Genomic DNA, 288,358 nt, shown 5'->3' with positions numbered 1-288,358 from the left:
ATGAATTTTACAATGAGTACATCATAGGTCTTTACATGTCCTTTAGATCAAATGATAGACATGATATTCATAACCAAGACCAAAAGACCTTAATAAGACCATGATAGTCATAATCAACTATCATACACTATATATGATCTGTACCATGAGAATCTGACAGTGCCAAGAACAACAACCTGTATATGTCCATCATCAATTCACAATATAAGACAACGTAGCTTCAATATCATCAACTTCTGACCTGGTATGTAGTCACAACATCACAAGTTAGAATCATTATAAGATAGGACAATGTAGCATAATTCTTCAATATGCCATGTTTCCAAGGATCATTCAACAGATGTAGCAATGGCATATGACCATGTCTTCACAACATCATTTTCTTGGCCCAAGTTCTTCATAAGAAGATTTATCACACCAACACCACTTCATCAATATGCAACATAATCAATTGTTCATCATAGCAAACTCATCATTCAAGAACTTCATCAACATCTACAACAACACCAAATAATCATTATGTATGAATCAAACATAATGCCAACAATGCATTATTAGAATCATAGAAAATGATCCCCCTAAACCTATGCCAATTGTGTAGACGAGTTCGAGAACCAACAAGAAAAATTTGAGCTTATTTCTTCATCATACCAATATATACGTGACTGTTCAATTTAGAACTCACATATACATGCAATTCTTATTTATAATATCCACACATGGAAAGTGAAATACTAAAATTTCACACCTTCAGCTCCCCCTGAGTTTGTTCTGTCTGTACTTGTGTATTATGACTACACTAGAGACACTGTCAGTAGTATAAGCAACATGAAAATAAAAAACAACCATGGGATTCATCATCAAGTCACATATGTATTACTCCCCTTGAACATGAAGAATCAACTGAGTGATGAAGCAGAGACCATTCCTAATTTCTGTCTGAGATATTCAAATGCCTCACATGGAAGAGGTTTTGTAAAAATATCAACAACTTGTTCTTTTGAGGGAACATATTCCAATTTAACCTTTTGTTCAAGCACCTGTTCTCTTAGAAAATGATATTTAATTGGAATATGCTTGGTCTTGGAGTGCATAACCAAATTTTTTGAAATACTAATTGCACTTGTATTATCACATAGAATGGAAATGGGTGGAGAAAAATTGATTTGAATATCTTGCAATGTTTGCATCATCCAGAGAAGTTGTGTGCAACATGATGCAACAACTACATATTATGCTTCTATAGTAGATAAATAAATCGAGCTTTGTTTCTTGCTAAACCATGATACCAAGCGAGGCCCCACATAGAATGCTCCTCCACTAGTACTTTTTCTATCATCCACATTTCCTGCCCAATCTGCATCTGTATAAGCATGAAGAGTAAGATCTGCATCTTTGGGATACCATAAACCAAGGTCTTGAGTGCCTTGTAGATATTTGAAGATTCTTTTGACTGCCTGAAGATGAGTTTTCTTTGGATTGGCCTGAAATCGTCCAACAATCTCAACTGCATGCATGATATCTGGTCTTGTTCCTGTAAGATAAAGTAGACTTCCAATCATGGATTTGTATTCTCGTTGGTTGACTACTGGAGAATCCTCATGTGAATTGAGATTACATCTAGTCAAAATGGGTTTGCAGACCAGTTTACAATCTTCCATTCCATATTTATTTAGAATTTTCTTAAGGTACTTTGTTTGTGAGAGGAAGATGCCATTATTTGCTTGTTGTACTTGTATACCAAGAAAGTATGTTACCAAGTAAAGACATTTCAAATTCTTGCTGCATGATAGAAGAAAACCTTTGACTCATGGATTCTTCATTACTGCAAAAGATGATGTCATCCACATAGACAATGACAATTAAAAGTTTTAACCATCATCCACTTTTATATATAGGTTTCTATCTATAGGCCCCTTAGTGAAGCCTTGTTGTTGAAGATATCTTTCAAGGTGATAATACCATGCACGACGGGCTTGTTTTAGCCCATATAATGCCTTCTTGAGTTTGTAAAGAAGTTTTTCATCATTACATAGAATAAATCCTCAAATTTGTTTAATATAGACTTCTTCTTCTAGGTCCCCATTAAGAAATTCAGATTTAACATCCATTTGATAGACTTTGAAATTATGAAAGATTGAAAAGGCAAGAAACATTCTTATGGATTCAAGTCTTGCTACATGAACAAATGTTTCTTCAAATTCTATTCCTTCTTGTTGAGCATAACCTCTTCAAGTGAGTCTTGCTTTATTTCTAATTACTTCAGCATTCTCATTTAGTTTATTTTTAAAAACCCATTTTGTCCCAATTAAATTCTTATCATGAGGTCTAGGAACTAATTCCCAAGTGTGATTCTTTTCTATCTGGTCAAGTTCTTCATGCATAGCATTAATCCAACATTCATCTTTGCTAGATTGATTTACATTTTGTGGTGGAATTGTGGATAGTAAGGCTAGATGACTGGAAGTTCCAATAAGATTTCTTCTAGTTTGTAATCTAGATCCATACCACCTAGAATTTGAGATTCTGGATGGTTTTATTGAACATACATTGATGGAGTATTTTATGATTCTTCTATATTGTCACTTCCTCTATCTGATGCTTCATTGCTTCTTTCCTCCTCATTATTTTGGCTAGGTGTAAGAGGATCTTCGTCATCTATTGGTGCTTCCCATTTTATACCCGTGGATTCTTCATCAATCACAACATCAATGCATTCAACAATATCTTAAAGTCTTTTATTGAAACATTTATATCCTTTGCTTCTAGCAGAGTACCCAAGAAGAATTCCTTCATCAGCTCAAGCTTCAAACTTTTCATGTTTATCCTTATTATTCTTTATATAACACTTACTTCCAAAAAATCTGTAATGCTTAACAGTTGGGTGTTTACCACACCAAAGTTCATAAGACGTTTTATCACTATTCAAACGAATATGAGCTTTGTTCATAATATTTACCATTGTATGTGCTACTTCACCCCAGAAGATACGAGATGTCCCAGACTCACCAATCATGGAAGATGTCATTTCTTGAATTGTTCTATTCATTCTTTTTTCTACCGCATTTTGTTGAGGAGTCCTAGCTATAGAAAACTACCTCTTGATGCCATGTTATTCACACAAGTCAAAAAAATTGTTTGATATGTATTCTCCTCCCCTATGAGATCTAAGACATTTTATTTTCAAGTCTAACTCATTCTCTATTAAAGCTTTGAAGAATCTAAATTTATCAAATGCTTCATATTTATACTTCAATAAACCAATCCAACACATTCTAGTAAAATCATCAATAAATAAGATGAAATAGTGTTCACCTCTAATTGAATTTTTCTTTATAGGTCTACATACATAAATATGAATAAGTTCAATAGGCCTACTTGTAGAACATTCTTTGGCATTGAATTGTACCAAGTTTTACTTACCAAATTGACATGCTTTGCATATGGTATTTTCTAGTAGAGAGATATTTGGAAAATCACAAAATTCTCCTATCTTGCTTGAGTTATGTAATTGACCTAAGCATAGATGTCCCAATCTTTTGTGCCATAACCAACATTATTTTGCTTTTCTTAAGTAAAAATGTTCAATACCTCCTTCCAAGACATAGATATTGCCTAGAGTTATTGTTCTTTTTAGTATGGTCTTTCCTATATCAAGACTTCGAACTACACAATTCTTTGATCTGGAAATAACTTCATTCCCTTGATCACACATTTGGCTGGCATGTAACAAGTTATGTTTCAATCCTTCAAAAAATAAAACATTTCCATCTTTAGCCTTTTCTTTTAACATAACGGTTCCTTTTCCTTTGATAGTAGCAGGTGTATTGTTTCGAAAGGTTACATTCTTTTATTTATTTATTTCATTAAAAGACATAAATTATCTTTATCATTTGTCATGTATTTTTAGGATCCTCTATAAATGTACCACATATTTTCTTAATCCCATGCATATAAAGCTAGACCACAGTTCTCATATTCAATGGTTTTCTTCTTCCATACCTTAGATGTTGTTTCCATTTGATTATCCTGAGATATTAATTGTGCTTTCCTCCTACATTCGGATTCCTTATGTCCAAATTTATTGCAAAGGGACCATTCAGTTTCATATTGAAGAGGAGAGAAAGCATTGTGATAGAATTTCTCATAATTTTGTTTTCTTGCTTCCCTAGTCATGATATTTTTGTAAGCAACACATTGAGCAACCTTATGACCAAAATTGTGACAAGAAAAACATTGTCCATTAAAGTAGAATCATCTAGGAGCATAGTACCTTCTAGTGTTTCCATTCTGATTGAATTGAGAAGAGTTTACATGGGAGGTATTTGGTCCTTTATTCTTTTGTTGTAGGATTAAGTGATGTTGACTACTTCCCTTTACTCATTGAGATGGCTTCCTCTGTTTGTAGAAGAATTTATAGCTTTTTATTTTTCTTCACAATATCCAAGACCTGTCTTTATAAGAGGTGAGTGTTGAACCTTGATGATTTCATCCAAGATTTCAGATCCTTTAGAAAATCTAATATTAAGACATTTTTCTTTCTCAATTTCTTTCCTTAGACTGACTATTTCGCATTCTAGCTTCTCATTATGTTCTTCTTTTTTTTATGATTTGTTTCTTCATAGTTTCTTCTGCTTTTTTAGCTTCTTCTAAACAAATTTTACGCTGAGATATTCTTCAACAAAAATGTCTTTTTCTTCTAGGGAATCCATGAAATTATCATCAAACTCATCTTCAAATGCCATAACTAATTGACAGTCTTGATCAAACTCATTTTCTTTAGAACTATCATTTTTTCAAGAAAAGGAAATGTATCAAATTTAGAAAGAAATTCCATACCTGATAATTCTTTTGAATATCTCCTTCCAATTACTATATTCTTCCTTGGATTTGTTTTCTTCTTTTGCTTCTTTCCCATTATCTTGATAGATCTCCTTCAAGCGATCAAGCTTCTGCCAAAGGACCCACTCTGATACCAATTGTTAGGAAAAATACTGAGGGCGGGGGGGGGGGGTGAATCAGTATTTTCAAAATCACAAACTTTTCATTTCATATTCTAATTTATGTACATGACTTTACTAAAAGGAACCCACGTTTGTACGTGATTGTTCTAAAGACAAGTAGGCTACATCCAGTAAAATTATGTTTCAGTTAATTCATCATCTATTTATCTTCAACTAGTACATCGGTACTTTATTAAAGATCATATAGAGAGTAACCATGTGCAGTAAGAACAAAATAAAACATCACACATAAGAAACACACATGACAACCATGATTTAAGGTGGAAACCCAATGCAGGAAAAAACCACTTGCTTTTGTCGTCTCTATCTCCTTTTAATATAAATAAAATCTTTTCACAACCTTTTACTAGTGTAGATTCATACCAGTAAGCAAGCACCCAACTGCAGAAGGCTACAACCTTCGCTCATTCTCCAGCTCCTAATGGAAGGGAGCTCCAACCCCCTAGCTCTTGTACTAGCATAAAATTGTACCGGTACACAGACAACAGCCTGTTGAAGGCTACAACCTTCATTCATTCTCCAACAAATACAGGAAGGGAGCTACAACCCCCTGATATAATTTATCAGCTACTATTGGAAGGAAGCTCCAACTCCCTTCCTGTACTGGTTCCACCTGCTACAACACATCATAACTTGTAGGACATGTTTCATCAAATTTTCAGACTGGACCCACTACCAACATTTAAGCGCAATATCAATCATCAAATAGTAACTGATCACTTTAACTCAACCATCAAACTCTGACACAACTGAATCAACCAATTACTGAAACCCAATCAACCGAAACTAAATCAAAACTCTACTAATCAATCAGATCACTATAGCCAAAACATCAAGCATCATGCTGCATATCATAAAAACCAGATTCTGTTACTACAAACCCTCATCAACCATATGTCAAAATGTATATGCTACCTTTCCGTAGCAAGCCCACGCGTGTACGTGTGATTCATGAAGCATACCCATGTATGGATCTTAAACTTCTATAAACTGAAAAATGGATCACTGTCATTTTGAAACAAGCACTGAATCATACTCAAATCTACTGCAACATTTTGAACCAATCACAGAACAATATTTGATCTTCAATCACAATCAGCAAGTTAAGTCGATATTCTTCAATCAGTTAATCCACACTGAAAACATCATTGTTTAAACCTAGATCATCAAGAAGACTTCATTGGTAGACAACAGAAACACATCATAACTAATAAAACCGATGAGACATTCTTTCATAAAAAACCCTACTTTATGTACGTGCTTTCCTAAAAACATGTCGGTGTGTGTACACACTTTTCAAGAACCAAACCCGCATGTATGTGACTTATCATAAATGCATTTGTGTGCATACATACCTTGCAAGCTATAAAACCCACATACATATATGGAAATTCAGAGTTAAATCTTTGCCACAACACAAAACTTTAGTCATACCTAGATCTCGACATACATAGACAAATCATGTGTTAACATGCCATAAACACAAATCAATTCATCATCTCATATATATTAGATTTGATCCATCATCAAACTCTCGAGTACATACTTAGTATAGATCAAGCAAAGTATCAATAACCCATAACCTGCATATTTGCTTCAGATCTAACTATTCGTAAGATATCCATCACTTACAAACACTGCAATGTATATCAACACTTTGATCTTCATCACCTTATATAGCTTAGCCTTTTTCCAATACCATTGGTAAAAACCATACTCCAGCCGTTGGTTTTCTTAGACAGGATCAAAACATCCGTTTTTGGGCTCAATGCCATAGGGTAATACCATGGAAAAGACCCATGGTATTTAGAATACCATGGTGCAGAAACTGTACCCGACTTTTCTTCTTCAAACTCACGTGTGTGCGCGACTTTTCTTAATAGAACCCGCATATACTTCTTGAAATTTCAGCTTTATCATACCTCTATCTCTGAACTGATATGCCTTTTCCAAAACACTCTGTCACATCCAATTTACATACTCAACCAGTAGGTTTCCATAAATAGAAAACTCATTTAGTAGGCTGCGATTCATCTTGTCATCAAGGACAACTCATCCGGTAGGTTTCCATCAAGGAAAATACCTAATTTATAATGCCAACATTTGCTATATCAAGAATGTCTTTAAGGTTGTAGGGAACGTTAATTGATACTTCTAGAAAGACTTTTATTAAGACCGAGACTTCATTGAATTTTATAGAGGGTGAATTAATTGTGCCATAATTATTGCTCAGTTTCCCATTGTTCGAATGTCTGATATAATTTTGATTTGATCCTCGATTGTCACTTGGCACGTGTATGTCATTTGATCACCACCTCCTTTGTGGGGTGGTAAATAATTGCGGAGTGATTTGAGATGATTTATTTTGTATTTATGATGGTGATGGGATATATGGATCATGTGTCATGTCAAGAAAAGATGGTTGTACTTGAGAGCTTTGGTTCTTAAATTTTATTTTTCCTTTTATGTGGTATTATTTCAGAGTCACGTGCCAGAAATATATTGCTACTTCATTTCCCAAAACTTCCTTTAGATGGGTGGTCAAAGGTCCTATCTTGGATTATTATTTTTTCGAATATCACCTTATTAGTTAGTTTTGTCATGTTTTTCCTTCTCGTTTTAGGCCAGTTTCTTTCTTTGTGCTTCATTTTTCATTCTTATCGAGACTAATATCATTCCATGCTTTTATTTGCTCATAAAAGGTTACAAACACCGAGTTCTTGGTCCATTACATATTATTTTCTTAATTCATTATTTTGTTAGCTTTATTTAGGTATCAACTATTATGTCAATTATTCTTTTATTGCTTAATTTATAGCTAGTTTTCTAAATAACTTGTTAAGTAAAGAATAAGAATAAATTCTAATAATTTAATTTAGAAAGTTATTTTTTTAAACATAGTTGACTAGCCTATTCATTATTAATCCTATGGCTAACCTATGCTAGATATTACTAAGAAATATTTCATTTAAATTATGCACCATTAACGAGTTATTTGAAAAGGTGTCCCTATAAAGTCTTCAATTGTATGGCTCCAGAAGGTCAAATGTCTTCAATAATGAACAATCCTAGCCATGTAATTTCAAGTTTCTTTGGTTTAGATTTTAATTTACCTGTCATATAATAAGACTAAATAACTGACTTGGAAATGTTTAGCTTGCAAGTTCTTATCACACCAAGATTTTTGATATTGTTTGTTGATTTGTTGATGATAAAGGGCATAAAGTCTATCTTCATCTAGTTAGTGTAGTTTTCTGAGTCATTGCACTTCTAACTTTGTATTGTATTTTAATATGGTCGACACACTTTATGCGTTCATTGTACAATGGAACGACACGACTGATTCTTGTCCATAAACAAGTTTAAATGGAATTGATCCCGTTGATTAATTATACAATATATGATACACCCATAAGACCAAGGGAACTTTATCATCCCAATCATATCCATCAATGTTAAAAAATTTCATTAGTCCTTTATGTAGTTTTTTATTGAACGATTCAATTGCACCATTTGCTTGAGGGTGATATGTCGTATTCTTCCTATGTTCAATCATAAAATTCTTTGTTAATAATTCAATTATACCATTAACAAAATGTGTTCCCCTATCACTGATAAGAGCCAAGGGCTAGTTGAAATGTGTTACTATGTTTTCATATATAAATTTGATTACAACTTGTTTCGTACATGATTCTATGGGCTCTTCTTCTTCTCACTTCGTTAAATGTCCAACTACAGTTATTAAATATTTTGCACATGTTTTCTTAGCTCTCCTAGGAAATAGGCCAAGAAATTCAATCACCCATATCTCAAGGGGTAAAAATGGGAATATTGAGTGTAATGACATTCAATGTTTTGGTATAAGTCATACAATTCTTTGACATATATCAAGTTTTTGTACATATTGTCAGAAATCATGGAATAATGTTGGCCACCAGAGTCTTGCTTGCATTATATTTAGTGCAGCCGTTTCTCTGTGATAATGTCCTCCATATCCCTCTTTGTGTGCTTCGTCAATGATTGCTTCTCATTCATGTTCTAAAAAATAGTTTTGAAGTACTTCATGAATTATAAGATTATATAATTGTCCATTTATCAATGTGTATGGTGCTTCATTGATTGCAAGTGCCTTTCGCTTTTTCTCTGGTAATCTCTCAAGTGCTTTAATAGTATGAAAAAATTCTACTATTTTAGCAAGTTCTTATGAAAATGCTTCAATGCTGAATAAATGTGCATTAGGTATATCTTCGTCAATATTCGTCGGTTCCTCTTGAGATTATAGTCAACCACTAGTACAAAATGACTAATTAGTTACTAAAAAAACAACTAAAATTTTCATATAAACGACCATTTTTCAATTGGTGACCAATAGTGGCTAATTTACAATATCTTATAACATGAACAACTTTTAGTCATATTTAGTTTAATCATTAATTGGTTGTCACAAATTTATCATCTAGTAGTATATTTAGTCATTAGTTTGGTCATTAATTTAGCCATTTATTTAGTCATTAATTTCCACAATTAATGACCAAATAAATATGACCAAAATGTTGGTCGTGTTATAGGATACTATAAATTAGCTACTAATAGTTATATATATGCAAATTTTAGTCATCTTTTGAAACCAATTAATGACCAAATAAATATGATGAAATTTCTATCATGTTATAAGATACTATAATTAGCTGCTAATAGCTCTATATATGCAAAATTTAGTTGTCATTTGTAATCACACATTTATCATTTACAATATTCATTTATCTTTTTTTTGGTAGTTTTATATTAGTTATATAAACCACTTGTTTATTAGTTTATATTAATTTCATTTACTTTCATTAATAATCATTATAAATGACTAATTTAGTCATTGTACTTGAATTTTATCTGTGTTCATCATTCATAAATATAAGCTACTAATTTGATAGTTTTATGTTGATTTTATGTGTTCAGTACTAAACAACATAAATTAATTAGTATGCTTTTGTGATTAAATTAAAAAAATGATATACAATGTGCATTTTTATCCAATATGAAAACACCAAGTTATGTATGTTAATTAAAATACTAAATAATATGAAGTACCACTATAAATAATTCCAGCCACAAGTTATATTATATGAAATTTCAAATATTACAATATGAGTTTCTAACTTAATATTGGTTGGACTATAATTTACACATGAAAATTTTTACCATCACTTCAAAACATTATCATTATGTTTCCAAGGCATTGCAAGTGAATTCACCAACTCTAAGTACTTGACCATCAGTCTGTATGTTTGTGTCTCATCCAGAATATTGGCTTTAAGGGTATCACTAGACTGGTTCTCCTCTCTCTCTTTTTTCATTTGTCTCTCTAGTACTATTGTTCTCCTCTTTCTTCATTTCCCACTTCTAACCATCAATACTGAGTTCCTCTTCTAAAAATCAAAGAAACTACAATGTAGAATATAAGACATGGAAGATGATGAACACTGGAATATAAACTAAAGTAGACTATAAAGGATTTATACAACATATACACATCAACAATGTGTTGGCATTATGGTATAGGGGTTGTCCTTGATCGAAACTCACAAATGATCAGTGATGTATGATAGTGCAATGGGTCAATTCAGAGGTAACAACAAAGGATTACAGATCAGATTCCGGAGATTGAAGAAAGAGAATGTTTTAAGAAGTATACAATGTTTATCCTATTCCAAGTCATGTATACACGTGGGTACAGAGAACAGAAGGAGTGTATACGTATGCACGCACTTTCACAAGAGGAAAAGTGCATATGGAATGGAAAATTAAGGTTAAAGAATACCAAGGGTCAATACCATGGTATTGTCTCAAAATATTGAGCATAATAATGTTTACTTGATCTCGTCTAAGAATACCACAGGTTCTAAGTGTTGCTTTGGTCTGAGGTATTGGGAAAGGCTAAAACTATATAAGGAGGAGAAGATCAAAGTGCTAAGTGTGTAGGTGAAATGGTTTTTGATGAATACTTCTATCTAAAGTATATTTTGGGTTGTAAGGGATATGGTTATGATATAGATTTGAAATATCTTGTGCACCCTTGGATACAATATTAGATCAGGATCATGAGACCTGAAATGACTTATCATTGAATGATCTGATAATCGATAGTATAGATCTGATTGCTAATTCATGTTTTATCATTTATATCCCATGATCTTGGTATATGTGAAGTCTGGGACAGCTGCAAAGTTATAAGGTATTATCTACAGATCTATTTGTTGGTTCGCCCCGGTGAAGGCACATATACACGCTGGTTCGACACTTCTAAATAGTGTATACATTCTGACATATGACATTTGAGGTTGCATTTGGTTTTGGTTATTGATGCAGTGTTATGGTGACATGATTTGATTGTTCAGATTGACTGATTGGTGATTTGATGGTTGTATTGTAGTGGTGATTTATTTTGAGCTTCAATGTTACTAATGGGTCCAGTATGAAAATTTGATGAAATGTGGACAATTTATCATATTTTTGTGTACCAGGAGTATCTAGTCTGAAAATTTATGAAACGTGGTCCCTATAGGAAGAGTGAAGGTGGTAGCCTTCTGTAGGCCAGTGCCTAGTAAACATATCAACCAGTACAAGAGCTAGGGGGTTGTAGCTCCCTCCTAATAGGATATGGAGAATGAGAGAAGGTTGTAGCCTTCTGCAAGTGGGTGCGTGTGTACTAGTATGAGTCTGCACCAGTACAATATTGTGAAAAAAAATTCTTTATATTGAAAGAAGACAAAGGCGACAACAACAGGTGGTTTTTATCCTACATTGGGTTTCCACCTTAAATATTGGTGTTCATGTGTGCTACTTATGTGTGTTGAATTATTCTGTTCTTACTGCATCTATTTACTGCCTAGTAAAAGCATCACACTCTGGTTTAAAATCAATAGGCAATGAGTAAATTGTTTTACAAGTTTATCATCTATATGTTGGTTTCAATCATTGTAGTCGTGGATATACTTTGGTTGGCTTCTATAAAATAGCATATACAGTTTGAAAAAGGAAAATTTAAAATACTGATTAATCCCCCCCCACCCCAAGTATTTTTCCCAACAATTGGTATCAGAGCAGGTCCTTCAGAAGAAGCTTGATCACTTGAAGGAAGATCTCTCAAGATGATCAATCACGAAGGAATCAGATCTATCAGACCACCAATATTCAATGGAGATAATTTAGTATATTTGAAGACAAGAACTAGAGCCTATCTTCAGTGGCTTGTAGCTGATGTTTGGGCAATTGTGGAAAGAGGATACCAATATCCGGCAATAGTCCCCACAGATCTAGTAGGAAAGAAATCATATGAAACCAATGCCAAAGTTATCAATGCTTTATTACGAAGTCTATCCGAATCAGAATTCGTCAAATTCATGCAGTTCAACACAACCAATGAAATATGGGACATAATCATTCATAGCTACAAAGGGGACTCCCAGGTAAAATGTGCTAAACTCCAAACTCTCAGAATCTAGTATGAAACTCTCAGGATGCATAGTGATGAAAGTATTACTAGTTATTTCTTACGAGTAGAGGAGATTGTAAATAATATGAGAAATATGGGTGAAGAAATAAAGGAGGCTCCTATAGTTGAGAAAATTTTGAGATCTCTATCTTCTAAATTTGAGTCAAAAGTATCTACCATTGAAGAAAAGTAGGATCTACAATCTGTTACTATTGTTCAACTTCATGGAATTTTAACTGCCTTTGAAATGAGGAAAGTAGGTCCATTAGAAGTAAGAGAAGTTTCTTTCAAAGCTTCTAAAAAAGGAAAATAAAAGGAAGATCTCAAAGAATTAGGATATATATCAAAAGAAGATGAGGTAAACTTTGTGAAGAAACTTCAACGGGGTTTCGGAAGATTCAAAGGTAAGCTTCCCTTTAAATGTTTTTCTTGTGGAAGAGTTGGTCATTATGCTGCTAAATGTCCTCATAAATACAACCACGGGAAAGGAAATATTTCTGCAAAAGGTAATAGAAGAAATCATTATACTCATGAAGATAGTGATGACCTGTCTAATAGTGATGAAGATGATCAAGATTTTAAACTGCTCATGGCATATGAAAATGATACCTTAGAAGAAGAAGATTTCCTTAAACAAATCACTCAACTCAAAATTTGTTTGGAAGAAAAGGATATAGTCATATACACAGTGACACATCAATCCACTGAAAAGGAAAATCACAATGAAAAATTGGAGTGTAAAGTAGTAAGTCTAAGAAAAGAACTTGAGAAGACAACAAATTTGAATCTTACATTTGCTAAAGGATCGGAAGTAGTAAGTCTAAGAAAAGAACTTGAGAAGACAAAAACTTTGAATCTTACATTTTCTAAAGGATCAGAAGTAGTAAGTCTAAGAAAAGAACTTGAGGAGACAAAAACTTCGAATCTTACATTTGCTAAGGGACTAGAAACCTTGGATGAAATCATTAAAGTTTAGCATCCTCCACATATAAAGACTGGTCTTGGTTTTCATGAAACTGTTAAAGGTGAATCTGGCTCACAAACTGAGGCATGAAATTCTAATGCAAAATCTAAAATACTCAACAAGGAGATAAAGGTCAACCCCATCAACAACCAAGGAAAGAAAGTCTTCAAAGAAAATCATTTACTGCTAACTACGGAAGTGATAATTGGTTCCTTCCTCTGATGAATAATGTTGAATGTCATATCTATCATAATTTTGGACATGTTGCAACCAAATGTAGAAGTAGAATGTTTCAAGCTAATAACCATCTCACAGAAAGATCATATACTTCCAGGTACATTAAGGGATATTGTTTTTCTTGCAATATATTTGTTCACAAAGTCATTGATTTCTATAGAAGGAATATGAAACATATAATATAGTATGCTTGTAACAAGTTTGGGCATGTATTGAAAGAATGCAGGAAGAAGTCTATGGATCACCTTAGACAATATGGTAAGCAATCAAATAAAAAGATTTATATCATAAAATCAGAAAAAGATGAATCCACCAAGAATCAAGAAAAGGAAGATTAGATAAAGTGTGATCTTACTCTCTTCTCATTCAAAGATAGTAGATGTGATCATCACATGACTAGAGACAAGAGTAAAATGGAGTCTATAATGAATAACTGTCATGGCAATGATGTTCTAGCTCAGTATATAGACAAACAGACTTAGGAGGAATTGAAAGTATAAAATTTTAGTATTCCAATTCTCATACACAGTTATTATGAAGATAGATCACGTTTATACGCAAGTTAGAAGTAGCACAATCACATATATATTGGTTTGATGAAGAAGCAGTGGGATAGACTTAGGAAAAGGGGTCTGATATGGTTCAGTCAATTATCAATTATCTTTTATGTTCCGATTGATGATGATTATAGTTTGTTGATGTTATGTAGATGTACTTTTTGCCCTCATAAGTTGTTTATGGCTTTATGAATAACTGATTGATGATGATGCCTTGATCATTATCACTGACAAATGCAATGATTAGATCTGACAGTGAACATTTGGCATAGGTTTAGGGGGAGCATATGCTATGCTTCTAGTAATGCATTGTTGGCATTATATTTTTCTTTAGAAGACCTTGGTACATGATTATACTTATATTTATTGAGCCACAATTTTTTTTTTATTCAGATGACTCTTTTGATGATGGACATATACAGGTTGATGTTCTTCATGTTGCTAACAGAAGCTTATGGTGCAGATCATATATGATGCATGATAGTTGCTGATAACTATCATGGTCTTGTCTAAGTCCTTGGTCTTTGATGTCATGAAAATCATTTGATCTAAAGGTTATGTAAAGACCTATGATGTAATTTGTAACCACACTTTGAATGGGAAGGATGACATAGTAATTGTCATACTCAGCCATGTATGGAAATTTGAGATCATGTCAAATATGTACTCCCACTTGATTGGGTGATTGATGTATGTATAATTCATTGGTGATAGGAATTTCCTACTCACTTAGATGAACTATAGAGTCATGTTATTCTTTTAAGAAAAAAAAATATCTCTACAGACTCTGCATGTGCTTAGGGGGAGCATGGACAACATAGTGCATCTCTAAGGGGGAGAATATCTTGGTCAGCCCTTTGCCCTTGATGCTAAAAAGGGAGACTATGTTGGTGTTATTTGATATATCTAACAGGTTCTACAACTTGACATAATAAACACCAATATGGTTGCCATCAAGTCCAAAGGGGGAGATTGTTGGCATTATGGTACAGGTGTTGTCCTTGATGGAAACTCACAAATGATTCAGTGATGTATGATAGTGCAACAGGTCAATTCAGAGGTAACAACAAAGGATTACAGATCAGATTCCAGAGATTGAAGAAAGAGAATGTTTTAAGAAGTATACGCTGTTTATCCTAGTCCAAGTCGCGTATACACGCGGGTACATAGAACAGAAGGAGCATATACGTATGCATGCACTTTCATAAGAGGAAAAACGCGTATGGGACGAAAAATTAAGGTTAAAGAATATCAAGGGTCCATACCATGGTATTAGCCCACAATATTGAGCGAAATAACAGTTACTTGATCTCGTCTAAGAATACCACAGATTCTAAGTGTTGTCTTGGTCCGAGGTATTGAAAAAGGCTAAAACTATATAAGGAGGAGAAGATCAAAGGTCTAAGTGTGCAGGTGAAAGGGTTTTTGATGAATACTTTTATCTTAAGTATATTTTGGGTGGTAAGGGCTATGGTTATGATATAGATCTCAAATATATTATGCGCTCTTGGATGCAATATTGGATCAGGATCATGAGACCTGAAATGACTTATCATTGAATGATCTGATAATGGATAGTATAGATCTGATTGTTAATTATATGCCATGATCTAGTTATATGTGCAGTTTGGGATAACTGCAAAGTTATAAGATATCATATGTAGATCTATACACTAGTTCGCCTTGGTGAAGGCATGTATACAAGCTTGTTTGACACTTCTAAGTAGCATATACATTGTGACGTATGATGTTTTATGTTGCAATTGGTTTTGGTTGTCGATGCAATGTTCTGGGTTCAACTTTGTGTTCTGGTGACAGTGATCTAATTGTTTAGATTGACTAATTCGTGATTGATTTTGAGCTTCAATCTTACTGATGGGTCCAGTATGAAAATTTGGTGAAACATGGCTTACTTATTGTATTGTTGTGTACAAGGAGTATCCAGTCTGAAAATTTATGAAAGATGGTCCCTGGAGGAAGAGTGAAGGTGGTAGCCTTTTGTAGGCTGGTTCCTACGTACTGGTAAACATATCATCCAGTACAAGAGCTAGGGGTTTTTACCTCCCTTCCAGTAGGAGCTAGAGAATGTGACAAGGTTGTAGCCTTCTGCAGGTGGCTGGGTGTTTACTAGTATGATTTTGCACCAGTATAAGATTGTAAACAATTTTTCTTTATATTAAAAGAAGATAAAGACGAAAACATCAGGTGGTTTTTCTCCCACAATGGGTTTCCACCTTAAATATTGGAGTTCATGTGTGCTACTTATGTGTGTTGATTTATTTTTTTCTTACTGCATCTGTTTACTACCTAGTAAAAGCATCACACTATAGTTTAAAATCAATAGACATTGAATTAATCGTTTTACAAGTTTATTATCTATACGCTAGTTTCACTCATTGTAGTCATGGATATACACTGGTTGGCTTCTAGAAAATAGCATATACAGTTTGAAAAAGGAAAAGTTAAAATACTGATTTAGCCCCCCCAGTATTTTTCCCAACACAATGTCAATGCCATATTTCCCTAGAAAAGAATAAAACTCAAACAAATTTTCTTGATATGGGTGAGAGTGGCCTCTATGTGACCAAATGACCTATATAAAAAAAGGAAATAAAATGTCACCAAAGAAAAGAACACCTTAGGAACTTAGTATTTAACCTTCAGGGAAATATTAGGCACAATCATGCCAACTAAGTTATATGTTAAAAATCTTAGGCTATAGATAACTTGTGAAAAAAAATGGAAAGAAAAAGACAACATATAATAAATAATGTATGAGAGTTGGCTTAAAAATTGCATCATATAAGAAGAAATAATGTATGATAGTTGGCTAGCCTTGAATTATTTTCATTATTTCAAGGAAGAGACTCCACTCCTCAAAAAGAATCTATATTATTGGTGAAAACTAGCACAAGATAACATCACAATGTTAAACCTTGTCACAAAATAACAAAAATGAGTCATTTAGTGCATATAAAAACCCTATTAATCTAATAATTTAACTAACCTCTATAAGCAATTGCTAGAGCTTACTCATATTCTCCGTTATGATAGGGCGCCCCATGGTTTGACCACGAAATTTCATTGCCCAAATTGCACCACTTTCCAAGTTACCTTTTGAAATAAAACCACCATCTCTATCAAGCACCTACATAGTTTCCAAGGAAATAAATAATTATACTTCACTGGAGATTTTACAGTGATATGTTTTTTTTAAATGTTGGAAGAAGCAGTTTATCAGCTGGAGAAAAGCAATCAGTGCACATTTAGACAATACGTAAATAATCATAAGAAGATTCGAATTGTAAATGTAAATCCCCAATTTATCAAAATGGAAATGTAATATTTTAAATAACCAATAGACACCAATAATGGAGTGAAATACCAGTCATTATTATCTCAAGGATGAGTGTGGAATCAAACTAGTATTAACTTTGCAATATTTAGTTAGAAAAACATATATTGGACTATCTACAACATAAAATGATGCAAGTTCCCAAACATTGGTGGTGTTTATCCTCTAATATAATTTAATACTACATCTAATTTATTTAAAGTACTACAGTTTGATAGTCTCAATGTTGTTATTTCCTCTTATATTTGGTTAGTAATTAAGTTTAGGAAAAAGCTTTGTAAACTTGGACATGAGGCAAAAAGATCACTTGAGATGTTCCTGGAAAGTTTATTATCTTTCAAAAAGAGTTAATAGGATGTTTTCTCTTCCATAAATCCCTTACCAATTAATCACAGTGGAACTAGGCCTATAAAATTGTTCCGACTCAAATTATGAAAAATCTACAGAATCCCAAATACAACTTTTGTAAGTGGGCCATTTGTGTAACAAACCCTTCCTCATCTACCCCAATAACTAGAGGTTTTTTATTTTGTTTCTTCATGTAACATATGGCGTTATGTTAACCAAGAACAAGTTTCTCCCTTTCACATTGATTGAGTGTAAATGGATGTTTTATTTCTTTGTTTCTCTTCATTTCGAACATAGCTGGATTTTGTTGTCTTTGTCGATCTTTCCATTTTTTTGCTTCAAAGGGATTTTCTTTAGATTGCAATTCTGACTAGGGCCCTTATTTTTATTCCTTGACCCATGACTTGTTGACAACCTTTCTACTGTCAAATTTTTTTGTAATGTGTTCAGTGTACTTTAATGTTTGTATCAAATACAATATTTTAAGCATATTTAAAAAAAATGCCATACAATAGTTTTAAAATTGAGCACTCAACTGCCCAATAAATTGTTGCAGCTCATGTTCATATTTTATTTATATTATATGGTATTTATAAAGGAATATTTGTCTCAATAATGCAGGGAGGAAAAGCCTCTTTCTGACTAAAGACCACTTCCCACAAGCCAAATTATTAAGATGGTCTGAAATCACTTTAGCCTAGATGTTTTTGGGCTTTTGCATGTGAACTTATTCTTGAATGAATTGTACATAATTTAAAGTGTATTTTAACCTACTATAAGAATCTATACTTGACAAAATCTTACAAAAATATATTAAGACAATATTGCACTCATTGATATTCTCAAATGATGTCAATGGGGTATCTCCATTCAACATAAAAGACATAAAATTTCAGTTTCTTGAAGTAGGCCTTGACCGTCTTTACTGTTTGAAAAAGAAACTCAAGAAAAAACAATGTCACATTAGACATCAGTCACAAGTATGTAGCCAAAATGACCTAAATTTGACTAGCAATTGCAACTAGTTCTAAATGAGATCATTTTATTTTCTTGGAATCAAATTAAAAGTGGACAATTGTTGTGAAGTTACTGAAAATGGAAAATAAAATTAAGGATTCATTGGATGTTATTATCCATATAATTGAGAGACAATATGACAATCAAAGTTGGAAGAAACCCATTAGGGAAATACTATAACTTCTATTGCAATTGCAAAAAGTAACAAAGAAAAGGCATGATTTTTTTTTAATTGACAAAATGATTCAGTGTAAAGAAGCAATGTGAAAAGAACCACTAAGGGGCAAGAATATACAATATTTGACAGAATGTGTATACCTTATTTGTAACAATCCATGAGCATACGTAGAAGCTATATTTTTTGGTTTTCCCATTTGGTTTATTAGGGTAATCTTAGTTGTTCATTGAGTTTTCAATTATTGTGTGGTTGTACTAATTAAATCACTAGCTTGAATTCCAATAGTGTCTCATTTCCAATGACCCAAAGGTGTAATTTCTAGATCATTGGTTAAAAATATTGGCGGTGCTGTATTTAAGTGTTGTGTGATTTTTTTTAATTTCCTACCTACAACCCATTGAAGTAGATTACCATTTACTCTTTTTGTTGGGTTAATGGTTTCCATGTAAACTGCTACAACTCAGTTTCTCCTTAAACACACAGTTGGTCGACCTACAACATTAATTATTCATTTATGGCTTTCCAAATTTGTTATATTGGTTTTAATGATGTGCAAGAGCATGCTATGACAATGTATTCCAAAGCCATTGCACTTTCAAAGACATTATAGCCACCATGTGCTGATGTATATAATTTATAATGGTCTTGCAACTGGGAAACTTTGACTAGAAGGAAAATGACTTCATACAAACATCTAAAATTTTTGTTTATAAATGAATACAAATTTTTCTTTTGTGCTTTGTTGATTAACTAAAACCTCACATGTCAATCACGCAGAGACAATTAGTTAACCTGATAGATTTATGTTTGAAAAATTCCACCCTGATTATAGTGATATCTATGAGAATCCATATCAATAATTGTTACTTTCTATTGAACATATGTATATGTGATTTGAATGGGGAAAGAAATTGTAGAATGAAGTGTTGTGATTTCACACTCAAACACAAAGAGAGCATTGGTTATTTTTAACACAACATAATTTGACATACATCATCAATTGAGCATTTTCCTTGGTACCATAAGTAGGTAAACCCTTACATTGTATATAATATAGAGATAAGAAAACATTGAATATTTTTCTCTAATGGTTTGGAATATTAAAAATAATTCTTTACATTAAAAATTAATTATTTTGTATATTTTTTAAAAAATGGTTCATTGGATCTAGTCTGATCCAAGCATGGTTAATCAAAATCAATTATGATAGATAACCAATTTGAAGACTGGTTCCAAGTTCTCAAACTATGCTTCCCACTAAAAAACTTGAGCCTGCAAGTACTCCCAAGGTAAACTTTATTTGGGTGATTCAATCTTGATAGTTGTAACTTTGACATGTCACCAGAGCATTTTGGCTCATTTTTAGTGTTTGACAAGTTTAACTTAGGACTGCCAGGAAACCTAATCAAGTACTATAACAAAGGTTTTTAGTTTTAAGTTAGGGTTTCAGGGGATGTCTTTTAAATTCACCATTTCCATAGGATGCAATGTGAAATTTATATTATGGCCATATCCTAGAAGGATTCAAATCCAAAACAACAACCCATGAATCTTGAAGGCAGGACCAATGGATACAACAACATAGATCTCAATGGAATTTGAATTAAAAATTAATATAGATCATTTACACTTTATATCCTTAAAACCTACTATTTTACTACCCGGAATCAATGAATAGACAAATTAGTCCCAATAAATTGAAAGCAACTTTATTGTATATATTTTCAAAGAAGACTATAGGAATAATGTAACATACGTGTAACATGTAGCTTATGATTAGGTCATTAGCCTCCTTTTGAGATCCTTTCATGCTCATCAACACATCCATCACCTAAAACAAATAAATTGATATCAAAAAGTTGACGTAAGAGACATCAATCACCTCTAGAATGTATGTTCTAAGGGTTTAAGTGGGCACTGCACTAACAAAATTTAGTGAGAGAAACCAAGGTTCTACATTAATCCTTATTTTAAATATTCCATTTCCATCATTTTTTTGTCTTTTCCTTCAAGTAAAAAAACCCTAATAAAAATTATATCAATTGAATGAATAACTCATAAAAAGTAAATGAAGTAATCAAACACATAAATACATATTTCTTTGAAAAGGTAAACCAACATAAATCGATCATACACCTAGATTTATTAAACACAAATTCGGATTAAAAAAATTGAAACCCAAACCCCTCGGTGCTTAAAATATCTGGGTTTAAGATGGATCTATGATGATATGTTTTAGTATTATACTCTTTTACATTGGGTTAATGATCCACTTGAATTTTTTTCTCATTTTTACATTGTAGACCAATTTTTTTTAATTTTCATTTGTAAACGTGATACACAAGACACATCTTACCCATATTGGGCTCTAGACTACACAAAAAGAACAAAAATAGTAAGCAACAGACCATTCTTTATATTATTATCATTTTCTTTCCTAAGCTCCCTACCGCAACACACTTGTATATTTTGTCCTATTCCATAAAGGATACGCAATCTATCTAGAAGATATATGTTGGAAATAATACTGAGAAGGGGGGGGGGGGGGGGGGGAATCAGTATTAGCAAATCAATAACTTTTACATTTCCATACTCAGATTCATATACGCTACTTCAAGTTAAGGGAACCCGCATGTACATGCAACTATGTCTAATGCAACTAGCGTATATCCAGTAAACTTATGATTCAGTTAATTCATCATATGTTGATCTCTAATTAGTGCATCAAAACTTCATTAACCATATTAATAGTAACCAGGTGCAGTAAAAGAGAACAGATCATCACACATAAGAAACACACATGAACTCCATGATTAAGGTGGAAACTTAATGCGGGACAAAAACCACCTGCTACCATCTTCCTTTAATATAAGAAAAACATGTTTACAATCTTGTACTAGTGCAGACTCATACCAGTACGTAGGCACCCACCTGCAGAAGGTTACAACCTTCTCTCATTCTCTAGCTTCTACTGGAAGGGAGCTACAACCCCCTAGCTCTTGTACTAGCTGATATATTTACTAGTACATGGGCACCGGCCTACTTAAGGCTATGAAGCATATGCTCCCCCCTGAACCTGTTCCATCTGTTCACTGTCAGATCTGATCATGCATATATCAACAAGAAGTATCAAGGCATCATCATCAATCATATATACATCAAGTTAAGTACTTCTAAATAACATCTTATTAGTACCAACACATTTCCACACATCATCAACAGATTGTAACCATCATCAAATAGGACAAATAATTGACTGAACTATATCAGACCCTTTTTCCTGAGTCTATCCCACAACATTTCCTCAAACTAACATATACGTGACTATGCAGTTTCGAACTCACGTATATACACGACTTGGCTTCATGAAACCTGCGTATGAGATTTAGAACACTGAAATTTCACACTTTTAGCTCCCTCTAAGTCTGTCATGTCTATATACTCTGCTATGCCACATCTTTCTGACTGTACTTCCTTTTTCTTCCATATCTTCGACTGTGATGATGTTTTCTCCTTTTGGTATCGTGCCAAAAATATTCTCCTGCATTCCTTTGCTATATGTCTAAGCTTTTTACATGCATAACATCTCATATGTTTCATATTCCTTCTATAGCAGTCAATGGCTTTGTGACCAAACATGTTGCAAGCAAAACAATATCCCTTGAAGTACCTGGAACATGATGATGTTTCTGTGTGATGGTCTTGAACCATTCTACTTCTGCATCTAGCTGCAACATGTCCAAGATTATGACATACATAACATTCAACATTATTCATTGGAGGAAATAACTGTCTATCACTTCCACAGTTAGGAGCAAAATATTTTCTTTGAAAAAATTCTTTACTTGGTTGTTGATGGGGTTGACCTCTCATCTCCTTGTTGAGCATTTTAGATTTTGCATTAGAGTTCCTTGCCTCACCTTGTGAGCTAGATTAACCTTCAACAAATTCATAAAAACCAAGACCAATTTTCATAGTAGGCGACCTTTGACTACTAAGAATATCATCCAAAATCTTAGTACTGTCTTGAAATCGTAATAGTTTATCTTTTTCTTCTAATTTACCTTTCAAGATATTTACCTTTCAGACTTTCTTCCTTCTTCCACTTGTTGCCTTGGTTTGAGAATCTCATTTTCTTGTTCTTCTTCAATCTGAGGTGATTCAAAATCTAAATACTTGATTTCACCTAATGGCAAGCTGTCACTATTCCTTTGAGCTATCTTCTTCTTCTGACGTGCTTTCTTTCCCATTGTTCTACGGATCTCCTTCAAGCGATCAAGCTTCTACCAAAGGACCTGCTCTGATACCAATTGTTGGAAATAACACTGAGAGGGGGGGTGAATCAGTATTAGCAAACCAATATCTTTTACATTTCCATACTCAGATTCATATACGCTACTTCAAGTTAAGGGAACCCACGTGTACACGCGACTATGTCTAATGCAACTAGTGTATATCTAGTAAACTTATGATTCAGTTAATTCATCATATGTTGATCTTTAATTAGTGCATCAAAACTTCATTAACCATATTAATAGTAACCAGGTGCAGTAAAACAAAATAGATCATCACACATAAGAAACACACATGAACACCATGATATAAGGAGGAAACCCAATGCGGGAAAAAAACCACCTGCCACCGTCTTCCTTTAATATAAGAAAAACATGTTTACAATCTTGTACTGGAGTAGACTCATACCAGTATGCATGCACCCACCTGCAGAAGGTGACAACCTTCTCTCATTCTCCAACTTCTACTGGAAGGGAGCTACAACCCCTAGCTCTTGTACTAGCCGATATATTTACTAGTACGTAGGCACCGACCTATAGAAGGCTATGACCTTCTCTTTTCTTCCAGGGACCATGTTTCATAAATTTTTAGACTGGGTACACCTAGATCACAACACCATAATATGAAGGCCACATTTCATCCAATTTTCATACTGGACCCATCAACAACATTGAAGCTCAAAATCAATCACCACTACAATACAACCATCAACCATATCTACATCATCAATCTCTGAATCACCCAACAACTGAATCACTGAATCACTGAAACCCTGTCATCAAAACACAGTCACCAAAACATAGAGCAGAACCCAAACTCTACAACAACCACTAAAACCAATAGCAGCCTCAAATATCAAACCTCATAATGTATATGCTACTTGGCTATGTCAAACCAGCATGCATACACTCTTTCATCAATGGGAACCAGTGTACAGATTTGAAAATAATTACTTATACCTTCACTGCAATTTTCTACTTCAGACATACCCAGATCATCATATATAAGGGATAAAACATATGTCAGTTTTCAGATTTGAACTATTCATACCATATAATGATAATGCATTTTAGTCTTCATGATCTCGGTCCATCAACCTTCATTCGCCACATACGTCCATCCTTAGCAAAGCATCACAAACCCATAACCTGCATGTTGGATCTCGCACTTCATCAGATATTCATCACTTCCACACCTTGGCCTAATGATCTTCTCCTCCTTTTATAGTCTTAGGCCTTACTCAATACCTTGGACCAAATACCTGGGTTCAACACTTCAGACCAAATACCTTGGACCAATACCATGGATCAAAATACCATGGACCAAATACCACAGACCGAAAATTAGTTTTCCAAGGTGTACGCGCTTTTCCTCTTGTGAAAGTGCGTGTGTACGTATACACAACTTTGTATATAGTGAACCTATGTGTATACACGACTTGGTCAATGGTGAACTTGCGTATACCTTGTTCGTATACATGACTTTGTATACAGTGAACCTGTGTGTATACGCGGCTTGGTCCATGGTGAACCTGTATATACCTTTGTTTCTTCATTCTTTGTTGTTTACCTACTATACTGTGATCTTTCATCTGAGAGAGTTGTCATCAAGGATAACACTTGTGTCATACTGTGTCCTAATGCCAACAATATATAGATGAAATTAGTGAGCTAACTACCATGCAATAATATAACCTTTTTAGCATCATTTATCAATTTTCCTTTTCCCCGGCCATTCCAACTAAGCTAATGCATTCCATAGATTTGGCATGCAACATATGGCTAGATTTGTCACTGGAATTAATTAATATGGACTTCAGGTAAGGAATTACTACATCATAATACTTCTTAAAATGGTCCTATTGACTAGAAAATTGCAACCTTGGGTTTCTAAATAGTTGATAACAAATATTTCATAATGGAAGATTTCTTAAAGTGTCATTGTGAAGCTTCTAGAAGTATCTAAGAGGAATCAACAATAGATGTTAAAGTTATTAAACCAAACTCCTACACCATATGCCTTCCATTCTAAACAAGCAGAAGAAACAACAAAGTTTGTCATATATTGACTTGTAAAAAAATGTCACATATATGAGCAAAGAAACAAGTTAATACCTAGAAAATAACAAGTAACTTGCTCACTATACCATCTAAGTATGTCATCAAAATATTAGGCATACAATCTTCACTAAAGTTTAGCACTTCTAATGTTGCATCTGAGTGCATGGTTACAAGAATACATTAAAATTATTGCATAGTGTGGAAAATGACAGACACAAGGAATAATACAATGGAACATACGATGAAATGCATGATATTTTTCACATTGATAAAAGGTAAAATTATTTATGTCGATCCACAAAAATATTACAATATTACAGGTTTCAACAATGAGTCACCTCAATATTTACATCACTACTATCAACATAATTATGAATGTTACGATGTTGATGTTGAACAATAGAAAATATGAAAAATGATTATAAGCAGTAATACATTGTGTATTAGCTAGATAAAACAATAAAAGGAAATTAAAACAACATTAATATGTTGTATGTTTGTTTAACATACTTATTTTGCAAACGAAAAAAATAATTATAAATGGCACATCATATGTGTTGGAAGATAGAACACACCATGAAGATAGGATCAATGTCTTCAAACTCAAACAAAGTTGACTCAGACTCAGTTAACTATGAAGAGTTGACCACTGCTCATATTGAATGAACGAACCAAATTGAAATTTGATTCAATTAGTTTATGAATTTACTGCCCCCCCAAGCCAAGTAATTATTGAACCTCATAATGGTTGGCTAAGAAAGGAAAAATCAGTTTTTATAACAAAAAAAAATTGAAAAATGAAAACCTAACTCCTAAAATCTATCAATACTGGCAATCAATGGAAATTTTAAATTCTTAAAGGAAATATCAAATTTTACTTGAATTTTTAGCATTACCATTAATTCTTTCAAGATGTTTGAGAGTGGTTCCAATCTCATCATAATCCATGTGGAAAAATTATAATTTCATATCCCATTCAAAATTCAGCAGATTAAAAAAACTTAGTATTTCAAGGTTGGTAAGATAACAAAATTTTCATTGGATTCTATCATGTATGAGGGTATGGGATTGGCATGTAATCAAGAGCACCAAGCTCTTTATGTACCTTGATATTTGTAGTATGAGTGTTGAACTCCTTTGTCGTGGAATTAGCAAAAATGTACCAGTCACTCAAACCAAAATCATTGTTTAAGCTTGTTAACTTTTTTCTACCATACTATACTTAGTCTTGGATTAGACAATTTCATCAAAATAGGGTGGCGTTAACTAACAACCCTAGAGGATTGAGGTAAAAGAAAAGGCTAAAAAATGAAAAGGGTGATACTGATGATGAGGATCCCAATATAAGCAATGGTAGAACATTGTTTGTCAATTATGCTTGTCATTTAAATGTTCTTGCTCAACTATTCATAATGAACTTCTTTCAAAACTTCAATAGTTTTCTGGAATCATGGTTTGGAATTGTCAAAATATAACTTTTTCATCAAAATTTATTATTTTAATAACTAAATCATTGATACCAGATCGATTCAAGTCCAAGTCCAATTGAACCCTCCACCAATTCCATGTTAGAGCCCAAGTTTTAAAACAGTGGTTAGAATAGAAAATTTTCCATGGTCTATCCCTCCTGATTGAGTCTTATGTCCAAGGTGTAAGATTCTGAGAGAGCGAAATTGATTTTATAACAAAAAAATGGTGGAATGATGCAATGGGGTTGATAAAAAAATGCAATAAGGGAGTAAACTCATCTGCCCCAAAACCCAAATATCTGCCATTTCTCAATGTTTTATCTTTCATTAGGTAGTGATTGTTATGGTATTGAGACTATCATACTATATTATGGTTCTTATAATATATTGACATCTAGTAACTCTAACTATATAAACCTTGACTACTATGTAGTAGTGTAGAGTGGCAACGTATAGTTGTGGGAAAAACTCTAACTTGCACTCTAGGATTCTGAAAATCACACATAGCTCCACCAACTGCAGGAAAACTTGTTGATGATATTGTTATTGAAAATTTGGGCATAAATCAGTTGGCAGTTAACGAATGGCATTGATGGTTTCCAATCATACACTAGAATGTGGATCTTGGAATGACTTCAGAACCATTGAGACAACTTGTTCAATGCTTTTTAGCATCACCTATTTGCAGATTAGAAAAAACACAAATAAACCTTAATACTATGCACAATGTTCCACTTTTAAACACCATAGCAAAGTATATAAAGCAAATATTAAAAATTGAAACATCTTGTTCCATTGAATCATAATATTTGAATATGTTATTTAGACAAAAAAAATCCATATAATTATGACGAACAACGAAAGGATATTTGAGTATTTCTTGAAATTTTTTTCATTGAACATAAACAAAACTATTGGCCACATTTACTGAAATCATGTCGGGTCAAGCCAGTCCTAATTTATAGTGGTATTTTGAAGAATCAATAATTGTTTTAATATCTTAGTATGATATTTGTGCATTTAAATAAGGGGCATTATTGTTTCATAGATCAATGAATATTGCAAAGGTGTTATGAAATTTAATTCTACCATGTGTTTTATTGAAACACTAATTTTGGATCGCATACCAAGGGAAATACCAAGAAAGGGAAACTACATAAGGATCCCTTTTTCTAACATTCTATCAAAATAATTCTAAGAATTACCATGTTTTGGGAAACATACATTATTCTGCTAATTGCATTCAAAGCATTACCATGTTTTGGGAAATATATTTTACTATATTAATTTCACTCACATGATTAATGTGATTTTAGAAATCAGAATATTTCAATATGTAATTCTTCCCTCCTAAAAATTCTTTCTTCTTTCCTACAAATTCATCTTCTAAAACAAAACCGTTGGGAAAATTTATTGAAACCATATCGAGTATATTATAGTGTTTAAAACAATGTAAACTACCAATCAACGGATCCCTTTTTTTGATATTCTATTGTATTCATTAATAATATTACCATGTTTTGGAAAATATATTTTATTATATTAATTTCATTTGTAGGATTATTGTGTTAGGCATGTAAGAATCTTTGTAAAAATGTCGTATCTTATGAAATTTGCAATAAATTCCATAACAATTATACTTTTGGGAATTTTATTACAAGCATAGACTAGGCACTAAGGACTTACAATATATTCTTCAAAAAACCAATAAACCAGTAAACTTGAAGTGGAGTGGTGTTTGGTGTAGACATTGTTATCACAAAAAAAAAGATCACCTAGCCATTTCTAACTAGGTGGATCGAGATGCACCAAGTAGATTTAATTCTACCACAATAAAATTACTTTCACTATGGAAAATAATTTAGTAAAACACTTTTATGAAATTATTTTATGATTTAAATAAAAAACCCATGAGAATAATTAGATAAATCATTATTTATTTAATTTTCTCTAGGAATGATTATTAAATCATTATTTAAATAATTATTCCTTGTCACAGTTGACTAAATCCCTTAGGAATATTTAAATAAATCACTATTTATTTCATTTTTCCTTAATTTTGTTAGTAGAATAATTATTAAATCACTATTTAATAATTATTTTAATTTCACACCTTTCTTAATTCTAGAAAAATAATTAATAAATCATTTTATTTTTAATTATTTCTAAATAAAGACATTTAACCATTTATAATATCTTTTCCCTCTCCAATAAATATAATAAAGTATTACAAGAAGTTAGATCTGAATTTGGTTAATATTGTTTTATTATTCTCCATTTTCTAGATTAACTCAACACTTTGTTATAAATAGGAGGGTTTTTCATTCATTCTTCACCATGATCATAATCGTCGTCAACATTATCATCTTTTTTCTTCGAGCTCCCATTTTGAGTTCTCTACTTTTGTTTAGGTTTTTCACATATTGAGAGTGGGAATCATTTTCTGAAGCATCAAGTACATCAAAGGACCCATCCCACAGAGGGGTACTTACATACCCATGTGTATATCACCTTCACCAAGTGTTGTTAATAAAATATTTATTCATTCAAAAAAGTCTTTCCAATTAGGTTATTATAGTAGATATTTTATACTGTTGCTTTTTGTTTTGGATCATATCTACTTTTACTATAGCTTTTCTATTTGTATTGTAAATACAAATCGACATCAACCATCAACTTGGTGTTAGGGTGACTTGTCACCTAGTGACTTAAGTGAAGTATTTTTGGTACACCTTCTAGGAAATTTGATAATAATAGAGGTTTAAATTCTTATGAAAATCATTTATCCAAGGGGGGCCTTAAGACAATCACCCATCCATTCATTTATTAATTCAATGCTTTAAGAAACTTATAATATATTCTTTGTAGATCCAAAAGACCAATATCGTTGAAATGGGGATTGGAGGTGGGTTTGGTGTAGGGCCTTGAGAAAATAATATTACAAGGGGGACCTTAAGAGAGTCATCCATACATTCATTTATTCATTCAAGACTAAATATAAATGAAACGCTAGTGGGACTTTGGGTAAGTGATGTGATGGGTGGATCATTAAGCCATCATTTTTTCCCATTATGGTTGTAGTTCATTGTCTTCCCCACACAAATGGAATCTAGAATAGGGATGATCTAAAAAATGGCATGTCGAAAGGGATGAAAACAAGGATTGGAATATTGAAATTGATGAGGCTAGGGAAAATATAGGTTTATATTTGGCACAATAAATCAATTTTAGGGCCTGGAACCTAAGCTAAAAGAACTTTGTATTATGTGAGACATTCACTGATCTTGATGTGTGTTTCTAGAGTCAATTTTCTACATAAGAAAATATGAAAAATGAAGATTTAGTGTGGTCATACCTTGGCACATTCTTCTACGATCTGGGTGAGATGAATGACAGCATCGTGGCTTTTTTCGCCAATGAGGATCATCCAAATATGCAGGAAGTAACTCTAAGGAATGGGGATGATGGTATTTCCTCCTAGATAAATAGCCAAAACATCCAAGAATTCTTGACCAACACTGTAATTACTTGATTCGTCAACATCCTCATCTTTAATATTGGAAGCGCACCATGCAGGATCATCCTCGATATTGAGAAGCATTTTCATAAGAGTAGAAAAAGGACTATGAATGAACTGAGGGAACTTGTGCATCATTTATAGGTGCTCTCTCGGGCCTATACAAGGGTAATAATGAAATATATGGGGAGATGTTGAGTGCCATATTTTAGAGTCTCCACCTCAGCGATATGTTGCATGCTTCTGCCCATGTTAACAATCTACTAGTGGATGAACCATGGCTCGATACCTGCCAACTCGATAAACATCTAGAGTGCCTCCTTGTTCCTATTGAGTGCCTTGGTAAGAATCTACATCATGGGAGGGATTAGGTCCTAGAATCCCTCATGATATCATGGGATATTTATCATCTAAACAAAGTTGGTTATGGTCCCGAGGGAAGTGATTCGAACATCCACCTAGGAGGGCAAGAAGAGACATGGGTGGAAGACATTACATAGGGTGGATAGATGCAGGTGGAGGTGGTCGCCTACAAACTGCAAGAGTTACGCATACATGAAAAAGGCACTCTCCTTGAGACATGATGAATTGGATCTCTCACACTAGAACATGAAGGGAAAGAGCTCTAGCCATCGACCCTCTTCCATGATGGAGGCCGCAAGCTCGACAACAGTGTCACAGAGCTTCTTCACAATTCTCTTAGACTCCTCCCTCTTAACACAAATGAGGAGGTGGGACTTGATGGCAATTTTTGTGGGCAGTTCCAATCATGGTCATATGTACGTCTCATCCCATTTGATCTACTTCCTTAGGAGAATTGCAGCCATAGCCCATATTTCTACATGCACGCTTGACTGCTAGACATGAGCGAGCTTCAAGGCCAGAGGATCCAGGTGCTTCTCCTTGCAAATGTTGAACACCACCTCTGCCTAGCCTCTCTTTGCATCACCGATGCTCATGAGGTGTATTATCAAGGCTCAACATCAAAGAAGATGGTTTTTATAAACCCCTCCTGTAGGATTAAATCTTAAGTTCCCACTTAAATATTGTTAAATTTTTAACCCAACCACTCTAATTTTATTTTTCTTTATTTTGGGTTCATTGTGTAAGCCCTAAAAGTTGTTTGGGTCGTATTTATTTCTCCACATAAAATGGGTAGGAGGGTGGGCCGAGGGAATGTGGTAAAAGTGGAACTTCAAAACCATTTATTTTAATTAAAATTAATAATTTCCATACACCATTGATTAAAGTAGCGAGGGGAGATTATGCTATTGAAACAATTATTTTTAATTAAAATTTATAAGCCATGTAAATAGAAGTAAATTATCTAAAATAATTAGTGGTAATTTATGCCCATGGGGCATAAAATAGACAATGATAGGGTGTATTGTTAAGGAACTCAGTGGTGTTAAGGTCACCGATTTGAAACACTGTAGGGAAAAATCTAGTCATGTTAAGAGCTAGTGTGGCCCGACCCGGATGTGATAGCCTAGTGATTTTAATGGCTTAGGTTCCCCTGGGTCGCCATTAATCAAGACAAAGGTTATGTGTGTAGTCATATAAAGTCTCACACAACTTAGAAAACAAAAAAATATTAGTGGTAATTTATAAGGAAGTCAATTTTAACTTTTTTAGATATCTTTGGATTTTCAATAGTTAATCCATTTTTTTATATTAAAAAATAAAATATTTGATCAATTAAAAATCATTCTATATTATGTTTTCAAATTAAAAGTATTTATAATTTTTATCAAGAAAATGAGAGTCGCCCTTCGATGGAGTATATTTCCAATTTTGTTTAATGTTCAAGCATTTCGAGGGTATTACCCATTGTGTTCAATGTTCAAGTTAAGGTAGTAGAATGAAGAATGATTGACCTCCTAGAAGAGCAAGAGGCAATGATTATGTGAGATCTATGATAAACAATGTTACTAGAATATGAGAAAAGAGATCAAATATTATGAAAACAAATAAAAAGGGGTTACGCCTCCTTACTCACCTACAATGTCATGATCCTCCTATAAAGGATAGCATACATATAATAAAAGTGTAGAAATTTCACCTGTAGATCAACTGATAATGCAATGTACTAAAGCATAATACTATCTAATCTAGTTCTACAACAAACTTTGCGGAAGCTTAATCGAATATGAGAAAGATCAAATGGAACACATATAACAGATGAGAGAAAGGAATCACACATAACACAGTAGATAACTCTGGGGAAAGCCTCAGCCTAAAACCCCAATCTCTGTATTATCATGCAAGTGGAAATATCTCAGATTACACAAGAGCCTTAGCTTAGAAAACTATCCAGCTCTCAGCACAATCAAAGAATACAGCTCACAGACTGAATAGACAAGAGATATGCCTTTCCTCAGCCCTCCAAGCCTCCTATTTCCTTGCGTAGTTTTGACTACTGTCCAATGTTGCCAGCTGTGTGAATTGGTCTCACCACACAACACATTAAACTTAGCTTGAACTGCGCAATCCTCAAGGAATGAATTCCTTCTGCATGCAAGAGATATTCACAATGGAATATTCCTACAACTGATAGTACATTTTCCCTCCATCTGATCTCAACTGGGTCTCTGACTGAACTGACATGCATTGGTTAATTATGAGATAATATTCAGTTAACTGAAGTGCAGTACTTACATGCATGCAAGCATTAACTAACTGAACTGAAAATTAGTTCCTCCAACTGTTGGAACTAATCTAACTAGACTTAACTTAGTTAAACTGAGCTAACTAGTTACAACTCAAAGTACAACCATCCTCATCTCCTTAACTAAGGGATAAATTCCTCAATCAATGGAGAAATTGTTGCATGTGTTCACATAGACTTCATGTTTGATTTTCCTTAACTAATTGACTCAAGGTGAATTAATTAGTTATTAATCAAATAGCTGCTAAGAAGAAATTCGAATTTTACTTCTCTATTTTAGTTCAGGGACTAACTAAAATAGGAATCAATCTTGAAATGCTATGTATATCAATGTTATTTTTAGCACTTCCATTTTTTCATTCCTTCTTGATATGTCCAACACTGGGACCTGAACTACTATTTATAGCAATGCTATTTTTAGCATTTCTTGTTGCCATTTTCAACACTCCCTCTCAACAAGAAAGGCATTCAACTTGAACTCGATCCTGAACCTTTGGAATGTTTTGCATGCAACACTTCTCCCAAGTGTTATTGCTCCAGCAACTCTAGAAACAAAAAAAACTCCCAACTGACCTCTCTGTTGGGCTAGAAACATACTCTGAAGCTGAAGCTCCCTTTGTATCTGTCTCTACCCACTCAGCCAGTCCTACTACTCCTCATCGAGGCTCCCGTAGCAAGGTCTAATCCAAGAGGCTGGGTACCTCAAGGATCCTGCCCCTGTTTAAGCCTTCACGAGATTGTCTCTTCACATCACCCCACCTCACACCTGGAGGTATGGCTTCTTGTGATCCCTTCAACCTATGAGAAACCACAGGAAACGAACCTTGCCTTGTGTTTCTCAACATTGCCATCAGTTGCCTGCTTTACCTTGTAAAGCCATCTGAAACTAAACACTGACTTGTCCCTTGGTCTTGGGACAACATCCCACACACTGTTCCGAATGATAGAGTCGTAATCCTCCACCATGGCATCAACCCAGACTGGTTGCTGCACTGCTTCCTCGAAAGAAGAAGGTTCGATCACTACACACTCCCCAACCAAGGCCATGTAACTAGTGTATCGCTCGAAAGATCTCCTATGTCTGCATTGAGAGGATGAGTACCCCATATTCTCTCGTGCATCTAGCATCAACCTGTAAACTTCCATCGAGAATTTTCGCCCGTCTCTTGAAGACTCTCCATGAGTGGATGTCTCCACTCCTGGATCCACTGGATCCTCTCCATGTGGCTACTTCATATCATCAGGAGGCTCCTCCTCCTTTGGAACCAAAAGTTCCTCCTCTGCATGCAACTTGAGCTCCCTCTCAAGTGATACTCACCTGGCTTTCCGCTCGTCGAACTTCAAATCCCTGTGCACTACTGCCCTCTGACTAGCAGGCAGAAACACCCGATAGTTGTGGGGTGTATCTATGTATCCCATAAGTATCCCCAACTCAGCTATTGGATCTAGCTTCTTTCAGGCATCTTTAGTCACATGATAGTAAACCGATGATCCAAAGATATGGAAGTGATTCACGTTTGGTCGCTTCCCGAAAAAGGCCTCAATTCATGTCTTCATCCCCAATATATGGCGAGGACTTCTATTCTACAAGTATACTGTTGTATTGCATGCCTCAACCCACAAATGAAGTGGTAGTCTTGGTCATGCAACATTGCTCGAGCTGCTCCCACAATAGATCGCTTCTTCCTTTCCTCCACCCCATTCTGTTGTGGGTTATGGGGTGCCGTCAGCTCCTGTTTAATTCCTTCTGCAGCGCGGAAGTCCTTAAACTGCTGGGAGACATACTCTCCACCATTATCACTACACAAGGCCCTTATTTTCTTTCTATACTCTTTCTCTGCCAAGGCTTTAAACTCACAAAACCTCAACAAGTTATGATCCTTCTTTTGCATAAAGTAGATCCAACATCTATGAGAAAAATCATCAATAAAAATAACATAATACCTTTTTTTAGCGATAGAAGCTGAAGAGAATGGTCCACATACATCTGAGTGAGCTCACTCCAGGATTGCTCCATCTCTACTATCTCAATCCTGAAAGGAATCTTTCACATACTTACCTAGGCTACACCCTTTGCATGTATCAGTTTGCTCCAATTTCCCCTTGGGTAGTCTGGTAGAAATTTGTTGCATGATCTTTAGGGCCCTATGGTGCAAGTGGCACAATCTTCTATGTTGTAGCTTGCCAACTTCTTGGATTTGCACCACCTCATCTTTGGAACTTAGTGCAACACAGTCGTCTACCTCCAGCTTGTAGAGATTATTTACTCGAATCCCAATTTGTTTGGTCTGTTCGGTGCCAATATGCCTCAGGAATACCTTTCCTTTACTAAAGACTACATCATAGCATTTATCTTCTAGCATAGCAACGGACACAAGATTCTTTTTCAGACCCTGTACATACTTGACATCAGTTAGGGTGAGAGGAGCTCCGTGCTCCCTTTGAAGCACAACCGTACCTTCACATGAAACAAGTTACTTTCCATCATCGCCCATCTTGATCCGCATCTGGAGATCCTTCTCCTCTAGGGTATTGAAAAAATTCTTGTCACCTGACATGTGGAATGAAGCTCCACTGTCTAGGTACCAAACACATCCCACCATGGATGAAACGATGCATGCGATAAGAGAGAAATGCAACTCAAACTGTGAGGCAAGAGCCTCACCATCTGATCCCTCCGAGGATCCCTTCTTGGATTTCTTTTGTGGACAATTTGTTTTAAAATGGCCCACCTCATGACAATGAAAGCATCGCACTTTCGATTTGTCAAACTTCTTCCCACCATCGGAAGATTTGGATTGTGACGCCTTCCCTTTCCCTTTCCTAGCCTTCATAGCTAAGGCTAGATTTTCTTCATCATCTTGTTTTGATGAAGATCCATCTCTGGTGCTTCTTCTTATCTCCTCCTGCATCAGATCCAACCAAAGTCATTCCCAATCTGGCAGTTTCTCTCTTCCATTCACTGAGTCTTGGTAGCTATGCCAGCTCTTAGGAAGACCAAGGAGTGCAAGACTCACCATGTCATCGTCAACAGTCATGATCCCTACACTTCCAAAATCATCCCTGCAGGTGGTGAGCTTGTTCAGGAAGGTAGAGATCGTGTCGCCCTTTTCACACTTGATTTTTTGAAGCTTGTCTTTTAACGCCAGCTTCCTCTAATCATTGTTGTTCTGATATAAATATTTCAATGTTTTCCACAATGAAAACGGAGTCTACTTCCCATGGAAGCTCGAGACAATGTGGTATCAAACTCCCTATAGGATGATTCTCCTTTCTCTAGCCACACATTTCTTCCATTCCACCATTTCTTGGGCACTAGTTGCTGCAGGCTTGGGGACTTCTTGATCAATGAAGTCCTTCAGCCCATTGTCCTCTTATACCGCTTCCATGCAATCCTTCCAGGCTATATACTTCGAGCTGCCATCAAGGGCATACTCGAGTCTTAAACCGTTGAACGCCATTGGTGAAATTGAGATGTGAGAAGAACTCAATTTCTAGATCCAGGAACTCCAAACTTCGTACTTCTCCCTTCTTGTATATTGTTCTTCACTTTGATCACCTATGCTCTAATACCATGTAGAAATTTCACTTGTAGATCAACTGATAATGCAATGTACTAAAGCATAATACTAGATCTAGTCCTACAACAAACTTTGCGGAAGCTTCATTGAATATGAGCAAGACCAAATGGAACACATATAACAGATGAAGAGAAAGAAATCACACATAACATAGTAGATAACTCTGGGGAAAGCCTCAGCCTAAAACCCCAATCTCTATATTATCATACAAGTGGAAATATCTCAGATTACACAAAAGCCTTAGCTCAGAAAACTATCCAGCTCTCAACACAATTAAAGAATACAGCTCATAGACTAAATAGACAAGATATATGCCTTTCCTCATCCCTCCAAGCCTCCTATTTCCTTACGCAGTTTTGACTGGGGTCCAATGCTGCCACCTGTGTGAATTGGCCTCATCACACAACACATTAAACTTAGTTTGAACTGAACAATCCTCAAGGAATGAATTCCTTCTGCATGCAAGAGATATTCACAATGGAATATTCCTACAACTGATAGTACATTGTCCCTCCATCTGATCTCAACTGAGTCTCTGACTGAACTGACATGCATTGGTTAATTATGAGAGAATATTTAGTTAACTGAAGTTCAGCAGTTACATGCATGCAAGCATTAACTAAATGAACTGAAAATTAGTTCCTCCAACTGTTGGAACTAATCTAACTAGACTTAACTCAGTTAAACTGAGCTAACTAATTACAACTCAAAGTACAACCATCCTCATCTCCTTAACTAAGGGATAAATTCCTCACTCAATGGCAAAACTGTTGCATGTTTTCACATAGACTTCATGTTTGATTTTCCTCAACTAATTAACTGAAGATGAATTAATTAATTATTAATCAAACAGCTGCTAAGAACAAATTCGAATTTTACGTCTCTATTTTAGTTCAGGGACTAACTAAAATAGGAATCAATCCTGAAATTCTATTTATAGTAATGTTAGTTTTAGCATTTCTTGTTGCCATTTTCAACAAAAAGGAAATGAGAAAAATGAGGGGAAAGGTAAATCTAACTAGGATATAAAAAATGTATTTTCTCTTTAGTGGAAGTATATCAATCTTACACCTCACAAACACAGTTGAAGCCTCCCTTTAAGGTGATAATTTAAGGAGGGGATCAAACAAAGTGTGAAGAAAGTATGCTTCTCAACACTCAAATAAGCATGTGAATGAAACATGTCACAGTGGGTTTGAATATAATTTTTCCACTACTTATAGGCTTCAACAATAGAATGCAACTCGCTGTCATAGGTTGGGTATCTATGAAACCCATTGTAGAGTGTCTAGCTATGGTATACCATTGAATTTCCATGTTGTGTTAGTACTATATCAACAACATGAACAATTGGCTCATAGGGCCCTTGTTGTGTAGCCATTCATCAACGAAATCTACTTCCCCTCTTGTGTAAAAGTGAAAACCAATAGTTTCAAAGGTAGGAATAATGGTGTCAGAGATAATGTTGTTTCCATAAAGAAGAGAACCAAAAATAGAATCATGAACACTGCCAATATCTACTAGAGGTGTTGTATGCAAAAAATAATGAATACAAAATTTGGAGTCAATAGGATATGGATCATCAAGATGTTGAACCATCCAATGTAAAGATGGCTTTAGTGCTAGCAATCTAGTCACATAAAATACCCCATAATTTTTCCCTTTGGGATACCCCCATGATTCATTAAGTAATTCAAAGTGAGAGAATTCGTTGTTGAGGTGATGGTGACAAAAAACTTGAGTTGCTCCAATGTAACACCATTACTATTCTTTGCATAGTAAGAATTAATATTAGGGAAGGAGAAAAAATCCTTTACTTCTAAAATATATCTTCTCATGCTCAAGGTCCATGAATTTGGCATTAAACAACCACATAGATCCTCTCTAGATAATCTTAGGTATATATGAGATATCAATTCCATTAGGAATTTTTTCACACCATGTACAGGGGTCAAGGAATGTACCATAGGTAGGGGAGGTAAACAAGGGAATTAGACCTTACAAGAAGCTTTTTAGTCTCAAGGGCTATGAGATAGATGTAAAAACCACACAGATATTCTTTAATTGATCTTTCATCTTAAATCGTGATATGGGCACCATAGGATGTATTTCTAACAACATATGGGAGTTAGTGTCTATGCTACGGTTAGTCCCTAAATTAATCTTTCTCTTGCTCAATTTCCATGAATAAAACCTCTAGCTGGGAGTATGGGAATTTATTATGTTTTTCATAATAAGAACGGGTCTCATTTCCTTTACTACAGGAAAGGAAGGAAATTTAAAAAAAGGGACGTGAGTCCTAAATAATCAGTGGCAATTAAAAAGACTTTAAACCACAACAATAATTATATTCTCCAAGGGATATTCTTTGGTCATTGGGAGGGATGTGTCTACCATTCAAAGGTTTTGCACACCATGATTGGGTCTTGGAGCCTTATCATTGGACCTTAATGAAATTAGGAGGCTTTCAAATGACATGTGATGCTTACAAGCGTATAATTGGTCTAAATAGGAACACAGTGGGCTTAGGCGTTATTTGAATATTTAATGATTAAGGTTTGTGCAATAGTTCTCAAAAAACCACACATGACCTATATAGGGGATATTAGGCCTTTATGGTGGATATTTAGTGCCATTAGTATGTTTTACATAGTAAGAATTAGTCTTAGGCTTTTACCATGGCAAAGGGATGAAAACAATGGCCCCAAGCCCAAAATGAAACTTCTTTGGCTTAGATTGCATGAAAAATACCATAAAGAACAATATCAATCCTCTTTGAGGGATTTTAGGCCTCCATTTAGAATAAGGGTTCAATTATGAGGTTTTCCACCATTATATATGGGATTTAGGGCTTATAGCTTCGCTAGGGAATGAAAAAGAGCCTTAGTTCTGAAACAAGTCTTTCTCGTGTTTAATGTCCATTAAGAAGATATTAGAATGGGAATATGAGAAAAATTAGTATGTTTTGTATAACAAGAATGGGTTTTATGGACTTTACGATGGTTAGGGAAGGAAAACAAGATCCTTAGTCCCTAAAAAAAAACTTATCAAGTTCAATGGACATTAATAAAGCCTAAAACCATCACACATCCTATCTAAGATATATCTAGCCTTCAGGTGTGTTGTGTAATCTATATGAAGGTTTTTTGTACCATAGTTGGGCCTTGGAGCATCTAAGTTTGACCTCAATATCATTATGAGGTTTTTTCACCATGTATTGAACTTGGGGCCTTAACCATCGTTAAGGAAGGATCTTAAGGTGCTTGGGTCATAGTTGAATCTTCCCATGATCAATCATTTTGAACAAGTAATTGAATTACCACACAAGAAATATTTAGGGGATATTCCACACAAGATATCTTTAGGGGATATTTGGAATCTACGGGGTATTTTTGTCACCATTGGTATGCTTTACATGATAAGAATGGGTCTTGAGGAATGTACTATCTCAAGAGGAGGGGAAAAGAGGGCCCTAACCTCTAAATAGAGATTTTAGAGTTCAAGGAACATGAAGTAATCCTCAAATAACCACATAGATACTCTCTAAGGGATATTCATATTTCAACTTAGATGTGGGAGCCATGGAATGTTATTCTACATAAATAGTCACAAGAATTGTTAGTATGTAAGGCTTTCTAATAATAGTGTGTGCTATTAGAAGTTGTGCACATTTTTGTAATGCGTGTCTTTATATAATCATTTATAGAATAATATGGCTTTAGAGTAATCTAGATTTATATTAATTGACCAAGTTTAAATCAAGATACTTTTAATTCAAATTAATAAAATCATTTTATTTATGAATCTAGTGCAAAATCAACCATGGTATGTAACAATACCACAATTAAGCCCCCACAACAAATAGTGTGTCATATCTCTAAAATGTGAGTAACAAATTCCTATTAACCCTTAAAACCCTTCTATACTAGTTTCAAACTCTCTTTCTTGTCCCTCCTTCCAAAGGGAGTATAAGCCTATTATATATTGTAAACTTATACTCTATATTTAATAGAACTATTATAATTTTAGCATTATAAATGAATTCATAGACCCCTTTAAGGGGGAATTTGACTCCATCTACCTAATTTTTAACACCATAGATGGATTCAGAGACCCCTTTGCCTCTAAATTATAACACTATAGGTAGATTTTGAATCCATTTGTAGTGTTAAAATTTAGTGAAATATAACATTCCAGTACCAAGATTGTAATTTTCCATTTCTATAGTGACACAATAAAAAATGACTAGCATAAATGACTAATCCATATAATTGTTGTACCTATTAGTTGGTCATATTTTTAGTATTGGACTCTATTATTCATTTACGTTAATCATTTTAATTTTGTCACATATTATCTAGTCATATATTTTATCCTCGACTAAATTAGTCATTTAAGTTAGTCGCTTTTAGTTGGGTCATTTATTATCTAGTTGTATATTTTATCCCTAGACTAAATTAGTCATTTAAGTTAGTCATTTTTAATTGAGTCACTTAAATTTGCTCAAATTTAGTAGTAATTCACTTCAAATAATTGTGGTGGCTAACATTTTTAGTTGTGTAGTCACTAATCTCTCATTTTTTACTAGTGGAGATAGGTGGTCAGGACCGACAATGTTTTTACCTAGTCGTATAATGACTTTGAATTCAAACTCTTAGAATAAAAATAATCGTCCATAGATTCATCCTTGATGAAGTGGATTATTTACAAGATATTTTGATTCTTAGTGGTCAGTGTAAAATATAAAAGGGTTTCCTAGGAGACAGTGTTAGAATTTCTGTACAGAAAAATTCATTACTAAGGCTTCACGTTCCATCATCAAATAGTTTTTTCAGCTTTGTTGAGTTTTCGACTGGCGTAGGAGTTTGGGTGGTCTATCAATTCCTAATAAGGTTGTTCTAGGACTTCTCCTACTGCAATGTTTAATGCATAAACATGTACATTGAACTGTTTAGACAAGTGAGGAAACTTGAGGATTGGCGCTTCGACTGATTTATTTTTTAATAATTGGAAAGACTTATCACATATCAAATAAAAATAACATATTTCTTTAAAATATTGTCGATTGTAAATGTAATATCAGAATAATGTCTAATAAATCATCTATAATACCTTGTGTGTCCTAAAAATATTTTAATCTATTTTTTATTAATAGGGGGCTTTAGATCTAAAATTACCTTGATTTTCACCATGTCTACTTTAATCCCATATTTTGAGACAAAATGGCCTAGTAGTATTCCAATTGGTGTTACGAAGATACGTTTTTAATATTCAAGAATAAGCCTATCTATAGACATGTTTTGAGCATTATTTGTAGCCATCGATTATGTTCTTTTAATAGTGTGTAGATTCTCGAGTCGTAAAAATATACTCCCATTGTTTTATAAATATATTCTCAAAATGCTTTGACAATGATTTTTGAGAATACTGTTGGTGCATTCTTTAATCCAAATGGAATCACTCTATATGCAAAATAACCAAACTCAGTAACAAATGTTGTTTTCTCTCAGTCTTCTTATGCTATAGGTACCTAGTTGTACCTTGAGAAACCATCTATAAAATAATAACATTTGTATCCCATAACTTTGTTTATAATCTCATAGGAAAATGGAGTTAGGAACGGATCAGTAACCATTAATTTATTTAACCCTCAATAGTTGACACAAATGCATGGTCTGGTCAAATCATGTTTCTTTGGCTAAATGACCGTAGGGCTTGCCTATTATGATGTGTCTATGGGGTATATGATGTCAACGGAAAACATCCCTTATATTATTTTTTTTGTACGATGCATTTATACTTATTTGCAAGCTTTTATGGTCTCTTTTTTATTGCTTTCACTCCTGGAATGAGATTGATTTTCATTTCTCCCATTTCCTTGACCAATCCTTTTATGTATTTATAATCTTGAGAAAATACATCCTTGTATTCTTTAAGTAGACCGGTTAATTTTATGATTTGTTTATCTGACAAGTAGTCACCAAGTCAGACAACTTTTAGTAAATCATCATTCGATATGCCCATGTATAATATTCTAATCTTTGCATCCATATAGTCGAGTGCTTTTGATTCGTCAAGTGACTAACCTCTAAATTTTATTTTTTTCTATGCTCACGGAAATTTTGATTTGTATGGTTTCTCGACTTATTGTTTAAAAACTTTGTATATTGATTGAATTCTTTTAGGATTTCCATAGTGATTTTTTTTAAACAAAAACTATGACTAGCAATAGGTACTTCTTCCATTTCTAAATGACTAGCCATATGTTGTTTTGTAGTGCATGATACATATTTAGAGGTTATTGATCCATCAACTGATTTTTAATGGTTGATTTCTTTTTCTATGATAAAATATTTAATTTTCTAAACTACATCCTTTAAATTTGGTTCCTCTGGCTTAAACTCAAAATCCTTAACGAAGTGTTCCATTATTTCTTTCCATTAAAGGCCTTGTGCTTCTTCTGGTTTTTACCATTTGTTTAGTAAGTCATCTAAAGTGTTCGAAAACATGTGTGGCCATATCGCTCATCTTTATAACCAATTCTTCTCCATTTAGATTTACAGTTTTGGATATGTCTGACAGGATCATGTCGAGCACTAAATAGAGGTATGTTTTCTTGCGTGAACAAACTTTTCCGTTTGATGTGTTCAATGAAGTACATTGTCGTAATTGTGCATGTCTGAAGTTAGGATGAGTGCATGTCCCACCATATCGCTACTTAACCAGTGAATATTTGCACTAAACTATGCATTCTTACATGTTCACCAATATACTTTGTTACTTTCTCTATATGATTGATAGGATATGCTCTTTCCTTAAATCAGATGTTGTTACTAGAGTCATTTGTTAGATTTGTTAGAAGTTGAAAAGGTCTTCCTTGACACTTGTTTCTCTTTCAATTGGTATCACTTTGATGGAATAACATGGTCGTATTCTTGATGTAGGGATGACCTCTATTGTCCAGCATTCTTTTTATTTGGACTCATAATTTTCAATCTTCCATTCGTGAATATCAACGTTAGAGTTTTTCTGATTGAGAGAGGAGAGTTAGAATATCACAAGAGGAATTTGGTTCAACATTATCACATTCTTCATGCAGTACTTGATATATTTTTCTCATTTCAACTTCTTCATTAGAAGCTTCAACCCAAGGTTTTCCTTCTCAGGGGTCTAAAGGAATGATAATATTCTTATTGTTACCTTTTAATTTAATTATGTCTTTTTCCAATGATATCGTTGCCTTCATTCTTCATCCCTAGGGTGATTTGGCTAATGTTGGGTAAGCAGAAATTTGGTTAAATAAGTCAATGAATTCAAAATTTACTATTATCACGTTCCTCATTATAGAAGTTTGTACTTGTCATAGTGTGCCAACTGGTTCAATAAATATCTCGTTGGAAGGTTTATGATAATTAGTTGTTCTATGCAAGTTTGGTAATCCAATATTAATCCATGGTTCTCTCGAGAGAATGTTTACTTGTGAGTGAAAGACCACAACAACTTGTCTAAACATGTACCCATTTATTTCTAAGTCAACATGTGGGTCATGATCTTCTAACTTATTTCCTCGCAAGAGTTGTCACACATTTTTCACTTTTTATCCATTTTTGTTGCAATTTTTTAGCATATTTAATATTTCTACCAGGCAAGTGATGGAATATTTTTCCTTTAGGAGCTTAAGGAATTCCTCTAGAATTAGATCCTTAGAGATTCATTATTTCTCTATATTTTTCATAAATAATTTGACAACTTTTCACATTATATTATTTTGTTCGTTCATATCAGGAGATTTCATCATGTTTTTTATTGGTTGAATAAGTTGGTGACTTTGATTGCTATTATCTTTTCTTGCTCCTGATCTTGTGACTACATGAACATTTTTGGATTTTAAAATCTCGTTCTTTGGGGCAGATTGCAATAGATTGACAATTCTTTTATTTAAAAAAAAATCAATAATTTTAGGGAAATCCTCCAAAGACCGATCACCCAATCCAGACATATTTCAGAAGCACATATTAATGTTTTCTTTTAAAGGACATTCAATAGCAATTTTTCCTTCTTTCCAATAGGAATAACAGTAAACTCTTCCTAGACCTCGACCACGATTGTGACATCTACCATTATATTTTCCTCATCGACCATCATAACCTGCTTCACCATGTCCTCTTCCACCATGAGATGGTGGTTCGGTGAATTGATTAGGAGCCTGAGTATGATAGAAAACATGGTAATTGTGTTTTTTTTTTTTTTTGAATTGATTGGGAATTCCTAAGTGGAATGCACATTATCCTCACAGATAGTTCATAACTTCAACTTGGCATTTCGTAGATTATATTAACAGTCTTTAGTTGAATGTTTGGAGGGGAATTGGTATATATCACAATATAGGTCAGATTCTATTATTTGAACATCTTGGTTGAAATAATCTACAAACCTATAGGTATATTGTGTGTTCCCTTCCATGAGAAAATTAGTGCACCACAAATGGTTCTTCTACAGTGTCGACTGCATTAAGGAATTTTGTAATTGTTCTAGTTTGCTTTCAATTTTATTGTCAGTCAGTGAGATAGTCGAATGACCTTCATCATCTTGATCAATACACTATGCTAAATTATGTTCCTCTTCACAACTTGTAACTTCATGCATTCAAAGTGGTCCACAATTTTTTTGAAGTAAACCCACCACATACCATTGAACTAAAAGACTTTCGTTGGTGGTATATGGGATCCGAATCAATAAATATTTGAATCATTTATCGTAATCACATACATATTCATTTAGTATTTTCTTAATTTCATTTCATTTATGAGCCACCAAATGCTTGACATCTTGGGCTTTACAGAATGTAAGAAAACTAGTCTTAATTTCTCTTTGTGATTTATGTTGCTTTTCTATAAGGTTCATGAACCATGTTAAAGCACGTTTTCTTAAGGACACAAAACAGTGTACCATTTGTTTGTCTTCATCATTAACGTCCTTTACAACACAAAAAAAAAAATCATAAAAAAACTAGTGATTTTTTAGGTCTTCGTCACCTTGGTAGAGGGTATGTCATTTAGACCCATCTTACTTTACTGTGTGTTGGTCGAGGTATTAAACTATTACTCAATTGGTCATTTTTGTTACGATCATCATTGTATCATGTACTCATAGTTTCTTCTTTGTCACTGATATCTTGTGATAGTGATTAGTTGGTATGACATGCCCTATCTACATATTTTGTGAACCTACTTCTTTAGAGTTGCAACTCTTCGTTGCCTGATTCTAGACTTTGGGTTTCTTCAATAGATACTAACTGTGGTAAGGGGGTCATGATCATGAGATTTATCAGTTGGAGAAGTACTTTTTATACTTCAATATTATTGTTTGATTAGTCTTGGTCATGCTTTTAAATATATTGATGGTTTCTTTGTTCATGTTCATTATGCCAAAATGCAAGTATTTCCGAATAATTTTGCGACTGAAGGAATTCTTGAACTATGGGGCTTGCTATTGTTATAGTCGAAGTTATTCTTATTCCTAGACTAGAGTCATAAATTTCCATAGTGTCTACTTGTCTATTGGGGTTATAAGTAGACCATCATTCTCTATCAGTACGGGTGGTCCTGTGCCTCTCAACTCTACTGAGGAATCATGTGCATCTTTGCTCTCCTGCTATCAATTCTTCATTATTTTCCTCTAGAATTCTTACTCTCTAATTTTCGCCCATCACTGTTATCTCTTATAACTTGATATTTTTTGTATAGTTGTAGAATTTTTATATTTTTGGTCACTATTTGGTTAGTTTTTTTCTTGTTGTTTCTTCGTGATAGTCAAATTTCTTCCATCCATCTTTGTCGCTTACATTTACTTCTACAAATTTATTTTCTTTCATTTCATTTTTCTTATTTATTTCTCATGATTTGTTACCCCCACACACCCCCCCCCCCATCCCCCCACCCATGCTAACCCAACTTAGTGTTGGTTCATGGAGAGGTATATGTTGGCCATGATTATTTTCTTAACAAATAAACCCACGCTTCTTTTGTATCTTTACACTAGGTGTCAATGAATTTTTTCCAATTTGTTTATTCTTTCCTCTAATGGGTATTGGTTGGTATCCCTAATGATGGTTTGTACTCAACAATATGTCTTGCATATTTTTCAAGGAGGAACTTGTGTAAAAGGGCAGGGATTGTGCAAAATAAATTGTTATGTAGGTCGTCACAAAATTTGGTCTTAATCCATTTAATCGAGGTATGGTTTTATACTACTCGTTCTTGATAATACTCTTCAAGAATCAACTGAAGCCACTAAGGAAAGTTTGCTTGTACACCATTGGATAACTTCAGTAGGATTCGGGCATCAGTTTCATTCTCATTTTTTTTCATGGTGATACAGTCAAGGAAATTATTGATTTCTACTAGGACACCTTCCATAAATTGCTCATGTTCTTTTGTAAAGAATTTGGCTCTCGATTTCGCGATTAATAGTTGATTCCTTCACACACAGTTATTTAAATAAGTATTGATATTTGTCTCACACCATAAATCTATCTCTTCTAATGTTAACATTTATGCCTACATAATATGTGACTCGATTTGTGACTACCAACAATGGAACCAATGTTGTAACCTAGTGAAAACCATGCATTGTTACTAGTAGACAAACATCATGTACTTACACGACAAGCATAGATATAGATACAAGAGACATATTAATGGATAAGCAGTGGAAGCACAAATATACTCTCTATTATATGTCGAAGTAGAAATGATACATTGATATTTACATGGATATATATAGACTTTAGTTATAGTTATGGCAGTCTAATTGTCCAACCCAACATGATAATTAATCCGCCATTAGTTATACTTTCATTACATTACATTGACTATTGATGTGCCTTGGGCTAGTCATATGGGCCAACTAACCCTCTTTTCATTAGACTAGTCAGTTAGATTGACTAGCTCCTCTAATAATATCTTTACCTCCTAGACTTGCACATTACCCCCATATTGAGGATAGCCTCCATCATTGCATATTGAGCACCTTCAGATCATATTCACTCAATCCTTGTCACTTACACTTTCTCACTTCGCAAATCCTTGATTTTCCCTTTCTTATGTTACACATTAAGCCCTCCCAGTTGGCAGTGAGGTCTCCTGTAGGCTCTTGCAATGGAAACATGCACAATACCAAGGCCGCTTTCCCTTCATTATGTATTGAGCATTCCTATGGCACAACGACCCAATGCTATGCTTCTTACACTTTCCCACTATGCAAGCCTTGATTAGTCCTACCTTCTATTGCACATTGTGCATTCTCAATGGATAGTAGGGCCATATCATAACCCTTGTAGTGGCAACCTATGCAATCCCAAGAAACTTACAGATTGTGCAGTCATAGTTCCCAAGCTTGACACCCCTATCTCTTAGACTTGCCCACTATGCAGAAACTTGCCTCTCCCTCTTTCCATTACGTACCGCACACTTCCAATGCCCAACATTCCACCCCATACATCCAAAATCTATGCACTGTGCATCCCCATCCCTCTCTCTCAGCCCTTTCCCACTGTCCCATCACGGTTGACATCTCACATGACCAAATAAGGTAGAATACATGACTTCGAGACTAATGTTTTCATGTCATGAGTGAACTTATGATTTGAACTTAAATAGGAACACAACAACTTACATATATAAAATCATAAACATAGAGATGCAGCAGAAAAACACTTCATTTCATTAATGGAAAAATATTGCACTATGCTTACAAACTGAATGGAAATAGGATAGCTCGGGCAATGTTAGCTTATCTCTGAGGAGAGATGTGGCAGCTACATGCCTCTAAACTGTGTTACAATGAGGCTCAAATGCCTATTTATTATTGAGAAACAATGGAAAACCATAAACATCCAAGAACATAACACTAGGAGATGAAGCGCCAAAATTGTGGGCCCCGTTTGGGTAAATTGGTACATCAACTTCCCGGGGCCGTAACTTTGGCATACGATCTTCGTTTGGCTATCATAATACCTCATTTCAAAGATCTCAAAGAGAAGGCCGAAAAAAAAAGCAAGCTGGTTTGGGACATTTTCAGTCTCTCCATTTTCCCTCAAAATGCCATTTAGGGACTGAAAAGTCTCTAGAAGTTCAGGACTCGAAAAACTGCCAAAAATACTAAATTGTGCTACAATTAAGGAAATTGAAAAACTGAAAGAGATAATGTTGGGGGTCCAAGTGGAATAGGTAGGTGGCAACCAATGTCCACTTGGATCATTCCTCCCCCCTTAGGAAACAATGGTCCCCATTGCGTTGAGTGCCTCCATGAGATGTGGAAACTTTTGCTGAACTTGGTCCCTTGTGAGCCACTTGCCTTGGTGAAGGAGTTCGCTAGCTTTGACAACCCGATATAGTTGGATCTTCTGCTGGTGAGTGCTCTTGATTTGTTTGTCCATGATCCAATCAATGGTGGCATGTTCCATGCTGTTTGGGTTTAGCTTTGTTAGTGTGAGCTGTTCTGCAATTTCAGATGTGTCCAACAATGGTGGGAAGTATGGCCGAAGGCAATCTACATTGAACGCTAGATGCAGACCAAGGAACGATGGGATGCTCAGCTCGAAGGAATTATCACAGAAGACATTGGTGATGGTGTATGGCCCATATCGGAGTGGGCGAAGCTTGCGATGGGCCCTAACAAGGCGTTCTTTCTTCAAATGAAGCCAAACTTTGTCACCCACTTGGAACTTTTGTGACACTCAATGTTGATCATGGTGCCACTTGTACTTAGCATTGAACCTATAAAATATATCATGGACCTATTGGCGGATGTGTTGAATGTGCTCAATGAAGCTGTTAGCCCTTTCAACTTCGCACTGCACGTGAGATGAATCTACCTAAGTGGCTGTAAATGGTATGGCCACATCAATGGGGCATAATGGCTGAAATTCCAGCCCTACCTGAAATGGGCTGTGGTTGTTGAGCTGTGGAGAGCTCTGTTGTAGCTATGTTGGACATAGGGAAGACTTTCATCCCATGTGCGTGGATGCTTCGAGTTGTACATGTGCAGAATGTGTATTATCATTCTATTGACAACCTCTATTTGGCCATCAGTTTGGGGATTGAAAGTCATGGACTTAGTGAGTTTTGTATCCATCATCGACTAGAGACTTGACCAAAATGCACTCAGGAATATGCTCTCCTGATTTGAGATAATGGGCTGTGGGATCCCAAAGTGTACCCACACTCGCTCAAATAAGAGCTTAACAGTGGCCTCCGCTGAGATACTTTTCTTGTAGGCCACCATGATGGCCATCTTAGAGAATCTCTCAACGACCACAAAAACGCAACTGTTGCCATGCCTAGTATAAGGAAGGCCCGACATATAATCCATCGAGACATATTCCCAAGTCCGGCTAGGAGTAGGTAGAGGAGTATACATTCCTTGCTTCTTGATGGTTGGTTTGGAAATGGCATAGGCAGTGTAGGATCTAATGTACTTCCCAACATCCTAGTGAAGTTTCGGCCAATAAAAATACTTCTGCAATACCACCACTATTTTCTCTACTCCAAAATGTCTAGCGACCTGATTGTAGTGCACCTCCCAAATCATCTTGGCACGCTCACTTGAAGGAACACATATATGTCCCAAGTCGCATAACAGTGCATCTTGAAGGTGAAAATTTGGAACTTTCTTCCCTTCCAAGAGTGTTTGGTATATGTTGTCGAATTCTGGATTGCTCTTGTAAACATGCATCCACCCCAATGTCTTGTGCCCATAGGAGTCGAGCATAATGATCAACACCATGATCGGTGGTCTACTAAGGAATTCAACGACATTATTGGTGTTGCCCTTCTTATACTTAATGTTCAAATGGAACTATTGGAGATAGGTGGACCATTTCTGATGGCGATCGTTACGCAACTTCCCTTATGTCTGTATGAACTGTAGAGGCCAGTGGTCTGTGTGGACGATTGTTTCCTTCCCTGGAATGTAATGCTTCCATTAACGATAGGTCTGCACAATGGAATACATTTCTTTGTCGTAAGTGGGGTACTTTTTTACTGTGTCTGAAAGTGTCTCACTATGGTAATCCACTAGATGCTCATGTTGAGTAAGAACTGCCCCAATAGCATAGTTGACGTCATCTCTCTCAATCTCAAATGGTTGTTGCAGGTCTGGAAATGTGAGCACTACTGCAGATCAAAGGTGATTCTTCAACATGGAGAATGCTCGCTACCAGGTTTTCGACCAAAATAACTTTTCTTTCACTCTGCCCTTGGTGACTTAACTTAAAGGCAAAGTGATATGAGAGAACCCCAACACGAACCTACGGTAGAAATTGGCAAGACCCAAAAATCTGCAGAGCTCTGTTAGAATGGTTTGGGCTGGCCAATCTTAAATGACTTGTATCTTGGATGGGTCCACATGTACACCCTCCTCATCAATGATGTACCCTAGATATTGAACTTGGGTCATGCTAAAGGTGCATTTCTCCAAGTTAGCACACAGCTTGTGTTGTTGAAGGGATTGAAGGACCTGCCGAATATCGTGGAGGTGTTCTTCCCAACACTGGTTGAAGATCAAGATGCCATCTATATACACCACCATGAATGCATTGGTGAAGGGCGGCAAGATGTCGTCCATCAGTCTCATGAAGGTTGCAGGGGCATTTGTCAATCCGAACGGCATGACCAACCATTCATAAAGGCCCTCCTTGGATTTGAAGGTAGTCTTCCACACATCAGAGGGTTCGATAGGCACCTGGTGATATTCTGACTTCAATTCAATATTTTTGAAATATTAGGCCAACTTTAGCTGGTCTAGAAGGTCATCAATCCTTGGGATTGGTTACCTATTCTGAACAGAGATCTTGTTCAATGCTCGATAGTCAATACAGAGTCTCTAGGTCCCATCCTTCTTCTGTACCAGTACAATCGAGCTCCCACAGGGTGATGAGCTTAGCCTAATGTGCCCTTTCTTTAATAGTTCATGAATCTGCCTATTGATCTCATCGTTCTCCAGAACAGAGAGTTGATAGATTGGTCCATTGGGTAGCGGCACGCTCGGGGTCAGATTTATGGAGTGCTTGACCTGATAGTGCATAGGTACCCCTATGGGTGAGGCGAAAATGTCCTTGTACTCCTCCGCGACCTTGTCCATCTATTGCTATTGTGCAGAGGATCCTTGTCTAGAAGTCGTTGCCACAAACTTCTTCTTGCCTTGGGGGCGAATCATAAGGGAAACAAATTTCGTGGTCTGGGAAATGATCTTACTGCATTGCTTTGCAGTGATCAATGAGATGGCAGTAGGTGGGGCTACCTACAGTATCATTTACAACTTATTAACTAAAGTAATAATCACAGAGCGAGGTCTAAACTCATATACAACATGTCACTTCCACAAGTATGGTTGTTCTAACAATACATCAGAAACTTCAAGAGAAGCAACGTCACACAATACCTCATCTGTGAAGGGCGTGATGCTATAGGGAAGGCCACACTTCTGGCTGACGCAAAGATCCCATCCTTGGTGAAGCCACCCAATGGTGTTTGGCTATGGATGTGTTGTAGTCTTTAGGCCCAACCGCTTCATGACTTCTGCTAAAATTAGATTCTTTTGGCTCCCGCTGTCGACAATGAACTACAGTGGAGAACCCTTCACCCACATCTGTGAGTGGAAGAGACGTTCCCCCTCCTCTGGATCTTCAAGCTCAATTTTCTAGATATTTGTGGTGGCCACAGTGGCACTGGGCTCTGCATCAACAGTCTGCTTTCATTTGTCAGTCCCCTTATCGGGTTCTGATTCAGAGTCGGAACCTATGTTTGATTCAGAAGCCTTCAGCTTGGCTGCCAGTGACTGCTTGGCCTGAGATTCACTTGTATTGTGAGTGGAGCTCTTATGGAACTCACACAATTTTCCCATGTCCTTCTTTGTCTTTGTGGTGTTGTTATTTGCTTGCGGCTTTGGTAGGTTGTCTTGGGTATCCTCACCTTGTCTTGGTCCCTTGTTTTGTGGTTTGGCGGTGCCTTTTCCTTGCTTTGGATTCACATCTCCAAAGTCTCACTTCTTCTATTTAAACTTTCACACAACCTTTACAGTGTACCAATACGTTGTGCCGAGCGAGGAAATGTTCAGGAACTCAATCTCATCCTGGATGTACTTGTGTAGATAGTAATGGTACTTGAGAAACAAATGTTGCTCATTATTCTTGATACCCGGCTTCGTGCGAAGGGTATGGAAAGTAATTTTGAACTTCGACACATCTTTGTCCCTTCCCTGCTATAGCGTGGTCCACTTTATGTATTTATCTTCATAGCTCCTGACAGGGTAATATTGTTCCTTGATGGCATCTTGGAAACAATTCCAAGTGGTGCAGCTGAAAACAACGAGGGTTCACTCTCGTCCTTTTGTTCACAGTAGGTTTTCCACCAGTCCTTGATGTGTGGGCTAGCTTTGAGAAGTGCAAACGTAATCTTTTCCCAATTGGAAAAGTCATGAACTAAAAAATATCCTTCCAGTAGATTTAAAAATTTATCTATGGAATCTGCATCTATCAGGCCTTCGAATATGGGATTATCAAAGTTAAATTGTACCTTAAAAGGAGTGGCGCCTCCAGAGTGGCTTTTGGATGAAGATGCATTGCCTGTGGGTAGCCGTCAAAGGATCTGGGAAACATTATCCATCATCGCATCCCTCTATCACTCGAGATATTCTTTGAGAAACATTTTGAAAGGATCTCTTGCCCCCTCATCTTTCTTTTCTTCCGCCATGGGAGATCAACGGGTTTTGCGAGGCTGATCCTACAATGGTTCAACCAGATCAAGCCCTAATTCCTTATATCTTGACCTTGTTGGGGACATACAAAGAAAAACAGAGAAAGAGCAGACCGCTTTGATACCACTGATCTGAACTTAAACAGGAATGCAACAACTTACAGATATAATCATAAACACAGAGATGCAAAAGAAAAACACTTCATTTCATTAATGGAAATAGGATAGCTCGAGCAATGTTAGCTTATCTTTGAGGAGAGATGTGGCAGCTACATGCCTCTGAACTGTGTTACAATGAGGCTCAAAGGACTATTTATTATTGAGAAACAATGGAAAACCCTAAACATCCAAAAACCTAACCCTAGGAGATGAAGCACCAAAACTATGGGCCCCGTTTGGGTAAAGTGGTACATCAACTTCCTGGGGTCGTAACTTTGGCATACGATCTCCATTTGGCTCTCATAATATCTTGTTTCGAAGATCCCGAAGAGAAGGTTGAAAAAAAACTAGTGACCTAGTTTGGGACATTTTTAGTCTCTCCGTTTTCCCTCAAAATGCCGTTTAGGGCCTGAAAACGACTCTGGAAGTTCAGGACCTGAAAAACTACCAAAAATAATAAACTATGCTACAATTAAGGAAACCAAAAAATTGAAAGAGACAATGTTGGGGGTCCAAATGGAATAGGCAAGTGGCCACCAACATCCACTTGGATAAACTTAATTTATAGATATTATCATTCTAACATGGTAAGATGATGCTCAAGGAAGCCATGATGAAGAGGTTTCAAGAAGGCACTCTTAGAGAGGAGACACAAAGATACCATTGGGGAGGAGATAAAGTAATCTTGGACCATGATAGAGAGATGGAAACTCGTGCTGAATTGGAAGGCTCTAGTACTTTATCTAAACCCTTTGTAGGGTGAAGATGAAGCACATTCCAGATATATCATGAAGATTTGAAGACATAATAGCAAAATAAAGAACTTGGCATCAACACATTACTATTAAGTCTCATGTCACAATCACCAAATTGTAGTTTCTCAATGTGGAAACAAGATTGTTATTTTGTTCCATGTATTTTTCCACATTATGGTGGAATGTAATTGTGTAATTTCCCAAATTGGAAAATGTAAAATGTGTGGAAGCTCAAGGGTCAAACATGGAATGTGAAGAGTCACTAGGAAGTCCTATGGTCATGTAGGAGCTCAAAAGCCATATGGGAGCTCAAGAGTCATGAGTGAGGCCAAGAGTCATATGGGAGGTGAACGTTCACCTTATTCGTTATAAACAAACCCTCGTAACTCAAGAAAAAGGAATTTTGGGACTTTTCACCTTAGCTTCTCAATCTAATCATAGGAGAGACGATCATTCTTTGGAGGAGCAAGTAGTGACTTAATGTTACACTATTGGGGCTAGTGTTGCATCATTGTAATTGTGTATCTTGTAACTTTCACTTAATATTTGAAGCTCTCAGAGCTCACACAATTTCATGCATGTATCATGGATGTTGTAACACTATTATTTTGGATTTAAGAGATCTGTGGTTTGTATCTTTTGAATCAGGAACTGGAGAATCCACAGTATGAACATTTTTATACCAACGTTTCAAATCCCAAATGGGATCCATCATTAGGATTTCGAAATGATGATAAAATAAGAGCGGATTAGGCAGAATAAATACTAATGAAGATAAATTTTTAAGGAGCAACATACTGTAGGCTAGAATCTTAATTTAATTTAATTTAATTTATTTTAATTAAATAAATTACTTTTATTCTTATTAAGATTTTTGAAGAGTTTAATATCTAGGTTCATAACCTATTGATTAAATTAGGGAAAGAACACATACTAATTTTTTTTTTTTTTTTTTAATTGATTGAACTAAAATATATTAATTTCTATATAAATTAATTTAATATATTAAACTAATTCATATTAACAATTATAAATAATAAATATTTATAATTGATTAATATAATAATTAATATATTAATTAATAGTTATATAGAAATTATTATATTATAGCATTTAAAATGTTAAATATTATATTAAAAAGCTATTTTATATGGTTAATACATTAAATCTTATAAAATACTAGGGCAACATATTAATTTCTATATAAACTAGATTAATATATTTGAACCAAATTATATTAACAATTATAAATAATTAATATTTATAATTAATTAATATAATAATTAATATATTAATTAATAGCCATATAGAAATTAATATATTATAGTATTTTAATGTTAATAATTCTATTTATGATATAAAAAGTACTGACCAATAATAATAGAATAGGAGAGGGAGATAACTTACCTGCTGAATGTTTTACCTGGGGATGGGTTGGCGATTTATGATGTCCTTGATCAATGGAAGCCAGCTCCCGCTAATCTCCATACCATTGTCTCTGTTCAGATTATGAGGATGTTTAATAATTTCAAGTGCTTCTCTGATCTTTCGTCTCTGATGCTGCTCTTCCCTTGCGATAATTGATGCGTTCTCCAGGCAGATATGGTGCTTAGTCTTCGAGGAGTGTTCTGCCAAGGCTGAGGTACGAGATCTTCCATTCCTAATATCAGCGCCATGTTCCTTGAGCCTTGTCTGGAGGGAGCGACCTGTTTCACCTATGTAGCTTTTTCCACAAGAACAATCTATTTTATAGACTCCTTTAAGCTGATGATTGTCAATATCATCTTTTACAGACTTCAAACCTTGCCTGATAGTACGAGGAGCTGAGAAATGAGTGATAATGTTTTTCTTCCTTAGGATTTTAGCGATTTTGTCTGTAACCCCATGGATATAAGGTAGAAAAACCTTACCACATTGAGGTTGGTCTTGAGCCCTAGGCTCATGAGATAACAACTTTCTTTCAGCTTTCTCTATGGCTTTTTTAATCTCATGTTCTTTGTAGCCTATATTCTTAAAAGTTAAAACAAGATGCTTCTTTTCTTCGTTCAGATGCTCTGAGTCAGAAATTCGAAGGGCTCTAATGGCAAGAGTGTTTAGAACACCAAACTTTTGGGCTGGGTGATGGTGGGAATCCGCATGGAGGTAACTTTCTATGTGTGTTGACTTCCTGAAAACCTTATGACCCAAAGAACCATCCTCTTTTCTGATGATTAGAACGTCCAAAAATGGGATGCTCATGTTTTCTTCAAGTTCCATTGTGAATTTTATTTCTGGAGAGATAGAATTTAAGTGAATGAAAAACTTTTCAAGTTCTGCTTTACCATGCGTCCATTTTATATTGGTATCATCGACAAAACGCTTCCACCAGGCTGGTTTTAAAGGATATGATTCCAGGGCCTTCTTTTCAAAGTATTCCATGTATAGGTTGGCCATGATTGGCGAGAGGGGTGATCCCATTGCCACACCAGATGTCTGCTCATAAAATATTCCTTGGAAGGTGAACACAGTTGACCTTAAGCAGATTTCAGCCAGCTTTGCAGTCCCTGGATCAGTAACATCTTTTATAACCTGAATGGCTTCATCAAGAGGAATCTTCGTGAATAAGGAAACCACGTCAAAGCTTACAAGGATGTCATCATGTTCCATTCTTTCATTTTTAATGAGATTCACAAAGTCCTAGGAGTCTTTGATGAAGGAATCAGTATTTCCGACAAGGGGTTTAAGAATTTTAGCAACATATTTAGCAAGCTCGTAGGTTGGAGAACCAATAGTATTAACTATTGGTCTAAGGGGGACCCCTTCCTTATGGATCTTGGGTAATCCATAGATTCTAGGGATGGTTTCACAAGAGGGGATTAATTTCTTCTTTAATTTTCTGTCGAGGTTGGAATCTGAGATGATCTTTTTTACATCCTTCATGATTTTGGGGATGGGATTACTGTTCAGCTTCTTATAACTGCCAAAATTTAAGTGGTCATTCATTTTGCGTACAAAGTCCTCTTTATCCAAGATGACTGTTGCTCCTCCTTTATCTGCTTTAAGAACCACCACTTTGTCATTATTCCGCAAGGATTTGAAGGCTTTTTGTTCTTCCTTACTCAGGTTGCTTTTGGGAGTTTTGGCTTTTCTCATGATGAGAGAAAACTCTTGCCTCAATGTTTCTTTATCTTCCAAAGGGAGGTTACTAATCCCATCTTCTATGCTACATATCATCTTTTCAATGGGAAGGCTTTTAGGAGCCACCGCAAACCCCATACCTTTGCTGAGAACCTTAATGGCGACAGGATCTAATTCCTGGGAAGACAGGTTGACCACTTTTCTTTTTGATCTTGACTCACAGGTGTTTGCTGAAGACAAACTTTTTTCTTCTTTTTGGACACTCATGTCTAAGCCTTGATTGCTATTGTCTCCCATGCCATCTTTGGAACTCCCTGAATACTGATTGCTTCTGTTATCTGTGATATTATTTTTGCACTTCTTATTGTCTAACCAAACCTCATGGTCACCCTTGCTAGGCGCATTACTTTCGACCCTTTCATGCTGGTTAAAACTGCCCTTTCCAATGTTTAATCCATGAATCTGCGCACCACCATTGAAACTGTTGACTAGGCCATGAGCAATTACTTTGGAAACCTGCATCCTCTCTAGTGTACCTATGCCATCTGCGCTGTGATTGTTTTCGTCCTTCTGCGCCCTGACCATTGTGTTGTCATTATCAGTACCGTTGTTATTCATCAGATCTGGTTTGGGCAACTTCTTATGCTTAATAACATCTGCGCAGTCACTGTTTTCCATCGAATCTGGAGTATTACCTGCGCAGTTTCTCTTTGAATTACCTGCGCAGTCCCCAACGCTGTTTATCATTGATTCTGGAATATTACCTGGGCAATTTCTCTTTGAATTACCTGCGCAGTTACCAATGTTTACAACGCTTGAATTATCTGCGTAGTTTCTAATGCTCCGTGCACAGTCCCTAACGCTTACGTCCTTTAAATTCTCACAATAGTTCATGCTTATTCCACTGTCGAACTGGGCAATGTTCTGGGATTTGACAGCATTGCTTATCATCGAATTTGGATCTGAAACGTGTAACCCATCAAGTTTAATATCACCTGTGCATTCTTTAATGTTTTTCATCGAATTTTGATCTGAAACGAGTAACCCATCATGTTTATTATTACCTGCGTATTCTTTAATGCTGTTATCCCTAATGTTGACATCCTTTGGATTATAATCACAGTTGTTAATGCCTATTCCGCTGCCGTTCTTCATTATTATGTTGTTCAACTTGCTATGCTTACTGTTAACTGCGTAGTTTTTAGTGATATTATCTTTAACGCTGACATTGTGCAGATTCAATGGCGGGTTTCAGATTTTTTACTGTCTCATGAGATGCATTTAATAGCTTGGATAGTTTCTTGCGTTGCCTTGCCTGAGCAATCTGTCCCTCATTATCTGCTTTCAAGGCAGTCCTCGCATCGATAATAGCCCAGAGATTCTTATCAATGCTGTTGGCTAGCTTAAGGTGGGTTGAGAGGGCTAAACGTCCAAGATTTTCCAGAGAGGCCCTAACCCTTCTAATTTCTGACCGAATTAGAGAGAAGCTTAGTTGAAAAAATGCTTTACTATTATACTTGTTCTGCAATCTATGTTTAACTTGTGCAAATGGAGGAATGAGATTGTTGTCCCGACAGTTTTTAAGAAAATGCAGATCTGCAGCTCTTCTTGTTATCCTCACTCTAGAACTTTCGAGTAAAAGGATTTCACTCCAAGTATCCCCTCCGTACAGGGACAAGATTTTGGATTTAAGAGATCTGTGGTTTGTATCTTTTGAATCAGGAACCGGAGAATCCACAGTATGAACATTTTTATACCAACGTTTCAAATCCCAAATGGGATCCATCATCAGGATTTTAGAATGATGATAAAAGAAGAGCACATTAGGCAGAATAAATACTAATGAAGATAAATTTTTAAGGAGCAACATACTGTCGGCTAGAATCTTAATTTAATTTAATTTTATTTATTTTAATTAAATAAATTACTTTTATTCTTATTAAGATTTTTGAAGAGTTTAATATCTAGGTTCATAACCTATTGATTAAATTAGGGAAAGAACACATACTAAATTTTTTTAATTGATTGAACTAAAATATATTAATTTCTATATAAATTAATTTAATATATTAAACTAATTCATATTAACAATTATAAATAATAAATATTTATAATTGATTAATATAATAATTAATATATTAATTAATAGTTATATAGAAATTATTTATGGCATCCCTGGTATTTTAATGTTTACAATATATGATTGTTTATATGTGTTAAGGAAAATGAACTACTTTGTTATATTTAGTACACATCTTATTGAATGGTGTGTCTTACTTGCTTTCAGGGTCATTGTTATTTTGTGAACTATTTTGCATATTAACTAACAATTCTTTCTATGCTCTCATGTGTCTTTAGTAGATTGCTACTATTACCTTTCTCTTACAGACTCACTCTTTCTACTCTATTTGTGGAATAACCCTATATACATTGCAATCATATGCTTCACAATGTCAACTTACTTTCTTATCTCAAAGTTTTTTGTCCTCTCTTATGCGTTAATTTTAGTTAAGGAAAATCACTAAGAATAAATGGAAATCATTTGTTTGTTCTAGATGGGACTCTTATGTAAAACAATGTAAGGCCTAATTGTGACTTCATACCAGGGAGACCCCCTACTGTTGGTAGCATCCAACACCATCAATAGGTGCCTTCCAATAGGTGGTGTCTTGCAAAGTTCATAGATGTAGTAACTTGGAGCGAGTAGCGGCTTAGTGATTGGAAAGTTGTGGCTAGTGATCATATTCAAAAGAAATATCTGAAGATTAATAAGAAAGAAAAATAAAAATACTATCACCAACGATAGTTTTTACCCTTTCGGTTTCCACCTTATATCTTATGTTCTCATGTCTATGGTTGATGCTCTTTTCATTTCTGGTTGTTTGATGATTAGTATGTTTCTACTCATATTATTCACATGTTGTAATCTAATAATGTTTAATATGTTGTTTGATTATTTAACGAATGGTTTAGTTAATTGTGAAAGAGAGGAAAAATTAGTATAAGTTGATCATAGAGCACAATATTGATTAACCATCCCCCCCCCTCCAATTATTTTTCATTCTTCCAACAAATCGCATTACAGCATAAAAGTTCTCAAATAGTAACTGCAACTTTTAATTTAGATGATATGCGACATGGCTTCAAGCAAAGAAAGTAGGTGGAAAGCTTCCCTTAGAAGAAGGATCTGTAAGGCTATCAAACCTTCAATTTCATTAGTTAAATAAAAATAATAATGATTATCATATGTTTAATCGAAGGTTCAACTAGTCATTATCTTTCCTTGCTAGTGTGACTATCACAATCATTATTACCATAACCAATGGTAGAACAAGTGGATGTTACATTTGCACTCTTAATATCCTGGTGAAATCATTGGAGTAGTGGAATTTTAATTTATTCAATAATAAGAAGGGGAATTTAGACACTATATGATATATTATCAAGCAGAATATCAGAGAGACAATCCTCTCAAATTCATGATCTTTAAGAAAACTGGAAGGTAAATCATGAATAGTTTGATATCTTGAATAACTTGAAAATATCTCAAGCAATGATATCTCCCTCTATTCCCAAGGTCTCATCTCCAAGAAGTTCCACCCCTTATTGATTCAATTCTCCTTTTATGGACTACATAAAACTTCATATTGAAGGTGCTTCTAAAGGAAACGATATCCTAACACCATACGGAGGAATTTTTAGATATTGGAATAAGAATAATATGATTGTTTATGCAACAAACTATGGAAAAACAAGCAAAGACATGGTGGAATAATTAGCTTTAGATAGGGGATTATAGTTGGCTCTCAATGCTGGCTGCTCCAAAATTCAAATTGATGGGGATTCTCAGTTGGTCATTTCAATGACTTAGAAAATAATCAATGGTGCCCCCATTTCAAAATTGGCTAAGAGCTAGTTTCTTGAACACCTCATCTCTCACATTTGGGTGTCGGTCCTCTCTAAGAACTATATTATAAATTCACACTCAAGGAGAATAAGAAATAAAGTAGCTAACTTTCTTTCCAATCTAGGGTGCCAGGACAAAGACCTTTAACTCAACTCAACCTGGCCTATGGAATACTAGTCAATATGAATCAAGTATGTGCAATCCATTCTAGATGAGGAAAAAGGCTCCCCAATCAAGGTGGAAAATGGAGAATTTTAGGAGGCTTGGGATGAGCCCACCACCCCACCATCGAGAAATTCATTTGTGTAGGAGCTATCATGGGAAACACCTTGCATACACAAGCATTTGAGAATTCATTATTTAGTCAATATGGAAAGTGGTGTCTCAATACTTTTCTATGGTATATATACCTATCTTCTGAATCAAATAAGGAGGAAAATTCTGATGCCCCCACCATAGCCAGGATGTTTTAGGGGTTCCACTATTGACAAGCAGTCATTCCATGAAATTCTTACAAATTTCTTAGTGAACTCTATTTTGTTTCCTTCCTTAGTGAGTCAAGATGATTTCATTTACATTAGTTGTGTTGTGATTTCCTTTCGTTTGGGAAAAAGTATGGTTTCAAGGTAATGGAAGACATCATATATGTAGCATGAGTGGAGAGGTGTTCACTTTGAAAGGGTTTTTTGTTGGTAGAGATGCATTCTTCTAGTAGCTAAGTCATTAGTTTTTCCTCTATTCTTAAAACAATTAAATTATGGGTTGTAGATGGATGCCCCGTTGAAGGTAATTTCTAAGTCTCTTGGATGTACTTTTATTTCTTGATATACTGATTTGTTTGGTCTCTGTGTCATGCGGAAAGAGTCAATTTTGCGGACAAAACCGACCTCCCTAGAAGCTAAGGCTTTCTAGTGACAAACAAAACAATCAAGCACTATCTTTCCCTAAATATGGATTTAAAATAAAAGCAACCAGGTGTTTAAGGCTTACCTTTAGTCCAACGCTTGTTTGTAGCAACCAAGCCTCTTCGATCCAGATGAGCTCCTTCTCCTTGAAGCCTGCATTCACTAACAAGCAAAAGATTACATAGCACCTGAATAACTCATATAATAAAACATATTCATCATAAAGACCAAGGAGTTTATGAAACAAATTATATATAACAACTTGTTGAGAAAAATGAACTTAATTGTATTAATTGGAAACAAAAGAAACCATTACAACCAGTGCCTTGGTGTTGTGCAGGTCCCTCCCAGGGTCCAGCAAGAGTTCTCCTTTACTTTGATAAGCTCACCCACTTCCAAATGAAGCTAAGAAAGGATTGGAATCTCTCCTCTCAAGCTCTAAAAGGGAGTCCTAATTTCAGCAGCATCTACCCTTAGGAATGTTCAGCTTTCAACCTCCCCTCCCTCTGGCCCAATGCCTATATTTATAATGCTTTAGAGGAAGTTAATAAGGTCCACCATCAATGGGATAAGCCCCTCTTTCAAAGGGATAGCTCCCCTCTTGATGGGATAAGTTCCTCTTTCATTGGGATGCATGAACCATCTGGAGGCGCTCAAACTACGTCAAACCATCTTCTAGAATGCTCTAGAATCGACCACAAGTAATGTTTTTGAAGTAAAACTTGCCCCTTTTGACCTTTATAGGAGTACACACCCACCCCTTTACAGACAGAGTGTACAAGTACGCAGGTATTATGTATTTGAGGTGCGTACACGCAGGTAAGGGTAGGAGAAATTGCGTAACTGGAGTTATATTGACTTTTGAAGACTTTCTCTCTTTTTTGGAGTTTGACATGAGGAGCAGAGGTATAAGACTTGCCAAGGAGGACAGTATGACTATTGATGGAGCCATACTGACTGCAAATAGTCATGGTGACAAATTTTAGTGTAACAGATTGCCCCCTAAAGTGCGAAGCCTGTAGTAGATTAGGGTTTCATATCATCTAGGAAGGGTGAAGCACTTTATCATTTCAAGGATTATCTTGTGGAGAGCCCAGTCGGAACCTGCAAATATTCAACACAAAATACATATATGAGATCATATCATCGCTGAGGTAGGCATTCCCATACTCAGATCAAAAACTTAACTAACAAACTAACTACTGCTTTGATACAGGAATGATTTCGCAGTACATCATAATCATAGACTCATGTAGACACAGTATGGATGCAGCCATCTGTTTATAATTAGTCTACTATATAATGAATACAAAACTCCTTGCAGCCTAGATGGCGGAAACTAGATCCAGGGTCTTCATTTCTACTTCCCGAAATAGTACGATTCTATCCATGAGAATAAATAAGTTGATGTTGAACATGGTAGAAACCACTTGATTACTAGTCAATGATGTAAACTGTTAACAAGTGTGAGAGAGACCACCAGTGATGTCAATGGTTCTCAAAGTACCCAGTACAATCCATGAGATGTGAATGAATGTGTTGATGTCGAACATGTCACAGAATCCTTTGATCGAAAGTCAATGATGTAAACTGTCATCAAAGGCGAGAAACCTACCATTGATACATGCAGATTTCAAGGTACTGACGATTTCTAGATCATCTTTCTAGATAATGTGCAGATGTCGATAGAAAGTGATCCGTTGCAGGCAAGCCCACAACACGAAATCATAGATCAAGTTGAAGAAATGTAGCTGTAAGGACTGACTCAGGGATGGTCAAGATGGATGACAGATATTTTGCAGATGAATGTTTTAATTGCAGTGACCTCTTGAACACATAACGACACAACAGATGGCTTGGTGACAATTGACCCAAAGTTAATACCTGGAAACTGGCTGAAGACTTTCAATGTGGTTTGATCAACTATTAGGCAAAGGATTTCCCAACCCAGGTGAATGAAAAGTGTCGTGTTCAAGAGTGGTGATAAGGTTTTTTCTGAGACAAAGGATAACAAATAGGCTCATTTTTCTCTCTTTTCCCCCACCATTTCTGGCAAGTACCTCTTTATTTTTTTACAAGCTTGAGGAGGATAACATTTTCTTGATTATAAGCTCATCCTTCGGATGAGTCCAACTTAGTTTATATTCGAACCCTAAGAAGGAGTGGTCCGTTCTTGTTTGTAATCAAACAGGTCCTTTACTGTGAAATTTTAACGAGTCCAGTATAGGAGAAACTCGACGTTTTTCAATTTTAGAGAGTCTGAAAAACTTAAGAAGACTCTAGGGTTGACCTTTTTCGTAAATTTGTGTCTCCCAAGCCTGAAAAAGTATAAAATAATACTTGAGAGAACCGCTTGATCTTTATGACCAAGGAGTACTTTCATGATTAGTGTCTCTGATCTGAAAAGTAAAAAGCAATCAAAGACACGTCGTTTTATTTCCAATATCGAATTTGAAACGACAAAAATCCGGCAATCTTTTCATGTTTTTACGGTCAGAAAAGGGCTATAAGAGGACTGTCTTTTAATTCCATTTTAACGAGTGTAAAAGAAACGCTCAGCAATCTTTTCATGTTTTAGGAGTCAAAAAAGGGCTTAAAGATGACTCTGATGTTTTTGTTTGTGAAAAATGACAATTTTCCCTGAAAATCCTTTATCCTGCACAAAAACCAACACATTACTCATACCTGTTGAAGATAGATAAAAATACTTTGAAAAATACCTTTTCATGGTGAAAAATAAACAAATTTGCCATTTATTTACCCAAAAAACCTATAAAAAGGGCTTTTACCAATTCATTTTTACCATTTTACTGTTGAGGAGAGAAAAAGGGCTTTTGGCAAGAAACTTCCTGTGGACATTGCAGAGAATCTGACCATCGAAATCGAACGCCGTCTCTTTTAGGTATTCTACAACATCCTCCTCTTCATTTTCATCCGTTTAGAATTCTTTTTTTAGGCCCTAGATTTTATTTTTTGGAGGCTTTGGGGTTTCAAAGACCGCCTCTCGGGGTACGCAGGTGCCACACTAGGGACCCGCGTACCCTGACATTTTCTCAGTTAGAAAAATGTCGAGAGTACGCACCTTGCCTTCAGGGAACCTGCGTACCCACGCTTTGTTCCTAAAGGCGAGGTGCGTACTCCGCGCAACGAGTTTTCAAACCCCAATTTCTCCAAAATGGACCAAAATTTTTTGATTTCATGGAATCTAATGGATGTTTTCTGGTGTGTAGATTGTTCACCATGCTTGATTGGTGCGACAGAGAACACGAAGATGTTGATTTGGCTGCCATTAATCATCAACCGTCAATTGATGCTTTGAAGGCATGCGGCCTTTATAAATACTGGGCCATACCTGGCATGAGGGCCCAAGTGAGATTTCTAGAGTGGCTGGTAGAAATATGGAACGTTCAGGACTATTGCTTTTATATTGGAGGGCACCAGCTTGAGATGGAGCCCGCAGATATCTACTTTCTCACTGGTTTGCCCAAGAGAGGCGAACACTTGACTCTGTTCGGGACTAGGCCGGGTGGCCAGTCCATCGCTAGTCTCCGACTAGAGTGGTGTAACACTCAGACTCAGGAGAAGGGGATAGAGATCAAAACTATATCCCGACCTAAACTTATGGTGATTGCCTTTACAGTTACCAGACTTTGTGGGGCTGCCGCTTTACACATTGCCACTGGATCCCAGATGCGGATGGCGATTGATTGCTATCGAGGTACCATTTTCAACTGGTGTGATGATGTGTTGGCCAATATAAAAGGCCAACTGACTAGAGCCAAAAACGGACAGCTAAAGACTTTTGGTTATGGGCCTTTAGTTGTGATTTTTGGCTTAGAGAGGGTTCCGATGCTGATCCCACAGCAGCTCACTGTTGGTGTTGGGCTTCCTCGAGAGCCCAAATTGATGCGATGGGTTGCGGTTATGGCCCGTCATCCTGATGAGGGAATGAAGGTTGTTCGATTTACTCCGGAGTACTTTCACTGGTTAGAAGACCAGGTCTTTTCTATACAGGATTTTCCTTATGCCGGAGTTGATTTTCGTGGAGATTCGGACATGGTTCTTCCACCGGGAGAACAATGGGATGACACAGGTAACTTCATTTTCCACAAGTTTTTAAACTATCTACTTTTTTGTTTGTTTTTATATCATCTCAAAACTGATAGTAATAATTTTCAAAATGCAGATGTAGGCCCACGTCATCCAGCCAATCTCCGGCCTTTCGAGAGGAGACTACCAGTTGCAGCGGCACCGGCCCCACAAGACGAGGCCACAGAGACTTTAGCTAAGTTGGAAAGTGACCTAGAGCATCTTACAATAGATATACCGGAGACTACCATAGATGATATTCCTATCAGGCTTCAGCGCTATGTAGTTGGGGTCCCAGGACCTTTTAGGAGGTTCTTGTGTAGGGTGGCCCGTGCAGTGGTGTCATATAGAGATCATCACCAGTGATTGGATGGTCGTTTTGTAGACACATGTGACATTTTGGTTTTTTTTTTTACTTATCAATTTTGCTGATCATAAGGTGTTTTTCAACCTATGATCGAAGACGATGTATTTTTTGACACACTCCTATCTATAAATATCATTATTACCGGCTTATCTTGTAAATCATGTTATGGAATGGTTTTAAATTTACATGTATGATTATTGCAAATGTCTATTTAACATTCGAGAAGCAATTGCATCTGCTAATGTATTTAAAGACCTTGGAATATGTTGATATTCAATGTAATCAAACTCACGTTCCAAGAGACGCACTCTCAAAAATAACCTTAATAACACTGGATTTCTAATGGCATATACTCTATTAAGTTGTAATACAACGAGTTCATAATCTAACCTCACTATCAAAATCCGAATCCCAAATGAAATATATTCAGACAATAACTCAATCACTGCACTGTATTCGGCAATGTTGTTTTTTGTTTGACCGAGGCTCACCCCACACATAGAAACTAGCTCGTCAGAGGGCGAATAGATAACCCAAGCTGTGGAAGAGATATTCTGTGTACTACGACAAGCACCATCAGCGAAACCAATGTATGTTTGGAGAGGCATCAACATCTGCATCATCAAGAGTAAAACCAAGATAAGCCAGAATAACGACGAAAACACACTTTCTAAGCTAAGCACACTATCTAAACTAACAAACACACCAGCTAGAAAGAAAAACTAACCTAACTAAGAATCTCCATACCCATCTTTTAAGCATAATAGCTCTTTAGGTAAAGTCCATTTCTGGGTTTACCCAAAGAGTCCCCGTCAAAGTCTACCAGCTCATAGGCCCCTTTTGCTAGCTTTCGCTTGACAATATAGGGCCCATGCCACATAGGAACGAATTTTACAGCACCTAATTTATCATTAGCTTGATCATATAATAACACTAGGTCTCCTTTCGAAAAATTTCGAGGGGTCACATTTCGATCATACTGAGCTTTCATACGTTTTGCGTGAGTTTCGATCGCCAATGCAGCATTACGTCGATTCTCATCTAATTGAGCTAAGTATAATAAATGCTTCTCCTCTTCGTAAGTAGCTGGAAGTAACTCGATGGCCATTTGCAGTGACGGGATTTCGCATTCAATGGGTAGCACAGCTTCCAAACCATAAACTAGTTGGAAAGGAGTGAACCCTGTTGATGTTTTCACTGAGGTTCGGTATGCCCAAAGCGCTGAAAATAACATGTTGTGCCAATTCGACCGATGAATACCAATGATTCGTCGGATCATGATAACTAAAACTTTGTTGATGGACTCAACCAGACCATTCGCTTGTGGATAATAAGGAGTTGAACTATCGTGACGCAAACCAAGCTGGCCTGTAAGTTCTGTCATCATAACGTTTCGAAAATGGCGCCCATGGTCAGTGATTATCGCTTGTGGGACACCAAACCTAGCAATTATATGATTGAATACGAAAATTGCAGCTATCTTGCTGTCTGCCTCGAATGTAGGCATCGCCTCGGCCCACTTAGTAAAATAATCTACCGCAAGGATGATATATGGATGCCCCCCGGCCGAGTGAGGGTTACATGTAATAAAATCAATACCCTATTTGGAAAAAGGACCAACGGCAATTATAGTGTGGAGAGGAGTAGGTGGAGCGTGCATCTTCTGATCAAACACTTGACAGTTGTGGCATTTTCGGACCGCAGTAATACAATCTTTAAACAAGGACAGCCAGAAGTAGCCAGCGCGCAATATCTTTTGGGTTGTGGCATACCCAGACATATGACCACCACACGCTCTAGAGTGACAGTCATTTAGAACCCTTTCAGCCTCTTCGTGAGTTAAGCAACGTCGAAAAATAGAGTCCGTCCCACGGCGATAAAGAGTATCTCCAATAATTTTGTATTGTTGGGATTGGAATCGAATTTTCCGACGTTCCAACTTTGAAGCTTCGGGCCGAAAGGATTGGGTCTGGAGATAGACGATGATATACCCATACCATGGATCTAAAGTGCTGATTAGAAACAAAGATTCGTCCGCAATGGGCTCCTCTGCCACAGTTTCTGTGTCAACATGCGGGAAGTCACACATTAACTCTACAAAAAGTAAAGATTTCTTAGACTTAGATTTCTCAAACTCCAAGTCGAACTCCTGCAGGATAATAATCCATTTAGAGTACTTGCCCCCTAGCAATTGTTTGGTCAAAATGTAGATCATAGGGTTGCAATCCGAAATGACTGTAGTTTTACAGAGTAAAATGTAGTGATGAAAACGTTGGACAGCTTGTACGGCTGCCAATGCCAATTTCTCCACATGTGAGTATTTTAGCTCAGTAGGATTTAATGTTCGACTAAGCTAATATATCACATGTTTCGTTCCGAATTCATCTTCTTGAACTAAGACCATTCCAATGGTGGAATGGGAGGCGGCGAGGTACAAAAATTAATCCTAGTTGTAGTTGGGAGGATGCAACAACGGTGCATGGGTCAACGCGTGTTTGAGTGCATCAAAAGATTTCTGAGCTATCTCATCCCAAGAGAATTGAGCGTTCTGTTTCAACAACCGTGTAAAACCCTTTGTAACCTTGGTGTAGTTAGGAATGAATCGTCGTAAAAAGTTTGCTTTCCCCTGCAAACTTTGGAGTTGGCGAAGGCTCGAAGGAGGAGGCAATTTGATGATAGCTTCTACCTTCGAGGGATCGACGCGAATGCCGTCTTTCGAAACTAAAAATCCTAGTAATCGACCCACTTCTATACAGAAGACACATTTGTGTGGGTTCAACCGAATACGATAATGCCTAAACCTCATGAAGATTGCTTGTAAATGGACAAGGTGATCAGCTCGATGTAACGAATGAGCAGGCAAATCATCGAGAGATGGTTACACAATGTGTTTGATGTCATGAAACGCATAAGACATCACCCTTTGAAAAGTTGCTCCGACATTCTTTAGCCCAAAAGGCAATTTGTAATAAGCAAATGTCCCCCATGGACAAATGAAATCCATTTTTGGTTGATCGGCAGGTAGAATATTGATTTGATTGTAACCGGAAAAACTGTCCATAAAGGAAAATATTTCGCTGTCGGCACAATCATCAATGATTTGATCAATATAGGGTGTTGGGTAGTTGTCCTTTAGACAAGCTCGATTAATGTCCCTATAATCGATGCATATTCTTATTGTTCCCTGTTTCTTGTTAACCGGAACAATATTCGATACCCAATCTATTAACGGGATCGGATAAATGAAACCTGCTTTCAACAGTTTTTCAACTTCTGCTTTAAGTGCAGCAACTTTTCGTGGGTGAATCTGACGCAAACGTTGCCGGACCGGTTTAGCATCCGGGTAAGTCTTGATCTCATGAACAACAATCGCGGGATCAATTCCTGGCATTTCCTCATAGGACCAGGCAAACACGTCATGGAATTCTCGAAATAGGGCCTTGTATGTCTGAATTTCGTCATCTGTACACGAGGCACCCATATGAATGTTTTCAATAATTCCTGGCTTAACCGAAATGTCAATGGGAATAGTTCGAGAGATGTTTCCCAAATTTAGCTCTGAATCAGGATGTTTCATGGGATTCTGATCTTCTTTGACATATTCAACTGTAAAAATTGATGAGAAATCATTTTCAAAACGATCATCCTCGGGTAAAAATTAAGATCTATGATGGAGATCCTCCCATGGTAAATCATCTATACACAGGACTTCACGAAGTTGCTCGTCAGATGACACAAATTCAGGAAATGCTAGTAACTCTGAGGTTGATGTGAAAAGTGATTCCTCACGGACCACATTCATTTGGTCGATTTGGTTGAACACGGGTCGATAAAAGACTGCACGGCTTCATAGGCAATTTCATATGGACTCAACGGCATAGAATTACCAAATGAGTCTATTTCAATTTCAGAAGGAACGATCCAAGGATCGTCATAATAAATAGTGTCTGATGTAATCATATGAATGGTTGCAAATGAAGATGATGCGTTGAGTGGAGGAAAAGGAAATGTTCCCAGTAAACCGGCATCTTTAACTAATCCTACTCCAACATCCTTATATGGGATAGTCGTTTTACCGACATGTTGAATACTCTCTGAAGAGGATGGGTCAGATGAAAAGTAAGCCAGCTGGTCTATTGTTACGATATTTCCACTATGTGGGAACTTTATTACTTGGAAGACCGATGAAATGACCGCTGTCATAGCGTAAGTCCAACTTCGACCCAAGAGAAGGTTGTAGTCTAGAGGGGCATCAACCACCTCCACATCTAGACTAACAGTTTTTCCTTCAACCCCTATAGGCAAATCCCGTAGAATGCCAAAAGGATGAAACCCACGACCATCAAAGGCCTTAAGAATTGTCGAGGATTGATTTAGTGAAGGAGAACCAAGCGATCTCCGACACTGTATCGACATAATACATGTTGAAGCTCCCTCATCAATTATAGTCTGATGAATAGGCCTGTTTTTGACTATCACTGGGATCTGGAAAGCCATTTGATGAGGCAAACGCGGTGTACTATTTTCTAGATCAAAGATTATTAGGTTCGGGTCCTGAACATCAACAGCTCCTATAGCCGACAAAAGTAATTTTTGTTGTGTTGGACATGATTGCAGCACTTCCAAAGCCGACATTGCTGAGGGTGAAACAACTAAGTCCTCAATAATGTTGTAATTCTGGGCCACTCTCACATGTGGATTGAAAGCAGACCTTCGAAGTACACCCTTGGCGGGCGGTTTGATTACTAAGTCTGGGTTAGGCTTCTCGATCTGTAGTGGATCGGAACTGGGAGCTGAGGTTGATGGATTAGAACGAGAAGATTCTGCTTCTTTGCCATCAACATGACTTTTACTACCATAATCTTGCGATCAAGTCGCAATCCTTACATGAGACATCATCAAAATGGGTTCTTCATTGGCACTCGAGGAAGAACCTATCATTTTGCTATCTTTTGGAAATGGATCCTTTAAGACAGCAGGAATTTGGGAACCTTTGACGATCTTCGCAACCTCTACTCGACGAGGGCAGTCTCTTGTAAAGTGTTCTTCTTCACAAATAAGACATGGATAACGAGGTTTGCGCTTTTCATCATTAGATTCCGCCTTTTCAGTTTTCTCCTTTAGAGTTTTGTCTGCTTTATTCTTCTTCTTCCCTTTCTTCTTCCCACCGAATTTTGATTTAGCTGTAGATGACTCCACAGCGTGAATGTTGGCGGAGAGTTCAGCGGAAGAATCTCCCGTCGGGGAGTCTGGTAAGGTTATAATAGGAGAAGAATTCCTGGAAGACTTCTTCTTGCTTTTAGTGTTCATCGTACCAATCATGCCATCAGCAGCATGAGACCCTGACGGAGCAGCAGCGATTTGATTTGACTTAGGAAGATCTGGGATCTTTTCGTGTAACATACCTGACTGAGTGTAAACTAAGTCAAGGTACTGCGCTTGAGCAATCACTTGCTCCTCAGTAACTACTCCGGCCTTAGCCACGTCTTCAGTAATATTCGGTAACAAGGATTTAACAAACCATTCAGCTAAGATCTGGTCCGGGATAAACACTTTCACTAACCGCCTTTGATGTCTCCATTCATGAATATGATCGGAAATATAAGTGGACATCGACTGTTTTAATGAAGTTAGTAACTCTGTGCCATTATCATATCTGACCGGCAACTGAAAATGAGTGAAGAACGAGGTAGCTAACTGACTAAAATTATAAAAAGAGGCCCGTGGTAACTCAATGTAACACTTGGTCGTGAGACCAATGAGAGTGCGCTGGAAAAGACGTAAGCGGATCGAATCATCCGAGATGGAATTAGAGGCACACTAGAGGTGGTAAGTCATCACATGATTTGACGGGTCCTCTCCAGACTTACCCTCGAACTTGGGAATGTCACTGGGCAACTTATTCGGCATTGGCGGCCAGAACGGAAGATAATTAATTGGATCGTTCGTTAGGCGCGACAAGTCTGGTAAATCCAAAGTTTCGATAAATGGTAGCTGCCGATTAGGATCCCTAAAACTCTGGGTCACTATACCAGCCCCAGGAGGAGGATATCCAGGATAACTAGGAATAGGAATCGCGTTCGGGATATTGTATCCTCCTGGAAAGCCAGGATTAACCAGACCGTACTGGGGTTGTTGTGGTTGTTGATAAGTGTACCCAGGATACTGTTGATACTGGTAAACTGGCTGCTGGACAGCAGGACCAAATTGGTACTGTCCCTGGTATGGTTGATAAGTGAACTGTGGTTGACTTGTAACAACCGTACTTAAACCAGGTTGTCCTACAAGCATCTGAACCGTAGTTTGAATCGTGGATCCAGATGACGGTAAAGATGTCTGAGGAGTAGATACAGGAACAGTAGAAACTGGAGCTGTCGATACTCCAGAAGTAATTGTGGTAGATGGAACAGATGTTGCGGCAGTTGCATCAATCGTTTGAGATGGAGTACGAGGCGAAATAGGCCCAGACTGAGAAACTACCGAAGGTACAGAAGTTTGAATATTAGACTAGACTGGTTGCTGGGGTGAACCAGAAACTAAGGGTTGTCCAGTTTGAGATGACAACTGTACACTTGGCTGCAACACCTGTTGAACTTGCGATGGATCCCACACTATGTTCATTCCGGGGTATTGACCCATAACAGGTTGAGGATATTGAGATCCATAACCGGGTTGAGGGTAGGATTGATAAGTGAAATTTACATTTCCCGTACCTTGAACATAATATTTACCTTGGGGTGGTTGGAAACCTTGACTCAAGTACTGACCTTGGGATAGATACCCTGGAGGCATGTACTGATACTGGGGTTGACATTGAGGTATAAATTGATACTGGGGTTGACCTTGGGGTACATATTGAGTCTGGGGTTGACCTTGAGGAATGTAATGTAAGGTAGGCACGTACTGTCCTTGAGGTTGCCCCCCAGATGCAAATTGTGTACCTTGAGGTTGCCCCCCAGGCGGTAACTGGCCACCTTGAGGTTGAGAAGCGGGAATAGAACCTGACATCATAAGAATGTCTTCTACCCTCAACGGCTTTGCACCATTGCTTCCAGTGAACATCCTTTGTTCAATGGGTTGAGGAAATGCTCCCGAAAAAGTACCTGAAAGTGACTGATACCCAGCGGGAACAGAAGGACCACCGTACAAAAAAGATTCAGGCGATTGAGTAAACATGGACGACTGACCTGACATATTTACGGGAGTATAAATACCCCTAGGTGGATAAGAAACACGAGGTGGTGAAAAACTTGACACTGAGTTGTCCAAATAATTAGTTAGAGAAAGATACCAAGTAGTACTTCTAGGTGGACTGTAAAAAATCGATTCACGCTTCCTTAGATCAATAGTAGGTTGATTTTCAGGGATAGGGATTCCTATTTCTTCTTCCGGAGCAAGCTCTTCAATAGCTATCAAACCAGAAGGAAGATTTTCGGTGATGACTCTTTCTACCCTAGGTGAATCAGGAGCACTAGAAGTTGGAGAGACTAACCCCGATGTAGGAGTAACAGGTTCAGATATCTCAGGTTCTTCACCTATATCACTAGTAGATGAAAAACTACCAGCAGGTTCGGAAACCGAAACAGCTTCCGAATTATAACCTGTTTCTAGAGTTTGGTAATCAGGATGAACAACCAACGAAGACTCTCCTTCTTTAGGTGATCCTACTTTACTGCCACTAGGAGTTACGAGGACTTTCAGACCTTCGTAATGGCCCGGGACTTCTTCGGTAGGTTGGCCCTGAAGTCTACGGGACTTCCTCAACAAATCAGCCACGGTTACAACCTCAGGAGACTGGCCCCGAAGTCTACGGGACTGTCTTGGTAATTCAGCCACAGTTAAAAAATTTTAACTACTGCACACGCAAACAAAGTAAAATCTCAAAGCAAACCGCCAAAAGTCTCTAAAGAACCAAACAAATTCGAATCACACGCCTAAAGAATCTAGGGCGTCAAACCATACACAAACAGTAACCTTCTGGACCGAAAACACTAGTTGGTGATGAAATCCAACATCGCAGAATTCAGTACAGAAGTGGTGGGTGGAACAGTTACCCCGGCAACCTACTTAATGAATAGATTGGACCAAGTTCCTCCACTTTAATCGTCTGGAGTGAAGTGAACCCCCCAGAAAATCCAAGTGAGTCTAGCCGACGTCTGCTCCAGGTACAGTGGGATCTTCCCTCCACTGTCACCTTAGGAAGAATCCTAAAGATAATAGTCACTAAGGTCACCAACAGCAACAAATATACCTGGGTGAACAATCTACGATCCGATAGCACGCAAGTGCAGAGTAACAAGCTCAATCCCCTTGCCGACTGCTTGACAATAATCCAAGGTTTACCGACAAGTGATCCCAGGCTCCTCAACAATGGTTAATCCGAGGTTTACCGTTTGTAGTACGTGCATATCTGGCGTCGTTCCCAATGAAGGAGGATTGATTCCCTCACTGGTTCGGACACGATCTCGTGCTTCTCCTTTAAGAGGAGCTTTCCCAGAGCATAAATGTAACAGTTGGATTTATCCTAGCACAAGATAAGCTACTTGTTTGGTTTAACTGTCTTGGAGAGTTAATTACTCTCCTACTCCAAGACACTAGCCTGATCTATGTTGGTGTATCAGAGCCCTAGTAAATAAAAAGTAACTAAGTTAATTTTACTTTAAGCGTTAATTTTTATGGCTTTTCTTTAAGACAAAAGGTAGCGGAGATGAAACTGATGGTGTGTAGACTCGACTCAAATCCACTAAAAAGATGCACCTAGGATGAAAAAACAATCTTTCCTTTTCAATGAATTCCCTAGCTAAGAGAGTTGGAGAATGCAAAACTTATAAAGACAACTTTCTTAACAATGAAAATCAAAGAAACAATCTCTTTGTCTTTTCCAAAGCACACAACACATGACCACTAATTATTTCACGAAAACTTCCTTTCTCTTTTCAAAGACTTCAAAACGCTACTAAAACAAAATTTCCTCAAAAGAGATTTTGTATTTTTCCTATTTTAACAAAGCATGTAAAACTACTTAAACAAAAATCATTTTTAAGATCTATGAAAATCAAATCATGTTTAAGATCTATGAAAATCTAAGATCTATGAAAATGAAATTTATTTAAAAGCAAATCTAAGAGAAATTTACCTAAAAGCAAATCTAATGAGGTAAAAGCCTACAAAATATAATTCCAGGATGTTTTACTCGGTTACAATTCAACCAAGGACTAATTCATGCAGAATCATAAATCAGTCAAAAACAAAAATAAAAAGTTCGTGTTCTTTTTCTTAAGAATGAAATTCACAGCTTAACCAACAAGCCTTCTCAAAATTCCGCAAAGAGACAACACAACGGTAGGTTTCTCACAAAGGTGGATTTTACGAAAGGTCCGACTCCTAAGAAGACTGAAAAGACCAGGGAGATCCAAGGTTTTTACAACTTCTAAAGTCAGAGTCACTACAAGACCAATACAAAAATCAAACCTAGGGCTAGAACTTCTATGAACTTCACTAAAACCCTTGATGCTAATGAAACAAGCTTAGATGAAAACTTTTGACAGGTAACCAGTGGATCTGGGCAGCAAAAAACAAGCTATAAACAAAATCTAATAGGAAAAAAGGAAAAAATTGAAATTTTCTAAGCTTTTGACAGGGTACGCAGGCATCCTGTTTGCACAGGTGTGGCCACGCTCTGTGTACAAAGCAGAAGTGCGTACAGGTACGCACTGTGCTTAACACAGAGGGTGCGTACTGCTCTCAAAATCAAGAAAAATAAAAACTAACTCAACCCTAAGCTATTCCACCCAAATTCACAGTCAATCAGTCAAAAACTAGAAAGAAATCAGATTTTCTCAAATCAAAGTATCAATCAAAAGAGAAATCAATCAAATCCATGGATTCCCCAGCGAAGTCGCCATTTTGTCATGCGGAAAGAGTCAATTTTGCAGACAAAACCCACCTCCCTAGAAGCTAAGGCTTTCTAGTGACAAATAAAACAATCAAGCACTATCTTTCCCTAAATATGCATTTAAAATAAAAGCAACCAGGTGTTTAAGGCTTACCTTTAGTCCAACGCTTGTTTGTAGCAGCCAAGCCTCTTCGATCCAGATGAGCTCCTTCTCCTTGAAGCCTGCATTCACTAACAAGCAAACGATTACATAGCACCTGAATAACTCATAAATAAAACATATTCATCATAAAGACCAAGGAGTTTATGAAACAAATTATATATAACAACTTGTTGAGAAAAATGAACTTAATTGTATTAATTGGAAACAAAAGAAACCATTACAACCAGTGCCTTGGTGTTGTGCAGGTCCCTCCCAGGGTCCAACAAGAGTTCTCCTTTACTTTGATCAGCTCACCCACTTCCAAATGAAGCTAAGAAAGGATTGGAATCTCTCCTCTCAATCTCTAAAAGGGAGTCCTAATTTCATCAGCATCTACCCTTAGGAATGTTCAGCTTTCAACCTCCCCTCTCTCTGGCCCAATGCCTGTATTTATAACACTTTAGAGGAAGTTAATCAGGTCCACCATCAATGGGATAAGCCCCTCTTTCAAAGGGATAGCTCCCCTCTTGATGGGATAAGTTCCTCTTTCATTGGGATGCATGAACCATCTGGAGGTGCTCAAACCACGTCAAACCATCTTCTAGAATGCTCTAGAATCGACCACAAGTAACTTTTTTGAAGTAAAACTTGCGCCTTTTGACCTTTACAGGAGTACGCACCCACCCCTTTACAGACAGAGCGTACAAGTACGCAGGTAAGGGTAGGAGAAACTGCGTAACCAAAGTTATATTTACTTTTAAAGACTTTCTCTCTTTTTTGGAGTTTGACATGAGGAGCAGAGGTATAAGACTTGCCAAGGAGGACAGTATGACTATTGATGGAGGCATACTGACTGCAAATAGTCATGGTGACAAATTTTAGTGTAACACTCTGTTTACTTGAAATTATTTTTTTGGTTTGGTTTTCATTGGATGGATGGTGTATTAGTTCTAGCTACCTCATGCTCTCCCTTATCCATCAAATTCTCCTTCTTCTCTTCTTGTCAATTTAGCCACCGTGTGCTGGTATCATGGGTTCAGTTTATCACATATTCACTACCAATTTTATTTGACCACTTCTAGTTTCCATATCCTTGTTCCTATTAAAATATGTTTAGACCCTTGGTTTCCTTTCCCTTTGTACAATATGCTATGACAACATATGTGCAACCATCAAGGAGGTGGGGGTCGAGGCCCTCAAGGTCATAATTGCATGCAATAATAGGAACATGAAGCTGCAAACATTTTCCACTCAGTTGTCCCCCCTTGAAACCCATAACAAGATTCATCACACTGAATCCATAGCCACTATGTACAACCATTTTTTTCTAGATTTAGAGTTACTAGATGATATTTCTCACTAGGTTCCTAACCTCAGTCACACAAGGGGAAGAAGGAAATAATACGTTAACTCCATTTCTTTAGACTAGTAGGTGAAGACCATATTGGATAGGGTCTTCAAAGATAAACATGATTAAATGTATGACAAATTTTCTTCTTTGAATGATATTGAACGTGCTCAATGATAACAACATGTTTTCTTGGAAAGATTGGATGCTAGGGTAGCACATTTAGAGAGCCACCTATAGTGTGACACTGATACTCTAGCTCGTCGGGGATCTAGTGATAATTATCATACACTAGTTACGTCCTCGGACTCACCTAATTTAAGGCTTGATAGCAGACTTTTTCTATTGCAACATTGTAGTAGATAGGCCTATTTTATTGAATATGATTGTATTTTGGGTAATGTACTTATTCTATAGGTGGTTGAAAATATCTAGTTTCTCTTATGGTAGGTTGAAACCATCTACAATGAACTTTATTTAAAATACAATTATCTCGATGATGTATTTTAATATTTTTCTATTCTTAATTAATACAAATATTAATTGACAAAAAGAATAAATAAAATTACAATTTAACAAATTGAATTGGATTGATTTAATATTTTTATTACATTTTACCTTTTATTGCCTTTTTAATTGACTTCGCATGATGCTTTATTATTATTTTTTGTCATTTAATGTGATATTTTATAAGACACTACAACATACTTCCCATATTAGGACACCATTTAAATATTTCCACTCATTTACAACCACTACTACATCTCTTCCATTATGAGTCACATTTAAATGCTTACACTCATTTCTCGATACTATGACATCTCCCTCATTTTGGAAAATAAAGTACATATGAAAAATAATAATTCCATGAAGTATATTTTAGAGAGAATCCATGACATGCATTATGCATATTTAATTAATGGTAAACACCATGATATTGTAAATATAGTGAAAATGTGAGATTCTTGAGGAGGAGAATTAAAAAATGTTTGTTTTTCTAATTGAAATGTGGTTTTATATTTATTTTTGTTCTTTAATAAAAAATTGTAAAATATTGTGTTACTTTTTATTTTTTAACAATTTATAATTTTAAATTATATATTTATTTTGTACATATCTATTAAAATTAGAAAGTGAATTTTATTTACAACAATTTCTCTATACAACATAAATAATTAACAAAATAAGAATTATATAATTCTTTTTTTTAATATAACTTCTTCTTATTATTATTATTATTATTATTATTATCCAATTTAAAGGTTCTATTCATGTCACAAAAGTATAGATAGTAGTTGTGTCTAATTATTTTATTATCTACCTATGGACATTGCCCTCATGAGAATCCCACATGTAGGTTTTAACCTCGTACAGAAATTACCTGCATATGAATTATAAAACACAGAAAATAAACAATGCGAGAGCATAACACATAAAACACATATACACAGAGATTTTCCCCTGGATCCCAAGACTGGGACTACCAGCTTGATTTTTCATTATGTTCCTTTCAATGTTACAATACATATTTATACATGCTGAACCATCCAATACCATGGACCGAAAACCATCACGTCCAAAACCATGGACCGAAAACCATCGCATCCAAAACCATGTGCAAAAATCATGCACAAAAACATAGGTAGGTCTGCCCAACCTAATATAGGGTCTAAAAAAAAAAAATTCCGAGGCACTGCCCCAGACCCCGTAGAGGGGAGCTACCAGCACCCCTCAAACCCCCTGTGACCCCCTCCCCACTACGCAATCGATGCAATGAAGGGGGGGCTCCACCACCCCTCTAACCTCCCTATTAACTATGTGGGCTAGTCGTGGAAAGAATATAACACAACCCAACATTCTCCCACTTGTTGTTTTCTTTCCACACGGTGCCACAAGAGAGCTTAGTAATTTATCCAACCCTACAACACCCATTGTTTCTCTACACCAAGAGAAATTTTTAGAGCTCATAGATTTGTCAACGGATCTGCAATATTCTTCAAAGCGTCCACCTTTACCAGCAACACCTTTTTGTCTTCTATCATATCCCTCACAATGTGATACTGAACATCAATATGCTTTGTCTTTGAATGATATGCAGGGTTCTTTGCTAAGAAAATTGCACTTTGGCTATCACTGTCTATTCTTATAGCTCCCTATACTAACCCCATACTTGAACACAATCTCTACAACCAAACTGCTTCCTTGCTTGCATGAGTGGCTACCATGTATTCTGCCTCTGTAGTTGATAGTTCCACTATAGATTGTTTCTTACTCATCCAACTGACTAGACCTTCAAATAGGTTAAACACATACCCACTTGTCGAACTTCTCTGATCCAGATCTCCAGCCCACTCTGCATCAACAAAGCCATGAATATCCAACACTCTGTCTAATCCTGGTCTTCTTTAGTAGCACAAACCATAATCACTAGTGCCACACAAATACCTGAAAACCCGCTTCACTGTTGTCCAGTGCTCCTTTCCTAGTTTTGACATAAACCTGCTCAATACTCCCACTGCATGTGCAATGTCTGGTCTAGTACAGACCATTGCATACATCAAGCTACTGACTGCACTTGCATATGGAACACGAGACATGTCCTCTTCCTCTTCTTGTGTCTTGGGACACTGTTCAGCAGATAACCTCCCACCTACAGAAATAGGAACCTTCACTGGTTTACTATCCTGCATATTAAACCTCTGTAGTATTGCCTCAACATACTTCCTCTGGTTTAACCATAGCTTTCTCTTTGCTCGGTCTCTTTTAATTCCATGCCCAAAATATAGTTTGCAGCACCAAGATCTTTCATGTCGAATTTGGAGGACAATTGGGTCTTCAAATCCTGGATAATTTCTTTGTCATTTCCAACCAGCAACATATCATCCACATACAAGACTAGATAAATAACATGGTCACCAATTAATTTAGAATACACACAGTGATCTACTTTGATTCTTGTGAAGCCAAGTCCCCATATAAATGTATCAATTTCTGATACCACATCCCTGGTGATTGTTTTAACCCATACAAATACTTCTTTAACTTGCATACCATTTCTTTCTTACCCTTCACCGCAAAACCTTTAGGTTGCTTCATGTAGATCTCCTCTTCAAGATCCCTGTGAAGAAATTTTGTCTTCACATCCATCTGTTCTACCTCAAAATCAAAAAATTAGCAGCAACAGACAAAAGTAATCTAATAGAAGCTACCTTGGCAATAGGAGAAAAAATATCACCAAAATCAATTCCCGGCACTTGGGAATAACCTTTTGCTACCAACCAAGCTTTACATTTCTCCACCTTTCCTTCTGCATTTGTCTTCTTTTTTAACACCCATTTGCTACCAATGGGTTTCCTTCCAGCTGGCAACTCCACCAGATCCCAAGCCTCATTTTTGTGCAAAGATGCCATTTCATCAACCATGGACTCGTTATAGAGTTTTCCATCCTCTAAATCTACTACTTCCTTCACAGTTCTGGGATCATCATCAGTAACAGATAAAGCAAAATTTTAATAGAAAGCAGATGGACTATACCTTTCTAGCTGCCTTATTTCTCGAACTAATTTTCTCACACCCGGAGTTTGTGCCTCTTCATTTTCTGATTCCTCCTCTGTTGTAGAGTCAGATTCTTCCTCCTTAAGCTCAAAATCTATCTTCTCAGGTTCCTTTGGTTTGACTTCATGTTTTTAACATCTTTCACCTCTTTGAACACCACATCTTGGCTGTAGACAACCTTCCTTGTTACTGGGTTCCAAAGCTTATAACCCTTTTCACCATCCTTATACCCAATAAAAATGCACTTTTTAGATTTACTATCCAACTTGGTTCTTTTCTCCTTTGGAACATGTACATATGCCTCACATCCAAATACCCTCAGATGTGAAAGAGAGGGCTTCTTACTTAGTCGATACCTCTTGTGGAATCTTATCCTCCAACGCTGATGAAGGTGATCTGTTGACCACGTAACATGCTGTCTCCATCGCCTTTTGCCCATAATTCTTGTCCTAACTCGACACCACTGAGCATGCTTCTTGCCCTTTCCATCAACGTCTTATTCATTCTTTCTACAACTCCATTTTTCTCAGGTGTGGATGGAGTAGTCTTCTGTGGTGCTATACCACACTTTCTAAAGAATTCTTCAAATTCCTTGCTGCAAAACTCTCCACCATTATCTGTCCTCAACACTTTTATCTTCTTCTTTGTCTGGTTTTCCACCAGAGCCTTAAATTCTTTAAACCTTTTAAAGACTTTAGGTTTCTTCTTAAAGAAATATATCCATGTATTCCTTGAGAAATCATCTATAAATGATACATAGTAGACAGACTTACCCAGTGATGGAACCTTCACAGGTCCAAACACATCACTGTGCACAAGTTCTAATATATGTTTCACCCTCTTACCACTAGAGGGGAAACTCACTCGATTCTGCTTCCCATATACACAATTTTCACAAAAATCAAAATCCAGAGAGCTATTACTCGTACCTTCTACCATACCTTTACCATGAAGTATTCGAAGGCCTTTCTCTCCAATATGTCCAAGCTTTTGATGCCACAGCATGGTCTTCTCTCCAAAGACCACTAAATTTTTTGCTCCACTTTCAGGAACCATAGAACCCTTGCACCCATCAATAATAGTGCTACCTCGCAGCTTGCACAGAGTTCCAATCTAAACTCCCCACATCAATACCAGTGCTCCCAGAACCATTTTGCAAGTATCCTTCTTGAACATTGTTTTTACACCTGCATCATCCAGCTTCGTTACGGAAATCATATTTTTGGCAAATGCAAGAATATGCAAAACACCCAAAAGTGTTCTAACCCTTCCACCTTGCAACTTCAACTTTACTTTTCTGTAACCAATGATTCTAGCCTTCCTGTCATCCCCCAAGAAGACATCACCACCATCATATTTCTCATAATTGCAGAACCACTCTCTATGGGGAGTGAAGTGAAAGGATGCACCTGAGTCAATCAATCATGCCTCATGATCTACATGTGTACTTGAAGAAGCCAAGTACACGTCCACACCTTCATCTGAGGTGGTTTTCACCTCTGTAAAATGAGCATCATCAGATCCCTTTCCTTTGTCAGGAGCTTTAGATTTACAATCCCTTTTGTAGCCCTTCCTTTCTGCATTTCTAGCACACCACCTTTACAAATTTTTGTGGAGATTTAGATCTCCCACTCGATGACTTATTTTTGTTTCTATTCTAGGACCGTCGTCGTACAAATAAGGCATCACCATTATAGCTCTCCATATTTTTCCGTCTCATCTCCTTCGTCAGCAAGGATGAGACTATTTCATCAAACTACAAGGCAATTGCATTACTACCTATTGCAATAACCATACTATCCCACAAATTTGGTAGAGAACACAACAAACTGATGCACTTATCTTCATATGAAATTTTAATATCAACAGATAATAATTGACTTACCACAGTATTAAATGTGTTTATATGTTCTGTTACTGAGTCTCCATCTTTCATCCTTTGGTTATACAGCTTTTTTCATAGGAACAATTTATTCACCAGAGACTTAGATTGGTACAAAGTCCCTAACTTTTCCCACAAAGCCTTCGCCGTAGCTTTCCCTGATACATTCAGTGATACTGAATCTGAGACACACAATCATATTGTTCTCTTAGCCTTCCGATCTAACTTCTTCCATTCTTCATCGAACACTCCCGTTGGTTTAGTACCTAGATCTACCGCCACTGTTTCCGGGAAAATTAGTGTCTTGTCGAACGACTAACCCTCTAGGTTTGGTAGCTAACCTAGAAACAATAGTTAAAGCAATTCAATATCTTTCCTATGAGTGACAGATAAGAAAGAGATTATGGAAGACCAACCTGTAACTTTCACTTGAATCCTTGCTTGATCTCCCTCTCCTTTGGCCAATCCCGTAACTCCTCCCCGTACTTAACACACTTGGAGAGTACCTGCATAGCTACAAAAACAAAGACCTGTCAAAGCATAATGATCCATCACAACATGAACATCATAGAATCAGAAATATGATAAACAATTGAATGCATTTACAGTTAACACAATAAATTGGGAAAAATCTTGAAGAACTTTATTGATATCAAGGAGAATTACAACCAATAAGAAGTCTGATCCAGCACTATCCTCCTAGCTTCAATCCTTCTTCACCTCATGAATCAGCAAGAACACACCAACAATGACACAATGCTCTCACCTCAATACTAAAACTCGCAGCACTTCCTTACAACTTAGAATAATTCAACCCTCTGATCTCTTGGATGGGAGATCCTTTTATAGATGATTGCAAGAGGGTGAGTCATCATTGGGGATGATGAATTCCATTCCATTTATTGAAATTAGTTCCACAAGAGAGGGGAATTGGAGATGGTTTCCTAGTTCCTTTGGTCATCCTTGGGCGAGTTCACAGAGGCAAGTGGCACAAGAGAAGTTTCTAGAATATTCCATGAGCAACCAACTAACAAACTGTCCCGGAATTTGGTCCAACCTTTCCCATCAAACTTACTAAAGGGCCAAACTACAATGCATCTCACTTAGACAATGTAGCAGGTGAGATGCATCTCACCCTAACATAGGGCTTTCATATATGGTTTAGTTTAGGCACTTTCTGGATGATTTCTGAGATGGAACTTTTGGGGAATGAGGCATTCAGATGACTTAGTTCTTTTAGGGTATAAAACAACTATTTTAGGGGTTGATGAACACTAATGCATCAACATGTAGGTTTGGGTTGATGTGCCCAAATATGTCTATAACTGTTGCCCCCTAAAGCATGAGGTTGTAAATGTTCATGTCGGGTGAAATGCTTTATCATGAGGATCAGAAGTTTCGAACTGGAAGGTGACCTGTGTCAATTACAATACAATACATGATAATATGAATTTTCATGATTTAGTTGAGGGAGGCATCCCTATGCTCAGCTTTATAAAATTTCATTACATTGTACATAGATCAAACAGTCGTCTATAGATATAGACTTGTAATCCATGATTGGATTACCATATGTGTAAAGCCTGTGTACATTTGATGTTTTTGTACTCCTGAATATAACACAACCTGGATAGATGAAACTAGATCCGGGGTCTTCAAACTTGTTCAATCTTCTTCTCAATGTACAACTCAGACCATGCAAAAAGATGTTCTGAAGTCGAACATGGAGAGACATCGTCTGATTACTAGCCAATGATGTAAGCTGTTAACAGACGCGAGAGGGATCACCAATAATGAAGATGAACCTCAAAGTATTGTTGAAAATAATACTAAGAGGGGGAGGGGGGGTGAATCAGTATTATCTAATCAATAATACTTTTCATTTCCATATTCATATATGCTACTTCAGTTAAGGATACCCGTGTATATACGCAACTGTGTTTAATGCAACTAGTGTATATCCAGTAAAATTATGATTCAATTAGTTGATCTTCAATGAGTGCATCAGAACATTATTAACCACATTAACAACAAAGAGGTGCAGTAAAACAGAACAGATCATCACACATAAGGAGCACACATGAACACCATGATATAAGGTGGAAACCCAATGTGGGTGAAAACCACCTACTGCAATTCGTCTCTATCTTCTTTTAATAAGAAACTTCTTTTTACAATAGTACTGGTGTAGTCTTATACCAGTACGTAGGCTTCTACCTGCAGAAGGCTACAACCTTCTTAGCTCTTGTACTAGCCGATCCATTTACTAGTATGTAGGCGCCGGCCTACTGAAGGCTCCAACCTTCACTCATTTTCCAGCTGCTCCTGGAAGGGAGCTACAACCCCCTGGCTCTTGTACTGGCCGATATGTTTACCAGTACGTAGGTGTCGGCCTACTGAACTCTACGATCTTCCAGGGACCACGTTTCATACATTTTCATACTGGATCCATAAATACAAAACAATCACCACTGCAATACAATCATCAACTTATACCTGCATCATCAATCTCTAAATCACCCAATACTGAACCACTGAAACCCTGTCAACAACACAGTCACCAAAACATAGAACAGACAACAGAACTTTGCAACAATAACTAGATCCAACTGCAACTTCAAACATCATATCTCATAATGTATACGCTACTATGAACAACCAAACCATTGTATATACGCGCCTTCACCAAAGCCAACCCGCATACAGATCTGTGAATACTTACTCATAACCTTGGCGTTGTTCTAAACATCAGTCATACCCAGATCATAACATTCATTCAATAAAACATGCATCAATAATTCAGATCTAGTCTATCCATAATCAAACCATATAATGATAAACATTCCAAGTCTTAATATCCCGATCCATTGTTCATCATCATCCACATGAGTGCATCCTTGATTCAGATCAAGCTAAGCATCACAAACCCATGACCAACATACTAGATCTCACACTTCATCAAATATTCAATCCTTGCACCCTTCCCTCTGCTTGGCCTAATGATCTTTTCCTTATATAGGTCTAGGCTTCTCTCAATACCATGGTCCAAAACCATGTAGAACCAATACCTTGGACCCAATACTTGGGGTCAACACTTCAAACCAAATACCATGGACCAATACCATGGACCAAATACCACGGACCAAAACTTGGTTTTCTGACATGTACGCACCTTTCCTTCTGTGAACCTGCGTGTGTACGTATACACGCCTTTTTTTTTATCACCCGCATGTATACGCACTTTCATCAAGGTTAACCTGCGTATACCTCTCTCTTGACTTGCTGTATTATGATATGTCATCTGATTGAGTTGCCACCAAGGACAACACCTGTATCATACCTCTAAGTGAGTTGCCATCAAGGACAATACCTGTATAATAATGCCAACAATCTCCCCCTTTGGACTTGATGGCAACCACCACACCAAGTCACTCTCCCCCTTTGACATCAAGGGTAAAGGGCGGACCAAGATATTCTCTTCTTTGATATACATTTTGTTGTCCATGCTCCCCCTGAGTACATGCTGAAGTTTCTGATTGAGCTCCCCCTTTGTACATGCCAAGATGTACCAATCTGTCCATGCTCCCCCTGAGCATAACATGACTCTATATATACATTGCCAATGACCTTCCTAAAGACTCATACATACATCAATCTCCCAACCAAGTGGGGATACACCATTTTGACTTCAAACACAAGAACCATTACATCATCCATCCCATGCATAGTGGGGTAACAAGATACATCATATGACTCACAAAGACCAAGGAAATAAACAAGACCATGACAGTTATCAGCAACTATTATACACTATATGATATGCAGTGTAAGAATCTTAACTTGCAATCCATTCTCTTGGTCAATCAACAATCAGTAGCAAGGTATGTCAATAAGCATCATCACTAAGGACTTCTAACCATAATGCCAACAATTTATTATTCGAAGCATATGCTCCCCCTGAGCCTGTGCCAACCATCATATACTAGTGACCGAACCATATCAGACTTCTGTACTGCTGCTTTTCTTCAGAACATCATATACGCGACTGTGCAGCATCTAACTCGCGTATATACGCGACTTGTTTTCATGAAACCTACATATGATATTTAGAACACTGATGTTTGACTCTTCTAGCTTCCTCTGAGTCTGTCATGTCTGTGTACTCTGCTATGCCATGTCTTTCTGGCTGTACTTCCTTTTTCTTCCATATCTTCAACTGTGATGATGTTTTCTCCTTTTGGTATGGTGCCCGTACTTTGTTCCTGCAATCCTTAGCTATATGTCCAAGCTTGTTACATACATAACATCTCACATGTTTCATATTCCTTCTGTAGCAATCAACAGCTTTGTGACCAAACATATTGCAAGCAAAGCAATATCCCTTAAAGTACCTGGAACGTGATGGTCTTTCTGAGTGATAGTCTTGAACCATTCTACTTCTGCATCTGGCTACAACATGTCCAAGATTATGACATACATAACATTCAACATTATTCATCGAAGGAAATAATCGTCTATCACTTCCACAGTTAGGAGCAAAAGATATTCTTTGAGGAATTTCTTTCCTTGGCTGTTGATGGGGTTGTCTTCTCATCTCCTTGTTGAGCATTTCAGATTTCTCATTAGAGTTCCTTGCCTCACCTTGTGAGCTAGATTCACCTTCAGAAGATTCATAAAAACCAAGACCAGTTTTGATAGCAGGCGACCTTTGACTACTAATAATATCATCCAAAATATTAGTACTGTCTTGAAATCGTAATAGTTTATCCTTTTCTTCTAATTTACCTTTCAAGATATTTACCTCAACCTGATGTTGTTCTTCCTTTTCCAGACATTGCTTCTTCAAAATTTCTTCAGACTTTCTTCCTTCTTCCACTTGTTGCCTTAGTTTGAGAATCTCTTTTTCTTATTCTTCATTCAGCTCCTGCAGCATTTGATGAACTCTGAAGGCACATTCCAGCTGAGATTTTAAGCTGATAATTTCTTCTTTGAGTGCACTCTCCCTTTTGCTAAGTAGCTCTTGTTGACCTGTGATTTTATCTGATGCTTCATTTGCTTGTTCATCTTCAATCTGAGGTGATTCAGGATCTAAATACTTGCTTCCACTCAACGGCAGGCTGTCATTGTTCCTTTGAGCTGTCTTCTTCTTTTGAGGCACTTTCTCTCCCATTGTTCTACGGACCTCCTTCAAGTGATCAAGCTTCTACCAAAGGACCTGCTCTGATACCAATTGTTGAAAATAATACTGGGGGCGGGGGGTGAATCAGTATTATCTAATCAATAATACTTTTCATTTCCATATTCATATACGCTACTTCAATTAAGGATACCCGCGTATATACGCAACCGTGTTTAATGCAACTAGCGTATATCCAGTAAACTTATGATTCAATTAGTTGATCTTCAATGAGTGCATCAGAACATTATTAACCACATTAATAGTAAACAGGTGCAGTAAAACATAACAGATCATCACACATAAGGAGCACACATGAGCACCATGATATAAGGTGGAAACCGAATGTGGGTGAAAACCACCTGCTGCAATTCATCTCTATCTTCTTTTAATAAGAAACTTCTTTTTACAATAGTACTGGTGCAGTCTTATACCAGTACACAGGCTTCTACCTGCAGAAGGCTACAACCTTCTTTGCTCTTATACTAGCCGATCCATTTACTAGTACGTAGGTGTCGGCCTACTGAAGGCTCCAACCTTCACTCGTTTTCCAGTTGCTCCTGGAAGGGAGCTACAACCCCCTGGCTCTTGTACTGGCCGATATGTTTACCAGTACGTAGGTGTCGACCTACTGAACTCTACGATCTTCCAGGGACCACGTTTCATACATTTTCATACTAGATCCATAAATACAAAACAATCACCACTGCAATACAATCATCAACTTATACCTACATCATCAATCTCTAAATCACCCAATACTGAACCACTGAAACCCTGTCAACAACATAGTCACCAGAACAAAGAACAGACAACAGAACTCTGCAACAATAACCAGATCCAACTGCAACTTCAAATATCATATCTCATATTGTATACGCTACTAAGAAGAACCAAACCAGTGTACATACGCACTTTCACCAAAGCCAACCCACGTACAGATCTGTGAATACTTACTCATAACTTTGCAGCTGTTCCAGACATCAGTCATACCCAGATCATAACATTCATACAATAAAACATGCGTCAATAATTCAGATCTAGTCTATCCATAATCAAACCATATAATGATAAACATTCCAAGTCTTAAGATCCTGATCCATTGTTCATCATCATCCACATGAGTGCATCTTTGATTCTGATCGAGCTAAGCATCACAAACCCATGACCAGCATACTAGATCTCACACTTCATCAAATATTCAATCCTTGCACCCTTCCCTCTGCTTGGCCTAATGATCTTGTCCTTATATAGGTCTAGGCTTCTCTCAATACCATGGTCCAAAACCATGTAGAACCAATACCTTGGACCCAATACCTGGGATCAACACTTCAGACCAAATACCATGGACCAATACCATGGACCAAATACCATGGACCAAAACTTGGTTTTCTGACACGTACGAGCCTTTCCTTCCATGAACCTGTGTGTGTACATATACGTGCCTTTTGTTCTAATCACCCGCATGTATACGCACTTTCATCAAGGTTAACTTGCGTATACCTCTCTCTTGACCTGTTGTATTATGATCTGTCATCTGATTGAGTTGCCACTAAGGACAAAACCTGTATCATACCTCTGAGTGAGTTGCCATTAAGGACAATACCTGTATCATAATGCCAACAATCTCCCCCTTTGGACTTGATGGCAACCACCACACCAAGTCACTCTCCCCCTTTGACATCAAGGGCAGAGGGCTGACCAAGATATTCTCTTCTTTGATATAGATTTTGATGTCCATGCTCCCCCTGAGTACATGCTAAAGTTTCTAATTGAGCTCCCGCTTTGTACATGCCAAGATGTACCAACCCATCCATTCTCCCCCGAGCATAACATGGCTCTATACATACATTGCCAATGACCTTCCTAAAGACTCATACATACATCAATCTCCCAACCAAGTGGGGATACACCATTTTGACTTCAAACACAAGAACCATTACATCATCCATCCCATGCATAGTGGGGTAACAAGATACATCATATGACTCACAAAGACCAAGGACCTAAACAAGACCATTACAGTTATCAGCAGCTATTATACACTATATGATCTGCACTATAAGAATCTTAACATGCAATCCATTCTCTTGGTCAATCAAGAATCAGTAGCAAGATATGTCAATAAACATCATCACCAAGGACTTCTAACCATAATGCCAACAATTCATTATTCGAAGCATATGCTCCCCCTGAGCCTGTGCCAATTATCATATACCAGTGACTGAACCATATCAGACTTCTGTACTACTGCTTTTCTTCAGAACATCATATACGCGACTATGCACCGTCTAACTCGCATATATACGCGACTTGTTTTCATGAAACCTACGTATGATATTTAGAACGCCGATGTTCCACTCTTCCAGCTTCCTATGAGTCTGTCATGTCTGTGTACTCTGCTATGCCACGTCTTTCTGGCTGTACTTCCTTTTTCTTCCATATCTTCAACTGTGATGATGTTTTCTCCTTTTGCTATGGTGCCCGTACTTTGTTCCTGCAATCCTTAGCTATATGTCCAAGCTTGTTACATGCATAACATCTCACATGTTTCATATTCCTTCTATAGCAATCAACAGCTTTGTGACCAAACATATTGCAAGCAAAGCAATATCCCTTAAAGTACCTGGAATCTGATGGTCTTTCTGAGTGACAGTCTTAAACAATTCTTCTTCTACATCTGGCTGCAACATGTCCAAGATTATGACATACATAACATTCAACATTATTCATCGAAGGAAATAATCGTCTATCACTTCCCAAGTTAGGAGCAAAAGATATTCTTTGAGGAATCTCTTTCCTTGGTTGTTGATGGGGTTGTCTTCTCATCTCCTTGTTGAGCATTTCAGATTTCTCATTAGAGTTCCTTACCTCATGTTGTGAGCTAGATTCACCTTCAGCAAATTCATAAAAACCAAGACCAGTTTTGATAGCAGGCGACCTTTGACTACTAAGAATATCATCCAAAATCTTAGTACTGTCTTGAAATCATAATAGTTTATCCTTTTCTTCTAATTTACGTTTCAAGATATTTACCTCAACCTGATGTTGTTCTTCCTTTTCCAGACATTGCTTCTTCAAAATTTCTTCAGACTTTCTTCCTTCTTCCACTTGTTGCCTTAGTTTGAGAATCTCTTTTTCTTGTTCTTCATTCAGCTCCTGCATCATTTGACAAACTCTGAAGGCACATTCCAAATGAGCTTTTAAGCTGATAATTTCTTCTTTGAGTGCACTCTCCCTTTTGCTAAGTAGCTCTTGTTGACCTGTGATTTTATCTGATGCTTCATTTGCTTGTTCATCTTCAATCTGAGGTGATTCAGGATCTGAATACTTGCTTCCACTCAACGGCAGGCTGTCATTGTTCCTTTGAGTTGTCTTCTTCTTTTGACGCGCTTTCTTTCCCATTGTTCTACGGATCTCCTTCAAGCGATCAAGCTTCTACCAAAGGACCTACTCTGATACCAATTGTTGAAATTAATACTGAGAGGGGGCGGGGGGGTGAATCAGTATTATCTAATCAATAATACTTTTCATTTCCATATTCATATACGCTACTTTAGTTAAGGATACCCGCGTATATACGCAACTATGTTTAATGCAACTAGCATATATCCAGTAAACTTATGATTCAATTAGTTGATCTTCAATGAGTGCATCAGAACATCATTAACCACATTAATAGTAAACAGGTGCAGTAAAACAGAACAGATCATCACACATAAGGAGCACACATGAACACCATGATATAAGGTGGAAACCCAATGTGGGTGAAAACCACCTGCTGCAATTCGTCTCTATCTTCTTTTAATAAGAAACTTCTTTTTACAATAGTACTGGTGTAGTCTTATACCAGTACGTAGGCTTCTACCTGCAGAAGGCTACAACCTTCTTAGCTCTTGTACTAGCCGATCCATTTACTAGTACATAGGCACCGGCCTACTGAAGGCTCCAACCTTCACTCATTTTCCAGTTGCTCCTGGAAGGGAGCTACAACCCCCTAGCTCTTGTACTAGCCGATATGTTTACCAGTACATAGGTGCCGACCTACTGAAATCTACGATCTTCCAAGGACCACGTTTCATACATTTTCATACTGGATCCATAAATACAAAAAAATCACCACTGTAATACAATCATCAACTTATACCTGCATCATCAATCTCTGAATCACCCAATACTGAACCACTGAAACCCTGTCAACAATATAGTCACCAGAACACATAATAGACAACAGATTTCTGCAACAATAACCAGATCCAAATGCAACTTCAAATATCATATCTCATAATGTATACACCACTATGAAGAACCAAACCAGCGTACATACGCGCTTTCACCAATGCCAACCCGCGTACAGATCTGTGAACTTACTTATAACTTTGCAGTTGTTCCAGACATTAGTCATACCTATATCATAATATTCATACAATAAAACATGCGTCAATAATTCAGATCTAATCTATCCATAATCAAACCATATAATGATAAACATTCCAATTCTTAAGATCCCGATCCATTGTTCATCATCATCCACATGAGTGCATCCTTGATTCAGATCAAGCTAAGCATCACAAACCCATGACCAGCATACTAGATCTCACACTTCATCAGATATTCAATCCTTGCACCCTTCCCTCTGCTTGGCCTAATGATCTTCTCCTTATATAGGTCTAGGCTTCTCTCAATACCATGGTCCAAAACCATGTAGAACCAATACCTTGGACCCAATACCTGGGGTCAACACTTCTGACCAAATACCATGGACCAATACCATGGACCAATTACCATGGACCAAAACTTGGTTTTCCGACATGTATGTGCCTTTCCTTCCGTGAACCTGCGTGTGTATGTATACGCACCTTTTGTTTTGATCACTTGCGTGTATACGCACTTTCATCAAGGTTAACCTGTGTATACCTCTCTCTTGACCTATTGTATTATGATCTATCATTTGATTGAGTTGCCACCAAGGACAACACGGTATCATACCTCTGAGTGAGTTGCCATCAAGGACAATAACTGTATCATAATGCCAACAGGTATGACAGTACATTTCACGTGATGTAAATAGATGATTCGATGTCGAACACCATGCAAAATCTTTTGGTTGAAGGCCATTGATGTCAACCTATCACCAGAAGAGAGAAACTTGCCATTGATGTAAACAAGCTTCAAAGTACTGGAAGGGCGTTTCTAATTCAACTTCTTGGATAATGATTTGATGTCGACAAGAAGCGACTCATTGTAGGAGGGCCTTGACATATCCCACATCTACGACACAAAATGGAGCAAATGATTTTGGAGATGAAAACGAATTGACGACACAAGGTTCAGGAATGGCGGTCATGAAAATGGAGGTTTATGGTATTGCAACGGATGAGACTTTAACTGGATGACTTCTTAACTAGATGATTTCTCAACTGGATGACTTCTCTTGAACATATCGGCGACACTGAGATGAATTGGTAGCATTAACCCAAAAATATGGATGGTATGAAAGACCAATGGTATGATGACCGGTGAACGGAATAACCCAACCCAACTCAATCACGGAGATGAAGTGAAAGTGTCATGTTCAAGAGCGACTTGCTACCATAAATTCTTCAAGATTTTCCCCTTTTTCCCTAGTCATTGCTGACAAGTACCTCTTTATTTTTGTCAAGCTTGAGGAGTATAACATATGCTTTTTTCTATAATTCTCCCTTCGGGCAAATTTGTCGCTATTTGATGTTTTAACGAGTCTAGTGATAGTGAAACTCAGTCTCGTCTAGATTAACAAGTTTGTTCATATTATTTTAACGAGTTTAACGAGAAGGATAACTCGGTCGTTTTCATGTTTAGAGGGTTTGAAAAGAGACGAAAAGAAAACTCTATAAGTTCTTTTTTGTAAAGTAATCCCTCAGGTTCGAAAAAGGATAAAATAATACAAGAGGGATGACATTTCCAATACTTTAACGAGCCGGAAAAGACAAGCGCTCAACAATCTTTTCATGTTTAGAGAGTCTGAAAAGGGTTTAAAGAGGACTCTATAGTTTTCTTTTCATTTTTGAATCAAAGCTCGAAAAGAAGATAAAAGTTCTACTTGGTGGCCAAAGATGCTTAATTTACTATCTAGCACATCAGATTTTGTCGATAGTTATTCAGCCTGTTCAAAACTCCATCAAATTGATTAAAAATACATATTTATGGATGCAAAATGAACTAAAACTAACATTTATTTGAAGTACATGGAAAAGTAAACATAAAAGTAGTTTTAAAATTTCATTTTCACCATTTCATTTCAAATATTGGATTTTGGAGCTTTGAAGTGGTTTTTTCCCCCAAATTTCACCAGTTGATTGCGAGAGATTCTATGGATCATTTCCCATGCTGTCAGGACCAGGTAGGAGCTATCCTTATGCTATTTAATTTCATTCCATATTTTCTCAGTTCTGGGCAAGTTTCCTCATCTTTTTGGGCCTTAGGGGTTTAAAAAATTCGTTCTCCAATCATCGCACTTTACCTATATCAAAAAATGCAATGCATATTGGGCTGCCAATAGGCAACCTAATATGCATCTCACCTTACTCAAGAGCTAGGTGCAATGGGCGCAGAAGGGCAAGCTTCTATAGTGCTTTTTCATCAAATTTTGAACTGTTTTTTACCCAAAATGAATCCTAACTCGTCTAATTTTTGTATTTCAGATATTTGTTGGATCGATACGGCTGTTTAATGGCAAGAATGAGAACATGAAGAGGAGGATATGATTGCTTTACATGACCAGGGCACAGTGGATGCATTAAGGAACTGTGGTTTACTAAAGTTCTTCCACTTATCTAGCATGAGACAACAGATAAGTTTGCTGCAATATCTTCTTCATGCTTGGGATCCTATTGACCAGGTATTCCAGATCAGGGGTAAATCTATTCCTTTCATGATCGAGGATATTTATTTTCTGACGGGTTTGTCGAGACGTGGTGCCCCTCTTTCACTATCAGGATTTTCTCGGGGGGGGGGGGCGCAAATCGGTGAAAGATTACATTCGTCAGTTCTACAGGGATGGATCCCAACCCAGCAGAGATGGTAAGATTAATATTTGGGATGTTACTGATCAACCTTTGAGGACCATTCTTTTTACCCTTGCTAGATTGGCTAGCAGTGCAGCCTTACACTTAGTGAACAGATCCTACATGCAGTATGCCTTGGAATGCCTGGAACCAAAGGTGTTCAACTAGTGCGAGGTGGTACTTCCTATCATGAAAGATCAACTGTCCAAAGTAAAGACTAGAAGAACCAAGAATTTTGGTTATGGATCCATTTTGACTACTTCTACTTCAGAAAGAATCCCACTTATGCAACCTCAGAACATTTCACTGGGAGTGCCTGGACTGAGAGAACCACGGATGCATAGATGGGTGGACCTTATGGCTAGGCATGCTATCTAGTCACAGGTCTCATTCTCATCTACCTTTTTCGAGTGGTTCAAATGCCAGGAGATGGTGTTCACGGAGTATCCATATGTAGGGATGGATTTCCGTGGCAATCCAGATTTGGCATTACCAGTTAGTGAGTAGTGGAGTGCTATAGGTAAAATGATTTGACCACATCTTTTGTAGTTTTCTATTGTTTTTGTGTTTTTTAATTATTACCAAGACTAAATAAACTCATGTGTGTGTGCAAATATTGGACCAATTCGACCAGTGGCACGCCCACAGGAGGGAGATGCTCCAGCAGGGGAAGCTTTAGGGAGAGTAGTCCTTAGGGAATTGGACATAGCAGAGACCCTTGCACAGCTGCAGGATTAGATAGAAGGATTAACTCTTGGCATTCTAGATGTCAGGACTGACGAGTTACCTATGAGGCTACAACGCTATACTACTAGTTTACCGAGTCGTTGGACTAGGCTCCTGTGCATGATAGCACAGGTGGTGACCTGTTATCACCAGCATCACTAGTCTAGGATGTTTTTCTGCATTCATTTTGAGTTTTTGGGTTAGATGACCAATTTTGTCTTGGACACAAAACATTTTGTGAAAACTTATAAACAACTATCTATTTTGACTTTTGGAGTTTTATTATGGCTAAGTGGTGAAATCCTAATGCAAATGTTGATGTGAAATGCTTTCTTTACATATGCTGCAAATGTCTATTTAACACATAGTTTGCTAATGAATAAGTTAATGTGTTTAAGTTTATGGAAATGTGTTGATATTGAATGAAATCTAAATTTCTTTCCAAAATCCTAACTCTTAGGAACATGCAATGAATAGCTGGGTTCTGGATGGAATAAATGTGAGTAAGTTGTAGAATGACAAGTTGTGAATCTAGCCTGACAATGATTCAGCGTATGCCATGTGAAATGGCATCAGAGAGGAGTTCAATAAATGCATTACACTCAACGATGTTTTTTGTCGATCGACCGATACATATCCCTCTGAAACTCACTAACTTGCTGCTTGGAGCGAAGATGGCCCAGGCTGTAGAAGATAGGTTCAGTGTGCTACGACTAGCTCCATCGGCATACCCAACAAATGGTTCCAAAAGGTTTGACATCTGCAACAAATGTGAAGTGGATTACCTAACCAAAATGACAAATTTAAAAGAAAACACACAAAAATGCAATGAAAGTATATGTACAGTGAGTTTTACTACAATTAATCGGGCATAGTAATGTTTGAGATACAACCCATTTCAGGGTTGTGACAGTGGAATCCCATCATAATTGACTAACCCGTAGGCTCCGTTTGTCAACACATGTTTAACGATATAAGGGACCATCCATAATGGTTCAAATTTCCCTTCTCCTAATTTGTCAGAATCCCGATCGTAAAGCAAGACTAGGTCATGAGAAGACATGAAGCTTAACATTTTTGTCATATTGTGCCTTGATGTATTTCTTATGCGCTTCGCTAGCCAATGCTGCATCACAACGGGTTTCATCCAAATGGATTAATTCCAAGAAATGAGCTTCTTCTTTAGAAGTTTCAGGTAGCAGGTCGATTGCGAGCTTGAGGGATGAGATTTCACACTGAATTGGTAAGACTGCTTCCAGACCATACACCAACTGAAAGGGCGTAAATCCGGTCGCATTTCTCACTGAGGTCTGGTATGCCCACAGAGCTGAGTACAAGATTAAATGCCAATTCCGCTTATGGACTCCAATCATTCTTCATAGCATGCGCTTAAGGACTTTGTTGATTGCCTCAACTTGCTCGTTAGCCTATGGATAATCTGGAGTAGAACTATCATGGGACAGTCCTAATTTGGTAGTTAACTCGATCATCATGTGATTGCGAAAATGTGACCCATGGTCTGTGACTATAGCCTGTGGCACACCAAATCTAGAAACTACATGATTGAAAAAACGAGAGCAGTAGTTTCACTGTTGTTGTTTAATGTAGGCATCGCCTCAACCCATTTGGTAAATTAGTCGACACCGACTATGACATACCCATGCCCCCCGGCCGAGGTGGGGTTACCTGTCATGAAATCAATGCCCCGTTTTGTGAATGGGCTAACAAAAATTACTGGATGTAGTGGTGCAGGTGGTAATCTGGTTTTACGATCGAAAATCTGACAAGCATGGCACTTTCTGACTACAAGTATGCAATCTTTGAATATGGTTGGCCAGAAGTAACCAACTCGTAAGATTTTTTGTGTAGTTGCGTAACTAGATAAATGCCCCCCACAAGCACCTGAATGACATTCATTCAAATCTTTTTTGGCCTCCTCATGCGTAAGGCACCTTTGTAAAATCGTATCGACACCATGACGATAAAGTGTATCACCAATGATCAGATAATCTTTGGCTTGGTATCGAATACGTCGTTGTTCAGAGCGAGAGGTGTTAGGCCTAAAAGCTTGGGTTTGGAGATAGACCAGTATATCCCCATACCACGGATCACTTGACGATATCAGAAATAGAGACTCATCCACGATTGATGCTTCTGATGTTAAATCGTTGGAGGACAAGGGAAGGTCGCAAAGTAGCTCTACAAATATGAAGATTTCTTTGATTTTGATTTGATGAATTCCAGATCAAACTCCTGCAAGATGACTATCCATTTGGAATATTTGCCCCCCAGCAATTGACGTGACAGGATGTATGTCATAGGGTTGCAATCTGATACAATGGTAGTTTTGCAAAGGAGAATATAATGTCGAAATCTCTGCACAACTTGAACAGCTGCTAAAGCGAAATTTTCAACGTAAGAGTACTTGCTTTCTGTATCATTAATATTACGACTTAAATAATATATAGGATGTTCAATTCCGTTGTCTTCTTGCACTAAAACCATACGATGGTTGTATCTGTAGTGACGAGATACAGGCAAAAGTATTTTGAATAGTTGGGGGCATACATTAATGATGCTTTTATCAGGTAATCTTTGAGAGCATCAAAGGAAGCTTGGGAAACCTGATCCCAATGAAAGTGTACCCCTTTCTTCAAAGGACGTGTATAACCTTTAGCGAGCTCAGCATAATTTGGAATGAACCTCCTCCAAAAGTTTGCCTTCCCTTGAAGTCTCTGGATCTGTAGCAAATTTGAAGGTGGAGGCATGTCAAGCTCTGCTTGAACCTTTATTAGATCGAGTCGAATTCCATCCTTAGAAACTACAAAGCCAAGCAGTCAACCAGAGCTAACACAAAACACACATTTGTGCGGATTGAGTCTTATCTTGTAGTGTCGGCAACGCAAAAATATGGCTCTCAAATGTTGCGGATGATCAGTCCATTTTCACAAATGAGAAGGCAGATCATCAAGATATGGTTGAAATATGTTTTTGATGTCATGGAAGGCATAATTCATTGCCCTCTGAAATGTTGCCCTTGCATTCTTTAAACTGAAAGGTAATTTGCGATATGCGAATGTGCCCCATGGACATATAAATGAAGTTTTTGATTCGTCCTATGGGCGGATATTGATTTGATTGTAGCTGGAAAAACCATCCATGAATGAAAAGATTTCGCATCCAGCACATTCATCAATAATCTTGTCGATAAAGGGTGTAGGATAGTTGTCCTTCGGACATGCTTGATTTACATCCCTATAATCGACGCACACTCTGATCGTCCCTTGTTTTTTCATCACAGGAACAATATTCGATACCCAATCAGTGAGAGGTACAGGGTAGATGAAGCCAGCACGCAAAATTTTTTCATCCTCTGATTTAATGGCACCGGGCTTCTTTGGATGAACGGGGTCTAAGCCGTTGACATACTGGTTTTACATCAAGATACATCTTAATCTCATGTTCAGCGATGCTTGAGTCAATGCCTGGCATTTCTTCATAAGACCATGCAAATACATCTCTGAATTTGCGAAAAAGAGCACAGTAATTTTCTAGTTCTGATGGAGAACAAGATTTGCCGACGTGAATATTTTCTACAACATTGGGCTTGGTCGAAATATTTATGGAGATAGTTTCTTCAATGTTAGACAGATTTCGCTCAGAATTGACTGTATTTACAGAATTCAATAAAAAATCAATGATTGAAGGGTGATTGAGTTCTTTTGAATAATCTTCATTGTCATCTCGAAGGTGGGAATGATGATGATAATCTTCCCACAATGTCTCTCCTATCATCATTGATTGGATGATTCCTTCGTATGTAGAATGTATACAAGACCAAGGATTAGAAGAGGTTCCATATTCTAAAGACCTATCTACCCAAACACTCGTTGAGTATGGATTCGAGTTGGCTGCACAAGCCTAATAGATTGATTGCTACAAAGATTCGATGGGGCTTGGCGGCAATGCCTCGCAATGATCATGACTTTAAAAATAGTTGGAACTCTTTTTAAACTCAGATGATGTAGAAGAGATCATGTTGCAGGTTTCCATTGTTGCCACTTTCGCGAAACCAGATGGTGACGGTAGGGTGAAGGTACCCATCAAGGAAGGATCTTTTAGGAGACCTACTCCAACATTTTGAAGCGATTGTGAATTTCCATGTATCAATGGAATGCTTCCAGTAGCTTGTGAACTATTAGCAAAAAAGGCTAGTTGGTCAATGACTGTGATTCCACCTTTGAAGGGAAATGTAATCGTTCGAAAATATGTGGACACAACCGCAACCATAGCATAAACCCAAGGCCTTCCCAGTAAAATATTGTAATCAAGGAGTCCATCAACAACCTTGACTTCAATATCTACTATTTTTCCCCCTAGTTCTACTTGCAAGCTACTTAAAATCCCGTATGGAGTGTACATTCTTCCATCGAAAGCTTTTAGTGTTGTTGGTGATCGTGACAAGGGTGGTGAACCAAGAGTTTTCCAGCAACTCATTGACATAATACAGGTAGATGTCCCCTCATCAATAATGGTTTGATGAACATTTTTATTCAGGGCTTTTACCTGTATAAAAAATGCTAGTTGTGATGGTAACTATGGTGTATATCCTATATGATTAAAGACCACAAGATTGGAATCCGTAGAATCGATCCCACCTATCGCTGATCACAAAGCTTGTTTTTGGGAGGGAAATTTTTGCAATACCTCAAGTGTCGACATGGCAGAAGGTGATTGAGCCAGATCTTCCACTATATTATAATTTTTGGCTGCTCGAGCATAAGGATTAAAGGTCAATTTATGTACAACTCCCTTCAGTGGCTTAATTGTTAATTCAGGAATAATCGGTGGAACAACTTCTGGTGAAGTCATGGTCGAAGTACTAGATTGATCAGTAGCCTAGTTGTTCGACGATGATGGATTTCCATAATCTTTATTCCTTATCGATACCAAAACATCATTTTGCTTATTTGCGATGGATAGCATAAGCTCTTGGGATGTGGAAACATTATTAGTAGCAACCAAATGTGTTTCTGGTCTGAAAATGGATCTGTCAGTACCGATGAGGTATTTGAAGCCTTTAAAAGTTTTGAAACCTCAAATCGATGTGGACAATCTCTTGTGAAATGATCTTCATTGCATATTAAACATGGATAACGAGGTTTCCTAGCCACAATGGGGGTTTCAGATGATTTTTCATGAGTGGAATTCTCCTGTTTATTCTTATTATTTTTCCCCTTCTTCTTGCCTCCTTGTTGCTTTGGATTTTTGCCTTTGTTCGATGACACAGCATTAATCTCAGAGGAAAAAGTGTTTTCAGATGAATTTGCATTTTGACTGGAAATAGCAAGAGCTTGACCAGATCTTCCTCTCACTGTTTGTATGCTCGAGGAACCGATCACGCCATCACCGGCATGAGAGTCCCTACTCGATTTTGGAGGTAGAGGAATGGTGAAAGCTAGTCTAGGTGCATCAAGAATTTTGTCATAGAGTGTGCCTGATTGTGTATAAATCAGATCCAAATATTGGGCACGAGCAATGACTTGCTCTTCTGTGACAACTCCTCCTTTCGCCACATCCTTAGTGATAGATGGCAATAAGGACTTTATAAACCACTCAGCTAAAAGCTGATAAGGAACGTACGTCTTTACCATTCGACGACAATGCTGCCACTCATGAATATGATCTGATATGTGAGTGGAGGTAGTCTGTTTAAAGTTGGTAAGAAGTTCTGTTCCAATTTCATACCTGATAGGTAACTAAAAGTGGGTTAGAAAAGTAGTGGCTAGAATGGTGAAGTTATCAAAAGAAGCTCTAGGTAATTCAATATACCATTTTGCAGCTGGACTAGTAAGCGTTCTCTCAAAAGGACGAAGTCCAAGTGAATCATCATTTAGGGTATTGGATGAACACCACAAATGAAAAGTCATTACGTGATTCGATCGGTCTTCTCCTGGATTTCCATTGAACTTTGGAATGTTAGATGGCAGTTTATGTGGAATCGCTGGCCACCAAGGGGCATATGCAATTGGATCATTAGTAAGCTGGTTCAAATTTGGTAGTTCTAGAGTTGCTACAAATGGCAACTATTGATTCAGGTTGGGTGGAGCATACCCAGGATAAGATGGAATCGCTTGAGCAATAGGTCTTTGCATACCAGCATATGGCATCTGCATCTGGTAACCTTGATAAGGTCATTGGACATAACCAGTATAAGGCAGTTGTTGATAACCAGTTTGGAAATATGGTTGTCTGTAACCTGCAAAGCCTTGTTGCCCAGATCCTTGGTATGTTTGATATTGTCCCATACTAGTTTGAGCTTGGGAACCAAGTCCAAACTAAGGTTGGGACTGCTGGAATTGAGGTTGTTGATATTGCGACAGCCACAGTTGTTGGACCATTTGCTGTTGTCCAGTACTGGAAGATTGACCAAGTTGTGGATTAACTATACCCGTGTGTGCCTGAGTCATTCTGGATAAAGGAACACTAACCTGAGGTTGTTGTTGAGCCCTAGAAACAAGTGGCTGTTGTACAACAACCTGAGAAACTTGAGCCTTTTGCCTTGAAACCTGAGGTTGTGAGGAAGAAGGAACACTTTGCACTGGTTGAGATACAACATATTGTGCTTGTGACTGTGGCACAGTCATAACAGCAGGTGTAGTGGGAATATTCAACATAGGTTGGATCAATTGTGTTGGATATACAACCCTTGGTTGATCTGGCAGTACTGGTAGCCAACCACTAGCCATGATTCTAGTTTAACCTGAATACTGTGGGAAACTCTCATATGGTTGTCCCCCAGAAAAAGAAGGAAACGGTAAGTAAGCATACTGTTCTCCATATGGTGGCAGTCCAGTGTTTAAAGGGTACATTGGTCTTTGATAACTAGTTTGACCAAACTGATACTGATATGCAGGATCAAATTACTGAGTTTCCATGTGAGAAAAACTAGATTGAAATCTAGACGAATAAATGGGAGACCATGGTGCTGCAGCAGCCCCTGAGTGGGTTCTAGCTAGTGATTGGTAACCAACCGGAACATATGGTGCACTATACAACTATGACTTAGGTGTAATAGAAAACATTTAAGGAGTAGCAGCAGAAGACTCTGCCACAGCTGCATTAAATGATACATTCCTGGATGTTGATAGTTGTTCAGACATGGTTAACTTCTCCAAAATCTCTCCTAATGATTCGACGGGAACTCGCGATGAAGCAAGATTAAAGGAAGCAAACTCAGGAATAGCATGATACAAATTAATCCTAGTTCCAAAATGAGATGAGGTGTCAAATGGAGGATCCTCTACTATCTCCTCTATAGCAATCAAACTAGGTGGAAGAGGTTGACCGTTAGGTCCGTAAAAGATTTCTGGAGCCAAAGAAGGTGTAGTTTCTGCAGTGACAGATGCTGGAGGGGTGACAACTTCTGGATACTGAAATTCAAAGTCCAGATGTTCAGGTAAATGAACTACCATCTCAAAGGGAGGTTCTTGAACAACTCTTGGTTTAGATGTAACCTCGGTTTGAACTAGAATGGGTTCTGGACCAACTCTAGATGGAGTTGTTTCAGGTTCAGAAGTATTTACCATTACACTAGGATCAATTCTAATGTCCTTTGGTAACTGTGAAACTTCCTCTTTAAAGGTGGATGTACCAGAAATAATTGGAGTAACTAGAGTCTCTGACGATGTTGAAACGAATGTTCCAAATAACCCAGATGAACTAGACTCAGTTAAACAAGACCGCTTTGTCCGAATTGGTTTCTCTTCTGGAGGCAAAGATGGTTGACTCGCTAATCTCCGCGAATGGCAGGGTTTTGATTGAATTTCTTCCACGATTGTGAATTACTTGATCAACTTAAAAATCAACTAAGGGAAAGTGATGTTATTTCGTGGTCAATTTATTTTAACGACACTTGGACACAACTTTTCTTTTTCAATTTTAAAGAGTCAAGAAGAAGCTAAAGACGACTCTAGTTGCCTTCGATTTTTAATGAGCCTGAAAGGACAAGTGCTCAGATGGACCTTTTCTTTTAAAGAGTCAAAAAGGAACGAAAGTGACTACTTCAGAGAATCTAGACAAAGGGTTTACCAGACCAATCGCAAAACTGCAATATACACCTTGGCGATAAATTAAAGAGAAATTACCAAGGAATTATGTACGGCAGTCAATCTTCCTCGAATGATATGTTCAGTGCATTGCGATCGATAAGGTAGCAGACTCGGTTTCCTATGGATAAAGGATTTAAGCCTATTGTGCTCTCCCAATATATATGCAATGGTACAGGGAGCATAAGTCCATGCTAGCACTTGTCATATCAAAGAGGAGGAATCACCCAACCTTCAATGAAAATGATAGCCACTAGGTTTAATGACGTCGGAACACATCTCTAGCCTAGACCTTTAAATGTGTTGCGTTAGATTCGTAAGCATTGTTAAGTTCATTGAGGTTCATTTTAAAGTTGATATTTCTTAAAAGTTTGCTTTTGATGCTTCACCGTGAAATGTTATCTGAAATTCCTAAAGATGCAATCTACAATGATAAGCAATCTTTTCAATTATGTGAACAATGAAAATCCTAACTACAAGGGATAGAGCATAGAAGCACTTTTAAAGCAAATAGCAAAGAGCACTCACTAATGTAATTTCCCTAAATCATCTTTTTTCACACAAACCAAAAATGCCAAAATGCAAATGCATGTATTTGTTTTTATCTCTCCTTAATGTGAATGATTCAGAAAGGAAAACTAAATGCAACAATGACTCAAAATGTTTCACTCAAAATGACAATTTTCGACAATTTTTCTTCAAAGGGGGAAAGGAAGACTCAAAAAAACACTTTCAAATTTGAAGAAATATCTTTTCTACACTTTGTACAAACTCAAATCAAATCAAATGCATCAAAATAGTTTAATCGATAAGCTATGAAGGAGGATTTTGTGACACTTCACTTTTTCGACGAAAATGGAAGACTTTACGACACTTTTTCTATTGAAAACAACAAATCGACTATCACTACTTTTGATAATGGATTGTAAATGATAAGCAAGCACACAAAAAAATTCACCAATCCTAATCTAAACTGAGGCTTATCTAAGTGATGTAATTTGGCTTCAGTGATAAGGTATTGTTCAAATTCAACAAGCAACCAAACAAGCTTGAAAACTAGTAAAAAACCCTTAACTCCTAGATGAAAAATTGAGTTCAGTCAATCATGCACTTGGCCTTTGCAGAAAGTTAGATGCATCACACTTTTCTCATTTAGGAAGTGAGATGCATATCAAGTCATAGTGGAAGACAGTGCGATGGTCAGGGAGTGCTTTCAAAAATGGTTTTAGCTCAAATTTACAGCAGTTTTCAATGGATTAAGCTTGGTTTTAATGAACAATGATAAGCAAAGTATGATGGAATTTCCTAAGAGGTTACTAAGCTAGCAAAAGGGAATCTAGATGTGTTTTCAAGTCAAATTTTTAATTCATAAACTAAACCAAAGATTGACTAAAGCAGCATTTATCTACTATGCAATTGCATAACAAGAGTGGTTCGAAAACTTCTTGGCTAGCTTCAGACTCTGTCTATAGTGTATATAATTCAACATAGAATAACAAATATCAACAAACAATCATCTGTTTTTCCCCAGTGAAGTTGCCAATTTGTTTCTGGGAAGATTAGTGTCTTATTGAATGACTAACCCTATAGGTTTGGTAGCTAACCTAGAATCAACAGTTAAAGCAATTCAATATCTTTCCTATGAGAGACTGATAAGAAAGAGATTTTGAAAGACCAACCTGTAACTTTCGCTTGAATCCTCGCTTGATCTCCCTCTCCTTTGGCCGATCCCGTAACTCCTCCCTCTACTTAAAACGCTTGGAGAGTACCTACACAGCTATAGAAACAAAGACTTGTCAAAGCATAATGATCCATCACAGCATAAACATCATATAATCAGAAATATGATAAACAAATGAATACATTTACAGTTAACACAATCAATTGGGAAAAATCTTGAAGAACTTTATTGATATCAAGGAGAATTACAACCCATAAGAAGTCTGATCCAGTGCCATCCTCCCAGCTTCAAGCCTTCTTCACTTCATGAATCAACAAGAACACACCAACAATGACACAATGCTCTCCCCTCAATACTAAAGCTAGAAACACTTCCTTACAACTTAGAATAATTTAGCCCTTTGATCTCTTGGATGGGAGATCCTTTTATAGATGATTGCAAATGGGCAAGTCGTCAATGGGGATGATGAATGCCATTCCATTTGTTGAAATTAGTTCCACAAGAGAGGGGAATTGGAGATGGTTTCCTAGTTCCTTTGGTCATCCTTGGGTGAGTTCACAGAGGCAAGTGGCACAGGAGAAGTTTCCAGAAGATTCCATGAGCAACCAATTAACAAACTGTCCCGGAATTTGGTCCAACCTTGCCCATCACACTTACTAAAGGGCCAAACTACGATGCATCTCACTTAGATAGTGTAGCAGGTGAGATGCATCTCACCCTAACATAGGGCTTTCAGATATGGTTCAGTTTAGGCACTTTCTGGATGATTTCTGAGATGGAACTTTTGGGGAATGAGGCATTCAGATGACTTAGTTCTTTTAGCATATAAAACAACTATTTTAGGGGTTGATGAACCCTAATACATCGACATGAAGGTTTGGGGTTGATGTGCCCAAATATGTGTATAACAGCAACCCACTGATCTTTATCCACCAAGAGATCCTCCATCTTGAGTTTCCATAACTCAAAACTTTGACCATTAAATTTCTTGATCTCTATCTTTCCACTTCTCGCCACCTTCTTTCACCACTAGAATCGATCCCACAGTTCTCCCACTAAACAGGGTCTACCACAGGCCCAAGCGAAACCCCTCAGCAACAAAGGCTTCCCCTGAAGCCAAAATAACTCTAATACCAAATGTAGGTTTTAACTGCGTACAGAAATTACCTGCATATGAATTCTAAACACACAGAAAATAAACAATGGGAGAGCATAACACATAAAACACATGTACACAAAGTTTTTCCCTTGGATCCAAAAATCGGGATTACTAGCTTGATTTTTCATTATGTTCCTTTCAATGTTACAATACATATTTATACATGCCGAAGCATCCAATACCATGGACCGACAACCATCGCATCCAAAACCATGTACTGAAAACCATCGCGTTCAAAACCATGTGCGAAAATGATGCACAAAACCATAGGTAGATCCGCCAAACCTAATATAGGGTCCAAAAACAAACTTTTTTGGGGCGCTACCCTGGACCCCATAGAGGGGGACTACCCACACCCCTAAAACCCCGGTGACCCCCCCCCTGCTATGCAATCGACGCAACGACGGGGGGGGGGGGCTCCACCCCCCCTCTAACTCTCGGGTTAACTATGTGAGCTAGTCATGGAAAGAATATAACACAACCCAACACCACAAAGCCACCACTACATTCATCTTAGAGTCTTATAAATAAGTTCACTCCCCTAGTATTACATCATCCTTTAGTTCCTAAATTTCATCCTTTATGGCTACTAGCATCTACAGGTTGTAAGTTCAAGACAACAATTCTTCTCTTACATGTAGGATATCTAACATTAAGGGAAACCACAACCTCGTCCACTTCTTTGACATGAGGTGCGATCAAAGAACATTGCTATGACTGGAAGGGACATAAATCCTCTCTAGCTATTATACCTAAAATTATGTCTCGAGGAAGGAGAGTAAGTTCTGATGGTGAAACCCAAAATATCCACACAAGAGATCAAAGCACATAACAAGTCTTCTCAACAAGTGGAAAGGTTTGAAAATTAAGCTTTGATAATATCTCTAGATCAACTTAGTACCTAGCATAATAAGCAGGATATAGGACTGCAATCTTGGGAGTTCCCTTTACATGATGAGAGTAAAACAACACCAATAAAATATTAATTTGAAATGTGTATTTATCGAACTCTAGATATCTACCATCACAAGGATAGTTAAATTAAAGGAATGGACAATTATGGAGACAACTAGAATGTAGAGCCACTTAACACAATGAACTCTTATAATGGGCAGTGGTGCAATTTCTCCCTTACTCGTTTAGTGAAGTGATGGTGTGCATTCCATCCTCTCTCATGCCCTTGTCCCTGGTCACCCTACACGAGTTTTAGACCAAATGTCACACTAAGAGGGGGGGTTGAATCAATGTGGTGGAAAACTTTTCATTTCATCTTTTTTATCAATTATCAATCATGTAGCAATATATCTTAACCATTTACATCATAAAAATAAATAAAACAATGCATCAAGAAGCCATTATCACATCAACAAAAGAGGACACAAGCCTTTACATGAAAACCCATATAAGATAAAACCAAAAAAAATCTTCTTCATCTTCTTCTTTAATTCAGTACGTAAATTTATGGAAACTGACATATTGGAGGTTATTTAATTCATTACATATATTTGTAGGAACCCACCCCGAAGATGTGTAAGTAACTACTTACAATAGGATAGAACCTGACTAAGGAAGAAACCTCAAAACATATGCTAGTAGCCACTCGTAATATAATACAACTTAATTGAGGAACCAACATAAGATATGACCAAGCTTCGACTTGTGGAGGAACCCACCTTCTTGTTCAACTTCTTGTGGACCAATTTTCACAATATTCAAACTTATTATACTTGCTCTTAAACATAGGTTTTCAAAATTGATCATGCTACTATTTTCATAATGTTTTCATCAATATGTCATATCCAATCCATACCTTAGTACAACTTGTTCATCAAAGTGGTCACACAAAATCCTTCTCGAAACTTGCTGAGATAATATACATAATACTCATTGCAACCTAGTCATATGCCCTCAAAACACAAAATAATGATTCTAAGCATCAAATCACATAATCAAGGCTTATAATTCATTCGAAACTATTCACAATTGAATCCTTATCATTATGATTCTTTCATAATCAAATTTGGCTTTGGAATGAGCCCAAAACCCCCCAAAATCCATATGAAATAAAAATTAAATTATTTGTTCTATAGAATAGTATTTTCAAGGAACACTTTACAAAATGGCCATTTGTTGGCAATGGTTGTACAAAATGTACACAATTGATCTCTTAATTTTTCTAAAAAAATGGCAAAACTGTCATGTCAATAACCCATCATATATATAAAAAAAATTGAGTGAGTCTAACTAGATTTGAATCTATGATTAATGCAAAGCATGCAAACCACATAACCATCTAACTTAACCAGTGATTCATTGCTTGTGAGAAAGTGGCACATACATATTTAGGTTCAAGAGCATAGGACTAAGATGAGTATCATCACAACTAATAAGAGTTTTCACTGTAACACCATATATATGAAAACTACCACTATTTGAAAAACTTGAACCATTTACCAACCTTCACATAACAGATTAAATGCACCATGCCTACAAAGCTCAACCTTGGGATAGTCCATAGAGATATACATCGTGTCTATTAAATATATGTATAGATTGGACACATGGAAAGTCTATATATATATCAACAAGGAAACAAGGCTCTAGGGATAAGTTTGGGGTTGACCTATGCTCTAATGTAACCTCTACCCAAAACATAATGTCACCCATATAATATATTGTTTATCCCTTCTATGATGCTGATGATGTGACCATGATCATGTGACTTTATTGAGATTAACACTCAAGCTCTTTTTTTTACAATATGACAATTCCATGTGGCATTGTCCCTAGCAGTCCATGGCCATATCCATGTTGATGTCAGCATGATATCATCATGCCATATGTTAGCCCATAAGGAGTGTCACGTGTCACCCATTTTCATATTTTTTACAAATCAGAAGCTACCATATGTATTTTCCATGTGATGAACTCTTGAGGCACCATGTCACCTTGTTGACATCATCCAAATGATGTGTTAGACCACATCATCACCTTTTTTACCATGTTATTATCTTCGGCTAGTCAATATTCACCACATCATCAAGAGTTCCATGCTAACTCCTACGACTAAACAGACTTTGCCACATGTTATGATTACCACATCAACTCTTTTGGCCAATCAAAGTGTGCCACATGGCACTGTTGGATTGCCCAAAATGGGCGGGCCAACCTTGGTTAAAATTCAAGCCTATTAACATTTCATTTGCCATTCACTTCCATATTAAATTGTTGGATTTGTTCGATTTGAGAAAACATGCGTGAACTTAAAATTATTAAATTCAATGCATGTTGGGCTATTATTCACCATAGATTTGATTATTAAATTATAGGTCTTTCTAGAAGATGTGCATTATTTAACAAATTTTATTTTTGTGGGTTATGTTCCATAGTTTAGGTAATTTTCCCAATGTTGATCTTCAAATGGCCATAACTTCTCATCTGAGAGGAGTCTTTTAGAGTTTTATATATCATTGAGAAGGTCTCGACAACTATCCAATCGTACTACCGATAGGCTCATTATGAAATCCTAACCTCATCAAAAAATCAATAAACTTCAAACTTGATCTGAATGGAAATTGGCATCCACCCATGGTATTCATCGACCCATGGTATTTATGCACTCATGGAATATACCCATGGTATTGTAAGTGACATCCACTCATGGTATTCATTCACCCAAGGTATTTATTAACCCATGGAATCTACCCATGGTATGGTAAGTAGCATCCATCCATGGTATTCATTCACCCATGGTATTGTAAGTGATATCCACCCATGGTATTCAATCACCCATGGTATTGTAAGTGATATCCACCCATGGTATCTAACCACCCATGGAATTTACCTGTGGTATTATAATTTAAAAAAAAAAAACTATAAGTAACAAGTCGCATTTTGTAAAATGACATATTGTCCGCCATAATGTAGCTTTTACAATTATTCTCTATTTTAATAAAAAAATTCTTAGTGTATTTTTTTAATCTGTGTTCTCCTATTTTCTTCTAGCATTTCAATTTTTCAGATCATGGGGGTCCCCCAAGATCCATTTCATGTTTTTTGATCTTGGGGGCCTCCACCCAAGATTTGAATTAGTGGTAACGGCTCCATGTGAATGAGGTTTTGACACATCTTTTATTTTAAAATTTTTGTAGCAATATTCAAAATACTTCATGCACGTGCTATGACCTCCACACAACACTTTCTTGGGCAAAGTGAGAAGATATATTTATTTATTTTTATTTAAATTTTTTTTTTTCAAGAATGTTTTGAGTGGCGAGTTTGTAGATCAAATATGAAACTTTTAGTGCAAAAATTACAAAAACAAATAATATATCTAGATTCCTTGCAAACAAATACCCAAACTCAAAAAAATATTGGCCAAATTGGAGTCTAGATGAGGGAGATATCGCTGATTTAAAATCAGTTGTGTTGCAGATTTTTTTCTAGAGGAAATTCGTGGACGACAGCTCTTCTATCAATTTTTGCAGATTTTGTGCAAAATTTCAGAAAATTGATTGTAGATCTGAGATCCTATTGAAAAATCACCCAGCTATAAAAAAAATTGTCGAGTCGGAGTTCGGATGAGGGAGATATCGTTGATTTAAAATAAACAGTTTTTTTAGAACTTTCGTGACGACGAGACAAATGCAACATGAATCTGAGTTTCTAGAGTGTCCATATACATATTCCAATCACATGGGAAGATGCATAATGATCATTCTATCTCCAAAAAAGATGATATAATAAATATTTTGAGTTATATTGACAAATTTATCTCAATTTTAAATTAGTTTTTATATCTGTAGCAGCATTCAGAGTAGGTTCCCTTTGGAGACATGCCCTCCCACCCCGCTTTCATATGCACCTTCTTCACATTCATCAGTTTCAGCATAACAACATCCATCTTGGGTTCTTTGGAGACATTCCCTCCCACTCCAAGCTATGTAGGCACCTGCTACTTCATCAATAATGATCATCACGATTATCGTTCAACCGCACAAAATCCTTGTCATCGAAGTCCATTTTCTAGGTTGCACATGGTTAGTATCACAATTGGTCCTAAGCATTAAATGGTATCTCTATCCTTAGATATTAATTTGTCATAGTTATGGGTCATCCACAAACCCACACTTCATTGAAGTCCATTTTCTAGGCCACAAACTATCAATATTACAACTGGTCAAAAGCATTACAGGGTATATCTATCATTGGATCTTTGTTCATCACGGTTATGGCTTAACCATACAAAAACCTTCTCTTTAGTGGCTCTTCATATTCAATAAAGGCTTCTTAGGAGAGAAATTCACACAATGGGCACCATTCCTTCTTAAGGAGGGAGGAATGACCTGAATGGAAATTGGCATCCACCCATGGTATTCATCGACCCATGGTATTTATCCACTCATGGAATATACCCATGGTGTTATCGGGAAATCTAGTGTCTATGCAGAGCTACTAGTCCCACTAAGGCTGGTAGCTACCTTAGAAACAAACAAACTAAAACCAATTTCGTTTTCCTTTATGAGAAGTAGATAAGAGGGGAAAGAAGGAGACCAACCTTTGTCTTGCGCTTGGTTCCTTGCTTGATTCCTCTCCTTTCTGATAGATCTTTGCCACTCGCTTCCTCGTCTACCCAGCTTCAAAGAGCACCTGTAGAATCAAAGCAGCATAACACTATTCGAAAACAGAGATCTACTATCATAAACAATATAGGACCAGATATATATTGACCACACAAATTCATATATCATCAATAATACAAGAATGTGGAGGAAAACATGAAAAGCTTTATTATTATCAAGAATAGCAAAGAGGATTACAACCCATTGTTCTGACCCAGCATCATCCTCTCAGCAAGAAAGCCCTTCTTCACCTCATGAAAAGCTTAGATCACCCAACACTATGATATTACACCAAGAAACCAGCAGCACTTCCTTACAAGATACAAAATTCCAGCCTCTGGATCTCTGGGATGAGGGATCCATATATAGATGTTTGCAAGGGGGGTGAGTTAGCTTCTGAGATTTGATTAGTGTCCTCTCTCTGATAGTTCTTGATTCCACTTGGAGATTGATGATCTCTTACTCATCCCTGGGCGAATGCAGAGAGGCAAGTGTCACAGGAGAAGTTTCTGGAAGATTGACCCTGCCATTTGTCCACTCTCGCCCATCGCACCCCATAGAAGGGCTTTTCAAGATGCATCGCACCTCCCGTGTGTATTTAGGTGGGATGCAGTGCACTTTGACCATGGAGCAGCTGAGATGGTCCAGTTTTGACCAGTTCTGAGTAGTTTTTCATGGAGAACTTCTAGGAGATGCTGTAATCAGTTGACCTTGTTCTTTTAGCGGTTGGAACAACACTTTTAGGGACTTAAGAGCCCTTGGTTTATGGACATTTATGATTGGGGTTGTAGTGCCCAAAAATGTCTACAACACATGGTATTGTAGGTGGCTTCACCCATGGTATTCATCCACCCAAGGTATTTATCCACCCAAGGTATTTATCCACCCATGCAATTTACCTATGGTATGTAAGTGGCATCTACCCATGGTATTTTAAGTGAGATCCACCCATGGTATCTACCCACCTTTTGTAGCAACTAAAACCACCCTCAAAAATTTTGCCTTAACTTCATTTTGGAGCCTGCTTATCAACTATCCTAGTAGCATGTCTTGCACTGTCAAGTACATGAGCTTCATTGGTTTTTCGACAGCTTGCCAGCCTGTTCATGATAGATTGCTTCACTCCCCTCACAGGCTGCCATCATGAACTTGGGCCAGCTATTGGTTGAGCAGCTCTCTCAAGAAATTGCACAATTCAGGAGGGGAACCAAACTTCCCTCTAGAAATTGCACAAATCTGTCTGGTAGCCTGCTGGACCCAAAAACTGTACAATCCTGTCAAACAGTCTTCCCAGTAAAAACTACGCAATCTGGCCCAGCACTACAACTCATCCCATAAATTGCAAAATTTTGGGAAGCAGTCACCTACTCCTCCTAGAAATTGTACATTCCCTCTAGGATAGTGAACCTAGATCCTCCCAGAAATTGCGCAATTCTGGGCAACAGTCACCTCCTCCTACCAAAAATTGTGCAATCCCTCTAGGACAACTAGGCTAGTTCCTCTCAGAAATTGCACAAATCCCTCTCTCAGTCAATCAACCTATTGCATGTGCCTTCAAGTTGATTGGTTCCCTTCGAGACCGAGAAAAACTAATTTGCATGCATGGACTTCTCTTCCTAAAATAGCAAAAGACAACATGCAAAAGGCATCCCTAGATCTAGGGATCTATTTTTACCAGCAGGAGTTTACATGCAAAGCTCATATAGAAACCTCTCGCCAACTGTCGCTTCTTCCTAGATTTGTGGCATGCGTGTCATAATCTCAATCTTCCCAAAACTCATGAACCAAAAACTATAGAGCTCATTCCTCACATCCACCTTGCAGCTCTAACATCCCACATTGTCCCTAGGAGTCTTCCACACTTTCAGCTTAGTTGTTTCAGGGTAAGTCTATTTTTCATGTCTTGTGTTGGGTTTCTGTCACTTTTTGTTTTTCCCTTTGTGTGAGTGTTGTTTGCTTGATTTCATTGAGTGCTTTCTATAGTTTCAATGTATGTTAGCTTTCAGAAGCACTACTTTAGTTTTTGTTTGCATCTCACTGTTGTCACATGCATGACACTCTTTTTTCACCGACGGTCGTTGTTGCGGTGACCCATTTCACACGCATGCATGTTTTCCCATTTTCTAAATCCTACACTTGTCATTTGCATACATGATCATTCACTCTTGTTTACACTCAGTTTCACCATGCATTTAGACTTCTCATGTTTTCAGTCACCCGTTGGCAGGTTTGGGCTGCCTTAGCCCAGACCTTGCCTTGCCCAGCTAGCATTGTGCATTTATGGAAGTGAAGGATTTGCCTTCCTGCCAGAAATTGTGCATGTCTAGCCCAGCACTGAACTCCAAGCTTGCATTGCGCAATTCTGAGAGGCAGTGCCTTACTGGCCCTAGAAACTGCGTAATGATGTTTGTTGTTTCACATGTCACTATTGACTGAAATTGTGCATTGCACAGTTTCAGTCCTCAGCAGGCTGGGCTAGAGTGTGCATTGTGCAATTCCGGTAGTTAGTCAACCTACTGATAGCTCGAACTATGCCTTGCACATTTTTGACAGTCAATCTCCCAGCCTCCTAGTGAAACTTCCAGAATCTTCACAGACAGTCACACAGGTATGTTGAATGTCAGTCCTTCAGCTTGTTTTGGTTTTCGACTAACAGATTGCTTGTCATGACTATTGCTATGTCTTCAAGTATCACAAGTGTTCATCTTCCTCTAAATAGCATAGGTATAATGGCTTCCACGAGAGAAGACTTGAAGACACCGTTCAGAGCACAACTGTGGATGCAGTTGATCAAGTGTCTATGAACTTGCCTATATATGAAGACATCAAGTTGTTCATGGGAAATGATATCAAGATGAAATGGCAACGACATCATAGCAAGCAGGACCATCAATAGCGGTAGAGGGTAGCACACTTGCATGCGACAAATGTAAGAGGAAGGTTGTTTACAACGTAGAGGCAGAACAAAGTTGCAAGCTCAAACAGATCCACTTGCGATGAAAGTAGCTTTGGAGATTGAGACTATGAGGTGACAACATGACGAGAGGATCATGTGAAGGTAGAGAGAGAAACAAAGAAGGAGTTACAGGTACTGAAGAAGCAACTCAATGAACAATAGGAGTTGCATAGATGAGAGAAGGAGTTGCAGCAAGAACCAGTACAACAAGAGGTGTAATATCCATAGACTGAGGAAACTACGCCCATACAGGCTATAAATCCATTCAATAGCTGAAATGGAGTAGACAGGATGAGTAGTGATGCCGATCACATGCAAGGGTATTTAGGAGCATGGATTTCATTGTGCACACACATGCAATCCCACCCATTTGGCACACTCACTAAGGCGAAGACAAGAAGAAAGTATGGATGGAGTTGAACATGTATTTTGGCAAGTTGATGTGCATGGTCTCCAGCACACACTCGGAGATCATCACAGACACTATGCAATCAATATGTTGTTGGTCTAGCTACACTCAAGACCGCGATGTGCATATTATCAGATGAGTTGGACAGAGGAGCCATATCATTGTACCCAGATGCAACGGAGGCAAGAGTTTGCTTTCATAAAGATGTCACCATTGAGTGCACCGACACCATCATAGACAACCAAGCTTGGCATCAGTTTGCCATCGTCAATCATCGTAAGGATGTCAAAGAGTTGGTCTCACCACAACTTTCTGAGTCTTAGTGATGCCTTGAATGGCTTTCCCAAGCCTGTTTTTTCTCACATGGGTACATATGCAAATTGTTTGTAACATCTTTTCAAGTGGAATTTCAAGTGTCGATAGTTGAATGTAACAATCATAGAGTAGTTGAAGAGTCGTGAGGGTAGGTGAACGGTCACAAAGGGGAATGTTAAGGGTCACACCACCCTTTGCTATATATATTACCTCACAACCCATTGTAGAGGCTTTTGGTCAGGCAAGCTTCCAATACGAGTATCTTAGAGAAAGCTTGGAGAGTATTGTAATGAGCCTTGGCTTCTCCACTGTGTAGAGCTAGTACATCTCTTTGGAGGAGTAGGCGGCAGTGACTGTAGCGTTCCGTTATCGGGACTAGTACTTGGTCATGGTTGTACTGTATGATTGGAACTTTCTCTTCTTAATATAACAAAGCCATCACGTTTCATGCACATGTTGTTATTGTATTTCAGTTAACTTGTTTACTCTAATGATATATGTATCTGTTTTCTTATGCATGTATGTATAGACTCTTTATGTATATGTATGTATGAATCTTACTGAAATGTGTTCTTGGTTTAACCATCACTTTGGATTGCCAGCTTACTTGCCTTCCAGTTTTTGATGTATTCTTTCTCATGTGTTCCCTTCTTAACCACGTGCTTTCACAGGTTTCCAAGGGGCGCACTCACCTCACTCTCCAGGTGTTAGAACCATTTGTACACCTTCCTTGGCTTGCTATTCATGTCACAACATTGCTACCCACAGGGACATCTTACCTGCATTTGCGCGCAACTGCAGTCAAGGCGATACCATACGACCCACTGCTGGGACTCCTACACCAAACGGTCTTAGTTCTAGTTGGGACTTCTTACCAGGGAATCCCGTGACATGTTGGTGGGTCTAGCACCATCAACATTTTGGCACTAAGAACTCTGCATATCTATCATGACTAACTACATAGTTTCTCTTCTGAAGTGTATGTCTTATGGAAACAACTTCGAAATCTTGGAAGAGGTCTGGGATAACTTGTCACATAAAGCATATGATGGTGGAGGCTACGTAGCCTTGGTTAGGCATACGGTCGGTGTTGTAGGCTCATGCGAAATACATGGAATATTTGAAGAATACATGACCTACGCACTATTCGTCTACATGCTTCCAGGGAACCCAATGCACTAGTGTGCCACGCTGGCTGGAAAATATATTCATTCTCTTTCTCATCTAGTCGCAGAGATAGACTGTGCTTTCAATCACTTTAACCATAAAAAGCTCAACAAAGAAATTGTGGAATTATGAAAAGCACCCAATGAATCTATTGAATAGTTTCACACATGCTTTTTTAATCTTGCATACTGATTTCTTGAAGATGAAATTGATTGGGAATTTCTCGATGGAATATTTGAGTATCTTCTTCACATATCCAAAAGTTCGCAATTCTTAAAATCACTTGAACCCCACTCAGCACACTTCGGTGATGGAACTGTGTAATCATAGGCACACGCAGTTTCTGTCACAGGTGACTTTCCGCCTTCACCTCATCAAATAGCTCCACCACTGTAGAGTTATGTGGGAGATCATGCACACATATCTATTGAACTATCACATCCTCCCACCCCACATACTCTTGATATATTCACAGGTTTGGCTTGCAAGCCTGCTGGTTTTCACGTGGATTTGTTCCCTCAACCTACGTCCCCACGTTCTGTTGATCCTCCAGATTGTAGTGTCTCGTGTTCTTCCATTCCCGATTCCTCACCTGCTATGAACGAGGATCAAGTTATCGATGGAGTTGGTGTTATGCATCCAACTTATTCCATCATTCACGATGAGTGTGTGCGGGAATCTAAAGAAGAACCCATGGTGAAGGATGACTCCCTTCCATCCGCACCTCACCCACTCTATGCTGACATCCCTTGTGATTTTTCCACTATTGATTTCCCCTCCGAAAACTCATTTTTGGATGTTTCTACTTTTGATCATTCACAGGACATGTCAGATGTCAGGCTGCCATTACATTACAGAGAGGACACATCTTCCTCTAAAAATCCATCCAATCTCTCATATGCCATTTCTAAAAACACAGAGGGTGAACATCCTTGCTTCTCATCTATCCCTTTGCATGACTCATCAAATCATGAGGATGCCGACAAACATCCTAAATTTTTTGATCTTGGTTGTCGTGATCTCTCTACTTCCTCATCTGATCACGATGTTGATTCAATCGTTGTTTATCTATTTAAGACACTAGTCTATGATGATCTATCTGTCAACAAAGTTGAAACCCCATAGACTGTCGAGGCACTTCAATCCGACCTGATGGTTATGTTAGGTCCTCGTTGTCCTGAGGTTGGTTTCACTTCCGATCAGGAAATTGTTGAAACACACAAGGCTCCTCATCACTCTTTGCTTTGCATTGAAGATCAACTGAACACCTAGATTTCACTTCCTCCACTTGAACTACACGACCCCATTGCTCTTGAATTGGAGGAATCTTACACAGCAAGCACACTTGCACAATGTAAGTGGTCCACCTTTCTCACTTTTTCTTTCATTTCATAGTCAAGATAATGCGTATGCTTAACATCTTCACACAATGTAGCACAGCACCACGGCAAGTCCATAGAGTGCATGTCATGCGATTTCACTTACTTCTCTTCTGTGGATGCACTTAAGCCCGGAGTGTGTTTGTTTTCACTGTTATATCTTTCATGTTTGATGGTTTTCACTGATTTGTTGTTCGTGAACCATACCTTCACCAACATGGGTCGACCAATGCACCGATGGTTGCATTGGAAGTATCACTTCATGTGAGTAGACCCATGCACTGTTATCTTAGGAGTAGGCATAGTGTTTGCTTCTGGTTTGTTTCCTTGCGTGTATGTTTTCTTATTACCTTTCATGTTCGTTTGCTTGCATTCCTATTTTCTTATTCAATTTTCTTATGCATTTAATTCTTCCTTTGTTTCATTCTATTGTTTATATTCTTATTTCTGTACTTAGGTTAGTTTCGCATGAAACCGTGTGTGACTTTTGAAACAAGATGGGTAAAGTAGAAGAGGACTTGTGCAGTTATCAATACTTGGTTATCTTTGATCCTACCTCTGTATGAAGAGCTTGTTGTCTTTAGTCCATGATACATCTATGGAAAATACGTATTGTTCGAAGTGAACATTGGTGAAAACACAATGCTTGCATGCTAACTAGTGTCACCTACTCTAGTCGGTTGTTTTTGGGTTAATCTTTGTCAGCTCAGTCAAGTAGAGTAAGGTAAGAGGGGAAACCTTAACAAGCACGTCAGAGGTATATATAAACTACTTATCTGAAGCAACAATCTCTTCTTCTCTCAATAAGTTGAGATCCCTCTTCCACCTCTGAAATGAATAAGTGCTATGAATAGTTAGGAAAAATGAAAAATGAAGAAATGAAAATGTGAAAAATTTTTGAAAAAATGAAAAATGAATAAGAAGAAAGAAGAGAAAGGCTTTCTGCAGAGATAGGTGATGCAATTAACTCTACGAGGGTACTGACTAGGCTCGCTAGTAGTGGAGCGGTGCTTGTGTTCCTGCATGACTCCACCGAGGTACTGTTTAGGCCTGCTGGCAGCGGAGTAGCACTAGAGATGAAACTAAAACTTTGATGATCATATAACTTGTGCACCAATATACTCCTCATACCTAATTGAAACAACTGTGTTGGTTTGGCTTGGAATGTGTGTCAACTGACCAAGATATTGGTAGAAGCTACATCTTACAATCAAGCAAGTATGGAAACTAAGACGAACAGAGAACTGAACAATACTTCTAAAGGTGTTAGACTTGCTTTTCATGAACAACGTCCATTCAGAGAGCTAGAGTTCTACCAGTGTGTCACCAGGTGTTGTAGTGGCTACAACCACCCTCCAAAATTTTGCCTTAGCTTCATTTTAGAGCCTCCCTGCTAACCATCCTAGCAGCATGTCTTGCATTGTCAAGTACATGAGCTTCATTGATTTTTCAGCATCTTGCCAGCCTATGCATGATAGATTTATTCACTCCCCTCACAGAGTGCCATCCCAGACTAGGAAAGTTGTTGGCTGAGAAGCTCCCTCAATAAATTGTGTAATTCAGGAGGGGAACCATACTTCCCTCTAAAAATTTCACAAATCTAACTGGCAGCCTACTGGGCCCAGAAACTGCACAATCCTGTCAAACAGTCTTCCTAGTGAAAACTACACAATCTGTCTTAGAACTACAACTCAGTCTAAAAATTGCGTAATTCTGGGAAGCAGTCACCTACTCCTCCTAGAAATTGTGTAATCCCTCTGGGACAACCAGCCCAGCTCCACCCAGATTGTGCAATTTTGGGCAGCAATCACTTTCTCCTACCAAAAATTGTGCAATCCCTCTAGGATAGCTAGCCGAGTTCCTCTCAAAAATTGTGCAAATCCCTCTCTCAGGAAAGTAGGTTGTTTCATGTGCCTTCAGGTTGATTGGTTCCTTCGGGATCGAGCAAAACTGTTTTGCATGCATGGGCTTCTCTTCCTGAAATAGCAAAAGGCAGCATGCAAAAGGCATCCCTAGATCTAGGAATCTATATTTAGTAGCTAGAGGTTACATGCAAAGCTCATTTAGAAACCTCTTGCAAAGTGTCACTTTTTCCTAGATTTGTGGCATGCACGTCATAAACTCAATCCTATTAAAACTCATGAACCAGATGTTGCAGATCTCCTTCCTCACATCTACCTTGTAGCTCTAACATCGCACATTGCATCTAGGAGTCTTTGACACTTTTAGCTTAGCTGTTTCAGAGTAAGTCTTCTTTTCATGTCTTGTGCCGCATTTCTGTCGCTTTTTGTGTTTCTCTTTGTGTGAGTGTTGTCTTCTTGATTTCAATGACTGCTTTTTGTCATTTCAATATAAGTTAGCTTGTAGAGGCATTGTTTTATTTTTCATTCACATCTCACTGTTGTTGCATGCATGACATTGTTTTTGCACCGAAGGTCACCAATGTGGTGACTCATTTCACACACAGGGATGCTTTCTTATCTTCTGAATCCTGCACTTTTTGTTTGCATGCATGATCATTCACTCTTGTTTACACTCAGTTTCACCATGCATTCAGACTTCTCATGTTTTTAGTCGCTCGTCGGCGAGTCTAGGCTTCCTTAGCCCAAACCTTGCCTTGCCCAGCTATTATTGCACATTTTTGGAAGTGAAGGCTCTGCCTTCCCACTAGAAATTGGGCATGTTTGGCCCAACACTAACCTCCAGGCATTCATTACACAATTCTGGGAGGCAGTGCCTTGGTGGCCCCAGAAACTGTGCAATGCAGTTTGCTGGTTCGCATGTCACTGCTGACTGAAATTGTGCATTGCACAGTTTTAGTCCTTAGGAGGCCAGGTTGGACTTTGCATTACGGAGTTCCAGTAGTTATTCAACCTCCTAACAGCCTGGACTGTGCCTTGCACAGTTTCGGCAGTCAATCTCCCAGCCTCCTAGTGAAAATTGCGCAATCTTCACAAATAGTCACACAGGTATGTTGAATGTTAGTCCTTCAGCTTGTTTTGGTTTTCGACCGAGAGTTTGCTTGTCATGAGTGTTGTTATATCTCTAGGTATCACAGGTGTTCATTTTCCTCTCAGCAAAACAAGTACAATGGCTTCTAGGAGAGCATATTCGAAGACACCATTCAGAGCACAACTGGGGATGTAGTTAATCAAGTGTCTATGAACTTTCCTATCTGTGAAGACATCAAGTTGTTCAAGGGCAAGTATATCAAGATGAAATGGCAGTGGCATCATGGCAAGTAGCACCATAAGTAGCAGCAGAGGGTAGCACACCTTCATGTGACAAATGCAAGATGAAGGTTGTTGACAGTGCAGAGGTAGAACAAAGTTGCAAGCTCAAGCAGATCCACTTGTGATGAACACAACTTTGAAGATTGAGGCTATGAGGTGACAGTGCGATGATAGGATCACCCGAAGGTAGAGAGAGAAATAAAGAAGGATTTGCAGGTGTTGAAGTAGCAACTCAAGGAAGAAAAGGAGTTGCACAGATGAGAGAAGGAGTTGCAGCAGGAACCACTACAGTAGAAGGCACAACATCCACAGACTGATGAAATTGCACTCATACAGGTTATAGATCAATTCAGTAGTTGCATGGAGAAGATAGGATGAGTAGTGTTGTCGATCGCATGCAAGGGTGTTCAGGAGCATGGATGTCATTTTGCGCATGCATGCAATCCCACCCGTTTGGCACACTCACTAAGGCGAAGACAAGAAGCAAATCCAACTGGAGCTAGACATGTATTTTGGCAAGTTGATGTGCGTGGTTTGTTGGGTTGTGTTATATTCTTTCCATGACTAGCCCACTTAGTTAACCAGGGGGTTGGGGAGGGTGCAGCCCACCCCTTCATTACGCCGATTGCGTAGTGGGGGAGGGGGGTCACAGGGGGTTTAAGGGGTGCAAGAAGCCCCCCTCTATGGGGTTCAGGGTGGTGCCCCAGGAAATTTTGTTTTTGGACCCTATATTAGGTTGGGCGGACTTACCTATGGTTTTGTGCATGGTTTTCGCACATGGTTTTGGACGTGATGGCTTTCAATCCATGGTTTTGGACACTATGGTTTTCGATCCATAGTATTGGGTGCTTCAGCATGTATAAATATGTATTGTAACATTGAAAGGAACATAATGAAAAATCAAGCTGGTAGTCCTGGTTTTGGGATCTAGTGGAAAATCTCTGTGTATATGTGTTTTATGTGTTATGCTCTCACATTGTTTATTTTCAGTGTTTTAGAATTCATACACAAGTAATTTCTATACGGGGTTAAAACCTACATTTGGTATCAGAGCTGTTTTGGCTTCAAGGAGATGCCTTTGTTGCTGAGGGGTTTCGCTCATGCCTATGGTAGACCCTGTTTAGTGGGAGATCTACAAGATCGATTCTGGTGGTGAAGGAATATGGCAAGCAGTGGAAAGATAGAGATCGAGAAATTTAACAGTCAGAGTTTTGAGTTATGGAAACTCAAGATGGAGGATCTATTGGTTGATAGAGATCAGTGGGTTGTGGTAGATCTAGGTACTAAACCAATGGGAGTTTCCAATGAAGAATGGAAGAAGTTGGATCAGAAGGCTAAGAGCACAATACGATTGTGTGTCTTAGATTTAGTATTGCTGAATGTATCAGGCGAAGCTACGGTGAAGGCTTTGTGGGACAAGTTAGGGACTTTATACCAATATAAGTCTCTGGTCAATAAACTGTTCCTACAGAAAAAGCTGTATAACCTGAGGATGAAAGATGGAGAGTCGGTGATAGAACATCCAAACGCATTTAATACTGTGGTAAGTTAGTTATTATCTGTTGATATTAAAATTTCAGATGAAGATAAGTGCATCAGTTTGTTGTGTTCTCTACTAGATTCGCGGGATAGTGTGGTTATTGCAATAGGTAGTAATGCAACTACCTTACAGTATGATGAAATAGTCTCATCCTTGTTGATAGAGGAGATGAGACGGAAAAATATGGAGAGCCAGAATGGTGATGCCTTGTCTGTACGAGGATGGTCCCAGAACAGAAACAAAAATAAGTCATTGAGTGGGAGAGCTAAATATCCAAGAAAACCTGTAAAGGTGGTGTGCTGGAAAAGTGGAAAGGAAGGGCACTACAAAAGGGATTGTAAATCTAAAGCTCCTGACAAAGGAAAGGGATCTGATGATGCTCCTTCTGCGGAGGCGAAAACCACCTCAGATGAAGGTGGGGATGTGTACTTGGCTTCTTCAAGTACACATGTAGATCAAGAGGCATGGTTGATTGACTCAGGTGCATCCTTTCACTTCACTCCCCATAGAGAGTGGTTCTGCGAATATGAGAAATATGATGGTGGTGATGTCTTCTTGGGGGATGAAAGGAAGGCTAGAATTGTTGGCCATGGAAAAGTAAAGTTGAAGTTGCAAGGTGGAAGGGTTAGAACACTTCCAGGTGTTCTCCATATTCCTAGATTGGCCAAAAATCTGATTTCCATAAGCAAGTTGGATGATGCAGGTGTAAAAACAGTGTTAGAGAAGGATACCTACAAAATGGTTCAAGGAGCACTAATATTGATGTGGGGAGTTTGGATTGGAACTTTGTACAAGCTACAAGGTAGCACTGTTATTGATGGGTGCAGCAGATTCTGTGGTTCTTGAAAGTGGAGCAGAAAATATAGTGGTCTCTGGAGAGAAGACCATGCTGTGGCATCAAAGGCTTGGACATATTGGAGAGAAGGGCCTTCAAATACTTCATGGTAAAGGTATGGTAGAAGGTATGAGTAATAGCTCTCTGGATTTTGATTTCTGTGAAAATTGTGTATATGGGAAGCAGAATCGGGTGAGTTTCCCCTCTAGTGTGATGAAAATGCAACAAGATGATGGAGCTTAGTGGAAAGGAGTCGCCTTCACTAAGTGGGCCCGCAGGCTATTTTTGGCGCAAATTCTACTTTTTGACATATGGATCATGGTCTATGAGTTGCAGGATGATATTTGTGGATGATTGGTCATGTTGGTAAAAATAGATGGACTTCTATTTTTAGACATATGGGCGGAGTCTATTTTTAGACTGCCAGGCTAAAAATAGAACAGTCGAATATTATTAGCTCTTAATAATATTTGGACTATAAACATTATCTTATCCTCTTGGAGCACTTCAGTTCAAGCTACGGATGTGGCACATGCAACTGTCAGAAGGAAATATGCTTTTCTTATGGGTCAGTTGAGCTATTGCATGATGGACTTCAGTTAGAACTCAAGTGATTGAGTTTGGTGGAGTTGATTGAGGAGTTGATGGAGTTGTGTTCAGTTTGACTTAGTTGAACTAATTGTATTTAGTCTAACTAACAAATAGACCAGTCATGAGTGATGTGAATTAATTATTAATTAATTTATTAATTATTAACTCATAAAGCAACTAAAGAATACATCAGTTAACTCAGTGCATGGACAGTTCAATGGAGACAAGTGTTAGAGGTGAGTGAAAGGGCAAGACAACTGTCAGTTGTGACTATAGCTATGCATGAGATTTGCACAATCAATGGATTGAGTAATGCCAATGAGGATTGTGTGGTTCAGCCAAGTAAATACGAGTTTGATTCATCCATTCATCATTATTCTCATGCAGGATTGCGTAGTGGAGGGAGGCAAATAGTGGAGGAGATTTTAGGCATCAGATCTGAGCTAGTTTGTGTGTAACAGGTGGAGATAGTACTGAGTACTTGCGAGGAGTATTGTACTATGTATTGTTACATGTTCTCAATCATTATAATATACAGATAGTGTGGGGTTTTCAGCTGTATGCTTTCCCCGGGTTACATGCTGTGTTAATGTGTGCATGCGATTGATGTTTCATTGTTTTTAATGCTGCAAAATTGATGATCAATGTATAGGAGGTTATGTATTATGCATGTATTCCGCAATAGTGTATAATTAGGATAATCCAGTGAATTCCCATACAGTCAATCTCTGTATGAGAAATACTTTGTTCTCACGAATTTTAGATCAGAAGTGGTTGAGTTTTGAGCTAGTGGAATTCGAATTTGTAGCAGTGTTTTCTTGGTGTCAACGTTGCAATGTCTTTCAATGGATTGCAATTGGAGTATGCTCTTGAAGGAAAGTCGAACTATATTGCATGGAAAGACAGGATGGAGGCGGTGTTAGATGACAATGGGTTGAAGGAGTTCATAGATAATGATGTCCCAAAGCCCACTGATGCTGCTCACATTGATTCTTGGCAAAAGAAGACAACAAAGTGTCGAAGGATTCTGTTGGAGGGCGTGAAGGATCACATTGTGTCCAGCCTGCATGGAAAGGCTTCTCCATACTTGATGTGGAAAGCATTGACAGATTTATTCCAAAGAAAGAGTGACCAGAGGAAGTTGGCACTCAAGGATAAACTCAGAAACATTAAGTGTGAGAATGGAGACAGTATGCCCAGGTATATCACGAAGTTCACCCAGTGCCGGGATGAGCTGGGAAGTGTGGGGGCGACTGTCGATGATGAGGACTTGGTGAGCTTGGCTCTCCTTGGTCTTCCGAAGAGTTGGCATTCCTATCAGGACTCTGTCAATGGTTGGGAGAAATTGCCAGGATGGGAGAGACTTTGGTCAGATCTTGTGCGAGAGGAGATCAGACGAAGCACCAGAGATAGTTCTTCATCCATCCATGATGAGGAGAACTGTGCCTTAGCGAGTAAGGTGAAGAAGGGGAAGGAGAAGGGTTCTCTTTCTGAATTCAGTTCTTCCAATGATGGGAAGAAGGTTGACAAGTCGAAGGTGGGATGCTTTCGTTGTCATGAGTTGGGACATTATGCTACTAATTGCCCAAAGAAGAAGTCCAAGAAGGGATCCGGGGAAGGATCTGAAGGTGAGGCACTTGCTTCAAAATTTGAGTTGGATTTCACACTCTTCGCATGCATGGTTTCATCCATGGTGGGAAGTGGTTGGTTTCTTGACAGTGGAGCTTCTTTCCACATGACCGATGACAAAAGTTTGTTCAGTACTTTGGAGGAGAAAGATCTCCAGATACTCATAGCGATGGGTATTGATGAGAAGTATAGTGTCTCAGGTGTAGGCATGGTTATTTTTCAGAGGGAGCATGGAGCTCGCCTTACCTTGACCAATGTCAAGTATGTACCAGGACTGAAGAGAAACTTGGTGTCGATCACGATGCTGGAAGACCGAGGCTATGATGTAGTCTTCAGTAAGGGAAAGGTTTTCCTTGGACACATCATCACTAGACAGGTGAAGCAGATTGGTTCATGGGTCAAGAACCTGTATGCTCTTGAGGTTCAAGATGCATGAAAAGCCTTGAGTAGCGAGGCAACTGATGGAGACTTGGTGGTTGAGAGGGAGTGTATATTACCTCTCAACATGCAGAGCCAAAAGAAGTCTCAAACGATTGTGGAGGAGCCACGATTGGTGCAGCAGCTTCAGGAGGTTGTGGATTAGCCACAACAAGGGAAGCTGAGAGGAGATCGAGTAGAGGCATATACTCATGTAGAGACCTCCAGTAGGGGGAAACTTCGATCCAGGTGGGCTGAGGGATCACATGTATCGATACCTCCAGGTAGGAGGTGGGGCGATATAGAGTGATCATCCCAATGAGGAGGGGCAGGATTCTTGAGGCACCCAACCTCTTGGATGAGACCTTGCTATGGGAGCCCCGATGTGGAGTAGTAGGAACTAACTGATTGGGTAGAGACAGATGCAGATGGAGCAGCAGAGAGAGTGACAGTGTAGGGAATCCTAGGACAGTGCATTGCTAGCAGGCTGTAGCAATGCGAGAGGCACAAGTGTTTTGCACAGTGCTAGGTGGCATAGAGAGGTGTGCAATGGTGCGAGATGCATGGAGATGTTGCAGTAGTTCGGATGTCATAGAGGGAGCACTTGTCAGTAGCAAGTAGAGCTTCAGCATCAGAGTATGTTCCTAGCCCAACAGAGTGGTCAGTTGGGAGTGTTTTTGTTCCAAGTGTTGTTGAAGCAAGTGGACCGGGAAAATGTGTTGCATGTAGAACATTCCAGAGTTGCAGGATAGGGGTTGCAGATAATCCATATCTTGTTGAGAGGGAGTGTTGAAAATGCAACAAGATGATGGAGCTTAGTGGAAAGGAATCGCCTTCACTAAGTGGGCCCGTAGGCTATTTTTGGCGCAAAGTCTATTTTTAGACATATGGATCATGGTCTATGAGTTGCAGGATGCTATTTGTGGATGATTGGTCATGCTGGTAAAAATAGATGGAATTCTATTTTTAGACATATGGGCGGAGTCTATTTTTAGACTGCCATGCTAAAAATAGAATAGTCGAATATTATTAGCTCTTAATAATATTTGGACTATAAACGTTATCTTATCCTCTTGGAGCACTTCAGTTCGAGCTACGGATGTGGCACATGCAACTGTCAGAAGGAAATATGCTTTTCTTATGGGTCAGTTGAGCTATTGCATGATGGAATTCAGTTAGAACTCAAGTGATTGAGTTTGGTGGAGTTGATTGAGGAGTTGATGGAGTTGTGTTTAGTTTGACTTAGTTGAACTAGTTGTATTTAGTCTAACTGACAAATAGACTAGTGATGAGTGATGTGAATTAATTATTAATTAATTCACTAATTATTAACTCATAAAGCAACTAAAGAATACATCAGTTAACTCAGTGCATGGATAGTTCAGTGGAGACAAGTGTTAGAGGTGAGTGAAAGGGCAAGACAGCTATCAGTTGTGACTATAGTTGTGTATGAGATTTGCACAATCAATGGATTGAGTAATGCCAATGAGGATAGTGTGGTTCAGCCAAGTAAATACGAGTTTGGTTCAGCCATTCATCATTATTCTCATGCAGGATTGCGCAGTGGAGGTAGGAAAACAATGGAGGAGATTTGAGGCATCAGATCTGAGCTAGTTTGTGTGTAACAGGTGCAGATAGTACTGAGTACTTGCGAGGAGTATTGTACTATGTATTATTACATGTTCTCAATCATTATAATATATATATAGTGTGGGGTTTTCAGCTATATGCTTTCCCCAGGTTACATACTTTGTTAATGTGTGCATGCAATTGATGTTTCATTGTTTTTAATGCTACAAAATTGATGATCAACATAGAGGAGGTTATGTATTATTCATGTATTCTGCAACAGTGTATAATCAGGATAATCTCTGTGAATAAGTGTCATATTATTCAAAATTTCTACATGGTGGTAAGAGGGTGAAACATATATTAGAACTTGTGCACAGTGATGCGTTTGGACCTGTGAAGTTTCCATCACTGGGTAAGTCTATGTACTATGTATCATTTATAGATGACTTCTCAAGGAATACATGGATATATTTCCTTAAGAAGAAATCTAAAGTCTTTGACAGGTTTCAAGAATTTAAGTCTCCGGTGGAAAACCAGATAGACAAGAAGATAAAGGTGTTGAGGACAGATAACGGTGGAGAGTTTTGCAGTAAGGAATTTGAAGAATTCTGTAAGAAGTGTGGTATAGCATGGCAAAATACTACTCCATACACACCTGAGAAAAATGGAGTTGAAGAAAGAATGAAGAAGATGTTGATGGAAAGGGCAAGAAGCATGCTCAGTGGTGTCGGGTTAGGATAGGAATTCTAGGCAGAGGTGGTGGAGACAACATATTACCTGGTCAAGAGATCACCTTCATCAGTGTTGGAGGATAAGACTCCACAATAGGTATGGATTGGTAAGAAACCCTCTCTTTCACATTTGAGGGTATCTGGACATGATGCATATGTACATGTTCCAAAGGAGAAAAGAACCAAGTTGGATTGTAAATCTGAAAAGTGCATATTTATTGGGTATAAGGATGGTTTAAAGAGCTATAAGCTTTGGAACCCAGTAACAAGGAAGGTTTTGTACAACCGAGACGTGGTGCTCAGAGAGGTGAAAGATGTTATTAAACATGAAGTCCAACCAAAGGAACCTAAGAATATAGAGTTTGAGTTTAAGGAGGAAGAATCAAACTCTACAGCAGAGGAGGAATTAAAAGATGAAGAGCCACAAACTTCGGGTGTGAGAAGATCAGTTCAAGAAAGAAGGCAGCCGGAAAGATATAGTCCATCTGCTTTCTGTTCAAATTTTGCTTTATCTATTACTGATGATGATCCCAGAACAGTGAAGGAAGAAGTAGATTCAGAGGATGTAAAACTCTGGAAAGAGGCCATGGTTGATGAAATGGCATCTTTGCACAAAAGTGAGGCTTGGGATCTGGTGGAGTTGCCGGCTGGAAGGAAACCATTGGCAGGAAATGGGTGTTCAAAAAGAAGACAAATGCATAAGGAAAGGTGGAGAAATACAAAGCTCGATTGGTAGCAAAAGATTATTTCCAGGTGTCGGGAATTGATTTTGGTGATATTTTTTCTCCTGTTTCCAAGGTAGCTTCTATTACATTACTTTTATCTATTGCTGCTGCTTTTGATTTTGAGGTAGAACAAATGGATGTGAAGACAACATTTCTTCATGGGGATCTGGAAGAGGAGATCTACATGAAGCAACCTGAAGGTTTTGTGGTGAAGGGTAAGAAAGAAATGGTATGCAAGTTAAAGAAGTCTCTGTATGGGTTAAAACAGTCACCAATGATGTGGTATTAGAAGTATGATACATTTATATGGGGACTTGGCTTCGCCAGAAGCAAAGCAGATCACTGTGTGTATTTTAAATTAATTGGTGACCGTGTTATTTATCTGTTCTTGTATATGGATGATATGTTACTAGTTGGAAATGACAAAGAAATTATCCAGGATTTGAAGACCCGATTATCCTCTAAATTTGACATGAAAGATCTTGGTGCTGCAAACTATATTTTGGGCATGGAAATTAAAAGAGACCAAGCAAAGAGAAAGCTCTGGTTAAACTAGAGGAAGTATGTCGAGACAATACTGCAAAGGTTTAATGTGCAAGATAGTAAACCGGTGAAGGTTCCTATTCTTGTAGGTGTGAGGTTATCTGCTGAACAATGTCCCAAGACACAAGAAGAGGAAGAGGACATGTCCCGTGTTCCATATGCAAGTGCAGTCAGTAGTCTGATGTATGCAATGGTTTGTACTAGACTAGACATTGTACATGGAGTGGAAGTTTTGAGCAGTTTTATGTCAAAACCAAGGAAGGAGCATTGGACAACAGTGAAGGGGGTTTTCAGGTATTTGCATGGCACTAGTGATTATGGTTTTTGCTACCAAGGAAGACCAGGATTGGATAGAGTTTTGGATATTCATGGCCTTGTTGATGCAGACTGGGCTGGAGATCTGGATCAAAGAAAATCTACAAGTGGGTATGTGTTTAACCTATTTGGAGATGTAGTCAGCTGGATGAGTAAGAAACAATTAGTAGTGGCACCATCAACTACAGAGGCAGAATACATGGAAGCCACTCATGCAAGCAAGGAAGCAGTTTGGTTGTAGAGATTTTGTTGAGGTATGGGGTTAGCATAGGGAGCTATAAGGATAGACTATGACAACCAAAGTGCAATTTTCTTGCCAAAGAACCCTTCATATCATTCAGAGACAAAGCACATTGATGTTCAGTATCACTTTGTGAGGGATATGATACAAGACAAAAAGGTGTTGCTGGCAAAGCTGGACACTTTGAAGAATACTGCATATGCATTCACAAAATCTGTGAGCTCTGAGAAGTTCTCTTGGTGTATAGAAACAATGGGCATTGTAGGGCTGGATAAATGATTAAACTTTCTTATGGCCCCCTATGGAAAGAAAACAACAAGTGGGAGAATGTTGGGTTGTGTTATGTTCTTTCCACGACTAGCCCACGTAGTTAACTGGGGGGTTAGAGGGAGGGCGGAGCCCACCCCTTCATTGCGCTGATTGCATAACCAAGAGGGTCACTGGGGGTTTGAAGGTTGCAAGTAGCACCCCTCTATGGGGTCTGGGTATTCAGATAGGATGAATAGTGTTGTCGATCTCATGCAAGGGTATTCAGGAGCATGGATGTCATTGTGCGCATGCATGAAATCCCACCCATTTGGCACACTCACTAAGGTGAAGACAAGAAGCAAATCCGACTGGAGCTAAACATGTATTTTGGAAAGTTGATGTGCATGGTCTGTTGGGCTGTGTTATATTCTTTCCATGACTAGCCCACATAATTAACCAGGGGGTTAGAGGGGGGGCAGAGCCCGCCCCTTCATTGCATCGATTGCATAGCAGGAGGGGGGGGTCATAGGGGGTTTGAGGGGTGTAGGTGGCCCCCCTCTATGGGGTCCAGGGCAGCGCCACAGAAAATTTTGTTTTTGGACCCTATATTAGGTTGGGTGAACCTACCTATGGTTTTGTGCATGATTTTCGCACATGGTTTTGGACGCGATGGTTTTTGGTCCATGGTTTTGGACGCTATGGTTTTCGGTCCATGGTATTGGATGCTTTGGCATGTATAAATATGTATTGTAACATTGAAAGAAACATAATGAAAAATCAAGTCGGTAGTCCTGGTTTTCGGATCTAGGGGAAAATATCTATGTATATGTGTTTTATGTGTTTTATGTGTTATGCTCTTGCATTATTTATTTTCTTTGTTTTAGAATTCATATGCAGGTAATTTCTGTATGGGGTTAAAACCTACATGGTCACCAACACACACTCGAAGATCATCACAGACACTATGCATCTGTATGTTACTGGTCCAGTTGCACTCGAGATAGTGATGCGCATATTATCAGACGAGTTGGAGAGAGGAGCCATATCAGTGTAACTGGATGCAGTGGATGCAAGAGTTCTCTTTCAGCAAGATGTCACCATTGAGTGCACGAACACCATCATGGATGACCCAACTTGGAATCAGTTCACCACCGTCGATCATCACAAGGATGTCAAAGAGTTGGTCTCACCACAACTGTCTGAGTCTTAGTGATGTCTTGCATGGCTTGCTCAAGCCTATTTTGTGTCACATGGGTACATGTGCAGATTGTATGTAACATCTTGTCAAGTGGAAGGTCAAGTGTCGATAGCTGAATGTAACAGTCATAGAGTAGTTGAAGAGTCATGAGGATATGTGAACAATCATAAAGGGGAATGTGAAGGGTCACCCCACCCTTTGCTATATATAGTACCTCATAACTCATTATAGAGGCTTTTGGTTAGCCAAGCTTCTGATAGGAGTATCTTAGAGAAAGCTTGGAGAGTATTGTAATGATCCTTGGCTTCTCCACTGTGCAGAGCTAGTACATCTCTTCGGAGGAGCAGGCAATAGTGATTGTAACATTCTGTTATCAGTACTAGTGGTTGGTCATGGTTGTACTGTATGATTGGAACTTTCACTTCTTAATATAATAGAGCCAACATGTTTCATGCACATGTTGCTATATTTTTTTAGTTAACTTGTTTACTCTAACGATATATGTATCTCTTTGCTTATGCATGTATGTATAGACTCTTTCTGTATATGTATGTATGAATATTACTGAAATGTGTTGTTGGTTTAACCATTACTTTGGATTTTCAGCTTACTTGCCTTCCAGTTTGTGATGCATCCTTGCTCGTGTGTTCCCTTCTTAACCACATGTTTTCATAGGTTTCCAAGGGGCGCACTCAGCTCACTCTCTTTGTGTTAGAACCATTTGTACACCTTCCTTGGCTTGCTCCACATGTCACACCCTTGCTACCCATAGGGACATCTTACTTTCCTCTGCGTGCAACTGCGGTTAAGGCGATATCGTATGACCCACTGTTGGGACTCCTACACCAAATGATATGAGGTCTAGTTGGGACTTCTTACCGGGGAGATCCCCTGACATGTTGGTGGGTCCATCACCATCAAAACCACCCATGGAATTTACCTATGGTACTATAACTAAAAGAAATGACTATAAGTAAGAAGTCACATTTTGTAAAAGGACATATTGTCCACCAAAATGTAGCTTTTACAATTATTCTCTATTTTGATAAAAAAATTCTTAGTGGCTTTTTTAAATGTGTGTTCTCCTATTTTCTTCTCACTTTTCAATTTTTCAGATCTTGGTCTGGCCCCCCCCAAAATATCCATTTCAATTTTTTTGATCTTGTGGGCCTCCCCCCAAGATCTGGATCAAAACCTCTTTGACTTCAGTTTATGAGGGCGTACGAGAGGTTAAGTAATCATAATTCTTTATTAATAACACTGCTACTTCCTTAAGCATCCCCTTTGATGTCAATGGTGCTTGTCAACAATAAGAACACTATGTGAAAAAATCTCCCCCTTTTTCATTAATGTTAACACCACCATACATTGATATTCATTGATGGTCGTTGATGGCAATGGAAAAAACTCCAAACCCCACCTAATATATTTCAAGGGACTTCTACATGATTCTATTACTTCTCTTCTTTGACTTTCTTCTTCCATGTTTACAATCTCTCTCCCTTTGCCCCATTACCTAATCTTGTTACATCATTTTAGTCCTCATTTAGTCTATGGATTCTCTCCTCTTTCGAAATCAATTAGAAAGGGACATGGTTTCCAACCAAGCTATCATGGTTGTGTGTGAGCGTAATATTGATATTGTAAGTGTCTGTGAATGATTTTCTAATTATTCCTAGACTTTCTTATTGACCCAATAGTCTCTCCCCATAATACCATGCTTCCCTCATCTATAAGTGCTTGTCATATATGTTAATTTCTACTTTAATTTCACTTGAACTATCCTATAGACCTAAGGGAGTCTCCCTTGAAACCATGCTTCCTATGGACATGATCAATAAAATATCCCGTTTTCAATGTAATTCTATATATATATCTTCATCTATCGTTACACTACTCTCACAATGCAATCTTATTTCACATATGAGATATCATCATAAAATCATAATTTCCATATCTTTGCAAAGGGAATCTCCCCTTGTCACTATTCAATATTTTTCTTGTTAACATGCACTTCCCTTATACCTGACGGGCCTCTAAATTAGACATAAATTAAGGCCCATGCCTCTAATTCAAAACATAAATTAAGGCCTATGACCATCCTTCAGCACATTAAACCTCTCTTTTTGCATTAGATAATTTATTTTTAACTTTAATATATTCATTAGGAAGGTTTATGAATAATTGAATATTTGTGCCTAATATTATTTATTTTTTGTGGAATATTATGAGAATATTGGGCAGATTATGAAGAGTTGGAGGAGGAGATAATTTAGGGACTTGTTCCTTACTACTAGAGGTTCAATAATAAATAATAATTCAACAATATTTATGGAATTATGGCACAAATTGTGGAACTCCAATGATTGAGAAATTCTAGGAATGTGTTCCACTAATCATGGGAGCAGATCCAATAATCAAGGGAGCAGATCCACTAATCAAGGGATTTCCGCGGGGAAAGCTTCCTCCATCCATGGGGAACGATTCTTAATCATTTTTCATAAGTACGAAGTCGAATTTTCCTCTAGGGAATGATTGACAAAATCTAGGAATGTGGTCCCTACCATTTAATGGAAATTCATAGTATTGGGGACCAGATCCACTAATCAAAGGATTTTGGTGGGGAAAGCTTCCTCCATTAATGGGTAAAGATTCCTAATCATTTTGTATAAGTACCTACCAAGTCCAATTTTCCTCTAGGGAGATTTGCATTAGTGTTATTGTGGAGAGAGCTTGTATTTTTGCAGCTCCATTGTATTTTCTTGCAGTGATGTAATTCTTTTGATGAAAATAATGAAGATTGGTGTCATGTTCACCTTCTAAATCTTGTTCTCCTACATAGGTCTCTTACTTTCCTTGGGCTTGGCCATCCCAGGAGCCTCAGAGCCCTTTTGTATAATTTCATTTCCTTTTATTGCTTATTCACATGCATCTCTAGTTTTTATTTCTTTCTATTTCTGCATTTAGTATTAATGATTTCTTGTTGTGGAATTGAGTTAAATGGTTGATGTAATTTATTTTGCAGGATCAAAAGAATTATTTCATCCTTGGAAAATCTTTGGAAGTTCATAATAATCATGGAGCTTCTTGGATTAGTCTTCTCATTCCCAAATCTAGATTTTTGGACCTCCTTTTTAGCAAAGAACAATAAACTTTTGCGATTTTTTAGAGCATGCTAATGAGCTTCAATCAACTTGATTCCATTTGCATTAGATCACAAAAAAAAATTAGTTCATAAAAAAAATTACCCCACTCCATTTTCACTTGATTTGGTTAGGAATTTTTTAGATTTACTAGCTCACTAGTTCTCAAATTTCTACATTTTTTACTAGTAATGTTTTTTTATTTATTTTGCATGGGTTAACATAGGTCTTTTTGAGTGATTCCAATAGGAATAGGGGCCTAAGACATCTAGTTAATAAAAAAAATTGTCACATCCAATTTGGATTTGATTTTCTTGGTCACTAAACCCTCACCAATTTCATCATTTCACAAGGAAACTTCTCCAAGCTTTTTGAGTGAATCCATCCATCTCCAGACTTTGGTTTTGAGTTCTGAGTGATCCTAGGAATTTTCTCACTTCATTTAACCCATAAAACACCTTTCCTAAGCCTCCCATCACCTCCAACACCTCACATTTTTCTCTCGGCTGTATCCTATAGGTTTCCTGTAATTCCTACAGGATCATCCTGTAGGTTTTCCTAAAATGACCTGTTTTGAGGCTGAATTGATGGAAAAAATCTAGGAAGTCACCAAAATCCTCACAAGGGTATTCCACACCATCCAACCATCTCCTAACCCTTCCATCCAACTGTTGGCTTATTGGGGCTTGACCTAGGTTCAGAAGAGTTTTTGGCCAAACAAATCCTGCACTACCGGCCCTTTCAGCAACAATCCGCTGAGCGCGGACTGAAGTCTCACCCGAAGTGACATGGGAGGGTGTTGGAACTAGGTTTCTGCACCCTAGGGATGTTTTTATGGGGTTTGGAGGGATCACAAACTGATCAATGCGCTCGCACTGCCCTGCACAGTTGTTCGGTCTTCGTGTAGATCCACAACAGGACACTTCGTAGATTTTTATTATTAATGCACTTATTATAGATCTAATATAATTCTTGTAGTATTAATCAAGCATTAAATTGTTATACCCCATGCATGCAACCATACTTCTTAAAGAAAATGCATAAAATCATAACCCATAAATAAATGCATAAACCAGAATATAAACAGATCTGCGATATTTCAGAACTAACTTATCTCTATTAATCTCTTCGTTTCTTTACAATCCACTTCCAGCCTTGTGCACACAGCTGCAGGGGTCCACGCACATAGTTGCAAACTCTACCAGGCCTCTGCGCACACAATTGCAGAGCCTACTCTAACTCCTATCAACCCCTGACTCAGACTTACAGACTCAGAGTGAATATTACATTCATAAACCCATAACATTCAAGATCCCATTCCAAAATTATCTTCTACCCTTAGAGCCCCACTCTATTTATACATTTTCATGTTCTGCAGACCATGGGCAGGCCGACTCACATTCTATTTTGTTACATTATTTTCGGGCAGACAACCCTTTGACTTGACTCATTAAAATTCGTGCTCCACACATTTCGCGGAGCCTTTACAATATTAATACCCAAAATTGGGGGCTTTAAGCCCCAAAACCATTACACGGGGCCTCCGCTACCCAACAGGCCCCCAACACAATCATCGTGACTCATCCTGAGTCACTCGTCGGTGCGGTGATATGCACTGCCAAGGCTTTGCGGTCCACCATCCCTGTGAGTGATGAACTACGTTCTGTTGCTCCTTCCTTGTCTCCTGCAACTCTTCTTAAAGCTCTTGCTCCATTGCATCTACTAATTCGTGTAACCAATGATGCTCATTCTACTTTGCTCGGTTAACACAGAGCACCCCATCATAGGATTTTAGCTCAAGCTGGGGTGTCGCACATGGAATTCTTTGTGCCAAAGCAGCAAGTTTCCACTCTCTGGTCCAGTATACGCACTATCTAGTGAAGCTTGTGTTGCATTTTTGCAAGAGAGATGTTGCTATGCATGAGATCCCAATCCTTAAGGCATGTCAGAGACGAACTGTTAACTAAAAGTCCATCCTTTGTCTCAAGACTCACCATCTTTCCCATATCTTCCATGGATCACCTGCCAGCCCGTGGTTTAGGTAACAACATCCAGACCAGTCCTACTACCTATCTGAGGGTTTCCGGTGCATCCCCTACCGTCAGTGCCGAGTTCAATGCAACGTCTATAGCTGGAGAGATCACACTATTCAGATTATCCTGCATCTCTTTCGGAAATATTAACACCCCCGGGCTTACTCCCTGATTGTCGAAGTGTAATGGTTCCATACCTATTGGAAGGCACATGAGCTTAATTCTCCAAAGATCATAGAATTTTTGGTGGATGCCCCGCTGTAATTTATAGACCTGTGGAAATTCAAATTTAGTCGTTCCCTCCTTTTCTAGCCCATTAATGCTAGATTTATCGTAGATCATTCCAAATCAGGCTCGTAATTCATATCTTAATTGTTCGCCACCTGCTCCTTTTCTCTGTAACTCGGACATCATGTCATGAACAGTGACGGCAACGGTCACTTTCGTTCTCATCCCTGCAGCAGCATAGCCCCTTCGGTGTAACCGTGACCTTTGTGACATACCGATATATTGAAAACATCCCCATTCGGTCGCGAAGGTGGTCTTGATTCTATCTTCCGACGCGATCTTGATCTGATGGTACCCTAAGAATCCATCCGTAAATGAGTACGCTTCCTATCCACCAACATTCTTTAGAACTTCATATGTAAAAGGCATCGGGAACGAGTCATGAACGTAGGCATCATTCAGGTTTCGGAGGTCCACGTAGATTCAAATTTCGCCCTTCTATTTTTTCTCCTACATTATCATAGGACTCACCCAGTCAGACTTTTCCACAGGTTCAATAATTCCCGCTGCAAGCATTTTGTCCAATTCTTCACAGAACTTTTCCTTATTCTTCAGATTCAAATGGTAGCGACACTTCTTAACTGGCTTCGTGTCCTGTTTCAGAGTTATCTTCATCATCCCTAGGTCACCAAGGATCCCTTTTAACTCGGTTATTTTGGTCAGAAATAAATCTTGATATTCGCGAAGTAACTCGACGACCTTATTCACCGTGGCATTGCCCCAATAGTCCCCAAGCGTTGCGTACTTCAGCTCCGCATCCATACCAATGTTAATTTGTCTCATTTTTAGTGGCATGGTGATGTCGGGGTCCTCGATCGCTGGTCCGCGAACCTCGCAAATCCCCTCTGTTTCCGAAATATTAATGTTTCTAGGGTCATCATCATCATCCTCTACATGCACATTGTAACATTCTAGGGCCTGGCTTAACTGATGCGACAATACTAGTTGTACTATTTCTTTTGGTTCCTGTGGTATTTTGAAAATGGTGACTTTCACAACTTGCAGCGCATCATGAACAGTATCCATCCATTGGTCCTCAAATAAGAACGTTAATAAAAATCCTTCATGTAAGATATCCCATTCTCCTGTACCATGTCAGAGTTTTGTCTTAGTATACCAATTCCTTGGGATGACATCCAAGGTATGATAAAAGAAGTGTACCCACTCCGGCTGGGGTTCTTCTCCATAGGCTTTGGTCCACTTTGTGAGGTGCACACATGGGTCATCACGTCCACCGTATTTCTCGATTATTCATAGTTTCGGCTTCCCAAACCTTATCTACATCATCCTCCTACAGCCGCACCAATCTTCAAAGGTTCCTTCATGTGTTCCCCACCAACGTGCGGGCGTTGCGCACAGTGCCCATTTTAATGCATCGAACCTTTGGTGCTTTGGTACTGTGCTCTCAAACTTTTTCAACAATTCATCCACCGCCATTAACCCATCATATGTTGGTAGATCTCGATCCTAATCTATTACGCAACACAATGACCTAGTCATCATGTTGCAGTTTAACGTTGTTACTCCGTTCAACCAATTATGCCAGCGTTTGTCTTCTTCATCTAAATCCGAGGTGCAAGAATCTACGCGCTTCCACGATATTCTTCCCTCTGCAGTTAGATTCACCCAATCCTAATCTCATGCAGTTATCTTGTATATGTAATCCAAGTCATCATCACTTCCCTCCTCACGCACAGGTTCAGTGTAGTGCACTCCTTTGGCCGGATATAGCAGAACGACTACACGCAGGGAATTTTTCTCAAATATCATTTTTTGCTTCTTTAGGTTGATGATTCCATTCATATCCATGGCCGAGTCTATTCCTAGTAATGCGGGGTAAGGGTTATTGTCATCCACAATTTCTATGACCTCAAAATCCTTTTGTGTGCTCGCGCATTCAATGTCCACTATGACTCCCTGCAATCTCCCCATGGACAAGATCTTGCGTTGGTTCGCCATCCATAATTGAACAGGAGACCATTGTAATGCAGGCTTGCCCATGCATTCCTAGGTCTGTTTAGGCAGCACATTCTCATTCGACCCTAAGTCCAGAATGACCTGATCCATCTCATAGTCACCAATATACGCCGTCAGTCGCATTTCCCGCCTAGTGCAAAAAGCATGCTTTCCCAGTTTCCAGACCACGCGAGGCTCACCCGACCCTGCACACCTAGTTATCAGCTCTTGTAATCCCTTAACTACCTTATTGTCATGTAGCAGCTTCATGCATGTCGCTAAATAGGTAGTTAGCATAGAGGGATCCATTTTTGGCTCAGGTTGATCATTACTACCTGAAGTAGAGACCTCCGTGAAGCTCTTCTTAGCTTCCATAAATGTCTCCTTTGCGCATTCCAAGTCAAACTCAGGTTGCTTTGTAGGGGCCTTGCAAACCCATGTGCCTTCCTCGGTTTGTCTCCCCTTATCTTCCCCTGTGGCTACGCCACTTCTGAGAATCATGTTCATGTTGGGATCTTCCTCGCATAGTGCAGACCTCATCATTTGGATGTTCTGCATTGGCATAGGTTGTGCTGCCCTCTTCTCGCGTATCTGTGCTATCAGCATGGGACAATCTATTATTTCATGATTAAACTACTCACAGTAGGGACATGATATTCTAATTGTGTTGGTACAGTCACGAGCATAGTGCCCTGGTCCTCCGCAGTTATAACAGATTAGTTGTCCGCGGCGCCTTCCTGGCCCCATTCCTCCTCATCCTCGACCTCACCCTTGAAACCCAGCATGCCCCATCCCTGTGGCTGGATCAAGGCCTTGCATCTTTGTTTGCATCCTGTAGGCAGGTGTTCAATCCATAAACAATTCATAACTTAAACAATTTTGCTCATCATGGCCTACCGATCTATAAAAATTGCAAAATAGCTGCTGGGGGTTCTGTGTAAACTTCTGCAATATATGAAAATTGTTCGTTATGTGCTTTCCTCCCACCTGATAGATTGCACACCAGAGCATGGGCACCGCACTTGGCCCTGCCTGCGCCTCTGGACTCAATGGCATTGGTCCTCCCCTGGCCAAATAATTCACCAATACTGGACAATGATCCTTATCGTGGCCCTGGCCCTTAAATTTTATGCACCACATTTCTTCGCGCACATCTGGCCGGGGTGCCCTATCCTATTTCAACTCTGCATCTCCAAACATAGGTTGTGTAGTTGCATATGGATCTATTGGACTCCCAATCCAGGGTCCTGTATCGGAGTTTCATGCAACCTCATCGCTATTTCCAAAGCCTCTGCCTGGGTTGAAAGCTTCTGTTGTGATAGTGTCGTCCTCAAGTGTGGTGTCAAAGACACCACAAACCATGCGTGGTGCTGCACACCCGTCAGCATCATGTTAGCCTCCCAGATCGTTCTCTTCATCCTCTGATCCAGATCCCATGGGGTTTCACCTGGAAGCATCACAATCTCCTTGAATCCGATGATCGACTACGTTTCTGATTTTGGCCAGCTAAATTTTCTATTCAATGCAATCTGGATTTCTGTTATTCTGGCATTCGAATGATCATTCGAGTGCTTGATATACCAAGTCAGTGCGTGATCCTGCAGTGCACTTACCAAGGTGGCCTTCTTAATGTTATCATCTGTAACTTGATGGGCTTCCCACACTGCTCTTACTACGAACGAAAACTGATCTGGATCTTCACTCCCTACTCCTCTAAATACATGCAACTTGATCGCACTCGCCATGTTGAACGGTGGGGTGGTTGAAGATGGAGGAGACGAAGGCGAAGTTGGTGATGGTGTAAGCAGAGGTGACAATGGCGGAAGGCGTTGCATTATCAAACTGACCGCACTCCTCAGAGAAACCCAATCGTGCTCTTCCTCGCTTGCTCGCGGAGGTGAAATTAAAGGATTGTTTCCTAACCCTTCGATACCTTTGTAGACCTTTCCGCTCCACGTCGTTCCACTCATTAATATATTCGCATCACTCATTTTTCACACAAAAACATTTTAATCTGGGTATTCAAAGATTTGATGTACCTACCTCGTGGTCCCTTGAGAAAATGCCGCTCAACTTTGTTGTAGCTCACGGTAGTGTCTATCACGAACTCAGTGGTAAACCCTCCTATTATTTGATCCAGCCAATGATCTACGGCCCGCGCGATCTTATCTTCAGATGCCTCTAACCTGTACACCAACTTTGGAGTCCACACTATCGGTTGATCAAGTTTGCGCCTTCCCTAATTGTCTGCTAGCCTCGTGATCCAGCCATGCAGTTCTAACGAGAAGGTTGCGAAGAAGATCTCATGGATCTCTATATATACATAGTGATCCAACCACCTCTTCTCAGATATCTGTGGGTTTCTGTTTTCTTGTACCACGAACTTGTGCAGCTTCAGGTCCAACCAATCTTCAATCTCTTTCCTCGTAGGGTTCCAGTGTTCCGACATCAGACATCCCTTAGGTAGATCCTCGTCCCAGCAATGGAACCAATTGTTGGCTTATTAGGGCCTGACCCAGGTTCGGAAGAGTTTTTAGCCAAACAAATCCCGCACTACTGGCCCTTTTTCCAACAATCCATGGAGTGCAGACTGAAGTCTCACCTAAGGTAGTATGGGAGGGTGCTGGAACCAGGTTTCCACACCCTAGGAATGCCTTGATGGGGTCTAGAGGGGTCGCAAACCGATCGGCGCACTTGCGCTACCCTGCGCAGCTGTCCGACCTTCGCGTAGATCCGCAATGGGACACTTCCTAGATTTTTATTATTAGTGTAGTTATTATAGATCTGATCTAATTCTTGTGGTCTTAATCAAGCATTCAATTGTTATACCCAGCGCGCGCAACCATACTTCTTAAAGAAAATGCATAAAATCATAACCCATAAACAGATGCATAAACCAGAATATAAATAGATCTGTGATATTTCAGAACTAACTTATCTTTATTAATATCTTTGTTTCTTTACAATCCACTTCCAGCCCTACGCACACAGCTGCAGACTCTACCAAGCCTCTGTGCACACAGTTACAGAGCATACTCTAACTCCTATCAACCCCTGAATCGGACTTACAGACTCAGAGCGAATATTACATTCATAAACCCATAACATTCAAGATCCCATTCCAAAATTGTCTTCTACCCTTAGAGCCTCTCTCTATTCATACATTTTCATGGTCGACGGACCATGGGCAAGCCGACTCACTTTCTATTTTCTTACATTATTTTTGGGTAAACAACCCTTTGACTTGACACATTACAATTCACGCTCCGCGCATTTCACGGAGCCTTTACAATATTAATACCCAAAATCAGGGGCTTCAAGCGCCAAAACCATTACGCAGGGCCTCCACTACCCAACACCAACCTTCAACATCCTTAAATTCACTTGCCACATCACCAAAGGAGATTAGTTTGCATACTTGATTTTGCATGAAAAGACAGAAAGACAAAAACATATTTATTTCAATCCCTTTACTTTCACATTAGTGATGTTTGATGCTTCTTACTTCCATGCTTAGATAGTAGCATTTGGTTCATGACAATTTAGCATTATTGCAAAGCATAGTTTCTTGGCAGTTAATTAGAAAATGGTGTGTTTCAGCATTTGATTTCAATTTCTTTCCTTGTACTTTCTTTCTTGTAATAGGTTAAGGTTCCATTTCAAACATTTCCTTTCCTGCAATTACTTTAGGATTTGACTTCAGTACATGCACTCAATTACATCATGACAGCAAAGCAGGGACACATTGTATGCCGCACATATAGTGCTGATACCTCTTAAGTTTCTACAAACCATGGGTTGATAATTAAAGTCGGAAGCCAAGTTGGGAGCTGTAGCATTCTTGTTGCAATACCGAGGCTCATCACTTATTGGCATCGTTGCTGGGGAGGTGTCAAAGTATGCATTGTTTTCTTCCCTAGTTGATTCATTTCTTTTTACTTTTTACAAAAACAAGAAATATTTGCATTAGACATATTTAATTTTAGAGGTAGAAAATTGCATTGCATTATAGTTTTCATTCAATCATAAAAACAAAAAAAAAAATCTCCAACACCAACCCACCCCCCATTTGATCATGTGGTGTAGTAAGAGTCACATCACCATTCATTTTTGCAGGTAGAAGAAGAAGATCGCAAAGAATGTAGAAGAAATGGATGGAGATAATACAATGAGGAAGATCCTCTCGGATTTCCCATTCAAGATATTGATATCAATGTGCACATGAAGAACGTCCCTCCATCTTTTCTTCCAAAATTTCATGGTCTAAGGTCAGAGGATCCGGAAACCTTCTCTTTGAATTTGAAATTGTTTGTAGATCTTATGGTTACTTATTAAAAACTCAAAAACTGAGATTGTTTATGGCAACATTGAAGGATAGAGCACTTATATGGTTCATGAGTTTAGGGACTAATTCAATAAGATCATGGAATGATATGCAAAAGATATTTATAGAAAAATATAAACATCATGATCTTAAAGAAGAAATGTTTAGAATGAATCAAAGAGAAGATGAGAGTCTAGAGGATCTAATAAAGAGGTTGATGTATAATCTTAAGAGGGAAAATGTACATCATTTAGCATTCGACACACTAAAAACCCTCTTACTTAGAACAATTAGGGATGAGTGGATTGATCTCCTTAATATCACTAGAGGTGATGTATATCAATTATCATTTGAGCAAATTTGTGAAACATGCAAACACATATCAAGAGGAAAAACAAGAGTAGGTAAATCAACATGAAGATTGGCAAGTCAAGCTAAACTTGGAAATTTGTTTAATGACTTTAAAATAGAAATTCTTAGCAATCTAACCAAACAAGCAGAAATGTTAAGAATACAAAATGAGAAAAAATAAGATGTTTGTGTTGTCCATGCAGAATGACATGATGTTAAATGTTTCTCCTCATTACCAATGTTGAAAGAAGTTCACTAAGAGGACAATGGAGCAAGTCAATTGCCAATGCAGCAATTTTATGTAGCTCCAAAAGGACCATGGCAGCCTATTCAGCCTGATATGATGCAAGATCCTGATTCACAATTTCAAGCTTATGCACATCCACCTCAAAGTAATTGAAAGACATCCTTTCCTTGGCAACATTGGCCATCTCAACCCCAAAACCAATCTTGGCAACAGGGTTGGCAAGGAAATTATGGCAGCCATCCACAATATCCTCAGTATTTTCCTCAATATCCTCCATACTAAACTCCATGTTATCCTTACCATTCACCTCCACCACAACCACAACCCCATCCACATCCATCTCAAATATACACTCCCACTCAACTACCTGTGCCACCATTTCCAAACCCACACATTGAAGTAGCTCAACCCACTTACAATGCTGAGGTACAACACTTCCAAATATCTCCTCTTGAGATCAATGGTATTCACCATAGCTCAGGAAGAGTATTGCAAAAAAAAGATTATCTTGATGTCATTGAAGGACCACATCCAGAAGGAGAAGATTCAAATGAGAAAACCACAAAATCATGGGCTGCACTTGATGAAGAGAAGACATCAAAATCAGAGATCGAGAGAGCTCCCTCATGCTTACCATCAAATCCTCCATGTATTCAAGAGAACAATTAGAAAAAAGAGGAAGATTTGAAGGTCATAGTAGAAGAAGACATGAAGAATTTTCCAGATAAGAAATCAAACCAACGGCATGAAAGTTATATTGAGGTTTGGTTCCAGACAGTCACTAAGTTGCAGCATCACTCTCTTCTTCAACTATGCTTGACCCTTTCAAAGTCAAATCATTTGATCACTCAAATCCAGGTACATGTCAAAGCATACATTTCAAGACTACACATAATTTTGTCTATCATTTTGATGTGCACATGGCTCCATTGGAAGTATTCTTATACTTGAAAGTGATTTTGTTTTTCAAGTAGGGTAGGGTAGAAAAATAAAAAATAAAAATAAAATTGAAAAATAAGAGAAAAATAAAAAATCTCAAGTGAAAACCTCCTTGGAGGCACCTCAGATTGGCTTATTTATTCAAAACATCCATGAGGCGGTCAATGGGTTGGGAGAAAAGAAAGAAAAGAGAAAAAAGAAAAGATCCTAGGTGAAAACCTCCTTTCAGGAAACTAGGCAGACCTACTAGTTGAAAACCTAATTGAGGCAGCTAGTAGGCCTAGAAGAAAAAAAGAAAAATAAAAAATAAAATAATCCTTGCTCCGTGCATGCATGTACCCTCCAACATCTACAAGCAACAAGAACAAGTTGGTACCAAAAGGAAAATTGGTCAAGCCTAGTCAAAAGAAGTCAAATTTTGACTCTCTCCTACTTCGCTCAAATGCTCCAAAAAGGCCAAGGCCATGCCAATCCATCACCCTCATCTATTTTCACCATCCACCCATCATTCACAAGCTTCTACCACTCATTTTCCTTACTGTCCTAAAAAACTACAGGATGCTCTATTTTACTACAGGATACAAGAATACATAGAGCAGAAATTTGTTTTTGCTATAACTTGAAAACCATGCATGCATTTTCCAAGCTATTTCATGGGGAGATGCATATGGATGATGGTAACATGCTCAAGAAATTTTAGCAAATTCCAGTGCACGATTTCCAAGAAATTGGCCTCCATCACATTCAGCCATTTTTGCATTATCTCAATATCCATGCATCCATTTAAAACGATGTTTCATGGGGAGATGCATATGGATGATGGTAATAGGCCCAAACAATTTCAATAAATTCCAGGCCACGGTTTCCATGAAATCGTCCTCCATCACCTTCAATCATGTTTATTTTTCTCGAGATCTGTGCATCCATTGACCAAAATGTTTCTATGGGGAGGTGCATAATGATGATGGCAACATGCTCAAAAAGTTTCAGCTCAATCGAGTCTATCATTTGGGGGATATGGACAAAACAAGTTGTTGTCCTATAAACCTACAGGATACAAAACAACACCTATAGGATTGGTAGTGAGTAGATTTAAAGGAGATGCATGTTGCACTGAAAATTGTCACCTTGACATTCTACTATCTGTGTGAATTCATTACCACTCATACTTTCCTCCTTTGCAAGTCTAAAACATCAGTTCCTCATATCAAGTCTTGAAAATAAGAGAAAAGTTCTCAAAAGTTTTTAAAACTCTGGTTCTGCACTTTCTCATTGTCTTACCTGCGGTCCCGCACCTAATGGTCATGTCTCCGGCGCACTTGACCGCACTGTCTTTGTGTTAAAGGTGCGGACCCCTATAAAAGTTAAAAAGGCGCAAGTATATTCTAAAAGCTCACTTTCAGTTATTTCTAGAAGCTTCTGGAAGGAATCTTGAGGTGGCAAGTTAGCTCTTTTAAGGTTCGTGTAACCCATACCTTAAGGAGATAACCCCTTGATGTGAGGAGCTTATTCCTTTGAAGGAGGATTCTATCCCTTCATAGGTGGAGTTGTAACCTCCTCCTTTGCACTATAAAAAGAAGCATTGAGCTAGTTAACTGGTTAGAGTTAGAAGCTTAGTATTTTTTGAGGTAAAATGCTGTTGAAAATTAGTCTTCTTTAGTTGAGTTTTTATGAGGAGAGATTACATACCTCTATGAATCTCATTTGGAAGAGTGAAAGACTTGTCAAAGTAAAGGAAATTCTTGTTTCGGACCCTAGGAAGAACTTGTTCAACATCAAGGCTGAAAAGGTTGTAAAGTTCGTCTACTTTTCAAATTTAATACAAATATATTTGTTTTTCTCAATAAGTTGTTAATTCATTGTTTATTTTATGGATTCCTTGATCACCATAATAGGCATGATTTATAATATTTGCTATGCAGGTGCTATTTAATGTTTGCTTGTTTGTGATTGCAGGTCTTCAAAGATAACTCTTTCGAACGACTGGAGAATGACTACTAAAAACAATCACTGGATCGAAGGTAGGATCTTAACACCTTTGTAGTATTTACTTATAAATCGCATATGTCTAGAGAAAGATAGGTTTGATTATCTATTTGCTGCTAGACTATCTTTTGATACTAGGGAGATCGGTCTTGTCCGCAAGATTGATTTATCCAGCCAACAAATTGGTGACTCCACTGGGGATAAATTGATCTTGCAGACAAGACCGAACTCCCTAGTATCAAAAGATAGTCTAGCAACAAACAGAAAAACAAACCTATCTTTCTCTAGACATATGCAATTTATAAGTAAATACTACAAAGGTGTTAAGATCCTACCTTAGATCCAATGCTTGTTCGTAGTAGTCATTCTCCAATCGTTCTAAAGAGTTATCTTTGAAGACCTACAATCACAAACAAGCAAACATTAAATAGCACCTGCATAGCAAATATTATAAATCATGCTTGTTATGGTGATCAAGGAATCCATAAAATAAACAATGAATTAATAGCTTATTGAGAAAAACAAATATATTTGTATTAACTTTGAAAAGTAGAAGAAATTTACAACCTTTTTAGCCTTGATGTTGAGCAAGTTCTTCCTGGGGTCCAAAACAGGAATTTCCTTTACTTTGACAAGTCTTGCACTCTTCCAAATGGGATTCATAGAGGTATGTAATCTCTCCTCATAAAAGCTCAATTAAAGAAGACTAATTTCCAACAACATTTTACCTCAAAAAATACTAAGCTTCTAACTCTAACCAATTAACCAACTCAATGCTTCTTTTTATAGTGTAGAGGAGGAGTTTACAGCTCCACCTATGAAGGGATAGAATCATCCTTCAAAGGAATAAGCTCCTCACATCAAGGGGTTAGCTCCTTAAGGTATGGGTTACATGAACCTTAAAAGAGCAAACTTGCCACCTCAATATTCCTTCCAGAAGCTTCTAGAAACAATGGAAAGTGATTTTTTAGAATATGCTTGCATCTTTTTAACTTTTATAGGGGTCCACACCTTTAACACAGAGACAGTGCGGTCAAGTGTGCTGGAGACATGACCATTAGGTGTGGGACCGCAGGTAAGACAAAGAGAAAGTGCGGAACCAAAGTTTAAAAACTTTTAAGAGATTTTCTCTTATTTTCAAGACTTGATATGAGGAACTGATGTTTTAGACTTGCAGGGGAGGAAAGTATGAGTGGTAATGAACTCACACAAATAGTAGAATGTAAAGGTGACAATTTTTAGTGCAACAGATTGCCCCCTAAAGTGCGAAGTCTATAATAGATGAAGATAGAGTCTGTCATGTATGAAGAGTGAAGTACTTTATCATTTCAAGGATCATCTTGTGGACACCCCAGTCGGAACCTGTAAAAACATTCAATGCAATATATATATATATATATATATATATATATATGTAGACATATCATCGCTGAGGTAGGCATTCCCATACTCAGATCAAAACTGACTAGAAAACTGACTAAATTGTTCTGATACAGGAATGATTTTGTAATACATCAAGAGTATAGATATGTGTAGACACAATATGGATGCAGCCATATATTTATGAGTAGTCCACTGTATAATGAATAACAAAATTCCTCACAACCTGGATGGTAGAAACTAGATCCAGGGTCTTGATTTCCACTTCCCGAAGTAGTACGATTCTATCCATGTGAATGAATGTGTCAAAGTCGAACATGGTAGAAACCACTTGATTACCAGTCAATGATATGGACTGTTAACAAGTGTGAGAGAAACCACTAGTAATGTCAATGGCTCTCAAGGTACATAGTACAATCCATGAAATGTGAATAAATGAGCTGAAGTCGAACATGTCATAGAATCATTCGATCGAAGGTCAATGATGCAACCTATCGTCAAAGGCGAGAAACCTGCCATTAGGGCATGCAGATTTCAAGGTACTGACGATTTCTAGATCAACTTCCTAGATAATGAGTTGAAATCGATAGAAAGCAATCCGTTGTAGGCAAGCCCACAACATGAAATCATAGATCAAGTTTTGAAGAAATATATTGGCAAGGACTGACTCAGGGATGGTCCAAATGGATGACAAATATCTCGCAGATGAATGGTTTGTTTGAACTGTTCTCTTGAACACAATACGACACTGCAGATGGCTTGGTGACAATTGACCCAAAGCTAATACCCAGAAACTGGCTGAAGATTTTCAATGTGGTTTGATTAACTATTAAGCAAAGGATTTTCCCAACCCAGGTGAACAAAAAGTGTTGTGTTCAAGAGTGGTTAACGACAAAGTGTAACAAACAGATTCATTTTTCTCTCTTTTCCCCCACCATTTCTGGGAAGTACCTCTTTATTTTTGACAAGCTTGAGGGGGATAACATTTGCTTGTTTATAAGCTCATCCTTCGGATGAGTCCAACTTAGTTTAAAATTCAAACCCTAAGAAGGAGTGGTTCGTTCCTGTTTAAAATTGAATAGGTCCTTTGCTGTTAAATTTTAACGAGTCCAGTATAGGAAAAGCTCGGTGTTTTTCAATTTTAGGGAGTCAGAAGAAAAGCTTAAGAAAACTCCATGGGGGTACTTTTTCGTAAATTTAGTCCCTCAAGCCCGAAAAAGGATAAAATAATGTGGGAGAGAACTCTATTGACCTTAATTAATCAACGTATACCTTTTTCGTAAATAGTCCATTTCGGCCCGTAAAAGGGGTAAACTTATACTAAAGGGATGATTATTCATTTATTTTAACGATTTCGAACAATCAAGTGCTCGACAATCTTTTCAATTTTTGAGAGTCTGAAAAGGGCTTAAAGAGGACTCCAATGTTTCGCTTTTTCATAAATTTTTGAAATAGTCCGAAAAAGTGATAAAAGTATGCTCTATGTTGAAAAATGATCAATTTTCCCAAAAATTCCAATATTTTGAACAAAAACTTGAAACATTACACATACATGTTTAAGATAAATAATCTTTTTTTTATAAATTTACCTTTTAAAGTGAAAAATAAATAAATTAAAAATTCATTTATTCGAAAAAACTTATAAAAAGGGCTTTTCTAACTTCATTTTTACCATTTGAGTTCAGAGTGAGAAGTGAGAGCTTTTGGGTAAAAAAGTTTCTGTGAAGATTCTGGAAAATCCATCTGTCGGAATCGAAAACCGTCAGCTCTAGGTAATCCACATCCTCCTTAACTTGCATTTCATCCATTTACATTTTGTTTTTAGGCTTTAAATTTGATTTTTAAAGGAAAAATAGGTTTAAAAAATCGCTCGCGGGGGTCCACAGGTGCAACACGCGGGCCTTGCAGACCCCGACTTTTTTCTATAAAGAAAAAGTCATGGGTCCGCACCTATTGCTCACAACTTGTGCAGACCTATGCACTGTTTGTAAGCAGCGGGTGCGGACCCCGCGCAATGAATTTTAAAACTTAAATTTCTCCATTTTTGCCCAAAATTTTTCGAACAAGCTTGTTCTAATATGTCTTTTTATGCATTGTAGGACATTCAAAATGCTTATTTGGCGAGAACGTGAGCACAAGGATGTAGATCATGCCGCAATAAGTCATATGCCCACATTGCAGGCATTGAGAGCATGCAGACTATATAAGTTTTGGGCCATACAGGGCATGAGGGCCCAAGTAGACCTCTTGACATGGCTGGTAGACAGATGGAACACACAGGACCAGTGCTTTGTGATTGGTGGCCACTAGCTCGAAATCGAGCTGGAGGACATATATTTTTTGACTGGTTTGTCCAAGAGGGGCAAACAATTATCTCTTTTCGGGACTAGGCCAGGTGGCCAGTCTGTCGCTAGTCTTCGATTGGAGTTTTGCGATGATCAAGCAGACCCCAAGGATAAACGGATTGATATTAAAACTATCATCCATCTTGAGCTTAAAGTTATTTCATTCATTGTTAGCAAACTATGTGGGAGTGTAGCATTGCGTGTGGCTACTAAATCCCAAATGCAGATGGTTGTAAACTGTTTTCGAGGTACCATATACAACTGGTGCGAGGCTGTGTTGGAAAATGTGAAAGGCCAACTAACTAGAGCAAAGAATGGAAAGATGAAAAACTTTGGATATGGATTTATCGTAGTCACCTTTTCTCTAGAGAGGATCCCCATGTTAGTCCCGCAACATATTCCTGTTGATGTTGGTCTTCCTCGAGAGCCTAGAATGGTTCATTGGGTTGCTTTGATGGCTCGTCACGCTAAGGGCATAGAGGCTGTTCGATTTCCGCCTGCATATTTTCATTGGTTGAGCAACCAAATTTTTGTGATTCAGGACTTTCCATATGCCAGGATGGATTACTGTGGCGATCAAGACATGATTCTTCCACCAGGAGAGCAATGGGATGATTCAGGTAAAAACTACTTTCAACACTTTCTAAGTTTTAATTTTTTATTTTTTTTTAAATCGTCCAAAACTGACAATCAAAAGTTTAAATGCAGATTTAGGTCCATGAGGACCAGCTGCTCTCCAGCCTTATGAGAGGAGACACCCAACTGTAGCACCACCAGCGCCACAGGGCCAATCAGCAGAGATCCTGACTGACTTGGAGCATCATCTAGAGTGCTTGACACTAGATATTCCAGAGACTGATATAGATGATATTCCAGTTAGGTTACAAAGATATGTGATTGGGGTCCCAGGACCTTTTAGGAGGTTCCTCTGTAGGGTGGCCCGAGCAGTAGTTTCTTATCGTGATCATCACCAGAGATAGGATGATCGATTTTGTAGACTCACGACATTTTTGTCTTTTTGTATTATTATTTTTGCCAATCATAAGGTGTTTTTCAACCTATGATCGAAGACGATGTATATTTTGAAACACACTTCTATGCTATGATATATCATTATTACCGTCTATTTCGTGTAACATGTTTTTGAATGTTATTAAATTTATTGTTTTGATTATTGCAAATGTCTATTTATCATACTAGAAGTAACTGCATCCGCTAATGTATTTAAATGTCTTGGAATATGCCAATATTCAATGTAATCAAATTCACGTTCCAAGAGACGAACTCTAAAAAATAACCTTAATAACACTGGATTTCTAATGGCATAAACCCTGTTAAGCTGTGATACAATGAGTTCAGAATCCAACCTAACAATCAAACTCCGAGTCCCAAATGAGATGGATTCAGATAATAACTCAATCACTGCACTATACTTTGCAATGTTATTCGTTGTTTGACCGAGGCTTACCCCATGCATAGACACTAACTCATCAGAGGGTGAATAGATAACCCAAGCCGCGGAAGAAATGTTCCATGTACTACAACAAGCACCATCAACAAAACCAATGTATGTTTGAAGAGACGTTAACATCTGCAATATCAAGAGTAAAATCAAGATAAGAAGGAATAGTGATAAGAGCACTCTCTAAACTAGGCACACTTTTCTAATCTAAAACACACCAGCTGTAAAGAAACTAATCTAACAAAAAATCTCCACACAGAATTTAAGCATAATATCTCTTCAGGAAAAGTCCATTTATGGGTTTACCCAAAGATACACCATCAAAATCTATCAATTCATAAGCCCCTTTTGTCAGCTTTCACTTAACAATGTAAGGACCATGCCACATAGGTGCAAATTGTCTAGCCCCTAGCTTATCGTTCACTTGATCATATAGTAAAACTAGGTCTCCTTCTGAAAAATTACGAGGTGTAACACTTCTATCATACTGAACTTTCATTCGTTTCGCATGAGTTTCGTTTGCTATTGCAGCAATGCGTTGATTCTCATCTAGCTTAGCTAAGTACAAAAAACGTTTCTCTTCTTTAGAAGTAGCTGGGAGTAATTCTATGGCTAATTGTAATGACAGAATTTCGCATTCAATAGGTAACACTGCTTCCAAAACGTAGACCAGTTGAAAAGGAGTGAAACTAGTCGATGTTTTCACTGAGGTCCGATATGCCCAACGTGTTGAAAATAGCATGGTATGCCAATTTGACTTATGAATATCAATGATTTATTTGATCATAGTGACTAAAACTTTATTGATAGCTTCAGCCAGACCATTAGCCTGCAGGTAATACGGAGTAGAACTATCGTAGCGCAGGCCAAGTTGATCTGTCAATTCAGTCCTCATGATATTTCGAAAGTGACTTCCATGATCAGTAATAATATCTTGAGGAAAACCGAATCTAGTAGTTATATGATTGAATATGAAAGTTGCAGCAGTCTTGCTGTTTGCCAAAAATGTAGGCATCGGCTCAGTCCACTTTATAAAATAATCTACCGCTAGGATAATATATGCATGCCCCCCAGCCGAGTGAGGGTTACATGTAATAAAGTCAATACCCCACTTTGCGAAAGGACCAACAACAATTATAGGGTGAAGAGGAGCAGGTGGAGCACACATTTTACGATCAAAGATTTGACAATTGTGGCATTTCCGGATTGCATAGATACAATCTTTGAATAAGGATGGCCAGAAATAACCAGCGCGCAATATCTTTTGGGTTGTGGCATACCCAGACATATGACCGCCACATGCTCCAGAATGATAGTCATTCAGAACCTTTTCAGCTTCTTCATGAGTTAGACAACGTTGGAAAACAGAATCCACTCCATGATGATAAAGTGTATCACCAATAATATTGTGTTGTTGGGATTGGAAGCATATTTTCCATCACTGAGATCATGAGATTTCAGACCGAAAAGATTGGGTTTGGAGATAAACAATAATATCTCCATACCAAGGATCAAGAGTACTGATAAGAAACAAGGATTCATCCACAATGGGCTGCTCCACCACAGTTTTAGTATTAGTACACGGGAAATCACACATCAGTTCACAAAAACCAAAGATTTCTTTTCTTTGGATTTTTCAAATTCCAAGTCAAATTCCTGCAAAATAACTATCCATTTGGAATACTTGCCCCCTAGCAATTGTTTAGTCAAGATATACATCATAGGGTTACAGTCAGAAATTACCGTGGTTTTGCGTAATAAGATGTAGTGACGAAATCTTTGGATAACTTGGACAGCTGCCAAAGCCAATTTCTCCACATGCGAATATTTAAGCTCAGTCAGATGCAGATTTCAACTAAGATAGTAAATCACATGTTCATCTTCCTGAACTAAAACCATGCCAATGGTGGAATAAGAAGTGGCGAGATACAAAAAGTAATCATGGTTGTAATTGGGAGGATGTAGTAATGGCGAATGGGTTAACGCATGTTTAAGTGCATCAGAAGATTGATCAGCGATCACATCCCAAAAGAATGGAATATTATGTTTTAACAACCTGGTAAAAACTTCCGTTATCTTGACGTAGTTAGGAATGAAACGACGTAAAAAGTTTTCTTTCCCTTGCAATCTTTGGAGTTGGCGAAGAGTCGAAGGAGGTGGTAGATTGATGATAGCTTCAACCTTCAAGGAGTTAACACGAATGCCAGCCTTTGAAACGACAAATCCTAGAAAGTGACCCGTTTCTACACAGAATACACATTTGTGTGGATTCAACCGAATTCGATAATGCCTACATCTCATAAAGATAGCTCGTAAATGAGTGAGATGATTAGCTCTATGCGATGAATGGGCAGGTAAATCATCAAGATAAGGCTGCACAATGTGCTTGATGTCATGAAATGCATAAGACATAACCCTTTGAAAATTTGCTCCAACATTCTTCAATCCAAAGGGTAATTTGAAATAAGCAAATGTCCCCCATGGACAAATGAACGATGTTTTAGGTTGATCAGAAGGGAGTATGTTGATTTGATTGTAACCAGAAAAACCATCCAGAAAGGAGAACATTTCACTGTCGGCACAATCATCAATAATTGGATCGATATAGGGGGGTGGATAATTGTCTTTAGGACAAGCTCGATTAATATCCCTGTAGTCGATACATATTCTTATCGTTCCTTTTTTTTGTTGATAGGAACAATATTTGATACCCAATCGGTTAAGGGAATTGGATAAATGAAACTTGCGCGAAGTAATTTCTCAACTTCGGCTTTGATAGTAGCGGCTTTTCTCGGATGTATCTGACGTAAGCGTTGCGAGACAGGTTTAGCATCCGGGTAAGTTTTAATTTCATGGACAACAATTGAAGGATTGATTCCTAGCATTTCTTCATATGACTAGGCAAACACGTCATGGAATTCTTGAAATAGGGCTTTATAATTTTGGATTTCATCGTCCGTACAGGAAGCACCTATATGAATGTTTTCAATAATTCCTGGCTTAACTGAAATGTCAATAGGAACCGTTTAAGAGATATTTCCCAAATTTAACTCAGAATCAGAATGTTGCAATGGATTCTGTGGTTCTTTTACATAGTCAGTAGTAAAAATAGAAGAAAAATCATTTTCAAAATGATTAAGCTCAGGTAAAAACGAAGATTGGTGATGAAGATCTTCCCATGGTAAATCATCAACAGATAAAAGTTCACAAATCTAGTCATCAGTATGAACAGGATCAGAAAGTGTTGTTGTAGCTGAGGTTGATATCGAAAGTGATTCCCCATGGACCAAATTCATTGGATTAGTTTCGATTGAACAAGAATTGGAAAATGACTGTACAGCCTGATATGCAATTTCAAAGGGACTCAAAGGCATCGCGCCATCAAATGAATCCACCTCGGAATCAGAAGGTAAGATCCAAGGATCATCAAAAGTAATAGTATTTGATGAAATCATATGAATATTTGCAATAGAAGGCGATACGTTAGGAGGAGGGAAGGAAAACGTTCCCAGTAAACTAGAATCTTTAATCAAACCTACGCCAACATCCTTGTAAGGGATAGTCGTTTTACCGATGTGCTGAATACTATCTGTAGAGGCTGGGTCAAATGAGAAATAAGTTAGCTGGTCTATCGTAATGATCTTTCTATTATGAGGAAACTTAATAAGCTGAAAGACCGATGAAACAATAGTAGTCATAGCATAAGACCAACTGCGACCCAGGAGAAGGTTGTAATGTAGAGGGGCATCAACCGCTTCCACATCTAGATTTACGGTTTTGCCTTCAACCCCTATAGGTAAATCCTGCAAAATACCAAAAGGATGGAACCCTCCGCCATCAAAATCCTTTAGAATTATTAGAGACTGATTGTGTGTGGGAGAACCAAGCGATCTCCAACACTGGATCGACATAATACACATAGAAGCCCCTTCATCAATCACAGTCCGAAAGCAAGGTCTATTTTTGACTAAAATTGGAATCTAGAAAGCCATTTGATGAGGTAGGCAGGGTGTACTACTCTCTAAATCGAAGATTATTAGGTTCGAATCCTGAATATTGACAGCTCCTATAGTAGACAATAGTAATTTACGCTGTGCTAGGGACGATTGCAGCACTTCCAAAGCTAACATTGCTGAAGGGGAAATAGCTAAGTCTTCAACAATGTTGTAATTCTGAGCAGCTCTCGCATGTGGATTGAAAGCTGATTTATGAAGTATACCTTTAGCAGGCAGTTTGATTACTAAGTCAGGGTTGGGTTTCTCGATTTGTAGCAGATCAGAACCAGGAGGAGGTGTAGTTAATGTGTTTGAATTTGAAGATTCTGCTTGTTTACCACCAATAGGATTTTTACTACCATAATCTTGCGATCACATCACAATCCTGACATGAGACATCATCATAATGGGTTCTTCTGAGGCATTTGAGGAAGAACCAATCATCTTACTATCTTGAGTAGGAAAAGGATCCTTCAAGACAATAGGCGTTTGAGAACCTTTAACGAATTTCGAAACCTCTGCTCGATGTGGGCATTCTTTGGTAAAATGATCCTCGTTGCAAATGAAACAAGGATAGCGAGGTTTCCATTTTTCGTCAGTAGATTCATTTTTATCCATTTTATCTTTTGAATTTAGTTTTTTTTCTTCTTCCCCTTCTTTTTACTACCGGATTTTGATTTGGTCATAGATGATTCTACGACATGGATGTCAGCAGAGAATTCAGCGGAAGAATCTCCTTTTGGGGAATCAGGTAAAGTTATTATAAGAGAAGAATTCTTTGAAGATTTCTTCTTACTTTTAGTACTAAAAAACCAATCATACCATCAATGGCATGAGATCCTGAAGGAGCTACAGTTATTTGACCGTGTTTTGGAAGATCAACGATTTTTTTCACGTAAAGTACCTAACTGCATATAGATTAGGTAAAGGTACTAAGCCTGAGAAATGACTTGCTCTTCAGTGACAACTCCTCCCTTAGTTACATCTTTAGTGATTTTGCGTAACAATGATTTAATGAACCATTCCACTAAAATTTGATCCGAAATGAAAACTTTCACTAAACGCCTTCTACGTCGCCATTCATGAATATGATCAGAAATATATGTGGATGTGGATTTTTTCAGTGAAGTTAATAGTTCCGTGCCATTGTCGTATCTAACAGGAAACTGAAAATGAGTTAAGAAAGCAGTGGCTAACTGATTGAAATTATTAAAAGAGCCTCGTGGTAACTCAATGTACCATTTGGCGACAAGACCAATAAGAGTTCATTGAAAAAGATGCAATCGAATTGAATCATCAATGATTGAATTAGATGCACACTAGAGGTGATAATTCATAATGTGATTTGACGGATCCTCTCCTGAATTACCCTCAAATTTTAGGATATCACTGGGAAACTTACTAGGCATTGGCGGCCAATACGAAAGATAGTAAATTGGATCGTTCGTAAGGCACGACAAATTAGGTAAATCCAAAGTTGCAATAAATGGTAACTGACGGTAAGGGTCATGAAAACCATGAGTAAAGAGACCAGTTCTAGGAGGAGGATATCCAGGATAAACTGGAATCGGATTTGCATTAGGAATGTTATAACCTTCTAGAAAACAAAGATTAATCGAACCAAACTGGGGTTGTTGAGGTTGTTGATAAGTATAGCTAGGATACGATTGATACTGATAAATTGGGTTTTGTACAGTAGGACTGAATTGATACTGTCCCTGGTACGGCTGATAGATGAATTGCAGTTGACTTGTGGCAATCGTACTTGTACCAGCTTGTCTTGCAAGCATCTAGACTAAAGTTTGAACTGTAGGTCCTAACTGTGGCACAGAGACTTGAGGAATTTGCACTGATGTAGGGATAGTAGAAACTGGAGCTACAAATACTCCAGAAATAGGTGTTGTAGGTTGAACAGAAGTTGTAGTAGTTGCAGTAGTTTGAGGTGGAGTCTGAGGTGTGCTAGGCCGAGGTTGCTAAACTAAACCAGGTGCAGGGATTTGAACAGTAGGTTGGACAGGTTGCTGGGTTGGACCATAAACCAAAGGCTATCCAGGTTGATTAGGTAACTGCACATTAGGTTGCATAGTCTGTTGAGTTTGAGGCGGATTCCACACCATGTTCATTCCGGGGTATGGATCCATAAAAAGTTGTGCATATGGAGGACCATAACCTGGTTGAACGTAGGGTTGATAATTAAGCGGTACATTACTAGCTCTTTGTAAAAATGATTGACCAGAAGGCGGTTGGAAACCTTGAGTTGGGTACTGACCTTGAGGTTGATAACCCTGAGGCACGTACTGAATCTGGGGTTGATAAGCATCCTGAGGAATATACTGAGTCTGGGGTTGACCTTGGGGTATGTATTGTCCTGAAGGTTGAAAACCTTGAGGTAGCCCTCCAAGTGGTAACTGACTACCTTGGGGTTGCCCCCTAGGCAGTAACTGACTACCTTAAGGTTGCCCCCCAAGCGGTAACTGACTACCTTGGGATTGCCCCCCAAGCGGTAACTGACTACCTTGGGGTTGCCCCCAAGGTGGTAAATGACTACCTTGAGGTTGAGGATTTGGAATACTACCAGACAACATAAGGATTTGCTCTGCATTCAACGTTTCAGTTCCATTACTACCAGATGATGACTCTTGTTAAGTCGGTCGAAGAGTTGCTCCTGAAAAAGTACCAGAGAGTGACTGGTACCTGGAAGGAACAAAAGGACCATCGTATAAAAATGTTTCCGATGATTGGGAAAACATAGATGACTCTCTTGACATGATCGATGAAGGATAATAACCTCTTGCTGTAGGATGAAAAGGAATTTGAGGTGGTGAAAAACTAAGACCTGGGTTTTCTAAAAAAAAATTCAATGACAAATACCAAGCGTCACTCCTAAAAGGACTGTAGAATATTGATTCATGCTCCCTAAGATTTAAAGTTTGTTGGTTTTTGGGAAGAGTTACATCTTCATCTATACTAACAAGTTCTTCAATAGAAATGAGGCCAGAAGGAAGATTTTGAGTAATGATATTTCTTACCCTAGGTGAACCAGTATCACTAGAAGTTGGAGTAACAAATCCTGAAGATGGTTCCAAAACAACAGGTTCAGTGTCAGGCTCAGAAATTTTAGGTTCTTCAGCTAATTCACTGGAAGGAGAAATACTACCAGTAACTTTGGAAAATGAAATTGGCTCTTGAATATGCTCTATTGTTTGTATTTGATAATCAGGATGAACAATGAGAGATGACTCTTTGGGTTTTGGTGATCCAACTCTACTGTGACTAGGTGATTGATCCGGATTTAAGTAGGAACGCAATAGATTACAGAGATAACCATAAATATAGAGATGCGATAACCATAAAAACAGAGATACAGCGGAAATAATACTTCATTTCACTAATGGAGAATACTGAAATATGCTTACAAATAGAAATGACCCAGCTAGGGCGATGGTAGCTTATCTCTGAGAAGAGATGTGTCGGCTACATGCCTCTGAACTATTCCGAACTGTCTTTACAATGAGGCTCGAAGGCCTATTTATTATTGAGAAACAATGGAAAACCCTAAACATTCCAAAACCTAACCCTAGAAGATGAAAACGCCAAACTATGGGCCCCGTTTGGGTAAATTGGTACATCAACTTCCCGGGGTCGTAACTTTGGCATACGATCTCCGTTTTACGCGCATGATAGCCCGTTGAAAAGATCTTTCTGAGGACTATAACACAAACAACGATTTTTTATCTCGGGATTTCCCAAAAAACATCGTTTAGGGCCTCAAAACGGCTCCGGAAGTTCAGGACCCGAAAACTGCTAAAAATAATAAATTGTGCTATAATTAAGGAAACTGAAAATGTCAAGAGGGACAATGGTGGGGGTCTAGGTGGACTTGGCAGGTGGCCACCAATATCCACCTGGATCATTCCTCCCCCCTTAGGAAGCAATGGTCCCCATTGCGTTGAGTTCCTCCATGAGATGGGGAAACTTTTGCTGAACTTGGTCCCTGGTGAGCCACTTGCCATTGTGAAGGAGTTGGCCTGCTTTGACAACTCGATACAGTTGAATATTCTGTTGGCGAGTATTCTTGATCTGTGTGTCCATGATTCGATCAGTTGCAGCTTGTTCCATGCAATCTGGATTTAATTCTGTGGGGGTGAGCTGTTCTGCAATGTCGGATGTATCTAGCAATGGTGGAAAGTATGGCCGAAGGCGGTCCACATTGAACACTGGGTGCAGGCCAAGGAATGGGGGAATGCTGAGTTCAAATGCATTGTTTCCCACAGCCTTAGTAATGGTGTAGGGACCATATCGGAGTGGTCTTAGTTTCCGATAGGCTCCAGTAAGGCGTTCCTTTTGTAAATGCAACCAGACTTTGTCACCCACCTGGAACTTGTGTGGCACTCGATGTTGATCATGTCGCTGCTTGAACTTGGCATTTGATTTCTCCAGAATGTCATGGACCTGCTGGCGAATATGTTGGATGTGCTCAATGAAGCTGGTCGCCTTGTTTGTTTCAGACTGGACATGAGCAGAATCTGCGTGAGTAGCTGCAAATGGCATGGCCACATCAATGGGGCATAATGGCTGGAATCCCAAGCCCACCTGAAAAGGGCTATGGCCAGTGGAGCTGTGAAGAGCTCGGTTGTAGCTGTGTTGAACATAGGGGAGGCTCTCGTCCCATGTGCGTGGATGCTTTGAGTTGTACATGCGCAGAATGTGTACAATCATCCTATTGACAACCTCTGTCTGGCCATCAGTTTGAGGATGGAAGGCGGTGGACTTAGTGAGTTTGGTGTCCAGCATTGACCAGAGACTGGACCAAAATGTACTGAGGAACCGACTGTCCCGATCTGAGATGATAGACTGTGGAATCCCAAAGTGCACCCAAACTCGTTCAAAGAAGAGTTTAGCAGTGGCTTCTGCTGTGATGTTCTTCTTGCAGGCCGCCATGATGGCCATCTTCGAGAACCTGTCGACGACTACAAAAACACAGTCATTTCCATGCTTAGTGGAAGGAAGGCTAGACATGTAATCCATGGAGATGGATTCCCAAGGTTGGCTAGGGGTAGGCAGTGGGGTATAGAGGCCTTGCTTCTTGATGGTCGGTTTGGCAATGGCACAGGCAGTACATGATCTGATGTACTTCCCAACATCCTGTCGAAGATTCGGCCAATAGAAATACTTTTGCAGCACTGCCACTGTTTTCTCGACCCCGAAATGACCAGCAACTCGACTATAGTGTGCTTCCCAAATCATCTTGGCACGCTCGCTTGAAGGAACACAAAGGTGACCCAAGTGGCATAACAGGTCGTCCTGGAGGTGAAAATCTGGAACATGCTGACCCTCCAAGAGGTTCTGGTATGTGTGGCCGAATTCCGGGTCGCTTTTGTAGAGCAGTGGCCAATCAGAAGTCTCGTGCCCACAAGAGTTGAGGACGGTGGTTAACGCCATGATTGGTGGTCGACTGAGGCAATCTGCAACATTATTAGTGCTGCCCTTCTTATACTTGATATTCAAATGGAACTGTTGCAGGTATGTGGACCACTTCTGATGGCGATCATTCTGCAATTTCCCTTGGGTCTGTATGAACTGTAGGGGTCGGTGGTCTGTGTGGATGACCGTTTCCTTCCCCAAAATGTAGTGCTTCCATTGCCGACAAGCCTGTACAATGGAATACATCTCTTTATCATAAGTGGGATACTTCCGGACCGTGTCTGAAAGTGTTTCACTGTGATATGCCACAGGATGCCCGTGTTGAGTAAGGACTGCCCCAATAGCATAGTCAGAGGCATCTGTCTCGACCTCAAATGGTTGTTGTAAATCTGGTAAAGCGAGCACTGGTGCTGTGCAGAGGCGATCTTTCAACTCTATGAATGCCTTCTGTTGAGATTCAGACCAAAAGAATTTTGCCTTCGCCCCGCCCTTGGTGACTTGACTCAAAGGCCAACTGATATGAGAAAAACCCAACACAAACCTGCGGTAGAAGTTGGCAAGACCTAGAAAGCTGCGGAGCTCTGTCAGAGTGGTCGGAGGTGGCCAATCCCGAATGACTTTGATCTTGGCTGGATCCACATGCACCCCCTGTTCATCAATAATGTATCCCAGATACTGAACCTGGGTCATGCCAAAAGTGCATTTCTCCAAATTGGCACATAGCTTGTGTTGCCGCAGTGTTTGGAGAACCTGTCGGATGTGGTGGAGGTGCTCTTCCCAACTCTGGCTGAAGATCAGAATGTCATCCAAGTATACCACTACAAATGAGTTGGTGTATGGCCGCAAGATGTCATCCATTAGCCTCATGAAGGTTGCAGGAGCATTTGTCAACCCGAAAGGCATAACCAACCATTCGAAAAGGCCCTCTTTGGCTTTGAAGGCAGTCTTCCACACATCAGAGGGTTCGATTGGTACCTGGTGATATCCTGACTTCAGATCAATCTTGCTGAAATATTTTGCCCCCTTTAGTTGGTCTAGGAGGTCATCAATCCGCGGGATCGGGTACCTATTACGGACAGTGATCTTGTTCAGCGCTCGATAGTCAATACAGAGTCTCCAAGTCCCATCCTTCTTCTGTACCAACACAATTGGGCTCCCGCAAGGCGATGAACTCGGACGGATGTGGCCATTTTGCAGAAGCTCCTGAATCTGCCTCTTGATTTCATCGTTCTCCAAAACGGAGCGCCGATAAATTGGTCCATTGGGTAAGGGTGCACCCGGGGTCAGATCGATGGAGTGCTTGACCTGACAGTGCAGAGGAACCCCTACGGGGGAGGTGAAGATGTCCTCGTACTCCTCCACGACCTTGTCCATCTGTAGTTGTCGTGCAGAGGGGCCCTGTCTGGAGGTTGTGGCCACCGTCTTCTTCTTTCCTTGAGGGCGTATCATCAGGAAAACAAATTTTCCAGTTTTTGAAATGAGCTTACTGCATTGTTTTGCAGTAATCAAAGAGATGGCAGTAGGCGGTGCTACCTCTGGTATCCTGTACAACTGATTTCCCAAAGTAATAATAACAGCACGGGGCCTTGATTCATACACAGCATGTCGCTTCCACAAGTATGGTTGTCCTAATAATACATCACAAACTTCAAGTGGAGCAATGTCACACAATACCTCATCTGTGAAGGGCTTGATGTTGTATGGAAGGCGACACTGTTGGCTCACGCGAAGATCCCGTCCTTGGTGCAGCCACCCGATAGTGTACGGTTGTGGATGTGCTGTGGTCGGTAAGCCCAACCGCTTCACGACCTCTGCCGAAATGAGGTTCTTTTGGCTCCCGCTATCGACAATGAACTGTAGTGGGGAGCCCCTTACCCACATCTGGGAGTGGAAGAGACGCTCCTCCTCCTCTGGATCTTCGGGTTCATTTTTCTGGATCTTGGCAGTAGCAACAGTGGCGTTGGGATCTGCATCAATGATCTGCTTCCCTTTGTCATTCCCCTTGTCGATTTCTGACTCAGAGTCGGAACATGCATCTGATTCTGAAACCTTTAGTTCAGCCATCAGTGACTGCTTGGCCCGACACTCACTTGTGTTGTGAGTGGAGCTCTTATGGAACTCACACCATTTTCCCGTGTCCTTTTTCGGCTTTGCGGCACTGTTCTTTGCTTGTAGCTTTTGCGGGTTGTCTTGGGCTGCCCCGCCTTGGCTTTGTCCCTTGTTCTGTGGTTTAGGAGCACCTTTCCCTTGCTTTGGATTTGTAGATCCAAAGTCTCGCTTCTTTTGTTTAAACTTCTGCTCGATCTTGACGGCATATCGGTATGCTATGCCGAGCGATGAGATGTTCAGGAATTCCATTTCTTCCTGGATGTACTTGTGCAGGCAGTCGCGGTATTTGAGTATCAAATGCTGCTCCGAATCCTTGATACCCAACTTCGTGCGAAGGGTATGGTAAAGATTGGTGAACTCTGGCACATCTTGATCCCTTCCCTGCCGCAGCGTGGTCCACTTTATGTATTCATCCTCATAGCTTCCAACAGGGTAGTATTGCTCCTTGATGGCATCTCGGAATGAATTCCAGGTGGGTGCGGCTGAGAATAGCGAGCCTGTAGTTTCATCCTTCTACTCGCAGTAGGTCTCCCACCAGTCCTTGACGTGGGGGGCTGCTTTGAGAAGAGCGAAAACAATCTTTTCCCGACTTGAAAATTCATGAACAGAAAAATACCCATCTAGCAGATTTAACCATTTATCTACGGCATCTGCGTCTATTTGACCCTCGAAGATGGGGATGTCAAAATTAACTTGTACCTTAAACGGTGTGGTGTTTCCAGAGTAGCTGCTGGAAGCTGATGCGTCACCTTTGGGTAGCCGCTGAAGGATTTGGGCAAAGTTGTCCATCATCGCGTTCCGTTGTCGCTCGAGGGCTTCTTCGAGCAAGATTTTGATGGGATCTACTGCTCCCTCGTCTTTCTTATCCGCCATGGGAGGCCGTCGAGATTTGCGAGGCTGGTCTTGCAAGGGTTCGACCAGCTCAAGCCCTAACTCCTTATATCCCGACCTCGTCGGGGACATGCAAAGAAAAACAGAGAAAAAGCAGACCGCTCTGATACCACTGATCCGGATTTAAGTAGGAACGCAATAGATTACAGAGATAACCATAAATATAGAGATGCGATAACCATAAAAACAGAGATACAGCGGAAATAATACTTCATTTCACTAATGGAGAATACTGAAATATGCTTACAAATAGAAATGACCCAGCTAGGGCGATGGTAGCTTATCTCTGAGAAGAGATGTGTCGGCTACATGCCTCTGAACTGTTCCGAACTGTCTTTACAATGAGGCTCGAAGGCCTATTTATTATTGAGAAACAATGGAAAACCCTAAACATTCCAAAACCTAACCCTAGAAGATGAAAACGCCAAACTATGGGCCCCGTTTGGGTAAATTGGTACATCAACTTCCCGGGGTCGTAACTTTGGCATACGATCTCCGTTTTACGCGCATGATAGCCCGTTGAAAAGATCTTTCTGAGGACTATAACGCAAACAACGATTTTTTAGGGATTTCCCAAAAAACATCGTTTAGGGCCTCAAAACGGCTCCGGAAGTTCAGGACCCGAAAACTGCTAAAAATAGTAAATTGTGCTATAATTAAGGAAACTGAAAATGTCAAGAGGGACAATGGTGGGGGTCTAGGTGGACTTGGCAGGTGGCCACCAATATCCACCTGGATCAGTGATACGAGAGCTCACATCCCTTCAAGTTGGATTGGTGTATACTTAGGAGGTTTCCCCTGAAGTTTACGAGATTGTCTCGATAATTCGGCCACAATTAAATATTAATTAATCACACGCAAACAAAGAAAATTTCAATAAAAACACCTAAAGTCTCTAAAGAAACAAACAGCTAAATCACATGCCTAAAAAATCTAAGAGTTAAAACCACGGAAAAACAGTAACTTCCCGTACTAAAAACACCAGTTGGTGATGAAATCCAACTTAGTAGAAGTTTAATACAGAAAGGGCGGTTGGAACAGTTACCCCGACAACCTGATTAATGAAACAGACTGGCACAATTTTCTTCAAAAAACCATCTAAAGTGAAGAGAACCCCCCAGAGAGTCCAAGTGAGTCTAGTCGATGTTTGTTCCAGGTACAGTGAGATCTTTCCTTCACCGTCACCTTAGGAAATAATCTTAAGTGTATGGACACTAAGGTTACCAAAAGCAAAAAATACAACTAGGGGGACAGTCTACGATCTAATTCTACGCGCAAGGGTAGAGTAACAAAGCTCAATCCCCTTGAAGGCTCCTTGACATGGTTAATCCAAGGTTTATCAACAAGTGACCCTAGGCTCCTCGACAATGGTTAATACGATGTTTATTGTTTATAATACGCGCAAATCTTCTATCTTTCCCAATGAAACAGAATTGATTGTCTCAAAGGTTCGGACATGATCTTGTGATTGAATCCTTTAAGAGAAGCTTCCCAGAATGTATCAATTACAATTGGATTTATTTCCTACCGCAAGATATATCTACTTGTTTGTTTTAACTATCTTGGAGATTTAATTACTCCCTACTCCAAGATACTAGCCTAAGCTATATTGGTTTTAAGAACCCTAGAAATAGAAAAGATTACTAGATCAATTTTAATTAAGCGTTGCTTTTATGGGTTGTTCTTTAAGTCAATAGGTATGGAAATGAAACTTTGATGGTGTGAAGACTCGACTCCAAACACACTAAAAAATGCACCTAAAATGATAAGCAATTCGTTTTTCTTTCAATGAAATTCTAGCTAAAAGAAAGAGTTTGAGAATACAATTCTTTAAGAAACAATTCTTTCTTTCAACATGGAAATGGAAAGAAAATATTTTTTTTTTTTAATAAGAACTCAAAACGAGACAAATAATTAATTCTCACAATAAATCCCTTTCACTTTTCAAAACTCGAAACTACAAAAAAACAATTTGCTTCAAAAGAGATCTACAAGTTCTAGAAAAATACTCAAAACTACAAAAACTAATTTTGAGATCTAAAAACTTAAAAAATCTAATTGAATAAAAGCTTGATTTCTTTTTTGAGGACATTTTACTTATTTGTTCAGAAAACTAAGGATTCATTTACACAGAATAACAAACCAATCAAAAAACATCCAGATATGTTTTCTTTTGTAAAAATGAAATTCAGAACTTATAACAAAGTTTGTTCAAAGATTTACAACGATAAAACTAAATCTGTTTCTCACAAAGGATAGATTTCACAACCAAGTCAGACTCATCAAGAAGATAAAAGGACACTAGGGTGATCTAAGGTTTCTCAAGCTTCTGATCTTTGAGTCACTACAGAGACAAAGTGAAAACCACTTCAAGCATGCAAAACTTCTAGAAAATCATTCAAAACAAAAATACTATCGGAACTCACTCACAAGAGATTTTTGACAGGAAAAATATAGATCTAGGTGGACACTAAGAATCCTATATCAAGCCTAAACTTAACTGGAAGAAGATAACTTAAGTTTTTCAAAAAAATTTAATAGGGTCTGCAAGCTCTAGAAGCAACAGGTGTTGTCCTGCACTGTTTACTCAAGGAAAATGCGGAGATGTCTGCACTGTCTATGAAGACAAAGTGTGGTCCCTAGAAAACTTAAAAAAAAAAACAAAAAATACTTCAAGATTTTTGAAAGCTACCCAAGCCAGTATACATCAATCAAAAACCAGAAAAAACAATTTTCTCAAGTCAAAACAAAGGAAAACCAAAAATCAAATTCCTTCCCTAGCGGAGTCGCCAATTTGTTGGCCGAATAAATCAATCTTGTGGACAAGACTGATCTCCCTAGTATCAAAAGATAGTCTAGCAACAAATAGACAAACAAACCTATCATTCTCTAGACATATACGATTTATAAGTAAATAATACAAAGGTGTTAAGATCCTACCTTAGATTCAGTGCTTGTTCATAGTAGTCATCCTCCAGTCGTTCGAAAGAGTTATCTTTGAAGACCTGCAATCACAAACAAGCAAACGTTAAATAGCACCTGCATAGCAAATATTATAAATCATGCCTATTATGGTGATCAAGGAATCCATAAAATAAACAATGAATTAACAGCTTATTGAGAAAAACAAATATATTTGTATTAACTTTGAAAAGTAGAAGAACTTTACAACCTTTTCAGCCTTGATGTTGAACAAGTTCTTCCTGGGGTCTGAAACAGGCATTTCCTTTACTTTGACATGTCTTCCACTCTTCCAAATGAGATACATAGAGGTATGTAATCTCTCCTCATAAAAACTCAACTAAAGAAGACTAAGTTCCAACAACATTTTACCTCAAAAATACTAAACTTCTAGCTCTAACCAGTTAACCAGCTCAATGCTTCTTTTTATAGTGCAGAGGAGGAGGTTACAGGTCCACCTATGAAGGGATAAAATCCTCCTTCAAAGAAATAAGCTCCCCACATCAAGGGGTTAGCTCCTTAAGGTATGGGTTACATGAACCTTAAAAGAGTGAACTTGCCACCTCAAGATTCCTTCCAGAAGCTTCTAGAAATAACTGGAAGTGAGTTTTTTAGAATATACTTGCGCCTTTTTAACTTTTACAGGGGTCCACACCTTTAACACAGAGACAATGTAGTCAAGTGCGCTGGAGACATGACCATTAGGTGCGGGACCGCAGGTAAAACAAAGAGAAAGTGCAGAACCAGAGTTTTAAAAACTTTTGAGAGCTTTTCTCTTATTTTCAAGACTTGATAGGAGGAACTGATGTTTTAAACTTATAGAGGAGGAAAGTATGAGTGCTAATGAACTCACACAATCTAGAGGTCAAAGAAGCTCCTCCAGAGCTTAGTAGCAGCATCAGGATCATCAGCATCACCATCCAACACCTGCACATCAACATTAACTCAGCAGCAGCATGCATGTCTCTCCAACAACCATCAGGTAGGTATAGGTATGCAATATTCTTAACCTCTTCTCTTAAGCATATTATAGTTACAAATTTTTTGTCAATGCATGAGAGATGAGGTTTTATAAGCTAAGGATGGATCAACAGTCTCAGCTGCCTTCAACTAGTTGATTGCAACTCACTCCTCCCCTCATGCAATGTTGAAAAGTCAAATTATGAAGGGTGATGATTTCAAGGAATGAGGACAACGGTTAAAAGAATAAATTTTAGCAAAGGCCAAGGTCACCACATCACTCCAAGCCCTCCATCCACTTCATATTCACTATATATTCATCATTCATCCATCCCATTTCATTCTTGAAAAAAAAGAGCATCCTCTACATTTTCATGAAATTTCTATTTGCAAGTCAGCAAGAAGGATGGTTAAAGAGCAAAAGAGGATAACAAAGAGACCGCTATCACTCACATTTTTATTTTACTAGTCATTACCATTAATTCCTCCACCATTTATGTCATTTTTTCCACTCCTTTACTTCAGTTTACAAAGGGACTGTGTTTTCTACAGGATGATCCTGTAGGAATTACAATGACCTAGAAATCCTATAGGAGGCAATCTTAAGGCAAACAAATGGTGGAACAAGGTAGCAGAATGTTGATAAGGGTGTGGAAGACCTTGCCAAACTGAAAAAAAATAATCAATAACCATCTTGAATAAGGGGAAGAAGGCAAACTAATGGTCTCAAGAAACAATGATTTTTCTTTGCACAAATACGTTTTTTGGCTTGTCCTTGCTGAACTTATAGCCAATATTCTTAATGCACAAGAGAGAGGCCACCAGAGCCATGGATGAAACACAATGAGGTCACTAAATTGCTCAGAGGATGAGAAACACTTTCAGCAGGGGGATATGATGGGCCTCTAAATTAGACATAAATTAAGGCCCATGCCTCTAATTTAAAACATAAATTAAGGCCCATGACCATCCTTCAGCATATTAAACCTCTCTTTTTGTATTAGATAATTTATTTTTAACTTTAATATATTCGTTAGAAAGGTTTATGAATAAATGAATATTTGTGGCTAATATTATTTATTTTTTGTTGAATATTACGAGAATATTGGACAGATTATGAAGAGTTGGAGGAGGAGATAATTTAGGGACTTGTTCCATACTACTAGAGGATCAATAATAAATAATAAGTCAACAGGATATTATGGAATTATTGCACAAATTGTGGAACTCCAATGATTGAGGAAATCTAGGAATGTGTTCCACTAATCAAGGGATTTTGGTGGGGAAAGATTCCTCCATTCATGGGGAATGATCCCTAATCATTTTTTATAAGTACCAGGTTGAATTTACCTCTAGGGATATTTTCATTAGTGTTATTGTGGAGAGAGCTTATATTTTTGCAGCTACACTGTATTTTCTTGCAGGGATGTAATTCTTTTGACGAAAATAATGAAGATTGGTGTCATGTTTAGCTTCTAAATCTTTTTCTCCTCCATAGGTCTCTAAGTTTCCTTGGGCTTGGCCATCCCAAGAGCCTCAGAGCCTTTTTGTATAATTGTATTTCCTTCTTTTCATTGTTTATTCACATGCATCTCTAGTTTTTATTTCTTTCTATTTTTGCGTTTAGTATTAATGATCTCTTGTTGTGGGATTGAGTTAAATGGTTGATGTAAGTTCTTTTGTAGGATCATAAGCATTATTTAATCCTTATAAAAGCTTTTGAAGTTAATAATAATCATTGAGTTGCTTGGATTAGTCTTCTCATTCCCAAATCTCGATTGTTGGACCTCCTTTTTAGCAAAGAACAATAAATTTCTGTCATTTTTTAGAGCATGTTAATGAGCTTCAATCGACTTGATTCCACTTGCATTAGATCACAAAAAAATTATAGTTCATAACAAAAACTACCCCATTGCATTTGCGCTTTATTTGGTTAGGCATTTTTTAGATTTACTAGCTCACTAGTTCTCAAATTTCTAGATTTTCGACTAGTAATGTTTTTTATTTGTTTTGCATGGGTTAACATAGGTATTTTTGAGTGATTATAGTTGGAATAGGGACCTAAGAAATCCTAGTTGATAAAAAAATTTGTTCCATCTAATTTGGATTTGATTTTCTTGGTCATTAAACCCTCACCAATTTCATCATTTCACAAGGAAACTTCTCCTAGCTTTTTGAGCGAATCCATTGATCTTCCGACTTTGGTTTTGAGTTCTGAGTGATACTAGGAGTTTTCCCTCTCCATTCCACCCATCAAACACCTTTCCTAAGCCTCCCATCACCTCCAACACCTCACATTTTTCTCTCGGTTGTATCCTGTAGGTTTCCTATAATTCCTACAGGATCATCCTGTAGGTTTCTAGTACATCATGTAGGTTTTCCTGAAACGGCCTGTTTTGAGGCTGAATTGATGGAAAACCTCTAGGAAGTCACCAAAAGACTCCCAAGGGTCTTCCACACCATCCAACCATCTCCTAACCCTTCCATCCAACCTTCAACATCCTTAAATTCACTTGCCACATCACCAAAGGAAATTAGTTTGCATACTTGATTTTGCATGAAAAGACAAAAAGACAAAAACATATTTATTTCAATCCCTTTACTTGCACATTAATGATGTTTGATGCTTCTTACTTCCACGCTTGGATAGTAGCATTTTGTTCATGATAATTTAGCATTATTACAAAGCATAGTTTCTTGGCAGTTAGGTAGAAAATGGTGTGTTTTTGCATTTGATTTCAATTTCTTTCCTTGTACTTTCTTTCTTGCAATAGGTTAAGGTTCCATTTCTAACATTTCCTTTTCTGCAATTAGTTTAGGATTTGTCTTCAGTACATGCACTCAATTACATCATGACAGCAAGGAAGGACACATTCTATGCCACACTTAGAGTGTCGATACCTCTTAAGTTTGTACGAACCCCGGGTTGATAATTAAAGTAAGAAGCCTTGGGATTTGTAGCATTCTTGTTGCAATATCGAGGCTCATTAATATCACTAACTTATTCATGTAAGTGATAATTCCATCTACATAATCTTTCTTCTTCAATCTTTGACTCAACAAGCTATGATATTGAAGAAGCTTTCACTGAGGGATTGGTTATGAGGGGTTAAATATAACCTTGGTTCTTCTTGGCTCTTTCTCCATCCTGTAGAGATGATTCCTCCAGTAATAGGGAGTCCCCCTCTCTTATGCCACCTCAAGTTGAGTCTACAATCATGTGTTGTGTGTCCTTAATTATGACATATTTAACATATAGCATTGGGCTTCAACATTGATGGAAATGGCCCATATGATCTATTTTTAATTTGATCCATATGTCAAAGTCTAGGAATTTGATCATATCCTTTTTTCCTAATGATATCATGGGTTTTGCAATGATGTTATTTGTGGCCAATTTTTTGCACGAAAAATATTAACCAAACAACTTATTTTGATACCCAGAGTTATAGGGGAATCTTGATATTCTAAAATTGTTCCTTGAAAGAGTCTCATCCATTTATTGATTTCTAGCTCTAGTTCTATGACGCTTATGGAAGCTCTGTGAAGATGTTTTGTCATGGGGGTTCCATTCTTTCATTTTGGTTCCTTCCCTTTTGTGAATTAAGTATACCCTACTAATTTTGGGCATCATTATGAGTCATTAGAGATGCTGAATTGTAAATGCTTGGGATGATTCATCACTTGATTAGGATCTTTAATTAAGTTATTACTAGATGCATTAAATGATTGAGTGAGATTCTTGGGATGATCTTCATTTGAAGTGCCTCGAAGAGCTTTATTATGAGATTTCTCACAACTTTCATGATAACCAAGCCCTGTTTTTATGAGATGATATCTTTGAATGTTAAGAATATTATCCGCAAACTCATACCCTTTATGAAGCTATACATTGTGTTTTAGTTGTTCTAATTCCTTGTCTAAAAGTAAAACTTCCTCTTTTTTCCTTTCACAAAGTTATTCTTTCTCATTTAGTTGTTCTAACAAAAAATAATCTATCCTTTTAGCTTCTTCTACCTGAACTTTGAGAGAAATAATGGTTTCTTCATTTAGATATTTGTCTTGGAGTTTCTATATTAGTTGCCCGTCCCCTAAGAGATTTTTTATTTCTTTCAATGCTATTTTAATTTCTCCTTCATAATCAACTTCTGCTTTAGGTTCTTTTGTTTCATTTAAGAACAACATTTCACCTATTTTATCATCAATCACACTTTCATTTCTTCCATAATCACTTTCTTGTTTTGAGAACAAGTTCTTGTCATCTTGTTTATTATTGTTATTTTTAGACTTGAATCTTGCTTCTTCATCACTATCATTCATTTTTTCATAAGGAAATTTAGAAGCATAATGTCCTACTCTTCCACATTCAAAACACATAAAATGGAGCTTACGTTTGGACCTTTTGTTTCCTCTTTATAGCTTCTAGAAAAACTTGGCTTCTTCTTCATCGAAATTAGAGTCTACCTAAATTTCATGTTTCTTTCCCTTCTTTGGCTGCTTGGAATGTTGTTTCCTTGAATATCAATTTATCTTCCTTTATCCTTAGCTCCTAGGTTGAGAGTGTTATGTGAAGTGTATCCATCATCACTTTATCCATATCTAATAGTTCTACAAGGGTTGATACTTTGTCATTGAATCTTGATGGAAGAGATCTCAATATTTTTTGAACAACAACATTACCCTTGACTTGTTCACATAGACTTGCAATGGAGCTAAAAATCATGTTTACTCAAAGAAAATAAGAAGCAATATTTGCATCTTCTTCCATCTTCAAACTTTTGAATTTGGCCCTAAAAGATTGTAACTTTGCTTCTTTTACATTCATGTTAGACTATTTGAAAGTAGAATATATATATATATATATATATATATATATATATATATATATAATATTTAAAATGTTACATGTCAAATTCATATTTAAAAATGAATGAATTATAAATCTGTTTAAAAAAGACATATTATTAGAACAAGAATTCTCTCTCTCTCTCTCTCTCTCCCTCTATATATATATATATATATATATATATATATATAGATATATATATCAAATTCATATTAATTTTTTTTAATAAATAAAATGTACCTTTTTTTGTAAGTTCATAGGATTCTATTAATTCAAAGCAAATTTACATCTTATCAAGTGTTTCCTCAAAATTCATTTGGCCTCACTCAGACCAGATTTATTGGCCATCTCAGAATAAAAAAACTAGATGAAAAAATTACAAGATATGCTAGATAGCCATAGCCATAACACCCACTCTAACCAAAATACTCCTAAAATTAGAAGGTATCCCAAAATCACTATAGATTAGAAGAGTTTAGAGAAGCTAGATTCAAGGGTTGGTACCTAGTGATAGGGGGGTTGCTAGCATAGTTGTTGGCTGTGGAGCCTGATTATTTTCTGTGTTCAAAGGTATCACCACATTGGAACCCTATTCGTAATGGGGCGGCAACGCCGCCTGTAAAATATTCACTGCAAGGGGGGTCCAAGGCGAGGCAGCTGCGACCTTTAGGAGCCCCCCCCTGGCGGGGTGATCGGGGGCAGCGCCCCCGAAGCTAAGAATATATGTAAAATTGCCTTGTAAAATGTTGTAATTTCGTAGTCAATCTGGGTCGTTCATTAAGTGGAGATCTGACGGTAGAAGTTATGTTTAATTTAGGTTTCTTTTCCCTAGAAGGCAACCCCTCACTATATATGAGGGAATTCTATTGCACCTATGTACATCTGTATTCTGAGTGAGGAGGAGAGATGAGATTGAGAGGAAAGAAGGAATTACATCAGATCTATTGTAGATTGTATCTCTTCAGTTTGCTGGATAATATAAAAAGAAGGACTGGTTGTTTCTCCGTGGACGTAGCCCAAACTGGGTGAACCATGTATATCTGTGTCTCTCTTGTTTTATGTTTTTTTTGTGTTTATATTTATGTAATATTTTATGTGTTCCATTGCTCTGTAATATATAATTATCTAACAACTGGTATCAAAGGCGAAGGTCTTTTAGGCTGATAAACTCACAGGAGAGAAGGGTTCCTGGTTCGAGTGGGAGCAATGGTGGAAGATGATAGGTTTAGGGTCAAAAAATTTAACAACCAAAACTACCAGCTTTGGAAGATGTAGATGGAAGATTATTTGTACCAGAGAGATCTGTACCAACCATTGAGTGGAAAGACAAAGAAGCTGACGAGTATGACAGACACAGAATGGGATATTCTCAATAGAAAGGCACTTGGAACAATAAAGCTATTTATTTAATATGAAGATGTCAGAAGGTATTTCTTATGAAGCGTTTATTTAATATGAATATGTCAGAAGGTGGATCTGTTGCTAAACATTTAAATGAATTTAATACAGTTACCAGTCAGTTAAGTTCTAAAGGGGTAACTTTTGATGATGAAGGTAGGGCTCTGTTATTTTTGTGCTCATTTCTCGAAAGTTGGAATGGTTTAGTTATGGCCATTAGTAACTCTGTCTCTAGATCTAGTACTTTAAAGTTTTATGATGTTGTCGGTGCAATCCTTAGTGAGGAAATGCGATAGAAAATCTCTGGTGAGACATCGGGTAATGCTTTGACTGCAGAGAGTAGGGGAAGAAAAATGGAAATAGGAAAGAGCCCTAGATATCGCAGTAAGTCAAGAAAAGGAAGATCCAACTCCAAATCAGGTATAGTGTGCTAGAAATGTGGGAAGAAAGGAAACCTAAAGAAAGATTGCAAGTCTCGAAAGGGAAAAGAAGGAGACATGCAGCAAGAAACTAATCATGAAGCAAATGTAACAGGTGATGTGTTGGAAGATGCTTTGATTCTTTCATTAGAAAATATTATTGATGCCTGGGTGGTAGATTCAAGGGCCTCATTCCATGCCACACCTGACAGGAAACATTTTTATGATTATGTTCAAGGAGATTTTGGATAGGTTCGATTGGGTGATGATAAACCCTATAAAATCATTGGAATGGGTACAATTTTCATAAAATAGAAAAATGGAAATTAGTGGCTATTGAAGGAGGTAAGGCATGTTCCAGATCTGAAGAAAAATCTGATTTCAACAAGGCAGTTGGGAGGTGAAGGTTGTGTAACTACTTTCACAGATAAAACCTAGAAGGTCACTAAAGGATCCCTCGTAATAGTGAAAGGAGCAAAGGTTGGTACATTGTATTTATGCAATGGTATTTCTAATTATGTTAATGCTTTAACCTCTATAGGAGAAGATATGACATTGTGGCATCATAGGCTCGGGCACATGAGTGAGAAGGGGATGCAGATTATTCACTCAAGAAATTTGTTGCCATGTTTGAAGCATGCTAATTTAAAATTTTGTGAGAATTGTGTTTATGGAAAACAGGAGAGAATCAGATTCCTTAGAGTTGGGAAAGAGAAGAAGAGCGAAAAATTAGAGCTTGTGCATACAGATGTATGGGGACCTGCTCAGGTATCATCTCTTGGTGGCTTTCGTTATTATGTTACTTTTATTGATGATGCAACCAAAAAAATCTGGATTTATTGTATTCAAAATAAATCTAATGTATTTGATACTTTCAAGAAATGGAAAGCTTTGGTTGAAAATGAGATAGGAAAAAGGTTTAAGTGTCTTAGATCAAACAGTTCCAGGAACACCATAAGAAAATGGTGTGTTAGAAAAAATAAATAGGACAATCATGGAGCATGCAAGGCGCATGAGATTGCATGCAGGATTGCCTTTACAATTTTGGGTAGATGCTGTAGATATTGTTGTTTATCTAATAAACAAAGGGCCTTCAAGTTCCTTGGATGGTGGTATTCTAGAGGAGGCCTGGACAGGTAAAAAGGTAATCTACTATTTTTTAAAGACTTTTGGTTGTGAAGCCTTTGTCCACATTAATAAATAAAATAGAACAAAGCTTGAGGCAAAATCAAGGAAATGTACCTTTATTGGATATGGTGTTAATGATTTTGGTTATTGCTTTTATGATTATGAAAAACACAAAATCATTAGCAATAGAGATGTCATTTTCAATGAAAAGGTTTTATATAAGGATCAACTGCAAGAAAAGAAACAGGATAAAGAAAACAGAGAATACACAGTGCTTGACAAGATCGCAAGAAAAGTGATGGTTCCTGAAAATCATAATGATCAACAACCAGAACAACAATCACAATAGCAACAAGAACCTCAAATACCTGAAAGTGGTGTTAGAAGATCTACCAGGATAAGTAGACCCCTTGAACGATACTCTCCTTCATTATATTATGTATTGTTGACTGGTTCTAGTGAACCACAATGTTATGAAGAAGCAGTGCAAGTAGAAACTAGGAGGAAGTGGGAGTAAGCCATGAAAGAAGAGATGGACTCCTTAGCACATAACTAGACTTGGGACTTAGTTAGGTTGCCTGCAGGTAAAACAACATTGTAGAATAAATGGGTTTAGAAGTTGAAGGAAGAAGATGGAGGTAGAAAAAGGTATAAAGCTAGACTTATGGTGAAAGGGTTTGCACAGAAAAAGGGTATAGACTTTGATGAGATATTTTCTCCTATTGTTAAAATGACTTCAATCAGAACTATTTTAATTCTAGTAGCAACTGAAGATTTTCATCTTGAGTAGTTAGATGTAAAGACAGTCTTTCTCCATGGGGATTTGGAGGAAGAGATATATATGCAGCAGCCACAAGGATATGGGGTAAAAGGGAAGGAGAAACTAGTGTGTAGGTTGAAGAAGAGCTTGTATGGCTTAAAACAGGCTCCAAGGCAGTGTTATCTAAAATTTGACAGGTTTATGTCTGAACAAGGCTACACTAGATGTCACTTTGATCATTGTGTTTATCTCAAAAGGAGAAATGATGGTAGCTATATTATATTGTTATTGTATGTAGATGACATGCTTGTTGCAGGTTCTAACATGTAGGAAATAAATGAGCTCAAAAGAAAATTGGCAAACTCATTTGCAATGAAGGATTTGGGTGCTACAAAACAAATCCTTGGTATGAGAATAACTGGAGATAGGGAGAATCGCAAATTAACATTGTCTCAAAGTGAGTACATAAAAAATGTGTTGAAAAGGTTTAATATGCAGAATGCAAAACCAGTTCGTATAAATTTAGCTAGTGATTTCAAATTAAGTAAGGAGGAGTGTCCCAAGACTCAGGAAAAAATGGCTCATATGTCTAAAGTTCCATATGCATCAGCAGTTGGAAGCTTAATGTATGCAATGGTCTGCACAAGGCCTAATATTGCACATGAAGTGGGATTTGTAAGTAGGTACATGAACAATCTAGGAAAATAACATTGGCTGGTGGTGCAGTAGATTCTCAGGTATTTGAGAGGTACCACAAATCAAGCATTATGCTTTGGTGGTTCAAACATTTCTCTACACGGATATGTTGATGTAGATATGGAAGGTGATAGAGATAATAGGAGAAGCATAACAGGGTATGTGTTTACTGTAGGTGGAACAGCTATCAGTTGGGTCTCAAAACTGCAAAGTGTTGTTGCACTCTCAACAACAAAAGCAGAGTATGTTGCTGCTACAGAGGCTAGTAAAGAAATGATTTGGTTAGAAAGGTTTCCTGATGAATTTGGTAAGAGTCAAGAGTTGGGCAAGTTATACAGTGACAGCCAGAGTGCCATACATCTTGCAAAGAACTCTGCATTTCATTCCAAGATTAAACATATACATCTCAAGTACCATTTCATACGGTCAGCATTGGAAGATGGACAGTTGAAGTTGGAAAAGATACACACTAGCCAAAATCCTATAGATATGTTAACAAAAGTTGTAACTAGGGAGAAACTAAGAATTTTCTCAGTTTCAATTGGTCTTCAAGTATGATGAGGAAGATGAGAAACAATCAAGTCCAAAGTGGAGTCATTGTCCAGCAAATGAAGCAGTAGTGGATTTGCTATAATCAGTCTCCAAGTGGGAGATTGTTGGGTGTGGAGCCTAATTATATTCTGTATTCAAAGGTATCGCCGCATTGGACCCTGGTTCATAATGGGGTGGCAACGCCACCCGTAAAATATTCACTGCATGGGGGCTCCAAGGGGGGTGGCGGTGACATTTGGGAGCCCCCCCTGGCAGGGGGATCAGGGGCAACGCCCCTGAAGCTAATACTAGATGTAAAATTGCCTTGTAAAATTTTGTAATTTCATAATCAATCTGGGCCATTCATTAGGCGGAGATCTAACGGTAGAAGTTATGTTTAATTTAGGTTTTTTTCCCTAGAAGGCAACCCCTCTCTATATATGAGGGAATTGTATTGTGTCTATGTGCATTTGTATTCTGAGGGAGGAAGAGAGATGAGATTGAGAGGAAAGAGGGAATTAAAATGAATCTACTATAGGTTGTATATCTTTAGTTTGCTAGATAATATAAAAGGAAGGACTGGTTGTTTCTCTATGGACGTAGCCCAAACTAGGTGAACCACGTATATCTATGTCTCTCTTGTTTTATGTGTTTTCTGTGTTTATATTTTTGCAATATTTTATGTGTTCCATTGCTTTGTAATATATAATTATCTAACAATAGTTGTCATTGATGTAAAAGGAGAAGAAAAGGAGCAACTAGGTATACCTGTTATATATAAGTAAAATGATATGTTTTTGTTTCTTAGTATGTGTGGTATGTTGCAAGATATGTTGCAAAGGGCTATGTTGTTAAGCTAGCGTGTTGCCTAGAAAAAAATATGGCATTGGAGAGTGAATGTTTTGTAGATGTTGTCATTTAAATGCTTGCATATGTTTTATGTGTAAGGAAGATTTGAAGGTTGATTTGTACATTGTATTGTAATGTTGGATTTTAATTGTAGGTGTTATCTATGAAGGAGTTGATTGATGTGTGATGTTGATGCTTGTTATAGCTTGATGCATTGTACTTGTTGTTGAATGGTTGTGTGAGAAATGTTTCCAAAGATGTTGCAAATGTTATTGTTGAAGAGGTAATTCAGAGATGCAAAGCAAGGAATGAGAATGCAAGACAAATTTTTTATGTAAGGCAAAGGAAAAGCATGTGATGTTGCAAAGAAAATACAAAGGAAAAGGAAAAGGAAAGGTATGTTGCAGAGGCTATATTGAAGGTATTGATGTTGAGTATGTGTTGTTGATCAAAGATAAAGAATTTTATCTTGTTATACATGTGATTCTTTGATACAAAGCAATGACATGAAGAGATTGTGATGTAAGGATATTGAAATGGAAAATGTAGTTGACTGACAATAATGTGTTTCAGAACAGATGTATTGACAATAGTACAAATGTGGTGACAATGGAACAAAGGTGATGGAATAAAAACTAAGGTATTATGATAGTAAGGAACCTATTGTTCTTAGGAAAGGCTTTATAATTCTAGTCATTCACTATTTAAACTGTGTTATCCTAGATAATAATCCACCCTATCTTCAAACAACCTACATCATAATCTGTTTTCTTATTTATTTCAGCCCTAACTCATCCAATCATTAATTTTGGATTATTTTATCTTGGCCTTGACTAGAATGAGGTTTATTTTTCCTTATCTATGCTTCAAATTTAATAATTAATGCTTATAAAATAAGAGACTTCCAAGAATGAAAAGAGACAAATATGTTCATTTTAGATTCCTCCATGGAAGACTAAAAGTCAAGAATCTTTATTTATAAATTATGTGATTTTGGAAGGCTAGAATCGTTAGTGTGTTAAAGAATGTATGGGAGCTAATTGATTTGTAGTTCATGAGTTACCTGACACATATGAAGTAGATTTGAAGAGGAGAATAGGCAGAAAAAAATATGGAGGTATGTTGAACTTAAGACTAGGTAAACTAGAAAATTATTTAGAACACCTCCTCCTAGATTTACCCAAATTCACAATGTCACTAGGGTAAACATGAGACGAGTGTCTCTATGACATAGATTGATATCCTAGTTCAAGTTAAGGAAGTGGGACCTACAAACTGGCCACATAATGACATCATATAGGGACTACAGATCACTTAGAGGCTGAGAAACCACCCCAAGTGACCAAACCATGACTTGGAACCCTTTTTCTCTATCCTGGGTCCATGACTACATCCAAAAAAAGGCATGCATGTAGTTATGAGGGTATAACTACACTCATAAGCCTAGCTGTCAGCAGTTATGACCTAAATTTTTCAGTTTTGAACATGCGGTCTTGGGATCTGTGCCACATTTTTAGATTAGCCTCCAGACCACAGCCCAAAATTTCATGATACTTTCTAGAATAATAATTAACATGATAAAAAATCAAAAAATTCAATCTAAAATCAGAAACTTGACTTAGACTTCCTAAAACACACTAGACATTTTGTCAAACACATGGAAGAAATTTAAGCTATAGATCATGAATACATATACAATTATAAGAGTTTGAGATTCATTTGAGAATCAACAAGAAGGCTCTATGCCCTTTCCACATAGTTACAACAACACTTACTAGTTCACATATTCATCAACCATTAATAACTAAATAATTCATGACAACAACCAAAGATGGTACAAATCATATAACCAAGATATAACCAGAAAATAACCAACATAGGAATCATGGAAACTCAACCATACTATCACCAACATAATCACTACAAATTCTCATAGATCACAATAAGAAAATTTATCATATTAACATATGAAAATGAAAACCATGTAAGGGACTTCCACATACAACCTGACCATAGATTGGGTTGAACCAAATCTCTCTTTCATCAAATCACTCCTGCATCATATTCCAAGCATGAATGTTGGATCTCATGGAATAAACCAACACAAAACCAACCAGGGCTTCCAGAGGCCAAACCACCTCAACCCTAAACCACATTGATTCCACCTATATGGTCAGACATCACTAACACCAACCAGATTAGTCTCTACCAAAGTTGTCATGGACTCTAGGAACTAGTAACTCAATACACAACCTTCTAAGGATCCAGAGCATTTGTCCAACCCAACTCTAGGGACTAGTGACTCAACCCACAAAGGGCTACAAAGTGTTTGTCCCAATCTAACCTCCAGGACTAGTAACTCCACCCAATTTGTTCTAGGGATTCTAGAGCATTTGTTCCAACCCACAACCATAAAGACCATGAGCACCAATAAAAAACAACCAAGTGGAAAAACCCAGAGCACCATGGCTATCCAAGAAATTGCAAGGAAAGGCTAAAACCACTGTTAATATAGGAAAATATCCATGTCATGGTTAGGACTAGTTAGGTGAAGTCCTTAATCAATTTTTTTGTTAGAGGCTTTGTCCTTGTGTCATTTATTTTTCTATAAAGTCGCATCAAGTTTTTGGCAGTGGTCTAAAGACTATCCCTAAAAAGGTGGCTCATATTCCAGAACCACACTATGATGGCTCAGAGTCCTAACTATGATTCTTTTTGCAACATTAAGTTTGGAATACGTGTCCCATGACCTTGATCTTACTTTTCCTTTATTAAATTTATACATGAATTTTTAACTCAGGGTTATTACACACCCCTTCCCCTTAAGGGAACATCGTCCTTGGGGTTTTATGATACCTATAATGAGCAATACTACTAAAAACAAAAAATACTACCCATGGAGCTTTATAACCTAGCTCGATCCAATATTTACAATGAACCACCTACTGAAAAGTAAAACCATCGTGAAAAAATGACAACATGACAATCATATTCCTTATTAGATCTTTATAATGTAGATCGTTATAGTATTTAACTCCATATACATATATACATATGCCAAAACACCTTTGCCTCAACCAGAAAATAGTGAAGGATACATAGCTTGCATTTGATCAGTCATCTCCCAAGTAGCTTCATTGGGCCCAAAGTGCTCGCACTACACTTTAACTTGCTTGATTGCTGAGATTTAGAGCATGACTTGTTTCTACTACAATATGCACTAAGGTTCCAGTTGGAATTCTCCTCTGCATCCGCCTGCAACAAAAACCAATCAAGCACATAGTCAACATCCTTCACATATATTTTAAGCAATGAAACATGGAAAACATCATGGACTTTCATTGTGGGAGGTAGTGCAAGTCTATAGGCCACTGGTCCAATCCTCTCAAGGATCTCAAAAGGCATGCAATATAGGGAAAAGTTTACGGGATAATATTTGCATGTGGGCTAATTTTCCATGTTTTTTCCAAAAAAAAGATTCGCCAATTTCCATTTTTTCTAAAAATAATTCACCCACATTTTATAGTGCTAAATTATTTTACCTTAAAAATCACCAAAATTTTATATAGACTAATATTAAATCATTACAAATATAAATTATTTTACAAAAATGTTGCCAAACATTTTACAATTTGAAAATTAGGGAGTAGTAACATTCACCAAGGTTTCTAAATTTTAGATAAACTTCCATCCCTAAAATTTACATTGTTGCAATAACAAAGTGCCAACTTCGCACATGATCCAATCCTCAAGGAGCTATTCATGGGCTTGATGCGCAAGTACACATTCTCCAAAACCTAAAACTCCTTAAATTCCCTATATTGAACTGCATAACTATCCTCTATATCTTGTGTTGCCTTTATATTCTACTTTATAACTTGCATTTCCTATTCCATTTCTACCAAGGTGTCTGGTCCTATAAACACCCAGTTCACTAGATCACTCTAGCTGGTGGGAGTATTACAACTATGCCCATAAAGTGCCTCAAACGAAATCATCTTCAGTGAATCCTAATACCCATTATTGTAAGAAAACTCAACAATTTTAAGATACTCCTCCCACCTCCTCTACTGATGCATAACATACAATCTCAATATGTCCTCCAGTATCAAGTTGACCCTCTCTGTCTATCCATCTGTCTGTGGATGATAAGTTGTACTAAAGTAAAACTCTATACCCAAACCTTAAAATAACTCTTTATAAAACCTATAAGTGAACTTGGAATCTATGTCTAATATGATCTTCTTAGGAATACCATGCAATCTCACTATCTCCCTGATGAAGACCTGAGCTACCTCACTACTTGAATTAGTATACTTTACTAGAATGAAATGAGCTACCTAGGTCAACATGCCAACCACAACCATGATGGAATATTGTTGTATAGATGTCCTCAGCAAACCTATAATGAAATACATGGAAATGACTTCATTCCAAAAAATCATGCCTCTACATCTTCTAGTTTCTTCATCTCTCCATCAAATGTAGGTGGCTTCACTTTCTTGAACTCGTCTAGAAAATATCCCCTCTCACTCATCCTATAACGATGATAGTGATGATGACCATGATACATGTATGAATCAGAACTAGAGTAGAATCAATAACCATTGCCTCTCTTATTAGGGGTATCTAAGAACCTACCATCTTTAACTGTGTCATCCCTATCAAACATGTGCCCACCATGAGACCTACTACCGTATCCTCCGTTAGTCCCTTCATCACGCTCATAATTGATCTATGGTTGTCCTTGTCTCTGTAAGTATGACAAACTCTGAAGGATCACTGCATGGACCTCTGCCTTCTTTTCCTATGCCCTCGGAAGTATTTCCTATGACTGAATGATCTTGTCGTTATCTGCTTCGCAATTTCTGATTTCTATATTTAGACTTCTCAAGGTATCTTCTATGTTAGGAGAGTACTCATCTGTTGGCTACTCATCTTACCTATAAGGAGGGTCTTGTGAATTGTAATCCACCATTATTCTAGTCATATTGTTTTTCTTCCTCCTATAAGCATATCATGTCAGATAACTAAATACAAACATAATCAACATATATTAGTGAAGTTTAGGGGATGATATCTCATTTGCAAAACCAGTCCAGATTAACATGATACATGTATATAAATAATCATATCAATATTTGAAATCATACATGATAATACCATCTGCATACCATGACCTCATGAACGACAACCATAACCATGACAATGTATGCCTAACAACCATATAGAAACTTACATGCATGCATGAGATACACATTCTTCCCATTCAACCTAAGTATTTAACCATGCTATGATAGCACTATGTAATGCCCTCCTCCAACATTTACCGAAGTTCACTAGCCTACTATGGTAAACATGTGATGAATAGTTACTATGATCTGACCAGACCTCCTAGCTTCATTAAGGTAGTGGAGTTGATAAACTAAAACTTTATTGACCTTACTCATGGGTTACAAGACCCACAAGAGATAAACAAACACTCCAGGTGCCAAAATCCTTCGCTGGATTGATTTTTCATTGATTTGGACTCCTGCCCGCATGCATAAGCCTACAAGCTAGTGGCTATGACCCTCTAGTCGTGTGCATAACACTGCCTCCATGTAACTGCAACCCAAATTTCCTAGTTTTGAGGGTGCATTTCCGGAATTTGAGCCACCTTTTCAAAGCTAGTCTCTAGACCACTATACAAAACTTGATGAAACTTTCTAGAACAATACATGACATAAAGAAAAATCCTCTAACACAAAACTTGATCATGGACTTGACCTAAACAACCCTAACCATGACATACATTTCGTCAAACATATAGTTAACATGTGATCTACAGTTCATGAATTTATATTTGAGACAGGAGTCTAAAACTTATCTGAGAATCACTAAGAATGTCTAATTCCCTCTCATAATAGCTGCAATAACATTGCTAGCCCATGCATTCATCAACAAAATAATACATATGAATTGAGGAAAAACCGTAACTAGATCACATAATACATTCATGCTTATAACCAACAAATAACCAACATATTATTGATGACATAACAACCATAAAATCATTATAATAACAATGATAGGTGCTTATAGATTACAATAGAGAAATGGGCCTCATTAAATGATGCAATATCGAACTAGGACAGGGACTTCCACATACATCCTGACGATAGATTAGGCTGAACCAAATATTTCTTTCCTCCAATCACCCTCGTGCCATATTGCAAGAATGAATGTGGGACTCGAGGAAAAATCAACCAGGGTTTCTAAGAGATTAAACCACCTCCACCCTAAGGATTTATCACAACCCCACCAAAACCGGTCAAGGGATTACTAGGCCCAAAACAAGAACATAAACAACCAGTCTTTACCACAATTTAGCCAAAACTAGTCAAAGGATTACTATTACCAAAACAAGATTGGATTCCTCAGAATTTATTCACCAACACCATGAGGAATTTTCCCATATCCACCCTCAATATTTACTTCAATCCCACCAAAATCGGTCAAGGGATTCCTAGGACCTTGGGTTGGTTCCAGAGCACGATATGTTTCCGCTACAATATGCAATCTAGAAATCTCCTTTGGGTCCACCTACAATAAAAAAAAAATCAATCATATGATCAACATCCTTCACTTATTTTTTATGGAACGAAACATGGAAAACATCATGGACTTTCACTATCAAAGGCAATGTGAGTTTGTAGGCCACTGGTCCAATCCCCTCAAGCATCTCAAAAGGGCCACAATACTGAGGTACCAGCTTGGCACATGATCCAATCCCCAAGGATCTCTTCCTGGGATTGATGTGCATGTAAAAATACTCCCTAACCTGAAACTACTTAAATTCCTTGTGCTAAACTGCATAACTCTTCTTTGTATCATTTGTTGCCTTTAGATTCTTCTTCATAACCTGCATTTCATATTCCATTTATACCAACATGTCTGGTTCTATCAACACCCTATTCACTGGGTCACTCCATCTGATGGGAGTATTACAACTCCATCCATAATGTGCCTCAAACAGACTCATCCTTAGTGACTCTTGATACCCATTATTGTAAGAAAACTCAACCAGTGGAAGATACTCCTTCCACCTCCTATGTTGATGCATAACATACATTCTCAACATGTCCTCTAGTATCCTGTTGAGCCTCTCTATCTTTCCATCTATATGCAAATGATAAGTTGTACTGAAGGCCAAATCTATACCCAAATCTAAAAAAAACTCCTTCCAAAACTTGGAAGTGAACTTGGCATCTCTATTTGATACGATCTTCTTAGGAATACCAAGAAATCTGATTGTTAGCTCTCCTTAGTTTCCTAAGGCTGAGAATGGAAACCAAGGAGGTAACCTCAAACCAAACTTTGGACTTGGCAGCTAGCCCTACCAAATCAGAGAGGGATTTCTCTAAAGCAACCTCGCACCGAATAGAAATGACTAGAGAACATGTATATTTTAGGCTAGGTATCAACTCAATAGTGTTTGATTAGGTTTTACTAGATAGAGAGCACTAGGTTTAGGAACTAGGTCAAGTAATTCTAAAGGTTAGTTGCAGTCATAAGATGGGGCAAGGTAGGTGCAATCAGTGGCACAAATTGGTTTTTCATTGTAGTGTGGTGAGGAGAATATAGTAGGAGTTTAAGTGAGCAAAAACATGAATTCACTTATCTAGAAGGAAAACATTGAATGCTAATCCCAAACAAAACAAAGCATTAAAATGATGATTTATGTTTAAAAATCATGAGATAAAGCATAAGAAGAAAGTAGATGGCTGCTAATAATCAAATATATAAGAAAACATAGGAAAAACAGAGTCACTGATCACAACACAAGAATCCCATAAAAATAGTTGCAACTATATATTATTTCTGCCAATATCAAGTACACTAGTTCAAAACTATGAGCTTGCACTATCCAACCCTATGTATGAGTTCATTCTAACTAAATATAGATGAAAACCAATTTCCCACTCTAAGGGTTCGAATCCTTATTCCTAGGAATTGTTTTCCTAATCCTACCTAACCACTACCACATCATTGGGGGTTAGAAACCACTTTTCTCCTTTACACTAACTACATGAGTTTGTTTCTCAAAGCCTTAATTATAAGATTCTTTTACTATTTAACTCCTAAGAAGCTTAATTACATGAGATGATTTCATGAAGTAACCATTTACATCATCACTCAAGTTTGACCTTTGACCATCACCAGCAATAAAACAACGAATTTCACAAAAACACGGTAATTTAGCATAAACTCGACAGAAGCACAGTGGAAGCGCAACGAACTTTGGCAAGATGTTTTGATGACTTTGAGGGATATTTAAACTTTGTTGAAGGTTGGTACAGGTATCTTAGGATGTCTACTACACCTCTGAAGCTTTAAGTCACCAAAAATACATCTCTAAGACACCTTAAAACTGATTATAATACAACTACTCTAGAAGCACAGCGAGTGACCCAAAACAATGGCAGAAGGGTGAAAAATAGGTGGTTTTTGGCCTTTTTCTGAAAATTCATGAGCTGACAAGTGACCCCAAGTAGATTTCTGGAATGTACTAATCAAAATCCACCTCCACATGCTTTCCAATCTTCATTTGGGGCCTTTGAGAAAAGCGTAGCAAGCACATGCTTCGCTTTTGTAGGATGCTTTTTGCCAATGGACACAAAAACTCTAAATTTTCAAAAATTTGCTTCTTTTATTCTACTCTTTGTCCTACATCAGACCACCAAAGATGATTCAGCTAAGAGGTCAAGGTTATCCTTCTTTTTAATCTTCTTCATGTTCTTAACCCTAATCTTGCACACCATGTTTCTTGTGTAATAGTGCCTTTCCATATGCCTTTGCATGGTAGTGTCTTTGTTTTCCTTCTTCAATAGTTTATCTAGGTGCACGTTCACATGTTCAAACCAATAATCCTCATCCTCTTCAAAACTAATAGTTATGGGGTCACTGGGGTCTTTGTGTGCTTGAGGAGGACATGGCTCTTTGTCATGATGTTCTTTCCTTGCCATTGCTCTTATTGTAGGTCTCATTGGTTGTCTCTGAAGGTTTGTGTCTTCCACTTTCTCTACATCAATGACTGCTTTTCCCTTGTTCTTGGCTATCAAAAGATCTTCTCTACTAGATGAGGAAGAATCTTCGTGTGATTTACCTTGCTGCATTAGGCTTAGCTTCAATTTCCTATTCTCTTGTTTCAAGAAAGCCACCATGAAATTAGCTTTAGAAAGGTAATCTTGAACTCTTTGATCTGTACCTGCTTCTTTGTAATGATGTCTTATTATTGCTTATCTCCATGATCAATCATATCTACCTTAGGAGGTACCTCTTCATTATGTTGCAATGGTGAATCACCTCTATCCCTAGGTGATTCCTCTCCGAGGGCTTCAACTGAACTTCTTCAATAATAACCTCCTTAGGCACTCTTTTTTCTTGAGCCTTAGTCACAGGATTAGGAGTAGGCATGCCTCTTTCTATCTCAGGGAAAAAACCATCCTCTTACCCTTATTTTATGCTTGTGAAACCTCTTCCCTAGCCTGTCTTTTTGTCATTGATGGTATGAGAGATGGCTCAGGTCTTTGTGGCATAGATGATGTAAGAGTATTGAGGCTTTTGGACTGATAAGAGATAGGCAAGAGAGCAATTGCCTCCAAGAATTCTTCCCATGACATATTCACTTGTGTGAGCTAGTTGACAACTATGAATTTGATCAAATAATGATGGAATAAGATTGCTTTATGACCTTTCCCTTTAGACTTCACCTTTTCAGTCATCTTAACCAAGCTTCTAAAAAAGTAATTGGGTAGGTTTAGTAGTTTGATGGATGTGAAATGCATCAACGACTTGATGTGATACTAATATGAACTACTGAACCTGCCTTCACAAGTGAAATATTTCATAATAATGTTCATCAAAGGAGTATATTTATCCAATAATTTCCTGCTAAGAAAGATATGATATGGGGTTTCCTTATACTTTCATTTGAGGAACACTTTATAGTAGTTTTCAATGGCCAAACCCATCCCCTTAGACCAAATTTATCCTTGATTTGGGATACTAGTGGTTGAAGCTATAACCTCTACTGAGACTAGGAGGTCCATCACTACTATGATGGTCTTGTTCCTCTTGAAATTGGTGGAAAATAGACTTGTCAACTCACAATGGTATCCCACCTCTTATACTTTCTCATGAAACCCTAGGCAACCTACTTGTTCAAATGACATTTTGATGAACTCTGAAGCATTGATCTCTTCCATGTGAGTTGGCTCACATCTTGAGATTTGTCCCCCCTTGTTGTATTTCTTCTTTTCGCTGGCCATGGTGTTGGATTTTCTTGATTTAAAATCCTAGTTTGAGAGGAGAAAGGGTAGGGGTATATGTTGGCATTATGACACAGATTTGGCACTATGACACAGGTGTTGTCCTTGATGGAAAATCACTCAGATGACAAATCACAATTCAGACTTACAAAATGAAGAAAGAGAGGTATACGCAGGTTCCCTATTGACCAAGTCACGTGTAAACACGGGTTAGCAGACCAAAAGGTGCGTATAATGTACACACGCACTTTCATAGAAGGAAAGGTGCATACATGTTGGAAAACTAAGTCTTGGTCCGTGGTATTTGGTCCATGGTATTTTGATCCATGGTATTGGTCCAAGGTATCTGGTCTGAAGTGTTGACCCCAGGTATTTGGTCCAAGGTATTGGTCCTAAGTGGTTTTTGGTCCATGGTATTGAGCAAGGCCTAAGACTATAAAAGGATGAGAAGATCATTAGGCAAAGGCACTCAAGAATTGAATATATTATGAAGAGCAAGATCTAATATACAGGATATTGGGTTGTGATGCATAGCTAGATCTGAACCGAGGATGAACCTTAGTGCTTGATGAATGATAAGATCTAATGATGGGTCAAGATCTTAAGGCTTGAAGTGAAGTATCTTTATGTGGTTTTGATCATTTATCTAAATAATTGGTGCATGTTGTAGTCTGTAAATATCATGATTTGGGTATAACTGAAGTCTGAAATTGTTGTAAAGTTTAAATCATCATTTACAGATCTGTACGCAGGTTCACTTTAGAAAAGCCGCGTACACACATTGGTTCTGCATATCAAAATAGTGTATACATCTTCAATTTGATTTGCAGATCTGTACACAGGTTCGCCTTGAGAAAAAAGCATATACATGTAGGTTCGACACATTGAAGTAGCATATATCTTGTAAAATATGTTTTAGCTGCTTCTGTTTGTTGTTGTAGTGTTCTGGGTTCTGGCTTGGGTTCTAGTTACTGTATTCTGGTTACAACATTCTGAAAGATCTGATTAAAGGGTTGTCAAAGTGATTGGTTGAGTCAGTTGTGATTGGTGCAAAAGGAGATTGGTTGATGCAGATATATTTGATGATTGAATTGATGGATCCAGTTTGAAAATTTATGAAACGTGGTCCCTAGAAGAAAAGAGAAGGTTGGAGCCTTCTATAGGCTGGCACCTACGTACTAGTAAACATATCAACTAGTACAAGATCTAGGGGGTTGTAGCTCCCTTCCAAGAGAATCTGGAGAACGAGAGAAGGTTGTAGCCTTCTGCAGGTAGAAACCTGTGTACTGGTATAAGACTGCACCAATACAAAAATTGTAAAAGGAAGTTTCTAATTTAAAAAGAAGATAGAGACGATTGTAGCAGGTGGTTTTCACCCACATTGGGTTTCCACCTTATATCTTGTGTTCTTATGTGTGATTGTTTGTTCTATTATTAATGCACCTGCTTACTGTTTATATGGTTATGATGCACTAATTAAAGATCAACATATGAGGAATTAACTGAATCATAAGTCTGCAGGATATACGCTAGTTGCCTTAAACATAGTTGTGTATACACGCAAGTTCCATTAACTGAAGTAGCATATATGAATCTAATTATGGAAATGGAAAATTATTGACTTGCTAATACTGATTCACGCCCCCTCTCAGTATTATTTCCACAATTGGTATCAGGGCAGGTCCTTTAGAAGAAGCTTGATCACTTGAAGGAAGATCCATCATCATGAGTAATCAAGAAAGAGAGGGATCCATCAGGCCTCCAATCTTTGATGGAAGAAACTTTGTTTATTGGAAGGTAAGAACCACAGCCTATCTTCAATCTCTTGGAACTGATGTCTGGGAAATCATGGAAGGAGGATATATATTTCCCTCAACAATTCCTACAGATGTGGTAGGTAAAAAGCAATATGAAACAAATGCCAAGGCTGTCACTACATTATTGGGAAGTCTGTCACAATCAGAATTGATCAAAGTTATGCAGCTCAAATCCGACAAAGAAATATGGGACAAAATCATTCTAAGCTATGAAGGAGACTCTAAGGTAAAACGTGCAAAACTGCAAACTCTCAAAATTCAATATGAAACTCTCAAAATGCACAATGATGAAAGTATAGCTAGTTACTTCTTACGTATAGATGAGATTGTTAATTGCATGAAAATTTGGGTGAAGAGATAAAATAATTTACTTTAGTTGAAAAGGTTTTAAGATGCTTGTCTACTAAGTTTGAATCAAAAGTATCTGCCATAGAATAAAATCGGGATCTTTAGACTATTACTATGACACAGCTACACAGAATCTTAACTGATTTCGAGATGAGAAAGGGAGGTCAATCAGATATGAGAGAAGCCACATTTAAAGCTTTAGGAAAATAAGAACTCAATGAATCAAGACATATTTCAAAAGGGGAGGAAGAAGCAAACTTTGTCAAAAACCTTCAACGGGGTTCCATAAGATTCAAAGGTAAACTACCTTTTAAATGTTTTGCTTGTGGAAGAGTCAGTCATTATGCTACCAAATGTCCTCATAAAGATAAACTTGATAAAGGTAAAGAATCAGCAAAATGGAATAGAAAACAAAGTGTAAGTAAGAAAAGCTACTATACGCATGAAGATAGTGATGGTTTATCAAATAGTGATGAAGATGAAAATAGTAATGACTATAGACTTTTGATGGCTTTTGAAGATGATAATTTCTTGGATGCTTTAGATGAAGATGATCTTTATGAAGAAATATCTAAACTCAAAATTTGTTTAGAAGAAAAGAATATGATTATAGATACTTTGACATTCCAACTTGCTGAAAGAGAAAAACACAATGAAAAACTAGAATGTGAAATTGTGGGTCTAAGAAAGGATATTGAGAAAACAAAAGCTCTCAATCTTAGATTTGCTAAAGGATCAGAAACATTAAATGAAATTATCAAAGTGCAATGTTCTCCTCTGATAAAGACAGGTCTTGGATATACTGAAGAAGCATCTCAAGCATAGAAGTTGTCAACCCCCACTAAAAGCTATCTTGATGCACCAAAGAGCAGTGAACAGTTTGACAATTGTCAGCAAAGGCATAAAGCAGACCACCAGGTAAATTAGGCTCAATTTACTTCAAGGATGAACATAAGCTACAACAAACCTCAAGTAAATCATACTCAATCTGCTTCAAGAATGAATATCAATAGAAACTACAATCACTAGGTCAGTAGATTCGATAATCGCAGGAACTTCTTTAATGGCCAATGTTTTTCATGTCATAACTTTGGACACAAAGCTGCTCAATGTGTTGCTTACAAGACCATCATGACTAGAGAAGCACGAAACCAAAGGAATGTGATAGGGATCATGAAACGGACCTACAATAACTTTTCTCTTCTTGAGAATGAAATAGAATTCTCTATCTGCAACAACTTTGGTCATGAAGAATCTGAATGTAGGAGTAAATTTCGGCAAACATCTCAGAAGGAGAAAACTTCATTAAGTCCCAAAATATCTAAAAAGAAAGAACCGCAACCAGAAAGATGTGGTATAGCCTTGTATGCAGAAGGATAAGAAAATCAGTGGTACATTGACAGTGGATGCTCAAAACACATGACAGGTGACAAAGAAAAACTTCAGTCATATAATGCCTTAGAAAAGGAAAAGAAGGTCTCATTTGGAAATGACACTCCTGTTGTCATAAAAGGTAAAGGCTCTATTCTCTTAAAAGATAAAGCTAAAGCTGGAAATGTTATGTATGTTGATAGTCTAAAGCATAACCTGTTGAGTGTTAGTCAAATGTGTGATCAAGGAAATGTAGTATTTCGATCAAATGGATGTGTTGCTCGTGAGCTTGATACAAGTGAAACCGTGATCAAAGGTATAAGAACTCCAAATAACTTATACATACTCAAGGGAGGACAAAAACAGTGCTATCTAAGAAAAAATGATGAACACTATCTATGGCACAGAAGATTGGGGCATCTAAGCTTCTCTCAAATAAGGAAAGCATGCAAATTCTAGGTTGTTCGTGATCTTCTTGATATCATCATTCCAGAAAATACAATATGCAAATCATGTTGATTTGGTAAGCCAACCAGGTCGCACTTCCCTAAAAAGGAAGGATCAACTAGTAAGCCTCTTGAACTTGTTCATATTGATTTATGTGGACCATCAAGGAAAAAGTCACCTCATGGAGAAGAATACTTTATATTGTTCATTGATGATTTTTCCAGAATGTGTTGGATAGGACTTCTAAGGCATAAATATGAAGCATTTGAAAAATTCAAAGCCTTCAATGGTTGAGAATGAATCAGATCGTAAAATCAAATGCCTCAAATCTAATCGAGGAGGGGAATTTACCTCGGATGATTTCTTTGACTTTTACGAAGAACATGGAATAAAAAGGGAATTCTCCACTGCAAGGACTCCTCGGCAAAATGGAGTGGTAGAAAGGATGAAGAAAACTATTCAACAAATGGCTCGTGCTATGCTAGATGAGTCTGGAACTCCTGCAACCTTTTGGGGTGAAGCTGCATTCGCTTCCATCACTATTCTCAACAAAACAAATGTTCAAGTAAATAGCACTCAAACTCCACATGAACTTTGGTATGGTGAGACTCCTACTGTAAAATATTTCAAAGCTTTTGGAAGAAAATGTTACATCAAAATGACTGATGAAAAACTTGGTAAGTTTGAACCCAGAGCAGATGAAGGTATTCTCCTTGGTTACCCTTCCCAAAGTAAAGGATATAAATGTTATAATAAAAAACTTGGGAAAATTATTGAAAGTATTGATGTTGTGGTTGATGAAGCATGCAAAAATCCAAAGCAAATAAAAACCTAAGATTATGAAGAAGATGAGGATTATCCTTCCACATCAAATCAGACTAATTCTAAAGAAGAAACCAATGAAGTGCCAGAAGAAGAGATAATGGTAGAAGAAAAGACTCCATCCAGGTATGTTCAGAAAAATCATCCAGAGACTCACATTTTGGGACAAAAAGAGGCAGGTGTGCAGACAAGAAGAACTATTATAGAAGCCTCAAGCTATCTAGCATTGCTATCCTCCACTGAACCGCAAAATGTAAGTGAAGCATGCAAAGATGAATGTTGGGTCAAAGCCATGAATGAAGAACTTCAACAAATTGAAAAGAATAATACTTGGGAATTAGTTCCTAGACCTCATGATAAGAATATCATAGGAACTAAATGGATATTGAAAAACAAGTTGAATGAAAATGGAGAATTTATTAGAAACAAGGCCAGACTTGTTTGTAAAGGATATGCTCAACAAGAAGGAATAGATATTGAAGAAAATTTTGCACCTGTTGCTAGAATTGAAGCTATAAGAATGTTCCTTGCTCTTTCTAGTTTTCAAAAATTCAAAGTATACTAGATGGATGTAAAATCTGCCTTTCTTAATGCAGACTTAGAAGAAGAAGTCTATATTGAGAAAATAGATGGGTTCATTCTTGGAAATGATGCAAAACTTGTATGCAGACTCAGAAAAGCTCTCTATGGTCTAAAACAAGCTCCAAGGGCCTGGTATTACCATCTTGACAAATATCTCCATCAACAAGGTTTTTCAAAAGGGTCAGCTGATAGCAATCTATATACAAAGATTGACAATAATAAATTGCTAATACTTGTTGTGTATGTTGATGATATCATTTTTGGTAGCAATGAAGAAGCCATGAGTCGGAATTTTGCTTCGATAATGTAGCAAGAATTTGAAATGTCCCTGCTTGGTGAGCTTACATATTTTCTTGTTCTACAAGTTCAACAACATAAAGATGGTATTTTTCTGTCACAAACCAAATATCTCAAACAGATCTTGAAAAAGTATGGCATGGAAGATTCTAAACCAGTATGTACCCCAATGGTAACAGGATGCAGTCTCAGCTCAAATGATGAATCAGCAGCAGTACATCAACCAACTTACAAATCCATGATTGGCAGTCTTCTTTATCTGATAGGTACCCAATCGGACATCATGGATGCAGTAGGAATAGTTGGAAGATGCCAAGCAAATCCAAAGGAATCACATCTTCAAGCAGTCAAAAGGATTTTCAAATATCTTCAAGGTACACAGAATTTTGGTTTATGGTATCCTAGAGATACAGATCTTACACTTCATGCATATACAAATGCAGATTGGGCAAGAAGCATTGATGACAGAAAAAGCACTAGTGGTGGTGCATTCTATATGGGTTCCAAATTAGTGTCTTGGTTCAGCAAGAAACAAAGTTCAATTGCATTATCTACAGCTGAAGCAGAATATGTGGCTACTGCATCTTGCTGCACACAACTCCTTTGGATGATGCAAACATTGCAAGACATTCATATCACATGTACTCCACCCATTTCCATTCTATGTGATAATACAAGTGCCATCAGTATTTCAAAAAATCCAGTCATGCATTCCAAGACCAAGCACATACCCATCAAATATCATTTTCTACATGAACAAGTGCTTGAACAAAAGGTCAAATTGGAGTATGTTCCCTCCAAAGAACAGGTTGCTGATATATTCACTAAACCACTGCCCAGAGAGACATTTGAATATCTCAGACAGAAGCTAGGAGTAGTTGATGCATCATCCTGCTATTAAAACTTATCTGTTTTAGAGAAAAGTGGTTATACACGAGTTTCATGAAGCGTAGTCGCGTACATATATTGGTTTCTATGGTTACAGTCGCGTATATGTTGATTTGAAGAAAAGTAGTGGGTCAGACTCAGGATGAAAGGAGTCTGATATGGTTCTGATAGTGATCATCTGGCACAGGTTTAGGGGGAGCATATACTTCTAATAATGCATTGTTGGCATTATATTAAAATATCTTGGTATGAATTCACACAATTGTTTTTTATTCAGGTGGAACAGGTTCAGGGAGAGAACATGGTTGCTAGTCTGGATGCTGATTGACAGATGCTGCTAGTTGCTGATCACTATCATGGTCTTGTTTCAGATATTTGATCTCTGTTATATATGTCATGTGTATCCTTTAATGTAGAGATAATGAAACGACCTATTTTGTTACCCCACTATGCATGGGATGGATGATGTAATATTCTTGTTTTGACATGTATAAACAATTGGTATATCCCCACTTGGTTGGGAGATGGATGTATGTATGAGTCATTGGTGATAGAAAGGTCATTTATGATGTATGTATAGAGTCATGTTCTTCTTTTAGAACATATTTTTGTAGACCTTTCTTATAAACAAGGGGAGCATGGAGCTCAATCAACACACTTCAGCATAATAGAGAATTCAATTTGAACTCAAGGGGAGCATAACCCTTTGCCCTTGATGACAAAGGGGGAGAGTGACTTGGGGTTGCCATCAAGTCCAAAGGGGGAGATTGTTGGCATTATGACACAAATTTGGCACTATGACACAGGTGTTGTCCTTGATGGCAACTCACTGAGATGACATATCACAATTCAAACTTACAGAATGAAGAAAGAGAGGCATACGCAGGTTCCCTATTGACCAAGTTGGGTGTACACGCGAGTTAGTAAACCAAAAGGTGCGTATAAGATGCACATGAACTTTCACAGAAGGAAAGGCACTTACATGTTGGAAATATAAGTCTTGGTTCATGGTATTTGGTCCATGGTATTTTGATCCATGGTATTGGTCCAAGGTATCTGGTCTAAAGTGTTGACCCCAGGTATTTGGTCCAAGGTATTAGTCCTAAGTGGTTTTTGGTCCATGGTATTGAGCAAGGCCTAAGACTATAAAAGGAGGAGAACATCATTAGGTAAAGGCACTCAAGCATTGAATATCTGATGAAGAGCAAGATCTAATATACATGTTATTGGTTTGTGGTGCATAGCTGGATCTGAACCAAGGATGAACCTTAGCGCTTGATGAAGGATAAGATCTAATGATGGGTCAAGATATTAAGGCTTGAAGTGAAGTATGTTTATGTGGTTTTGATCATTTATCTAAATAACTGGCGCATGTTGTAGTCTGTAAATATGACGATCTGGGTATAACTGAAGTCTGAAATTATTGTAAAGTTTAAATCATCATTTACAGATCTGTACGCAGGTTCACTTTAGAAAAGCCACATATACACGTTGGTTTTGCATATAAAAACATCGTATAAATCTTAAATTTTATTTGCATATCTGTACGCAGGTTCGACACATTAAAGTAGCTTATATCTCATAAAATAGATTTTAGCTGCTTCTATTTGCTGTTGCAGTGTTCTGGGTTCTGGCTTGGGTTCTGGTTACTGTATTCTAGTTATAGCATTCTGAAAGATCTGATTGAAGGGTTGTCAAAGTGATTGGTTGATTCAGTTGTGATTGGTGCAAAAGGAGATTGGTTGATACAGATATATTTGATGATTGAATTGATGGATCCAGTCTAAAAATTTATGAAACGTGGTCCTTGGAAGAAAAGAGAAGGTTGGAGCCTTCTGTAGGCCGACACCTACGCACTAGTAAACATATCAACTAGTACAAGATCTAGGGGGTTGTAGCTCCCTTCCAAGAGAAGCTTGAGAACGAGAGAAGGTTGTAGCCTTATGCAGGTAGAAGCCTGCATACTAGTATAAGACTGCACCAGTACAAAAAATGTAAAAAGAAGTTTCTAATTTAAAAAGAAGATAAAGACGATTGCAGCAGGTGGTTTTCACCCACATTGGGTTTCCAACTTATATCTTGTGTTCTTATGTATGATTGTCTGTTCTACTCTTACTGCACCTAGTTACTATTTATATGGTTCTGATGCACTAATTAAAGATCAAGATATGAAGAATTAACTGAATCATAAGTTTGCAGGATATACGCTAGTTGCCTTAAACACAGTTGCGTATACACGCAAGTTCCATTAACTGAAGTAGTGTATATGAATCTGATTATGGAAATGAAAAACTATTGACTTGCTAATACTGATTCACCCCCCCCCCCTCTCAGTATTATTTCCAACAGTATAGGGCTGCAAAACAGGGGAAACAGAGCAACTAGTTTAGGGAGGGAAATGGAGGGGATAGGAGTTAGGGAAAATTTTAGGGGTAGGGGTAGATGTTAGGAATTATTTTGTAGTGAAATTTCTTAGAATGTGTGAGGAATAAGGTGAAAAATTGAAAGACACAGTGAAAACCTAGATACGCAACAAAAGCATAGTGAGGGCTTGGGTTTTTGGGGGAAAATGATGGGATGATGGAAATAGGTATGTGAAATGGTCTAGGAGGGCCTAATAAGTGTATACAAGTGTATTTGTGTAGAAAACTAGGGAAATTCTCCTTGGAATGAAGCAAAGACCATTAAAACTTAAAAACGTAGCAAAAATGCAGTAGAAACCCTAGGAGAGGGGATTTAATCATCTTAAGAGGGAAAACACTATATAAGAGGGTTCATGAAAGATTTAATTACTTTTTCAAGAGTTTTTGAAGCTTTCTAAATGAGAAATGAGCCCTTGTTTTCTTTATTTGACCTCCAAACCTGAAAGCATAGCAAATCTTCAGAAGAATAAGAGATGTGCAGCAGAAAGGCAACAAGCTGATGGAAAAAGAAATGGGTGATGGAATTTTGAAGGTCTGATGGTTGTGATGAGGCATGATGGTAGAGAGGAGCTCTTGGAGGATGAAATGAAGTTTTTGAATTCTTTGGTGCCCTTTATTAGCTTGAAACTCGATTTTTTTCCTTGGTGGTTGAATGACATCATATGTACCTTTATAAAATGACTAGTGATGTGATTTGACTGCAACATCATTTTTTCCATAGGAAACATTATATTTACAAGTGATATACATGTACCTTTGATTCCCTTTGAGAAAATTTATTTCCTAACTTGCTAACTCTCATGACACCTTGCTAATTTTGGATGATGAATGATATGACCCTAAATGGAGATATGATGATCACACACCAACAAGACAAGACCAACAAGACATTCATGACACTTTCATGATCAACCTTATGACACCATGACTCTTTCTTTCAGTTTCTTTAATGATGACCCTCTAATAAAGGAAAAAGTGACCTTGGTGACTCAAAGACTCATGAAACTGATTTATTGACCTTGATGACCATGGCATGAGAGTAGCATTACACCTAGACAATGACTTAGAACACGTATTTCATTAAATTTGGAATTAAATAGTGGATTTAGAATTTCAAAATAACCAAATAACTCAATTCTAATGATGTTCTTGTAATAAAAATATTCCAATTTTAATGAAATATGTGTTTTAGGACCTTTTTGACAACCAAAAGATGTCAAATTTAATTTGAAAACATAATAATTTGACGAAAGACTCCAATAACGATATGAAAATATTAAATTTTATCATTGGAACTAAAGGACACTAACACTTGCTATATCCTTGATCAAGACCTGAGCTACCTCACCAGTTGAATTAGTAGACTTTACTGGAATGAAATGAGCTACCTTGGTCAACCTATCAACCAACACCATGATGTAATCATGCTATCTAGATGTCGTCAATACAAATGTAATCAAATCCATGGAAATGACCTCCCATTTCCACTTTGGAAATGGAATTGGTTGTAATAAACCACTTGGATGTTTACACTTTTCTTTTACCTATTGAAGATCAAAACATCTCCTGATGAACACTTCTACCTACTTCTTCAGATTTGGAAAATAATAAAACTTCTTCACTACTATCAAAGTCTTTTGATATCCTATATTAACTTAATACGACTTGAAATGAAATTTGTACAAGATAATCTTGTTGAGCTCGTTTGTTGTCTAACACATAGATCATGTCCATAAATTTGACCAAGCCATCTTTCATGAGATGATAATCCCCATCTTGATCACTTGTACCGTGTTGTAACATATTCTTAAGATGTTAGTACTTGTCATCATGTTTTCCTTCCTGTAATATTTGATCCTATAAATATGTCCTATATGAAGTCATAGTTTCATTATGATTTACTTGCACTCTTCTGCTAAGAGAGTCTGCAACCCTTTTTTCCTAACCCTTGATGTACCTGATCTCAAAATCAAACTCACTGAGCATAGAAAACTATCTAGCTTTCCTAGAATTTAAATTAAGTTGTTCAAACAAGTATCTCATCCCAATGTGATCACTCATCAGAATAAAACTCCTACCAAGAAGCTAGTGCCTCCACATCTTCAATGCATGAATTATCACTAGCAACTCAAGATCATGAGTCACATAACTTTTCTCATGCTCATTTAGCTTCCTTGACTTGTAGCATACCACATGTCCCTCCTACATTAGGACTCCACCAAGTCTTATCTCGAAAGAATATGTACACACCATGAACTCTGTATCTACATATGTAATCTTTAGAACTAGAGTGATGGTAAGAAACTACTTCAACTGCACAAAACTAGCTACACATTTCTATGTCCATTCAAATTTATTTCCTTTCCTCTACAATGATGTAATAGGATAGGAAATCCATGGAGTTTTCCTAACGAACCTCGTGTAGTAACCTGCTAGCACCATGAATGGTCTAACCTCATTGATAATCCTAGGTGTTTCCCATTGCATGAGAGCCTAAATGTTTTCTGGGTCCATGCCTTTCTTGGAAACAACATGCCCCAAGTAATGTACCTCTGTCTGAAAGAAACTGGATTTACTAAGATTAGCATACAACTGACACTCTCTCAACAATTTCAACACTATTTTTAGGTGTCTTGCATGCTCTTCCTCATTATTATATGATATTAATATATCGTCAATGAATACTATCACAAACTTGTACAAAGAAGAACATAACAGACTATTCATCAAGCACATGAAAGTAGTTGGAGCGTTAGTTAAACCAAAAGGAACTATAACAAACTCAAATTCCCATACCTGGTATGGAAAGTAGTCTTCTAGATGTCCTCTTCCTTGATGCATACTTTATGATATCCTAATCTCAAATCAATCTTTGATAACATATTTTCTCTCTTCAACTGATCAAACAATTCATCGATCCTCGGTAATGCATACCAGTTCTTGATAGTCACCTTGTTCAACTACCTATAATCAAATCATAACTTGAGAGTACCATCCTTCTTCTTCATGAACAATATAGGTGCACCCCAAGGTGATACACTTGGTCTCATGTATCCCTTGTAAATCATTTCCTTCAACTACAACTTTAGTTCCAATAAATATCGATTTCTCATATTATAAGGTTCCTTCGATGCTGGAGCTACTCCTAGTACCAACACAATAGAAAAGTTGTCTTCACTATGAGGCTATAAATCTGAAATATCTGCTGGAAATACATCCTAAAACTACTGAAAAATCGGATGCTTCTTCAAGACTTCTTTTTCCTCAACATCCTTACCTTTGTCACTGGAAACATGCATTGCAAACAATACACACCCTTTCTCGTAGCTACGCTCTACCTGCATATTTTTAACCATTCTTACCAATGTAGGATTCTTCTTTCCTTGCAATATTCTCTTCTCTCCATCATCATTCAAGCACTCAATATCCATCTCATAATAATCCACCTTGGTCCTGTAAAGATACAACCAATCCATACCAAGAAGCATATTATATTATCCCAATGGAAGCATATTCATATATGCTGATGTAGACATACCATTAATATAAAATGCACAAGATCTTATCAAATGATGAACTTTTTTCTTAGTACCTGTAGCAAACTGCACCAAGCGAGACTTTGCATGCACTTATTTTCTCAAACCACACTTATCCACTAGTTTAGGATTAAAATTACTATAATTACATCCTATTTCAATCAAAATAGAAATAACTTGATCACAAAACTTACCTTCCATCTCAATAATTGATGTCTGGTATCCACCTATTTTTTATTAAATGTTGCATATATCTAAGGAATTCTCTTCCCAACATCCCCAACTATCTTTGTTTCCTGTTCACTATAGATTTGAGGCTTTCCACACTGATACAACCGATAATCCCTCTTACTATTATCCTTTCCACATATCGAACACTGCAACTATCCTCTACCATCACCTTTATTCTACTACTATCAATGATGCAACCCAGGTCCCTTCTCAATTGCATTAAAATTCTTATAAAGAACAACATTCTCTTTCTCACCTATATCCCGAGGTATTTCCTGCTTCGGTGGCCATTTACCTTTAGCTTTGTGATTCCCCTCCCAACCCTACTTAGGCTCTATCTTACGCTTTGATTTCTAATAATTGTGCTTCAACTTTCCCCTGAATTCTTCCAATGACCAAATGCTCATCATACTTAATCTGATCCTTAAATGCTAATGGTAGTCCACTGATAAATATTTGAACTTTTGTCTTCTCATCCTTAAGATAAGGCACATAGCTAAACATCTCCAAGAACTTAGTCATGTACTCATCATCTATCATCAACCCCATATTTAACTCATAGAACTCCTTGGACTTACTGTCATAGTACCTCTGTGATAAATACTTCTTTCAGAATAGTCTCTTGAATTCATGCCAACTCAACTCCTCCCTCCTGATGTCACTGACATGCTTTACATCTTCCCACTAGATGTCCACTTTCCCTTTGAGGTTGAAAATATCTATCTTGACCTTTATGTTCTTTATATAATCATGCAACTGAAAGAACTTCTTCATTCCGAGAAACCATATATATGCATCTTCCAGTTTATTAATCTCTCCATCGACTATAGGTGGCTTTTCTATCTTGAACTCATCCAACAAATATCCCCTTTCACTCCTCCTATAACGATGATAACGATGATGACCATGATACATATTTGAATGAGATCTAGAGTAGAATCCATAACCACTTCCTCTCCTATCAGCTGTATCCAAGGACCTACCATCTTTAACTGTGTCATCCATGTCAAACTTGTGCGCACCATGAGACCTGTTACAATATCTCCTAGCAATCCATTCCTCCCACTCATAACTGATACATGGTTGTCGTTGTCTCTACAAGTCTGAGAAGCTCTGAAGGATTAGTACATTGATCTATGCATGTTTTTCCTATGCCCTCAAATGTCTTTCCTATGACTGAATGATCCTGTCATTATCTTCCTTGCACCTTTTCATTTATTCCTTTATACCTCTCAAGGTATATGCTATGTTAGGATAGTACTCATCTCTTGGCTTCTCATATAATCTATAAGGAGAGTATCATGGACTTTAAGCCACCATTTTTCTAGTCATCTTTATTTTCTTTCTCCTGCAAGTGTACGATATCACATAACCAAATACAAGCATAATAAAGATACCTTAATGAAGTTCATGGGATGTTATCTCCTTTGCAAAATCACTCATTAGCATGATACATGTATATCTATAATCATATCAATATATCAATTTCATAAAGGATAATACCATTTGCATACCATGAACTCATGCACAACAACCATAGCCATGACAATGCATGCATGAAACACACATTATGCCCATTCAGTCCAAGTATTGAACCATGATCTAATACCAAACTATAATGCCCTCCTGCCACATTTACCTAGGTTCAACAGTCTACTGGGGTAAAGATGTGATCAAGAGTTACTATGATATAACCTAACCTTCTATCTTCATTAAGGAAGTGGAGTCGACAAGCTAAACTTTACTAACTTCACTTATGAGCTATAGGACCCCTAGGAGCTAAACAACCACTCGAAGTGTTGAAATCCTGAGCTAGATTAGTTTTTTAGTAACCTGGATTCCCAACCTCATCCACAATACTACAATATAGTAGCTATGACCCTCTAGGCACATGCATAACACTACTTCCATGTCAATATGTTGGGATGGGGTCCCTTGGGTCAGTTTTGGGGCAAAAGCCCAAGTTTTGATGTGAAAAGATGTAAATTCTCCACAAATTGTGGATGCGGATCATGGAGTTAGTTAAGAGTCAAAAAGGGTTTTTACCCTCAGTCATGTAAATGTGAGTCAGTTTTTGAATATATACCCATGGTCCCCTGACCATGGGATTGTATAAATAGGTGTGTCTTAGAGAGTCTAAGGTAGATAGATAGATATAGAAGTCTTTTGTCAATGGGTACGACGGAAGGAGTCTAGGGGGTTAGTGCAGGAAAGTAAGAGGAAAGGCTCTGTAGCTAAGTGCACAGAGGCCTAGAGTAGTGTCCACAGCTGATTATGCAGACCCATGCAGCTGAGTGCATAGGGAAGTATTGAGTCTCTATTTGTAAACCTATACTAAAGATCAATAAAGAAGATTGTTGCAGAAATTCCTGTGTTTTATCTCTTTACTTCTATTTTGTATGATTGCAAGATATGTTGTGGTGAAACGATGTCTTTATAAGATAATGATGCATTGATGTGCAAATTTACTTGATCCATATTATTATCTGAACACAATTAATACTAGGTGATTATGCGAAGATCATAACACCTTTTGTTAAAGTTATCAAACACTTAGGTAGATCTGTGTAAATACTGACTTAAGGGTAATCTATGGTTGTTGGGAACAGGTCACTTTGGGGTCAATTTTGGGGTTAAACACCCAAGTTTTTAGGTAGAAGGCGTGAATTTTGTGCAAAGAAATGTAAAGTCTCTGCATTTTTTGGTCGCGGAGCGCAAAGATGTCTAAAGTTAAAAGGGTTTTCAGCCCTTAGTCTAGATAAGTTGTGTCGGTTTTGGAGATCTAGCCATGGTCCGCAAACCATGGGATTGTATAAAAAGTGAAGTCTTAGAAGATCTAAGTAGAAAGTACAATAAGTAAGTTAGAATTCATGATTCATGAGTCCTAGGGTGGAAGTCCGTAGCACCCTGCAGCTGTGTGCGCAGGGCGGATAAAGTCTGTACTAGGAACTTGAATCATAAACAAAGAGAAGTATTCTGGAATCATTGTGTTTTTTTTCTTTTCTTATTACACCTGATTATGATACGTTAAGTTCTGGGTTTATATTATAATGTTCAATTGATGCGCAAATGTATATGTTTCTATCTGTTATTTGAACACAAGTAATAATATATGTTTACGCGAGGGTAATCTTAATTGCATGATAAAGTCAGCTAACCACTAATATAATTAGGGAAACGAGGCAGTAACATAGTTACAGAGGCGTGTAAGTGCCTGAATCATTGTTTAGGGTTGCACAAAGGACAATCGGATACCTTCATAGAGGTTCTGAAAGAAGGAAGAGGAAATACATCGATAAGCCCTTAAGGCTTATCGATTTGCATGAAGGCAAGGATTAAGGTAGAAAACCAACATCACAACCATCTCAAGGAGTGGAAACTTGGTTCCTGCATCCCCCCATACTGCTTTGGGTGAGACTTTGGTCTGCGCTCTACAGACTGATGACAAAAGGGCCAATAGTGTAGGGATTTGCTTGGCTACCTTACGCTAAACCTGGGTCAGGGCCCATCAAGCCAACAAATGGTTCCATTACTGGGACTTGGATCTGCATAACGATATGTGTGATGTCATATCATTGGAATCCAACTAAGAAATAGATCGAAAACATGTTGTACAGAAAGATCTATGAATTTGTAGTGCAAGAAAACAAGAATCCACAATTGGTGAAAGAATAGTGGTTGGACAGATACCTGTACACAAAAATACACGGAATCTTCTTTTGGTCCTTCCTGGTTGAGTTATATGAGTGGATTACAAAGTTGGTAGATGGCTAAGGAAGGTGGAGGCTTGACACTGATTTTTTGGACACTGGAGTTAGTAAGGAGATTGGAAGCATCTGAAGATAAGATCACGTGTGCTTTCAACCATTGGCTCAACCACATCATAAGAGGATTTGTGACAGAGTTCACGGTCGATACCTCTATCAGTTACAGTGAATAGAGCACCGCTTCTTTAAAGGACTGTGAGGTAAGTATTTAATCTCACTAAATACTTGGATTAAGATGCTCTTGTGTGAAAAGCAGGTTATGTGGTTACCTTGATGTTTGGAGCTATGTCAAGTGGAAAGTCTTTTAGGGATGGAGGAAGAAGAGGTCCTGAGTATAGGCCATTGATCAAGCCTCCTTTGAGTGACAACAAAGGAGCAGCATAGTCTTCTCCACTGAGCTTCATTCAACTAATAAGACAAGGGTTCCCATGAGTACCTACACCACCTCCATCCTCACCCCATCCATCCACACCACCTTCATACTCACCCCCACCTCTCACCTCATCGCCCACACCACCCTCGCCTCCACCGTTGTTCAACATGGTGAACTCCGTAAAGCTACCTATATTCAAGGGCATAGGAAATGAAGATCTGGACCAGTTTTGGTTCGTCACAAAGGCTGTATGGGAAGCTCAGGGTATCACGGATGACCAGAAGAATAAAGCTACACTGGTCAGTGCTTTGCAGGACTGTGCACTAACATGGTACATTAAGTATAGTACTGATAACCCAATGTCTGCGTTGGCAGATATCCAGGCCACGTTGAATAGAGAATTCAGTAGACCTAAGTCTCAAGCACAGTCGATTGTGGGGTTCAAGGAGATCATGATGAAGCCTAGGGAGACGCCCTAGGATTTGGACCAAAGGTTGAAGTGTATGATCTGTGAGGCCAACATGAACCTAACTGATGGGTAGCACTACAAATGGTTTGTAGCCTCGCTCCTGACCCACCTAAGGGTTGCGCTATCACAAAAGAAGATTGGAACCTAGGCAAAAGTTCTGGAAATCATGATGAGGCTGCATGAGACACTGATGCAGGATGCTAATATGGGGGTTTAGCAAATTCATCCAGAGTTACAAAACCTTTGTCTCAAAATGCAAAGTTTGAAGAAGGATAGAACAACTTGGCTAGAGGCGCGTGAAGAAGTTTGGTGCCTAAAATGCAAGGGCCAGGGGCATGACAAGGATCATTGCCCAGTCTTCATGAACTATGTTGCAGTAGGGGGGCCAATGCCTCTATGACTAGATGTTGTGGCAGGGCCAAGTACAGGGCCCACAATATGGTGCGCTATATGCCAGGTGGCTAGGAAATATGCGACTAACAATTGGCATTTGCTGCAGAAATTCTTACAAACACCACAACAACTCTTTTGTAGTTTCTTTCAATCAATAGGTCATGATGAGCATAATTTCCATAGTTACAAATTAATGATGGACAGGACACCTACATACAAGGTTCAGGAAGAAACGTGGCCTCCGGACCAAGGCTTTGGGGGAATGCAAGGCAAGTATCAGGGGCACAACCGAGGCCGAGGTGGAGGAGGGCCTAGTAGAGGCCGAGGATAGCTGATTTGTTACAATTGTGGAGGCCCATGACACTATGCGAGGGACTGTCTGAATCCGACGTGATTGTCATGCTGCTACTGCACTTAGTTTGACCATGTTACTGAGGATTTCCCAATATTATTTGCTAAGATTCGCGAAAAGGGAGCGCAGCCTCTGCAGCCGACATAGAACCTCCAGATGATGAGGGCTGAGCCTCACGAGGAAGACCCTAAGGTAAAAATTATGCTGTGAAGTAGAACTACAACGGGGGAGGATAAAGGCAAGCAGCCTATAGAAAATGAATGGGTCTGTAAAGCACCAGAAAAAGAGATTGGGTTTGATCTGGAGCGTACAAAAGAAACATTTATGGAAGTAAAGAAAAGCTTCGTTGAGGCCTCTACCTTAGGAAGTGAGGAGAAACCAGTTGAATAAATGGACCCATCTATGGTTACCACATTCTTGGAGACCTGCATGAAACTTCTCTATGATAGTAAGGTTGTGAAGGGCTTGTAGGAACTGATAAATTGGTGCACTAGTAAGGATGGTACTACTGGTGAATCCTGCATGATCACGAAGCTTGGAAAGCACAAGGCAAGGACTGAGCATGAAATGAGACTCACCACGCAGATAGGGGAATATGAAATGGACCAAGTTATCCTGGATTTGGGGTCTGATGAGAATGTTTTTCCAAAACAAACTTGGGAAAGAATGGGGAAACCTGCGCTCCAGTGGTCTCCAATCTAGTTAAGAATGGCAAATCAATAGAAAATTATCCTAATGGGGAGGTTGCAAGGGGTAACAGTTGACATTGAGGGCACGAGCTCACTGGTGGATTCTAAAGTAATAGAGATTGTGGATGATAGCAATCCCTACCCTGTGCTCCTTGGAATCGATTCGGCCACTGACATGAATGGGGTAATCAACCTGTGGAAGCAAAATATGATATTTGAAAAGAAGTCGCTCCATGTGGTGGTGGTGCTGGATCTTGCGGAAGGACCGCACTATACAAAACCCATCCGAGATTGTGAAAGTAATGACGATCTGGACTAGATTTACAAGATAATGGCGCAAGACCAATATTGGGTAAATCCAACAGTTGACAGACATATTGCATGGGACCGCGAAAGCTCCTACACGTCAAATTCAGATGAAGAATTAGAGAACTGGCAGAACCGGCTGCATGAAGTATCTACGCTGCATTGTAATATGATGACCAATTCATTGCACTACATGTCATCCGAAGTTAGGGATTTGCCTCACTATGATGGGCTAACTGATGTTGATCACTTTTTGGATGCATTTGAGAGAGAATTGTTGGAGAAAGATCGCTTCCATGCCTTGGACTAGGTACTATGTGTTATGCCTACAAGATGGTGGGGTACACACAAGGATAATTTTGGTGAGTGGCGTGACTATAGGAGGATGATGAGAATACATTTTGGGCAACCAAAAGTGTGGATGATAGATAAGTATGATGGAAGGGATGATCCCTGTGATCGCTTGGCCAAATAGACTAAGGCTTATGGAGCAGAGCCCCAACCTCAATGGGTGCATCTATTTTGTCATACCCTGAATGACATACCGATGAATTGGTACTTGGAAACAGAGCTCTACCATGCCACTGAAGAGTGGGGCATCTTGCACAAGAGATTTATAATGACATTCAGCTTTGAGGATGGGGATGAGTGTATTAACGTGGTGCCACAGGAGGTTAAAGCAATGATCTTTAGGATACTGCAAGATCCTTTGGACCTGTTCCAACCTGATTGGACTACCCAGCTGAGTCACGCGCTGGAATGCTATAACGTGACCACTGAAGAAGAAGACGAGGATCCAAAAAAGATTAATATTCCAGAAACTAAAGGTCACCATGAGTTTGAAGGTCCGCAGATAGAGAATCCAGACATAACTACACCACTGAAAACTAGGCAGGTCAACATTGTTACAGAGGTGGCTCTGAAATTTGCAAAGATTGGGGACTATTGGGATGATGTGCTAGTAAACAAGGTCACTGAGCTCCTACGTGAATATCAGGATTTGTTCCCCATGAAGTTTTCTTATTTAAAAGGGATAATAGGAGACCTGGGTGTCATGAAGATCACCTTGAAACCGGATGTGAAACCTGTAAAACAAATACCTTACCGCCTTAATCCTAAGTATAAGGAAAGGGTTTGCGTTGAGTTAGATAAGATGCTTGTGGCAGGAATTATTGAACCAGTGGAAGAATCTGATTGGGTAAGCCTGATAGTGGTTCAGGAAAAGAAACAAAAGGAAGAAATAAGGATATGTGTGGATCTCCAGAAGCTGAATGATGCTTGCGTGCATGATCCCTTCCTGACCCTGTTCACTGACGAGGTCCTGGATAATGTAGGCAGCCAAGAAGCATACTCTTTCACTGATGGGTTCTCTGGGTACCATCAGATCAAAATCGTGCCTGAGGATAGAAGCAAGACGACCTTTGTGACTGAATGGGGATGTTTTTAGTACATTATAATGCCTTTTGGGATGAAGAATACACCAACAATCGTTTCATGTGTAGTCATTGCGGCATTCAAAGAATTCATTCATAAGTTTCTGGAGGTATACTTTGATAGTTGGATAGTGTTTGGATTGGTCAAGCATCATGTGACATGTCTACACTTGATGTTAGATACATTTCAAGATACCAGATCACGCTCAATCTAAGGAAGTGTATGTTTTGTGTCCCTTTCGGGATCCTGCTCAGTCATGTGGTATGCAAACAAGGATTGATGATAGACCCCGTGAAGATCGCAGTGATAATCAACTTGGAGTCACCAAGGAATGTGAAATAGTTGAGCGCAACTCTAGGGCATACTGGATACTATAAGAAGTTCATCAAGAGCTATGCCCAGATCACCGCACCCATGGGGAAGTTGTTGAAAAAGGATGCTACGTTCTGTTGGAATGATGAATGCTAGAAGAGCTTGGACGCGTTGAAAGAGAAAATGCTCACCGCACCAATCCTAGTCTTCCCAGACTAGAAGAAGGAATTTCATGTGCATGTGGATGCCTCATGTATTGCGTTGGGGATCATGTTGACACAGGCAGGTGAGGGGGAATTGGACCATCCTATAGCATTCATGAGAAGGAAGCTATCCAAGGTTGAGAAAAACTATTCCACTATAGAGCGCGAAGGACTAGCCATGGTGTATGCGCTCCAAAAGTTTAGGTACTATTTGCTGGGTGGAAATTCTAAGATGTATACAGATCATTATGCGTTGAAATACCTAGTCAATAAGCCTATGTTGGGGGGGAAGATCTACAGATGGTTGTTGTTGTTCCAGGAGTATGAATTTGAAGTTATTATGAAGTAAAGATGAATGAATGTGGGACCTAATCATCTGTCGCACATTGAAACAGGAGAGGAACCTACTAATTTGGAGGAGGGGTTCCCTGATGCACATATCTTTGCAGTGCATGTTGTGGATATTTACTTTGAAGATATCATACATTTCTTTATGACGTGAACTTCTCTAGAAGGGTATACAAGCCAGCCAAAGAAGGAGTTAGTAGTGCGCGTGGTAGACTTCTCCGTCATTACATGGCACTTGTACAAAATTGGGTCAGACGAAATATTGTGACATTATGTACTTGACTTTGAATGAAGCAGCATTCTCATAGAGGCTCATGGAGGAGCTGCAGGAGGACATTATGTAGGAAAAGCAACAACGCAGAAGGTTCTACGTGCTAGGTTGTGGTGGCCAACCCTACATAAGGATGCAAAATCATATTGTAGGGAATGTGACACATGTCAAAGGACTGGCAGGCCATCACGGAGGGATGAACTGCATTTGATGCCATAGGTGATGTTACAACCATTCAAGAAATGGGTGATTGACTTTGTGGGTCCAATTCAGCCTTAAGGAAAGAAGATAGGTGCACAGTACATCATCACCGCGACTAAGTACTTGACCAGGTGGGAGGACGCACAGCCTGTGAAGGACTATACAGGCATGACAACAACAAATTTTATTTTTGAATATGTATTGACAAGATTTGGCTGTCCAAAGATCTTGATGAGCAATTGCAGTACGCACTTTCTTAATGAAACAATCAGCGTGTTGACAGAAGAATTTCAGGCATATCATCAAAAGACTACTCCTTATCACCCATAGGCCAATGGAATGGTTGAAGCATTCAATAAGATATTGTAGAACACACTAACGAAGGTCTGCAATGCTTAGAGAAATGGTTGGGATGTGCACATACAAACGGTGCTATGGGCCTACAGAACGACTTGCAAGAAGTTAACTGGGCAAACGCCTTTTAGACCCATGTATGGTGTAGAAGTTGTGATGCCAATGGAATACATTGTAGCTAGTCTGTGCATAGCACCACTCACAAGAATGGTGGACCACAGAGCCTTGGAAGAGAGGTTCGTGCAGCTAGCAGAGCTTGAGGAGTACCGATTTCTAGCTGGATTGCATCAATAAGTTCAAAAGGAGCACAGAAAGGCATGGCACGATCAGCACATCAAATTATGCACCTTCAAGGTAAATGATCTGGTCTTATTATATGATAGTAAATTTGATAAATTTCCATGGAAATTTAGGATGCGCTAGCTATGGCCATATGTTATTAATGAGATTACCGATGGTGGAGTAGTTGAGTTGGTCAAATTGAATGGAGAGCCCTTCCTAGGGAAGGTGAATGGCAGCGGATTGAAGCCATACACCAGTGATCCAGCTAGGTGACTATATGAGGGAAGTACAGTCATAGCGCTCCAAGTAGCTAAAAGGAAGCGCAGGACTATAAACTGCACTACCCGGGTTGGAGAGCTTCACGATCAGGGATCTACGCGGAATGAAGATATGTCACAATGCCCAGGGAAGTGTGCAGGGGGCTGCGCTACCAAGGAAGAAACCATGTAGAGCAGTTGGAAAGTGACAGTTAAATTCATTGTTCATGATTTGACGATGAAAAAATGGCTAAATGGAGCGAGCGAGCGACATTTAAGTCAAACTTTATGGACTAGATCTCTAAAAATCTACCGCCAATCTAGCATTAATGAACTAATTTTGCGTGAATTGGTCAGATTTGAATTTGGAAGTGCCTATAAATTACATGTGGCTGCCCAGTGAAAAACACTTGGCGTTTTGAGAATTGAGTTTTTGAGCTCTTAAGCGCACATGAACCATGAAATATTCAAACTTTTTCTAGAAAGTTCTATGTTTGAGACATTTCCATAGGAAAATCAAGAGTTATTATGTAGCATTATGTCTACACCCATTGAATCTATGAGCGCAGAAGCAGCAACAGCCAAGGGAGTTGTTCGAGAGGTGGCTATGGTAGCAGAAGGAGTTGCCACGAAGGTTGCGGTTGCAGAAATACCAGATGAAGTACCAAAGTCTCCACGGATGCCTAGGCCAAGGGCTACCTCGACTATAGAGGGTCCCAACATCAAGAAGGGAAAGCAGGTCGCTCCACTATAGTCGGTGCGTGCATCTCCCAGGAAACAACCACATAAGGTTAAGCCCACTACATAGGAAAGGGGCAAGATGATTAACCTAGAGCCGAAAGAAAAGGAGATTAGGATATCCCAATGGATGATGAGGATGTTGGGGTGGAAATGGAGGATATCAAAATTCTAGGGTCTGACCCCATCACTAAGCTGCTTGAGTACGTTCCTTTTCACAAGGGAATGTCCAAGGTGCCCAAAGACAATGACGAGAGTAAGGTCACCCTGCATACACTCCTCTTTCTGAACCAAATTGTGTTTGAAGGACGGCACTTGGGGTGTGTCTCCCTTATGAAATTAGAAGACTGGGATTTAGCGGACACAGAGCAGTTCCCTCACTTAACAACGGACCAACTTATGTACTGGGTCCTCCACAAAAACACTGGAGTGACCACGTTGGAACTGTGAAAGTGGCTAAGAGGCATGGATAAGGCAAGACTGCTCAACTTGCTATGGGTGTTGCATTACAACCGCGTGCCCATCACAATAGTGGTAATCAATCAGCTGTTGTTCTCGGTACATGATCAGTGTCTGTGGCTGGAGGAGCTAATACCCATCAGTGATATGCTAATCCATAGGATCATGCGGCTGTCGTACACAGGGGAAAATTTGGCCATGGTGTTTGGTGGAAAGGCTGGCGAGCATGTCCTCACGGAGGCCATGAAGGAAAAGTTCAAGTTAGTGAAGAAGCCGCATGGCTATGCCATTTCGAGCATCTGTGACCCTGCAGTCAAAGTAGCCACACAACTCTTGGCAGGGAAGGTTATGCAGAAGTGTCATGCAGATGAAGTGTCAGCACCAGTTGTAGCTTTGGCAACCCAATGCGCGGAGGGAGTTCAATTTAATTGGGCATGCTACCTTTGCGGCGAGTTCCTTGCGAACTCCTGTGAAGTGCAAGATTTTAGCAAGCCATTCCACTATTTGTGGCTCTTGTTCTCCATAATACTAGTAGTATGGGAGCTACCCGAAGACAGTCAGTTCCCTCCGACCACATTAGACATACCAGAGGTAGCGAAGTACACTTCACTGTGGCTGACTAAGGATCCTCAGTGGATAAAGGACAGCAAAATCTTTTGGACCTTGATGCAGATGAACGTGCACATGGCCGTCAACAACAAGCCATTGTTTTCACCTACCAATTTTTATAGATTGTAGTAATATGTGGAATTCAAGGTTGATTTCCACCACGTCTCAATAAGGGCATGGAAGGACCCCAAGTAGAAGTGGCACGACTTGCCCTACTTGGTGACAGATGACATGATCGATGATGTCCTTGACCGCTGGCTGACAGAATGGCTCACTACCTTAGACTTGGCTTTGGGATCTAGCAAGACTGCCATGCAGCGAAAGAAGGAAGAAGCCAAGTTGAAGATGGAGCAGCTAGCTGCAAAAAGGAGAAAGGAGGTTGATGTTATGGCTAAGGCAAAATGCGTTACCGCGTAGGAGGTAGACGGAAAATTAGGAGGAGAGAAGCATGTCTCTAACAAAGAGAAATCACCCTCACTAGAGACAGAGGAAGAAGTGGACGAACAAACATAGCAGGGAGGAGTGAACCCAGAGATGACTCTGTTCTGTATCAAGTGCACCAAGGGTCGAGAAAAGATAGGGTCACGGAATAAGTCCAAAGTGAGAAAGAAGTCTTTGGATCTGATCACCCTGACAAATGGGGATCTGAATGATATAGGGGATACAGTGAGGGATGCCACTGTAGAACTGCTGCAGTAGTTCGAGCAGCAACAATAGCGGGTGTTGGGTGCTATTCAGACGGGTCTGCGCAAGCTGCAAATCCATACCTCACACATGCAGACCAATGTGGCACCCACCAGTGTGGCCATTGGCACCTCAGAAGCCGTGGAGATGCTGCATGCTAGGGACCCCCGAGCCATAGTGTTGCCAGATGGAGCATTGATGACGACGACTGACGCTGACAGACCCGTTGTGAGCACCCTCAATGGTGTGGGACATAATTTGTTAGGCCCCTATAATACTAGTGATTCACCCATTACTATTGTCGTTATATCCCTTATTGTTATTATTGTGCCCCTATTATCCCCATATTGTTATTAATATGCCCCATAGAAACCCATTATTGTTATTTTTGTGCCCTTATGTTATTACTGTTATGTCAGCTTGATTATATTGTGACCCCTTAGACTCCTATATATAGAAGGGAGGTTTAGTCATTTGTATCATCCAAGAATTGTTCATTTGTGTAATTTAAAGGAGGTTTCCCCCTCGAAGAGGCTGAATTCTAAGGTGTTGATCTATCTTTTCTATCTTTTTGTCAGTTGGTTTCCTAACATTTGGTATCAGAGCTTTGGATTATAGGGTTTCACTGCTACAAATAGGTAATCGAGGAATTTTCACTATAACTTGTTTTCTGTGAAGTTTCATAAGCTGCAAAAAAAACACACTTGAGACGAAATCGTTCTGAACTTCACATCCAAATTTCAGAGCTTGTCTCACTATATTTGCGGAGATATGATCTGAGGAAGTTAGGGTTTTTGCAGACTCCCGAATTACATTCCAAACAAGTGACCTGGGGAAAATCGTCATAACGTTTGTTTTGAGCATCAGATTGAAATTTCATCAAAAATTTCAGAAAGAGGACGACCTGTAGTGTTCTTTTTATCATTTGCAGGTACTAAGGTTGAAACAATGATACGTGGCACATCATAGAAGTTTTCTCTACTGAACTAGTCTATAATCAAGTCACCGTGGGAGATTTGGCATAACTCTTTGTTGGAGAATCCAATCTTGATCAAACTTATGGGGTGAGAAAGACGACTCAAAGGGATACCATAGGACGCGATTTTAGATATTCAAGTTCCACAGTTACAGAGATACAATAGATTCAATATCGAGCTCTTACAAAGTGAAAAAAGGGTGTGTAGTTTTCTTAAAATTTTGCATAAGATTGGTTTGAAAAAATAGTTTGAAGGTATTCAAAGGGAATAGTCAACAATTATTAGCATTAATTAATGCCCCGAAGAAAGAAAATGGAAACACCTAGTAAGCAACCTGAAAGCTCTAGCATGACTTGTGAAGAAGAGGAAGAAATGCAACATGATATATCAAAATTAGAAGACCAAGTACAACAAATTTCACTCTCACTAAAGGTAAATGAAGCCAAGATGAATGGCGTGGAAGCTAATATGAATGGCATGCAAGTTAAGATGGATGGCATGGAAGCTAAGATGGATGGTGTGGAAGCTAATATGAATGGCATGGAAGCTAAGATGAATGGCATGGACGCTAAGATGAATGGCATGGATGATAAGATGGAAGAATTGAAGATAAATTTGAATAAGTTGCTACAAGAAATGGTCACTAATTGTGAAAGGGTAGTAAAGGAAACTCATGATCAGAACAAAAGAAATTTTAATCATGATTTCATAGACTCTAATGTTGGATTGAAGACCCACCATGTTCCAAAAATCGATATGAGGAAGTTTGATGACAAGGATCCCAAAACATGGATACTACAAATGGAGCAATTTTTCGATCTCCATAATGTGCAAAACACACAAAAGGTACGTATTGCAACTTTATATTTGGAACCAAATCAGTTTGTATGGTATCGATGGATTTTCTCTCATAAACAAATTTTCACTTGGGCAATTTTTACGAAAGAAATGATAGCACATTATGAGGATACAAAAAGCAAGACCCTTTTTAGCCAATTGATAAATCTCAAACAAAAGGGTTCAATGAGGGAGCACATTGAGGAGTTCCAAAAATTGAACATAAGGGTAAAAGATATTCCAGAGGAGGATAGGATTGATGTGTTCATAGGAGCTTTAAAGGATAACATCCAACATGAGGTTTGCCTTTGGGAACCTGATTCATTGGAGAAGGCATTCAGGTTAGCAAGAAAAACGGAAAGTAAAATTATGGCAACCAGGAAGCCTACGACTCACAACTCTATAAATATGGAAGTGTTGTTGCCCCTAACCTTCCACAACCTACAAGGTTGAGACCAAAACAATTGGAAGAAAAAGGAGAAAAAAGGCTTTGTTACAGTTGTGATATAAAATACACTAAAGGTGATAAGTGTGCTGAGAAGAAATTATTCTACATAGACTGTGAAGAGGAGGAAGAAAAGGAACAGGAAATGTCAAAAAAGAGGATATACTCTAGGAACAAACCCTAGATAAAGAATAAATGAATCCAACCATATCTTGTAATGCATTGGCTAGAATTACCACTCCTCAAACTATCAAGATAGAAGGACATATCAAGAAGAAAAAGGTAATAGTGTTGATTGATTCGGGAAGTACCCATAATTGTATTCATTGTAAGATAGAAAAGGAATTGAATTGCTTCCTATATCCAGCACCAAAGTGTCAAGTGATGGTTGCAACTGGAGGAACCATAAATCACTCTGGAAAGTGCCATAATATCAAGCTATCCATGGGAGAATATGTATTGAATAGCCCAATGCTTTCCATTCCAATGGCTAATGCTGATGTTGTACTAGGAGTCCAATGGCTACAATCCTTGGGTATAATAGCTTTTAATTTTCAAGAACTTTTCATGAAATTTTGTGCAGAAAGAAAGGAAGTTGAATTAAGGGGTATTACAGGGAAACTGGGAAAGATAATCAGATCTAATGGTATGACAAAGCTTCTAAAGAAGGAACAATGAGGTGTAATTGCACAATTATGTTCGCTAGAAGTTCCCACATCAAAATCATCTATTTCTTTAGATCTCCAAAATGTATTGGACAATCATTAAAAGGTATTTGAGACTCCCAAAGGTCTCCCACCTATTCGTGATCATTATCATGATATTCATTTGATTCTAGGAAGTGCTCCTCCAAACATCAGGCTATACAGATAACCCTATGCCCAAAAGAGTGAAATTGAACGTATGGTTGCATAAATGCTAGAGGCTGGTATAATTCAACCTAGTCAAAGTTCTCTCTCTACTCCAGTAGTATTGGTGCACAAGAATGATGGATCATGGTGCATGTGTCTAGATTATAGGGAGCTCAACAAGCTCTCTATTAAAGATAAATTTCCCATTCCTGTCATTGATGAATTATTGGATGAATTGCATGGATTAGTTTACTTCACCAAGTTCGATATTCGTTCAAGATATCATCAAATCAGAATTAAGACTGAAGATGTTCCTAAAATAGCATTTAGAGCTCATGAGAGTCATTATGAATTTTTGGTCATGCCTTTTGGCCTTCCAAATCACCTTCTACATTTCAAGGTTTGATGAATTCCATTTTCGAACCCTTCCTTAGAAAATTTGTGTTAGTATTTTTTGATGATATACTAATCTACATCAAGTCTTGGAAGGATCATGTTGAACATGTTGACAAGGTGCTCAAACTATTGGAGGAGAAACAATTATATGCAAAAAGCTCCAAATGTTTCTTTGGAGTACAAGAGGTGGAATATTTGGGTCATATTTTATCTCATGAAGGTGTTAAGGTAGACCCCAGCAAAATTAAAGCCATTAAGGAATGGAAAATCCCCACATCCATAAAGCATCTACGAGGATTTCTCGGGTTGATAGGGTATTATTACAAGTTTGTTAAGAATTATGGGAAAATAGCAACATCTCTAACAACATTATTGAAGAAATATGCATTTTCATGGACTCCAGAAGCAACAAAGGGCTTTGAACATCTTAAAGAGGCAATGTGCCAAGCACCGGTCTTAACTACGTCGGACTTCACAAAAACCTTTATTGTGGAATGTGATGTTTCAGGAAATGGAATTGGTACTGTTTTAATGCAAGATGAAAGACCCATTGCTTTCAAAAGTCGTCCAATCAAGGTAAAGTATCTACACAAAGCTATTTATGAGAAGGAAATGTTGGCAATACTACATGCACTTAAGAAATGGTGGCCCTACCTAATGGGAAGACACTTCAAGGTAAAAATGGATCATGATAGTCTTAAATACTTTTTAGAACAAAGATTACCCTCTGAAGAGCAACAAAAATGGGTCACAAAGATGTTGGGTTATGACTTTGAAATCATCTACAAAAAAGGGAAGCAAAATGTTGTGGCAGATGCACTCTCAAGAAAGGATGAGGATGTGGAAGCATTATTGCGCACCATTTCTATTATCCAACCAGATTGGATAAATGAAGCAAGGGAGGAATGGAAAAATGACAAAGAAGTGTGGGCACTCATTTGAAATTTGCAACAAGATCCCAGTACATCTGATACATTTAGCTGGAAAAATGATTCATTATGGTACAAAGATTGCTTATACCTATGTAAGAATTCCCAACTCAAACAAAGGATTCTTATGGAATTGCACACTTCTCCCTCAGGAGGGCACTCAGGATTTTTAGAAACTTACCACAAGGTTAAGAAGGAATTTTTTGGGATGGCCTTAAATTGAATATTCAAATGTTTATGGCGGAATGTTTGGTTTGCCAACAAAATAAAGTTGAAACAATTAATACCCTAGGTCTATTACAACCTTTATCCATTCCAAGCCAATGTTGGGAGGAGGTTTCAATAGATTTTATCACAGGTTTACCCAAGTCCAAAGGAAAGAGTGTCATCATGGTGGTAGTTGACATAATTACCAAGTATGCACACTTTCGTGCATTATCACATCCATTTAAAGCCAATACATTTTCTACTGCATTTATGGAAACAATTCAAAAGCTACATGGAAACCCAAAGATTATTGTAAGCAACAGAGATCCCATTTTCACTAGAAATTTTTGGACATTATTGTTTTCTTATTTTGATACTCAATTAGATCATAGCTCATCTTATCATCCTCAATATAATGGGCAAACTAAGATAGTAAACAAATATTTGGAAGGATATCTTCATTGCTTTGTATGTGATAAATAGAAACAATGGGTCAAATGGTTTCCTCTGGTTGAATGGTGGTATAACACTTCCATACTACAGCAAAAATGACCCCATTTGTGGCACTTTATGGAAATCATCCACCATACATCACATCATATTTAGGAGAAAATTCTAAGGCTCAAGTAGTGGAACATCACATTAAGCATCAACAACAAGTTCTCCAACTCTTAAAGGATAACCTCACATTGGCGCAAAATAGAATGAAACAATAGGCAGATCAACATCGCAGCGAAAGAAGTTTTGATGTAGGTGACTGGGTATTCCTACGGCTACAACCATATAAACAAATGTCCCTCAAGCAAGATAAGAAGGATAATAAATTATCACTAAAGTATTATGGTCGATACAAGGTGTTGCAAAAGATTGGTACTATGGCATACAAATTGGAGCTTCCTGCAGCTTCTCGAGTGCACCCAATTTTCCATGTTTCATGTTTAAAGAAGGTTATAGGTGACAAGCACCCAGTTCAAACATTATTGCCAGAACTTGGCAAGGAAGGAAAAATAATATTGGAACCAGAAGCAGTCACAGAAACAAGAACTCAACAGCTACGAAATCGATCAATTTTAGAGTATCTCATCAAGTGGAAGAACTTATCCACTAAAGATTCCACATGGGAGGATGATACTTTTATACAAAAGCATCCATAACTACTCAAGTGTTGAGGAAAACACTTTTCGAAAGGAGAGGGGCATGTTAGGCCCATATAATACTAGTGATTCGCCCATTACTATTGTCATTGTATCCCGTATTGTTATTATTGCACCCCTATTGTCCCCATATTATTATTAGTATGCCCCATAGAAACCCACTATTGTTATTTTTGTGCCCTTATGTTATTACTATTATGTCGGTTTGATTATGTTGTCACCCCTTAGACTCCTATATATATAAGGGAGGTTTAGTCATTTGTATCATCCAAGAATTGTTCATTTGTGTAATTTAAAGGAGGTTTCCCCCTCGAAGAGGCTGAATTCTAAGGCATTGATCTATATTTTCTATCATTTTGTGAGCTGGTTTCCTAACATAATTTGGCACCGCTTCCTAGCAAAGTGCTTTACCTTTTGTAGGATATTGTGATCATCGAACTTCGGTCCCGCTATCACCGCACTTTGCAGGTGATCAACAAGAAAAACGTTAACAATGCTCAGATGGTTGTACAGTGCATCTCCACCATCAACCTTATGACCAACCTCGCAGATAAGAATCAGTGCCTCACTAAAGTTGTGGATGAAGCAAGCCAGACTGTCCTGGATCTGGACATCCCTGAGGCTGAGCTAGTCAATGTGCGGGTTCAAAAACTTGCTGCAGGAGTGCATGACATATGCACAGAATTGGCCAAGGTTCAGCTGGAGCTGAATCTCAAGATCGCGAAGTTGCAATTGAAGGCCCAGCCTTCAACTTTGTCGGAAGTCAAGGAGCAGCGCATGACTGTTGTGGTAGATGCGGTAGTAGTGGTAGCAAGTGCATTGACAGACTGCGTGACACTTTTTGAGCAGTCGCTCGAGGTCCTCACTAGCCTACAAGAGGACCCCAATGTACAGAGGTTGGAGATAGAAGCGTGGAAACTACAACAGCACTACAACGAGGTTAAGGCAATAGCTCGAACTGCTGCCATCACGCAAAGGCTCGCGAAGCTGTAGGATGCCAAGGCACTGAAGGAACAGGTAGACGCAACACATCACAATGAAGGCATGCTGAAGGCTCGCTTGAAGACTTGGTTAGATGAGGCCTATGAGATCATGACCACCACTGAAGGCAAGTTGGCCAGTCTGCAACAGAATCAACAGAAGCTATAGGCTGATAGTACAGGGCTAGTGATAGAACAGTTGGTAGAGGAGCTAAAGTAGGTGGCAATGTAGTGTGCGCCGATGTAGCAGTTTTCTAGGTCGAGCTTGGAGGTCTTTGAAACAAGATCTCCATGCCAGTTGAGTGACTCGAGGGTGAGTCATAATGTTTTTGTTGGGGGCCTATTCAGAATGGGTCTCCTGGGGGTCAATTTTGGGGTTAAACACCCAAGTTTCAGGGTAGAAGGCCTGAATTTTGTGTAAATAAATGTAAATTCTCCGCATTTTGTGGTCGCAGAGTGCGAAGATGTCTAAAGTTAAAATGGTTTTCCACCCTTAGTCTAGATAGGTTGTGTGAATTTTGGAAATCTACCCATGGTCTGCGGACCATGGGATTGTATAAAAATGGAAGTCTTAGAAGATCTAAGTAGACAATACAGTAAGTAAGTTAGAAGTCATAATTCATTGGTAAGTTTGGGTGAGCTAAGAGCGAGAGTCTTAGCATAGGAAGAGGCTTTGTAGCTGAGTGCGCAGAGGTCTAGGGTGGAAGCCCGCAGTTGAGTGTGTAGACCCCTGCAGCTGTGTGCGCAGGGCGAATAGAGTCTGTACTGGGAACTTGAATCATAAATAGAGAGAAGTATTCTGGAATCACTGCATTTTATGTCCCTGATTATTACATCCGATTATGATATGTTAGGTTCTGGGTTTATATTATAATGTTAAATTGATGTGTGAATGTATCTATTTCTATCTATTATTTGAACGCAAGTAATAATATATGTTTATGTGAGGGTAATCTTAATTGCATGATAAAGTTGACTAACCACTAAGATAATTAGGGAAACGAGACAGTAACATAGTTACAGAGGCGCATAAGTGTCTGAATCATTGTTTAGGGTTACGCGAGGGACATTCAGATACCTTCATGGAGGTTCTAAAAGACGGAAGAGGAAATACATCGATAAGCCCTAAAGGCTTATCGATTTGTGTGAAGGCAGGGACTAAGGTAGAAAACTGACATCACAAGCATCTCAGGCTGTGGAAACTTGGTTCTTGCATCCCCCCATACTACTTCGGGTGGGACTTCAATCTGCGCTCCACGGGCTGGTGCCAAAAGGGCCAGTAGTGTAGGGATTTTCTTGGCTGCCTAACACTGAACCTGGGTCAGGGCTGATCAAACCAACAATGGTGCATGTAAGTAGCTAATTTTCCTATTCAGGGTCTACAAAAACTAGTGGTAGACCTTCGCAGAGTTCTAGAGGTCGATTGAGGGAAGATACAGTGCTAAGACTTAAGGGCTTAGAGATCTACATGAAGGCAAATCCAAGTCATAAAAAGACATAACACTGATATCAAGATGCACAAACTTGGTTCTAGCATCCCCCCATACTGCTTCGGGTGAGACTTCAGTATGCACTACTCGGATTGATGCCAAAAGGGCTAGTAGTGTAGGGATTTGTTTGGCACAACTAACTCTGAAACTAGGTTAGGACCCACTAAGCTAATAAATGGTTCTATTTTCGGGACAAGAATCTGCATAAAGAGATGTGTGATGTCGCATCACTAAAATCTGATCAAGAAGGAAATTGAGAAGCGGTTGGATATAAAGATCCACGAATTCGCGGCGTAGGAAAATAGGAATCCACGCCTAACAAAAGAACAATGGTTGGATAGATATTTGTACACAAAAATACATGAAATTTTCTTTTGTACCTTCCCGATTGAACTATACGAGTGGATAGCTAAATTGGTAGATGACCAAGGAAGGTGGAGGCTTGATGGTCCAATAGTGTGGACTCCAAAGCTAGTGTGGAGGTTGGAAGCCTCTAAAGATAAGATCATGCACATTGCTGACCATTTACTTGATTGGGTTATAGGAGGATTTGTTACAAAATTTGTAGTCGACACCTCAGTCAGTTACAGCGAAGAAGAGTGATGCTTCTTCAAGGGACCACGAAGTAAGTATTTAAGGTCTTTGAATACCTAGATTAAGATGATCTTCTGTGAAAAATGGGTTATTTCATTGCGTTGACATTTGGATCTACGCGAAGTGGATGGAACTTTAGAAACCAAGAAAAATCAGGTCCTGAATATAGCCCGTTGATTGGACCTCCTTCAAGTGATGACGAAGGAGCGATGCAGGCCTCGCCGCGAAACACTGTCCAGTTGATAAGGCAGAATTTTCTACGAATACATCATCCATCCACACCACCTCCACCTTCACCTCCATAACCTACACCTTTTCCCACTCCACCACCACCACCACTGTCGTTCGACATGTCGAATACCATGAAGTTGCTCATTTTCAAGGGCTTAGGAAGTGAGGATTTGGATTAGTTTTGGTTTGTTGTGAAGGTTGTGTGGATAGCACAACAGATTATTGATGATAATATTAAGAAGGCATTGTTGGTTACCTCTTTGCAGGATCACGTGCTGACATGGTAAGTTAAGTATTGCACTGATAATCCATTAGCATCATTAGCAGATACTCATACCACTTTGAACAAATAATTCGGTAAGCCTAAGTCTGACTCGCAATCGGTAATTGGATTTAAGGAAATCATGATGAGGCTCGGTGAAATGCCCTGGGATCTAGATCAAAGACTGATGTGTGTGATCCATGAAGTTAATATGCATCTCATAGATAGTCATCACTGCGAATGGTTTATAGCCTCACTCCTGCCCCACCTAAGGATTCCTTTATCGCAGCAAAAGATAGTGTTATGAAACCAGCTCAAGAAAAGATAGAAAAGATAGATCAACGCCTTAGAATTCAGCCTCTTCGAGGGGGCAACCTCCTTTACATTACATAAATGAACAATTCTTCGATGATACAAATGACAAAACCTCCTTTCTATATATAGGAGTCTAAGGAGTCACAATATAATCCAGCCGACCTAACAATAATAATATAAAGCCACAAAAATAACAATAGAGGGATTCTATGGGGCACAGAAATAACAATATGGGGGTAATAGGGGCACAACAATATAAATAAGGGGTATAACTACAATAGTAATGGGGTAATCACTAGTATTATAGGGACCCAACATGCCCCTCTCCTTCAAAAAAGTGTTGTCCTCAACGCTTGAGTAGTTCTGGATACTTCTGCATAAAATTCTCATCCTCCCATGTGGAATCTTCAGCGGATAAGTTCTTCCACTTGATAAGATACTCTGAAATTGATCGATTTCGTAGCTGTCGAGTTCTTGTTTCTGTGACTGCTTCCGGTTCCAATATAATTTTTCCTTCCTCGTCAAGTTCTGGCAATATTGTTTGAATTGGGAGCTTGTCACCTATAACCTTCTTTAAACATGAAACATGGAAAACTGGGTGCAATCGAGAAGCTGCAGGAAGCTCCAATTTGTATGCCATAGTACCAATCTTTTGCAACACCTTGTACGGACCATAATACTTTGGTGATAATTTATTATCCTTCTTAGCTTGCTTTAGGGACATTTGCTTATATGGTTGTAGCCGTAGGAATACCCAATCACCTACATCAAAACTTCTTTCACTGCGATGTTGATCTGCCTGTTGTTTCATTCTATTTTGTGCCAACACGAGGTTATCCTTTAAGAGTTGGAGGACTTGTTGTTGATGTTCGATGTGATGTTCCACTGCCTGAACCTTAGAATTTTCTCTTAAATATGATGTGATGGATGGTGGTTGATACCCATAAAGTGCCATAAATGGGGTCATTTTTGTTGCTGTATGGAAGGAAGTGTTATACCACCATTCAGCCAGAGGCAACCATTTGACCCATTGTGTCTGTTTATCAGATACAAAGCAACGAAGATATCCTTCCAAACATTTGTTTACTATCTCAGTTTGCCCATCAGATTGAGGATGATAAGATGAGCTATGAGCTAACTGAGTACCAAGACAAGAAAATAATTCTGTCCAAAAATTTCCAGTGAAAATGGGATCTCTGTCACTTACAATAATCTTTGGGTTTCCATGTAGCTTTTGAACTGTTTCCATAAATGCAGTAGAAACTGTACTGGCTTTAAATGGATGTGATAATGCACAAAAGTGTGCATACTTGGTAAGTCTGTCAACTACCACCATGATGACACTCTTTCCCTCAGACTTGGGTAAACCTGTGATAAAATCCATTGAAACCTCCTCCCAACGTTGGCTTGGAATGGATAAAGGTTGTAATAGACCCGGTGTCTTAATTGTTTCAACTTTATTTTGTTGGCAAACCAAACATTCCGCCACAAACTTTTGAATATCTGATTTAAGGCCATCCCAAAAAAATTCCTTCTTAACCCTGTGGTAAGTTTTTAAAAATCCTGAGTGCCCTCCTAAGGGAGAAGTGTGCAATTCCATAAGAATCTTTTGTTTTAGCTGGGAATTCTTACAGAGGTATAAGCGATCTTTGTACCATAACGAATCATTTTGCCAGCTAAATGTATCAGAAGTACTGGAATCTTGTTGTAGCTTTCGAATAAGTGCCCACACTTCTTCGTCATTCTTCCATTCCTCCCTTGCTTCGTTTATCCAATCTGGTTGGATAATAGAAATGGCACACAACAATGCTTCCACATCCTCATCCTTTCTTGAGAGTGCATCTGCCACCACATTTTGCTTCCCTTTTTTGTAGATGATTTCAAAGTCATAACCCAACATCTTTGTGACCCACTTTTGTTGCTCTTCAGAGGATAATCTTTGTTCTAAAAAGTATTTAAGGCTATCATGATCCGTTTTTACCTTGAAGTGTCTTCCCATTAGGTAGGGTCGCCATTTCTTAAGTGCATGGAGTATTGCCAACATTTCCTTCTCATAAATAGCTTTGCTTAAAAACTTTCCCTTGATTGGACGACTTTCAAAAGCAATGGGTCTTTCATCTTGCATTAGAACAGCACCAATTCCATTTCCTGAAGCATCACATTCCACAATAAAGGTTTTTGTGAAGTCCGGTGTAGCTAAGACCGGTGCTTGGCACATTGCCTCTTTAAGATGTTCAAAGGCCTTTGTTGCTTTCGGAGTCCATGAAAATGAATCTTTCTTCAATAATGTTGTTAGAGGTGCTGCTATTCTCCCATAATTCTTAACAAACTTGCGATAATACCCTGTCAACCCAAGAAATCCTCGCAGATGCTTTATGGATGTGGGGATTTTCCATTCCTTAATGGCTTTAATTTTGCTAGGGTCTACCTTAACTCCTTCATGAGATACAATATGACCCAAATATTCCACCTCCTGGACTCCAAAGAAACATTTGGATCTTTTTGCATATAATTGTTTCTCCTCCAATAGTTGTAGCACCCTGTCAACATGTTCAACATGATCCTTCCAAGACTTGTTGTAGATTAGTATATCATCAAAAAATACTAACACAAATTTTCTAAGGAATGGTTTGAAAATTGAATTCATCAAACCTTGAAATGTTGAAGGTGCATTGGTAAGGCCAAAAGGCATGACCAAAAATTCATAATGACCCTCATGAGTTCTAAATGCCGTTTTCGGAATGTCTTCAATCTTCATTCTGATTTGATGATATCCTGAACGAAGATCCAACTTGGTGAAGTAAATTGATCCATGCAATTCATCCAGTAATTCATCAATAACAGGAATGGGGAACTTATCTTTAATAGTGAGCTTGTTGAGCTCCCTATAATCCGGACACATGCGCCATGATCCATCCTTCTTGTGCACCAATACTACTGGAGCTGAGAAAGAACTTTGACTCGGTTGAATTATACCAGCCTCTAGCATTTCTGCAACCATACGTTCAATTTCACTTTTTTGGACATAGGGATATCTGTACGGCCTGATGTTTGGAGGAACACTTCCTGGAATCAGATGAATAGCATGATCATGATCACGCATAGGTGGGAGACCTTTGGAGTCTCAAATACCTTGGAATGATTGTCCAGGACTTTTTGGAGATCTGGAGAAATAGATGATTCCAATGTGGAAACATCTAGCGAACATAATTGTGCAATTACACCTCTTTGCTCCTTTTTTAGAAGCTTTGTCATGCCATTAGAGCTGATTATCTTTCCTGGTTTCCCTGCAATACCCCTTAATTCAACTTCCTTTCCTTCCGTAGAAAATTTGATGAAAAGTTCTTGAAAATTAAAAGCTATTGTACCCAAGGATTGTAGCCATTGGACTCCTAGTACAACATCAGCACCTCCCATTGGAATGGAAAGCATTGGGCTAGTCAATACATATTCTCCCATGGATAGCTTGATATTATGGCACTTTCCAGAGCAATTTATTGTTCCTCCATTTGCAATCATCACTTGACACTCTGGTGCTGGATATAGGAAGCAATTCAATTCTTTTGCTACCCTACAATGAATAAAATTGTGGGTGCTTCCTGAATCAATCAACACTATTACCTTTTTCTTCTTGATTTGTCCTTCTATCTTGATGGTTTGAGGAGTGGTAATTCCTGCCAATGCATTACAAGATATGGTCGGATTTATTTGTTCTTCATCTAGGCTTTGTTCCTGGAGTATATCTTCTTCTTTTGACCTTTCTTGCTCCTTTTCTTCTTCCTCTTCACAATCTATGTAGAATAATTTCTTCTCAGCACACTTATGACCTTTAGTGTATTTGCTATCACAACTGTAACAAAGCCCTTTTGCTCTTTTTTCTTCCAATTGTTGTGGTGTCAACCTTATAGGTTGTGGAAGACTAGGGGCAACAACACTTCCGTCTTTATAGTTGTGAGTGGTATGCTTCCTGGTTGCCATAATTTTGCTTTCCATTTTTCTTGCTAACCTGAATGCCTTCTCTAATGAATCAGGTTCCCAAAGGCGAACATCATGTTGGATATTATCCTTTAAAGACCCTATGAACACATCAATCCTATGCTCCTCTGGAATATCTTTTACCCTTATGTTCAATTTTTGGAACTCCTCAATGTGCTCCATTACTGAACCCTTTTGTTTGAGACTTATCAATTGGCTAAAAAAAGTGTTGCTTTTTGTATCTTCATAATGTGCTATCAATTCTTCCGTAAAAATTGCCCAAGTGATAAATTGTTTACGAGAGCAAAGCCATTGATACCATACAAACTGATTTGGTTCCAAATATACAGTTGCCATACGTACCTTTTGTGTGTTTTGCACATTATTGAGATCGAAGAATTGCTCCATCTGTAATATCCATGTGGCGGGATCCTTGCCATCAAACTTCCTCATATCGATTTTTGGAATATGGTGATTCTTCGATCCAACATTAGCATCTATGGAATCATGATTAACATTTCTTTTGTTCTCATCATGAGTTTCCTTTACTACCTTTTCACCATTAGTGACCATTTCTTGTAGCAACTTCTTCAATTCTTCCATGTATGTCTTCAAATCTATCTTCAAATCATCCATCTTAGCTTCCATGCCCTTTATCTTAGATTCCACGCCACTTATCTTAGCTTCTGTTAGCTTTTGTGAGCGTGACATTTGTTGCACTTGTTCTTGTAATTTTGATATATCATGTAGCATTTCTTCCTCTTCTTCATGAGTCATGCTAGAGCTTTCAGGTTCCTTACTAGGTGTTTTCATTTTCTTTCCTCGGGGCATCAGTTACCGATAATAATGCTTTACTATGCCCTTTGAATTCCATTAAACCAAGCTTACACAAAAATTTAAAAAAAACTACACACCTTTTTTCACTTTATAGAAGCCTGATATTGAATCTGATGTATCTCTGTAATTTCGGATCATCCAGTTCTGAAATTGCTACCTGTAGTATCCTTCTGTGTCCTCTTTCCAATGCCACAAGTCTGAGCCAAATTGGATTCTCCAAGGAAGAGTTATGTGAAATCTCCCACAGTGACTTGCTTTTAGACTGGTTCAGTAGAGCGAACTTGTATGACGTGCCACGAGTCACTGTTTCAACCTTTGAATCTGAAAAACACACACAAGAAACTACAGTCCGTCCTCTTTCTGTACCTTCTTACGAAATTTCAATCTGATCCCCAAAGAGAAAGTTATGATGATTTTCCCCAGGTCACCTGTTTTGAATGTAATTCAGGAGTCTGCAAAAAGACCAACTTCCTCAGATCATATCTCCGCAAATATCGCGCGAAAAGCTCTGAAATTCAGATCCAAGGTTTAGCGCAATTTCTTCTCAAATGGGTTTTTTTTTGTGACTTCTGAAACGTCATAGAAAAAAAGTTATAGCAAAAATTCCATGATGACCTGTTTGGAGCAGCGAAACCTTAGAATCCAAAGCTCTGATACCAAATGTTATGAAACCAGCTCAGGAAAAGATAGAAAAGATAGATCAACGCCTTAGAATTCAGCCTCTTCGAGGGGGCGACCTCCTTTACATTACATAAATGAAAAATTCTTCGATGATACAAATGACAAAACCTCCTTTCTATATATAGGAGTCTAAGGAGTCACAATATAATCCAGCCGACCTAACAATAATAATATAAAGCCACAAAAATAACAATAGAGGGATTCTATGGGGCACAGAAATAACAATATGGGGGTAATAGGGGCACAACAATATAAATAAGGGGTATAACTACAATAGTAATGGGGTAATCACTAGTATTATAGGGACCCAACAGATAGGAACTCAGGCAAACTCTCTGGAAATCGTAATGAGATTGCATGAAACACCTATTCAGGACATGTCTTTTGGAGTCCAACAAATTCACTCGCAGTTGCAGAACCTCTATTTGGAATTGTAGAGCTTGAAAAAAGGAAAGGAGGCCAGGACAGAGGTGCATGAGGAATTTTGGTGCCTCAAGTGTAAGAGCCAGGGAGATGATAAGGATCATTGCCCTGTCTTCGCGAATTATATCACAGGGGGGGTTTGATGCCCCTGAGGCAGGAAGCTCCTGCAAGACCAAGTATGGTTCCCACATTATGGTGTGCTATTTGTCAGTTGGCTAAAAAACATGTCACATATAATTTTCAGTTGCTGCAGAAGTTTTTTCAAACACCAGAAAAATTAATCAGTGATTTCTACAAATCAGTTGGCCACGATGAGTGCCACTATCATAGCTATGAACTAATGATGGAGAGGATGCCGAATGCAAACAAAAACTCAGCCTCCGAATCAAGGTGCTGGGGGAGTGCGCAAAGGATGTCAATGGCATGGATGAAGCTGAGGAGGAGGAGGACCTGGTAGAGGTCGGGGGCAGGTCATTTGCAATAATTGCAGAACATTAGGGCACTACACACGAGAGTGTACGAGTCAGACACACCCGTCATGTCAATACTACATTTAGTTTGACCACATAAGAGAAAAATTCCCTATGTTGATAGCTAAGACGCAGGAGAAGAAGGTGCAACCTCAGCATCCTATCCAGAACTTACAGATGATGAGGTCCGAGCCCCGCAAGGAAGATCCAAATGTGAATATCGTGCTGCAACGTAGAATAATGACTAGTGATGATAAAGGAAAACAACTTGAAGAAAGTGGGTGGCTCCGCAAGGCCCCAGTAAAGGAGGTTGGGTTTGGTCTGGAGCACACGAAGGAAACATTTATGGAGGTGAAGAAAAGCTTCACTGAGGTCTCTACCTTAGGAAGTCAGGACAAACTCCCAGCAATCAGCGTGCCTATAAAGGTTGACCCTTCTATGCTTACCACCTTCTTAGAGACTTCTATGAAACTACTACATGATAACAAGGCTATGAAAGCACTGCAAGAATTGATAAATAAGTAAATTGGGAAAGAAAATTCTCCTAAAGGACACCATGTAGTCAGAAAAATTGGCAAAGATAACACAAGGACAGGGTGCGAGATGAGGCTCACCGTGAAAACAGGAGACTATGAGATGGACTAGGTTATTTTGGATCTGGGATTTGGTGCGAACGTTTTTCCTAAACATACGAGGGAGAGAATGGGGAGGCCTACACTGCATTGGTCTACAATTCATTTGAGGATGGCAAACCAGCAGAAGATTATCCATATGGGATGATTGCATGGAGTGACCGTAGATATAGAAGGTGCAAGCGTGTTGGCTAATTTTGAAGTAATAGAGATTGTTGATGACAAAAATCCATACCTAGTACTCCTTGGTATTGATTGGGCTATTGACATGAATGGGGTCATCAATTTGAAGAAGTGAACAATGTTGTTGGAAAGAAAATCAGTTCGTGTTGTAGTACCATTGGACCCTGTAGAAGGACTGTGCTATACTGAACCAATCCGCCACTATGAGGAAAGTAATGACGATTTGGATCAAATCTACAAAATTACGGCATAAGAACAATATTGGGTTAATCCAATAGCTGATGGATGGATTTCATGGGATTGTGAAAGCTCCTGTACCTCAGGCTCAAATGAAGAATTAGAGCATTGGCACAATAGGCGACATGAAGTATATACACTGCACTACAATATGATGACTAAATCATTGTGTTGTGTGTCATCAGTGGTAATAAATTTACCTTATTACGATGGTTTAACCAATGTAGATCATTTTTTGGATTATTTTGAAAGATAAGTTCCTAAGGTCATCGTTTTTAGGTGTTGGATCTGACACTGCACACTACACCCGCTCGATGGTGGGGTTCGCACAATGACAACTTTAATGAATGGCGTGATTATAGGAGGATGATGAGGATGCGAGTTGGTCATCCTTAAGTGTGGTTAACTAAGAAATATGATGGGAGGAATCATCCGTGTGATCATTTAGAAAAGTGGACTAAGGTGTACAGAACAGAGTCGTAGCCAAAGTCAGTGCACTTATTCTGTCACACTCTGGATATAATCCCTATGAATTGGTACCTGGAAACAGAGCTTTGGCACAACACCGTGGAGTGGGATATATTGAGGGAAGGATTTTTTTATGACCTTCAGTTTTGAAGATGGATTTGAAAGAATTGATGAGGTGCTTCAGGAGGTTAAGGCAGTGATCTTAAAAATTCCACAGGATCCTTTGGAATTAGTTCAACCAGATTGGAGCACCCAGTTGTGCCATGCGCTGGAATTCTATAATGTGACTACTAAATGGGAGGATGAGGATCCAAGGAATATCAATATCCCAAAAATGGAAGGCCACCACGAGGTAGAAGGTTCGTAGATAGAGAACCCGGATATCATCGCGCTATTGAAGGCTACGTAACTAAACATTGGTACTGAAGCGATGCCAAAATTTGTGAAGATTGGAGATTACTGGGATGATGCCACAGTGAATAAAGTTGTTGATTTACTCTATGAGTAGCAGGATATTTTTCCTCTGAAATTTTTGGACTTGAAAGGAATCATAGGCTATTTGGGTGTGATGAAAATAAATTTGCAACTCGATGTGAAGCCCATCAAACAAAGGCCATATCGCCTTAATTACAAATATAAGGAAAAGGTCCACATGGAGTTGGACAAGATGCTTGAGGCAGGCATTATTGAACTTGTGGAGGAATCCGATTGGATGATCCCAATGGTGGTCAAAGGAAAGAAACACTAGGGAGAACTACAAATTTCTATAGATCTTAGGATACTTAATGATGCCTGCATCCATGATCCTTTTCCAACACTATTTACAGATGAGGTATTGGATAATGTTGGAGGATAGGAGGCCTATTCATTCACTGATGGGTTCTCTAGAGACCATCAGATTAAGATCACACCAAAAGACAGGAGTAAAACAACCTTCATGAAGGAATGGGGTTGTTTTCAGTACACAATGATGCCATTCGAACTTAAGAATGTGTCGGCGATATTCTCCTGCATAGTCATCGTGATATTCAAAGAGTTCATTCACAAATTCTTGGAGGTATATTTTTATGATTGTATAGTGTTTGGGTTAGTAAAGCACCATGCAGCCAGTTTACACTTAATGTTGGATACATGTTGAAGATATCAGATCATGATGAACTTGAAGAAATTGTTATTTTTTGTCCCCTTTGGAATTTTGTTGGGTCGTGTGGTGTGCAAGCAAGGACTAATGTTGGATCCTGCCAATATCGTTGTAATAGTCAATTTGAAGGCCCCAAGGAGTGTCAAACAACTGCGGGAAATGTTGGGCCATACTAGGTATTATCAAAAGTTCATTAAGGCTTATGCTTAGCTTATTGTGCCTATGGTGAAGCTATTAAAGAAGGATGCTACATTCTATTGGGATGAAGAATGTCAGTGCAGTTTGGATGTATTGAAAGAAAAGATGGTCACTACATCGATCTTGGTCTTTCCGGATTGGAAGAAGGAATTCCATGTGCACGTTGATGCCTTGTGTATTGTGTTGGGAGAAATGCTAACACAGGCTGGTGAAGGAGAGATGGATCATCACATAGAATTTCCAAGCCAAAAGTTGTTGAAAGCTAAGAAGAACTACTCAACGATAGAGCGTCAAGGATTGGCTATGGTGGATGTGCTCCAAAAATTCAGACACTATATGTTGGACGGACATTTCAAGATGTACATAGACCACTCCTCCTTAATGTACCTAGTAAATAAGCCTATGCTGGGGGGGGAGATATGCAGATGGCTACTACTATTTCAAGAATATGACTTTGAGGTAATTGTGAAGCCGGGAAGGTTGAATGCAGGACATGACCATTTGTCACGAATTGAAATGGGGGAGAAGCCTACTAATTTGGAGGAAGGGCTACCCGACACACAACTCTTCACTGTGCACGTAGTGGACAACCATTTTGCAAATATTATCCACTTTTTGACCACAGGGACAGTCCTAGAATGCTACACTAGTCAGTAGAAGAAAGAGTTGTTAGTATGCATGGATGATTTCTCGATAATTACAGGACATTTATACAAGATGGGTTTAGACAAGATACTTCGAATGTATGTGCCCAATTTCAAAAGAAATAGAATCCTTACAGAGGCTCATTGTTATCGGGAAAAGTGTCTATTTAGAACTACTCTATCCCACTAAGGTGTGACAGCTACCTTAGAAACAAACAGAGAAAACTACTTTTGTATTCTTCTTTATGAACTATAAACAAAGAGGAATAGGATGAACCAACCTGTGTCTTGCGCTAGTCCTTTGACCCAATCTCTCTACTCTTTGACAGCTTCCAGCTACCTACTCCCTCACTTGCCGAGCTTCACCAAGTACCTATAAGATCACATAAGAAGGAAACTATACAAAGACATGGGTTTATATTCACAAATAACTTAGGATCAGATTTAAGTTAACCATACAAATGTAACACGCATCAATGAAACACAAGCATGGAGAAGAAACTCAAATAGATTTATTGATATACAAGAAGATCTAGGAGGAGTTACAACCGATGATTCCTGACCCAGCATCAACCTCCCAGCAAAGAAGTCCCTTCTTCAACCCCAACAAAGCATAGATCACCCAATTCTCTGATATGTATCTCAAAACCAACAGCAATTCCTTACAATGTGCAATATTCCAGCCTCTGGATCTCTGGGATGAGGGATCCATATATAGATGTATGCAAGGAGGATGAGTCAGCTCATGATTTGATTAGTGGCTTCTCTCTGTCAGTTCTTGCTTCCACTTTGAGACTGAAAGCCTCTTACTCATCCTTGGTCGAATTCAGTGAGGCAAGTGTCATTGGAGAAGATTCTGGAAGCTTCCATTGTCTCTCCACCTCGCGGAATGACACTGCCATTTGTCATTTCCCGCTCAACGCACCCTGGTAGTGCATTTAGGTGCGTTGCAATGCACCTAGCTAGTGGAGCAGCTGAAATGATCCTGATTTGACTTATTCTGAGCAGTTTCTGGTGGAGAACTTCTGGGAGAAGCTATAATTTGTTGACCTTGTTCCTTTAGGAGTTAGAACAACACTTTTAGGGGCTTAGGAGCCCTTGATTTATGGACATTTCATGCTTAGAGCTATAAGGCACAAAAATGTCTATAACAGTTGCCCCCTAAAGTATGAGGCCGTTTATCGGGTGAAATGCTTTATTAGGAGGATCTGAAGTTCTTTCAATGCTGGGAGGAGACCTGTAATAAGATACAATACAATACATTATCTTCATACTGTTTTCATGATCTAGCTGAGGCGGGCATTCCCATGCTCAGCTTTATAAATTCATTTTCATGTACATAGGATAGACAATCGTCTGATGGTAGACTGATGATTCTGATAGAGCCATCATCCTTTTGGTAGGATGATTATCTGTGCTGTAATGCTGTACATTTCAATGTCTTAATTTTCCTGAATATATATCGCAGCCCGGATGGATGAAACTAGATCCGGGGTCTTCAATCTCATCCGATCTTCACTCAAAGTACAAGTCAATCCATGTGAGAAATGTTTTGAAGTCGAACATGGAAAGACATTGCTTGATTACCAGTCAATGATGTAAACTATTAACAAGTGCGAGAGGAATCACCGATAATGATAATGACCCTCAAGGTACTGCAGTACAATTCACGTGGTGTGAATAAAGGACTTGGCGTTGAACACCACACAAAATCTTTCGGTCGAAGGTCATTGATGTATACCTGTCGCCAGAAGTGAGAAACTTGCCATTGAGGCATGCAAGCTTCAAAGTACTGAATGGGGTGTTCCTAGATCAACTTCTTGGATAATGAGCTGATGTCGACAAGAAGTGATCCGTCATAGGAGGGCCTTAATGAATCCCACATCAATGACACGGAACGGAGCAAATGATTTTGATGGAGGTGAAAACGATCTGATGATATATGGTTTGGGGTGGCGGTCATGAAAGAATGGAGTATAATGTATGGTAGTGGGCGGGACACACGTGGCCTTTCTGGATGACTTCTCTTCAACATGTCGGCGACACTTATGTGATGGATTGGTAGCATTAACCCCAAATGTGGATGGTATGGCGAGACCATGGCGATGTGACCGGTGAATGAAACAACCCAACCCGACTCGGGCACGGAGCGGAAGTGTCATGTTCAAGAGCGACTTGCTACCAATAAAGATTCTTTGAGTTTTCTTCCCAATTTTTCCCCAGTCATTGCTGACCAGTACCTCTTTATTTTTGTCAAGCTTGAGGAGGATAACATATGCTTGTTCTATAATTTGCCCTTCGGGCAAACCCATCGCTATGTTTTAACGAGCCTAGCAATAGTGAAACTCGTTCTCGTCTAAAGACAAGTTTGTCGCTATTAACCTTTTTAACGAGTTTAACGACAAAGATAACTCGGTCCTTTTCATTTTTAAAGAGTCTGAAAAGGTACGTAAAGGTAACTCCAAAATTCCTTTTTCATCATCTAATCCCTTAAGTCCGAAAAAGTATAAAACAATACAGAAGGGATGAATTTTCGATTGTTTTAACGAGCTGAACAAAACAAGCGCTCGATCTTTTTGTGCAATAATCCCTCAGGTCCAAAAAGATTAAAATCTAGAGGAGGGATGGCACTTCCCGTCGCTTTAACGAGCTGGAAGGCCAGAACTCGGCAATCTTTTCATATTTTACGAGTCAGAAAAGAGCTTAAAGAAGACTCGTCTTTTGAGGAACGAGTGATAAAATGGGTAGCAGCTGATTCTAGGTAAGGTTTAGAATTTTCCAATCACAGCAGTGTCACAAGGATGGCTAGTGAAATCACTCTTTGCAACTGTTCCTCAAAATGGGTAAACAATCAAATGGAGGTGAATGATCGGCCAATGGAAAAGTGGAGGTGACGGTGCAAACATGACCAAGGCTTTAATGGCTGAAGTACTACATTCACGGTGGTTATTTACCGGGGAATAGTTCATTTTTTAACGAGCTTAAACGCGGGTGGAAACATTTGCTCGGTGCGGGTTTATTTTTTAACGAGCTTGAACCTCGCGGTAAACACTGCTCGATTAATCCAGTCATATGATAAGAATGTCTCATATAGAAATGGCAATTTTTAGAGTTTTGCCTCACATCCTTTCTTTATGCAAGTTAGGTGACGACTAATCCTATGAGTTTAGAGGGTTAGAGGTCCTAAAAATTTTAAAAAATAAATAGTCGCCCTTCGCTTGCACTCCAAAAGGTTTGCATGCCCCCAGGTATAAAATAGAGTTTCAAGGTTACCTCTACTTCATTTCCGCCAAAACATTTGTTTTACCGAGAGAGGCCTACCTCTTACAGGTTACCCAAAGATTGTTCTATTCACACAGCAAACAAAACACTTCTTTGACGATGTCTATCGAAATAAACAAAGATGAGCGACGATGCCCGCCAACTCACATAACTTTGACAAAAGAATCTTGTTCTAGAATAACCCCTCTTCCAACCACGGACAGGGTATAGACTAGTCATATTCTTCCGCGGAAACATACCCTATACCCGAAGTTTTCCTGCCGAAGTAGACCAGGATGCATGCCCCCTGGGTTTCAGTCATATCCCTCCGAATTACTCGCGCTCATCGGGAGGACGGACTGGAGATTGAGACATTTCTTGCGTGAAAAGACCATTTAGGGATGGTATATGACTATTTGCTATGCGTGATCCAAGAAATGAAAGCTGGGCCACGAGCTTGACCACTCTTCCTTCATGCGGAAAACACATCACTCTAAAGAGTGAGGAGACAACTGCTTCCATGCAATAAATATAGTCTCGTCCAAGGAGTAGGTTATAATCCAAGGGTCCTTGAACTACCATTACGTTCATGCGAACTGTTTTCCTTCTCAATGTTATGGGCACATCGGGAAGGATCCCTAAAGTGTTATCGGGAAAAATGTCTATTCAGAATGACCCTATCCCACTAAGGTGTGACAGTGACCTTAGAAACAAATAGAGAAAACTACTTTTGTATTCTTCTTTATGAACTATAAAAAAAGAGAAATAGGATGAACCAACCTGTGTCTTGCGTTAGTCCTTTGATCCAATCTCTCTCCTCTTTGACAGCTTCTAGCCCCTGCTCCCTTACTTGCCCAGCTTCACCAAGTACCTGCAAGATCACAGAAGAAGGAAACTATACAAAGACATGGGTTCATACTCATAAAAATCTTAGGATCAGATTTAAGCTAAACATACAAATGTAACAAACATCAATGATACACAAGCATGTAGGAGAAACTCAAATAGTTTTATTAATATAACAAGAAGATCCAGGAGGAGTTACAACCGATGATTCTTGATCCAGCATCAACCTCCCAGCAGAGAAGCCCCTCTTCACCTCGAACAAAGCATAAATCACCCAATACTCTGATATCTATTTCAAAACCAACAGCAATTCTTTGCAATGTACAATATTCCAGCCTCTGGATCTCTTGGATGAGGGATCCATATATAGATGTATGCAAGGAGGATGAGTCAACTCATGAATTGATTAGTGGCTTCTCTCTGTCAGTTCTTGCTTCCACTTGGAGACTGAGAGCCTCTTACTCATCCCTGGTCGAATTCAGTGAGGCAAGTGTCATTGGAGAAGATTCTGGAAGCTTCCATTGTCTCTCCACCTCATGGAATGACTCTGCCACTTGTCATTTCCCGCTCAATGCACCCTAGTAGTGCATTTAGGTGCATTGCAACGTACCTACCTAGTGTATATGGGTGCTATGCAATGCAGCTAGCCAGTGGAGCAGCTGAAATGATCCTGATTTGACTAGTTCTGAGCAGTTTATGGTGGAGAACTTCTGGGAGAAGCTGTAATTTGTTGACCTTGTTCATTTAGGAGTTAGAACAACACTTTTAGGGACTTAGGAGCCCTTGGTTTATGTACATTTCATGCTTAGATCTGTAAGGCACAAAAATGTCTATAACAGTTGCCCCCTAAAGTATGAGGACGTTTATCGGGTGAAATGCTTTATTAGGAGGATCCGAAGTTCTTTCAATGCTGGGAGGAGACCTGTAATAAGATACAATACAATACATTATCTTCATACTGTTTTCATGATCTAGCTGAGGCGGGCATTCCCATGCTCAGCTTTATAAATTCATTTTCATGTACATAGGACAGACAATCGTCTGATGGTAGACTGATGATTCTGATAGAGCCATCATCCTTTTGGTAGGATGATTATCTGTGCTGTAATGCTGTACATTTCAATGTCTTTATTTTCCTGAATATATATCGCAGCCCGGATGGATGAAACTAGATCCGGGGTCTTCAATCTCGTCCGATCTTCACTCGAAGTACAAGTCGATCCATGTGAGAAATGTTCTGAAGTCGAACATGGAAAGACATCGCTTGATTACCAGTCAATGATGTGAACCATTAACAAGCGCGAGAGGAATCACCGATAATGATAATGACCCTCAAGGTACTGCAGTACAATTCACGTGGTGTGAATAAAGGACTTGGCGTCGAACACCACGCAAAATATTTTGGTCGAAGGTCATTGATGTATACCTGTCGCTGGAAGTGAGAAACTTGCCATTGAGGCATGCAAGCTTCAAAGTACTGAATGGGGTGTTCCTAGATCAACTTCTTGGATAATGAGCTGATGTCGACAAGAAGCGATCCATCAAAGGAGGGCCTTAATGAATCCCACATCAATGACACAGAACGGAGCAAATGATTTTGATGGAGGTGAAAACAATCTGATGATATATGGTTCAGGGTGGCGGTCATGAAAGAATGAAGTATGATGTATCGTAGTGGATGGGACACAGGTGACTTCTCTGGATGACTTCTCTTGAACATGTCGGCGACACTTATGTGATGGATTGGTAGCATTTACCCCAAATGTGGATGGTATGGTGAGACCATGGCGATGTGACCGGTGAATGAAACAACCCAACCCGACTCAGGCACAGAGTGGAAGTGTCATGTTCAAGAGCGACTTGCTACCAATAAAGTTTCTTTGAGTTTTCTTCCCAATTTTTCCCCAGTCATTGCTAACCAGTACCTCTTTATTTTTGTCAAGCTTGAGGAGGATAACATATGCTTGTTCTATAATTTGCCCTACGGGCAAACCCATCGCTATGTTTTAACGAGCCTAGCGATAGTGAAACTCGTTCTCGTCTAAAGACAAGTTTGTCGCTATTAATCTTTTTAACGAGTCTAACGACAAAGATAACTCGGTCCTTTTCATTTTTAGAGAGTCTGAAAAGGTATGTAAAGGTAACTCCAAAATTCCTTTTTCGTCATCTAATCCCTTAAGTCCGAAAAAGTATAAAACAATACAGAAGGGATGAATTTTTTATCATTTTAACGAGCCGAACAAAACAAGCGCTCGATCTTTTTGTGCAATAATCCCTCAGGTCCAAAAAGATTAAAATCTAGAGGAGGGATAGCACTTCCGGTCTCTTTAACGAGCTGGAAGGCCAAAACTCAGCAATCTTTTCATATTTTATGAGTTAGTTGAAAAGAGCTTAAAGAAGACTCATCTTTTGAGGAACGAGTGATAAAATGGGTAGCAGCTGATTCCAGGTAAGGTTTGGAATTTTCCAATCACGACAGTGTCACAAGGATGGCTAGTGAAATCACTCTTCGCAGCTATTCCTCAAAATGGGTAAACAATCAAATGGAGGTGAATGATCGGCCAATGGAAAAGTGGAGGTGATGGCGCAAACATGACCAAGGCTTCAATGGATGAAATGTTTCATTCACGATGGTTATTTACCGGTGGATAGTTCATTTTTTAATGAGCTTAAACGCGGCTGGAAACATTTGCTCATGTCTTATGTTTATTTTTTAACGAGATTGAACTATGTGCTAAAACTGCTCGATTAAATGGTCTTGTTTCGATTTTTACCATAGATAGCCTTGTCCTTCCCAAGATCATACTGTATTTTCAACTGCTTCATCAAACTAGTTAGAAATGAATAATATTTGCTTGAAAACGAGATTAAAACGCTAATATTTTACTTCGAACTACGTAAAAGTAATTAAAAAGTGTTTTTTACCTCTCATTTTACCATTTCATTTGAACTTGGTTTGTTGGAGCTTTGGAGGTGCTTTCCCCCTTGATTTTCATCAGTTCATTTCGGGAGATTCTGTGGATGATTCTCGGTGCCATCTGGACCAAGTAGGAGCTAAACCTGAGCTCTTTCATTTCATGGTTTCCATTTTGTATTTTGTGCCTTATTCCCTGCTTTTCTGAGCCCCTGGGGTTTGAGGGATTCATTCTGCCATCAACGCACCCTCAGTGCATCGAAACCTGCGTTGAATGCTGGCCTGTATGAAGGCAGTTTGACATTCAATGCACCTGGAACACTGCTGCAGGTGCGTTGGGCGCAGAAAGGGAATTTGTTGCACAATTTTTGATGGAATTTTTGCCTGTTTCTCATCAAAATCAGGATCTAACTCCTCTCTTGTTTGTTTTTCAGAGATCTTGGAGCAAGATGACCCTTACATGGTGAGAACGAGAACATGAAGAAGAGGACATGATTGCCCTACATGATCCAGTTACAGTGAACGCACTGCGGAATTGTGGCTTGCTGAAGTTCTTCCGCATCTCTAGCATGAGACAGTAGATTAACTTACTGCAGTATTTTCTCGACGCTTGGGATCCTATCAACCAGGCTTTCTAGATTAGGGGCAAATCTATCCCCTTGACTACAGTAGACATCTATTTCTTGACTGGTTTGTCGAGGCGGGGTGCCCCCATCTCTTTGTCAGGTTCGGCCCGAGGAGGCGATTCTGTGAGAGATTATGTCCCTAGGTATTGCAGAGAAGGATCTCAACCAAGTAAAGATGGCAAGATCATCATCCGTGATGTTACTGACAGGTCTCTTAGGACTATCCTGTTTACTTTTGGTAGGATGGCCGGTAGTGCATCTCTTCATGTGGGATCCTATATGCAGCATGCCTTGGAATGCCTTCAACCGAAGGTGTTCAACTGGTGCAACACAGTACTTCTTGTGATGAAGGAACAGTTGACCAAGATAAAGAACGGGAGGTTGAAGAACTTTGGGTACGGTTCTATTCTAACCGCCTTTGCCTTGGAGAAGATACCACTGATGCAGCCGCAGTACATTGCACTCGACTTACCTTCTCCTACTGAACCACGTATGCAGAGATGGGTTGACCATATGTCTAGGCATGCTGGCCAATCTCAGATTTCATTTTCTGATACCTTCTTCAGGTGGTTTGATCATCAGGAGATGGTTTATGCCGAGTATCCACATGCTGGCATGGACTTCCGGGGTGATCCAGATTTAGTACTGCGGGACGGCGAGCAGTGGGGTGCTATTGGTAAAATCTCTGACCATATTGTTGTTTACTGCTTTTGTTTATAATGTCCTTGTGCTTTATTCTATCAAGAATCTAATCAAACGCATGTGTACATGCAGATGTTGGTCCTGTTCGTCCAGTAGTTCGCCTGAGAGTACCAGTTGTTGTCCCAGCAGGAGAGGCCGCCGGAAAGGCTATTCTTCACGACCTCAATGTGGCCGAGACTCTCACAACTTTTCAGGAGCAGGTTGAGGGCCTCACTCTTGGTATACCAGATGTGAGGACTGACGAGCTACCTTTTTGGTTACAGTGGCATACTACTGGTGTGCCCAGATGATGGACTCATCTCCTACGCATGATCGCACAGGCTGTGACTTGCTATCACGAGCATCGTTAGACTAAGGTGCCCCCTAGAATTTTGAGATTTTAGGTAGCGTGACCGATTTTGTCTTGGTTATAGAACATTATATGTAAACCATAAATAGCTATATATATTTTTGATTTTCGGAGTTTTATTCTGGTTGAGTTATATGATCCACATGTAAAACATTGATGATGTGTTTCCTTTTAGAAATGTTGCAAATGTCTATCTAACACATAGTTTGCTAATGAGTCGGTTAATGTGTTTAAGTTTATGGAAATATGTTGGTATTGAATAAGATCAAATTGTCTTTCCAAAATCTTGACCCTTAGGAACATGCGATAAATAGCTGGGTTTCGGACGGAATATATACCATTGAGTTGTAGTATTACGAGCTGTGAGTCTAGCCTGACAATTAGTCAGCGTATACCATGAGTGATGGCATCAGAGAGAAGTTCTATCAACACGCTATACTCAGCGATATTGTTCGTTGATCGACCAATACATACACCTCTGAAACTTACTAACTCGTCGCTTGGATCAAAAATGGCCCAGGCTGCGGAGGACAGGTTCTGCGAACTACGACTCGCTCCGTCGGCATATCCAACACATGGCTCCAATGGGTTTGACATCTGCAATAAATGTAAAAAGGTGGATTACTCGACCAAAACAAACACTCTAGTGAAAACAAAAATATAACAAAAGCATACTAGTTACTACTACGCGTAGTAACGCTTGAGGTACAACCCATTACGAGGTTGCGCCAGTGGAATTCCGTCGTAATCCATCAACTCGTAGGCTCCCTTTGCTAACACCCGCTTAACAATGTAAGGGCCCACCCATAAAGATTTAAATTTACCTGCTCCCAATTTATTGGATTCTTGGTCATAAAGCAAGACCAAGTCACCTTCTGAGAAAACACGGGGTTTGACATTTTTGTCGAACTGCGCCTTGACTCGTTTCTTATGGGCTTCGTTAGCCAACGCGGCGTCACAATGGGTTTCATCCAATTGGATTAATTCCAAGAAACGAGCTTCTTCTTCTGAAGTTCCGGGGAGGAGATCAATTGCGAGTATGAGAGACGAGATTTCACACTAGACTGGTAAGACTGCTTCCAGGCCATACACCAGTTGGAAGGGTGTGAACCCAGTTGCATTCCTTACCGATGTTCGGTAAGCCCACAAAGCTGAGTACATGATTAGGTGCCATATTCTTTTGTGAACTCCAATCATCCTTTGCAGCATGCGCTTCAGGACCTTGTTGATTGCTTCAACTTGTCCATTGGCCTGCGGATAATATGGAGTAGAGCTGTCGTGAGACAGCCCTAGTTTGGCAACTAATTCAACCATCATGTGACTGTGAAAATGCGATCCATGATCTGTGACTATAGCCTGTGGTACGCCGAATCTGGCGACTACATGATTGAAAAAGAAAAGGGCAGCTGTTTCACCAGTATTATCTAATGTAGGCATCGCCTCGGCCCATTTGGTAAAATAGTCAACTGCGACTATGATATACCCATGCCCCCCAGTCGAGGTGGGGTTACATGTCATGAAATCGATGCCCCATTTGGCGAATGGCCTAACAGCAACTATTGGCTGTAGAGGTGCGGGTGGTCTTCTGGTTTTGCTATCGAAAATTTGACAAGCATGGCAACTTCTGACTGCAGTTATGCAATCTTTGAACATTGTTGGCCAGAAGTATCCTGCTCGTAAGATTTTTTGTGCTGTAGCATATCCAGATTGATGCCCCCCACTCATTCAGGGCTTTTTCGGCCTCCTCATGGGTGAGGCACCTTCTCAAAACCGTATCAATACCACGACGGTAAAGCGTATCACCGACGATCATGTAGTCTTTTGCTTGGTATCGAATACGTTTTTGTTTAGAGTGGGAGGTGTTTGGCCTGAATTTTTGGGTTTGGAGATAAATGATTATATCCCCATACCACTCATTGCTTGTAGATATCAGAAACAAACTTTCATCCACGATTGATTCTTCGGATGTTTCATCGTTGGACGACGATGGGAGATCGCATAATAATTTTGCGAAAACTAGAGCTTTCTTTGACTTGGATTTCACAAATTCCAGATCAAACTCTTGAAGGATTGCTATCCATTTTGAATATTTGCCCCCCAGCAACTGTCGCAACAATATATAAGTCATGGGGTTGCAATCTGACAGAATGGTAGTCTTCCGAAAGAGGACAGAGTGTCGAAATCTTTGTATCGCTACTTTTTCAACATAAGAATATTTGCTTTCTGTATCATTTAAGTTCTTACTTAAATAATATATAGGATGTTCAATTCCATCGACTTCTTGAACTAAAACCATTGCTATGGTTGTATCTGCTGCAGCCAGATACAGGTTAAAGTCTCTTTGATAATCGGGGGCGTACATTAATGATGCTTTCATTAGGGAATCTTTTAAAGCATCAAAGGAAGCTTGCGCGACCTGATCCCAGACAAAGGGTACCTCCTTTTTCAAGAGACGAGTATAACCTTTAGCAAGTTCAGCGTAATTCGGAATGAACCTCCTCAGAAAGTTCGCTTTCCCTTGGAGTTTCTGAATCTGAAGCAAGTTCGAAGGTGGAGGCAAATTTATGATTGCCTGGACCTTACACGGGTCGAGACGAATCCCATCCTTGGAGACCACAAAGCCAAGTAAACGACCAGAACTGACGCAAAATACACATTTGTGCGGATTGAGTCGTATCTTGTAGTGTCGGCAACGTAGAAATATCGCTCTTAAATGCTGCGGATGATCAGTCCGCTTTCACGAATGAGCCGGAAGGTCGTCGAGGTAAGGTTGAACGATGTTTTTGATGTCATGGAAGGCATAATTCATTGCCCTCTGAAACGTCGCCCCTGCGTTCTTTAAACCAAAGGGTAATTTTTGATATGCGAATGTGCCCCACGGACAAATGAATGCATTCTTTGACTGGTCCTGTGGGCCGATATTTATTTGATTGTACCCGGAGAATCCATCCATGAATGAAAAGATTTCGCATCCAGCGCATTCATCAATTATCTGGTCAGTGAAGGGTGTAGGATAGTTGTCTTTTGGACAAGCTTGATTTACATCCCTATAATCGACGCACACTCTAATTGTCCCTTGTTTTTTCATAACAGGGACAATATTCGATACCCAATCGGTTAGCGGAACCGGGTAGATGAAACCAGCATGGAGAATTTTTTCAACTTCTGCCTTAATGGTAGCGGCTTTCTTGGGGTGCACCTGCCTTAGCCGTTGTCGTACTGGTTTGACATCTGGATACATCTTAATTTCGTGTTCAACGATACTCGAGTCGATGCTTGGCATTTCACTGTATGACCAAGCAAAGACATCTCTGAATTCGCGAAAAAGAGCGTTATATATTTCCAGCTCTGAAGGAGAACAATATTTGCCGACATAAATATTCTCTACAACATCTGTTTTCGTCGAGATATTTATGGCTATAGTCTCTTCAATGTTGGACAAGTTTCGCTCGGAATCCACCGTATTTACAGTATTTGATAGAAAATCAACTACTGAAGGATGGTAAAGGTCATTTTGAGTATCTTCTTCATAATTCAGAAGAAGAGAACGATGGTGGGAATCATTCCATGGTGCTCCTTCAATTACCATAGCTTGGAGAATTCCTTCGTCGGTGCCATGCACTTGCGACCAACGATCTGAAGGAGTACCACATTCTCTAGACCTATCTATCCAAATGCTTGATGAGCGTTGATTTGGGTTTGCCTCCCATGCCAGAAACATTGATTGCTATAATATTTCCATTGGGCTTGGGGGCAAAACCATTGCATGATCCATGTTGATATCGTTTTCTGAGATCTTTGTGGAAGATATCATGTTGCAGGTTCCTATTGATGCTACTTCCGCCAGATTGATTGGAGGTGGAAGAGCGAAAGTTCCCATTAATATAGGATCTTTTAGTAGGCCTACTCCGATATTCTGAAGTGAATGGGGGCTTCCATGGATCATGGGAATGCTTCCTGTAACTTGAGAACCATTGGGGAGGAAGTTTTGTTGATCGACAATTGTAATCCCTCCTTGGAAAGGAAATGCAATCTTTCTAAAATAGGTCGACACAACTGCTGCCATGGCATATATCCATGGTCGTCCCAGTAGGATGTTGTAATCAAGATTCCCATCGATGACTTCAACATCTATTTCTACCGTTTTCCCTCCTAGTTCAACTTTCAAGTTATTTAGGATACCGTATGGGGTATATGTCCTTCCGTCGAATGCTTTTAATGTTGTTGCAGATCGCGACAAGGTTGGAGATCCTAAAGTTTTCCAGCAACTCATCGACATAATACATGTGGATGCCCCCTCATCAATAATCGTTCGGTGAACAGTTTTGTTGAGGGCTTTCACTTGAACAAGGAAAGCTAATTGAGCTGGTAACTGAGGATCGTACCCTTTGTGGTCGAAGGATACAAGATTGGATCCTTTGGATCAATCCCACCAATGGCCGATAATAACGCTTGCCTTTGGGATGGGCAATTTTGTAGTACTTCAAGAGTCGACATAGTGGATGGCGATTGGGCCAAATCTTCCACTATGTTATAATGCCGCACCGCTCTAGCACGGGGATTAAATGTCAACTTGTGTACTACTCCCTTCGGCGGTTTTATCGTCAATTCAGGGATGGTGGGTGGTACAACTTCTGTCGAAGTTGTTGTCGAACTACTTGGTTGATCTTTATCCTTGTTGTTCGACAGCTGCAGATTCCCGTAATCTTTGTTCCTTGTCGAAATCAAAGCATCATTCTGCTGTTTTGAAATCGACAACATTAGCACTTGAGATGGGGAAGCATTTCCACTTTCAACCAGATTTGTTCCTGGATTCGGAAACGGATCAGTTAACACTGCTGAGGTTTTCGAACTTTTGAAGAATTTCTTAAGCTCAGCTTTGTATGGACATTCTGAGGTCCAGTGATCCTCATCGCATATGTAGCATGGAGTTTTTGGTTTCCTATTTCCAGGAGGGTTTGAAGAAGGTTTTTCAGGAGATGACTCATCCTGTTTCTTCTTCTTCCCTTTGCCTTTCTTCTTGCTTCTTGGTTGTTTGGTTTCTTTGCCCTCATCTGTCGATACGGCATTTACTTCCGAAGCAAGAAGTTCGTCTTTTGCATTTTGACCTGAAATATTACGGGCTTTCTTGGATGTAGCCTTTGTCGATTTCGTGTCCATTGTGCCAATCACGCCATCGTCGGCATGAGAGTCATTGTTCGATTTAGGAGGAGGAGGAATTGAGAATTCCGGTCTAGGGGCATCAGGTATTTTATCGTAGAGCGTGCCGGACTGAGTGTAAATCAAGTCCAGATATTGTGCACGAGCGATCACTTGCTCTTCCGCTACAATTCCCCCCTTTGCCACATCTTCCGTGATGGAAGGCAGTAATGACTTGATAAACCATTCAGCTAATAGCTGATTGGGAATGTACGTTTTTACCATCCTACGACGACGTTGCCACTCATGTATATGATCAGATATGTGAGTGGCCGTCGTCTGTTTGAAGTTGGTAAGCAGTTTTGTTCCCGTTTCATACCTTATTGGTAATTGAAAATGGGTTAAAAAGGTTGTGGCTAAGGTACTGAAGTTGTCGAACGAAGCTCTAGGCAATTCAATGCACCATTTTGCCGCTGGACCCATCAACGTCCTCTGAAAGAGGCGAAGTCTTATCGAATCATCATTTAGGGTGTTTGATGAACACGATAGATGAAAGGTCATCACGTGATTCGATGGATATTCACCCGAACTTCCATTAAATTTAGGAATATCTGATGGAAGTTTATGCGGAATCGCTGGCCACCAAGGGGCGTAAGCAATTGGATCATTTGTTAACCGGTTTAAATCAGGTAACTCTAAAGTTGCCACGAATGGTAACTGTTGATTCAGGTTAGGTGAAGCATACCCAGGATACGATGGAATCGCCTGAGCAGTTGGTCTTTGCATACCGGCATAATGCATTTGATGCTGGTATGTTTGGTAAGGTTGGTGGACTTGACCATTATAAAATGGTTGATTTTGACCATTTTGAATGTACGGCTGTCCACTGTTCACAAAGATCTGTTGCCCAGCACCTTGGTATACTTGTTGGAATTGTGGTTGTTGGTATTGCACCAGCCACGATTGTGAAGCCATGTGCTGTTGCCCGATACTAACCGTTTGACCAAGGTGAGGGGTGATTGTACCCATCTGGACCTGTGTCGACCCACTAGTCGGCGATTGTGGTTGAGTTACAGGGTCAAGGGGTTGTTGCATTACAACCTGAGAAACTTGAGGTTGGCATACAATAGGCAACGCTTGAACTTGCGACACTGTCACAATAGTTGGCGTAGTCGGTATGTTCAACATAGGTACGCATTGTTGCATTGAATACACAACTCTTGGTTGTTGAGGTAGTATAGGTACCCAACCACTTGAAGTAATTCCAGTATAACCTAAATGCTATTGTGAACTCCCGTATGGATATCCTCCCGGAGGGGACAATGACAGGGCATACTGCCCCCCATACGGTGGTAATCCAGAACTCAAGGGAATTGTTTGTCCTTAGGGACCAGACTGCCCAAATTGACCTCCAAATGGATCAATTTGTTGAGACTCAACATAAGAGTTTCCGGATATAATTCCGGATGAACAAACAGGAACGGACCAGACTGTCGAAATAACCCCTGGGTGGGCTCCTTCTAGTGGTTGCGAGCTAGTCGGGACAGATGGTATGCCGGCGAACATTGTTGGAGTGACAGTAGGGAGTTCTGTCGTCGCTGTGTCAGAAGACACAGTCCTAGATGTTGACGGTTGTTCAGAAATTTGTAGTCTATCCAAAATATTACCTAGCGATTCTACAGGAACTTCCGCTGGCGGTAGACTAACTTCTGATGCCAAAGGATATAGAGTGATCCTGACTCCAAAGTGCGTTGGAGTACTTGTTTGAGGATCTTCTACAATTTCTTCTATCACAATCAGACCAAGTGGAAGGGGAAGACCGTCAGGTCCGTAAAATATTTCTGGTGCCGAAGAGGCAGCGACAGATATTTGAAGAGTAAGACTCTCTGAACCGGTTATAGATGGAACTGGTTCAGTAACACAAGTGTTTATTCTCAAACTAGGATCAGTACCACTGTCCTTCTGTGGCTGTTGAACTTCTTCTGTTGAGGCAGGGATTCCAGAAATGTTTGGAGTAACCGGAGTCTCTGATGTCGTTCGAACACTTGTTCTAACTTTGATAGGAGACTTGGAACCGGTTAAACGAGTTCACTTTGTCCGTACTGGTTTCGCTTCTGGAGACAAAGACGGTTGACTTGTAAGCCTCCGCGAACGACGGGGTTTCAATTGACTTTCTTCCACGATTGCGGATTACTCGATCAACTAAAATAAAGGGAAGGTATGTTCCCGAATTACATGAATTTTAGACGCTTTTGACACAACTTGTTTTTTCAGTTTTTAAGAGTCGAGAAAAAACAAAAGATGACTCTAGTCTCCTTCGATTTTTAATGAGCCTGAAGTGACAAGTGCTCAGATGGACCTTTTCCTTCTTCTGTGATCTTGCAGGTACTTGGTGAAGCTGGGCAAGTAAGGGAGTAGGTAGCTGGAAGCTGTCAAAGAGGAGAGAGATTGGATCAAAGGACTAGCGCAAGACACAGGTTGGTTCATCCTATTTCTCTTTGTTTATAGTTCATAAAGAGGAATACAAAAGTAGTTTTCTCTGTTTGTTTCTAAGGTCACTGTCACACCTTAGTGGGATAAGGTCGTTCTGAATAGACACTTTTCCCGATAACAAAATGGTGACTCCCACTGTGGTCACCATTTTGTTATCGGGAAAAGTGTCTATTCAGAATGACCCTATCCCACTAAGGTGTGACAGTGACCTTAGAAACAAACAGATAAAACTACTTTTGTATTCTTCTTTATGAACTATAAACAAAGAGAAATAGGATGAACCAACCTGTGTCTTGCACTAGTCCTTTGATCCAATATCTCTCCTCTTTGACAACTTCCAGCTACCTGCTCCCTTACTTGCCCAGCTTCACCAAGTACCTGCAAGATCACAGAAGAAGGAAACTATACAAAGACATGGGTTCATACTCATAAAAAGCTTAGGATCAGATTTAAGCTAAACATACAAATGTAACAAACATCAATGATACACAAGCATGTAGGAGAAACTCAAATAGTTTTATTGATATAACAAGAAGATCTAGGAGGAGTTACAACTGATGATTCCTGATCCAGCATCAACCTCCAACAGAGAAGCCCCTCTTCACCTCCAACAAAGCATAAATCACCCAATACTCTGATATCTATTTCAAAACCAATAGCAATTCTTTGCAATGTACAATATTCCAGCCTCTGGATCTCTTAGATGAGGGATCCATATATAGATGTATGCAAGAAGGATGAGTCAGCTCATGAATTGATTAGTGGCTTCTCTCTGTCAGTTCTTGCTTCCACTTGGAGACTGAGAGCCTCTTACTCATCCCTGGTCGAATTCAGTGAGGCAAGTGTCATTGGAGAAGATTCTGGAAGCTTCCATTGTCTCTCCACCTCGTGGAATGACTTTGCCACTTGTCATTTCCCGCTCAACGCACCCTGGTAGTGCATTTAGGTGTGTTGCAACGCACCTAGCTAGTGTATTTGGGTGCTATGCAACGTAGCTAGCCGGTGGAGCAGCTGAAATGATCCTGATTTGACTAGTTCTGAGCAGTTTTTGGTGGAGAACTTCTGGGAGAAGCTGTAATTTGTTGACCTTGTTCCTTTAGGAGTTAGAAGAACACTTTTAGGGACTTAGGAGCCCTTGGTTTATGGACATTTCATGCTTAGAGCTATAAGGCACAAAAATGTCTATAACATAAAGGTCGACTGGTTCCTTTATCAAAGCCTGTCAGATTTCTCATCTCAGGCAAAAGCGATGGCGAACCAAGCGCTTTCCAAGCAGTAGAGGAGAGGATACTCACAGAAGCCCCCTCATCTATGATGGTACCAGCCATGACCATTCTATATATTTGAACGATAATTCGGAATGGTACACTTGCTGGTAAACGGGGTCTGCCTAGTTGATTCCAATCGAAGGAGACAACTAGGTTGCTTGGAGGTGTGACCGAGTAGACGGTCGGGTATGGCATTGACAAACTTCCTTCATGCGGTAAAGGAACGGGTAGATTGCCCCCATGTTCGTCGGAGTCTGTGTTTATGAAGAGAATTTGGACGGTGTCATCCTTGTTCTCTTCAGTGACTGTATCATCTGAAGATAAAACCTCTGAAGGCAAGACCGGGTCAACTGCCGCCTCGACCTTTTGACTTTCATCTGGTATGGATCCAGATGGTTTATCTTCAATGATAGGTGCTTCAGCCGACCACCTGAGCAGGCCAGCTGGATTCTCAACTAGTGACGGACTCGGCAAGAGTTTTTTATATCCAGGAGGAAGTCGTAACGGTGAAACCGGACGATCATCCAAAACTCTTTTAGCTTCGTCTAAGAAGGGACAATGGTGGACGGCATGATTGCCTTCGCATAATTTACAAGGAAATCTAGCTTTCCCTTTTTTTCCTAGGGCTTCACTTTCACTAGTTGACGGTGTGCTTTCAACATGATCACCAGAGGTTGACGACACCAGAATGTGCAAACAAGGAGACCAGTCCCTTAGTATCCGAGGGATGCAAGGACAATCTCTGTGAAGGTGGTCTCCTTTGCAAATGACACATGGCGATTTAGGCCTGGTCGGTGCAGTGTGTGGATTTTCGTTAGACGACACTTGTTTTCCCCCATTCGCCTTTGGCTCCTTCTTTTTCTTCTCTTTCTTCTTCTTTTCCTTCTTCTCCTTAGGAACTTGGCTTTTAGCTTTACCGGCTCCATCAAGCGAAGAGGAAGGAAGAGAGGAAGAATTAGAGGAAGTAGAAGGCTGGTGGGCAACTCTGGACTCGTCTAATTGCTGATTTGATTGTTCAGGAATAGTGGTGTTCTGAACGGCATTGGTTGAGAAGAGCCATACTGGCAAGCCAATTGTCAGTCCTGGAAGCGACAATGTGGCCATATGGGGCGCACCAACATCTCCCCAAGAGGAGAAGTGACTAGGATTTCCACCAAGGGGAATTCCTTGGTTGGTAGGCTCCATTTTCTCAACCCAAGATCAACGTAGGAAAGGGGTATGAATATTCCGCTTAAAATAAATTTTAACACGCTTTGACACAACTTGTTTTTTCAGTTTTTAAGAGTCTAGATAAAACAAAAGATGACTCTAGTCTCCTTCGATTTTTAATGAGCCTGAAGTGACAAGTGCTCAGATGGACCTTTTCCGTTAAAGAGTCTAAAAAGGAACGAAAGGGACTGCTTTGGAGATCTAGGTAGAGGGAGTACCAAACCAATCGCAAAACTACAGAATACTTTTTACGGTACGACAGTCAATCTTCCCAAATGCTGTGTTCGGTGCATTGCAATCAGTAGGGCGGCCGACATGGCTTCCTATGGATAAAGAATTTAAACCTATAGGGGTCTCCCAATATATACTCGACGGTACGTGGGAGCACAAGTCCGTACTGGCACTTATCGTCTCAAAGTGGAGGAATCACCCAACCATCAGTGAGGACAACAGTTACCAGGCTTTACGACGCCAGAATACGTCTCTAGCCTAGACCTCTAAATGTTGTGCGTTAAGTTCCAAAGCGTTGTTAGGTTCATTGAATTTATTTTAAGTTGATCTTTCTTATGAAGTTTGCCTTTTGGGATCACCACGAGATGTAGATGTAATTCCTAAAATGCAATCTAAATATGATAAACAAACTTTTATCTCTTTTCAGCAATGAAAATCCTAGCTACTAGGGGAAACGAAAGACACAATCTTTTCGCAAAGAGCAAAGAGCACACTGTAAATGCACTTTCCTAAATCAAGCCAAACAGACTGCCAATATGCAAATGCACATGCATGTGTTTTGTTTTTCACTTTCTTAATATTGATGCCTAAAAAGAAAGTTGATGTACAAATCTGAATTTTCTTTCAAGCGACAAACATAAACAAGCTTCTTTTCGAAATCAAAAGGTAGAGATGATTACGACACTTTATGATTTTGAAATAAATACTCGTTTCGACACTAGAAAGTCACAAATTCAAACCAAAGGCAAAAGTAAAAGCATAATCGACTATCAACAGCAAATAAAGTTTATCCTATGATCAAAATCGACACTTGCGACAGATCTAAATCAAAGGACGACAGTACGACTATTCTACTTTTGCAATGGAAAACTGTAAACAACTCAACAAACACATAAAAACATCTACAGTTCTTTTGTACAACTGAGGAAAAATATCAGTAAGGAAAAGGGGTCTGAAACAGTCATATACTGATAACAGGCTGCAAAAATCAGAGACAAAACTGGAAAAAATGAAGCAAAGAACCTCAGCTGCATAGGGCTAGGCTGATCAGCGCACCTGTTACACAGAGAAACTGCATCGCAGCACAGGTAGCCCTCTCGGGAAGTGCGTTGAAATGCAGAACCTCTTCACAGAGCCTGCACTGGGGCATAAACGAGAATTCTATCCGGGTTTTGGGTCACGGTTTGCAGTTTAATCTATGGTTTTTGGCCGAGTAAAAGCAATCAGTAATGCACAATCAAAGGTAGATCTAAGGGGGGTTCTAAGAGCTATCACAAGGGCAATCAGTTAGTCTATGAATCAGTTGTTCAAATCATAAACAGATCTAGTGAATGGATTGAAGCAGCAGATGTCTACTTTGCATTTGTTAATGGCAAATGCAGTTCGATTGCTACTTCTAAGTTTATGAAACAAACAACAAGAGAAACACAAACAAACTAACTAGACATGATCCCCAGCGGAGTCGCCATTTTGTTATCGGGAAAAGTCTCTATTTATAACTACTCTATCCCACTAAGGTGTGACAGCTACCTTAGAAACAAACAGAGAAAACTACTTTTGTATTCTTCTTTATGAACTATAAACAGAGAGGAATAGGATGAACCAACCTGTGTCTTGTGCTAGTCCTTTGATCCAATCTCTCTCCTCTTTGACAGCTTCTAGCTACCTGCTCCCTCACTTGCCCAGCTTCACCAAGTACCTGTAAGATCACAGAAGAAGGAAACTATACAAAGACATGGGTTTATATTCACAAATAACTTAGGATCAGATTTAAGTTAACCATACAAATGTAACAAGCATCAATGAAACACAAGCATGGAGAAGAAACTCAAATAGTTTTATTGATATACAAGAAGATCCAGGAGGAGTTACAACCGATGATTCCTAACCCAGCATCAACCTCCTGGCAAAGAAGTCCCTTCTTCAACCCCAACAAAGCATAGATCACCCAATTCTCTGATATGTATCTCAAAACCAACAACAATTCTTTACAATGTGCAATATTCTAGCCTCTGGATCTCTGGGATGAGGGATCCATATATAGATGTATGCAAGGAGGATGAGTCAGCTCATGATTTGATTAGTGGCTTCTCTCTGTCAGTTCTTGCTTCCACTTGGAGACTGAAAGCCTCTTACTCATCCTTGGTCGAATTCAGTGAGGCAAGTGTCATTGGAGAAGATTCTGGAAGCTTCCATTGTCTCTCCACCTCGCGGAATGACACTGCCATTTGTCATTTCCCACTCAACGCACCCTGGTAGTGCATTTAGGTGCGTTGCAACGCACCTAGCTAGTGGAGCAGCTAAAATGATCCTGATTTGACTTATTCTGAGCAGTTTCTGGTGGAGAACTTCTGGGAGAAGCTGTAATTTGTTGACCTTGTTCCTTTAGGAGTTATAACAACACTTTTATGGACTTAGGAGCCCTTGGTTTATGGACATTTCATGCTTAGAGCTGTAAGGCACAAAAATGTCTATAACACTCATGGAGGGGCTACAGGAGGACATTATGCAGGAAAGGCAATGGCGCAGAATATTCTGCGTTCTGGGCTGTGGTGGCCTACATTACATAAGGATACCAAAACATATTATACGGCTTGTGATGCATGTCAAAGAATGGGAAGGCCATTGCAAAGGGATGAGCTGCCTCTGAATCCTTTGGCGTCGTTACAGCCATTTTAGAAATGGGCTATTGACTTTGTAGGACCAATTTAGCTCCCAAGTAAAAAGATAGGGGCACGCTATATCATCACTGTGACATAATACCTGACCCAATGGGTGGAGGCACAGCCAGTGTGGATTGTACAGGAGCGACAACAACTAAACTCTTATTTGAATACATGTTAACTAGGTTTCGCTTCCCAAAAGTGTTGATGAGTGATTTTGGTACGCATTTCCTCAATGAAACGATCAACGCACTGACAAAAGAGTTTTAGGTGTATCATTAGAAAAGTACGCCATATCATCCTGAGGCTAATGAAATAGTGGAGGCCTTCAATACAATATTGGAGAATGTGCTGACAAAGATTTGCAACGTGCAATGGAATGATTGGGACATGCACATACTGGTAGTATTATGGGTGTCCAGGACTACTTTCAAAAAACTAACAGGTCAGACACCTTTCCGGTTGGTCTATGGCATAGATGCTGTGATGCCTCTAGAATATATCATGCCTAGTATATGCATAGCAACATTCATAGGGATGGCGGACCATGGAGCCTTGGAAGAACGGCTCACACAGTTGATGGGGCTCGAAGAAGACAGATTCTTGGCTGGATTTCATCAGCAAATAAAAAAGGAATGTGAAAGAGCCTGACATGATCAACACATAAAGATGTGCACATTCAAGGTAAATTATTTGGTACTATTATATGATAGCAAGTTTGATAAGTTTCCAGGAAAGTTTCAGATGTACAGGTTTGGGCCATATTTCATCAAAGAAATCACAGATGGGGGCGTGGTTCAGCTTGCAAAGCTGAACAGAGAACCTTTTCTGGGAAGGGTGAATCGAAGTTGGTTGAAGCCATATGCAGGAGATGCGACTCAATGACTATATGGTAGCCGAACATTCTTAGTGCTCCAGGTAGCTGTAAGGGAGCGCGGGACTATAAACTACACTGCCTAGTTTTGGGGACTCCACGGCAAGGGGGCTACGTGAAATAGGGTGATGTCATAGTACCAAAAGCCACATGAAGGGAGTTGCACTATGGAGGGAGATACCATGCAACATAGCCAGAAAATGACCGTTAGAGTCATTGTTCATGATTTGACAGCTAGGAGACAGTTAAGAGGAGTGGGTGGGTGGCATTTAAGGCTAAAATATTTGGAGATCTACTACCAAATCAACATTAATGGATGAGTTTTGGGGGGAACGGTTGGATTTGAATTCAAATTCCCCTATAAATTACACGTGCCAGTCTAGCAGAGAAAACTTTGCACCCTTAGATTTTTTGAGTTGTGTTATCCATCACTTATGAATCGACTAGGTGAGACTGAAAGCACAGGAGGAACTGTTGCTTCCGAAGGAGCGGCCCCAGAAGTTGTGAGCATGGAGGCTCCAACTCCTGTGCATATGGAACTGAGGTCACCTAGGCGAAAGCCTACACTAGTGCACGAGACCCACAAGCTGAAGAAAGACAAGAAGAAAAGGTCCGTACCAGTATGCGAGTCACCTAGAAAGCACTCTTCTACCTAGACACTGAAGAAGGACAAGCAACCTGAGAAAGTTGTAGATTTGGAGGCCGAAGAGGGTAGTGAAGATATAGATGTTGAGGGCATAGAGCCCATCACCAAGTTGCTAGAATACATCCCTCCGTGTAAAGGGAAGGAACCCATACACAAAGAAATTCATCATTCATACACCCTTGCTGCTAGAAAAGATAACCTTCGAAGGTCTGTGCCTAGCGCGGGTTCCCCTTTTAAAGATGGAGGATTGGGACTTGGCTGACCATGAGAGGTTCCCCCACCTCGCGACGGAGAATTACATGAAGAAAGTATATTACAAAGACTCCAATGTCACTATGTTGGAGACAGTTCAGTGGATTCGCAGAGTAGAGTAGTCCGAGTTATTGAACCTACTGTGGGTGCCCCACTACCACCGCTCTAACATAAATACCACCTATATACGACAGCTACTGACTCTGGTACACAATGGATGCTTATGGCTTGGCATGCCTATTCCCATCATGGACATACGCGTCCACAAGATCGCACTCCTCCCACATGAAGGCTTGAATTTGGCCAAGGCGTTTGGTGGAAAGACAAGAGAGCAGGACTTGGCAGAGAAGATGAAGAAGAAATTTGAGCTTCTCAAGAAGCTGTGTGGGTACTCCATAACATCCATCAACAACCCCATAGTGAAAATTTCCACCCAGGTACTAGTCAGCAAGGTCATGAGGATGTTTTGTGTGGACGAGGTTCCGGCGCCCGTGATCTCGTTAGCTGCACAATGCGCCAAGGGTGTGCAGTTTAACTAGTCGCATTATTTATGTAGTGAGTTCCTTGCAAATTGTCATGTGGCTGAAGATGAGAGCAAGAGCTTCCACTACATGTGGTTTCTACTCTCCATTGTGATCGTTCTTTGGGAGTTGCCGAAGGATAGTCAGTTTCCTCCATTGGAGGCAGGTTTTCTAGAGGCTACACAGTTTTCCTCCCCTTGGGCCACAAAGGACCCTGTGTAGGTCACAAAAATGAAGCTTTTTTGGGTTTTGATGGAAGCGAGAATCCGTATGGCCATCAACAAGTGCCCACGGTTGTCCCCAACCACGTATGAATAGTTGTCAGAGTATGCAAAATGCAAGCAGACTTCCAACACATTCATATCTAGGCACGAAAGGATCCATAACAAAAGTGGTTTTAATTGCCATATCTCACCACGGATGATGCGATTGAGGAAGTAATTAAATTTTGTCTAGCAAACTGATAATCTCCATTCAACTTGGCCGCGGGTACAAGCAAAGGCACAGGGAGCTCCGTAGAGAAAAAGAGGAAGGATGCAGTGAAGAAGGCGACACAGAAGTTGACTGCATAGTGAAAGAAGGAGGTTGAGGAGAAGGCTTGACTCGAAAAGCAGCACGCTACAAAACAATAGGATAAATAGGAGGAGCACAACTCCGAGAAAAGTGGTAAATCCCCTTCACCCAAAACTGAAGAGGAAGAGCAGTTGGCACAGGGAGGTGGAGGCGATGATGGACAGAGCACTCTATTCCAAGTAAAATGGTACAGGGAATAGCAGTAGGAGGGGTCCTAGAAGAAGAAAAAGGTGACCAAGCCATCGTTGGATCCCATTACGCTGACGGAGCATGATCAAGATGAAATCGGGGAAAAAGTGCATGACACCACCACTAAACTGTTGCAGAAATTTGAGAAACAACACATGCAGTCATTAGCTAATATTCATAAGGATCTGTGCGAACTAAAAATCCAGACTAGTAGGATACAGGGGGGCACAGGTCTAGTAGGTGCTGCACAGATGAGCCTGGCATTAGGGACAAGTCACGCTGCAGAGCTGGTCAGGACAGTGGATCTCAAGATAGTTGCGCTGCCAGAAGGGTCCCTGAGTGTAGATTCAGCCGATGATAAGATCATCTTTAGCACCTTAAAGAACATCGGCCTTAATATTTCAGTGCTCCCTAACGAGTATGTTCATGCGCTATAGACATGAATCACAGCAGAATTGAGAGCGCAGGAGAAACACGCCTCAGCTTAATAAGTGAGTATTGGGTGGACAATGAGTAAATTTTTGGCAAGAAGACGGAGGCCTTGAAGGCAAGGGAAACAATCCAGGCACAAAGCACCCAGCTGGCGACTGCAGTTGCAGAGCTATGCAGGGCAGTGCCAGAGTTGCACGTACCTTAGGAGGCACCACTCGAGACCCAGATCCAGAAGCTAGCTGCAAGCATCTGCCAGGCGAAGGCAGAGGTGGCAAGAGTTCAATTTGAACTCAACATGAAAATCATAGAACTAGACCTTAAGTCATAGCCTTCGACTCCGCCCGAAGTCAGGGAACAACGTGAAGCTACCATCAAGGAAGGGATAGCTACTCTGGATGCCACGGTCGTTAACTGCAAAATTTTGTTCGAACATGCCATGGAAGTGGTGACAAACCTTCCAGAAGATATGACCGTGTAGATATTGAATACAAAGATCCGCAAGCTCCAGAAGCAGTACAACGAGGTTAGGGAAATGACACACTCCATTGCTACAGTGCAATCCCTCACTAAGTTAAAGGAGGCAAATTAGCTCCTTGCACAAGTGGAAGTAGCACAGAAAAAAGAGGCAGCGCTTAAGGCACTGTTGGGTCCATGGTTGGATGAAGCCTACCAAGTCTCTGCCAACATCTAGGAAAAGTTGATGAACATGCATCTCACACAGCAAAAGATCAAGCGAGTCGGCAAAGGACCAATTATAGGGCAACTGGTCAAACAGTTGAAGCAGGAAGCCATGCAGAGCGCGACTGAACTAGCATTTATGCAGGTGGAGATATGGGATCTTCGCAGCAAGATCATCGCACCATCTAAGTGACTTGAGGGCGAGTCATGACCTTTGTGTTGGGAGCCTATTGGGATGAGGTCCCCTGGGTCAATTTTGGGGAAAAATCCAAGATTTTTTGTAAAAAGATGTAAATACTCTGCAAATTATGGACGCGGAGTGGAAATTTAGTTAAGAGACAAAAAGGGATTTTACCCTCAGTCATGTAAACATGAGTCGGTTTTCGAAGATATACCCATGGTCCGCGGACCATGGGATTGCATAAATAGGTGTGTCTTATAGAGTCTAAGGCAGATAGATAGAGATAGAAGTCTTTTTTCTATGGGTACGGTGGAAGGAGTCTAGGGGGTTAGTGCAGGAAAGTAAGAGGAAAGGCTTTGCAACTAAGTGCATAGAAGCCTAGAGTAGTGTCCGCAGTTGAGTGCGCAGATCCCTATAGCTAAGTGCATAGGGAAGTATTGAGTCTATAAACCTACACTAAAGATCAATAAAGAAGACTATTGTAGAAATTCCTGTGTTTTATCTCTTTACTTCTGTTCTATATGATTGTGATATATGATGTGGTGAAATGATGTCTTTATAATATAATGATGTGTTGATGCATGAATTTGCTTCATCCGTCTTATTATCTACATGTAATTAATATTAAGTGATTACGCAAAAATCATAACACCTTTTGTTAAAGTTATCGAACACTTAGGTAGATCTGAGTAAATACTGACTTAAGGGTAATTTATGGTGCGCGTAAGTAGCTAATTTTCCTATTGAGGGTCTACAAAATCCAGTTGTAGACCTTCACGAAGGTCTAGATGCCGATTGAGGGAAGATACAATGCTAAGCCTTAAGGGCTTAAAGATCTGCACGAAGGCAGATCTAGGTCATAAAAAGACATCACACTGATCTCTGGATGTGGAAACTTTGTTCCAACATCCCCCCATAGTGCTTGAAGTGAGACTTCAGTCTACACTATGTGGATTTATGCTGAAAGGGGCAGTAGTGTAGGGATATATTTGGCACAACTAACTCTGAACCTGGTTTAGGACCCACTAAGCCAATAGACTACAACCCAGATTTCTCAGATTTTTCAGATTTCCCAGATTTCTCACGACTAATTTCCATACCACTGCACATAGCTTGATGAGACTTTTAGAACAATAAATGACACAAGGAAAATGCCTCTGACACAAAACTTGCTCAAGGACTTGACCTAACCATTCCTAACCATGACATACATTTCATCAAACATATAATGAACATGTGATCTGCAGGTCATGAATGCATATCTGAACATAAGAGTCTAAAAAATATTTGAGAATCACCAAGAAGGTCTAATGCCCTCTCATAATAGTTGTGATACCATTTTTTAGCCCATGCATTCATCAACCAAATCAATACATATTAATTCATGAACAACCATAGCTAGAGCACATAACAGATCCACGATTATAGCCAACAAATAACCAACATATTAACCATGACATAACAACCATCAAATCAGCATAATAACAAGTACAAGTGCTCATATATTTCCATAGATAAATAGATCTCATTAAATGACGCAAAAGCCATCTAGGTCATGGATTTCCATGTACCAACTAGCCATAGATTGGGCTGAACCAAATATTTCTTTCAGCCAATCACCTGCATGCCATTTTTGATGCATGAATGTCAGACTCAAGACAAAATAAACTAGGGCTTCCCAGAGTTTAAACCAACTCCACCCTCAAGATTTACCACAATCCCTCCAAAACTGGTCAAGGGATCACTAGGCCCAAAATAAGAACATAAATAACCAATCTTTACCGTAGTACTGCCAAAACTAGTCAAGGGATTACTAAGCCCAAAGAAATCTTGGATGCCTCAGAATTTATTCACCAATACCTTGAGGAATTTTCTCATATCCATCCTTAGGCTTTACCACAATCCAACCAAAACTTCTCAAAGGATTTCTAGGCCCTTAGGAATTTTCTTGAGACCACCTCACCCAGTTCCAAAACCATATGGAAATCCAAAGCTCAACTAAATGAAAAAACTCCCATCACATCACGACTGTATTGAATTGGTAAGGAAATACTGCAACCAGTGTCACACACAAAAAAATCGATGCCAATGAAAACAAAAGAACCAAATACACAAATGCATGCACCATTAATTCAGACCTCAGCTAGGAAATCACACATGTAACCTACTACCTACAAATCCCTTGTTGAATTTGGTTGATCCAATCCTTAATTTTCCTTTTGTTTCCTATTCTTTCCTTATCCAGCCTTTGCTTCCTTTCTCCCATGATAGAGTGCTCCAAGAAATTATCTAAGTGTGAAATAGTATGAGAGAATATGATAGAGATTCAAGTTAAAACTGATTAAATCGTTAACCAACAAAAGTTGTGAACTGATCCTCGTGAGCCTTTTTATCATTGAGGCCTCTATTTTCTTCCACTATTTTTCCTTCAATTTCCTTCTCATGCAAACCTATGACCTTTCATCTATCTTTTCTCCTATTTTCCTTCATTTTCATAAATGAATTCAAATAAATGTTTTTTTTCCTTTTCAAATCATTTTCCAATTCCTTTTCCAATTTCCCTTTGCCATAATAAACAACAAGTGATTCCCACTATGATGTTTTTCCCAACATTCAAATTGGAATATGTGTCCCATAACATTGGTCTTACTATTCCTTTATCAACTTTATTACATGAAGTTTTAACCTAGGGTTGTCACACAATATTGTTAGGAACACCATGCAATCTCACTATCTCCTTGATTAAAATCTAAGCTACCTCACTAGATGAATTCATAGAATTACAAAAATGAAGTGAGTTTCCTTACTTAATCTGTTGACCCCAAACATGATGGAATCATGTTGTCACAATGTCATTCGAAAACTTGTAATGAAATCCATGGAAATTACCTCCCATTTCCACTCTAGAATCAAAATCAGATACAATAAACCACATGGATGCTTACACTCTGATTTTACTTGCTAACAATCTAAACATCTTGCAACAAAATCAACCGCCTCTTTCTTCAAGTTCATCAAATGATATAGCTTCTTAATTGTTTTCAATGCCTTTTGATATCCCAGGTGACCTAAAGATGGATTGACATAAAACTCCCTCAAGATAAGCTTCTTAAGCTCACTGTCATCGACTACATAAATCTTGTTCCTAAACCTGACCAAACCATCTTTTTTGAGATGATACTCCTCATACCTATCATCTTCACCCTCCTATTGTAACTTATGCATCTAATTTTGATACCTGTCATCATGATGTTCCTCTTGCAAGATCTGCTCATGCAATCATGTCCCATGAGAACTCACTATTGCAATGTGATTCACTTGTACTCTCCTACTTAGAGCATATGCAACCTTGTACTCCTTTCCCTTAATATACATGATCTCAAAGTCAAACTCACTGAGAGTAGCCACCCATCTAGCTTGCCTAGAATTCAGATTAGGTTGGTCAAACAATTACCTTAGTCCACTATGATCACTCATTAATATGAACCTCCTACCAATAATATAATGTCTCCACATCTTCAAAGCTTGAATGATAGCTACCAACTCAATATCATGAGTCACATAGTTCTACTCGTGCCCATTCAACTTCCTTAACTCATAGCATGATACATGTCATTCCTGCATTGGGACTCTACCAAGCACCCTCTTGTAAGCATCTGTACATACCACAAAATCTTTTTCAAGATCTGCAATCTTCAAGATCAAAGCATTTGTAAGAAAATGCTTCCACTGCTCAAAACTAGTCGCATAGTCCTCAGTCCATTCAAACTTCTTCACTTTTCACTCCAAAAATGTAATAGGATAGGAAAACCGTGAGACGTTTCTGATGAACCTCCTATAGTAACCTGCTAGTCCCATGAATGATATGACCTCATTGACATTTCTAGGAGTTTTCCACTCCATGATAGCTCTAATAGTTTCTAGATCCATTGCTATACCTTCCTTGGAAACAACATGTCCCAAGTACTAAAATTTTATCTGAAATAAACTTCCATTACTAAGCTTGGCATACAACTAATTCTCTTTCAAATATCTTAACACTACTACTAGGTGTTCTTCATTCTCTTCCTCATTCTTAGAATATATCAATATGTCATCAATGAACACTATCACAAATTTCTTCAGATAAGGATGAAACACACTATTCATAAAACACATGAAAGCAACTAGAGCATTATTGAAGACCAAAAAGACCAAATACAAATTCATAATTCCCATACCTAGCACGGAATATGGTTTTGTAGATGTCCTCTTCTTTGATGCATACCTCATAATGTCATGATCTCAAGTCAATCTTCAAGAACGCTGCTTCTCCCTTCAACTGATCAAACAATACATTAATCCTAAAAAATGGGTACGTGTTCTTAATAGTCACTTTGTTCAACTTCCTATAATCAATGCATAACCTGAGAGTACCATCGTTTTTCTTTACAAACAACATTGTCGCACCCGAAGGGGACACGCTCAGCCTAATGTATCCCTTATCAATCATTTCCTTAAGTTGCAGCTTTAATTCCACCAACTCTGGAGTGCTCATCCTGTAAGGTGCCTTAGATGTTGGTTCCACTCACGTCATCAACTCAATAGAAAATTCCACTTCCCCATGAGGTGGTAGCTCTAAAATATTTGTTGGAAATACGTCCTAAAACTACTGCAAAACCGAATACCTCTTCAATGCTTCAACATTATCAACATCCTTTCCTTTATCAATGGAAATATGAACTATAAACAATAAATATCATTTCCTACAACTACGCTTTTCATGCATAGCTATAACCATTCTCACTGATGTATGTTTTTTCATACCCTATAAGATTCTGCTCTCTCCACCATCATCCAAGAACTCAATAACCTTGTCATATAAATCTACCTTAGTCCTGTGAATGTACAACCAATCCATACCCAACAACATATTGTATAATCCCAATGGATGCACATTTAGATGTGGTGATGTATACATGTCATTCATCTCAAATACGCAAGATCTCACCCAATGATGAAATCATTTGTTGGTACTTGTAGCCAATTGCACAAGCCAAGACTCTAGATGAAAATCTTTATTCAAGCAATACTTATCCACTAGATAAGGACTGATTAGAAATAGTTATATCTACGGTTAATCAAAATTTAAACAAATTGATCACAAATATTACATACCATCTTGATAATAGATGCTTGATGGTCAGCCTACCTAATATCTAATTTTGCATAAATCTGAGGAGTACTCTATCCAATATCCTCAATTGTTTTTTCCTCCTAAGAACTATAGATATGAGGTATACCATCCTGATGCTATCAAAAATATCTCATGCTATGATCCTTGCCACAATTCCAACACTGCAAAGGATTCCTTCCATCATTCTTGTTTTGTTCCTCAAATTATAATCCCTCTCCTCTATCAACTACTTTGAATTTCTTGTACGACATTGCATTACCCTTTTCACCTTCATCCTGAGGTCTTCCTCACTTCTTATCCCACTTTCCTTTAGTCTTGGCATTACCTTTCCAACCTAGCGTAGGATTGGACCTATGATTAGATTGCTCATAGCAATGTTTTGACTTCCCAATTACTTTCTCCAATGTCCAAGGCTCATCATACTCAATTTTATCCTCAAATTATATTGGAAATCCATTAACGAATCTTTGAAACTTTGTCTTCTCATCCTTAAGATATGGAACATACCTCAATAACACCAAGAACATAGTCATATACTCTAACATAGTCATATACTCTTTGTTTTTCATATATCCCATATTCAACACGTAGAACTCATTAGCCGTACTGTCATAGTATCTCTCTGACCAATACTTCTTCCTAGACAATATTTTGAATTCATGCCAACTCAATTCCTCTATCTTGATTCCTCTGACACGCTTCACATCTTCCCACTAGATATTTTATTTTCCCTTGAGACTAAAAATGGCTACCTTGGCTTTCATATTCTCTATATAGTCATGCAACTCAAAGAATGTCTTCATCCCAGGTAGCCATGCTTCTACATCTTCAATTTTCTTCAACACTTCATCAAAGGTAAGAGTTTTGGCTTTCTTGAACTCATCCATAAAATACTACTTCTCGCTCCTCCTATAAGGATGATAACAGTGATGACAATGTTGTCTCTTTGATCTAGGACTAGAATAGAACCAATAACCACTACCTCTCCTATTAGATGTATCCATCCATCTACCACCTCTAACCATGTCATCCTTTTTTGACCTATGTCCTCCATGATAGCTACTACCATATGCCCCATTTGTCCTTTACAACTATCCATAACTGATACACTCTCCCCATCTCTCCAAATATGATAAGCTCTAAAGGATCATTGCGTTAACCTCTACTTTCCTTTCATGAGGTCTGGTAAGTCTTTCCTATGGCTTAATTATCCTATCATTATCTGCCTTACAACTTCTGATTTCTACCTTTAAACTTCTTAGTGTACCTGCTATGTCGGGAGACTACTCATCTCTTTGATGCTCATATGATCTATAAGGAGAGTCACTTGAACTATATTCCACTAGTCTACTTTTCATCTCTGATCTTCCTCTTCCTGCAAACATACCATGTCATATAAGGAAATATAAACATAATCAACATATTTTAGTGAAGTTCAGGGGGGATTATCTGTATTAGCACTGGTGAAAATTCCATGTAATAAAAGTTAAAAATAATAACCACGGTTGATGGGACACTTATTCCAAGTTGAATGTTAGGCAAGAAATCCCAGGGGTTGTTCATTTGGTTGTTTGTGGCTAAGAAAATTGGCAAAGGCAATGGCTAAGGCTTTGGAAAGACAAATTCACATTTTCAGTATGAAAATAATGGAAATTAGGAGAAAAAGGAGGTGAAAGGTCACAAGTTACATGTGAGGAAAATGAAGGAAAATAATGAAAAATGAAGAAAATAGAGGCATCGTTCATAAAAATGCTTCCGAGGATCCGTTTGTAACCTTTTTCCAATATATCTTTGGAGATCTCTCACTATTATCTCCCTCTATTTCACTCTCTTGGAAACATAGAATTTCTTGGAGCACTTTAGCATTGGAGAAAGAAAGGCAAATAAGGCAAGAGAAAGCAAGGATCAAGCAGGGAAATGCAGGATCAAACAACTACAACAAGCTTCATTGCAAGTATCAACTTGGATGTCTATCTTCCTTGCTAGATTTGGAATGCAGGGTATTTCGTGTGGTTCCTTTCTATCATGGCATGGGTTTTGCTATGTGTGTAGTATTCTTCAGCCTAGCCTTGCCATTTCCTGATATCTTTGATGAGATGGGTTCTCAGACTTCAGTTAATGTGGGATGGTCGATGGATTCGAAGATGACTAGGGTGGATCTCCAAAATGAAAAACACATGGCCTAGTGTTCCCTGAACTAGACAATGAATCACGATAAAGCCATTGGTATAGTAAGCATTGAGCCAGACTGTGGGTTGCGGTAAAGCCAGGATTTGTGCCTCGGCAGACCAAGGAATCCTTGTCAATGAATGATAGGATATATTGTTATAGGGAAAAGTGTCTATGCAGAACTGCTAATCCCACTAAGGCTGGTAGCTACCTTAGAAACAAACAAAGTAAAACTACTTTCGTTTTCCTTTATGAAAGATAGATGAGAGAAGAATAAAGGAGACCAACCTCTGTCTTTCGCTTGGTTCCTTGCTCGATTCCTCTCTCTTCCGATAGTCCTTTTCTACTTTCTTTCTTGTATACCCAGCTTCACAGAGTACCTGTAGAATCGAAGCAGCATAACACTATACGAGAACATGGATCTATTATCATAAACAATCTAGGATCAGATGTAAATTGACCATACAAATGCATGAAACATAAATCACACGAGAGTATGGAGGAAAACTTGAACAGCTTTATTGATAATCAAGAAAGAGCCAAGAGAGTTACAACCAATTGTTCTAACCCAGCATCATCCTCTCAGCAAGTAAGCCCTTCTTCACCTCATGAAAAGCTTAGATCACCCAACACTATGATGTTGCCTCAAGAAACCAACAGCAATTCCTTACAAGATGCAAAATTCTAGCCTCTGGATCTCTGGGATGAGGGATCCATATATAGATGTCTGCAAGGGAGGTGAGTTAGCTTTTGAGATTTTATTAGTGTCTTCCCTCTGATAGTTCTTGCTTCCACTTGGAGATTGATGATCTCTTACTCATCCCTGGTCAAATTCAGAGAGGCAAGTGTCACAGGAGAAGTTTCTAGAAGATTCCATGCTTCTCCACCTCATGGATTGACACTGCCATTTGTCCCTTCTCACCCATCGCACCCCATAAAAGGGCCTTTTGAAATGCAACGCACCTACTGTGTGTATTTAGGTGAGATGCAATGCACTTTGCCTATGGAGTAGGTGAAATGGTCCAATTTTGACCAGTTTTGAGTAGTTTTTCATGGAGAACTTCTGGGAGAAGCTGTAATCAGTTGACCTTGTTATTTTAGGGGTTGGAACAACACATTTAGGGACATAGGAACCCTTGGTTTATGGACATTTATGCTTGGGGTTGTAGTGCCCAAAAATGTCTATAACAGCTTCCCCCTAAAGCATGAGGTCGTTAATCTTTTTTTTTTTTATGTCGGGTGAAATGATTTATCATGAGGATCCGAAGTAATTTCAAGTTGGAAGGAGACCTGTAATAAGATACAATACAATACATTATCTTCATAATATTTTCATGATCTAGCTGAGGTGGGCATTCCCATGCTCAGCTTTATAAATTCATTTTTTATGTACATGAGACAGACAATCGTCTGAGTGTAGACTGATGATTCTAGTAGAGCCATCATCCCTTAGATTGGATGATTATCTGTGCAGCAATGATGTACATTTGATGTCTTTATTTTCCTGAATATATATCGTAGCCCGGATGGATGAAACTAGATCCGGGGTTTTCAATCTCGTTCGATCTCCACTCAAAGTACAAGTCAATCCATGTGAGAGATGTTCTAGAGTCGAACATGGAAAGACATCACCTGATTACCAGCCAATGATGTAAGTTGTTAACAGGCGCGAGAGGAATCACCGATAATGATGATGACCCTCAAGGTAATACAGTACAATTCACGTGGTGTGAATAAAGGACTTGGCGTCGAACACCATGCAAAATCTTTCGGTCAAAGGTCATTGATGTAAACCTGTCACTGAAGTGAGAAACTTGCCATTGAGGCATGCAAGCTTCAAAGTACTAAAAGGGGTGTTCCTAGATCGACTTCCTGGATAATGAGCCGATGTCAACAAGAAGTGATCCGTCATAGGAGGGCCTTAATGAATCCCACATCAATGACACAGAATGGAGCAAATGATTTTAATGGAGGTGAAAATGATCTGGTGATATAAGGTTTAGGGTGGCGGTCATGAAAGAATGGAGCGTAAATGTATTGCAGCGGGTGAGACACAGGTGGATCCTCTGAGTGACTTCTCTTGAACATATCGGTGACACTGACATGATGGATTGGTAGCATTAACCCCAAATGTGGATGGTGTGATGTGACCATGGTGATGTGACTGGTGAATGAAATAACCCAACCCGACTTGGATGCGGAGTGAAAGTGTCATGTTCAAGAGCGACTTGCTACCAACAAAGTTTCTTCAAGTTTTCTTCCCAATTTTTCCCCAGTCATTGCTGACTAGTACCTCTTTATTTTTGTCAAGCTTGAGGAGGATAACATATGCTTGTTCTATAATTTTCCCTTCGGGCAAACCCATTGCTATGTTTTAATGAGCCTAGCGATAGTGAAACTCGTTCTTGTTTGTTATGGACAAGTTTGTCGCTATTAGGTTTTAACGAGTTTAACGACAAAGATAACTTGGTCCTTTTCAATTTTAGAGAGTCTGAAAAGGGACATAAAGGAAACTCCAAAAAATCCTTTTTTGTCATCTAATCCCTTAGGTCTGAAAAAGTATAAAACAATACAGAAGGGATAAATTTTTGGTACTTTTAACGAGCCGAACAAAACAAGCGCTCGATATTTTTATGTAATAATCCCTTAGTTCCAAAAAGATTAAAATCTAAAGGAGGGATAGCAGTCCCGGTCACTTTAACGAGCTGGAAAGGCCAATGGCTCAGCAATCTTTTCATATTTTACGAGTCAGTTGAAAAGAGCTTAAAGGAGACTCGTCTTTGAGGAATGAGTGATAAATTCGGGTAGCAGCTGATTCCAGGTAAGGTTTGGAATTTTCCAATCACGACAGTGTCACAAGGATGGCTAACAGGATCACTCTTCGCAGCTGTTCCTCAAAAAGGGGTAAACAATCAAATGGAGGTGAATGATCGGCCAATACAGAGTGGAGGTGATGATGAGAACACGACCAAGGCTTTAAAGGCTGAAGTACTACATTCACGACGGTTATTTACTAGAAATTGGTTCATTTTTTAATGAGCTTAAACGCTGGGGGAAACATTTGCTCATTGCTTATGTTTATTTTTTAACGAGCATGAAGTCTGTGTTAAAACTACTCGATTAATCCAGTCGCATAATAAGGATGTATCATATATAAAAACAGCATTATTTGAAAGTTTTTCCCCACATCCTTTCTTTATGCAAGTTAGGAAACAACCAATCCTACGAGTTTAAAGGGTTAGAGGACCTACAAATTTAAAAAAATAAATGGTCGCTCTTCGCTTGCATGCCAAAAGGTTTGCATGCCCCCAGGTATAGACATAGAGTTTCAAGGTTACCCAGCAATTTTGCGAACAAAACATTTGTTTTGCCAAGAAAGGCCTACCTCTTTCAGGTTACCAAAGATTGTTCTATTCGTACCACAAACAAAACATTTCTTCGGCGATGTCTACCAAAATAAACAAAGGCGAGTGGCGCAGACGCCTCCACCCACGTAACTTTGACAAGAGAATCTTATTCCAGTCTAACCCCCTTTTCCAATTTCAGACGGGAGTGTCAGACTAGTCATATATCTCTCGTGGAAACCTACCCTATACCTAAAGTTTTCCTGCCGAAGCAAACTAGGGTGCACTCCCCCTGGGTTTCAGTCGTGTCCCCCGAATAACTCGCGCTCATCAGGTGTACGAACTGGGGATTGATGAGACATTCCTTGCGTGAAAAGACCATTCAGGGATGGTATATGACTATTTGCTATGTGTGAACCAGGAAATGAAAGCTGGTCTACAAGCTTGACCACTCTTCCTTCGTGCGGAAAACACATTACTCTAAAGAGTGATGAGACAATGGCTCCCATGCAATAAATATAGTCTCGTCCAAGAAGTAGATTATAATCCAGGGGTCCTTGGACTACCATTACGTTCATGTGAACGGTTTTCCCTCTCAATGTAATGGGCACATTGGGAAGGATCCCTAACGGTCGACTGGTTCCTTTGTCAAAGCCTGTTAGATTTCTCATCTCAGGCAAAAGCGATGGCAAACCAAGCGCTTTCCAAGCAGTTGAGGAAAGGATACTCACAGAAGCCCCTTCATCTATGATGGTACCGGCCATAACCATTCTATATATTTGAGCAATGATTCGGAATGGTACACTAGCCGGTAAATGGGGTCTGCCTAGTTGATTCCAGTCGAAGGAAACAACCAGGTTGCTTGGAGGTGGGACCGAATAGACGGCCAGGTATGACTCTGACGAACTTCCCTCCTGCGGTAAAGGAATGGGTAGATTGTCCCCATGTTCTTCGGAGTCTGTGCTTACGAAAAGAATCTAGACGGTGTCATCCTTGTTCTCTTCAGTGATTGTATCATCTGAAGATGGAACCTCTGAAGGCAAGACCGGGTCAACTACCGCCTCGACCTTTTGACTTTCGTCTGGTATGGATTCAGATGGTTTATCTTCAATGATAGATGCTTTGGCTGACCACAAGGGCAGGTTAGCCAGATTTTCAACTAGTGACAGACTCGGCAAGAGTTTCTTATATCCAGGAGGAAGTCATATTGTTGAAACCGGACGATCGTCCAAAACTCTTTTAGCCTCGTCTAAGAAGGGACAATGGTGTACGGCGTGATCACCTTCACACAGTTTACAAGGAAATTTGCTTTTTCCTTTTTGTCTAGGGGCTTCACTTTCACTAGTTGATGGTGTGTTTTCAACATGATCCTCAGAGGTTGACGACACCGGGTTGTGCAAACGAGGAGACTAGTCCCTTAAGATCTGAGGGATGCAAGGACAATCTCTATGATAGTGGTCTCCTTTGCAAATGAGACATGGCGATTTAGGCCTGGTAGGTGCAGTGTGTGGATTTTCGCTAGACGACGCTTGGTTGCCCCTTTTCGCCTTCGGCTCCTTCTTCTTCTTCTCTTTCTTCTTCTTTTCCTTCTTCTTCTCAAGTACTTGATTTTTGGCTTTACCAACCACATCAAGTGAAGAGGAAGGAGGAGAGGAAGAATTGGATGAAGTAGAGGGTTGGGGGGTAACTCTGGAATCATCTAGTTGATGACTCGATTGTTAAGGAATCACGATATTCTGAACGACAGAGGTTGAGAAGAGCCATACGGGCAAGCCAATTGTCAATCTTGGAAGCGACAATGTGGCCATATGGGGTGCACCAACATCTCCCCAAGAGGAGAAGGGACTAGGATATCCTCCAAGGGGGACTCCTTGGTTGCTGGACTCCATTTTCTCAACCTAAGACCAACGTAGGAAAGGTGATGATTATTCCGTTTAAAATAAATTTTAGACGCTTTGACACAACTTGTTTTTTCAATTTTAAAGAGTCGAGAAAAAACAAAAGATGACTCTAGTCGCCTTCGATTTTTAATGAGCCTGAAGTGACAAGTGCTCAGATGGACCTTTTCCGTTAAGGAGTCTGAAAAGGAACGAAAGGGACTGCTCTGGAAATCTAGACAGAGGGATTACCAAACCAATCACAAAATTGCAGAATACTTTTTACGGTACGACAGTCAATCTTCCCGAATGCTGTGTTCAGTGTGTTGCGATCGATAGGGCAGCAGACACGGCTTCCTATGGATGAAGGGTTAAGCCTATTGTGGTCTCCCAAAATATACTCGACGGTACGTGGGAGCACAAGTCTGTACTGGCACTTATCGTCTCAAAGTGGAGGAATCACCCAACCAACAGTGAGAACAACAGTTACCAAGCTTTACGACGCCGGAATATGTCTCTAGCCTAGACTTCTAGATGTTGTGCGTTAGGTTCCAAAGCGTTGTTAGATTCATTAAATTTATTTTATAGTTGATCTTGCTTAAGAAATTTGCCTTTCAGGTTCACCGCGTGATGTAGATGTACAATTCCTAAAATGAAATCTAAGATGATAAACAATCGTTTTATCTTCTTTATGCAATGAAAATCCTAGCTACTAAGGAAAGAGAGACAATATTCTTTCAACAAAGAGCAAAGAGCACACACTATATGCACTGTCGTAAATCAAACCAATCAAGCAGTCTAAATGCAAATTCACATGCATGTATTTGTTTTCAGCCTTCTTAATATATGAATGATAAAAAGAAAGCTAATGCGCAAATCTGAATTATTTTTCAAAGCGACAATTACTAACAAGTTTCTTTTCAAAATCAAAAAGAAGACAATGACAACACTTTGCGATTTGGAAATGAAGACTTGCTTTCAAAACTAGAAAAACTACTAATTCAGATCAAATATAATAGTAACAGGGTAATCGACTATCAAGAATAATCAGATTCTCTTTTATGACTGAAAACGACACTTGCGACACTTTCAAATCAAGAAACGACAGTACAATTACGTTACTTCTTTGTAAAGGAGAACTGAAAATGACTCAGCAAATACATAAAAACATTTACAGTTCTTTGCACAATGGAGGCAGAATATCAGCAAGGAAAGGGGTTTAAAACAGAGGTGCACTAACTACAGGCAGCAAAACTCTTGAATAGATCTGAAAAGAGTGAACACAGAAACCAAAATTTAGGAACAAGGCCTTGTCTGATCAGCACACCTGTAACACAGTGAAATTGAAATGCAACACACCTGCTACACTCGGGAAGTGCGCTGCATTTGAAGTTCACAGAACAGACAGTGCGCTGGACCAGGGATGAGACTTTGATTGGGTTCCGGGTCACAGTTTGCAGTTCAGTTCAGGGATTTTGGCTGAGCAAGTGGTATTCAGTAAATCAATCACAACGGTAGATCTAAGGAGGTTACTAGAGCCACCACGAGGGCAATTATAAGGCTTGTAAATCAATTGTTTAATTCATAAACAAAACTCGGAGATTGACTGAAGCAGCATTGATCTACTTTGCACTTGCATAGCAAATGCAGTTCGAAGGCTAGCTGGCTTGACTTTAGGCTCCGTCTGTAAGTTTATAAAGTAAACAAATGTAGATAAACAATCAATCTATTCGCTCCCCAGTGGAGTCGCCATTTTGTTAGAGGGAAAAGTGTCTATGCAGAACTGCTAATCCCACTAAGGCTGGTAGCTACCTTAGAAACAAACAAAGTAAAACTACTTTCCTTTTCCTTTATGAAAGATAGATGAGAGAAGAATAAAGGAGACCAACCTCTGTCTTGCACTTGGTTCCTTGCTCGATTCCTCTCTCTTCCGATAGTCCTTTGCTACTTGCTTTCTTGTATACCCAGCTTCACAGAGTACTTGTAGAATCAAAGCAGCATAACACTATACGAGAACATGGATCTATTATCATAAACAATCTAGGATCAGATGTAAATTGACCATACAAATGCATGAAACATAAATCACACGAGAGTATGGAGGAAAACTTGAATAGCTTTATTGATAATCAAGAAAGAGCCAAGAGAGTTACAACCATTTGTTCTGACCCAGCATCATCCTCTCAGCAAGTAAGCCCTTCTTCACCTCATGAAAAGCTTAGATCACCCAACACTATGATATTGCCTCAAGAAACCAACAGCAATTCCTTACAAGATGCAAAATTCCAACCTCTGGATCTCTGGGATGAAGGATCCATATATAAATGTCTGCAAGGGAGGTGAGTCAGCTTTTGAGATTTGATTAATGTCTTCCCTCTGATAGTTCTTGCTTCCACTTGGAGATTGATGGTCTCTTACTCATCCCTGGTCGAATTCAGAGAGGCAAGTGTCACAGGAGAAGTTTCTGGAAGATTCCATGCTTCTCCACCTCGCTGATTGACACGTCCATTTGTCCCTTCTCGCCCATCACACCCCATAGAAGGGCTTTTTGAAATGCAACGCACCTACTGTGTGTATTTAGGTGAGATGCAATGCACTTTTCCTATGGAGCAGGTGAAATGGTCCAGTTTTCACCAGTTCTGAGTAGTCTTTCATGGAGAACTTCTAGGAGAAGTTGTAATCAGTTGACCTTGTTCTTTTAGGGGTTGGAACAACACCTTTATGGACTTAGGAGCCCTTGGTTTATGGACATTTATGCTTGGGGTTGTAGTGCCCAAAAATGTCTATAACATATATGGTAAATCCAAGAGGTGGATTTCTGTCCATTGGGTCTAGTAGTTTCAGGATATTATGTACGATAAATCCTAGAGAGTGTGTCTCAATGTAGGGCCTAGTGATCCCTAGACCAGGCTATGGATTATGGTAAATCCTACGAGATTAGGAGGAACTCAAATTCCTCACGGTGTAGGTGGAGAAGTCTGGTGGAATTCATGCTTATTCAGTGTTTTTTTGGGTGTGTTCTATGAGTCTCACATTCATGCTTGGAATATGGCATGAGGGTGATTGGCTGAAGAGAGGCTTGGCTGAGCCAATCTATGGTCAGGTCGAACGTGGTAGTCCCATCTCTAGTTAGTTTATTGCATTCACTAATAAGAAATTTATTCCATTGATTTTCATGTGTAAATGTACTGATGTATATGGGGATTTTATGGTTGATATGCTTATGATATTTCTATGCCTATTATGCTGGTTATATGTATGTTTTATGACAATAGCTATATCTGGCTCTCAGCATGTTTTTACTTGTAAATGAATGGATAATGTATCTATGGCCTAATAGATGATAATGCAGCAAATGGCATGAGGAAAAATGGTTCATAACAATTCTCAGATAAGTATGAAATCTCTACTCTTAATTATGTTGTTTACACTTGTAGGTCATGTGTTGATGATATGTTTGACAAAATACCTGCCATGGCTAGTAGTGGTCTAATTAAGTTCTTGTTTAACTTATTTTGTTTGCATCATTGTTTCCCTATTATTTGATTGATCTTAATCTATCATTCCATTCTAGGTAGTGACCTGGGATCTGGGCCTGCAAAAGTGGCTCAAATACCTAGGACGCTAGCACAGAACTGGAAAAAACGGTCTTTGAATGTTGGCCTGCAAGCCTATGAGAGAAACTCTAGGTTTTTGTATGCTCTCATGCCTATAGCTTGAGATCGACTGAGACTTAAGATGTCTAAAACATCAATGGGACGCAGGGATAGGATTTTTGAGTGGCTAACATGTATCATGAGGGTTCCGTTGCTAATGTGGATAGGTTGGTTGATGTGTTCTGTCGATTCTACTTCCTTAAGGTCACATACGAAGTTGAATCCAATCATAGTAGCCTCTCATCGGATTTTTACCCTAGTTGGTTGGTTACTTAGGTAGATGTTTGAGGAGGGTGTTACAGAGTGGTATCAAATAATGGTTCATCCCTCGAACTAGATGGGCGGTGTGTGTTGGTCATGCATGCATGTTAGTTGCATGTGTGTCTCATACACTTGCATTCATGTGCTTGTTGCATAACATAATTCTGATATGGTTGTAGTAAGGTTGTCAAGGAGAATTCAATCTTGATTTTGTGGAATGCATCGTCATGAGTACATGACTGGTTACATATTGTTACATGTCACTTATGTGTTGATTTTATGTCACTTACTTACATCCCTGTATGTTAGGCCACACTCTTTTAGCTTTGATTAAATGTATCAATCTTGTATGATGGTCACAAGGATGGATCACTTATGCTCTATTACATGTGTTGATGCATATGTGTAGTTGATTAGGCATTTCTTATGCATGTTGTGGAAATGTTTACAATGGAGTAATGGTTGTTTTCATGCATGAGGTCATAGCATACACTGTTGATATGGCCTTTCATTAATGACTAGACCTTAGCTAGAATGATGGTTGCATGGTCCTATGCTTAAATGTTACGTTTCTATTCATTCTTATATTTATGTTTCACATGTATCACACTGATTATTGATCTTGCAGATGAGGTAAACTCCCCTAATTGTACTAAGGTACATTGATTTGTTGTGATTTGGTTTATCTAACATATTATGCATTGCAGTAAAGAGATAAATAACTAGCAAGGTGGTAGACTACGTAGAATCTCCCCATGCATCATATGAGCAGCATAGTGTGGGGCACTCTTCTAATTTAGCAGATACATTGAGAATATTAAAGGAAGAGATAAGGATTTGTAAGGTAGATAATGACCAGATCATACAAGCAAAAGAGAAGCAAGCAGAGGTTAATGCAATACTTCTTCAGAGTTTGTCAAAATTGCAGTGACAAGGGCCACTTCGGATCAGCCATGGACATGAGGATAGAGCTAATCTGACATATGGAAATAGGTCTTTTGGTAGGCATAGGTTGGATAGATCTAACATGGTGAAGACGATAGGTTTTTGGACACTCCGGATAGAAGGTGTGATGAGCACAGGTATTATTCTAGCTCTAGTTTTGATAGACATCATGATCATCACTGTTATCATCCTTATAGGAGGAATGATAGAGGATACTTTCCAAATGAGTTAAATAAAGAAAACCGGCCTACTTTTGATGGATATGTGAAAAATCTGGAAGAGAAAAAGGCTTGGATAGTTAGGATGAACAAATTCTTTGAGTTGTATGAGTACATAGATAACATGAAGGCAAAAATAATTATCTTCATCTTGAAAGGTAAAGAAAACATTTGGTGGGAAGATGTTAAGAAGGTCAAAGAAAATACGATGGATGACTTGATTTTGCGGTAGTTAAAGAGGCTTTTGAGGAAGAAGTACTTGTCATAAAGGTACTATGACAGTAAGGCCAAGGAATTCTATGAGATAAAGATGGGGTAAATGATAGATGAAGAGTTCACGACCAAGTTTCTGGAGCTATTGAGGTATGTATCATATCTTATAGATGAGAATCCTAAAGTTCAAATAATTTTCAATGGTTTTCCATTAGCATTTAGAGATCAGATTGAGTATGATGAGCCTCGGTCACTTGAGGAAGTCATTGGTAAATTGAAGCATTGCTAGGAATAGTAAAAAATTACGAATAAATATTAGCAAGGATGGAAAGGGAAGGACAAAGGTAAAAGTAAATGGTATCCTAAGAGAACAAAGCCTCAAAATGCAAATGGGAAAGAAAATATGGCACCGCAAAAGAAGTTTAATGCAACTAGACATGGACATGGGTCACAACAGCAACATCATAGAGTTGAGGGCACTAGCCGGTTGGAATGTTGTACATGTGGAGAGGAGAACCTTATGAGATATTATCTACAACATCAGTGTGGTAGGCCTAAGATATACAATGCACACGAGGCGTAGACTCTTGGGGATGTAGGATAGAGAATTCCTTGTATTTATGTGGTCATGGACAACAGGCATGCAGAACACCAGACATCTATCATTAAGATGGATGTTAAGATTTGTGATCAAGTTATTTCTATTCTAATTGAACCTGGATCTAATTATAGCTATGTTAGTCCTGACTTGGTGGATAAGTATGGTTTGAGTAAAGAATTGCACGTAGAGTATTGGTTAGTGTAGTTGGCTACAGGTACAAAGAAGTGAGTGCTTTATTTGGTAAGAGCTTGTGCATTTGATTTGAATGGTATGCCTACCGCAACACATCTAAATGTACTACCGTTGGCATTATACATTATGTTGTTGGGAATGGATTGGTTGTATCTTCATAGAACCAAGGTAGACTGTTATGACAAATCCATTGAGTGTGTTGATGAAAATGGGGAACCAAGAGTCTTGCAGGGTAAGAAGAAAGCCACATCAGTTAGGATGGTGACAACTATGCAAGCAAAGCATAGCCACAGGAAAGGGTGTGTGTTATTTGTAGTGCACATTTCTAGTGATAAGGGTAAGGAGGTTGAGGATGCAGATGTGTTGAGTAGGTACCCAGTTTTTCAACAGTTTTAGGATGTATTTCCTAAGGACATTACAGAGTTTCCACCTCACAGGGAGGTAGAATTTTGATTGAGTTAGTGCCAGGGGCAGCTCGAGCATCAAAAGAACCTTACAGGATGAGCACACCTGAGTTGTTTGAGATAAAGTTGAAGTTGAGGGAAATGTTTGACAAGGGATAGATTAGGCCAAGTGTATCACCTTGGGGCACTTCAGTGTTTCTTGTGAAGAAGAAATATGAAACTCTTAGATTATGCATTGACTACAAGTAGATGAACAAAGTGACCATCTAGAATAGATATTTGTTGTCAAGGATTGATGACTTGTTCGATCAGCTGAAGGGATCAGCAGTGTTCTCCAAGATCGACTTGATATCGGGATATCATTAGGTACACATCAAAGAAGAAGATATTTACAAGACTACGTTTAGGACCAGGTATGGGCATTATGAGCTTTTTGTTGTTCCATTTGGCCTAGATAATCCTCAAACTATGTTTATGTTCTTGATGAAGAGTGTGTTAGATCCATATTTAGATAATTTTGTTATTATGTTCATTGATGATATATTGGTATATTCTAAAAATGAGGAAGAACATGACGAGCATTTAGCAACAGTATTGAGGTTGTTGAGGGAGCATCCATTGTATGTTAAGCTCAGCAAGTGTAGTTTCTTTTAGACTGAGGTACACTACTTGGGGCATGTTGTCTCCAATGAAGGAATTCCAATAGATCTAGAGAAGATAAGGGCCATCATGGAGTGGGCAGCTCCTAAGAGTGTGGATGGAGTAAGACCTTTCATGGGTTTGGCATGCTATTATAGGAGGTTCATTATGAACTTCTCGTAGATTTCTTATCCTATTACATCATTGTAGAGGAAAGATAAGAAGTTTGAATGGATAAAGGAGTGTGAGGCTAGCTTTGAGCAGCTTAATTAGTTGTTGAGAGATGAACTAGTGCTACATATTGGAGATCCAGACAAAGAGTTTATAGTATGCACAAATGATTGCAATAGAGGACTTGGTGGAGCCCTTATGCAGGATGAATAGGTGGTATGCTATGAGTCCTAGAAACTAAATGAGCATGAGAAAAACTTCCTAATACATTATTTGGATTTAGCAAGGATCATACATGCATTGAGGATGTGGAGGCACTATCTTCTCAGCAAGAGGTTTGTACTGATGAGTGATCATATTGGGTTGAGGTATTTTTTTGACCAGCCGAATCTGAATGCAATGCAGACAAGATGGTTGGCCATGATTAGTGAGTTTGATTTAGAGATAAGGTACATCAAAGGTAAAGAGAACAAGGTGGTAGATGCTCTCAGCAGGCAGGTAGAGGTAAACCACTTGGACGCTATGATCTTCTATGGGATAGACTTACAGGATAGGATATTGCAAGTAGGTCAGTAAGATTTCATGTATATGGAGATTGTGCACAAATTGCATTGGGGTGTTGGCACAAGTATAGGTATAGGTGCAAGTGCATAGGGTATGTCTTATTTTCTTACAGTGGATGGATTGGTTAGATTCAGAGATGTGATATATGTGTCAGAGCAGTAAGCTCAAGAAGATGATCTTGAGAGAGTTTCATATAAAACCTTATTCAAGTCGCCCAGGTTATCAGAAGACATTAAATGTAGTGAATAAATTTTATTATTGGTCGAATATGAAGAGGGATGTAGTAGAGTTTATGGCTAGGTGTTTTGATTATCAACGAGTGAAGGTAGAGTGAAAACATCCAAGTGGAGTGCTATAGCCGATCGCGATTCTAGAGTGGAAATGGGAGTTTATTTCCATAGACTTCATCACAGGGTTGCCAAAGATAGTGAGACAACATGATTCCATCATGGTTGTTATGGACAGGTTGACAAAGGTTGAACATTTCATTCCAGTGAAATCTACATTCTCTTCTAGTAATGTAGCACAGGTATTCATCAGAGATGTGGTCAAGTTGCATGGTGTTCCAAAGAAGGTTGTGTCAAACATGGATGAAAAGTTCACTTCCAAGTTTTGGAATGCATTATTTGAAAGTTTGGGCACATAGTTGTCCTTTAGTACAACTTATCATCTGCAGATAGATGGACAGACAAAGAGGGTCAATGGGATATTGGAGGACATGTTGAGGATGCAAGTGATGCATCAACAACAAAAATGGGAAGAGTATTTTCCCTTGGTTGTGTTTGCATATGACAATGGTTATCAAGATTCATTGAGGATAAGTCCTTTTGAGGTGTTTTATGGGTGGATTTGAAATACTCCTATCAGTTGGAGTGATCCTATTAATGCGGTATTGATTGGACCAAAAAAGTTGGCAGACATGGAGCAGGAAATGTGGGTGATAAAGAAAAATTAAAACGCAACACAGGATAGACAGAAGAGTTATGTAGATAGGAACATGTTGTTCAAGGAGTTCCAGGTTGGGGAATAGGTGTACTTGCACATCAAACCGAAGAATAGATCCTTGTGGATTGGATCATGTGCCAAGCTGGAACCACAGTTTTGTGGACCCTTTAGTACCATTAAGAGGATTGGGCCAGTAGCCTATAAACTTGCACTACCTCCAATAGTGAAAGTTAGTGATGCTTTCCATGTATCATTGCTTTAGAAGAATGTTAAGGATGTTGATCATGTGATTGACTGGTCTATATTGAAGGTTGAACCAGATGGAGAATTCCAGATGAAGCCTTAGTGTATACTGCAGAAAAATGTGCTCAAGCTCTAGAACCGAGCAATTGAGCAAGTTAAAGTGTAGTGGAAGCACTTTGGGCTCGATGAAGCTACATGGGAGATGGAAAATCAGATGCGGGCTATGTATCCTTCCTTGTTTTCTAGTTGAGGCAATGCAGTCTTGAGATGGTGTTTTGGTATATTCTTTGATATGATTTTTTTGGTATATGCTTTGATATGGTGTTTTGATATATGTTTTGATATGATGTCTTGGTATATGTTTTGGTATACGTTTTGGTGATATTTCTATATGTGCATATGTATATGGATGTAAATACCATCATGAGCTATCTTATAAAGCTCCACTAAGCAGTGCATGTATCATGTCCTTATGATTATGTTGTCATGTTACTATGCAATCATGTGGTTATGTTATCATGTTATTATGACGTCATGTGGGTTGGAACTCAACATGATGATCATTGTAAATACTACATCGAGCTATGTTATAAAGCTCCATGAGCAGTATGTCTTATTTATGGTGGTTTGTTGAGGTATATGTGTGATTGAACACTGAGGACAGTGTCGCCCAAGGGGGAGGGTTCTGTAACAACCCTAGTGAAAATTCTAGGTAATAAAAGTTAAAATAATAACCATGGTTGATGGGACACCTATTCCAAGATGGATGTTTGGCTAGAAAATCCTAGGGGGTGTTGATTTGGTTGTTTGTGGCTAAGGAAATTGGCAAAGGAAATAGCTAAGGCTTTGGAAATGGCTAAGGCTTTGGAAAAGAAAAATGGAATTTTTGGCACATTTATTTATGAAAATAATGGAAATTAAGAGAAAAAGGAGGTGAAAGGTCCCAGGTTGCATGTAAGGGGGAAAATTGTTGGGACAAGGACCCCTAAGGCTAGTTTTTGGGCAAAAGACCAAGTTTTGGGGCTGAAAGCCCAATTTTTTGTATGTAAAGTGTAAAGTCTCTGCAATTTGTTGTCGCAGAGCGTAGATGTAAAGTGTCATAAAAGGGTTCTACCCTTTGTTTATGTATGTTGTGTTGGCTTTAGTAGACCTACCCATGGTCTGCGAACCATGGGATTGTATAAAAAGGAGAGTCTTAGAGAGTCTAAATTAGTTCTAAGCTTCGAGAAGTTTGTGATGGGTCAATAGGAGCTAAGAGCGAAGAGTCTTAGAGTAGAAGAGAGGCTTTGTAGCTGTGTGCGCAAAGGCCTAGAGTAGAGTCTGGAGCTGAGTGTGCAGTGTAGTTTGGCGTTTGTAAGCAAATCTGAAGTATCAATAAAGAGACTATTCTAGAAATATATGTGTTTTATCCCTTTAATTTTGTTATGGATGGATGTGTTTATGTTATGATGAATAATGGGTTTATGATTTAATGTTGTATTAATGCACGAATCTGTATGTTTTACATTGTTATATGAACGCAAGTAATAATATCTGCTTATGCGAAGAATATCTTAATGCATGCTAAAGATATTAGACACTTGAGCTGATTTGGGTAATAACAGACTTAGGAGTGATTACAGAAGCACGTAAGTGGTTGAGTCACCTATTTAGGGTTCGCGAAAGGCAGTCGTAGACCTTCGCGAAGGTATAGAGACTGGTAAGAGGAATTTATATCAATAAGCTTCGAGGGCTTATCAATCTGCGTGAAGGCAGATAATGGGTACAAAACGACATCATAACCATCTCTGGGTGTGGAAACTTGGTTCCAACATCCCCCCATACTGCTTCAGGTGAGCTTTCAATCATCACTCCAAGGATTGAAGCTGAAAGGGCCATTAGTGTAGGGATTTGTTTGGCTAATTTAACACTGAACCTGGTTCTAGGTCCCTTAAGCCAACAAAAGGTTCTATTGCCGGGACTGGGATCTGCATAAAGAGATGTGTGATGTCGCGTCACTGGAATCCAACTAAGAAGGAAAATGAAGACTATTTGGATAGAAAGCTCCACGAATTCATGCCACAAGAAAATAGAAATTCGTGATTGATGAAAGAACAATGGTCGCACAGATATATGTACACAGAGAAACATGAAATTTTATTCTGTTCCTTCCTAGTCGAATTATACGAGTGGATCGTTAAATTAGCAGATGGCCAAGAAAGATGGAGGCTTGAGTGCAGAGATTGGAAACCTCTAAAGATAAGATCACACGTGTTGTCGATCATTGGCTTGTTCATATCGTAGGAGAATTTGTGACAAAGTTCACGATCGATACCTCGGTTAGCTACAGTAAAGCAGAGTAACGCTTCTTCAAAGGACCGCGAGGTAAGTATTTAAGGTCTTTGAATACTTGGATTAAAATTTTCTTGTGTGAAAAGTAGGTTATGCAACTACCTTGATGTTTTGAGCTACGCAAAGTGGAAAGCTATTCAGGGATAGAAAAGGAAAAGGACCTGAATATAGCTCGTTGATTGAGCCTCCTCTGAGTGACAATGAAGAAGCAGCATAGGGTTCTCCGTGGAGCGTTGTCCAATTAATAAGGTGAGGGTTCTCACGAATACCACATCCACCAACACCACCTCCATCTTCACCCCCACCGCATACACCTTCGCCCACACCACCACCACCTCCACCATAGTTCAATATGGCTAATTCAGTAAAGTTTCCCGTTTTCAAGGGCTTGGGGAATGAGGATCAGGACTAGTTTTAGTTCATCGTGAAGGCTGTGTGGGAAGCCCAAGGCATTACATATGATGAAATGAAGAAAGCTACATTGGTTACTACTTTCCAAGAACGCACACTAACATGCTACATTAAGTATTGTACTGATAACCCAATGGCTATGTTGGCGGACATTCAGACTGCGCTGAATAAGGAATTTAGTAGGCCCAAATCTAAAGCACAATCAATCGTTGGATTCAAATAAATCATGATGAAACCTGGCAATACACCCGAGGAGCTAGATCAGAGATTGAACTGCAAGATCCACGAAGCTAACATGAAACTTACGGATGGGAAGCACCGCAAATGGTGTGTGGCTTCATTCTTGCCTCATCTAAGGGTTGCTTTATCACAAAAAAATATTCGGACTCAGGTGAAGACCCTAGAAATTGCAATGAGACTACATGAGACACCAATTCAAGATGGTGCTTTGGGATTTCAACAGATCCACATGGATTTGCAGAACCTTTCCCTAGAATTCCAAAGTCTAAAGAAAAATAGAGTGCCTTGGTGAGAGGTGCAAGAAGAGATTTGGTGTTAGAAATGTAAGAGTCACGGGCATGATAAGGATCATTATCATGTCTTCTTGAATTATGTTGTAGGAGGAGGGTCGATGCCTTTGAGGCTAGAACCTCAATCAAGACCAAGTACAGAGCCTGCACTATGGTGTTCTATCTGTCAGGTAGCTAGAAAACATGCGATGGACAATTGTCACTTGCTACAGAAATTTGTACAGACACCGCAATAGCTCTTCTACAACTTATGCCAATCAGTAGGTCATGATGAGTGTAATTGCCAAAGTTATGAGTTAATGATGAAGAGAATGCCCGTGTATTGGATGCAGACAGAAACTCAACCTCTGGATCAAGCCACTAGGTGGCCGCGAGGAGGATATCAGGGGAGCAGACAAGGCCAAGGCAGAGGAGGACCAATGAGATGTCCAAGGCAAGTTATTTTCTATAATTGTGGAGCTCTAGGACACTATGCGCGAGAATTCACGAACCCAACATGCTTGGCATGTCGATACTATCCTCAATTTGACTATGCAACATAAGACTACTCTGTACTAATAGCTAAGATGAGTGAAAAGGGGACGCAACCTCAACAGCCTATGCAAAACTTGTAGATGATGAGGGTTGAACCCCACAAAGAGGACCCCAATGTGAATATTGTGTTGCGAAGTGGAATAACAACTAGTGACGATAAGGGAAAGAGGCCTGAAGAAGGTGAATGGGTCTACAAAGCTACAGACAAGGAGGTTGGCTTTGATTTGGAGCGCGCGAAGGAAACCTTCATCTAAGAAAAGAAAATCTTCACTAAGGCTTCTACCTTAGGAAGTTAGAATAAGCAGTCTGAAGAAATGAACCCATCCATGCTTACTACCCTTTTGGAGACCTGTACGAAGCTGCTACATGATAGCAAGGTTGTAAAGGTATTACAAGAGTTGATCAATAAATATGTTGGTAATGCTCCTGAGGGACCATGCGCGATCAGGAAAATTGGTAAGCATAAGGAAAGAACAAGGCATGAGATGAGGCTCACCGCGCAAATAGGAGAGTATGAATGCACCAAGTTATTCTGGATCTTGGGTCAAATGTGAATGTTTCTCCGAAATAGACATGGGAGAGAATGGGGAGACCTATGTTGCAGTGGTCTCCTATTCAATTGAGGATGGAGAATCAACAAAATATTATCCCCATTGGAAGATTGCAAGGAGTGACAGTCGATATTGAAGGCACAAGCGCATTAACGGATTTTGAAGTAATAGAGATTATCAATGACAACAATCCCTACCCCGTGCTCCTTGGGATCGACTGGGCTATCGACATGAATAGGGTGATTGATTTGAAGAAGTAGACAATGTCATTTGAAAGAAAATCGCTCCACGTGGTAGTACCTTTGCACCTTGCAGAGGGACCATGCTATACTGAACCAGTCCACGATTATGAAAGTGACGATGATTTGGACCATATTTATAGGATAATGGCGCGTGATCAAGATTCGTTGAATCTGACAACTGATGGATGTATTGCATGGAACCGAGAGAGTTCCTGCACATCATATCTGGATGAGGAATTGGAGGACTGGAAGAATAGATTGCACGAAGTGTCTACACTATGATGTATCATGATGACCAAATCATTCCGTTGTGTATCGATGGAGGTAAGAAGTCTACCTTATT

This window comes from Pinus tabuliformis, chromosome 7, assembly GCF_031772625.1.
Source record: "Pinus tabuliformis cultivar Carrire ecotype Pingquan chromosome 7, CPIR1, whole genome shotgun sequence".
Taxonomy (NCBI): domain Eukaryota; kingdom Viridiplantae; phylum Streptophyta; class Pinopsida; order Pinales; family Pinaceae; genus Pinus; species Pinus tabuliformis.
The sequence above is the reverse complement of the archived record's forward strand: the minus strand, read 5'-3'. Positions refer to the sequence as shown.